Source organism: Mus caroli, unplaced genomic scaffold (assembly GCF_978045245.1).
Source record: "Mus caroli unplaced genomic scaffold, Mus_caroli_1 scaffold_14, whole genome shotgun sequence".
NCBI classification, from domain to species: domain Eukaryota; kingdom Metazoa; phylum Chordata; class Mammalia; order Rodentia; family Muridae; genus Mus; species Mus caroli.
Window position 1 is genome coordinate 106,049,358 of NW_028227269.1, and position 260,481 is coordinate 106,309,838.

At 49.6% G+C, this 260,481-nt stretch overlaps 3 protein-coding genes across 10 annotated transcripts; 1 reads left to right on the forward strand and 2 right to left on the reverse strand.

Annotated features, from left to right (window-relative positions):
• Positions 1-72,697: 72,697 nt before the first annotated feature.
• On the reverse strand, positions 72,698-147,530 carry Setd3 (SET domain containing 3, actin N3(tau)-histidine methyltransferase). 4 transcript variants are annotated; one of them, XM_021178520.3, is made up of 13 exons: positions 147,363-147,529; positions 131,064-131,173; positions 129,165-129,257; positions 126,456-126,604; positions 124,529-124,601; positions 124,007-124,263; positions 85,603-85,661; positions 84,773-84,887; positions 79,633-79,707; positions 78,475-78,641; positions 77,548-77,633; positions 74,847-75,007; positions 72,698-73,986 (listed from the first exon to the last, which is right to left on the reverse strand). In XM_021178520.3, exons 2-13 carry the CDS (start codon positions 131,164-131,166, stop codon positions 73,534-73,536), a joined length of 1,791 nt encoding a protein of 596 aa, XP_021034179.1. In that variant the 5' UTR covers positions 131,167-131,173; positions 147,363-147,529; the 3' UTR covers positions 72,698-73,533. The 4 variants fall into 4 exon arrangements, with proteins under 4 accessions (XP_021034179.1, XP_085686773.1, XP_021034181.1 ...); XM_085830647.1 differs by lacking the exon at positions 147,363-147,529 and adding an exon at positions 139,423-139,440; XM_021178522.3 differs by lacking the exons at positions 84,773-84,887; positions 85,603-85,661 and having other exon boundaries at positions 147,363-147,530.
• Positions 147,531-147,672: 142 nt separating this feature from the next.
• On the forward strand, positions 147,673-171,812 carry Ccnk (cyclin K). Of its 2 annotated transcripts, XM_021178525.3 has the most exons (13): positions 147,673-147,778; positions 147,960-148,102; positions 150,561-150,592; positions 154,921-155,167; positions 155,734-155,815; positions 157,413-157,544; positions 161,998-162,103; positions 162,682-162,739; positions 163,406-163,575; positions 163,923-164,191; positions 164,679-164,712; positions 167,700-167,774; positions 170,544-171,812. In XM_021178525.3, exons 4-13 carry the CDS (start codon positions 154,971-154,973, stop codon positions 171,167-171,169), a joined length of 1,749 nt encoding a protein of 582 aa, XP_021034184.1. In that variant the 5' UTR covers positions 147,673-147,778; positions 147,960-148,102; positions 150,561-150,592; positions 154,921-154,970; the 3' UTR covers positions 171,170-171,812. The 2 variants fall into 2 exon arrangements, with proteins under 2 accessions (XP_021034184.1, XP_021034183.1); XM_021178524.3 differs by lacking the exon at positions 147,673-147,778 and having other exon boundaries at positions 147,805-148,102.
• A 236-nt stretch (positions 171,813-172,048) lies between these two features.
• Positions 172,049-242,074, reverse strand: Ccdc85c (coiled-coil domain containing 85C). Of its 4 annotated transcripts, none has more exons than XM_029484704.2 (7): positions 241,003-242,074; positions 189,252-189,325; positions 184,494-184,532; positions 179,876-179,980; positions 176,255-176,350; positions 175,542-175,640; positions 172,049-174,843 (listed from the first exon to the last, which is right to left on the reverse strand). In XM_029484704.2, exons 1-7 carry the CDS (start codon positions 241,790-241,792, stop codon positions 174,754-174,756), a joined length of 1,293 nt encoding a protein of 430 aa, XP_029340564.1. In that variant the 5' UTR covers positions 241,793-242,074; the 3' UTR covers positions 172,049-174,753. The 4 variants fall into 4 exon arrangements, with proteins under 4 accessions (XP_029340564.1, XP_029340566.1, XP_029340565.1 ...); XM_029484706.2 differs by having other exon boundaries at positions 179,876-179,983; XM_029484705.2 differs by lacking the exon at positions 184,494-184,532.
• Between the last annotated feature and the right edge of the window lie 18,407 nt (positions 242,075-260,481).

A 260,481-nucleotide genomic window follows, 5' to 3' on the forward strand; every position in this document is an offset into this window, starting at 1 on the left:
TGGACGCTCTTTCGCTCTTCCCAAACCTCAGACCTTGCGCCTGGAGTCATTTTCCACCTGCTTGAAATATATTCATTAGGATTTCTTTTTTTTTTTTAAATATTTTTTATTACATATTTTCCTCAATTACATTTCCAATGCTATCCAAAAGTCCCCCATACCCTCTCCCCCCACTCCCCTACCCACCCAGTCCCACTTTTTGGCCCTGGCGTTCCCCTGTACTGGGGCATATAAAGTTTGCATGTCCAATGGGCCTCTCTTTCCAGTGATGGCCGACTAGGCCATCTTTTGATACATATGCAGCTAGAGTCAATAGCTCTGGGGTACTGGTTAGTTCATAATGTTGTTGCACCTACAGGGTTGCAGCTCTCTTTAGCTCCTTGGGTACTTTCTCTAGCTCCTCCATTGGGGGCCCTGTGCTCAATCCAATATCTGACTGTGAGTATCCACTTATGTGTTTGCTAGGCCCCGTCATTAGGATTTCTTAAGCGAAGTTCTTTGGCCTCAGCTGCTGTTTCTCTAAGGGGCTTTCACTTTGCCTTCCAGACATCACCAGGCATCACCACATATCACCACATATCACCACAGTTGGGTTTCCTTGCTGGCCCAGGAAAGGGGACATGGCCTCCTGTCTCACCCTTACATGCTTTGTGTCCCTAGCTCCATAATGCCACATAGGGAAGGTCCCACAAGGTGTCCACATCATCCCCACCCGATAGACAGCCAGAATCAGTTCTCACTTTCTGGAATGAGAGAGTGCTCACAGTCAGGACGACGTTTCCAGCCTTAAACATTTTTCTGTCTCCATTGCTTGTGTGCTTGAGTCACAAGGTTGCCAAGAGTGAAAGGCCAAAATGAACTTCTAGCAAACTCCCAGGATACCTGGGGAGGAAAAATGAGAGAAAGGAATTCCAAACAAGCTGTAATACAGTGTTTCTCTCATGAGAAATAGGATCTTTAAGGATAAGGCACAAAAGTACTCAGTCTACACTCAAAGAAAGTTAGCCACCCCTCCAGTCCTCGGAAGCTCTTAGGGGTATCAGCTTCCCAGACGTGACACTCCCTCCCAGCAAACAAGAGCAGAGGTTCCAGACAGAGGTAGAACTAAGCCTGGTCTTGACATTAAACCCAGCTGGGCTGGTGGGAGACTGAGATGGGAAGGGTATTGCAAGCAGCAGGGACAGCATATCACAAGCACAGAGTCAAAGACCAGGTGAGTCTGGGGACTATGGGTGGCTACGGCAGGGCAATGGGTGAGCCAGAAAGAAAAGGTAGTGGGCAGGAAGGTGGATGCCTGGCTGAGGTATTCTGCATTCTCTTTAGGAACTGGTGACACAACCTGGAAGCCAGAGGCAGAGACTAGGTTGACTATCCTCATCTATGTGTGTTCAATTCCTAGCACATACTGCAGGCAATTTGGCAAACATTGGCTAGCTGGATGGATGGATGGATGGATAGATGGAGGGATGGGTGGATGGACAGTCAGACAGATGGGTGAATGGGTAGGTGAATGGATGGATGAATGGAAGGATGGATGGATGGATGGATGGATGGATGGATGGATGGACAGTCAGACAGATGGGTGAATGAGTGGGTGAATGGATGGATGAATGGAAGGATGGATGGATGGATGGATGGATGGATGGATGGATGGATAGATAGATAGATAGACAAATGGATGGATGGATGGATGGATGGATGGATGGATGGATGGATAAATAAATAAATGGATGATGGAAGGATGAATGGATGGGTAAGGTGGGTGGGAGGGTGGAAGGATGGATAAATAGATGGATAAATTCATGGGTGAGTGGGTAGCAGATGATGGTGCATGGGTAGGTAGAGGGATGGGTTGATGGATGGATTGTTGAATGAATGAAGAGATGATGAAGGGATAGATGGATGGGTAGATGGATTAATAGACAGGTAGGGGATGGATGGGTGGATGGATAAATGGATGGGTGGATGGATGGAGCCTACTGTCCTCTTCAGCTTAGTCTGGCTGTCCTTAGTCTGGCTAAGAGCTACATATTTGGAAAGGAAATTAGGTCACTAAAGTAAACATTTCCAAGCATGTACATGGCGACTGAGTTCTCACACGGCTGTGAGCAGCTCATCACACACAGGATACCCTTCTTGTCTTTTGAGGCTCTGTCTTGGGTCTTCCTAAGATGTTCTTCCAGCATCTATCCACTGTCCTGACAAATTCCACTTCACAGTCTGAAAGGTCAAAGGCAGCTTCCCCTGTGATGACTGAAGGAGTCCTACTACCCCCTGGGCTTTGCCCTCACTCTGTGGAAGATTTATCACTCCTCATGGTCACAGGGATGCAAGAATCTGATTCTTTTGTTTGTTGTTTGTTTTGTTTATTGAAACGAGATTTTTCTGTGTAGCCTTGGCTTTCCTGGAACTCACTCTAGACCAAGCTGGCCTCAGACTCACAGAGATCCTCCTGCCTCTGCCTCCCAGGTGCTGAGACTAAAGGCATGCACCATCATTCCCAGGCTAAGTGTCTGACTCTTTAGCTGCTCCAGGACACATGTTCTTCTTACCCTACCCATGAGGGCAACAAATGGAGAGAGGAGCCAAGACAGAAAACTGGAGAGAGGCCAGACATAGTGAAACAGCACATCTGTAATTCCAGAACTCAGGAGACTGTAGCAGCAAGGCCAGGAATTTGAAGTCAGTGTGGGCCTTGTAGCAAGTTCTAGGCCATCCTGGGACCCTGTCTCAAAACAAAACCAAAGATGGACAGAAAGAAAGGGAGAAAGGATGCCCTGTCATTCGAGTTCCCAAGTCCACACTGAGCTGTGCTCTGAATCTTACCCTGCGGTACAGGATTTGGAATCAGACCGATCCTAGGTAACCAGGGGAACTCTACACAGCAGTACTGGAGCCTGTATTCATTCTCCCCTTTGTTACTCAATCAACAGTAGACTAAACAGAGGCCTCTGCTAACTTTACCCCGGGACATGGCAGTACAGGGTGGCCTCAGGCCTCATCCTCACCTGCCTTTCTCTTAGCTGGTCTTTGCCATGACTTCTGGCCAGATCCTCTGGCTCCCAGGTGATATGGGAAAAAAGTAATAGGTGTAGTGTCTTATAAAAAGATAAGGAGAAAGAATATGTTTGGTGGAGGTATAGTCGGGTATGGGGGAAGGGCATGCCTCAGTGGGCCCATGCTGAGGCATCCCTTCCCCATGAGGGACCAGTCAGGTATAGTATAGAAGAGAGTTGATTCAGGGCTTGGGGAAGGGAGTTGAGTGGGTAGTAGAGACAGAGAAAGGCAGAGAGAGGGAGAGAGTAGAGAAGTAGAGGCCGGCCATGAGCATGTGAAGAAAGAAGAGGGAGGGGAATGGGGGGAGAGGGGCGAGAGTTTAGAGCGGGAACAAAAAGGCAAAAGAGAGAGGAGGGGCAAGCAGCCCCTTTTATACCAAGTCAGGCACACCTGGCTGTTGCCAGGTAACTGTGAGGCAGAGCCTAGACAAAGTGCTAACAGTAGGGTTGTCTCAGAGCCAAGTATCCCCTGAGTATGGTCAAGAGGCACTGGGCTCTATGAAGGTCACCCCAGCCTGCCCCACGTGGCCACTGGCCACCATCTGCAATTTTTCAGGGTATGATCACCATCCATTTCCCTCAGGAGATAAGATCCAAACTCAGGTTCAGGGCGTAACCCAGATAACACCACCTCTAGTCATGGAAAACAGTGAGGTCGCTCATGGAACCCAAGATTATGATTCCCTCTGAGTGGGGCTAGGCAGGAGGCCTAGACGTGAGTGGCATGTCTCTGCGGTTGATGGCTGGTCACTAGGGAGCACGACCCAACCTCTATGAACATGGCAACGTACTTGGTCAGGGCGTGGGGTACCCGCATATTCATTTAGTACAGGAAGTAAAACAGATCAGGGATGAGGAGCCTGAGGCAGGAGGGAGACCTGAGGCCATCCACAGGGGCCCGGGACTGAGGGAGACAACTCTGTGTTGGTACCACAAGGGTCTGAGGATCTGCATGAGTGCCGTGCTGGCATCGAATTATCAACAAAGACGTGCAAAAAGGGGAGCACATGCAAGAAGTGGGGGATCCCTGTTGTCTGGTTCCTAGCGTCTGAAACTCTACACAGTGACCCCGTCTGAAGTCCCACTACTGAGAATGGTTGACTGAGTCACTGTTCTATTGCTTGAAGAGGCACCATGAACACAGCAACTCTTATAAAAAAGAAAGTGAGTTGGAGGTGGCCGTCTTAGGGAAACACCATGTCCGACAACTTGAAAGCAAGTTGGAAAGGAAAGGGTTTATTTGGCTTAAACTTTCACAATGCTGTTCACGACTAAAGGAAGAAGTCAGGACAGGAACTCAAGCAGGACAGGATCCTGGAGGCGGGAGCCGATGCAGAGGCCGTACAGGGGTGCTGCTTACCGGCTTGCTCCTCATGGCTTGCTCAGCCTGCTTTCTTATAGAACCCAATCCACCGCAATGGGCTGGGTCCTCCCTCATTGATCACTAACTGAGAAAATGCCTCACAGCTGGGTCACATGTAGGCATTTCCTCAACTGAGGAATATCGGCCAGGGCAGTGGCTTACAGTTTGGAGGGTTCAGTCTATTGTTGGTGGGAGTGTGGCAGCATGCAGGGAGACATGGTGCTAGAGAGGTGGCTGAGAGTTCTAAATCCCGTTGTGTAAGCAACGGGGGGGGGGGGGGGGGGGAAGAGGGGGGAGGGCGGGGACACACACCCTGGGCCTGGGTTGGGCTTCTGAACACTCCAAGCCCAGCCTCAATGACATACTTTCTCCAACAAACCACACCTCCTAATCATTTTAAATAGGGCCACTCCCTGTTGATTAAGCATTCACATATATGGGCCTATGGGGGCCATTCTTTTTGTTTTTTGTTTTTGTTTTTGTTTTTGTTGTTTTGAGACAGGACTTCTCTGTGTAGCCCTGGCTGTCCTGGAACTCACTCTGTAGACCAGGCTGGCCTGGAACTCAGAAATCCGCCTGCCTCTGCCTCCTGAGTGCTGGGATTAAAGGCGTGCACCACCACGCCCAGCCTTATGGGGGCCATTCTTATTCAAACTACCACAGTGGGTGTAAGGACGTCACAAAAAACAAAACAAAACAAAACAAACAAAAAAAAACTGGCAACAGTAAAAGGTTTCTAAAAGTGCCCACACATGAAAACTAATTCAAAATAGATCCCTAAGGAATCCACTTCCGGTCATGCTTGCTACAAATTTGTTCTGAACATTCATACCAAGTATTCACACCACACAAAGCTAACGAGCAACTAACCCTGCTGGAGAGACCTGAGATCAGACTAAAGATGACTGCAAGTTACTATCCTGTTTGTTTGGTTTTGCTTGTTTGGTTTTCTTGCAATGCTGGGGCTTGAACCTGGGACCTTGTGAATTCTAAGCAAGCCTTCTACCACGGAGCCACAGCTGCAGCCCAATTGTGTTTAATGAATTGCAGCACTTTTGGTGCTTATGTGGTTTTCAGCACATAACATGATAGTTAATTACACTACACAAAGACTCCTAGGAATTCTCTAACCTGGTTTAGGTCCTCAGCACATGGGTATCAAATCGTTACATTGTTGAACTAGACGATAGTATAAGGGTTTGTTTTAAAAATCAAATCGTTACATTGTTGAACTGTTGAACGAGACGATAGTATAAGGGTTTGTTTTAAAAGTTTCTAGTTGAGTTGCTGACTTGAGTTTCATTTTAAAATAGATCCTTAAATTAACTTAGGTTTAGGATTAGAATACAATTTATAACGTCTAAGATGATCATAAACATACTTTTCTTGTTCTACACTGTATCAGTTACTTCTCGGTTGCTGTGACAAACACTGTGACCAAGGCAGTTTATATAAGAACATTTATTTGGGCTTATGGTTTCAGAAAGGTAAGAATCCATCATGAGAGCCAGGCTAATCCCAGCACTTGGGAGGCAGAGGCAGGCGGATTTCTGAGTTTGAGGCCAGCCTGGTCTACAAAGTGAGTTCCAGGACAGCCAGGGATATACAGAGAGACCCTGTCTGGAAAAACCAAAAAAAAAAAAAAAAAAAAAAACAAACCCAAAGAATCCATCATGAGAGGGAATTGTAGCACCTAGCAGCAGGCATGGTGCAAGATCAGGGGCAGAGAGCAAACCAGAAATAGAAAAGGTTTTTTGCTCCCAAAGCCCACCCCCAGGGATGTACTTCCTCCCCAAACAGTACCACCTACTGGGCCTATGGGGAACATTTCTCACTTAAAATAACACATAGTCCTTATATTCATTTGAAGCAGCATCCCCAACATTAACAATGATGATACCAAAATGTCAGTCAAACTCTGAAAATGCTAGAGATTTTCTGCACCCAAAAAATGTCAAATATTCAAAAAAAAATGTCAAATATTCATCCAAGACTTAAGTGTCTGTGGAAACGCGAGCAAACACACCCATCTAGTTAATATGTAAATTTGCTTTAATGTTTAATAAATGATAAGATGGTATGTGTACTATAGAACTGTTTTAAATTAAATATCTTTTGTGATTTATTATTGATGAATGCTTGACTGATGTATCTATATGAAACACCTTTACATGGGGAATCAATCACATATAAAGAATTCTTGGGTGAGGGCCAGTGAGATGGCTCGGGGGTAAAGGTGTTTGCCACCAAGCCCGATGACCTGAGTTCAATCCCCAGGTACCCACATGATGGAAGAAGAGAACTGACTCCTGCAAATTATTCTCTGACCTCCACACATGCACTGTGACAGTTGTAACCCACCCAAATAAATAATAAATAAATAAATACATACATACATACATACATACATGTCCATTTTTTTCTATTTCCTGTGTGAAAGGATCATGAGCAGAAAAAAAAATATTAAGCAAGCCCATCTCTTTGTGTCCCCGTTTCGTTTGTAAACTGGAAGCTGTGAAGCCCCCTACCCAGGCACATGAGAACGGAAGCAAGGGATGTGGGGATAGAGGGCCTGCTTTTTTGACGATGGTTTTGGCTATGGGAAAAGCTGGCGAGGGAGAAGTCGTGTGGCCTGTGGTATTTTGCGACTTCTTGCGCATCAATAGTTGTTTCCAATAAACAAATAAACTAACAAACATAAGCACACTGCACAAAAATCCTTCAGAAAAAGCAGTGGTTCCTGTGTCTGTGGCAGGAACACGGTGAGACGGTTTCCACTACTCAGAGGCTGCGCTTGTCAACGGATCTGTGGCCAGATTGTTTATTGCATCCATAAAGACCCACCTGGGTTGACTCAGGTCTGCTTTGAAATATGTTGAAACTATATTTCAGCGTCGTTAGCTTCCTTTCAATCCCTGAGCTTGGTCTCCAAGGCCCCAAGAAAGCATTATTCTGAGGAGAAGGCCCCCAGCTGCCCCAGGTGGGCCCTCCAGCTCCCCCCCCCCGGGTCCAGGGCACAAAGCCTCTGACACTGCCCTGGGGCCCAGGTTGTCTGAGAGCCACCTGCTTGCTTGAGGAGCTGCGGTCCAGACAGGGGACTGGTAAGCCCATGGGGCCCACTTGGAAGGAAAGCAGCTTCTCCAGGAGAAGGAAACGTTCTTGTCCCCCTGGCCCGAGGCCACCTTGAGTGCCTGTTTACTCTAGCAGGTGGAGGCCACACCAGGTCCACTCTGGGGCTGCAAGGTGGCCTTTGAGACTGAGAACAATGACACATTGTAGCCCAGCTACAGATAAAAGAGAAACTTGGCCCAGCTGCCAAGCCAAAGCGACTGTCCTTCAATATTAATGCCCCAAGGCGTGCCTGCCCACACCCTGGCACTTTCGCCTTTCTGGCCGTTGGGGAGAAGGCGATCCTGCCGCTGCTAATGGAGGTGCAAAGGCCAGCATGCCGGGCACTTTACTGTCAGCTGCTTCAATAATCTTTAACCTTCACTGGCCAAAGGGCTGAAACCCAGAAAGACTAAACAAACAGGGGTTGGGCCCACAGGAGAGGGACTCAAGACTGGAGGAACCAGTAGGCACCCCATCTTTCCCAAACCCTATGTATGCCCCCAAAGTCCACAAAGGGGGTCTGAACACTTAGAGCAAGAACTCAAGACCCACTGTCTCTACTCTATGGAGTGGTGAGATGCAGGGCACCAGGGTAATGAATGCTAGCTTTAGGCTGCAAGTTCAGGAAAGGGGAGCTGAGGCCACACTCACTGCCATATTCAGGTCTGGAGTTGAGGCTGGACGCACTGTAGGAGAGAAAAGGATGTGTGAGGTATCAGATATGCCCTGGGCTAAGCTGGCCCAGCCCACCTGTACCCTCGGTTTCCTCACCTGGGCAATGGGCACACCAGAGACTCTTCTCAACCTCATGGCTAGCCACTGCCACCCAGGGAGCATTTGTCCCTAGCAAGGACATCCCTTGCTTCAGGTCTTAGTACCTGAGTAGAGGGGACTTCACAAGCCCCATTTTGCAAACCAGAAACTGAGACACAGAGAGATGGATTTGCCCTAGGGTGATACCAGGTTCTGCAGCCAAGTGTCCATGAGACCCAGGTTGTCCTCTATCCCCTCCGTTATGAATGGAAATACAAAGACCAGCCACGATGGCTGTGCAACCGGTGAGGGACTGTGGCTCAAACCTCGTACTTGGTAGGTGTGAGTTTGTGTCCGATGACTTCCTTGCTCTGAAACTGAGGGGAATTGTCACTTTCCCAATCCTCAATCGCTCTCCATCTTTTGGGGGTGGTCTGGGGGTTGGTTGTTTCAGACAAGGTTACTCTATGTATGTAGCCTTCCCTGAGCTGAAACTCATCTGTAGACCAGCACACTGGCCTCGAACTCACAGAGATCCACCTGCCTCTGCCTCTGAGTGCTGAGATAGATAGATAGATAGATAGATAGATAGATAGATAGGAGAGAGAGAGGGTCTCTCACTGAACTGACTGACCAGGCTCAGCTACAGTGGCTATCCACTGAGCCTGAGATCCACCTGCCTCCACCTTCCCAGCTCTGAGATTTTAGATGCATGCCGCCTCTACCTGGGGATCTGGATTAAGGTATTGACGCTTTCGAAGCAAACCCTCCTGAGCAGCCCTCCAGCCTGCAGTGACCGATCCCTTCCCATCCGAAGGTGTAGACACAGCACCAGGATCTGAGTTCGAATCCACTTTAAGACACAAAGACAGAAATCCGAGAGCCCCTCGGGGTCCCTAGTCACTTAGAGATTCACATCTCGGTCTCATTGCCTAACAAGAATAGCCGCTGTGTACAAGAAGGAGACCCCATCCCACTCCCCAAGCAGCAAGAGCTTGTGGAGGGGTGAGGTGCCCCGGAGATTGACAGGGATGTTTTTAGCCTAGAATTCGAGTCCTAACAAACCCTGTTGCACAGTGCTGGTCTTTCTCCTGTCTCTGCTTTGCTTACACAGTGTCCCCTCTCTGACCACCCAGGGCTGGGCCTGCCAAGCCTTCCCACCCCTGCTGATAAGGTCTCCTTCCACACCTGGGGCAGAAGGTCACAAAGACTCCAGCAGCAGTTGAAGAGGGTTATGGTCCTGGGGATCTGCACAGGGTGAGGCCTAGGGAGGGAGAGATAAGACTGGACAATAAAAGACAGTCAGAAGAGGGGGGCCAGCAGGGAATGTGGCCACGCGGTGCCATCGCCTTATGAGCATAAGGGACATGCAAACAGTCAGCCACACGGGCCTTATCTCCCCCTCCTGATCTGTAAATGATCACCCAGAGCCCACCACTGGCCTCCAGAGCGACAGCTGCGCTGGTCACACAATAGAACGGAACCACAGGGCACTGGGACTCCTGGGTCAGAGAGGCAGTGAGACTGGCTTTCCTGCCAACTGCCCTGGGCTCTGATCACAGATTAGGAGGCTACTGGGGCTTGCAGCTGTTTGGTGGCAGGACCCTGTTTGGAGCCAGCTGCCCCTGATCAGGGGCCAAGAGAGCCCACCCCTCACTCCCACACAGATGAGGATCTAGGAAGATCACTGTCTTAGTTATAATTTAAAGGGTTGATCATGGCTGGACTAGGCTCTGTGAGTCTATATGGCCTTAGCAACATCCAAACAGCCCAAGGCATGAAGCAGGGAAAGATGGCTAATGGCCTGCAGCAATCCTAGCAACAGGCTTGTCCGGTATTTCCCATGTCTGGGCACCACAGGAATGCACCTTCAATACCCAGAGAGGACCTATAATTCCTGACCCCTGGTGTACTCCAAAATCTACCCAGCATTCTTGACAGCCAAGAGCTAAGGACAGGGAGCCTTAAAGCCACCATGAGCATGAGTCTTTCTGCCATATATGGGAATGTCACAGGCACGAAGAGAGGCCTCTCACGTGTGTGCATGTGTTTCCCGTGTGCTTGCATGTTGTGGGGGGAGACTACATGTGAACATGCATATGAAGGCAAGAGGTCAGCATCCGGTTTCCTCCTCAGTCTCCATCTTGGTTTTTGATGAGGCCAGCAAGCTTCTCCCTCCAGGCCCTAGGACCTGTCTCGGCCGCCCCAGTGTTGGGATTACAAACATACAGCACTACATGCAACTTTTAAATGGGTTCTGAAGATCCTCATGTTGAGCCACCCCCCACCCCCAGCGCCTCTCTTGACACCCTAGAATCAGCAACCTGGGACAGAGCAACTTAGGGCAGCTTCCGTGGCTTCCTCTGCCTCGTGGTCTACTCTCTGCTGTGTGGCTCCGGAATGCAGGACCCAGTCAGGACTATATCAATTTAGCAGCTTAGCCTTACACTGAGCCACTGGCCAGTCTCCACCAATGGGAAGTGAGGAAGAGTCTGATGTTCCTTTTCTGCCCTCTCCTTAAGTGAGCACCAAGGTGCTAGCTAGAGTCATGTCCTCCTCTGACTACAGCTTCAACCAGGAGACTTGACCCCACCTTATACCCCTCGGCTATGGGAGGGCTCACAGCTCCTGCCACTTGGTTTCTGTGGCCCCTAACTACAGCAGCATCCCTGGTGGCTCCTTTAATCCCAGTCACACCTCAGTAAGTAGGTGCTGAGAGAGAGAGAGAGAGAGAGAGAGAGAGAGAGAGAGAGAGAGAGAGAGAGATCGATCGCCCACACACTGTTGGTGGAAATAAATTAGCATAGCCATTATGGAAAAGAGTGTAACAGGTCCTCAAAAAACAAACAAAAACAAAAAACAAAGAAAAACAAACCAGAATCAACGGCCATATGGTCCAGCCAACCAGCCACTCCTGGGGATTCAGGATTTGTCCGAAGGAAATGAAATCAACAGGGGAGCGGGGAGGGACAGCTGCATCCAAACAACCCAGTACTGCTCAGTGTCCCCAATAGAGAAGCGACCTAGGTATCCATTGACAGATGCACACAGAAAAAAAAAAATGTGGTATGTGCACATGTGCACACAATGGAATATTACATGGATATATGTAATAGATACGTGGATAGAACTGGAAGATACAATGGTAAGAGAAATAAGCCAGACAGAAAAGTGGAGACACTGCTTGCTCTCAGCTGTAAGGGAAAGGGAAAATTGATTTCATGGAAGCAGAGAATGATACCGTGATCCCCAGAAGGCAGAAGGAGCAGGGAGGAAGAAGAGGGAAGGGAGAAGGTGGTTAGAAACTGCAGGACTCCTTCACACCTGCGGCACAGTAGGGCAACTGTGACTGACAATGAAAGGGCTGTTTATTTCTAACTAGCTGCCAGGGAGATTTTTAAACATATCTCCAACACAAATAAATGATCTGTGGTGGCCGTGATGGATGCCCGGGTGACCGTTATCTGATCTTTGTGTGGCGTGTGTTTCATTATTATGCCACCCTGCTGGGTTGGAAGGCGGCTCTTCCGTTAAAAGTTTATACTCTGTCTTCAGAAGCCCTGAGTTCCCAAGACTCATATTAGATGGCTCATAACTGCCTCCTGGACTCTGGGAACACCTACACTGATGTGCGCACACACAAAGAGACAGGTACACAGATACACAATTTAAAAAAAAAAAAACTTAAGAAGAAGAAATGAGAAAGAAATTACCATGTATCTTTTTATCTAAATCGGTGTATTTTAAAGTTAAGTTGCTGTACTCTGTATTCACTGGGAAGCCCTGACTGCTAGAGCTTCCTCAGGGAAGTGGAAAGGCTGAGACCTCCATCACCCCAGACCCAACTCTACGCCAGCAACAAAAGACCCCATCTTTTGAAAGAGATGCATCCTTCCTCCAGACTGTCCCAGAACAGCTCACAGGGCCAAAACTGAACTGTTCTCTCTGGCAAGACATCTCTGTGGGTTTTCAGTTTGTAGGGTCTCTCCAGAGAACGACAGGAAAGCGAGTTATGCTGCAGACAGAGGGTGGCAAAGGAGTCATGGTACAAGGCTCTGGGACCTGAGCACTCTTGCTATGTCTCTACCTGAAGCAGCTGCCTGGCAGCCCTTTATGCCATCCAGGAAGCTTGGCCAGGATTGGCTCTCTTAGTCACATCCATCACCATGGGAGCTCTGGAGGGAGCCTGCTGCTCATAGGCACAAGGAGTCCCTGGTGAAGCTGAGACCTAGGTAAGAGCTATGACTCAGAGGGAAGAAGAGATGTGACCTGTGAAGGTAGAGACAAAGTCATTTGGGTTTGAGCCCAGCCCAGACACGAAGGGTCAGCAAACCTAGCACAGGCCAGAAGGCCCAGGTCCAAGTGTCTAGAGCAAGGTCTGAAGAACTGAGAGAACACGATCAACGAGTGACCTAGAAATACCACAGTGACCCCCACCACCTCCTTCTGTGCCCTCTTTGGAGACACATTTGCATCCATTGTCTTGTGCTAATTAATTAATATGCAGATCCTAGAGAACTACAGTTATTACCAGGGCAACCAGAACGGGAACATAGCAGAGCCACTAAGGCAAAGTGAACAGGGTACCAGGCAAAGGTGCCTTCGAAGTCTAAAGATGGGGTATGGGCAATTCTATTTAACAGCCTCAATCCCCATTTAAACATTGACTGTGAACCTACAGCGTGCACCTCAAGGACAATGTCTGCTCTCATCCTCGCCTTGAGCTCACCTCCCACAACATAACTCTGCATTTCTCAGAATCCTGGGTTTCTCCTAAAATCCCCAGACCGAGGACAGAGAGAATCATTATCCAGAACTGAATGCCTTGTTGAATTTTGTGTCTGGAAGTTGGATGCAGTGGTGGCACACACCGTTAATCCTAGCACTTGGGATGTAGAGGCAGGGCGATCTCTGAGTCTGGAGCCAGCCTGGTCTACAAAGAGAGTTTAAAGGCATTCCGGGCCACAGAGAGAAACCCTGTCTTGGAAAAAAAGAGAAATATAAAACAAAAATCAAAACACAAAACAAAATGTGTGTCTGTCTGTGACTCACTCACAAGCTGGGGGCCCGAGTCACATCAAGTATGGATTAAGAGGGACCCCTGAAAAACATTTCTTTGGTAATAAAGTCTTTTGGGTCTAGTTTTGTAATTTGGGGGGGGGCTGTGATTTTATTTTTTAACGAAAGGTCGAGCAGCATGCTAGTAAGTTTCATTCTGTGGAAAGCCAGTTGACAGGGGTTTGTTGTGGCACCACATGACAGCGGAAGTGAGGCCGCGGTGAACATCTGAAGTCTGAAATCGGCATAAAGGCATTACCCTTCACTACCCCATTGTAAAGTCCATCGAAATCTCCCTTCAACCCTGTGTGGGTGGAGCAGTCCATCAATTACAAGAGAGCTCTAGCCACAAGGGGGCGCCACTTAAGCTTATAAACCCTGGTCTGGGGCTTTGGTGACACAGCAGCGGCTGGTGATCCCTGGCATAGAGCCATCATGCAGAGAGCTGGTGGTTGGCACAAGGAGACTGGGGTGGGCACGGAGGCCCTGAGAAAGCACCTAGGTGGGCTCACCTGCTCAGCTGAACGGAATGGACTAAGACAACAATTGATGACCTCAAGAGTTCAGGTGGCTTTTAAAAGGCACAAGAAAGCCAAGAGTGAGACCTCGGGACAGCTGCAGTGTGTGGCCTGCACTGTGCCCACGCAGCAAAGAACCACTCCCCTCCCCCACCAGGAATAGAGGCTGCAGAGAGGTCAGAGCCTGGGCCAGGTAGCTGACCACACAGGCCATAGCCAGGGGACAGGCTTGTAGAAGTGAGAAAACACCCCTGGGTTGAGTTCTCACCTCCTCCCACCTATGTGGCCTCTGCTTCCGGACCTGCCCTGTCCCAAGTCCTCCAAACCCTGACCTGTCATGTCAGTGTCCAAAGGAGGACAGCCTTGAACCCCTGAAGCCAAATGACTGACAGGTGATCCCTTCCAGGGACTTCCTGGTGGCTTTGCCGAGTGTTCCATCATGCCAGGGTTCACCCAGAGGCCACGCTCTCATTCCCGGTCAAAGTACAGGGATGTAAGCCCCTAGCCAGCCCTCTTCGGTGAAGGTCCTTGGGCTCCCTAGAACCCTTACCTGCCAGATGCCAGGCTACTTGTTCAGGGTTGCACTGGCCCCACCTTGGTCTCCAAGAGCCAAGCTGGGTATAGTGGTGAACGCCTTTAATCCCAGCATTTGGGAAGCAGAGGCAGGAGGATTTTGTGAGCCTGAGGCAAGCCTGGTCAGAGGAATAAGCTGGTGTGCCTGTCTTTAGCAGGTCAAAGACACCTGAGCTGCCCAGCCAGCGTGGCTTTGATGTCTGCCTGCCAATCTTGCACGCCTATGGATGTTCGGTGGGTTGCCACGCCCAAGCACACCACCGAGTTCTGGGCATGGGGCTGAAGCCAGGAGAGCTCCTGGTGACTTGATACCTGGGACTGGTATCCAGGACAGGCTGTATCTACCGACCAGCAGCTTGATGTGGCTGAGCACACACATGCACGCACACACCTCTGTGCACATGTTCTCACACCTACCCCTTGCAATCATGCTGAGATGTAGGGAAGGTGACCTGCAATGCTGTTGTGGGGAATGTCTGGAACTTGATTCTCTGACTCCTTCTAGCCCAGACCCTGGCCACAGAGGTCATGGTCTGCCTTCTCAACCCCAGGACAAGCCTCAGTGTGAATCGACCACACTTTCCCCAGCATCTCCCTTTTGATCAAGCTGGCTTGGTGACCAAGGAGGCCCCTTCCGGAAACAAAGTATCTTTATGTGCCATAGGCCTAGATCGTCTTATCTCACCTGACTATGGACCCTAAGAAAGCTGAACAAAACACGCCTTGCACTTTTGAGCTCCAAGCTCTTGTGTGTACACATCTCAGAAACACACCAGTGTAGAAGTCCACCCCTGTCAACCCACCAATCCAACCATATTCTAGCTGACCTCCCCTGCCACCACCTCCCAGGAGCCCTCCTTGATCATTCCTGAAAGCCAATGCTCTCTGTCTAGCCACACTCCCTGTCACCATCTGATCTTCCATCCCCATACCTCCCTGAAGGCAGGGGCTGATATATACCCACTGTTCATCATTGGAGCCTTCCCAGAGCTGGATCCTAGAGACGGGCAGGTATGGATGGGAGGGGAAGGAGGCAGGAAGGGCAAGCTGCCTCTGAGCTTCCGCAACAAGAGCTGCATCTCCCGGCAACGGGAGAAGGGTGCTGACTTTTCCATATGTTAACTGCTCTCCTCTTCTCTCCTGCCTTTGCCTAAGGAGCAAACTTGGAGTTTGGCAGCGACCCCAGGACTCCTTGCTTCTCTGCTCCTCCCAAGACTCCAGGAAGCATTTTCTTGCTTGAGGAGTTTGCATCCTGACTGGGGGAGAGGGGACTGCCTGGGGACTCCAGTGAAGGGACAGTCTCCTTTTCAGACAGTCCCTCCCTCCCAGACACCTTTTCCTGACTCCAGTGCCCTGGAGGCATTTGAAAGCAGGCCTATGAGGAGCCCAGCCACCCTGAGCCGAGGGCCTACTGCTCTGTCCTTGCCCTGTGAGCTGGCTCATCAAGGAACACAGCTATGCCAGCTTTCGGCTGGTGTCCTTGGTCTACCTCCTGTCCTTACCTGGACCCTGGCCTCCTGACCTCTCCAGTGACTCTTACTGTATCCACAGCCCTCCAAGCTTCCGGCTGCTGAGACTCTGGTACCCGCAGTCAGTACTGGAGTCCACCCACACGTGTGGGCTGGCCTCACTCTGGTCTAACCCAGCAGCATACCTGGTGCTTATGCCCAACTGGACACGTTCCTTCCACCAAAGCTGACACGTTATCCATAAAATCATCTGAACCAACGCTGACCTCTATCCTTTGGACCACAGGAGGACAGGGAGGTTGGAGCTGAGATCCAGTGTCCTCTTTGGCAGAACACAATGAGAGCCCTCATCCAGCAAGGTTTGCATGGATTCAGAAGCTATGTTCCCATTCCCATCACTCCAGTGGCTCAGCCCGAGAGGAGGAGGGAGTGGCTATATTGGGGTGGGCAGTATAGCCGCCGCCTCCACTACATTTAACCCTGTCTCCAAACAGACATTTTTCCAGGGTCCGTGATTAAGAGCATAGACTTAGCCAGAGTTCAATCTCTCCTCGTATTGTCTGCGACGCCTGATTTAAGCCCTGAGTCTCAGCCCCAACATCTGAAATAGGGACAATAGCCAAGATTCTTGTTTCTTTGCTTATTTTTTTTTCCCACCAGGAGTCAATTCTCTCCCTCTACCATTCAAAGATTGAACTCAGGTCATCAAGTTTGGTAACATCTTTACCCACTGAGCAATCTAGCCAGCTTGTTTTTGTTTTTGAGGCATGAGCTGGTACAGTTCAGGCTGGCCTTGAACTGGCTATGTAGTTGAGGACTGATTTTCTGATCCTCCTGGGATCCCAAGTTCTACAGGTATGTGCCACAGAACCCAGTTTTATGCAGTGCTGGGGTTTGAACCCAGTACTCTATACATGCTAGGAAAGCACTCCTACCAACTGAGCTACCTCCGTAGATTAGAGAAAGTGATACGCGTAGAATCTTAACTCAGAAAGGATGTTAGCTTAGCTGCTATTGTTATTGTCTATCAAGAAGCTAAGGGCCTGGGGTCCCGGGCTATATTTGTCTGAGGAACAGATGCCTCCTGAGTCAAGCACAGGACTGAGCACAGAGCCTGCAGGTGCTCAGAGGTGAGGCTGAAATAGACCGTAGGTTCCCTAATACCCCAGAAAGGTAGACAGAGCTGGACCCAGCAAGCCTTCCCCAAATGCTGGGGAGTGGAGGACAGAGCAGCAGCCATTCTGGGGCCCAATGGCATGTGCAGCCCAGGCTCCAGCAGCTGTGGGAGGTTGGGTGGCCAGGGACAGGGAGGAACAGGGCTGGGAAGAAGCCCTCAGGGCCTCTGCCCTAGCAGTGGCTACAGCTCCCATACTTCCCTAAGCCAGAATCGTAATGCTGTGGAGGTCCTTCGTCTTCTGGAATGGGAAAGGAATTTCTTTTTTCCTTACTGGAAAAAAAAATTGGGTAATTTGTTCTTAACTCCATTGAGACCCCTCCAGCATCTTTCTCTTATCTGCCTTCCAGGGGATACCACTGTGCCCTACTCTTTAGTGTAGGCTTGTAGAGGAAGGACGTTTGTCTAATCAGCACGTATTGATAATGTATCACTTCTAGCCAGGCATGGTGACTCAGGAGACTGAGGCAGAGTGGGGAACGTCAGGAGTTCAAGACTGACCTAAGTTATACAGGGAGTTCCAGTCCTGCTTCAGGGTGAGACCTTGTATCAAAAAAGATTAGTTTTAGCTGACAAGTAACAATTTTATAAGTTTATAGGGTACAACATGCCCCCCACACACACACACAGTACAACATGGTCCACACACATGCACACACATGCGTACCCACTTGTGAACACATACACACACATAAATATGGAGTGATTCTCTCAGTACCCCCACAGCTTCACTCTGCACCAGCCACACCCTGGTATTTCCGTCTTGAATAGTGGTCCTCCTCGTCCCACTGCAGCTGACCTGAGCCAACTGTCCAGAAGCTCACAGAGTACAGCTCAGAAACACACACGCAGGGTCTCACAGCCCAAACCACCTGCTGTCTGCCCTGGCCTCTGTCTGTCCTGGCTTCTGTCTGTCCTGACCTCTGTCTGTCCTGGTGTCTATCTGTACTGGCCTCTGTCTGCCATGGCATCTGTCTGTCCTGGCCTCTCTCTGTCTATCCTGACCTCTGTCTGTCCTGGTGTCTGTCTGCCATGGCCTCTCTCTGCCCTGGCCTCTGTCTGTCTGCCATGGCTACTGTCTGTCTGCCCTGGCATTTGTCTGCCCTGGCCTCTGTCTGTCTGGCCTAGCCTCTGTTTGTCTGTTTTGGCCTCTGTCTGTCTGCCCTGGCTTCTGTCTGTCCTGGCATCTGTCTGTCCTGGCCTTTGTTTATCTGCCCTGGACTCTGTCTGTCTGGCCTGGCCTCTGTTTGTCTGTTTTGGCCTCTGTCTGTCTGCCCTGACTTCTGTCTGTCCTGGCATCTGTCTGTCCTGGCCTTTGTTTATCTGCCCTGACCTCTGTCTGTCTGTCTGTCTGTCCTGGCTTCTGTCTGCCCTGGCCTCTGTACCTCCCTCTGCAGCCAACCAGCCAAGGTTGATCCTCTGGTTCCTCGGAAAGTGATGAGACATTCATGAAACAAAGAACTAAAACAAACAACGCACCTTTTCGAAAACTTGGGGTGAGATTTAATCATTTTTATTCGCACATAAGATTTAGGAGGGGGACACCTGGGTGAGGAAGAGCAGATGCCCCCGGAGAAGGAAGGTGCCGCCATCTTAGATCTAGTCTCAGGTGGGTCTTCAAAGAGTTACTGCATATTACATGGTGCACACGCTCCTTACCTTTACCGAGGTTCCAGCCGCACTTGTAGATGCCCAACGCATCATGGGTGGGATATAAAATGTCCCCGGGGGGCTCTTAGGAAGGCTCGGTTTCTGGCTGGTAAGGCTATTTTGGTAAGTGGTGGAAATTTTAGAAGGTAGAATGTAGCTGAAGGAAGTGAGGCCTTTGAGTGGCAGATCCTTGTCCCTGTCTCTGCTTCCTGACCACTGTGAGGTGAAGAAGCAGTTCCTCCAAGCAATCCCACCTCTGTGATGCTCTGCCCCACCACAGGGCCGCGATGACTCTGAAACCCACCTAAGCACTCAGATACTTTGTCACATCCACGAGAAAGGATCTAAAAAAAAAAAAAAAAGGTCAACTCTGGTCTGAAAATACTAATTGGAAAATTCCAAAAATAACTCATAAGTTTCAAGTTGGTTTCATTATATCACATTATTACAACTGTCCTATCTTATTAGCTCCTGCTTGTCTCTTACTGTGCCTGATTTACAAAGTAAACAGTGAAGAAAAACAGGGTCTACACAAGGCCCGGTACTCTCCCTGGTTTTCGGCCTGGGAGGAATAAACTTGGCATGCATCCTCCTGCAGGCTGCATATCCCCCGTGGGTCCTGAGATGGGTCCTGTATGGAAAGATAATCTATGAGAACTCAAGAACAAAGCAAGATCTCGTAGAAGGAGTAGGTTCACAGGAGTTTTACCAATGGCACATGTAGTTAGAATTTCAACCCTAAAAGCCCGTATAAAACACGCACAAGCCAGATATCTTATTTATAAGGCGTATGCCTGGATAGAGCAGATCCAGGGCTATACTGACTTATTCCCCCGGCTATAACGCTCCTTGTTACTTGGCTGTTTCCCCTGCCCATGTGGCCTCCTCCTCCTCCTCCTCCTCAGTCTTCCCCTTCTCTCAAGCCTCCAACCCCACCTTTCTCTCTCCACTGCCCAATCACAGGCTCTAGCCTTTGATTGACCAGTTAAATTGGGGAGAAAGTTCACGTGGCATTGTTTGAGGATGCTGAGAGGTGGGAGAGGCGACCTCATCTTGAGGAACCAGTATTCAGCATTAAAATACAGGCAGCATCAGACTAGTCCACTGTAGGCATATCCTTTGTACTTAAAAATAGCATTTGTGGGCCTGAGGGATGTCTGGGCTCAGAGAACCCAGGTTCAACTCCCAGCACCCACATGGCAGCTCACCGCTATCTGTAACTGCAGCTCTAAGGAGTCTGACACCATCACACAGATATTCATGCAGGCAAAAATGGCAATGCACATAAAAATAGTAAATAAATAAACAATTAAAAATAGCATTTGTGCCACTTGAGAAGACACAAAAAGTATTATTCCCTTTCTTGAGAGATTTATTTCGTTTTATCTTCCGTGCGTGATTGCCTGTGTGTCTGTATGTACACCTTGGGCATGCCTATGGAGGCCAGAGAGTGCATTGGCTCCTGGGTAGTTGTGAGTTTCCACCTTAAGTGCTGAGAACCAATCGCTCACCCCCACCCCAGTCCTCTACCAGAGGAAGAGGTGCTCCTAACCTCTCAGGCACATCTCTCCAGCCCCGAAACACAGACTAACCCTCCCTTCAGGAAAGACGCTCATCTGCTTCCTTCTAGCCCCAGCTCCAAGGGCTGCTCAGCACCTGTGCAGACCGTGACCAGCTCCTGAGAAAACCTGACCTGGGTCCTGCCAGACCCTATGGGATCCAGACCGGCCGCACTTGGGTTCCAGCCATGGGGAATAGCTTACGGCTTACGACTGCTGGAGGTGTTAAGCGTGGGAGCCTCGAGTCTGTGCCTGCAGCCACAGAGTTGGTCAGGCCTCTAGGGTACACCAGAAGCCCTGGGCCAGTGGTGCTCACAGCAAAAAGAGCTGAGCATCTCCCAAGGGCCTCAGCGGAGAGATCCACAAGCAGTCTGGGCTTCCAGGTAGCTCCAGAGCCAACGTAAAGCAAACTGCGGCTCAAAGGTCCTGAGGTAAGCATCCCTGACTCTGTCTGGCATCTTTCTCATCTATTCAGGCCCTTGGAGGGTTGGAGAAGAGGCCCACACATGTGGTATGGAACAGGCTGCCTGTTCTTAGTCTACTCATCTAAATGTTAGCCTCACCCAGAGACACCTGGCCACCCTGGGACAGCTCAGCATCCAAGCAGACCCCTGCCCTGGGCCTGATGACCTTTCATGTCTGAAGCACTGCTCCAGCCTGCATGAGGTTCTTGGTGTTCTGGGTGTACTGAGGATGCCGACATTGCGCGCGCGCGCGCGCGCGCGCGCGCGCACACACACACACACACACACACCATCCAAACATCCAATTCAATCTCAATTCCATGTCTGCTTCAAAGCCCTCTGCGTAATCAGTGCGTGCATTTGACTCTCCCCACCGGTGGCTTCCTCTCATCTTCTTACCGCCTCTTTTTCTCCCAATCCCCTGGATTCCTCCAGATCTGGAAGCTTAAAAAGAGACCAGGAACGAGGCCTGGTTTCCTGACACGCTTCCTCTCCGCACAAATCCCTCGCGTGTGTTCCGCTGTGTGTGCCAGGCTCAGGGGACTTCCCTTCAGCACCTCCTCGAGACGGAGTCTCTCTTCTCCATCCTCTTTCCTGGACCCAGTCCCTCTGCTACTCAGACAGGCCGTGTTAACTGAGCCGGATCCAGCCGGATCTTAGCCTGATGCTTGTGGCACGTTTCCCAACAAGGCTGGGCTGCTCTGCCTTTCTCCTCTGTGTTTCCATGTAGCTCCCAAAGCAAGATATTGTAAGCCAGGAGCACAGGAACCCTCAGAGGGTAAGCCAATTGCATAAGCACCCAGAAGGAAATACAATTCTGGCTGGGAAACGCGTAAGCCGCTAAGCCCTCAGAAGCTACACCAGCCTAACCTGTGACCCAAGTGGCTGTGAGGGACAAGTGTCCTCCACAGAGCAGGGGATGCTGAGCCATTGCCCATCTGTAGAAGGTTACCGTGAGACAGAAACACCTGCTTCATCTCCAGGCATCTTTCCACGGTGGCCAGAGTCCTGCCTGTCAATAAAGTCCAGTCTCCTCCCAGAACCCTGCAGACTGTCCAGCTGATACAGTAGTGAGCAGGAGAGACCCAGCCAGCATCCAGTGAGCCCCAGAAGAAACTTTTGTCTGTTTGTTCAACAGCAGCCAAGGTTTCCTACGGAGGAAGCTAAGAACGGCGTTGCCCCACATGAAGCACCCAGACACCGGGTGTTCAGGGATGCTGACTTAGTGGTGATCGGATTGGTCTTCAACAAGCAAGGAGATGAATCCAAGATGCAGACACGCAACTGTCTGATTGCCCGGACTGTACAAAACGGACCCTTGCCAGACCACAGCAAACGTGTGTGGGGTCACTTCTTTGCACCTGCTGTGGGGTTCTACGTCACCTGGCTGCTGAAGTGACCGATTTTCCATACACACGGAGTTTAAATTCTTCAGACACGCCCCAACAGCAGTCAAGTTAAACCAAGCCCTAAACTCCAAATTGGGAATCACTGTGACAGAACATCTAAGCCTGATATAGTTGTCCATGTTCACATATGGGGAAACTGAGGCTCATCATGGGAAGAAACATTACTTGTCAGAGACAGAGCCACGCTTGAGCCGTGGAATCAGCTAAAGAACTCTGTGGGTGGGTTATGAGATGCCGCCCCTGCACCCCCCCCCCGCACCCCCCGCTCCCCTCCCCCACACACCTTGGAAAGCTCCCAGCATGCTGCTTAGGACAAAGTGCAAGATGGGGTGGCCTGTGCACAGGGGGCACAGCTGCATGTCTGTATCCCCCAAAGCTACATCTGTCTGGCTCTGGATCACATCGGAACTCTACCTATTCCAGGCAGTGATGACAACACCTGTAGTTGTTGGCCAAGTGGCTCCAGTAAACCAGACACCAATTTCAAAGGAACTGCCCTTCCATTGTTGAGACAAGAACAGGGGGATCTCGGGCTGATTCTACACGGAGGAGGCTGAGCACACACAGAGCTGGCCCGGGCGGTGTCTGGAATCCAGGCTGCCTGGTTAAGCCCTCTGACAAGCTGCAACTTGTTGCTGGTATCTCCTCGCTCTCTAGGCTGATCAAGGGCTGGTCCAAGAAGACAGAGGAGGTGGATTTCAGAAATTTGATCTTTCAACATTTAAAAGATGGAGCCTCGGGAGGTGGGAGGGAAATTCCTTCCTGAGTCTTTAAGTGGCTTCATTTCTCAAGCAGAGCTCCGTATGTCTTCTCCGTACTTTCTGGTCTGCACTTAGGTAGCAAAGAGGCTGTGGAGACCTATGTGGTCAGGCCAGCAGCCATGAGGGCACAGAACTGGATAGACACAATCATGCACGCATCCATGTCCCCTTCTCTGCTGGGGACCCAACCCCTGTCTCTCAGGACCCAACCCCTGCCTGGCTGTGTCACCCCCAACACCATCCTCTGGGTGTTCACAAGTAGAGAACAAGCCAGGCCAGGATTCTCGAAGGTAAACAAGTCAAGACGAGGTCATTGGGTCTCCTTAGGTCAGGCTTCCTCCAACATGATGGTGTCCCTTCAAAGGGGAACATGGAGACACAAGCAGCCTACAGGGTGCATGCCACAAACAGACGGAAGTGGGAATGGTGTTCGGCACCTACAAGCCATGCTCTGAGGAAGACAGACAGAAGCCCAGCACCAGACAGAGGCCCAAGCAGATCCCCCCTGAGAGGCTCAGAAGGAGCCTACCTGACTCTCAGCTCTGTCAGGGATTCCTGACCCCAGAGCCATGACAATGTCTATTCTCTATGCTGCCTGGCATGTGGCCTGGTGGCACAGCCATCTTAGCAAATGCATGTGACTTGAGGTAAGAAATAGCATTCTCACAGTAAAGGACACCAGCAACTTCCCCGGGAGGAAAGAGAACTCTGGTGTCAAATACACTTGAGAGCAGTAGGCCTTTCTGGACACTGAGTGTCCCCTGGACTTCCATGCCTACCCCTACCCTGACTGATGCGCAGAGGCACAGCGGGGCCAGAAAGCTGACTGATGTGACATGAGACCTGAGCTCAGAGCCCCAGTCATCAGGCCCCAGTCCAGCCTTGTTTGTTTGTTTGTTTTGTTTGTTTGTTTGTTTTTCGAGACAGGGTTTCTCTGTATAGCCCTGGCTGTCCTGGAACTCACTTTGTAGACCAGGCTGGCTTCAAACTCAGAAATCCGCCTGCCTCTGCCTCCCAAGTGCTGGGATGAAAGGCAGCCTCTTATCCACAACGTGATATTACAATGAACGCTAATTCACACAAATATCCCACCTTTCTCTGCACCTCAGTTTCCTCTTCTGAAGAGTGCAGCTGTTGGCTTCTTTCACAAGAGGTAATAGAGAAGTTGACAGGCTGGGAAGACTTTCCTCTAGCCCCGAGGAGCGGGCATACCAGCCTCTCTCACTGTCTCGCCTTCTAGCCCTACCTTGAACCCTCCAGATCGAAACCCACCCACGGCTCCCCTTGCCTGTGAGGAGCCCCGTCTCCTGCCACAGGCCCCGGGACTCCTGACTCAGCTTGCCAGGTGCTCACTTGTCCTCACCTGCTCCTTGTGGCTGGACACACCTGGGGTTAAATTATGTCCCGTCAGACTCTGGGCATGCCACTCTCAGCCACTGGGTGTTCATTTCTCTACCTCTTCCTGGGAAGGAAAGTCCAAGGGGATGTGGAACTCCAGGGAAATTTCCTCATAAAGTGTTGCTGTATTCAGGAGAGCAACCTGTAAACAGCCCATCACAAGGCCACCCCAGTGCTTGAAGAACGTATCAAGTCCTTTCCATCACGGAGAGCCTGATGGAGGCTGGAGAAGGCAGCTGCACATACCTCTCATCTGGCTTGAATAGCCCACAAACTTTTCAGTCACCAAGAGGATGAACATGGAGGGCAGGCTGCCTTATAGCTCACACACTGCTTCATCCCTGACAGTGAAGTTACCTCTTCAGTTCTCACACACAGCCATTGTGCCTCAGATGCACTAGACAGGACAAGAAGGTGTCAGGGTGGTAAAGCCTTCCCCTGCCTGCCAGGACAACTCTTGATGCCAACATCTGCAGGTAGCCTGTATGAGTAACACACAGGTATGTAAGCACATGCACTCGAAAGTGCACATGCACACACACACACACACAGTGAACACAACGTGCTCATGGATGTGTTTTTTACAGGTCTGGCAGAGCCCAAGTCTGGAACTCCTAAAAACTGAGGGTGGGTGGTCTTAGAGCCTTCAGGCCAAGGCTGAAGACTCAGAAAATCAAATCCAAGAGGAGCTGGAGTGGCTTCCGTAACACCCTAGGGAACAAGGGGGCTTTGACTGGGTCCTGGTACCCAACCGTGTTGTGCCTAGACTAAGATAGCTTCCAGAAGGCAGTAGAGAAGGACACACAGCCATGGCCTCAGTCAGAACGCAGGACTCCTGCAAGTGGTATTTGTACACAGGACAAGTTGTGAAGGAACCACCCCTGTGCCAGCCCCTAGCCAGGTCCTGGGTAAAGAGACAAGACAGGCCATCTTCACACTTAAAGAGCTGGTAGTCAGAAGCAAGAGGATTCTGCCACAGTCTGGCAGAAGCCAGGCAGAGGGCTACCAGGAAGGTCCCACAGAGGTGGGGAAAGAGCTTCTAGGACTTACCAGTGACTTGGCTGGAACTCTGTGGAGAAACAGACCAAGTCTCCTGGCACTTGGTTCAGGCTTGCTTGAGTCAGGTGGGCTCCTGGCACGGAAACCCTTTCTCCTGGCTCCCCTGGCTCAGAGCACCCAGACGAGGAACCTCCCTCGCTCCCATCCAACAGTTTGCTTTCTGGGCAACCTTTACCAGCTGCGAGTTCCATGCTCGCAGGAGACTCAGGGTGTCGTGCTGACATTTCAACTCCTCCAAGCTGCTTGTCACCTCCGTGTTTTATTTCTACGAAGCGTGTTAGAGGGTGGGATCTGGCCAGCCGCAGAGCCCACTGAGCAGGTCTGGCCTTTTCTTGGGGAACATTTGAAAGGTTCTTGGCAGGACCCCCCGAATACAAAGCTGGAAACGCTCCAGAGGGGGAAGGAAGAGAGTTGCAGGAATGTGGAAAACACAGAGATTTTTCAGAGCCTCCGATCTAAGGAAAGCACCTGCTGGCAGACGCCACCTACCCCAGGTGCGTAAAGGCACTACAGCAGACCCGCAGAGAAGACCCCACGGGAACTGTGTGATCGGAAATGGCACGACCCAGCTCTAGAAGAGCCACGTTCTGGTCTCACCTCGACTGTTTCCATCTCTGTGAGATGCATGTCTGATGCTGAAAGCCTCTGAGTTACCATCTTGTGCCTCCGTAGGGTGAGGTGGTAATGAGCAGATCACGGGGCTCTGTGCTTTGTGAAGGACCCATGCTTGGTAAGATAGGAAAATGTCACCCGGGCAGGAGGGATTAGTGTTCCCCTTAAAACCAGACACAGTGCAAGGAAATATCCCAAGTCCCCAAGTCACCAGCAGGAGCAGGCTGCCCACCAAGTAAGGCTCCCTGACTGAGAGCCCAGGCAGGAGAGCACTCTGGCCTGCTTCACAGAGTCTGTGGTTGGAAACATCTGGGCTAGCAAAGGTCAAGCTGCCCAGAACGCTCGCTCACACTTGCCCGTGTTCTGCAAGCTCACAGGACAGACAGAGCTTTGATCCCCGGGGAAGGGGACATCACTTAGTGTGGGTTGAGACTCAGAAGTGCTAAGTGGGCTGCATAAGAAACAGGTCAGCTTGTGGAACCTGAAGCAGAGTAAAAACTCAGCTCCCACTGTAAAAGGCGGGAGAAAGATGGGGCCTGGGGATGGCCAACATGGGGACCAAGGAGAGTTAAATTAGCATGATATTTAAATATTAGTAGGAAGGAGACATTGGGAGAGAAGATAGGACAAAGTGGAGGAGGGGAGCAACCTTCTGTTTACATGTGGTCCTGAGGACAGGAGCTAGAATTCCATACATGAGGAAGGAACCGATCCAGTGCAGAGGACACTTTTTGCACCTCATACATGTGTGAGGGTGGATGGATCTGTGCATCTGACATCATGTGTACACGTGTGAGGGTGTGCAAGCAGCTGACCGGAAAACTCGGGGATCTGCAGTCTCTGTCTCTCTGTGTCTCTTTGTCTCTCTCTTACATATCTCACACACACATATCTCACACACACATACCACACACACCCTTACACACACAGCAGGCAGACACACAGAGAGACACTCACACACACACCACACACACACATAGTATGCACACACACACACCAGACACAAACATAGTAGGAATATCACACAGCAGGCAGACACAGACACACACACACACTTCAGTTTTTACATGAGTGTGTGAGATCTGAACTCATGCTGACATGCTCATGAAGCCAGTACCTTGTGAGATACCCTGTGAGGCATCTCCACAGCCTGCTCTAGGTCTTTCCCATGTCTTGAAGGAGTTATAATTTATATAACTACATAGAGCTGAAAGTTGTGTGTGTGTGTGTGTGTGTGTGTGTGCTACATAACTTACATTATGGTCCCCTGGCCAGCAAGTTTGGAAGTTTTACATAAATTTGTTTCGTATGTATGCATGTATGTCTGTCTGTCCACATGTGTGTGGGTGTAGTACAGAAGAGGTCAGAGGTCAACTTCTGGGAATCGATTCTCCCTCCTTCCACAGTGTGGATTCTGGGGCTCAAACTCAGGTCTTCAGCTTTGGCGGCAAGCCCCTTTACACACTGAACCATCTTGCAAGCCCTTTTGTAAAGTTTGTGGATTGTTTTTTAAATGAAAAATTTAATGTTTCTATAATTTTGTCCATGGTTTTTACCAGTTGGAAGTTGGGGAGGGGTATGGGAGAGGAAAACGGTGGATATCATACCTAAGCCAAGGGTATTAGTGCTTTGCAAAGTATAATATCATTCCTGAATAAAGATGTCATGATGAAACACAGTACTATGTACACTAACCTAAAAAGATCAATGAGATCAATGAGAAACACTGGGCTGGGCATGGTAGGGCGGATCACCACGCAGGAGGCTGAGCCAGGCAGACCTCTGTGAGCTCAAGGCCGGCCAGGGCAACATAGTGGGATTAGTCTTAACACCCAGAAACAAAGCGAAACAAACATGAACAGAACTCATGACTTTTGGTAGCCTCGGAGCTTCCTATAATTGTCCCCTTTCATTTGGATTTTCAGAATAACAGCACAATTTCACAAACAAGCTCTCGGCAATCACATCTCTTTTGTGCCACTATTGATAATATGGGGGTTTATTATTTACTTATTCAACGGGGGTCACAAGACAGACATGGTGGCAGAGGCACATGACCCTAACACTTGGGAGGCAGAGGCAACAGGGTCAGGAGTTCAAAGCTACCATACCGTATATGATACCCAGTCTCAGGAAAATCAGAGCAGATAACCAGTTAACTGGAGTGGGGTTGTTGACGCTTCTTTAGTGTTTGAATCAAATCAGCTGTCGTCCGTCATATCCAGTTAGACTCCATCACTTTATTAGGGCACTTTCTCCTCCTCTTCTAAATTACTGAGTCAAACCCTTAAATAATACATGTCTTCACGCTCTTTTCTGACAAAAGTATGTAATACTATGACTGCCTTGAAGAATAGCTTCCTTCTTACAATACTTAGTGTTTTTGTTTTACTTTACAAATTCCCAGTAAATTGCATTCTGTCCAGAAGTGGAAACTTAAGGTTCTTTGGAAAGTTGGTTGGATGGCGTTCTGCTGGGGCAAACGGCTGAAGGAACGTTTCGTTAAAGTGGACACAGGTGTGAAAAGCTAAGGCCGACTTGTTTCGTTGAGGCAGACACAGGAGAGAGGATGTTCTGCTAAAGCAAGCATGTGAAAGGACTTGTGATGAAAGATTCTTTGCTAACGACACGCATGTACGGGTCTGCCTTACAATTGCATAGTTGAGCTGCATTTGTTGGGACTCCATAGAGAGACACTTGACAAAAAAACTTCTGGTGGTATGCTGCAATTTGTTGCCACTACCACAGCCTTGGGCTGATTGGATGCACAGACAAGACTCACGTGGAGGACGAGTGATGTTTGGAGAGTATAAACAGGACTCCGCGGAGTGACGGAGACAGAGCTTGGCTTGCTGGTACAGCAAGCTGTGCAAGGCTTGTGGGTCTCACATCTGTGCTGATCTTTGCTTTCCTGAGAGAGGCACAGTGGAGAACTCCTCCTGGTATTCCTGCTGGTCCCTCCTGCTGACTGGAGTCCAGGCTCAGGCCTGGCTGTCTCTGCTTGTCACTGCTCTTTGCTAACCTGACTCTACTGGACCGGACTGCTGGTGTATCTGTGAAGTGTTTGCGAGTGGTTTGAGCTGCCGCTGCCTGCTGACCTGTGAACCGAACTGCCCATTTCCAGACAAACACAGATCGGAGTTGCTCCAACGAATCTTTCTAAACAGGTCTACTTCCTCCCCACCCCTGTATCTTTTCTTTTCCACTACTTCTGGTGGGTGGTAGACTTCAAGGAAAAAAATTAAAGTTATACTGTCCCATGTCCCAACAATCAGCAAGGGGAGATTTGTAATTTAGTAACTTGTGGTTTAATAAGGAAATGTGACCTGTGAGTTGTAGTGTGTGTGTGTGATTCAGTGGGATTTTTGAGACCTAACGAACCCGTGTTTCTGGCTAGCATCACTGATAATTGAAGATAAGGTGTGCTGCTGTACTGACTTCCTTTCTCTTAGCGTGTCAAGCTCACCATGAGTTCCTGTCACTCCAAATATGTCTAATAGTTTTTGCCTTAGAACATTTGAGTTTGTAAAACATACTATTATATGACTCTTTTCTTCCTTGGGTTGAAAGCTGGTTAAAGTACATTCAAAACATGGGTTTGGGAGGGGGGTTGTTTTTTTTGTTTTTGTTTGTTTGTTTTTCGAGTCAGGGTTTCTCTGTATAGCCCTGGCTGTCCTGGAACTCACTTTGCAGATCAGGCTGGCCTCGAATTCAGAAATCTGCCTGCCTCTGCCTCCCGAGTGCTGGGATTAAGGGCATGTGCCACCACGCCCGGCTTCCAATGTGGTTTCTTTAAACTCATTTATTTTTAATTATGTATGTCTCTGTGTGCCTGAGTGTGGGTATATGCATGCAGTACTCACAGAGGCCAGAAGAGGGCGCTATGCTCCCTGGATCTGGAGTTACAGGTAGTTATAAGCTGACTTGATGTGTGAGGTAGGGACCTAACTTGGGTCTTCTGCTAGAGCAGCAAGTGTTCTTAACCATTGGGGTCTCTCCAGGGCCCAGTACATATTTCTACCAGGCACATACATACCTCAAGAGAACTTGAGCCCCACCCACCTACTCCCCTGCCCCCGCTGTCTCCACTTCCTGTGCTGTCTTCTCCTAACACTGTATTCACCTGCCATTCCTTCCCATCTCTGCTCTCGGGGAGGGCTTCTTTTAAACAGATGTTTCCCCCACAGCTAATACAGTTTCCAGATTTCACCTCAGCATGTGAATCTGTCCATAACGAGTGTGCTTTATGGGGAGGGAGGGGACGTGATGACCTTGAATCCTTTGAGGTAGGGAGAATCTTGCTCTGTGGTTTTAGCTGATTCTTCCTCCACTAAAAGACACAATGTGGAGCTGGGCAGACCTTCAACGTTGGTTCCCTGGGCAAGCCACGCCCTGTCAGATCCTCATGCTTGTGGTACCAGACAGAGGCTCCTGAGTACCATGCATTCGAGTGCACGTGGGCCTCCTCTTGGTGTCCCCTCAGTACCCCCACGCCCCTGTCACTCTGGGAAAGCCCCTTCAATCCAGCTTTGAGTCTCTGTCACTGCCATGTTAACCACTTCTCTCTCCTCTGAAAAGCAGATGGATTAGCAGATTGTAGCCACACAGGGATCTGCATGTGCCTCAGAGAAGACAGGTTCTCCAGCTGCCACTGGGGAGGGAACCATGAATCCTGCAATGCCTTTCTTCTCTAGAAATAAACTCGCCTGGGTCAGTGGGTATAGGCGCTTGCTGTCAAGCCTCATGACCCGAGTTCAATCCCCAGAACCTACACAACAAAAGAAAAAACAAAACAAAACAAAAACTCCCACAAGTGGTTGACCTCTGACTTCTATATACTCTCAGTGGTACGCATGCAAGCATATACACACACATACGCACATACACATGTGTGTGTGTGCACTATTGCAGACATATGTTTGTTAAAGTCTTTAGTCAATCAGCTTGCATGATACATAAGCTAGGATGGCGTACAGTCACCCATTATTGATTTCCCAATGCAACACACCTCAAATGTGAAAGAAATATTTTGCTCTAGCACATGACACTGATAGGGATGTATTACTTACAGGGCTTCCATATGACAGACTTGGGGCCATCAGGAACCTGGGCTCTTTCTACCTTACTGAGTCACCATTACTAGGGCATGGCACATGTGCCTTTAAGACTCTGCTGCTGTTCCAACCATTACATTCACACTCCAAGTGGCAAGGGAGAAAAAGGGTTAAAAGAAGCCATCCCTGCTTTTTATAGGGGACTTCCTGGAAGGGCCACAGGACATTTCTGCATGTTCTTCATTGGTTGCAAGGGAAATATATGATAGCCCCATGTAAGTTCAGCTGGCAAGAGATGCTCAAGGGGACTTCTGAGGGGGGGAACATGAGGAAGAAGAGCATGTCTTGACTGGGACCCCTGAGTTTCTGGGGACATTTCCTCATTCAGTCACTCTGTTCCAAACAGGAAAATCTATGGCTGGAGAGATGGCTCAGTGGCTAAGAGCATGTACTGCTCTTCCAGAGGATCTGAGTTCGATTCCCAGCACGCACATCAGGTGGCTCACAACCATATGTAATTCCAGCTCTAGGGGATCCAATGACCCGGCCTCTGCAGACATGCACCCACATACCCCAAAACACACATACCCATAATTTAAAAAAAAATTTTGTAAAGTTTTAAAACAGAAAATCTAAAAAGATGCCCTTGTAAGTACCAGTGATTGGGCTGTAGGACCAACCTTCTAAAACAGCTGCCACACATGCAGACCTCCAGCCTCGGGGAGCGTGACTGAGACCCACCGATGGAGATGCAGTCCCGGGACTTTAATAAAGTCCACACCCCATGCTCTTTGCTCATGACTAGAGCTTTAGGAAGGGAAGTGTGAGTTACTCAGGGAGCTTCAGGAAAGAGGAGCTTTGAGCCTGACCGATTTCAAGACTGGAAGAAAACTGTGTCGAGTATACATCATCTGGACTGGGTGGTGAAGACAGCAATAGTTGTATGTGTGAATGCTGGAGTCAGGCTGTGTGGCCTGAACTGCTTTCTACTGGGGGAACTGAGCCAAACATGAGGAACAGGAATTACCGCATGCCTGTGGCATGATCTTCCTGAGACACAGAAAGAGACAGTGCCCTGAGGTACACAGCCTAGGACTCTTGGCCAACCCATGTGTGCATGGAGCCTAAAGGAGGCCACAGAGCCTCAATAAAGGCAAACCAAGCATGTATCCACTCTGAGCAACAAGTCAGGGACAGAATTCCACTGTGGTTGAACCAGGAAGATCTGCCCCTGTCTTAGTTAGGGTTTTACTGCTGTGAACAGATACTGTGATCAAGGCAACGCTTATAAAGGACAACATTTAATTGGGGCTGGCTTACAGGTTCAGAGGTTCAGCCCATTACCATCAAGGTGGGAACATGGCAGCATCCAGGCAGGCATGGTGGAGGAGGAGCTGAGAGGTCTACATCTTCATCTGAAGGCTGCTAGCAGAATACTGGCTTCCAGGTAGCTAGGTTGAGGGCCTTAAAGCCCACACCCACAGTTACATACCTACTCCAACAAGGCCACACCCACTTCAACAAGGCCACACCCACTCCAACAAGGCCACACCTACTACAACAAGACCACACCCACTCCAACAAGGCCACACCCACTACAACAAGGCCACACCTACTACAACAGAGCCACACCTTTTAATAGTGCCACTCCCTGGGCTGAGCATATACAAACCATCCCAGTCCCCAAGAAGGCAGGACTTATGAAGAGGGTCCCAGTGACATATCATACCAGGCCTGCCTAAGTCTGGAGCTCCTCTGATCAGCCTAAGGGCAGTTGCAGGAGCACAAACAGGACCAACCACTTCCCTAGCACAGGGATGAGATAAAGTGTCATGACTGAGACTGGCATGATTACCTGGCATGATTCTAGGTGACCCCATTTGCCTGAAGAAAAGTGCCAGGCAGAGCGTTCTCAAGTCCTCCATGTCTGCTCTGGAGGCCAGTGATGAAGCTGGGCATGCGTGGACCCATGGAAAGGATTCAACAATGATTGACTGGACACCGGGTGAGTCTAGTGTCCGAACAGTCTATCTACATCCACTTGTGGGCTGGCAAGTCTCTGGGGGGCTGCTCTTCAAGACTGTCCCAGTCTGACAAACCTGATGGGGACGTGGAGAGGGCAGTGGGACAGGGACAAAGGGCAGCATGTAACATGTGTTATGGTGTGTCTAAGCTGGGTCCCAGCCTCCAAGTGTCTTCCCTCTGAGCCTCTGATTCCTCATCAGCAAACTGAAGGTGTGAGAGGTGGCTTTGGCTTCCCTCGGCATGACCTTAGGCCTCCAAACGCAGCTCTCTGCCAAGTGCCAGGCCCTGAACCCTGGGACCACATGGGCAATCCATTGTGTTGTGTTTAGGTAACTGCATGGAGAATTGAGAGACAGACTCTTGGCTGTACCATTTCTCTGTGGCCTAGGTTCCTCACTCTACCAAGGGAAAGGTAGCCTACTGAAGGCTGCTTCCTGCAGCTTAGACATTGTCATCATCTCTATGAGCCAGATGTAATGTCACCCAGGCTTTAAAGTCCTAAGAGGATGGTAGATGGAGCCCTGCATTCCTGAGTACCCTAGTTGCAGAACCTGCCCTGGGCACGGGGGGTAGAGGGGGTCTGTAACATTTCCCCTCTAACTCCATGGTGGCACTGAGAGTGGGGGGAGGAGCAGATTACAGCCTTGTGACATTTGGAGTGGAAGTAAATACTTCGGGGTTAGGTATTGCATGTGTGCATGGGGTGTGTGTGTGTGTGTGTGTGTGTGTGTGTGTGTGTGTGTTTAATCTGACTGAGTCTAATGAAGAACTGTCTCCAAGCAGGCCCCTGTCTGGCTCACCTTGGCTTTAGTGCCTTTGTTTATACAGCTCAGCTCTCCTGAACTGTAAAGCATTCTAGGTGGGAGGAAAGACACGCTGTCCAAAGCCATCTGTCCATTTTTACCCATCCCCCATTTACCCGGTGCGATCAACTTCACCCTGAGCACTGTTCTCTGAGGTGCAAGAGGGGACAAGACTCTGTAGAACACGCTGAGATTTTTTTTCAGGGTCCTGTGACATTTGGTGGTCATGTGGCTTTCAGTGGGGTCCACCATGGGATGCTCCGCGCGACCAGGGCGGCTCTGTAGCTGTGAAGCTGCTTGCCCACATCACGGTAGGATGGTGAGCAGAGAGATGGAGATGCCACCACACAGCCCATTTCTTCTTTTCATTTTGTTATTCAGTCCAGGAGGCCAAGCCCAGGGAACGGGCTGGCCACATTCAGGGCCTGTCCTCCTCACTCAGTTAATTATTTCACCAAATGCCCTCAAAGATACACCCAAAGGTGTGTCACATTAATGTCAGCTCTATCAAGGTGCTTCCTAATCTAATCAAGCTGGCAATGGCCATTTACCCAGACACCTATGTTATCCAGGAACTGATCACCAGGCAACACAACAGTCTGCAGAAACCGGTCTCTTTTGACCCAGGGTTTTATGCAAATGAGAAAGGCAGCCTTGCTGCTCTGAGTTCATGGTCCCTAGGAGCAAAGCCCCAGTCATAGCTACTACTGGAAGCTGTGCTTTGTTCAGAGCTCCCTCTGATAAGCATTTCCTATCAGGTAAATATTCTCAGCCTTGTGGGTCACAAGTCTCTGTCACAGCAGTTTGACAGCAGCCGTGGACAACGTGTGGATGCAGAGACATGTGTTCATTCCAGTAAAACTTGATCTATAAAAGCAGGCATGGGTGGGTGTGGCTTACTGACCCTCGGTTTAGGGTAACGCCAGATGTTGCTATAATCAAAATGGAATCTGTACAGCTAGATGAAGAAACCCCAATAGACACTCTGCGTGTCTGTGTGTGTATGTGTCTCTGTGTATGTATATGTGTATATGTGTATGGGTGTGTGTCTTTGTCTGTATGTCTGTATGTCTGTGTATAGAAGTATGTGTCAATGTGTGTGTATGTCTGTCTCTGTGGGTGTATCTGTGTGGGGGTCTGTGTGTATATGTGTGTATGTGTGTGTCTCTGTGTCTGTGTGCTATGTGTGTCTCTGTGTGTCTGTGTATATGTATGTGTGAATATGTGCATGTCTGTCTGTGTGTGTGTGTCTGTATGTGTCTACGTGTACATGTGTTTATATCTATGTGTCTGTGTATATGTGTATGTGTGTATCTCTGTGTGTCTATGTGTATGTGTATATGTATGTGTGAATATGTATGTCTGTGTGTGTCCATGTGTGTATATCTATGTGTCTGTGTATATATGTGTATATGTGTGTCTCTGTGTGTATGGGTATATGTATGTGTGAATATGTGTGTGTGTGTCTGACTGTGTGTGTCTGTATGTGTGTCTGTGTGTGTCTATGTGTGTGTGTATCTGCATATCACTCTCCAGGTAGCTAAGTGTACTGTCACTCCTGCTGTGACATGTGATGGTCCTAGGTGATGGCCTGCATGAGCTGAGTTGATGTGAATGACATAGGCCTTACGAATGAGCACAGACTACCACAGACAACCCCAAAATACAGCAGAGTAAGACCATCTGCTCCCAGCCATCCTGTGCCATCCAGCATTGATACTGTTGGGTGGTGTCTTAGTTAGGGTTTTACTGCTGTGAACAGACACCATGACCAAGGCAAGTCTTATAAAAAACAGCATTTAATTGGGGCTGGCTTACAGGTTCAGAGGTTCAGTCCATTATCATCAAGGTGGGAGCATGGTAGTATCCAGGCAGGCATGGCGCAGGAGGAGCTGAGAGTTCTATGTCTTCATCCAAAGGCTGCTAGTGGGAGACTAACTTCCAGGCAACTAGGGTGAGGATCTTATACCCACGCCCACAGTGACACACCCATTCCAACCAGGTCACACCTATTCCAACAAGGCCACACCTTCAGATGGTACCACTCCCTGGTCCAAAGATATACAAACCATCACAGGTGGGTAGTGAATACAGCACGGACACAGTGAAACCAGGAATCCTTTGTGTTCCAGCTGGCTGGAACAGATCCAGTCAAGAGTTCTGTGTTGAATTATGTATAAATATAACTATACACGTGTGGAGGCCAACGACTGATACTTAGAACATGCGAAGCATACGTTGCTTATCTCTTCCATTCCATATGGATCTCGTCCATAGCCATTCCTAGGTTTTTGGACAGCCGTTGGGTATCTGAAGTAACCTTTAATGGGTGGACTGCAGTACCAGACATTGATAAGGAAAGACATGCTCCAGCCTGGGAGGGGTCCTTGAAGTCTCTGGAACCCATGGGCAGGCAGGGCATTCCAAAGCAGAGAAAGGAGAGTGCTTCCCTATGATAGGGAGCCAAGCAGGAAGCAGGCAGGATAGAGGACTGCCCCCAGCTGGCTGGGAGGACTCCTTAAGCAGTCTCCAAGCAGAGGTTCCATCCCTAGGACAAAGGACAGCCAGAGAGAGACATTATTAGATTTGTGCCACAGGAAGATGACTCTGATGGCCATCTGCAGCACGGCTGAGAGACGTTTAGAGACAAGGGAATCAAAGAGTCCTTTCAACAGCTTGGCAAACAGGAGTGGGGGTGGGGTAGACACAAGGGGGACGATTCTGCATCACTCCAGGGGGTAAACACAGGCAGCTAAGGGGGTGGGGGTGGAGGGCAAGGGGTTGAGAGGCATAGGCTCTGTGCTGACTTAGGTGGATATTGGAGACCATCTTAGAAAGCCCAGAGGAGCAGGCGTAAGAACGGCGATGACTGTTCTGATGTGGTAAGTCCAGGGCATCTAGGAAACATCAAGGTGGCGGGAGGATGCTGGGACACCAGAGGGCGGTCAGCTGACATCCCAGGACCTACACAGCATCCAGAGCCATCAGGACGCTCATCCTCCCCGTCCACTAGCCTGCTTGCAGTGAAGCTGTCTGGAGGAGAGCCAGGTCATGGCACAGCCACAGGACACATCACAATTTATACCCAGGAATATTAATTTCAAACAGGTGGGAAATACAGGGCCAGGGAGCATAGACAGGAAGAGACCTGGGCTCCCATTCATCAGGGGTTTAGATCAACCAGACCAGATGTTCTGCACACACACAAACACATACAAAAAAATGCAAAGAATTTTGTAATTCATCCTGCAGACAAGAGGAGTGGAAAAGGTCGGGGCAGAAAGCCTGGAGTTTCAGGTCAGACAGGAACTCTGGGGCTGGGGGGCTTGAGGGCTACTTACTGCCCATTTCCAGCTGAGGACAGGCAGTGCCAGACACAGCTCACTACACATCCTTGGCGGGCAGGAGCAGAGAGAGCATTGCCATGAAAAAGCAGTACCAGCTGCATCCCCAGGTCCCTGCATCCATTCTCAGGAGGGAGGCTGGTGACCCAGACACTCGCCATTCCCTCTCTGGGCGCTTATGACCTGAGCCAAGACCCTCTGGTCAGGTCTCCAGGCCTCCTTGTGGACTCACTCTCCTGAGCTCAGGTAGCAAGGCCTGACCCTCATGCTGTGTACAAGAAAACCCAGGCATTGACTGAAGAGTTGATATTTCAAAGGCCATGGTGCCTGCCCAGTGAAATGGCTCAGCAAGTAAAGGCGCTTGCTACCCAAGCCTGAGGGCCTGAGTTCAATCCCCAGGACCTGTACAAAGGTAAATGGAAAGATCTGACTCCATAAAATTGTCCTTTGACCGCCACACACAGACTGTGGCACGTGTCCGGCCCCCACATCATGTGGGTGCTGGGCACAACTATGATACATTTTTAATTAAGATTTTTTTTTTTTTTTTTTTTGGTTTTTTTCGAGACAGGGTTTCTCTGTGTAGCCCTGGCTGTCCTGGAACTCACTTTGTAGACCAGGCTGACCTCGAACTCAGAAATCCGCCTGCCTCTGCCTCCCAAGTGCTGGGATTAAAGGCGTGCGCCACCACCGCCCGGCTTAAGATTTTTTTATTTTGAAATGTGTGTGCATATGTGTATGCATATGCATATGTGTGTATGTGTGTATATGTATGTGTCTGTGTGTATGTTTGTGTATGTGTCTGTGTATATGTATATGTGTGTTTGTATGTGTCTGTGTGTATGTGTCTGTGCATATGTGTATGTGTGTATGTGTATCTGTGTGTGTGCATGTGTTTGTGTGTATATGTGTGTGTTTGTATGTGTGTGTGTGTATCTGTTTATGCATGTGAGTGCAGTGCCCTTGAAGGCCAGCACACGCTGTCTGATCACCTGGAGGTGGAGTTACAGGCAACTGCGAGGAATGAAGTGTGGGTGCTGGGCATCAAGCAGGTTTTGTAAGAGCAGTGCACACTCTTAATAGCTGAACCATCTCTCCAGACCCACTGAATAATTTCTAAATTTTAGATCGATAGAAAGATAGATAGAGGCCGGGCGGTGGTGGCGCACGCCTTTAATCCCAGCACTTGGGAGGCAGAGGCAGGTGGATTTCTGAGTTCGAGGCCAGCCTGGTCTACAAAGTGAGTTCCAGGACAGCCAGAGCTATACAGAGAAACCCTGTCTCGAAAAACCAAAAAAAAAAAAAAAAAAAAAAAAAAGATAGATAGATAGATAGATAGATAGATAGATAGATAGATGTCATGGTTTCTGTCTCAGCTTCAGTTCTACTGCTGGGATAAAAACACCCTGACAAAAAGCAGCTTATGGAGAAAGGGTTTATTTCAGCTCACAGTTCCAGGCATTGCCGGCCATAGCAGGGAAGTCAAGGCAGGAGCGTGAGGCGGCCACAGCCACACCACAGCCACAGTCAAGAGCAGAGAGAGGAACGGTGCATGCCAGTCCTGGCTCACTTCCTCCATTTTTATAGAATGTAAAACCTAAACCAAGGGAATGGATGGTACCGGCCAATTTTAGACATCAATGGATGTAAATAAGACAGTCCCCCATGGGCCAACCTGTCCTGGGAGTCCCTTAGGACACTCTCTTCCCAGTGATTGCAGATTGCTTAAAGCTAAGCATTAAAATTAACCATCAGCTCCATCACTTCCATAAAGCACAAATGTCTGATAGGCTAGAGCTCAGGTGGGTCTTCAAAGCTCACCTTGGTTCACTTAGTCTGGACTGACCCTGGAGTCTATGCCACGGTTGGTGAGGAGGCTGCCTGAATCATGGTGCAGAATTCTATTGCAACCAGACAGAGGCCAGGGCCGGAGGTTTTGTGTCTTAGAGCCCCAGAGCCTCATGTCCTCAAGAGATGAGACGTCTCAGCTTTCCGTCTAAAACGAGCCTGGGACGGACCTGAAGGGAGTCTGGAGAGTGTGGGTTGAGAATTCAGATGGCCCTTATTACTCCTTAAAAAGGATGTCATTCAGGCTGAGGAGATGTCTCAACACATAAAACACCCCCTCTTGAGCACAAGGTCCCCAGCGTGATACAGAAAATCTGCATGGAAATGCCCACCGTCGGGACACATAGGAACACATACTTGTAATCTCAGCCCTGGAGAAGCTGAGACAGGAGGATTCCTGGACCTCCTCACAGGCCAACCAGTCTAAATACATCAAAGCCCATGAGAGACCCTGTTTCAAAGAGGGTGGATGGTGGATGATATCCACAGCCAGGCGGTGATGGTGCACACTTTTAACCGCAGCAGCACTCAGGAGACCAAAGCAGGTGAATCTCTCTGAGTTCAAGGCTACCTACAGAGCAAGTTCCAGAACAGCCAAGGCTACGCAGAGAAACCTTATCTTGAAAAACAAACAAACAAACAAACAAACAAACAGCAACAACAACAACAAAAACCAAAGAATAATATCCAAAGCAGTCCTCTGGCCTCTAGACATGCATGCAACTATATCTGTGCCTGTGCATGCTCAACACACACACACACACACACACACACACACACACACTCACACACGAAGCGGGAGGCGGGTGAGGGGGAAGGGACCGAAGTTGAAGTCACCAGCCCATCACATAATGACCCCTCTCCCTCACCAAACTCATGCCCAGGGAACACACAAACATAGGCTGTACCTTAGGGTGAGCATCTGCCAGTCACAAGCTCCATGGAACAGAATGTAATGTAGAGTCCACAGGACATGACCACAGCACCGGGTGAGACCCAAAAGTAGCAATGTGGAGACAACAGACCAACTGCCCGCTGGCCACAAAGTCACTGCTGTTGAACCTCAGCTCCTGAAGGAGGGTCTCAGCCTACCTGGGCTTGTCAGGTAGGGGCCTACAGGTGTATGCCAAGGGGTGTGTGGGAAGGGCTATTGGAAGCAGAGTGTGAAGAAGGTAGAGAGAGGAAGAAAGAGATCTCACAGTACAGTAAACCACACAGTCATCTTCCAAAGTGGCTTCTCTCGGGAGTCCCTAGAGGGAAAAAGTCCTAACCCCAGGTCTGCATTGAGCCTGGTCTTGTTCACCTGAGTTCTTGGGTCCCCTCATCAATAGCACTGACCTCATGACCTCACAGACTGGTTTCTTGCCTATTTCAAACTCCCTGATTAGGCCTGGCTTTTGTGGTGTACAATAAACAGAGTGGGTGGGTTATTCAGGATTTCAGAGCTGGCATGTTGGGGAGAGGAGGAGGTTGGGAGGAGGGGATAGAAGTGAGGCTTCCTCCTCCTCTGCCCCCCACAGGCCCCCACGTCCTGAGTGGCTGGGCCCCAGCAAGGGAGCCAGCAGACCAGCAGCGTCCCGGCTGGCGGAGCAATGACTCAGCCGCCATCTGTTATTTAATGAGAAGATGACAAGCCAATTGGCAAGCATCCCCCCCCCTTCTCTTTAATATGGCAAATCGAAAAATGTAACTCTCTTGATCTGTATTTCTGACTCGCTCGCTCCTGCTTCTCATCCCTCCACAGTCAACAGAGCCAGGATTTGCCAGGCGGCCCTCCAGAGACTCCTGGGTCTGAGAGTTGTCTTTCGCTAAAGGTGAGGAAGGCTCTGCCCAAGTCACACCCTCCCCAGTACTGCCCTGGAACTGGGTCCTCTCAAACCTAGTGTCTGTTCCCTGAATCTAAGGCAGCAACCCCTGGAGAACTTCAGAACCATTGTGCACTTCAGAGAGGGTAGGCTACTGTGGTCGGTGACAAGCTGGCCATGAAGGACAGCCAAAGTCAGAGGCTGTACTGGGAAGGGGTAGAAGGTGGTTTAAGACCGTCGCTCCAGGCCAGTCCCATAGCTGACCCCGTGTGGTGCCTTTGGAAGTCCATGTCTTAGTGTGCTGTAAGGCGTGGCTAAGCTCTAGTGTTCTGAGGTTAGCCCTGAAGGTGAGGTCTTTTCTTTGGGACAGGGTTTTCCAGGTTTGGCACTGCTCCTTACCTCTGGGAAGACTGGGCATCATTTAAGAGGGATGTGGTTCACTGTAGTCAAGTTCCCTCTGTAAGTGAATCTTGGGTCTAGGCCTGTATGTTAGAAAGGAAGGCAGCAGTCACCAGGCACAAAAACTATCTACCACGGAGATGTATTTGGAAAGGAAGCCCCAGAAGTGCTAGCCTTAAGCAGTGAAGGCTGCCCCTTCCTACTTGGAGGTCAGCAAGTAACCTGTGTGCAGCTTACAGTCACCCTGTTGCTAGAAGGCTGCGCTCTGTCTTAAGCTGTTTTCTCCTCTCTCTCTCTCTCTCTCTCTCTCTCTCTCTCTCTCTCTCTCTCTCTCTCTCTCTCTCTCTCTCTCTCTGCAGTTACTTTGCTGAGTTTGAAACAGGGTCATATGCAGGCTGATCCTAAGCTCACTGTGTAGACAGAGAGAGGTTTGAATTCCAATGGTCCCGCTGACACCTTCCCAGTGCTGGTATTGCAGCTGTGCGCCACTGAAAACCTCAGCTGGGTCTCCCTTGATCCTTACAGGTTCCCAGTATACTCATACCCTCTGACCCCACGGGGCCTTCTTCTTCTTCTTCTTCTTCTTCTTCTTCTTCTTCTTCTTCTTCTTCTTCTTCTTCTTCTTCTTCTTCTTCTTCTTCTTCTTCTTCTTCTTCTTCTTCTTCTTCTTCTTCCTTTTTTTTTTTTTCAGAGCCCAGAGGCACTCCGAAGGATCCACACACAGTGTGTCCATAAGAGTGTATATTTAGGAAGTGAACAAACCAAGGTCTGATTCTGTCTGCTTCGATGAAGGAACCTTTGAGACTCGGTTACCCCACCTGTTCAGCAGGGCTCAGGTGCTCACCCACAATGGCAGGTGAGACCAAACAAAGGAAAGGATCAGGGGTTACTATCTGAACAGTACTGCATTTCCTCCCAGGTGCCAAGTCTCTCCACCCTTAAATCTGCCCACCAGCTCTCCTTCCCACTGGACAGAAGACCTGGGGGGCTGGGGGGGGGCGCGGGGCTGAGACAAGGGCCACGTGCTCTGTCTCAGTCCAAAAGCCCTGCTCACGTGACCATCGACAGTGGATTGATGAAATTAAGCGCAGATGGTTACTTTGTTGTTGTTCTTTGAACTGACAGCTGCTGGTATAAAAATAAATTAAATTAAATTTCACATAAGTCAGACTTTTTTTTTGTATTTTTTTTTTCCAAAATGATCTAAGTTTCTCTGTGTTGTTGTCGTTACATTGTTTTCTTTCTTTTTAACATACGGAGGCAGAGAAAACTCCAGGGCACTAGAAACACGAAGGAGAGGCTCATCCCTCCTTCACACAGCCGCCTTCCTGACGTTCTGAGTTCTGAAAGGCCGTGCAATGCTGTCTTCGGGGTTAGGGCCAGGAGGCCACAGAGGCCTGGTGTGAACCCGGAGTGGGCCACCCACATGAACTTGGGAAAGTGAGTTAGCCTCTCTCTGCTTCGTTTCTCTGGTCTGTACAGGAACGGAGTTAAGAATAATGTCTCCTCAGGGTGAGAGACGGAGAATCATGGCTGGCTCCCAGTGTTCGCTGTCTCCTAGCCTGTTGTCAGTAGCCGGGTAACTGTAAGTGAATTCGGCATCTTTGCATGTGGAAGTGTCACCATGGGGTGCATGGAAAGACACCTCTGGTACTTATCTATTATCCAAAAGACTCTCAGAACCCACTCCCTGAAACCAGTCCTTGTCATCCACACTGTCCCCCCAACCTCACCTCAGCATCTCTGGACAGGAACCCCGTAGAGGAAGTGAGAAGTGGCCTGGTATTCTCCGCCATCCTGTAACTGAAGCCCTGATTCATCCTCTGTACCCAGAAAGTCCTTTCCGTAGTCAGGCCTGGAGCCACCTACTCTAGGGCACACTGCCTCTAGCCTCTGGTGATTGAGTCACAGGGAGCGACTATAGCATGTGGCCCGGCAAAGCTGCTCAGAAGTCGCACATGCCCTGTTTGTTGCCGATTGAAGAAAGTGGAGTGCTCTAAAGAAACATTGTTGCCAGCCAAGGAGGAACTGTAGGCAGCGGTAGGAGAAACGCCCCAAGGCACCTTCCGTTATTTCCACAGTCCAGCTGTGCTCCGACTGTTTTTTCCCTTCTACCCACAGTAGCCCCACTCAGTGCTGACCCACACCACTTCTGACCATGCAGGATGACAATATCAACTGCACACGTGTCGGCATATCAGCAAGCTGAGAGCAGAGGATGACACACACCCTAAATTGCCTGAGACAGGTGACAGGAGGGAGGACAGGGTGTCTGTGGATGTACAGAGTGGACAGAGCTCCGTACAGATGTTGGATGGAGGAGAGAGGTGAAGAAAATGATCACATGTGTGGAGGGGGGTGGGGACAGCAAGAGGAAAGACCCTAGAGGCAGCAAGTCAGACTGCTGAAGCCCAAGGGTCACCCGAGGACTAAAGGCTCAGCTGCAAGAGGGCAGCCAGAACACTCCCACATGTGGTCTTCCTCCCGTGGTCCTGGTATAAACTCTTAATCAACCCACATGGCATGTCCAGCCTTAAAATCATTCCTGAGGAGGAGTTCTTAGACCTCCTCCTGCCCAGCGTCAGTCCCGATATCCCAGGGAACTGAAGTCCTGCGTAGGTTACAGCAGGGACATTCTGGCTTTTGGAAAGGAGTCCTGGGAAGTGGCCGGGAGAGCAGACAGACAGGAAGCTACGGCAAGGAGCCAAAGGAGACCTAGAAATGAAGAGGCTGAGGTGGGGGAGGGGAGCACGCAGAAGAGAAAATTTGACACTTGAGACAGAAAGAGGAATGGATGCTGAGTGTGTCAGCCGACCTGTGGATGCCTCCCAGCCAGATGGAGCCTCCCATATCTCTCAGGAGCATACTCCCACACCCTTTCTCATCTAGTTAGGCTCAGCACAGCCCCAAGGAGGGTAACATTGCTCTCAGCGTGTCCTGTGGTTGAGAGGGAAAGAGGGGTTTCTTAACCAATCTTCCTGAGACCCTGAGACGGGACCAGAACACTCCTCTGAACTTGGACAAAGGCCCTGCCGTCACTGAGCCTCATGGTGGCTTTGCATGTTTAGGGTTCAATCAAAACACTTTAGACCGGGTGGCCTGCCACCAACAGGCACTGACCTCACTCCGTGGCAAAGCTAGAAGCCCAAGACCCAAGACCTGTAAAGTCAGAGCCCAGGAAGGACAGGCTCTGCCTTCATTCTGTGGTCTATCCTGGGACACCCAGCCATCCTAACCTCTGTATATAGAAATCTGTCTTTACTAAGACAGAGCCTATAATTATATCTTTCTAGCATTTCTTTGATTTCATGGTTTACTTCTTCTTTTTTTTTTTTTTTTTTTTTTTGGTTTTTCGAGACAGGGTTTCTCTGTGTAGTCCTGGCTGTCCTGGAACTCACTCTGTAGACCAGGCTGGCCTCGAACTCAGAAATCCGCCTGCCTCTGCCTCCCGAGTGCTGGGATTAAAGGCGTGCGCCACCACGCCCGGCTCATGGTTTACTTCTTAATACTATAAGATAAGATAGCATTAATAAGCGAATTTATTATTAAGGAAAAGAAAGAAAGTTGCATGGAGCTTCCACAAGAGTTTTAATCCACAAATTAGGACTCTGCTCTCAGGATGGGCCATGTACCAAAAGTACACATGTACATATACCACATACACACAGAGACACACACATGTAGGCACACATACATCACACATACATACCACATACACACATGCTACACACACATACCACATACACACAGAGATATACAAATGTATGCACACATACATCACACATACATACCACATACACACAGAGACACACATGTATGCACGCACACACATCACATACACACATACTACACACACACCGCATATACCACATACACACACATCACACACACATACCACATACACACAGAGACACACATGTAAGCACACACACATCACATACACACACATGCATGCACATCATACATATGCCCATACCACACATACACACGTGCTACACACACACACCACATACACACAGAGACACACAAATGTATGCATGTACACATATCACACATACATACATACACACACATGCATGCACATTATACATATATACATACTGCACATACACGAATACTACACATAACACTGCATATACACAACATACCACATAACACAGGGACACACACATGTATGCACACACACACATGCATACTCATTACATATAAACACACACCTTACATACACTGATATTACACACACACACACACACATCTCATCATCATTATCATCATCATCATCACCTGAGAAGAGAGGCCACTGTATGGGGGACATGGGCATTCAACCTAAGGCAACATTCATAACACAAATTACATGGACAGGAGCCATGGCTTTCCAGTTTATCTCAGAAGCAGCTGAACCTCGCTGCAAGTCTGCTACACCCACTATGTATGTGGAAGTGACAGTCCGCCCTGCTCCTGTGAGAGAATCAGAACTCCCTATCCTGAGGGGGCCGAGCTGAGTCTGGCCCTCCTCCCCCATCCAGGCGACAGGAGGGTGAATACTCATGGCTACTGCTGTCAGCCTGGCAGGCTCTAGAATTAACCAGAAGGAAAGCTCTGGGCTTGTCAGGTCTGTGGGGAACTTTCTAGATGGGATTACCTGAGCGGGGAAGTCCGCCCTCAGGGCAGGAGTTATCATTTCATGAGCTGGGCTCCTGAACCACATAAGAAGAAAACCCTACAGGGTGTGGTGGAGCACACCTCTCATCCCAGAATTTAAGAGGCAGAAGCAGGTAGATCCTTATGAGTCTGAGGCCAGCCTGGTCTACGTCAAGAGTTCCAGGCCGGCTGTGGACTCATATCTCCAAATCCGTATGTAGTAAAGCGAGCTTGCTGAGTGGTCCCTGTCTCCCCGCTTGCTGGTAGCCGTGTTGTCAGCGGCACCAAGCTGTGAGCAGAAGAAACCCTCCTTTCTCGGGTTGCTTCTCCACAGGTTCTTCCTCACAGCAACCCTGAGTGGGCAAACAGGTCAATCCGGACTGCTGAGTCTGACAAGGCCAGCAGTGCTACCTCGGCTTTCAGATTGGAGGGTCTGTGGATGGTGACCAGAGTGGAACTGACTTGCTGAGACACAGGCCTAGGTCCAGAGCCAGAGAAAGTCCTACTGTCGGCTACACTTGGCCTAAAGAAGAAGAGTGTAGGCTCCCCTCCTCCCTTGCCACTCGAAACTATCCAGGGGACCCAGGAAAGCACCCTGGACCAGAAGTCAGAAAAAATATGACTGTTGGTTCTCCTCTGCCCATGTGACCGACCATGCAGTGACACTTCCTATAGCACGCCCTGGCACATCTGGCTACCTGGTCAAAAGCATCTCACACCAGGAGCGCCAAAACAGAAGCTACCGGCCACCACTGCCCACAGAACTTGTGAGATTGTAACTAGTACACAGGAAGGACTGGGGAAAGCCAAGATCCACATTTTATTTCACTTAAATTGGCTTTCATTTAAATAAGTGCATGTGGCTGACGGCACGGCTTCAGGCGGCAAGCTCCAATTCTCTAACTATAAGCCAGGTGTCCTGACCTCTCGGGGAGTTGAGGATAAAGTGATAGTGATCATTGAAACATCATGAAATGAAAAGTCGTCAAGAAACCCCCCAGACTCCGGAGAACCGTCCTGTGTATCCTGTCAGGTCCCTGGGGTGCTGGGCTCTGGCCTCGACTCTTCGGGCACAGAGCCGGGCAGAGCAGGCCTCACGTTCATGGAGCCTACTAAAGACACGGTCACACCAGAAAATGGCAGTCACCATTAGCCCAGCAAAGGAAACAGACAGCCAGTAAAGTGAGAGGCAGTGGTACCCTGGGTGGACTTGGTGGCATGAGCTTTCTCTTGCCCATGGACTAACGCTAACCCAGAGCTTCCTAGATGTAGCGCTTCTAGAAGCCAACTTTGGGGCCCCTGCTACTGACCAGTGAAGGTGACCTTGATACACAACGCAGAAGACAAGCCATGACTTGGCAGACTTCTGCCTCTTGGAGCCTTTCCCAAACAGAGCTGTTTATCCAGCGATGTTCTGAAGTTGTCTGTGAAGAATTATAGACACCCCACCAACTCAGAGCACCACGGCCTCCTGAGCAAGCCTAGAATCTTGACGACAGAGGTTGATAACGTCAATGCGGACAAGTAGAATTTTAATGGTTCCAGGCCTTGATGAAAGGAACCACAGGGTGTCAGTGCCTGCTGAGAGAGGGACCCATTTCCTCCAGGGCTCAGTTCCCGAGACGGTTGTCCAATCCTAAGTGGTCAGCTTTGGACACACAACATATAGGCAAAGCTAAATAAACTCAGTAGCCTCTGTGTGTGTGTGTGTGTGTACATGTGTGTGTATAACAATAATAAAGAAAAGATCATGAATTTACGTGAAGAGCCATAGAGATGGGGGGCTAATATATGAAATTCTCCCCCTCCCCCCGCCAAAAGAAGAACTTTTTTTATTTTGTTTTTTTGGGGGAGGGTGCTTTGTTTTTGTTGTTGTTGTTTTTTGTTTGGTTTTGTTGGTTGGTTGGTTGGTTGGTTGGTTGGTTTTGAGACAGGGTTTCTCTGTGTAGCCCTGGTTGACCAGAACTCTGTAGACCTGGCTGGCCTTGAACTCAGAGATCTGCCTGCCTCTGCCTCCCAAGTGCTGGGGGTAAAAGTGTGCAGCTCCACTGCCCAGCAAAACGTTCTATAACAATAATAATAATTATTATTATTATTATTATTATAACAACAACAATAATAATAACAGCACAGGTATTGTCTGTAACTATAATTCTTTAGAGGCAGAAGTCTAGGTCACAGAGCGAGATGCTGGAAGGAAGGGAAAGGAAGGACCAGAGGAGGGGAAGGAGGAGGGGAGGGAGGAGGGGAGGGAGGAGGGGAGGGGAGAGGAGAGGAGGCAAACATGGGGTTCCACACCTGTAGCTCCAGCACGCCAGCACCTGGAGGTCTAAGTTAGGAAGCTCAGGAGTTCAAGGTCGTCCTCTGCTTCACAGTAAGGTCAAGATCAGCTTAGGCTACATAAAATCTCACCCCCACCCCCCCCCAGCCCCACAAAAACCAGTAGGGGTCAGGCTGGAGGAGGGGAAAGGTGTGAGACCCCAGCCTTCTCTCTGTGGTTGACGTCTGCCTGGTCTAAGGTGTTCTTGTTTGCTTTCTGGTGACACTAGGACCAAAAGCAACTTGGGAGGAAAGGGTTTATTTCATCGTAAAGCTTCAAGCCCATCATGGAGGGAAGTCAGGGCAGGATCTCAAGGCAGGAGCTGAGGCAGAGACCATGGAAGAACACTGCTGACTGACTGGCTTGCTCCCCGTGACTTCCTCAACCTTATTTCTTATAGACCCCAGGCCCATCTGTCCAGGGGTGGCACCGCCCATGGTGGACTGGTTCCCTCCCACAGCAATGGGAAATCAGGAAAATGCTCTACAGATGTATCTGCATGCCAATCCAGTGGGGGCAGTTTTCTCATTGTGAGTCCCTCTTCCCAGATCTACAGATGTGTCTGCATGCCAATCCAGTGGGGGCAGTTTTCTCATTGTGAGTCCCTCTTCCCAGATCTACAGATGTGTCTGCATGCCAATCCAGTGGGGGCAGTTTTCTCATTGTGAGTCCCTCTTCCCAGATCTACAGATGTGTCTGCATGCCAATCCAGTGGGGGCAGTTTTCTCATTGTGAGTCCCTCTTCCCAGGTAACTCCAGGTTATGTCAAGTTGACAAAACTCCTGACCATTGCAGAAGACAAACTAGAACCCTCCTTCTCATGACGCAGGTTTTCCAGGTCAGCTAAAAAGACATTAAAGCTACTGAACGTTCTTGGTCAGTGGTATCTGTGGCTTTCTGCAGTCCTAAACTATCTGTATGCGAAGGCTAAGGTCTTCTTGTGGCCACTGTAGTCTCCATTGGTGAAAGGGAGACATGGAGGTGTGTGGCCTTCTGTGACAGGGCAGAGCCTGAGGACCTGGGGGGTGGAACACAGCTATCAGTGGGCAGAGACAGCAGCACAACCGCTCTGTGTCACTTGCCAGGCTGGGGCACTAGGGACCCTTCAACTTAATGTCACATCAAAATTTCCTGTCCTCACTGTCTCGTGGGACCTACAGACCATGAGGAGAGGATCCTGTGTCTACAGTCCCAGACATCAGGCTGTGGGCACCGCCAGTTTGTATGCCCTCCAACAGGAGATGAGACGTAGGCCACGGTGGACTGAGGGATTCTGCCAGTGATCACTGGTATATTAGGACACTTGCTGTTGCTATTTCCACAGTACTATAGGCTGGGTAGGAAGAAAAGGGGTTCATTTTGATTCGTGGTTGTGGTCCAACCACGGGGGACCGCTGATGGGGGATGCTTGCGAAGGCAGCAGAGAGCATCCTGGGTGAGAAGTGTAGCATGCTCATATGTCTCTTTGGGTTTCTCCTGTTTTTTCTTGTTTTGTTTGAACCTGTAGTCCAGGCTGATCTTGACCTTGTGGCAATCCTCCTGCCTCCGCCTCCCAAGTGCTGGGATTACTGGTATAAGTAGCCAAGAACGACTTCTCTCCCTCTTCTTGTAAAGCTTCAGATCTGCTGGGCAGTGGAGGCGCACATCCTTAATCCCAGCATTTGGGAGGCAGAGGCAGGCGGATTACTGTGAGTTCGAGGCAAGGCAGCTAGGGCTACACAGAGAAACCTGTCTCAAAGAAACAAAACAAAACAAACAAAATAAACCAAAGAAAGCTTCCGGTCCAATCACAGGCCCTATTCAGGTGACTGTAATCCTTTCTCATCTCCTGAAGGCTCCGCTGCTGATGCCCTGTAAAGAAAGGTACTCCAACATCCGTCACAGCAGGGACTAAACCGCAGCTGGGTTTCAGGAAGCACGAACTATAGGATAGATACATCTGCTGTAGACCCCCTCAGAGGTAGGAATGGAAAGTGTTTGCCCTGTAAATACACAGTCCTGAATTCAAGTCCCAGCACCCACACAAAAGAGCTAGGTACCATGGCAAGCACACCTGTAATACCAGCACTGGGAAGACAGAGACAGGAGGATCTCTTGGCATTTCTGGCTCATTGTTCTAGATGAATCTGTGAGCTTCAAGTTCAGTGAGAAACCTTGCATCGAAAAAATAAAGTGGGGAGCTGGCAATGGCTCAGTGGGTAAAGACTCATGCCAACAACAAACCTGACAACATGAATTACATCCCTGGGTCCCACATGGTAGGAAAGAGCCAACTCCCAAAAATTGGCTCTGGGCTCTGACCACCTTGGAATGCACACACACACACACACACACACACACACACACACACACACACACACCCTAAACAAACAAGGTAGAGCTGCAGTGGGTTGTAACCCCTCTGAGGTTCAAATAACCCTTTCACGGGGGTCACCTATCAGACATTTACATTATGATACATAACAGTACCGGAAACAATGGAAGTAATTCTATAGTTGGGAGTCACCACAGCACGAGGAACTGCGTTAAAGGGCCACAGCATTAGGAAGGTTGAGAGCCACTGCTGTAGAGCGACAGAGGAAGCCAAGTTAACCTCTGTCCTCCACACGTGTGAGCAAGTGCACACCTGTGTGCACACACACAGAAACCAGGGCAGAGCCATGGGCAGGCTTCTGTCTCTTCTGATGGACTCCACACGAGTCTAGGCAGAAGAAGCTTTTGGATCAGACACAGCAACACATGGACAGACACACAGACTCCTGGACTATGTGGCTCTGTCTGCTGCTGTACCTATGGCAACAGGCTTGGCCCACATGCCTCCGCTCACAGATCTCCCCTCTCCATACAGGGGCAGCAGAGGCCTGGCTGGTACAGTCGATCAGCCCGAAGCAAGGCTCAGAGTGCACAACCAAGGACTGTGTCCATGGGTCAGCACTCAAGACCACGTGCCCCCGAGCCTCATAAGTCAGCCCCTTAGGAATGATGCAGAGACTTGGACTGGGACCGCCACCTCCCTCTACAGGGCCAGTGTTCAGGACTGAGACCTCAGCCACGTGGCCAGAAAAGCCTGGCAGCTGCCTGTCCCAGTAGCACCAAGCAAAAAGAGGATTCCAAGTAAATTAAAAACAAGCATGTGTGTTTCTCTCTGGTCCATCTGTGGCAGTTTCTCGAAGCACCAGCCCTTGTGGGGGAGGGGGACCAAGCGGAAGTAGAATGGCTTTGGGAAAAGCTGGAAAAATTAGCAATTAGGAGGGGAAATTGTAATGAGAAAATGAACCTTAATAGGGCAAACACAATACTGCCATGGCTTTCTTTCTCGCTTTCTCGCCGCAAACAAGTGATGACTTCATGTCTGGATTTTTTTTGCTTCCCTGTGGCAGAGCCAACTGGGAAAGAGCTCGAGAAAAAGGTCTCCATTGTCCCGAGACAGTATCTCTGGTGTCTGCAAAGAGAAGTCCCCAGTAACTGGGAGGAGTGGGGACTCCTCCTGCGCTCCGACTCCCAGATGCCATGGTGACAACATCAGTCAGGATGGGCTGCACCAGCATCAGTCAGGATGCACTGCAATACACCACAGTAACACAGCCAGACCCTCAGAGAGCTTCTCACCCACTCTGCCTGTTGACAGCCGTTCAGCTCATCCCTGTCTTTCAGGGCCTGGGATGGTGTGATAGAGGGCTGAGGTTGTCAATTTGACTGGACTAAGAGACTTTTGAGACTTGTTGGGGCATGTCCAGAGAGAAATGACTGTGGGCCAGTGATGTAGGAGAGGGAGGGCAAGGTTGGGGCATGGTGCCATGTATATACCTGCCTTCTCTCACCTCCTTTTTCTTCTCTCTCTCTCTCTCTTTCTTTCTTTCTCTGTCTGTCTTTCTTTCTGTCTCTCTCTCTCTCTTCCTCTTTCTCTCTTTTTCTTTCATTTTCTTTTTTAGCAAGTTTCTGTGGTTGCTGCCTCATTCACTTTCCTGTTGTAAAACTTAGCTTCTTGGGCTGTTCTGTAGGATGCATCTCAACGCTAGTAGCTCTCCAAGGAGCTACCATATCATTGTGCCACATTACGATTGCTGGGCTTCCTGGGCTGAGCAAGGACCTTTTCATTGCCTCTCTGATGTGTATATAGCATTGGTTTGGTTTGGTTTGGTTTGGTTTTTGGTTTTTTGAGACAGGGTTTCTCTGTGTAGCCCTGGCTGTCCTGGAACTCACTTTGTAGACCAGGATGGCCTTGAACTCAGAAATCTACCTGCCTCTGCCTCCCAAGTGCTGGGATTAAAGGCGTGCGCCACCACACCCGGCTCGTATATGACACTGTTAGATTACCCGGCCTAGAGGATAAGCCAATATATAGACATGCACACACACGCGCACACACGTGTACTCTCATACACACATGCACACAAATGTAAACACATACTCAAATACACACAGCTTTTTCCACTCTTCTAGAGAACCTGCATCACACAAGTACCATAGAGTACACACACACACACATGCTCTCTCTCTCACACACACACACATACACACACATCCTCTCTCTCACTCTCTCTCTTACACACAGACACATATGCACTCACACACACACACACATGCTCTCTCTCTCTCTCTCACACACACACACACCACATACACACTGTTTGTTCTGCTCTTCTAGAGAACCTGCATCACACAAGTACCATAGAGTACACACACACACACATACACACACTCACACACACATGTTCTCTCTCTCTCACACACACACACACACATGCACTCACATACACACACACATGCTCTCTTTCTCTCTTCCTCTCTCTCTCTTACACACACACATATGCACTCACACACACATGCTCTCTCTCTCTCACACACACACACACACAATGCACTCACATACACACACATGCTCTCTCTCTTGCTCACACACACACATGCTCTCTCTCTTGCTCTCTCTCTTACACACACACACACATGCACTCACACACATGCGCTCTCTCTCTTACACACACATATGCACTCACACAACACATGTGTTCTCTCTCTCTCTCTCTCTCTCTCTCTCTCTCTCTCACACACACACACACACACACACACTGTTTGCTCCACTCTTCTAGAGAACTCTGCATCACACAAGTAGCCATAGAGTACACACACACACACACACACACACACACTGTTTGCTCCACTCTTCTAGAGAACTCTGCATCACACATGTAGCCATAGAGTACATGTTGATTCATGCTCCCACTGTGGTCATCAAAGGGACCATGACACTGAATCTCTTGCTGCCTGTTAAAGTTCTCAGCTAAAAGGGACACTCATCCCTTCATTAGACTAAGAAGTAACTTAGCCATGTTTTCCTCAAGGACAGCCACTAAGTTCCAAGGGAAGCTGAGAGATGTGTTCCAGGTCCCCAGACTGCACTTCTTAAACAGGAAGGAAGACAGCAGTAATCACCCACTCTCTCCTCACAGACAGGAAGAGAGTCTCTGACTTGTCTGTGTGCTCATTCAAGTTTTCATCATTCAGGGTAAGCCTAGATTGCTTACCCTGTTATTCAACAATTGAAGATATCTTTACGTCTGATCTGTAATTCGGTCAATGTGAAGCCAGCACTCCTTGAGGCCCAGCACTGTGAATAAACACAGTCTCACCTGCCGTGGACCTTGTATTTGAGGAAGGAAGATGAAAGGCAGAGAGGACACAAGAGCAACCTGGAAATTGTGAGCTGAGAATCAGTTGCTAGAATGGAGAGGTAAGTCTGCATTGGTGAGAGTCACCCCCACAGGAGGGAGCCAGTGTATCCCAGCTTTATCCTTTGACACTGAGAGAGGGCAGGTGCACACCTAGCCAGGAGCTGGGACAAGAAGTCAGGCAGAATCTCCGATGGGTCGTTATTAGCCTCTGTTTCCCCACTTTATAAAGAGGAAGTTCACCACTGAGGGCTTTGCATACTTCAGTCCATTTCTATAAACGGACTCTCACCCATTTATAGAAATGGGTTCCAGCCACAGGCTTGAATCTTGACCTACTGACGGTTCTTGACTGAGGCCCCGCAGCTCAACCATCACTGTCAGGCATAAGCCAGGCCCCAACACTTCCTCAGTCAACATCCAGCCAGCACTCTAGTGACAGTCAAGTAGGGAAATGAGGAATGGGAAAAAGGACCAGGCCCTGGATCTCACCCCAGACTAGAGGGAGCCAGCTCCTGCTGAAAAGAGGTGGGAGTTTTGGTCTCTAGTGGCCTCAGCTGGGCAGTGTAGGCCTGTGACTGGATGGCTCTAGCTGGAAAGAGGTGGGAGTTTTGGTCTCTGGTGGCCTCAGCTGGGCAGTGCAGGCCTGTGACTGGATGGCTCTAGAGACTAGCATACAAACACCCACAACAGAGAAGCCCCTGACTCGTTTAAACATAGTAATGTTGATGGTATTTTTGGGACATGCCATCTGTGACTTCAATAGTCTCTCTCCAGAGGTGTGGAAGTCACTGAGAGTGACATTGCAGAAAGTTTACACACAGCTTTCTGTCCCCCTAGCTTCTAGTCATCTCCAGGAGCCCACCTGTCACTGAGGTCCAGGGACCCACAGAATTCTCACTTTGGGAGTGTCCACACAAGCCCCAGGACACTGGATAGGCACCAGAAGCGGCTGGCAAGTTGGGGAGACAGGTCCACACACTCAGAGGCTACCTATCAGGAGGGGACAGAAGGCAGAAGCTGAATGAGAAGCCAGTGGTCCTTGGACACTGGCATCTCACCACCAAGGGGTTCTGATTGGCTCCATAGTCGTGTTCTGAAACGGACACTATTCAGTAGAGTTCACATCAACCAGTCTTTGACTCCACCATCAGCTCGGCCCTGCCCACAGGGGCTCTGCTGGTAAGTGCATAGGACCTGGCTAGGGAGAAAAATGTGGACTGGTCTAGGGCAGAGGTCCACCCTGTTCTGAGGCTCCACAGCCAGTGTGCTGGTTCAGGAGAGCTTGATCCAGATGCTGCCGGCACAGCTGACTTTAGCCTTGACATTGGATCAACTGCTTCCTCTTACATCCAGAAGGCGGGGCAAAAAGTGGCTGAGAAGATCGCCACTGGCCCTGCCAAGGTCACCTGACACATTCTTTCAACCTGTTCCAGCAAATCAGAAAAGGATAGCCAGCCACCACATTTGTGGGAGTCAGAGACACCAGTGGAGGGGAGAGGAAAGTGGAATGAAGGGGACCCAGGGAGGGAGCCTAGAGCACCCACCCCCACATCCACAGTGTATGGCAAAAGACAGCTCTTCTCACACCCACTCCAACCCTCCCCACCCCCAGGCCTGGTTGGTCTCTGTCTGTGTTTTCAAATGCTGGACCCGCTATGCAGGCCCCACAGCCGTACCTGCTGTGGGCAGATGACTTCTCTGTGCCAGAAAGTGACAGCACTGTGCATTATGGACCAGAGAAGTGGAGTGTTTCACCATTCTCCCATGGTTAAGCCTGTCCCTTCCTGCCTGTCTCGGGAGAGGCCAGAGCAGAAGAAACAGCTGGGCTTCCTGCACAGTGTCAGATAATGGAGTTGTAACTTCTCCAGCACTTCCATGCAGGAGGGATGGCGGATGCATCATTTATGGAAGTCCGGATCTGTGCAGCTGGGCACCCACCAGCAGTGAGCTGTGTATGAGATGATGGGAACGTGCCCGAGGGTGGCCTGCCCGGAGATGCAGCTCTGCTCTTCTGGAAGCTGAGCACCCAGGAGCTGGAGGAGAGGCCAGGCGCTGGTGTTGCTGTGGACTGCACTTATTTCAGGTGCCACAGTGGACAGAGACAAACTGATTTTATTAGTAGGGTTGGTTCTGAGAGCTGAGTCACCAGCCTAGCTGAGGTAAGGTCTCTGGAACAGCCCCAGGATCTTCTCATTACCTCCAACTGTGATCCCCACTTGCACGTTTGATTACTGTCACACACACACACACACCATTCTCCCACTACTGGAATCTCAGCTTCATAAGAACAGAGATCCTCGGGTGTTAGGTGTAAGATGTGTGGATAGTGTATGTGTATGCCTGTGCATGGACTCAGGAGGAAGGGCCTGCATGTTACAGCTCCCGTGTGGAAGTCAAATACATCTTTGGGTGTTAGCTTCTGACTTTTCAATCTCATTTCAGGCTGTGTCTCTTGTCCATTCACTGCTGCCTGTGCCAGCTTACCTGACATACAAACTTGGAGAGCTCTCCTGCTTTCTTCTGCCATCTTTCTGTGGGATTACTGGGAATGCGAACACACCATATCCAGCTTTACCCAGGTTCTGGGGAGCTGGACCCAGGTCCTCACATGACTGTATAAGGTGCTTTATCCATCGGTCCGACTTCCCCACTGGCCAGGTGTCTTATTGACTGTTGTTTTCCCAATGTCTAGAAGAGGGCAGTCATCAGACGTAGCTCGATAAATTCTGTTATTTGTTGACTGATGCCTAGGGTTCAGGAGCCTGGCAGACATGGTGTGGTGGAGTTGGGAGAGACTTGAATCTTAATTCTCCCCCTGACTCTCAGTGGGACCACTAACAAGTACACCCTGTCAATGTTCCAGGCCTGAGTTTCCTTGTCTGTGATGAGGAAAGTCCAGTTGTTATTTTAGGGACCCTAACAGGTGGTGGAGAAAAGAGACCAGACTCACAGCAGCCCATCTCAGAAACCAATACAAGATGCAGGAATTCATTACACACTAGTAGCTCACAGACGGAGAAAACGTTTGTCCCCTTTCACCAGGGGACATATGGCAAGATGCAGAGACCTTGAAGAGACATCAGACATGCCCCTGAGTGTCCTGTAGGGCATAGGGTGGCCTCCAGCAAAGGACTGCCTAGCTCTAAATTCAAATGGGTGGGTCTGGCATGTGAAAACCTTGGCCCGGACCAAGGAGGGTACTTTGGTCTCAGTTTTCCCATTAGTGAAGAGGAAGGACCACAGGGAAGTCACACACAGGCAGACAACCCACAGCTGCCATGCCCCAAACCACCCAGAGCCCCAGTAGACAGCTGAGAACAGAGGGCAGCGGGGCCTTCCTGAACACAAGGTGCTCTCCTGAGTTCCAGGGTTAGCAGATGATGTCAAGGGAGGGGATGGGCCATCTGCACCCTCTAACCAGGTCACAACAGCAGGCAGAGTGATGGCCTCTGAGAGCAGAACACCCCAGCTGGTTGCATGGTTCAGAGACCCTCCCACCATTTTTTTTATCCGAGCCTTCAAGGGCAAAGCAAGTTCCCTCCCTGCTTCACTCCTCCCACCAGGCACACGGCCATTGACCACGTTTTTCTACGTGGTCTCCGCATCAGCGAGCCTTCTCATCACTGTGACAATCTGCCTGACAAAGGGCAACTTAAAGAGGGGAGGACTTGCTTAGGCTACAGGTTTGACACAGCTCTCCCTGGTGAAGACAGTCACATGGCAGAGCGTGCAGCGTCTGGCCACAGCACGTTGGCAGCCAGGAAGCAGAGAGAGATGAACATTGGTGCCCACTTCCCTTTCTCCACTTTCCTGTTCATTCAGCGTGAGTCCACCTGATGGGATGGTTCCGACTACTCAAGGTGAATCTCCTCTCCTCAGTTAGACCTGCCTGGTCCTCACAGACTCACCCAGACGTGTGTTTCCATGGTGACTCCTAATCTGATCAAGCTGTCAATGAAAATGAACCATCACAGGCTCTGTCCCAAAAGGGGCAGAGTGATTTCTGTATAAATTTCGTCCTCTTTCCAGACTGGGAGTGCTGAGCTCTAGAAAACACCTCCCTGCTTCCAGACCTATCCATCTGGATCCTTGAGCTGATGATCCTGGAGTTCTAGACCACGTCTCTGGCCCCTGAGAGCCATTCCCTAGGGACCAGGAGGGCAGAGCTTCAAGGCCAACCCATCCCCTGTTTCTGGAATTGTGGAATCTGCTACTCTACATCTCGCAGGGAATCAGGTGACATTCACAACAACTGAGGGCCAGGGCTCTCAACCTGAGGGGTCTATCCTGCTTGCAGCCACCTGGATAACAATAGTGCTAAAATCAGGGTGTTCTAAACCCCAGGTTTTCCTCCTGGAATTGAGGTCCCTACAGGAGTTGTCCACGACTACAAAAAGCTTTTACAGGCCCAGTGCGCTTAAAGTCGATTCACAGGCACTTGGGGCCCTTACCAGTGGGGACACAGCTGGGCTATTTTGTCCAAGAGTCTGGCTGGAAAGAGGCCTTGTACTCAATAATGCATTCCCTAAATTAAGACATTCATCAGGGGGTAGAGACAGTAGAGCCCCCTCCTGGGTCAGGACAGGATGCCACATCTGTCCCAGCCTGAGGCACGGGCTGCCTTTCTGAGCCTACGGCTTCCCCAGCCCATGGGGCCATTTTGGGAGGGAACAGCTCGCCAGTGCTGACAGGCCTGTTCCTCTGCCCAGCAGCCTGAATATTCCATGGGCTTGAATAATGCAGGTTTCCCATTCATCCAAACCAGCCGGGGCTGCAGAAGAATCGCAGAGAAAGGGTGGCCAGCTCAGTGGCTTCGCCCTCTTTGAGAGAGAGGGCCAGAGTCCATTCCAACTAAGCCAGGGAGATGGCTGGTGGTAGGAGTGGTACTCCATCTAACCTAGGTGAAATTGGTCCAGCAGGGCAGAGAGACGGTGTACTTTTTAGTTTTCATCAACTTGACACAAGCTAGGACCAGATTGGAGAGGCAAGCTCAGCTGAGAAAAGGCCTCCATCGGATTGGCATGTAGGCAAGTCTGCAGAAAAGACCTCCATCAGATTGGCATGTAGGCAAGTCTGCAAAGCATTCTCCTGATTAATGATGACTGACGGGAGAGAGGAGCCCCCTGTGAGCAGCGCCACCCCTGGACAGGTGGTCCTGGGTTATATAACAAAAGAGGCTGAGCAAGCCATGAGGAGCAAGGCAGTAAGCAGCACCCCTCCATGGCCTCTGCTTCAACTCCTGCCTCCAGGTTCCTGCTTTGAATTCCTGTCCTGACTTCCCTCGGTGATGGAGCATGGTCGAGATGTGTATGCAGAAACAAATTTTTTTTCCTCCTCGAGTGGCTTTTGCTCAGAGTGTTTGTCATAGCAACAGAAGGCAAACTGATACAGACAGTCACACACACACACACACACACACACACACAATCTCTGTGACACTGGACTCTCCTGCAGTGGAGAGGAAAAGGCAGGGAAGCCCAGGTCCCAGCTCTAACTCCACAGCTTGCTGGCTGTGACCCCACATGGGCTGGCTGAGCCCAAGTTCCCAAGTCTGTAAACTGAAGTTACTGTCTGGCGGTATTGTCAGAGGCTGAGCTGGGAGCAGAGTGCCCAGACTACAGGTGTCAACATGCACTGGACCCCCACCTACCCCCGCCATCTTCTTCATCTTCCTCTATCACCCCCACATCCCTCACCCCCGATTTCACTGACTTGATGTCACAAAACCTTCAGTCCCGGCCTGAGGAGCAAAAGGCACTTCCTGGCTTTGTTTTCTGTGTGATTCTCCTGACTGATGGCTTATCCCCACCATGAGGGACCATTCTGTCCAATGCCGATGGGAATCTGTGCGAAGAAGAAGAAGAAGAAGAAGAAGAAGAAGAAGAAGAAGAAGAAGAAGAAGAAGAAGAAGAAGAAGAAGAAGAAGAAGAAGTAGAAGAAGAAGAAGGGGAAGGGGAAGGGGAAGGGGAAGGGGAAGGGGAAGGGGAAGGGGAGGGGGAAGGGGAAGGGGAAGGGGAAGGGGAAGAGGAAGAGGAAGAGGAAGAGGAGGGGAAGGGGAAGGGGAGGGGGAGGAACAACTCAATTGGTGTCAGAGGCAACATCACCAAGAAGGCATGGATTCCATCTTCTTCAGAGAGCCAGCTAGTGAGTCAGCAAAATAATCCCTGGGCCATGTCACCACGCTAAGGTTAACATTCTAAACCCCAGTAAGTCTGTAAATTCCACATGGGCCCAGACAAAACCCAAAGGAGATCTAACAGGATTTGACAAGTCTCCTGCTATACCCAGAAGGAAGAGCAAACTTTCAAGGCTGGCCAAGACAGCTTGGCAAAAGAAAAAATCCAAAGGGAAAATTTGCCCGACAAGATGTCAAAGCATATTACAAAGTCATTTTAATAAATATAATGTGGTATTAGCACACGAATAGATAAATATATCTCAGGACAAAAACAGATGATTTCTAAAAAGACACATGCATACACTAGAATCTTGTAGGTGAATAGAGACAGCATTTCCAAGCAGGGAGGAGAGAAGGGGATTATTCAATAAGGACTGGAAAGTTTATTACCTGGAAAACAATAACGTAAAATTCCTCCTTTCACATCATTAGCAAAAATTAAAGAAGTTTTTTTTTTTTTAACTGAAGGAATAGAAGACAGATTAGACAAATAGGTCCATGACCTTGAAGAGTTCGGAATGGGTTTATTGAGCAATTAAATTATCTCTCCTCCTCTTCCTCCTCCTTCTCGTAAATTTAGCTCCAGAAGGAAAAGTCTATAAGGTGCCAGATGTGTTGGCATACATCTGTCTGTCACCCCATCATTTAGAAAGCTAAGGTAAGGAAGCCAACAGGGTCATGAGTTCGAGGCTACCCTGGGCTACATAGTATAATCTTGTCTAAATAAATGAAAAAAAAAACATTGTCTGAAGAAAGTTAAAAGAGAAGTCAGTAAAAGATACAGAAGAAAATTACAACACACACATGCATTTATGCATATATGTGTAATAGACATTTACGACATAATAAACACCCAGACAGCATACATAATGAAGAGAGACTTAACAGTCACAGTTTATAACTTCTTCAACAAGAAGATAAGAAAAGGATCTAAATGGGAACCCTGAAGGGTTAACTCACATACTAAAAGATACTTAATTTATTAGTAGAAAAGAAAGGAAATGCAAATTAATTTGACATTTCTTTCCATCAGATTGGCAAAAAATTTAAATGTGCCAACATCAAGTTTTGGAAAGCATACAGGGAAAATGGGCTCTCCTCTCCACTGTGGCGGGTTTATTTGCATCAGTGAAGTGCTGGAGTGGTGCCATCATGCCGTAGAAGGTCCTTACAAGGGGACACTGAGCATAGCAGAGCTAAGCGACCCATCAGGGACGCCTTGGTCCTGAGAGTGCACACATCCCTTTGCTCTGCCAGCAACTGTCTGCTCTGTGACTGGTCAAACTCTGGCACCAGCGTCCACCTGAGAAGAATAAAGCAAACAAACTCCAGAGTCTGTGGGAGCGTAGACAGTCACAACTGAGGAGTCACACCCGAGGGGTCACACCCGAGGAGCCACACCTACGTCATACCCAGTATCTAGAAGCAGCCGTGCCCAGAATCCTAGTCCAAATGGTTTCCCTCTGGAGAGTTAGCCGTCCCAATACTGCCTCCTGTTTCCCAGAGCTCTCCAGTATGGACAGACATAAAATGGCAGGTGTGCCTCAGGGATCCAAGAAAGTGGTGGGAGTGACAGGAAATGCAAGCTGGAAAGCTTTGCTGGGTTTGAAGACCCCAGACTACAAAGCTGGACTTGAGACAGGCCTCCTCATGCTTCGCACTGTGCCAGGCACACAGGTGATGGTCCACCCTACCCATGACTGCTCCTGTTTCTCCTTTGTGTTTACTGTGCCACAAAACAATCTGTTGTGACTCAGAAAACTGCCTTGCGAAATAGGCTTTATCTCACCCCACTTTCCAGATAAAAGATCTCAGGATACAGGAATCCTCACACCCTTATCTGATAATTATGAACTTCCCAGTCTCATGGATTAAAAAACTCGGAGTCCTCCAGCCACAGCTGCTCCTGTTGGTCAGTTTATTTATTAGAGTGCATAGGTGGAGGGCAGAGGACGACTCTGTGAAACTTGTTCTCTCTTTCCACCTTTATGTCAGCTCTGAGGATTGAACTCAGGCCACCAGTGTTTGTAGCAATTGTCTTAACTTGCTGAGCCTTCTCACTGGCCCCTGGGGTGCTACTCAGGGGAGGCGTTGGGATTTTAGGAGCTAAATCTGTGCAGAAGCCATGGATCCGATGGGGAAGTCTGCAGGTCTCCCACGCCTGGCCCAGTCCTGTCTCCCTCTGTTTCCTGTATATCAAGAAATAAAGAAAAGCCTCTTCCATGATGTTCCTGCCCGCATGATGATCTGCCCAAGTGGGCATGGTGTCCCTCTACCACCAGGAGCCAAAATGAATCTTTGCTTAGGTTGCTTCAGTTGGGTTACAAGAATAAGAAAACAAATACAGTAAGTAGGTGGGTCTCAGACTTCTGTGTCACATTCTCAATAGATAGATGAGTGAATGAATGAATGAATGAATGAGTGAATGAATGAAAGAGCAAGTCCGCACACAAGTCATGGAAGTCTCCACCCAAGCCTGTCCCAAATCTGCTCTGCACCTGGCCAGCATTTACCCATCTCAGTCTCCTGTGCATCAAAGAAGGTGGTGATGGGTACCCAGACACTCATGTTACTCTGCAGGAATTCACTTCTTTTTTTTAACTAAAAATGTCACAGGAAGTCCACTAGAAGCACATGAAACCACTGCCAGAAGTGTACGCACTTGATATTAATTAAAGCAAAAGATGACAGCCCCCAGGAAAAGGAATAATTTTCATCTCTTGGATAAATGACCTTTCGGCAGACTCTGCTCCGAAGCTCTGCCTGGTCATTACCAGAAATCAGAGTGTTTCCGTGAGGTGGGACTTGCCAGCTGCTCACAGCTTTCTGCCTCTCAGGAAAGGTGAGGACTTCATTTCTTGGGGTCTCCCAGCAAGCCTACAGTGACACCCTTGGTGGTGATGGGAGCCCTGTCAGAGGCCCTTCAAAAGCAGCTTCGAATGTATGGGTTCTGTTCCACCCCTAAAACAAGCCATCTGCCAGCCAGCAGGTAGCTCTTCCCTCCCTGGATCTTGCCCACCATCTCTGGGCTGTGGTACACAAACAACTTGACTGTGTCTGTCCCCCTGGTGGCCCAGCTTGCCTCTCTCTGGTCACCTCTTCCAGCCTCCGCAGTTCCTTATTTCTGGCATCCTCACCTAAGACCTGAAGCCCCTGAAGCCTGGATCTGGGGTCCTTGCCTCTCTCAGACTCTCTCCCAGCTCATGGGTCCTCGGTGCCTCCCCTCCATCTGAGAACCCTGGCACGCAAACCCTTCACGATCCAAACCCCAAGCCATTAAACTTATTTCCCCTCATCACTTGAAGGATGAGGCAGGAGGATCACCATGAGTTCAAGGCCAGCAACCCATAGCACCTGTTTGGTGTCACTGTCAGTTCCTGGTCACTGTGCAGCCTGGTACCCCCACACACACACACCTGCAGGCCCTCCCTGTGTGGTCCCAACTTAGCAGGCAGCACCCCCATTTCTCCTCACTCATAATGATGAGTTCAGCTTGTTAGTCTTAGAAGAACTAGCACCCTCCTTCCTCCTCAGAGGTTCTTCCAGGGTAATCCTGCAGTACTCTCTGGTATGGTCACCACAACCCTTGTAATGACTGTCCAGTCTCCCCATCCCTGCCAGCCACAACCCCTCCTGGGGCTCCTCCCACTGGGCCCTGAGTGACAAGCAGGATCTCCAGTAATCTCCATTAACCCACTATGAGCCAGTGAGGGCTGTTTTCATTCAAACCACCACACTGAATGAGCATTTGAAGGGGCTGTTTTAGAACTGAGCCCAAGTGTAGGGTTCTCAAGAACGCTGGAGACATAGGCTGGGCCCGTTTCCCCGCACACCAGAGACTCACACACCCGAGGACTGAGCAAGCAAAGCTGCTGCTGTACCTCATTCACTCAAGCCAGAGGTGGGCCGATGCTCTCGGGGCCCACACCCCTGGCTTTTCCTAGGAGGTACTCACATCTTCGATGGGCAAGTTTGATCTTTGCACATAACCAAGGCGGCACGCACGGAAGAAGGACCCAGGATGGTCTTTGTGGGCAGCCATTTTCCTCTTCCATGAGGGCGTAGCACTGCCCTTGAAGGGCCCAAAGAGAAGATGGAGAAATAAGAAATGCAAGATGCGAAAGATGCCTTTTTCCACTTTGGATTGAAGGAATGAACGTTGCTCAGAGCCATGCAAGCAGGTGCGTGGGTGGAGACCAGACTGCCTAGAGAGAGGAATGTGGGTTCTGTGGCTGTAGGCTTTTGTCTGGCCACAGCTTATCATGGACCCTCCCAGTGTCACCGTGAGAGACACTTGAAGGTCCCATTATACCTTAACACACAAGTGTTCTGTCTCACTAGCCTTTGTACACATGCCTGCACACATAAGCCCATAGCCATGTTCTCATATGTTTTACACATGGGTCACACACACACACACACACACATACACACATGCACACTCACATATTGAGCCTCAGTTCACTTATGAACCAGAGCCCAAATGATGCCTCAGAAGAGAGAGGCGAGTGTTACATGTGACATGTGCTACACATGTAACACACAGACAGCCCCGAGAAATCCAACTCGTCATTTCTTCCCCGTCTCTGCCCACCACAGAGAGCAGCATCAGAGGGAGACAGCATCCCGGTCAGATCAGGGTTATAGTGGAAGCCATAGTAGGCTCACATGGGGAAGGGCTCAAGCCCGCGGTGGAGACAGTGTGGTAGAGGAGACGTTCCCTTGGTGTGTGGCAGCAAGCCAAGGCAGGTGGAGCAGCAGGAGAAGCAAAGCATGTTGGGTCGGTGGGCTGGATGCTCAACAGTGGCCAGCAGTGGGGAGCCAACGCGTGCAAGGAGCTAGGTTCTGCTCAGCTCAGAAGTCCCCTTGCTGAAGGGGCAGCAGCAGCCTGTGTTGCTATTGGCTGAGTTCTGCCTCTTGCCTCAGAAGCCCCCGCATCCTTTTCCTCTTGTGTGATCTACCAGTCTCTCAGTATTTTGTTTGAAAATCAAAAGCAAGGCCTGAACCCTTCTGTACTGCTGCAGATTGGCCTGCAGTTCTCTCTGCACTTTTCAAAAGGAAATTGTAAAAAAAACTCGCCATGCTGCCTGGCCGCTCCCTGTGTTCCGCAGCATGCAGCCCTACGGCCTTGGGCTGTGTCCCGAGCTCTGACATCAGCCCTGCCATATCCAGCAAGTGACAGAAGAAAAAACGTGAAAGGGCAAGAATTCAACCCCAGGCAGGCCTGGCCAGGATTTAAGGTGTTGTGGGGTGTTGAGCAAACTTTACAGAGCCATAGAAACGCGATGGTGTCTGGTTCAGACTCAGCTTCTCCTAGATTAGTGTGCCCCCAAGGCTCAGCACACACGGTAGCAGGAAGCAGGACTGTTCCCTGAGCCACACAGCCCACTCCTGTTCAGATCTCACCAAGCTGTCTGTTAACGCTCACCCCTGTTCCGAATCTCTCCCAGGACATCTGCCTTTGACTCTCCCCTCACAGCTGATAGTTTCCTACTCTCTATTTGGTTTCCAGGCGCTGGACAGTTATCATGTCCAGTGTCCTTCCTTGAAGTTGGCCATCTTTGGCCAGAATCCCCAGAGACAACACTGTGCCTTTGAGCTCTCACGTCAGATTAAGAGTGTCAATCACTAGTCACTGCAGTCATGTGCCCTGGTTGCTTGGTGTCTGTCTGGCTTCTCCACAGCGAAGCCCCTGTCTCTCTTTTGTAATTATTTCTGGGGTGGGGTGTGCCTGAGATCTTGCAAATTCTGTTTCTTTAGATACGTGCCCATGAGTATTGATAAACTCAGTGGATCTTGATGGCAGCAATTGTCACTTGTGGTGACACTTTTCCTAGTGGCTTTCCCACTTTCTTCCCCCTTGGACATAACAATTAGAACCTACTGCAAGGGACAACCATCTCTCCTCCCCATTTATCAAACTGATAAATCTTTGATTTATCCTGATGAAGGCCTGGATTTATTTTCTCCTGGACACCATTTATCTGTTTGCATGAGTGTCCTAGTTTGGCCATTACGAATATCTTCATCTTGGGCCCCAGAGTCCTTCCAACCAGCCCGCAGCTTGCCCTAGCACCTTTCACAGTCAGGCATGCTGAGATGGCCAGTGGATAGCATTCCCGTGACCTGTGTCTCACAGCCCCCCTCCTCAGAGCACCTTCGCTGGAGGGTGAAGTTTGGAGGATGTAAGGCACTGCGTGCTGGAGGTGTCACTGACCCCGCGGAGTCAGGAAGCACAGGTGAGACAGGTGCTGGGAGTCACTTCAGTGTTTATCTGTCACAGATGCAGAAACTGCTCAGGTGCCTCACCAGGGAAAGGTACTGGACTGGCTGATCACCTGAGTTCCATCCACACAGCCGCTGAGCTCCAAAGTATCTGAGGGCCACCCAGCCTGCTTGGAAAACAAGTCAGCTGGAGCTGCTCCCCTGCCGCTGGCTCTGGTCCTCCCTCCCCGAGTTCCCAGGCCAGTCCTAATTCTATTAACTGTGGGGTGCTTGGCTTCGCATGGGTACGGGGCAAACTGAAGTACAGTAACATGGAAGATATGTCTGTCAAGGGAAAGGGAGCTGAGGCTTGGACTGCCAGAGATGGGAAAAGAAGGGCAGCTGGGAGGGAGATGAGGGCAGGGGAGGGAGTAGGGCTCCAGGAGGAAGCAGGGAGGCATGCCTGAATACTATGGGTCAGATTCCCGGCCGGTGGTGAAGAGAAACACAAGGTTAAAATGATTTTTCCAACGGTTCACTGTCAAGACAACCTGTTTTACCATTGCCTTGAGGTGTGTTCCGATGTGACACTGGTTTGCAGCCTGTCGGGGCTATTTCGGGCCCAGCAGATGCCAACACACCCTCTCGCTCTCTCCTCTCCCAAGCGTCCTGAGCAGGTGGCTTTTGCAGCACGTTGCACAGGTCCGTGAGGACTTTCTAACAGGCCTTCTGAAAACTGAATCCTGCCAGAGTCACCTGATTTCACATCTTTGATAATTTACCCTTCCTTCATTTCGTGGATATGGACAATGTGTTTGAGGGTACGGGTATACATTAATATACATGCAGGTACACAAATGTGAACAATGTATGTCCATCTCGTTTATCTTGAGACGGGGTCTCTCAGTGGTGTGGAGTTCACCAGTTAGGCTAGGCTGGCTAACCAGTGAGCCTCAGGCTCCACTGTCTCCCCTCCTCATAACAAGCATATTCTACCATGCCCAGCTTTTCCACCTGGGCACGTGCCCAGGCACACATTCGGAGGTCAGGGGCTAACTACAGGGGGCTGAACTCATATTATTAGGCTTGGCTGCAAGAGCCTTTATCTTCTGAGCCAACTTGCCAGCTTCATGCTTGGCTTAAGCACAGGTTCCGATGATCAATCTCAAGTCCTCATGCTTGTAAAGCAAGCACTTTATCCACCAAGCCATCTTCCCAGCTCCATAATTTATACTTCTTAAAACTATACAGTCCTTCGGTGTTTCCATCCACACTCAACTGCAGGCAGAAGTTGGCAAAGTTGTCAGAAATTAAGCATTGTAGTCAAAGTCATCGTTCCGACAATTCCCCAAATTGCACATGTTAAAATTCAGCACACTCAAGCTCTTTTGGCTGAGTTGGATGGGCTGGGCGTCTTGCACAGTGTTTTCCGGTCATTTATTGTATGGACAGAATAGTGGGGACTGGGCTGGGCTAGCTCCAGTCTAGGAGAGAGGCAGGTTTAGGATGTCAACTGCAAAATGAAATGTGTGCAGCGAGGTACCACTGCAGGCAGAGACCGAGAGAAGCCGGGTGGGAAGACACAGAGGGCTAGAGGCATGCGTGTGGACTCTTGGTGTGTCTTTGGTACTGAGGGGATGACTGTTGGAGCACAGACCTGGCTTTCTACTGTCTATGAAGCACAGAACACAACAATGCTTAGATGACTGTCTTCCTAACATGGCAGCAGCCAAGGCTTCAGATCTCCCAGGGGGAGCCAGGTGGGTGAGGAAGGTGCCTGGTCTCTGGAAGTAGGTGGCAGGGTTTCTCCTGGGTTCTCACAGGGCCACATTGCAGCTGTTCTCTTCCCCGAGTCAGCACTCCCACCAGGGGGTGGGGGCACAAATTGAGCATGGGAAACATTGTCAAAAATGGGCCTCCTACAGGTCCAAAGCTGCAGAGGGAGGACTGGATCGGGAAGGCTGATACTGCTCAGTGGTCTGAGAGGGCTCTGTGGAATGCCCATTTCCCATGCCACGAGCCTCTTTCCACATTCCTTCCGAGGTTCAGTGTGGCATGTTCATGCTGGTATATGGCAAGAGAGCTGGCCAGAACCATCAGGTTCCTACCTCTCAGCCTTTCCCCTTAGCCTCTGGTTAGTTTTGTGTTGTAGACCCCTGTCCTCCATGCCAGCTGCTCTCTTGAACTGTTAACAGCTGTGATTACCCAAAGGGGACCTGTACATGATGGGGCTTCCTGCCATGGACTGGAGAGGCTCCAAAGTCCCATCTCTCCTCAGAATTGATCAGCAATTAATGGTTGCTGGGGTGGGGTTCACAAGTCCATACCCATCCCCAAGAATATATAGATTATTAAAGGCTGCTGGGACCGTGATGGAGCTAACCATTAGTTACCTGTGATTCCAACTAAACTCAATGGTTAAAGACCTGGTTTGACCTGAATTGGGCACTTCCTTTGTCTGTGGTTGGTGCCCACTGTGGAGTGGATAGACATTTGCTCACCTCCCCAGGAAAAGCTCGCACACAACTTGGCTACATTGCTAATGGCTCGTGTGGCTCTGAGTGAGGGCTGCAGCATGGTGGTGACATTTTGATTCTTAACCCAACTTGTACTTCATTGTTGGCTTGGAGAAATGACTTCTTTTTAAAACTGTGCAGATCCGATAGCTGAAGGCTGGAGGCTGGAGGCTGCATAACTGAGTGGCTAGAACCCGGGATGAGGTAATCAGCGCACATACATTATCCTATCCACAGCACACAGTCTTTGGGCTTAATTTTTCTATTTCCCAGGCTTGTAATCTACTTTCCCTCCCATCAGATACACAGCGATTCTGTTCTTCCAGGGTCAGCTGCTTCATAATCATCACGCTGACAGCACGACTACATCCTTACTCACTTAATAACTATTTATCATCTGCTATCTTCCCACTTTCAAAAGGGAAGAAGTTAAATGCTCCAGAAATTGGAAAAAATTGAAATTTGACCTTTATTAACTGGGTTAATTGTCAAAATCTCTGCTTGTAAAAAAAAAATTAATGACCAAAAAGTGTAACTTTTAGAGTTTCAAAGATTAGGTTAATGTCCAAGGAAGTATAAACTTTGACCTTTTTGACACATGTCATGAGCAACAGCCATCCTAATAAATTGCTACCTGTGAGCAATTATAAAGCTCCCCCTGAATCCAATCAGGCCATTTAATTGCTGCAGAAACCCCTGGCTTCCTCCGAGACAGCCTGCACAGCCACTGAAGGCCTATGGGAGTTTCTATTTTATGTTTGTTGTGGGTAGGTATACTTTTTTTTCAACTATATTTCTAGACTGGGAAATGGTCACCAAGAGATGAGTTGTACCTGACACAGACAGCTTGGGCAATAAACAAAACTGGTCACAAAAACCAGGAAGGAAGTCAAGACTGTAGGCTCAGCCACTTCACATGGAACTTTGCATTTCCTGAATCACCCATTCAAAGTGTGCTCGCGTAGGCTGTGTTTGAGCATGTGTTGAGAGCCCTGAGCTGGGTTGAGGGGAACATGCTGAGTGTGTTAGGACTGAATCCCTGGCTGTATGTCCCCAGCAGTCGGTCTGTCTGCTGTCAGCACTCAAATCCCTGGGTTAACAACAAATACCAGTGACCAGAACGGAACAAACTTCATGATTTTTCTTCAGGAATAACAGGAAGTTTCCATCATTTGCCTTTTAGGACTCGCTTGACAGGATGCTCTAGTGCCAGCTGTGGTTATTATTTCCAGAACTGTCCAACCGAGGTGCATGCAGCTCAAACTGCCATCTCTTGCTGTGACTTGAGTCAGTTGTCACTTCCACCGACATTTGGGGCTTATTTTGAGCTATCTGTAAGATGTGAAAGTTGAGTTCACAGTGACATTAATATGTATAAAATAATGTTTTCAATGTTCATGGGTGATATGACAGCAGCCTCCTGAGCCATGGCCATGTGTTGGAATCTGAGGGGAATTCTCTACCCACCAATGAGCCCTGCCCTACCCCAGCTTATGCCTTTGTTTCTTCAACAGCCTGGGGAGCTGAGCTGGCCACTGGATCCTACTGTACCTGTGCCACCCTCCCAATAACCTCTACGTCCATTTCACTCTGTAGTCAAGAAATCCAAACCTCCTACCAAGGAGTAGATGCATGACAGTAGTCTTAGCAATCAGGAGGCCGAGGCAGGAGGATCAGGAGTTTCAGGCCTGGGTTATCATAACAAAACCTTTTTTTTTTTTTTTTTTTTTTTAAAAAAAAAAAAAAAAAGAGAGAGAAAGAGGGAATGAATATAAATCCCAGTCTGGGCATCGAAACACCTGCTCCGTGTCACAGGCATAGTGAAGGTAACAGTCAGCACTTTATGTTTGCATGACTTCCTAGGCTACGCTCCTGCTTCCAGACTCAAATGCAGACGCCTTGTAAAGGTCTGAGTCCAAGCAGTCACTGACACTATACTAAAAGTTTGTTCAAAAGCACCCTGGGGAAGACTTGGCAGGAGTGGAAGATGGAGGGGTTTCAACGATAGAAAGGATGCTAACACACAGCAAAGGGAACAGGGTCATCAGAGGAGCAGTCGCTCTGTAGGAGATATTAAACAGATCTCAAGGTGCCCCTATCTTCCCCCACCTTTTTTACAATGGGTGCTGGGGATCCAAACTCGGGGTCACAATGCTTGTACAACAAACACTGCACCCACCCAGCCATCTCTCCAGCTCCCTTTGGTTTTATTTACTTATTTTTCATTACAGACAGAGTCTTATGCAGCCCAGGACTCTTCCTGTCTCCACATCTTTGGTGCTAAGAGTTACAAATGTGTTACCATACTGTCTATGCAGCACAAAGGATTGGACCGTGGGTTTTGTGCACACTAGGCAAATACTCTACCTATGAAGATACATCTCCAAGTTTCTCATTTTAAGTGAATATTCACCAGCAGTATATATAATGGGAATTGGAGATATTAACATACTGCCCATCTCTCTTCAAACAAGCACACCTTAGTGGGCTTGATTTAGAAATTATTCGAGGAAATCAATCAATTGCTAGTTTCTAGAGAAAACTGGGTATTTCTTAAGCCAGTGAATCTCCTGTTTACGAGTGGCACTTCCGAGACTGGTCTCAGCAGCCTCTTGTTCCAAGGTACTAGGGAGAGAGAAAATGTCAGTGTGATGCGAGAGAGAAGAAGGCTTATTTTCATGGCTACAGCAATAGGGTTCTTCATCACCACTGACTGAGTCACTTCTACTTCTGAACGAGGACACTGTGGCTGCTGGGGTCCCCTGTGAGTAGCACTCTACCTGTGACTGGGCAGGAGACAAGCTGTAGCTCCCCACTTTACGAGTCCTCATAGGGAAGCCACCAGTTCTGGAGAGCAGCGTTGCTGCTGACAGCACACTTACCGTCACTCTGTGGCCCAGTGACTCACACACTTTGTGATGGAGAAGGAACTGATGGGCTCCGGGGCCCCAGACATGGGTGTCACTGTGTCTATCAAAGGTGTCCTTGGAGACAAGCTGGAATTTTGGCTCAAGCCTCTCTAGCTAACTCAGACTTCCCCAGCAAATAGTTTATAACTGTCCCATGCATGGCAATCTTTTTACTCTGGGATTATATATGTGAACGCACAAGACGTGACTTTTAGTCCAGTGAAAAACCGTATGTACGGGCAGATTAATGCAAAACTTACTATTTCCGCAGCATTAACTGATGAGCATAAACACAGATCAGTATGCGAGTTCCACATGCCAGGTCACATCCCCGGTATAAGGCTGACAAGAGACTTGGCCTCACATGTTCTCTCAAAATAGCAGTAGAAATTAGAGGGTCCCTGACTCACACAAGCCTACACTAGCGTCCAGTGCAGCGGGTGAGCCTGTCCATCTGTGGCACACAAGATGCTGCCCTTCTGAACCCAGAGCAGAGAGCCAAACAGATCATCTTCGGGGGCTTGCCTTGGCTGCCGCAGGAGCATGGCTGCCACAGGAGCATGGCTGCCACAGTCCTTACAGAACCCGGGAGATCCTTTGCAGTGACGGTCTGGGTGCCAGGGATAACGTGTGTGTGTGTGAGATCAAGTATACTGTGCTTACATCAGGACACTGAAGACCAGGGACACCCATCACCCCGAACCCCACGTCCCATGAAAGCAGCCTTCCTTCCCCCTCTATCTTGTGGCCTGTGATTCCTTGAGACCTCGGATCCCACTGGGGCCCTACTGGTGGCTTAAGAAGGGAGCAGAGCCTCTGTAGGCCTCTGGGCACTCACGCATGTACCCACCAAACCTCTGTGTGTGTCAAGCACAGCAGGGACATGGCAGCATTCCCCAGGGGTCAGCGAGCATGTGAGGTGGTCTGATCAAAGCTGCACTCAAAGGGCCTGCACTACTAAAGACAAGGAACAAACAAAACACAGTCATGGCTTCTCTTTTAATAAGGGTTTACTCAAAAGGGTAGCTTTGAAAATCTCTAGCTTGTTGTGAACCAGAAAGCCAGGGGCCGCCTCATCCTGACACTGCGTGTGAGCCACGCTTCAGTGTCTGTGGCGCTCCACTGCCACCACTGGAGTCAGTGCACCTCTGAAACAAAGCCAGCGTGAAAACCGAGGAGGACTCGAGTCCTACTTTGATTTAAGGAAAAGGACAAGTTTTTAATACAGCAAAACAGAACACAAAAAGTAAACAAATCCTTAGAAATCACTAGATATATGTGTGTGTTTATATAATTAGGATCATCATCAACATTTTAAGCCATTAAAAATCAGGTTGCCACCTTACCTTTTCTTTTGGTACTGGGGATATTCTTATTAAGAAACCCCACCTCTATTTGAATGGCCTAGCCCAGCTTTCTCTCCACTGTGCCTCATCTCCACCATCCACTCGAGTCCAGCCTCAACTCTGCAGCCAGAGGCAGAGCCAGCACTCATTCTGGAGTGAGGACAGCAGGCCTGCGAGCACAGCTGAGCACGGACCTCACCCTTTTCCTGGAGGAGCAGCGAGTGCCCACAGCTGGTCTGCAGTCGTTCAAGGGCGCCTCCTCTCCTCTCCGCTGCTGCTGTTCACTACTTTTTTCTGCCCAAAAGCAAGATGGCAATCTTAATCAAATAGGGAAGCTAGATCTTTAAAATAACTTAAAAATCACTTTTATATAAAGCAGCAAAAACATATTTTCCTCTCTGCGAAAAGAAAAATGTTAACAAGGAACATGGTGATGTGGTGGGCTGTCCGAAACTTCTGCTCGACTGGATCCCATGAGCATCTCAGAGTCGCTCCTTCACCTTGGCCATGCTGCCTGAAGACTCTTCGGTGTCTCCAGTCACGCTTTCACTTTCTTCTGGGCTTAAGCTTTCATTTTCAGACCTGGTCCCATTAGGGATCGAGTTTTCCCCATTGACAAGCCCATTTTCAGCAGCCTTGACTTTGCTGACAGTCTCTGTGAGGCTCAGAGACTCCTGCACACCTGCCTCCTCCTCCAACTTTCTCAGGACCAGAGGGAGCCTTGAGTCCCCCACACCACCCTCCAAGAGCCCCAGGTCACTCTCCTCGTATCTGGGCAGTGGTGCCCTCTCCTCCATGTGTTTACGGTAGTACTCCCGGTTCACGGCCGCACTCTTCACTGCTTTTTCCAAAATCTCCTTTTCACCCAAGCGCAATTTGATAGCCATTGTGGCCCGGACAGAGAGGTCAGGATTTTTCAAGACGATCTTATCTTCCTGGGGGTGGGGTGGGGGGGGAGGGATATGTTGAGACACCAAATTAATGACTTAAATTAGCAAAGCTGCACAGAGCAGCTGGTCAGCCTGAGAGAGAGGGTAAGGGTGCTAACAGTTTTTAAACTGAGGACTCACAGTACCCATGACTCAACACACCCATCAAAACTACAGTCTGACCTAGGGCTCTTGTTATAGGAAGTTGGGACTCTCAAAACAAAGGTAAGGCCAGGTAAATGGAACCAAGACAGAATAGATGGCTTTACTCAACTTTAACCACTATGACTGGGGCTCCCATATGTGCCAGAGTGAAGGGCATAAATGAAAGAAGAGAGAAACAGGTCTTCCAGTCAGGCCTAGTGAGCAGCCTGTAAACCCAGCTAGTCAGGAGGCTGAGTCAGGATGGTTCTAAGTTCAAGGCCTGGGGGAGCTTAGTGACGTTGTCTTGAAAACAGATAGGGGGTTTGGCTGCACAGGCAAGCCTCTGGGCTTAACAACTGAATGTACTACATGCTGGTGCAAAGGAGAGAGGGAGAGAGGGAGAAAGGGAGAAAGGGAGAAAGGGAGAGAGGGAGAGATGAAGAGAGGGGGAGAGGGGGAAAGGAGGAGAGAGAGAGAGCAGAGAGAGGGACAGGGGATAGGAGGGGAAAAACCTTGTAGTTAAATGCAAACTTATGTTTGTGGTATCATGAATTAAAGATATTTTTCAAAAGTACTAACTGTAAAATTTATCAAATGCTATTAATATAAAAATGATAAAACTGACAAACACTGATACCAAATAAGGAAATGTCAAACATACATTTTGCTAAAAATCAGAATGAATCAAGGACTAGAAACACAACAAAGTATGATCTGATTACCTCAATTGTTGTCTTATATGTTTTTAAAAGAAGTGAGGCTCTATCTTCCAGAAATGTCCAAAGTTTGACCTCATTGTCCCAGCTGACAGGAAACTCCGCGTTCCCCAGAGTGAAGATCCTGTCAATGGCGCTGTCCCCTAGCAAATGCTCTTTCAGCTCCTCTACAAGAGACACACAGCAGCCAGTCGGTCAGGAGGACAGCACAACTCTCACTTGGACAGCACCGTCATACTCCAGCCTCTCTAAGCAGAGGCAGAGCTAAGCTCCAGGCCAGGAGGTCAAGTGAGGCCTCCCTGATAGGCAGTGCTGGCTCAGCGCTGAAAACTCGCCCCACTTAGCACTCTTTCAGAGAGGGGGACTGAGAGCCTTGAGACAGGTCCTGAAGACGTTCTATGGCCACATCCCTTACTGTGACAGAACTGGAGTAAAGATCTCAGTCTTGCCAACTGGGTCAAAGACACTGAGCCTGAGGGAATGGCTTCAGGTTAAGAGTACTGGGTACCTTTCCAGAGGTCCTAGCTTCAATTCCCAACACCCACATAGCAGCTTACGACCGACCACCTCTAACTCCAGTGGCCACTGCATACACACGGTATGCAAACAGACATACAGGCACATATACATAAATAAGATAAAAAGAAAATGTCTTAAAGATACTGAGGAGAGCCACTATCATTCTGGGACCCTCCAATTGGTAACTATGCACCCCATCAAGCCAAAGATGTAGGAACATTACATGAACCATAGAGACCTGACTCAAGGAAAAGTGAGTGTCTCAGTGTCTCTCAGTGCACCCCCACTCTCTCCCAAATCTAAACCACACATACACACAGCCTCTCAATCACCTTCAAAACTATGTGTAAGAAGGAAGAACTCAGCAATGCTCTGAGCAGCTCATCTCTGTGCATCCTGTTCAGTTCAACACACACACCCATGCTTCTTACGTAACCGTGAGACAAGGATCTCTTTCCCAGCTAGATGCCCTACAGCTGTCACTATTTACAATGCAAATCGAGGAGCCGTGCTGACAGCAAACCTAACTTTTATTAGTATTAGTTGGAGTAATTCAAAGACTACATCAATTGTTTCGTCATGACAAACTGTCTTCTGATGACTGAGAAGAAACTAAAGGACAGCAATAAACATAAGATAATTTTTAAAAACTGCATGTTATCTGATGTTTAAAAAAAATGACTATCTAGGTCCAAGGTAAAATTCTGGGTTTTAGATACTTCACTCTTTACTTTGTAACCTTTTTTAGAGATACAGATCTTTTTTTTAAAAAGCTTCTTTAGAAACAGGAATGTCTTTGCAGAGATCTCCAGTGCTGAGTCACTGCTGCCACTCCTGGCCTCAGCTCTCCGCTCAGTGCAGAGGCAGAGGCATGCTCTCCCGCAGATGTGCAGAAAAGCTGGACACAGATCACATGGCTGCAGACAAGCCATACAAAGCAGCCGCTGGCCTGACCCTAGCTAGACAACAAACCTTTTGTGTCCTGGTCATCCTTTTCCCAGAGGTTCCCTTTCCCAAGGTGGCCTGAGTCTGTCATACTGAGTGAGGACACTCACCTGCCTGCGAGCGTCTCCCTCTATAGAGAATATCTCATACTACTCTACCTTTCTCCCCTCCTTTACCACCCTCGAACACACTGTCTTCAGCAAGAACTGCTCCATGAATTCTGTTATCTGCATATCAGCAGGGACATGGGGACGTCTGGGACGTGGAAGCAGTGCAGTTGGTTCTGAGTCCAGGTTGTCCCATTACTAGCTGAGTGTCTGCCCCTTTCCTAACCTCTCATGCTCTTTGAACTGGAATCTCTACATCAGTGTGACAGGAAACACCTTACAAAGCAGAAGAGATAAGAGTACAGGAAGCATCATGGTAAGCACTGGGCACTGCACAAGCTACAGGGACTGCCATTACCAGCATGCCTCTCTCCACTCCCCCCTCCGCCCCCGCCCTGATTCCTCACTCACTAAATATAGAATAAAATACCACAGATCACCCTAGCTTGTGCACAGAAAAGCCTCTGTGTGAATGGCGGTGAATCTCTGGAAGGTGTTTGCTCTTCAGGGACAGCTAGCTACCCTGTCTCTGGTTCCCAAAAGTGTCTCTACTGCCTACCTACATTCTAGGACTAAGTTCTTGTACATTCATCTCCCTGTCAAGCCCTTAACCCACAAGAGATTTACCCCATGTCTTACCCTGACAGTAGGGACAGCCACATTTCCATGGCTTTAGCCAGTAAATCATTCACTTATTCTCTACATTATTATTCCAGCCATTCTGTACAGGATTGAAGGTATCGTAAAACAACAGGTCCATTACAAATGGGGCCCCAGCGGCTGGGAGCACAGTCCAGGGTGCAGAACAAAAACGGGAGCTCCCAGGCCACTCAGCACAGCAGGCTCAGATGATTGGTCCTAAGCGGGTGCTCAATGCATGGACTTAAGCCTTCCTGGGTCTGACATACAGAGTTGTGGCCAGGAATATTTTGTCTCACACAGGTGCTGTCTGCCGTGTCACCCTCCCAGGATGTGTGGACTCTTCAGTTGCAGTGGACAACAGATGAGTCCTTTCTCTAATGTCACCGTCTTCCCTGTACCGTCTTAAGGATTTTGTCTTATTTAGCGCCCCCTTGCTTTACATTTTCACAATGTAAGAAGGAAAAAAATACTTTCTCATCTGAAATTGTTTTTACCTTCAGTCATGCAGAACACTCGGAGAAAAGCTAGAAGCTGGGCAGAGATGGGTGGCTCAGTAAAATGCAATGCAAAAACACTGGATCTGAAAACAACAGAATCTGAGGTCAGCCATACACACAGTTCCTCCAGAGGAGATGCCCGGGCCCACACAGCAGCAGTGGTCCTCAAGGAGCAGAGCTGAGCCTCACTACATGACAGGCACGCACCTTGGAAAGCAAGAGGCTGGTGGGTGGGGAGGTCCTGCAGGCACTGGCCACCCTTGCCAGACGCCTACTGCCTACCGACCTGACTCTGGGGCCACATGCTCATGGTGAGAGAATAAAACGCACCCACAGTCCTTAAGGAGCACTGACAGTAATTCATGCTGAGCTCACACTTTATCATTAACCAAATATTGACAAGTTCAATAAAAAAAGTTCAGATAATCCATTTTCATTAAGAATGGCTCCTCTAGTCCCTGGAGAACTAATAAATCATAGTTCTCACCTTCTCACCACTTCACACCTCCAATGAAACAAAGTTTAAAGAAACCAACCAGAAATTCATGGAATCACTGAGGTCATGACTTCATTACAGAAACTAATGGTGGCAAAGAATTAAACAAAACAAATTGCTCCATGTCATTAACCTTTTCAAGGTGGAAGACATTAATGACACCAGAGCACTTATTTAACTTAACAAGGACTGCAGGCCAGGTCCCCTGGAACTAGCTGTGGGCGCTGCTAGCCACACACTTAGATCTATCTGGAAGCACTGGTAAATCACCACACATCGCCAAGGTCTGAATGTGCTGTGTAACAGGGATAAAGGGATTAAGACACACTACTGTGGAGGAGTTTTATTAACACACCAATTAAACACTACGTAATGGGAATACTACATGCACCAAAGGGAAGTGCCAAGCCACATTATTGTGTACGTACGTTGGGATGCCAGCCCGAGCCAGGACCTCAGCCTTCATGGCGTAGAGCCTGTCACTTTTACTCACGCCCAGCTTAATTTTCACTCTGTCGTGGGAATTATTGTCAAAGAAAAAACCACTGTGGATCACAAACTCTGCATTTGACCGAGTGCCATAAAAAATGTAAATCTAAGATGCAGTAAAGAAGAAAATAGGACATAAAACAAACTTAGTATGCATTCTTAAAACAGAGCAGAGCAAGCAAAGGCTTAGTTCTCATATATTAGCACTACTCTAAAGCAGTAGACAGACTTCTCAAGTAACCACACAGCCACTTGGCTAAAGCCTGCTGCATGGGAGGTGAACGTGTGCAATCCTCCTACGCTCCCAGACGCATACCTAAGGAGAGTAGGCCCAACGCACATGTCTACCACGACGAGGTAGGGGAGACGGGCTAGGCTAAGGGAGATACTGACCCAGGACGCTAAGCCTCTCCAGACACAGCCTTCTCTAAAACTGTACTTTAGAATGTACCATGTCTTCCTTTCCTTCTAAAACAGGGGAATACTCTAGGATAGGCCTTTAACTTAACTCCTGTCAGAAACCCACTTGCACAGCTTGTACACTTTCACACTAACAGGCTATGAACGTTTCTCAAGAGAAGACCAAGTGGAAGGCAGTGTCTGTCTCTATCAGTTTTTACTATGTGCTGGGTTATAAAACTGATAATACATAGATTTATAGATATGTATTTCAAACTGACTGGGAAACTTAGCTGTGCCTCTACTCAAATTATTAGATATTAAAAATATACATATCACAGTGAAAGTCTAAGAGGACAGGAATGATTGTTCTAACTCCCTTAAGATTTAGCTACCTGAGCCCCACCTCTTTTAAATACTACCTCTTTATAAAGAAATGCAGTGTATAAAACAAAACATTTGTTTCAGTATTGTATGACAAAATCTATTTTGGCTAACAACAGTATCACATATAGTGGTTCAGTTGTGCAAACAGCTACATTGTTTTCTTCGAGGATGCAAAGTACAATTCTAAGCATCTTTCTGACTCAAGATTTGGTCAGTGTCCCAGCTCCTCCCTATGCCCAATGCTTCCTAAGGATAAAAAGCCACTCCTCAGTGCCCATGGGTTGGCTCTCAGCTAGAATGCTGAAACCTACCTGATCTCCAGCCTGAAAGTCCTGCAGAGCCACACACTCACAGCGGTCATCTTCCAGGTTATAGCCAGTTGTGATCTAGGCAGGAAAGAACGAAGGGTGATGAGGCAGGCGTCCCTCAGGGCAAAGGTGTCTAGAGGTGCTTACAGAGCAGCAAAGAGCTGGTAAGGGTGCCAGTCATTTCCATGCACATCAAAGACTGTACAGGAAATTGCAAATCTGAAGTAAATCAATCTCTCTTGGGAAAAGATAATGTGCATCATTTCTGGGTCTCCACCAAACACACTATTAGAAAATTACTGCCTTTGAGCCCAGAGTAAGGTTTCCACAGATGACAAAAGGCCCACACCCACACTGGCCGCCCTGCCTATTCACGACTCATGGGGGCCTTTGGGGTTTCTGTATTTACCTACAAGTGTTACTTTTATATAACTTTTGTCCAGGGAGAAATCAATGTGAAGAAAGGATTTAGTTCGGTGATAGAGCACGAGAGTTTAATATGCTCAAGGCCCTGGACCAGAAATACCAGAAATACATAAAAAGTGGGTTTTTCCTACTGTGTAAGAATCAGGACAAGAAAAGAGCCACTTCTAAGTCACAGGCACATTTTACTCTCTGACCACAGTCACCTAAAACTTTCAGGTAAGCAAAGGCAAAGTAAATAGTTACTTGTCCCTTTCTTTTTACTAAGCGTTTTTATGCCCATATGGTAGGTACAGACAGTACAGAAAAGTCCCCTATCCTGACCCCAACCCATGGCACACCTATCTTGTCTCTGCATGCAATACACAGACATGACTGCTCTTAAATGCCCATAAACTCTTAAATACCTTTTGAATCTTCTTAGCCAGTTTCCCCTCATGCCTAGTTCTTGCCCTTGCTTTATAAACATGTAATCTTCAAACCCCTTCTGAGTGGTCTAGGCTGCAGCACTACACCTCTTTACACTGCTCATCACATAGTGATTCTGGATAGTGCCAGAAGGCCTCAGAGCCTGGTGTTCTCTGCCACATAGGTCACAGTCCTGTTCCCTCTCGTAGTAGGGAGTTGATAGTAGGAGTCATCTTTAACTCCTACTCTTCTTTGAGACTCGGAAACCATTCTTCTTTTGGGGAACACCCCCCCCATTTCACTTCACCCTATCCTCTCTCTTCTATAGCGACCACCACATACGCCTAAATAACTGCCTTCCCAGCCTCCATGAACCAGGAATGTTTTTCAAATCAGAGTCTCCAGTGTTTGATGTACAGTCTCTAACACCTGACACTGCCTTTGAAAAGACTGCCTTGAGGCACAAACTCCTGGGGGGTGGGGGGCGGGGAATCGATGCCCGATTAAGTAAACAGTCCATCTGGATGCCTCATCCCTCAGAGCCCTGCCAACCTCCTAGACTGTGCATACTTGTTCTGGCTCCTTTTGGTCACACTCATTCCATCCTGGAGAATCAAAGACTCACCTATTAAGCAGCACCACAGGAGAAAGAGTGTGACACATGACTCCCTCACACATACAGAGGACATAACCATTTCCATCTTTGTTTCAATTTCCTCAGTGTATATCCATTATTTGCATCATGTATGAAGAAGGAATGACGTAATGCATACTTGTTCATTCAACTTGAAAAAGACAGCGGAAAAACTAAAGAAACAGATTACAGCTGTGTCCATGTGTCCTACTCTTTTGTCCTAGACCAGAGTGTATATGCTTGTCACTTCAAAGCAACAGATAATGGACCTCCCAAAGTAATGGGTGGAGGCCGTGAGGTGAAGTACCACCTGCAATCCAGCACTCAGAGTTGAAGGAGTTCCAGCCATCTGTGTCTGCATAGCAAGTTCAAAACCAACAAAACAAACAAACAAACAAACAAACAAACAAAAAACCCAAAGGAACTATAACGTATGGGCACTGTAGGAAGGTCACAGAGGATAAGGAGGGGATTGTGTGACAGAATGCCCAGGGTAGCTGGCCTAACGTGACACTAACTCTAAGTGTCAGGAGCATCTGAGGAACAAGCATTCTGCGCAGGAGCAGCAGCAAGCACAAGCACTGATGGGGGCTGTACTGGGATTAGGGACAGCAAGCACAAGCACTGATGGGGGCTGTACTGGGATTAGGGACAGCAAGCACAATCACTGATGGGGGCTGTACTGGGATTAGGGACAGCAAGCACAAGCACTGATGGGGGCTGTACTGGGATTAGGGACAGCAAGCACAAGCACTGATGGGGGCTGTACTGGGATTAGGGACAGCAAGCACAATCACTGATGGGGGCTGTACTGGGATTAGGGACAGCAAGAAGTCAGAAGTAGGTGAGACTGTACATGTTTATGAAAACTGGGGTTTTGATCTGAGCTGAGATTCCAAGTATCTTGAGGATTTTCACCAGTTAACCAGAGGGCCCTGGAAGCTTTCTACCACAATGACTGACAGCCATGTATGATACTCTCACCACAACATACACAGTTGTCTATAAACCCCTTAGCAGAGACCTTCTCAGGTAAACTGACAGGAAAAATTCCGTCAACTCTATTAATTTTGGACAGACCCAGCAAGATTAAAGATACACATTTGTAAAATGAGGGCGATTGTGTGGTGGTAAAATGTTTGCTGTGCAGGCATAAGAATAAGAGTTGGATCTCTAGCATTTGCGTTAAATTAAATAAACAAAGAACCCAAGCACAGTGGTGTGCATCTTTAACATCCTCACAGAGGACTAAATTCAGGGAAACCTCCTAGACCACCTAGTGAAAGCAGCAAGCTCCAGGGTTAGTGTGTGAGACCTTGTCTCAAAAATAAGAGGTAGAGCTGGGCGGTGGTGGCAAACACCTTTAGGGGCAGAAGCAGGTGGATCTCTGCGTTCAAGGCTAGCATGGTCTTCAGATAAAGGTCCAGGACAGCCAGAGCTACACAGAGAAATGCTGTCTCAAAAAACCAAAAACCAAACCAACAAAATATGAGGGGGAGAACACTAGAGAAAGCCATGCAGCCTTGACTTCTGGCCTCCATCCACACAATACTAACAATGTACACACACACACACACACAACACACACACACACCCCTGCACAAACCTGTGAACATGTATACATGCAAGAGTACATACACAGAGACATATTTCCTATAGCTTAGGAATGGGCCTAAGAAAATCTTAAAACCTGCTTCTCCGGGGGGCAAAGGACTTCACTCCCATTCACTAGAATCCTAGGCAGCACTTCTTCTGCCTTGCTGCCACCACAGAGAGTCCCTAGGGTCCAGACTACTGTTGAAAGCAGACAGCACTAGTGGGTTACTTTCTCCTGAGTTCCCCTGTGAGAGTCAAATGGCAGAAGGAGAGTCCACACAGACACACAGAATAAAAGCCTTTCACTGAAAAGCCAAACCTTGAGTTCAAGTACCTCATTTTAAAAGAGGTTAACTGGTCATGAGTATGATATGCAGCTTCATAGTTGGAAAACTGCATTCCTTAAATGCTGCCACACTCAATGCCCCATAAAACCTCATGGCAACAGAAAAAAAAAAAATCAACAAAGGTATCCAGTTAGGTATGTGGGACAAGGATGACATATTGGCTTCTTGAACAACCTTTCTGAGGGTTAGCAGAGAACAATGGTAGATTACAGGACACACAAATTACATTAGAGAAAAAGATATACCAAGAGTTGTCTGTTATTCTTAATTTGAGATAAACTCAAGAGTGCACAGCTTTACCATACCGGCAGGGACATAACACCAATGCCCAAACTCAGAACGCCTATGAATATGTATGTAAGGGTGCCACAAACAGTCAAAAGACAGAAGGGAGTGGGACAGTACCCTCAGCTGCAACAGCCTTCCATGCAGCTAATAATCCAGAGGACACTAGGACTGCAGGGGACAAGAGTGGCTTATTTTATTTTACTAGAGACTTCTGTATTATTTAATTCTTTTTGATTATTTAATATTGGAAATGAAAATAAATTTTAATGATGAACTCAGTTTGGAAAATAGTGATCTAGTTCCTATAGAGGGATAAGAAAACACAGGGTCAGATATTTAAACTTCAAGCTTATCAGTTTAAAAATGTCTCTCTCTAAAGGAAATAAAAAGAACAAAGAATATAAAAATTATATGCATTAATGAAAATGTAAAACATGCTACTATTTCTTAGTCCTGCTAATTAAATTAAGCATATCTAAATTAAGACAAAATGTAATTATAAAAGTATAATTCTTCCTTGCTACAGTTCAGATATTCTGAAGATCTGAAAGACTACCAGAATTAACAGGAAGACAGTTTGCCTTGAGTGTCTGCTACACAGCGCATGTGCTCAGGCCTCTGTATAGATGGGAAATAATCATTTTCAGCATTTCTTTAATCTATTTATAATATTGCTAATAATAACAAAGCAAGCTGGCACTGCAGAAGAGGAATCAAACCCAACTCACCCTGCAGGCCAGCTATGCTGAGAACTTCAGAATGAGCTGGGTTTGTCAACCCCCTCCCCCCCCCCACACACACACCTGTGTGAGTCCTCATCACAGAGAAAGCTTCAGCCCCATAGCATCGGGAACCCAAGAATGTGGAGGAACAGGATTTGCCCTCTTCCCTTACAGAATTGGCCACAGGAAGGCGCTTCCTGTCTTCCCTCAGCCAGCCACCAGGCAGCCCTGCACTTGTGCCCAGAGCCTAGCACACGAACCTCCCCATACACAGGTTCCAGAGCAAAGCAGGTAAATCATAGTGGCCGAGGAACAGAGCAGGGCAAGGGGCGAAAAGGAGCAGCAGAGAGCAGAAAGAAAGAGCCAGAGAGAGAGGCAGAAGGATGAAAGGTTTTCTTCAATAAATTCCTACTCGTAAGAGAATAAAAAGCAAAGTAGTCCGTTGAGCCTGTGGTCCAGTAAGACAAGAAAATGACTGTGAGAGCTGGGGCTGGGGCTTAGACCACACAAACGCAGTCACCGCAGTCTCTCACAGTGCTCTAAGATTGGAGTTTTCAGTCTTCAGTATGAAGAGACACCCAGCTTCTATTAGAGGCAGGCAGGGAAGAGCAAGGGTTGCTTCTGCTTGTCCTGGTGAGAGCTGGCATGGGAAATAAGGAGCCAAAGAGAATATCCACTCAGAAGCTCAGCAGCCCCCAGCCTCAACCCCAGGAAGAGATCTTTACCAGGCCATTGGTATGATTGCACATGTCCCATAAAGGAATCAGAGCCAAGGTCACCCGGGAACCATCCTCTGTAGGAATTTGGTTTTGCCGTGTCATAACTGATGAGACGGCCCACCTGTTACAAAACAAACAAACAAACAAACAAATTAAGAGTAAATTTGTGTAAAAGCCACCCCCACAAGAACGTACTCAATTAGGAAATTGAGGTTGTGAGTGGCTCCCAGTTTTCAGGCTTTTTTGTACCATTTAGAACTAAAGGCAGAATTGAGAGGAGGAGGGGGGCAGAATGGCAGGAAAGGAAGCCTGCACAGCCCACCAAGTATGCAAAGGAACTAGGAGAAGCAGGCGTCTCAACCTACGTGGTGATGAAACTGCTCCCCCCTCACCCAAACGCTGACTTCAGCGGTAGGCAGGGCTCTGAGCCTCACTGACCAGCGGGTGCTGCTCCTCTCTAACAGACCCGTCAAGCTGTGGCTGAGATGTGGGACACGGCACTTTTATTATAGTACAGTGCATCAGCTTTATGCTCCAAAGAACCCTGCTTCACACTAGTGCTGATCTACTTAAAGAGAAAACGTCCTTTAGCAACACTTAACACTAATGCTAAGCCCAAACACCCCTTGGCTACCTCAGGCAAGCTACTGGCATTCCAGGTTCACAGCGGTTTCTTGGCAGCTGTCAAAACGCCAGTGCTTATCAAAGCTGCTCACCGTGGCTTTTGAGACCGCCCTATTTCAACACTGTAAGTGGTCGCAGCAGGCCACTTGCTGACGAGCTCCCCTCACTTCCAGATCCTCAGAAACCACCCTCAACACAGAGCCTTCACAAACCTGTAGTCCTCGTAAGTGAAAGAATCCTTCAAGGGCAGTTTGTTGGCATGAGGATGGGTCTGGGAATGAACGGTTTTAGGAAGCAGAGGTGGGGGGGGGAAAAGGGAGAAAACAGAAATCAGTCAACAGAATTTCATTATTTAGCTGCTAACAGATCCTAACAAGAGCCAAATGAAGCAGGAGGCGTCCAGCCGCGCAACTGAGGGATCAGTGTGCTATTGTGCCCTCATACATCACTGTCAACTTAATTTGTTGTGCCCAGCGGCCGCCATAAATCTGCTCCTTCACACTTCCATCCAGAACCCACAGACACCACACAAGACAGTGGAAGGTGGACTGCTGCACAAAGGCAGGCACACCCTCTGCTACGAGTACAAGCTCTGAGGGAACATGGAGCCTGCAAAGCCAATAGGGAGGCTTGCCTCTCCCGGGGTCTCACGCTCTGCGGCTAGATTCTATTCTCTTTGTATGTCACAAGAAGCACTCTCACAACCCCCAGTACGCTGGAGACACTCTCACATTCTCTAATAACACTTGATGACAATCGACTTAGGTGCAAATGAATTATTTACACAGTAAATGGGGATCAAACACAGGAAATCAAGCAAAGTAAAGTCTTGTGAGAGAATGAAGTAAATTATACAAGTAAGATAAAGATAAAACAGACCATCATTATTTTAAATTACTTTTTTCTCTAAACAAAAGAACATTTGATAAAATATCCAAAACTTTACACATGGAAGAAAATTTTATAGCTTCACATTCCCTTTTTATAATGCCCTACCCCTTAGACCTTTAAGCACTTAAAACTCTGTCTCAATTAAGGAATTAAAGCTGTAACAGTGTGATTTTAACCTTAAGTTTCAGTTACAGTCTGAGACAGATTGCAGTTAGGTGGTCAGATTAACAAACGGTTGTTTCTGAGCTGGAGACGAGATCTGCCGAAGTTGATCATGTGCCTGCTAGTGTAGCTTCACGTAGCACAGTTTTAACTCCAGGTACCGCACCGCAAGTGCACTGCAATTCATCACTGCTCCCTGTACTGTGCTGGCTGGTACTGTGTGCAGGGCAGTAGGGAATGAGGTAGAAGTGGCTCAAACCGTAAATCAATTAGAAAACAAAAGCTTGTCCTTGGTGCATAATCTTAGACAAATTACGTATTACAAAAGGGGCTAACTGGGTGTTAGCTCCCAGGTGCCTGCTTCTCCTCTCTTTATAGCCTCATTTTAAGCCTTTGGAAGAAAAGTCAAAATGTAAAACTGTATTTACATAATCTTTATGATGCATGTTGGGCCAGGTCTATCTGTACATACCTGTAAACACCAGCACTTGAAAGGCTAAGATGGGAGGATCAGAAATTTGAGACCTGGCTGTGCTATGTAGCTAGTACCTGCCTCAGCATAAATAAATCACAATGCGATAAAATGAATATTGTACTAGCAATGTGCAGTTAGATAAGAGGCTTTAAGGGGACGTACAGAACATGACAGGGCACTTCCAGTCTGGTTCAGGAAATGGTATGCTAGGGGAGGTCAGCCCCGCCCCGCCGGTCTGCCCTGGAGCCTGTGCTCTGAGGATTCGAGGTCTGCCTCCCTCTTCCTTATCACATTATGCTAAGACAGACTCCAGATTGTCCTTTAAACATACTAATCACCGTAAGGTCCTTTCCTCTTCTCAAAACTAACCTGGTGAGAAGAGACAAACTGCAAAACAGTAAGGACAATGGATTCTAGTGACCAATTCTCCTTTCATCTGTAATAAAGTGAAATCTCATTTTATCTTATGATTGAGAACTTTGCACACTCAAATTCTGTTTCCAAAGTCTAAAAGATGCAAAAATTTTATTTTTAAAAAATGTTTTAATTCTCTTAAACTATGGAATTTACTATGGCCTTTTGAAAGTTGGTAAATTCCTATGTGAAATCTCAGAAATAATAAAATTTTAACACCCTCCCCCCAAAGGCTGATATTAAATAGTGAAAAAATTGACAGTTTTCAGTTTTGAAAAGCACTTAAACATTCTTCCAACAGTTGAGTTTCTTTATCTTGGATTCCTCAAGAACATGTATGGCCACTCCAGGACCAAGAAGATGGAAGGCTAAACCAATGTGCACCTTCTAATAGTTTGCATATATCCTGCATGACCTAACAGTTCTGATAAAATCACTAAAAATAAAAACCTCAGTAAAAAAGATATGTAAGTACATTTTCTGTGTGGTTATATAACATTTTCAGAAACCATTAGAAATAGCTGTTCTTAAAAATCAGGGTGTGCCTAGTACACATGATCCTGGTATGAAAGCCAGCCTGCACTGACACATGAACCTAACAGTCAGAAGCAAAATGTGGCACTGAGGCAGCCAGTGGCTTCCTCCTCAGCAGGGCTCTCTCTACTGTGACGCCAGCACCATCTATTGGCAGCATCAAAGAGTGCATGCAGTCCCTACCAGCAACATTCAGCTTCATTCGAATAAATTCAGGTTTCTAAAAAAAAAAAAAAGAAAAACAAACAGCAAAACCAAAGCCAGTACCTTTCATCTGAATATAGTATTCTTGAAGGATTTAGAGGTATTTGAATATCAAAAATAATTCATCTATAATTTTTCTTTAATGTTTAATACTTAATGTTGGAAATAAATGGCTTCCCTTATTTAAAAAAAAAATAAACAAAACTAAGAGAAATGTTGATTGCAAACAATTTTCATTTAATACCTGAACAGAAATTAAAAAAAAAACTTTCAGTGTTGACTAAAATTAATTTGAAGTGAGCTGAAAGCTTATAAAATGTCTTCACATGATGAAAATATTTCACTCCTGGTACAGGGCAAAGATATTCTGCTCCCTTCTGGAAATAAGTCTGACCTGCTTCCTGAAGGCTTTCCCTGGGTTTTAAAGACTTCTGCAGTTGAACCATGAACCTCATTCTTGGTGGCCAATTGATTTTAGTGTCATAGTTTCTCAGACAAAGGTTTACATGTGGGACCAGTGCAGAGAATCCTCAGATAGACCCAAGAAACAGGCCTCCAACAGGAGCCAGCGGGAGCTGATTCACTAGCTGCTCTACCCTAAATCCTAATAAACAGCTAAACAGCTTCTGAAACTAGACACAGGTTTCCTTCCGAATCATAAACAACACATGATTATTTCTTGAGCATAATAAATAGTTGATGTGGAAATAAACAACAGCACAGCTTTTATCAGACGGGGAACATGCAAGGCTGAGTTTCTAAAGCCAGGGTTGGTGATGCACACCTGTAATCCCAGTTACTCAGAAGCAGTGGCCAAACTGGGCTATATAAAACTCTACCTCAAAAATAAGTGAAAATTAAAATAATTCTCGAATCTCTATGCAAAGCCAGCTCTCCTTTTTCCGTCCAAAGGAGGAACCCTCCTTAAGAAACAGCAATATTGTACCTGTACAAAATAATCACTATGTTTGGGAAAGATTAATATCTAAAATTGTTTGTTTGGCTTCAATAAAAAGAAGCAATATTGCTAACTATGTAAGTATGACATTTTGAAGATTTTACCATATTGCATGGGTCTGGTAGTGATGGTTAAGGAAATTAAAAACCACTACAGTCAGCATAGTTGATCCTTATTAAAGTGCTGTCACGAACTACCACTCACATAAAACAAAAATAAACCAAGAAGAAATTTAAATAAAATCTATGGATTATAAGTGTTTGAAGATGGAAAAATGAATGATATTCTGGCTTTTAAAATTGATTTAGCATGCAGCTTCTCTTTATAGTCCCTTGATAAAAATGAAATCTCCCTAACAAACACTTAATAAAAGCTGTCAATATCTCTGAGAAGAAAAATGACACAAATGCATTAAGTATTAAATACCCTTGGAAAAAGTCACATATTCCATGAATTTTTGATGTACTATCTTGACATTAATGTAAAACCTTGATATTTATAATTGACAGATATTTAATAAAGTATAAAAGAAGATGGCTGCTATGCAGCATGCAAATTCCTCAGGCTGAGAGAGGAGCGATCCAGGGTGCACTTACATTAAATAAACAGTTACTGTGTATCACACAAGTCAGTGGCAGTCGTATTTTAAGCTCTTACAACAAACCTCTGCAAAGAACCAAACAAGTACACTCCATTATTATGTGGATCCCTAAACCAGAATCGTTTAGTGTGCAAAAGCAGCTTCGAAATGTTAATAGTTGTGCACAGGAACAAAATGTGTTTGAATCAAGGGTGTGTTTGCGTTTACCACCAGGAAATAAGCAGTTGTAAACATTTTAAAATGCTACTTGCATGAATGTGCTTAGGTATTTCTTAAAACAATTCTCAAATGAAACAAAGTTAACCTAAATAAAGGCTGAAGAACATTGATGTTCTATCTTCTGATAGAACATCATTTGATGTAAAGAAGAAAAAAGAAAGATACCAACACATAAAGGGCCCAGAGCACGAGTCTTCCCAAAACCCATCATCTCTTTGTGCTGGGATCTCTTATGCCTGGACTGCTTTGCTTCAGGAGGCCAACATGAATACATCAGTCACTTCACAGAGCCACTCAATATGCTAAAAGGGAAGTTGATCAGTCCATAAAAATGACTCCTAAAAATTGTATGTTAAAGAATTTACAACTGTTGTAATGCATAATCAATTAATTCTCAAAATACAAATGCAGTCCAGCACTGCTTTTCAACAGTTACAGGAATGCATTTCATAAGTTGTACCTAAGTTTGTTCTGATGAAAAGCCATAATACTGTGTAATTAAACTGATGATTAAAATGCATTTATTTTACATGACTTAAACATAAATTAAAAGGAACATGGGTTCATCTGCCAAGACAGACACACCTAAGTCCAAAGATGACCCCATTTCTCTTACTGCTACCAGGATGAAACCAGGCATAGACCTTCATATCTGATATTGGACACAGTCACATATGTTTCATAACTGGGATGCTTTGCAGGGCTTCTGATAGAACATCATTTGATGTGACATTGATAAGTACTTCAGCAAGTCAGACAAGAGAACAGAGACGCGGCAGACAGCCCCGTCAGCTGTCACCCAGGGCTGGATGGAGCCCTTCTCCCTTTGAGACGATACCAGAGGAGGAAAGGAGGTTTCCCTGGAAGGAGGCAGAATGAAGGGGAGATGCAAGATGGGAACAAAAAGGACACTCCATGACCAAGGCAAGCCAGAAACAGCACACATCACAGCATGAACCTAGGAGTCAATGAACCCTCTTCTCCTATTGTATTTCCTTGTGGACACAGAACAGTTTAACAAGGACAAATCATAAAGCAGCCATTGAATCTACAACTTGGTTCTGATGTCCATAAATCAGAATCAAAGCATGGTTCATATATTCAGCTCTTGAAGGAAAAATCAATTTTTAAGACTTTTATTTTTAAACACAGATTACATTCAATTCTTTGGGGAATTTTTTCATCATAAAGTTCTTCAAACTCACTCAATATGATCAAATAAAAATTTAACTACATCAATACACATCTAATCAAGAGTTCCTGCTTTTTTGCTCACATGAGCACATGCACACACACATACACACACAAACATGTGTGTATATAGGGGAGAGTAGGTTTTATCCTAGCAAATATATATCACCTTAAAACAAAATAAAATATGAAATTAGAATAACATTATTGTTCATTACATTTAAAAATATTTTTAGATAACTGAATCTATATTCTACCTGCAATTTAAATTTAACTGCAGTTTGCTAAAATATTACCTAAAAACTCTCTACAGTGTACTTATTAGTTACCATGTGTATATACTGAAGGAAAATCAACCATACATCAAACCATGCCTAAGCCAACCACATATGAGCTATCAATCACTTATTTCCTCAAATATTTACTGATTTAGAAAAAAAAAAAAAAACCTAAAAATTAGTTAACAGTAGACAATTATAAACTATACATCAGGGTGAAAATTTTAAAAAACAATAACTGATCCATCAACAAATCTTGCATACCTGTGAAGGTAAATGAAGATACAAAATTAACATCTAGCAAAGCCAGAGGAAAGACAAACCAGAAAAGAAGCTGGCACGGCGGCAAGGCCACAGTTCCAGCCCCCTCTAGGTGGTCCATCCTCTGCAACCTCCCAAGTTGCTGGAGCTGCCAGTCTAAGGCATTTCCTTTCCCTGCTAGTAAGCTGCTGAGGCAGAAAGACGGTTTTAGCCACCAGCAGTGAGTGTTTCCATTGCCTTTAGAGCCTCAAAGACAGAGGAAAGCCTTCATCCCAAGTGAGGACAGCTGTGACAAGGGCACCTGAAAAACACCTTACCGAAGAACATGGGAAGCAAAACCTTTACAAACACCACCTCAAGGACCCAGAGAAGCACTTCCAGGGAACACAGACAGATACACACACAGAGAGACACACAGAATTGTTTCTGCCATCTAGGTGGCAAAGAACCATGCCAAACTTTTTTCTACTGCCTCTGAACATCTCTCGATCTTAAGAATCCAGCAAGCAACAAGGCAAGCTCTCACACCACCCTGCTCACTCCAGGAATATAGTGTTCAATTCACCCTGGGAAAGTCAGCCAAGGAAACTGCTGACTGTCTCCATTCAACCATCTGAAATCTTTTTCTTTTTCTTTTTCTTTCCTTTCCTTTCCTTTTTCCTTTCTCCCTTTCCTTTCCTTTCCTTTTTCCTTTCCTTCCCTTTCTCCCTTCCCTTTTCCCTTTCTCCCTTCCCTTCCCTTCCCTTTCTCCCTTCCCTTCCCTTCCCTTTCTCCCTTCCCTTCCCTTCCCTTCCCTTCCCTTCCCTTCCCTTCCCTTCCCTTCTCTCCTCTCTCTCTCTCTCTCTCTCTCTCTCTCTCTCTCTCTCTCTCTCTCTCTCTCTCTCTCTCTCTCTCAGCTTACTCTCACACTCCCTAACCTCAGACATCTCTGCTCTTGACGAGAGGACTCAGCCATAATAAAGCCACATTTCCTGGTCTCCATTAAGGGGTCAATGTTTACTCAGAAGCAAAATTCCAAATCCCCACTCTCCATGTTCAAAAGCAAACATCATAAAGGGAGAAATCAACACAATAGCAAAGCGGTTATTTTATAGGAGCATATTTTCACCAAAAAGCAAGCTAGCAGTATGTGGTGGCACACAACTTTAATACTCATGAGGTAAAGGCAGGCAGATCTATGCAAGTTCAACGACAACCTGATTTACATAGTAAGACCCTGTCTCAAACAATACCTCCAAACAAAAGCAGACAATGATTTCAGCTGCACAATCCAGTTTACTTTTCATTGTCTAAGCTGGGATGATGAGGATCAGGAGTGTGCACTTCAAGCCTCTTCCTTTACAGAGTGTTGACATCAAGAGTGCATCTATAAATCTTGACCTAAGAAAAGAATAGCCTAACTAGACACAAGGAAGTGTTCCTTCTCCAAAACAGCAGGAATACAATGACTGCCAGCTCTGTATTTTGTGGAGGTTATTAGCAAGAATCTTACAGGTGTATACTTAATTACCAAAATTCTTCCTTAATAGGCACCACTGTTATGATGGTTTGCATATGCTCAGTCCAGGGAGTGGCACTATTAGAAGGTGTGGCCCTGCTGGAGTAGGTGTGGCCCTGCTGGAGTAGGTGTGTGGGTTTTAAGACCCTTATCCTAGCTGCCTTGAAACCAGTTTTCTGCTAGCAGCCTTCAGATGAAGATGTACACCTCTCAGCTCCTCGTGCACCATGCCTGCCTAGATGCTGTCATGTTCCTGCCTTGATGATATTAGACTGAACCTCTAAACCTTTAAGCCAGCCCCAATTAAATGTTGTCCCTATAAGAGTTGCCTTGGTCACAGTATATGTTCACAGTAATAAAACCCTAAGACAGAAGTTGGTAGAACTGGGTTACTGCTGTGATAGACCTGACCATGTTTTTGTTTGGAAGAATGTGGATTTGGGAACTCTGGATTTGGAAAGCCATGGAATGTTTTAAGTGGGGCTTAGTGAGCCATCTTAGTAGGAATGTGGAAGACTTTGTTCCTGTTAGTGATTTGAATTGTGCAGACCTGGCCCAAAAGAGAAGAATGTCAGTATGTGGCCTAGAGATGGCTTTGTGGTATTTTGGTGAAGAATGTGGCTACCTTTGGCCCTTGTCTGAAGAGTCTGCTTAAGGTTAAGGTAAAGAGAGTCAGATTAACTGCACTGATAAAAAGGAAGTCTCAAAAAAGCCCTATAGAGACTTTGTTCTCTAGTTAAGTCTCATGGAGAGCATTTTGAATAAGCATAGCAAGCTTAGAAAGGAACAATATAAAATATATGGTTTGAGTATTAAAGGCACATCAGGAAGTGAAATGGAGTCAAATCCTGTGTTCTAGGAGATAACAGATTTAAGGGAATGGGACTTTGGGGGAAGACCTTGCTCAGCTAAGTTTTGATCCAGGCATGGTGGTACACACCTTTAATCCCAGCATATAAAGTCAAGCAGATATTTGAGTTCAAGCCCAACCTGAGACAGAGCAAGCTCTAGTTGAAGAAAAGCTTAAGTCTAGGCGTGGTGGTATACACCTTTGATCCCAGGAGACAGGCATGAAGATCTCTGAGTTTGAGGTCAACCTACAGAGCAAGATCCAGGATAGCCAAGCTTAGTCAATGAAGGAGTTGAAAACAGAAAGCTGGTGATAATGTAATAGAACATGGGGGCCTGCCATGTTCCAGCTCCTGCAAGCAGCAGAACTTGGCAGCTTCAGCTATGTGGCTTTAGAGTCAAGAATAGAAGAAACTACTGGGACAATTGATGCTGGTTCGCTGGAGCTAAGAAATGAGTGGTGATTAAAAAGAGACCAGCATCCCTGTGGTGAAGTCTTCTGGAAGTGTTTTCTGAGGGCACAAAGAAGCTGTGTTCCAGAGATAGCCAAGGTTGTACCTCGTGTTGCAGCTGTACATGGTAATGTGTAAGAGTCACCCCGGTGGTACTAGTTTTGAAGGCATGAAGGGGTCATGAAGAGCATGTGAGGCTTGGCTCTGTGAGAGGCCATGGAAGGCCATTGGTGAAAGTGCAGCCTCAGCTACAATTGGTGGTTCAGGACTGAAGGGGTATTGGAAAGGAGTTGAGGCTTGTGATGATGAAGACAGCCTATGAGAGGCTATTGCTGAAGCCTACTTGCAGTGGATGCCCACAGCGTATTGGAGATGCAGAACCATGGAATGATCGCCAAGAACAGCAGTGATAGAGGAGTCTGTCAACTAGAGCCTGGAGTGCTACAGAGGGCAGAGATGGAGATGTGACCCAAGCCATTTGGAAGAGCTCAGAAGATCATGTGTGGATCCCAGACACCAGAACAAGTAGCTGTGAAGTTGAAGTTGCCTTGGAGACCCTAAGATATCTCCAGGGCTGCAGGATATGTGCTGAGGAAATCTGCTAACAGGGAGTGGAACCAGCCCAAAAGAAAGAAGTCTGTTGCAGTCAGCAAAGATGAAAGAGGAGTTGGAGATCTGAAGACTGCTTTGACACATCAGACACCGAGATGTAAAGTTTGGAGTTTGCACAGCTGGTTGGTCTCCTGTCTTGCTTTTGGGATTACAGTTGAGTGATTGGATGAATCTCAGAAGAGACCTTGAACTTTGGACTTTTTTTTTTTTTTTTTTTAAAAGAGAGCCAGCTGCCTCCTCTTCCTCCTCCTCTTAAAAAAAAAAAAAAAGATTTATTTATTTCATGTATGTGGGTATACTGTCAATGTCTTCAGACATACCAGAAGGTCCTAGCAATTAAACTCAGGACCTCTGGAAGAGCAGTCAATGCTCTTAACCACTGAGCCTTTTCTCCAGCCCGAACTTTCCACTTTTAACAATATTGAGACTGCTATAGACTACAGGGAATTTTGAAGTTGGATTAAATGTATTTTGCATTCTGCTATGTTTAGGTATGGCTCTCACATTCATGTTTGAATAAGCCTATGGGAGTCAAGGAGTGGAATGTGATAGTGTGCATATGCTTGGCCCAGGGAGTGGCACCGTTAGAAGGAATGGTCTTGTGGGAGTTAGGTGTGTCACTGTGGCTTTAAGACCCTCATTCTAGCTGTGTGGAAGCCAGTATTCTGCCAGCAGCCTTCAGATGAAGATGTAGACCTCTCAGCTCCTCCTGTACCATGCCTGCCTGGATGTTGCCATGTTTCCAAGCCTTGATGATAATGGACTAGACCTCTGAACTTGTAAGCCAGCTCCAATTAAATGTTGTCCTTATGAGAGTTGCCTTGGTCATGGTGTCTGTTCACAGCAGTAAAACAACTAAAGTAAAACTAAGACAATCGTCATCAGCCTCATTCTACTGTCAAGGAAACCAAGGAACAGGGAAGTTAATAGGATGGGAAGGCTATTTATTAATAACCAGAGAAGCTGGAATAGCAGCCAAGATGCTGCTATTCAGGAGTTTGAGGAAAAGCTTAGCTGCTCCCTTGTGAGTGAAGTGCTGGAGTTCTGACATGGAAAATGCATGCTTCCTTCACCTCAGTAAACTACAAAATGACTTGCATGGCTAAATGTCCAGCAATAATGACAAGACTAATACCAAACTGGCAAGAAAGGCACACATGGAGTTGTAATCTTTAATAATCTCAAATCTGGATGGTCCATAGTTATCATGGGCCTAGTTCTCACAGTGCACAAGGAAAACAAACAAACAAACAAACAAACAAAGCACTGGTTCTGGAAACAGCTCAGAAGCATGAGAGAGGCCATGGCTTTGATTCTCTGTGGACACATACACATCTCCTTTTTTATACTTTAAAACATAGAGGCCACATACACAATTTATTTTCTGGTACTTTCTTCACAGAATTATACCATACTGGCATTCTAGTCACTTCTAATATTCCATTATCTAAAATTCCTATCATTTCATGATAATTTCAGCAGCCCCATAGACACGCCATCATCACTGAACTACGTCCACACTACAGGGATGACATTTTTGCTACTCTCAATTCTCCTAGTTGTCATACGGGTACAAAATAAGCGTTGGACCCTTAAGTACACATTCAGCCTCTAGTGGTTTGAATTTCTATTGCCACCATATGCTCCCAGATTTGAATACTTGATTTCCAGCTGGTGGAACTGTTTGGGAAGGATTAGGAGGCGTGGCCTTGGAGGAGGGGTGTCACTAGGGGCAGACTTTGAAGTTTCAAAAAGCACAAGTCATTCCCAATTAGCTTTTTCTGCCTCTTACTTGCAGATAAAGATATAAACTCTCCGCTACAACTCCTGTACCATGCCCGCCTACCTGACCCCATGCTTCCTGTCATGATGGTAATGGATTCTAACCTCTGAAGCTGTAAGTCCCAAATAAACTCTTTCTTCTATATGCTGCCATGATTGCTGTTTCTTTGCAGCAATAGAAAAGTAACTAAGACATAGCCTTTAAGCCTAAAGGGAGTTAAGCTGGGCATGATAGCTCAAGCTTATAAACTTGGGAAGTGGTGGGAAGAGGATCAGGAGTTCAAGGCCAATCTGGGCTACAGGAGACATGTTTTAAAAAATCAAAAACAAACAAAACAAATCAAATAGACTGTGAGTAGTTAATAAGAAAAAAACTCTAGGGATGCAAAATCCAAGACCTCACAGATTCTTTAGAGTCCAGCTCATCAGGACTCTAAAGAATATAAGCCACATTTGTATAACACTTTGAGCCCTTATAGTGGCTCAGGAGGATTGCCACATTGAGGTGTTCAGGACGTCCTTCATCCTCTGTGTGAATCCATACACCATGTACATTATGACCAGCTGGTGGAAATGTCCACTGATAGCAAGGTCTGTGAAAAGGTGACCCAAGGTGAGCAGCTTCTAAGGAACAGCACCCGAGGCTGCCTGCCACTGTCCCCAGCACACACACACACGCACACGTACACGCACACGCACACACACACACCCTGGGCTAGAGCTGTACTTGCCTCTGATGCTATACAGTGTCCTAGGTTCAAATGCCAGAACTGAAAGGAAAATAAAACAGTCGTTCATTTCAGTATGAATACAAATTAGAGAACAACAAGTGTGAAACACTGCTCTAAGAAGGGAAGAAATGAGGCACGAGGATGTCACTGCTATTGCCCTCTCAGTATTCAAATTTCTTGGGGGAAAAAGTCATGAAAAAAAAATTCTTCTGAAATACAAAACTTTACCTTTTAACTGAACAGGACACAAGATTTAAAAAAAAAAAAAGGAGCAGAGGGCCAAACTGTAGAGGGCACGCCACACTGTGGTACAGATATGCAAAGCTGACTACTATCTTCTCTACAAAGTGCACTTTACCTTACATTTTCTTAATTAAATGCTTCATTGGTCCACAGCTCTGAAATGGGTTTTACTCTTGTGTTTCCCCACCCCCAGAGGAAATACTATCTCACATTCTAAGAGTAATCCCATTTTGTTAAAAAAGCCAACTTCTAGAAACAATTTTTCCATGAAAGAATAGTTTAATCCGTGACTATCTTTTAAGTGTGATGTAGAAAATGGATAATTGTTAATTGTTCACTTGGAACAGAATGCTGGGAAGCCAATATATTGATTTGAGCCATCTTTCAAACGAACATGATGTTTGACCACAGTCACAGATAAGAAAAGATTTCAGAATTGAGTTTTTGAAAAACAGGCCAGCTGGCTCCTAACACAGAGTCCAGGAACTCTGGAAACACTTGTACTGCAATACAGCAATGATAGCACCAGAGACACCTTGAGAAGAAAAATCATGCAAGGAAAGCAACATGCTTGGCACAGTAAAGATACTAGATAGTGCTTCTTAGCCTCCTGGGGGATTCCCTGCCTTTGACTAGGGAGAACCCAGGGTGCAGGTGCCAAAGAATAAATGTTACAAAAAAAGATCACCAGATCATTATTTCAAAGGTACCAGGGACAGACTGTAATATTAAGGGACAAGAATAAAAAGACACTTGAGAGGAGACAGGACTTCTTGTCACATGGCCTTAGTTTACTCCATAGAAAAAAAATGAAGGAAGCCAAAGATGGGGGGACATGGCTAGGCCAATTTAAGGTAGCGGTAGATTCCCACAACTCAGGAACCAAGAATGGAAAAAGGGGAAGGGGAAGGGAAAGGGGAAGGAATATATGGGTCTGTCAATGGTTACATAGGCACCAAAGTCAAATGTGAGGTTCTTGGGCCTGCCTGCCTGTGGTATTTATTCCCAGGAACACAGAAGGGGCACACCACCTAGGAACCCACCACAGTAAGTATGTTCTTACTTTTCAGTTATATGGCTCCAACAAAGAGACACAAGGCTGCAAACAATTTCCATGTAAGTGATTTCTGCAATACCACATGCAACAGCACCACACCAGGTTTGTGGAGCTAACAGATCTGCTACAAAATGAAAGGTCAGCAGTCTGCCTTTCCAGGATAACCAGCAGCAACTGGTATGAACACCTTGGTGGTTTTTAGCTCCGCCGGGGCAGGAGCCATGGGAACTGACTGGTGCAGTCAAGGATAAAAAGGATGTGCATAGAGCAAGTAAAGAGCTCCAGTCCTAGCCAGTGGAGCAGAGTGACTGACCACCTCCCGCCCACTCCAATCCTCCTCAGTGCAAGAGGGCACCTGCTCCACAAAGGAGTGACCTGGACAAAGTGGCTAGGACTGTTGCACTTGGCGGAAGATTCATAGCCAAGAGTGAGAGCTCAGTAATTGTGAGCAGTTCCTACTCTTCACTTTCTGCCACAAGTGCTCTGTGCGTGTCAGTGCACCATCACCCAATCTAAAACAGGCTGTCGGGCAGGTGCTACATCCTGCATCTGCTTCCTGCTGATGGACCTCAGTCTCACAGTGGCACACAGCAATCCTACACAATTGAGTTTAGTCTCAGCTTCAAACTACTCTGCTGGAGATGGTGCAAAAGACAATTTTCTAAACACTTAATGAATCTACTGCAAAAAGAAAAAAATCTGTTTCCCCATCTGCACTTCCAGACACATATAATGAAGTGACATTTTCCAACAGAGGATTTTAGATCATTGATTGTGTCAATTAAACTCTGCTCAGCAGAATGACCGTTATTTTTTCTAGTCACCTTTTAGCCCCTGAACAAGTTGCAGAATCTGGAAGTCATCTCAAGCCATTTATCATTTATCCCTCAGAAAACCTGATGTGGGAAACAGCCTTCCTGCCCATTTTCACACTTTCCAGATTGGAATAATTTTCCCCTCCCACTGATTCATTTAGCCAAGTCCTTCAACAAAGTTTAAGATTAATCTTCCTTTAAACTTTCATGTGACCTCTCATGACCTCTGAATTCTTAGCACATGCAGCCTGCAAAACAGTTCTAGCCTCTGATTTCACACCACGGTGAACTGCTACTCAGTTGTTGTGTGACACCCATTCAATCATTCCTTCATCTGGGAAATATTCATGGAGTCTATCCAGAATAAAAGAGAAAATAAAGGCACAAGATAGATCTGGTCTCCTACCCTCACACTTCCTGTCTGTAGAAGGCTGATGCTGACCAAGTCACAAATAAGGTAAGAGGTTCGAAGGGGAGCAAGGCAGGGAAGGGTGGGCTAGCAGGGAAGGCTGAAACCTAAAGGCCGTGGAGGGGTAAGGAATGGCCTGAGATCTCCGGCTAGACGGCTAAATAACTCAGGTGCTGGAGCTACAGATGGACTCCCTGGTCACAGCTGCCGCTGTCTGGCTTCCCCAGAAATCATAATACAGTTTGAATGGAAAGCAAATGCTCACACAGCAACTGTGTGGATTCCTTTTCAAACCTTTAAAGACATCATCTTTGGAACACACAGACAGTCAGAAAGGAAGAAAGAGAAAGAGAGAGCAAAGATTTGGGGTGATTTCAATGGCCACCAGGGGGCTAGTGGCAGAATAAGAGAGAGCCCTGGAGCATCAGAAGCCCTGGAGCATCCAAGTTCAGGAACACTCTGGCCTCCTGTGCCTGCTCAGATCCCCATTCATCAAGGTGGGCCGTGTCTGTGCTTTGCTGTTCCTGCACTCGGCCTTCTCTCCCCGACACAGAACGCTCCCGGCCCCCAGTGATGAACTCCATGGGAACAACAGACAGAAGCTATGACAATGGTGTCAGCTAAACTAGGCCCAAGTGGTCTGAGGAAACCTGGTGGAAGGGAAAGCTTGGAGCATTTCTAGTCAGGCTCTTACTACGATCTGCTTCAACAAACCTGTGGTTACAGAACAGATAGCTTCTCCCTTTGTTTCACTGAAAACTTGTGGCGAGAGGCGTTTACTCATCAGGAGAAGAGCCACTATCTTTCAGTCTGCTCTCTGCCTAAAGTGTGTGCCCACTAGAAACAAACAACAACAGAAGGCCAGGCCCTGTGCCGCCCATTGTCCAGGTGTGCTGTATAACCACATAGCACAGGAGAAACGAGGAAGGAAGAACAAGAATTCAAGGTCATTCCTGACTATATATCAAGTTGGAAGCGAGTCTGGGCTACATGAGATACTGTCCTTTGTGTTTTCTTTGCTTTTTTTTCTTTAGCAAGCATTAATGAAATGACATGCTATTTTCTGTGAAAACCTCATGAGCAGACAGACAGGTGTGAGGACTGCAGGATGAACTCTACCAACAACAACCAAGAAAAAAAGGAACAGGAACAGGGGTAAATCTGTAAAAAAGGGTTTTGTTAACCTTGGAAAAATAACCACGTTAAAGTAACTAAATATTCCTGCATAGAAAATAATAAAGGCAACAGTCAGGCCACAAGAGTAGCAAAACTCGTACCTAAGATGGTTCATGCTCCCTCTACTCCACCAAAACACTCTGGAGCGGCATGCTGCAAAGCCATCAAAGAGGCTGCTGGGCCCCTGCCCTGCCCCAGCCTACGGCCAGCATAAGATGCCCCCCCCCCACCCCCGGGAGCTGTCAAAATGGCAGCCCCACAACCTGTCCTCAGCCTGCAGCTGTTCCAAGAACTGTGCACTGTGGTGCATCTCCTTTCCTGCCTCAGCCTCCGGCCTTCCTGAACTACCACTGTCCCACGGGAGCTCCCACAGCGGCAACACCACCTTTGCAGCCACCTCAGCCAAAGCTGCCTGCGGTGAGGAAGAACTTCCCATCCCCATCTGTGGGCCTGATCCAGGGAAAGGGGGGTGCTGTGAAAAAGAGCCACCAATTCCTGAGCAGGAAAAAAAATCCACCAATCCCTGAGCTTCTCACAAAACCCCACCAATCCCTGAACAGGAAATCCTACCAATCCTCACTCCGGAGATCTTTGCGCCAAAAGATCCGCCCCTACACCCTGCCCTTTGTTCAATTCCCTGCTGTCCACTCTCGGGAACAGAGGGCAGCCATCCCTGGATTCTTCTCTCCACACCCTGGACCCTGCAATAAATCTTTCATAAGATTTGATGCCTGGTGTAATTCTCATTGGAATAAGCTGAGAAGCAATGAAGAGAAGAAGGGAAAAAGCAAAGAAGTGGAACGGAGGAACAGCGCTCCTGAGTTCCTCAGCTCAGCTGGGGATACCCACCCCTGGGAGCTGAAATACCTCTCTGCTGGGGGAGGCTTCCTCTCAGAGCTGTGTGGTTCCTGGGTTCCCATGTCTCAGGATGCCTTTCCCTTGGGACACTGTCCCACCTCAGAACTGTGTGGTTCCTGGGCTTCTGAGTCCCAGGATATCCTTCCATCTAAGCAGAAACACTTACATGGAGCAGAGCTCACTCCACAAACTCACCAAAGTGGTGCTGTCTGTCATGTGCCAGCCTTCATGGGAGCTGGAACAGCAGGAGGGCCTTCTGCCCTCTCCAAGTAAGTACCAGCAAGGCTGGAGTCCAAACGTTGAACATATCATACACTAAGATACTAAATACATGTTGGAATTACAAAGCAGAGGCTGCAGACGCTGTCAGCAACAGCTGATCTTGTAGTGACACATGGAGCAGGTGGCAGGGGGGCCAGGCTCCAGAAGGCCAAGCTCTGACATCTGGGGCAGAGAACATGAGGCGCAGCAAGAGTAGGAAGTGCTTGCTCAAGGACTGTGTGCAGGAGAGTGGAGGGTAAAAAGGGCCAAGCTGGTGACATCCAAACACAAGGTCCCGCAGCAGGGAGGTAGCCTAGGGAGAGGCACTGGGGACAGGTAGTTCTGTATGTGGGCCTTGCAGCTCACGTGTCTGACCTTAGTTTCCCTACCACCTACTTTTTATGGTATCTGAGAAACACCAATGAGTTTCAACTTTCCAGAAAAAAAAGGACTTAGGAAACACTGGTAAATAAAAAGATTCTTCTTTGAGGAAGACAACCTACAAAATGATGAATCTAACAGAATGAGAGGAGAAAGGCTACTTTGCTACTGCTGTGACAAAACATCAAGACTATGGCGACTTACAGAAGGGTAAAGGTTTCATAGGAGGGAAGCGGCAGGTACGGCAGCTGAAACAGCAAACACAATGCTCATCTTAAATCACAACCAGGAAGTAAAGAATGAATTATATGGCTAGAAATGGCACAAAGCTTTGAAATTGGAGACCAAGTATTCAAATGCTTCAAGGTATTGGGCGGGGGGGGAATCTTATTCAAGCCACCATAAAGGGCAACAAGGACTGAGAATGTTCAAAAACCTAAGGATCTAGCCAGGCTTAGTAGCAGAGGACTACAGTCCCAGCCTATAACAGCGCAGGAGAGTCACAAGTTCAAGGTCTTCTTCAGCTACACAGTGAGGCCAAAGGCAGACTAGACAACTCAGTGAGACTCCATCTCAAAGGGAAAAGTTGTGGACATAGGTCAGTGATGGAGTGCAAGACCTGGAGTGTACAAGGCCTCTGGCTCAACCCCAATACAGCCAACATGAACACCACAAAATAAAGGTCTAACATGGCAAAGAACTGAGAGTAGCCTCCAGCCAACAACAAGAAACAGCCTAAGGGGTACATCTTAGAGCCAGCCACAGAGACATGCTCAGGAGCTGACCTTCAGTCAGAACCATGTGACTATGCCCCTGTAAGAGCCATGGAAGCAGGCATCCAGTCAGGCCAAGCCTGTACTCCTGGCCTAAAAAGAATATAAGATAATGTTGGCTTAAGCCTCTATAAAACATGAGATAATAAATGTGTTGTTTTAAGCCTCTAGAAAACAAATTTTTAAAAATTGTTAACTTCCAAGTACACATATCTAAGAAAATTCACACAAGCACATCACATTTTCTCAGTAAAGATGCTCTAGAATTTGCCACAGTAAAGTGAAATCTCAGGGCTGCCCAACAACTGCAGGATTTTTCTCACTCCTTGTATGTCTGCTGCAGGCTGGTGAAACCCTGGCTCCCTCATTCCAACAAGGCACTTGGTATTTCTACTCCCTTTCTGCCTTTATGAAAGAGAACTGAATATGTTCACAGGAAGAAAGAAGAAAAAAGATGTCTTTATAAGGGTATGCTCTGCTACAAGGAGCAAGGGGAAAGAAGACGACAAGCCTGATGAGGGCGCCGGGCTGTTCTTTGGCTGGCGGAAGCTGCTGTCTGTGCTGCTGGCGTGATGGCGGCTTCTGCCCATTGCTCTTTCCATTATGCTCCACTCTGACTCTCCTCACTACAAGGTTCTATTTCAGTTCAAATGGGTGGCTCCTGGCCACATGCACAGCCTTTAAAACACATGTTATGTACTCTGGCCAGTGGCTACGCAGCACACTGATCTCTCTCTGCTGGATCAGAACCAGAACCAAACCCAATACAGGATCTGAACCTTATCCATCTCCAAACTTCCATATGAAAACCAGGTAATCTGCAGACCTCCCTAGGCCCGCCAAGTGCACTAAGGGTTTATCTTGGTCTTTGACGCCACACACCTGTTTTCATTCCTTGACACGGTTGAGAGCTGTGAAGCGGAAGGAAACAGCAAGATGCCCTAGAGCAGCTTTCTAGGTCTGTGGCCCAGGACACTGGCCTTTGGGTAAGCCTCTGTGAACACACTGCAGATGTAGGAAGGGAACCCAGGCCACTTATACTTGCTTGCATTGAATCTAGGGACTGGGTCCTGTGCTAGCTGCAGCACGGAGAATGTTAAGACCATGGCATTAGAGTCCATGGGCACATTCTAGACCAAGGCTAGAGTTATGAACCCCATGCTAGGGTTCTGTCATCTTGAGGTTCTGGCTCACCAAAACTGTCAAATACAAAAAAATCCAACTCCTATTTTATTTATTTATTTATTTATTTATTTATTTATTCGTATTGGATATACATACACATAATACTTACAACTTAATCATTGTGTTTAAAGTCCCATTTAGAGATGGAACTGTGTAGTTTGGTGGCAGAGTGCTTACCTACAGTGCATGAGGCAAGACTCTGGGTTTGCTTCTCAGCAGCCCCCTCACCACAAAAAAAGTTTCATTTAAAAAGGGTGAGATCCTGGGTTAAAGTGCTTGCTGCCAAGCCTGACAACCTGAATTCAACCCCTAAGAATCCACATGGTGGAGAAGAAACCCACCTCCTACAAACTGTCCTATAACCTCTGCTTCTATGTCAGGCTACGCACACATGACAATATAAATGTAAACATTTGTTAAAAGGAAAAAGTTGAAAACAGTCAACAGTTATGCTGGCTTTCTCTGGAGTATTTAATATGCCCTTAAAATGATGCAAATGCACTCAGCAGACAGTTACAGCAGGGTAGGCACCTGACTTACCAACACACTTTCCCCAGAACCCATAATGCCTACTGTGTTGCCCAGTGTATTGCTTTAAGAACTAACCCTCACAAGGAGCTGAAGGGGTTTGCAGCCCTATAGGAGAAGCAATATAGGAGAACTCCCTGGGACTAAACCACCAATCAAAGAAAACGCATTATAGGACTCGTGTCTCTAGCTGCATATGTAGCAGAGGATGGCCTAGTTGGCCATCAGTGGAAGGAGAGGTCCTTGGTCTTTGAATGCCAGGGCCAGGAAGCAGGAGTGGGTGGGTTGGGGAGCAGGGGGAGGGGGAAGGGATAGGGGATCTTCAGAGAGGAAACTAGTACAGGGGATAGCATTTGAAATGTAAATGAAGAAAATATCTAATAAAAGAGAGAGAGAGAGAGAGAGAGAGAGCAGGGACATGGTGGCACACGCCTTTAATCCCAGCACTAGAGAGGCAGGCGAATTTCTGAGTTCGAGGCCAGCCCAGTCTACAAAGTGAGTTCCAGGACAGCCAGGGCTACACAGAGAAACCCTGTCTCGAAAAACCAAAAAGGAAAAAAAAAAAAAAAAAAGAAAAAAAAAAGAAAAAAGAAAAGAAAACAGAAAGAAAAAAGAAAAGAAAAGAAAGAAAAGAACTAACTCCATCTGGGGACAGTACAGGGCAGAAGTGGCTTGAGCAGTCCTGGGTTTCACTATTATCCAAATCAGCTCTAACAGAAACTGTAAGGGGCACAACCAACATTTATCAAGTGCCAGAGGTGTTGGGCTCACAATTATGCTGAAGATTTTATAGGTGCCTAAGGGTTTAAATACCCTGTGTGACCAGCACTATCATTAGCTCCATTTCATATAAACTGAGGCTTGGAGAAAGCTCCAGGCCATACACCTAGTAGGTGCAAAAGTCCCTAGGTTCCATCTGCCAGCCATGGTGCTTCATACACATGAATGTAACACAGAAAACACATGGTTAACCATCATTAGAAAAAGTCCACAGAGCCAGGCCCTATCAGTTGGTGAAGTTTACACCACAAAAAGTCTCAAACTTCTCAGGCAATCTTCTCAACATAAGTGAGTGTCCGTCAGCTACTGGATGAGGAACCAGACTACGTTACCTGACAACCCCCACAGTGTATTCTAATTCCAAGCTCACACTCCTTCCATCCACAGCACTCACACGAGTTCAGAAGAATGCCAGAGACAGCAGCCGTACCCTACACAACAGCTTGTATTTGTGAGTTTTAAAACAAAACTTTGAGTCTAATAAACCCGTGTCAACTGATTTATTAATTATCAAATCAATCTTCCAGGGGTCACCAACAGTAGGATAGTTATCATCCTATAATACACCCTAGCCATGAGTCTCCTCATGTGAACACCCTACGGCTACTGGTTCCGATTTTAAAGTTAGTAGATTTTAGCATTAAGAGTGAGTCCTCTGAGTCTCCTCGGGCTGCGCACCCAGAGGAAAGTACCTCCTTACCATGGCCTGCTGAGCGCCGGCTGCCACAAGGTTCAGCACTTCTCCTCCCCCGCCTCTCCTAAGGTTTTCATGGGGAAGTTACCACAATCTGTATGACTAAACAGGCGATCTTATGACATACCTGACAGGTGGAAACACAACTGAACTACAATGATAAAAATGGAAGGACACATTCCTCCCTATCCAGCAAGCACCCAGTCCCTCATCTCACTGTGTGCCAAGAACCAGAGGGCAATTCTGATAAAAGCAGAGTTCACAGTCAAATTGTTTCCTGAATTTACTCCTTTGTTCAGGAAAGCAGTCAGGATTTCAGTTTTCATTACAGTTGTAACCTTAAAGCAATTCTTAAAGATTCTCTATGTGCATGAGTGCTTTGCCTGCATGAAATCTGCTAGTGGTCAGACTGAAAAGGATACAGTATCTACCTTTTGTAAAAGCCAGGTCATGTTCATATACTGCCTTTAAACAACCAAACACCACCTCCACCTTAGTCCCACGTGTCACTAAAGGCTCTCCATCGTAAATAAAACCAAGTTTTGTTTTAAACAAAAGATTGGGGCATACATGCTTGAGAGAGCAAGAGTCCTCTCCAGAGACTGTAACACTTCTAAAAGCAAATGCAATAATAAACATAGCATCACATCTTCTCCTAGGCCTGAGACCCAACTTCAGTCTGTTGGTATCGGGCCCAGATCAGCTTTTGTTGAAATGTAAGGTGTTTACAGCAGTCATGATCCAGCTGTGACAGTCAAAATGTCTCCACTACCCAAGGGGCAAAGGGGCAAACCCTCACAGTTGAGAATTTCTGGACCAAAAAACCAAACCAAAACAAAACAAAACAAAAAAAAATCTTAAGATGAACACAAAAAGCACTATCTTTAAAATGAGACTGGTAACAGAGACATCCTTAAAATTAAGAATGTCTATTCACTGAAATATGGAATTTGAAAAGTGACTTCACAAGCTATAAACTAAAAGTCACAAACCCACATCTTCTGGACACAGATCCAGAAGAGAGTGCCAATCGAGAACCAGCTCATGGCAGGTAGGCAGTTACTACTTCATATGAAGACTTTCTGTCCTGAGTGGTAGAAAAGCTTGAGATAGACTTAATAATGAAGGTTACATAAGAACATTATGAAAGTAATTATTTAATGGTTATATATATATCTTACCATAATCATAAAAATAATATTACACAACTCTCTAAAATATAATATCTCAAAAAGTATTTTTAAATTATGCAAAATACTTAATAATTTTATACTGATTTACAGAATGTGTTTCAGATATATACTGTGTTTATAGGATGAATTTAGGATCTATGGGGTTGAATAAAACATGTATTTAAATGAGCAAAAGACTGAACAGCTCTTGTGACAAAGGATGTCCACGGAGCTGGGAAGCAAACAGGAACATGCTTACCACCTTCAGTCATCAGTGTAAATCAGAACCACAAGAAGATAAAAAGGTACAGCTGCCCCCACATCCCAGAAGACAAAGTCTAACAAGGAGAAATGACTGCTGGCTAGAGTACAAACTAGTTTGGCACTTGGGAGTAACTGTTGCAATGTCGACTGAGACTAAACAGGCAGCCCCTCAATATTCCAGCAATCCTCCTCCCAAGAGAATGTCCAGAAGAAAGGAAGGTGTATGTCCCCAGGAAGACAGATACAAGACTACTTATAACTATGCCAGTAAGACGGTCCAATGGGTAAAGCCTTTGCTATGCAAGCTTGACGGTCTGAGTTCAATCCCACCAGCAACAGAGATAAAGATAGAACTGACTCCACAAAGCTGTCCACTGACTTCCACATGTGCTTGTGCGTGAGTACACACGTGTATACACTCATGTTCACTGACACTCTCCCCTTCCCTCTCTCTCTTCCACACATGCTCGCTCGCTCACTCTCTCTCTCCCTGTGTGTGTGTCTGTCTCTCTGTCTGTCTGCCTCTCTGTCTGTCTCTGTCTGTGTCTATCTGTCTGTCTGTCTCTCTCTCTGTCTCTCTCTGTCTGCCCCCCCTCACTCGCTCTCTCTCTCTCTCACCTGCCCATGATGGTTAATTTCTTTGTCCACTTGACTGGATGTAGAATCACTTAGGAGACACACCTCAGGAAGTACCCTTGAGTGTGTTTCTAGCAGTTTCACTAAGAAGGAAAGCCCCATCCAGAATGTGGGTTAGAGTCCTGTACTAAATCAAAAGAGGAGAGAGAGAGAGCTAAATATCAAGAGTCCTCTCTGTCTTGGCCGTTTAAGTTTAATAGTAAAAGACTGGTTAATGATAACAATGTTTCGTAAAACCTTCAGAAGGAAAGAATGTTTTGTGGACCATTTTGTGTGTGTGTGTGTGTGTGTGTGTGTGTAGCAGTTTTAAGTTTTCAAAATCAGTACTTTTTAATGGAAACAACTTGACCAAAAATCTGTCACAGATTTTGAGACCATTAAAACAAGTTTAATGAGAAAAAAAAAAAAAAAAAAGATTCCTCTCTGTGTCCTGACTATGGATGCCATGTGACCAGCCACAGGGTACATACAGTCTCTAAGGAGCTTTTTCACTTATTTGTCATAGCAATGAGAAAAGAAATTAATATATAGCCCAAGCCCAGCAGATAACCAAAGTCTCCGTGGACAGAAGAATGGAAGGAAAAGCAGGGTCTGCTCAAGCCTGGCGTCACTTGTAATCCTAGCACTTGGGAAGCTGAGGCAAGAGAACTGACTCTGTATTCAAGTAATGTCCACAGAAAAACAAATAGAAGGCTACTTATAACAGGGTTGCACTGAGAGCCCAGGCTAGCCTGAGCTACAAGGTGGGACCCTATCTCACAAACAAGGATAGGGGACAAATTTATACAAAAAAAAAAAAAAAACTTACACAGCAATGAAAAGGGGCTAGCCTGTTGCCATATCCAGCAACATGGACAAATCCAAACATTACAGGGGGCAAGAGATACAAAAGAGTCCATGAGCTCACCCCTATTTATACAAGATTTGTAAGCAAGCTTTGGTGACAGTTAAGACATGGACACTCCTTGAAAAGGGTGGGTGGCTAGTAAGGAAAGGACACTGGAGAGCTGCCATATCATAACATTGACTGTGATATAGTTTAAATTTCATTAAAAAAAAAAAAAAGCTAAAAGGCAATAGGGAATTTCCCCAAGCTGTTCACTTTTGCTACAAGGGGTTATAACTATCCCCTACCTCTTTTGAAGTTACATATTACAGTAACAGTAGCTATTCTGAGAGTCAATGGAGTCTGTTCATTATTGATAGTCATTTATCAATGGCCATACCTTCCTCTTTTTCTGTTATTTGCCATCTACACAGCCTGAATACACTGTAAACAACTCTTGCAAAAAAGTTTACACTTTAGACTGTGAGTGCTCAGCTCTACCTGGGACAACATGCAGAAGAGGGGCAGAAAGAAGGGCTGAGCCAGAGGATAAGGAGGTGTGCCATGAAAGGCAGGACAGGACAGGACAGGACACAGCTTAGGCCCAACCTCTAGATGAAAAGCTATTGGCTTTCAGCTGATGACAGATAGAGAAGCAGTCATTCTTCTTTGGGGCTGTGGCAACTGGGAGGTTACCCATGCTGCAGGGATAGCTCAGACCCATGTGCAAACAGGCAGCAGTAACTGGACACAGCAGGATATAAAGAAATGATGAACCAACACCCCAAGGTTCAAGACAAAGTGAGTTTAGCTGCTTGAACAGAGAAGGAAGTTAGAAGTGCTGGTAAGCATTACACACCACTAATTAGTAGGAACAAAGTCCTCAAACAGAGGACACTTTGACTGATTGTTCCTCACTTGCCAAGGGGGAGGAGTCTGATGAGCTCTTACAGTTATACACAATGCAGACCCTGACACCTAGGAAAGGATGACCTTGTTAATGCTGTTCCCTCTTTTCTGCATCCCTCCTTCAACTCCTTGGCCTACTTCCCATCACATGACACACTAGGCTTCTGTGTCTGATTCTCCGATGCTGCTGCTCCTCTCCCTGACTGTAGCTGGACTCCACTCTGGCTTTGTAATGCTGGACTGGATTTAACAGACAGCTCTGGTGTTGGCTAGGAGGGGGTGGGCCAAATCAGAAAGCCACTAGAGGGCAACCCATTCTAGAGGTCCCTCTCTGCCACAGAAGGCTACCACTTGACTTCTTAATAAAACCTTGTTTGCTTTCCCTTCATACAAAAGAAGACGGGGGGGGGGGGTACTGGTTAGTTCATAGTGTTGTTCCACCTATAGGGTTACAGACCCCTTTAGCTCCTCCATTGGGGGCCCTGTGATCCATCCAATAGCTGACTGTGAGCATCCACTTTTGTGTTTGCCAGGCCCCAGCATAGTCTCACAAGAGACAGCTATATCAGAGTCCTTTCAGCAAAATCTTGCTAGTGTATGCAATGGTGTCAGCGTTTGGAGGCTGATTATGGGATGGATCCCTGGGTATGGCTCGTGTCTCTAGCTGCATATGTATCAGAAGATGGACGAGTAGGCCATCATTGGAAAGAGAGGCCCATTGGTCTTGCAAACTTTATATGCCTCAGTACAGGGGAACGCCGGGGCCAAGAAGTGGGAGTGGGTGGGTAGGGGAATGGGGGGAGGGTATGGGGGAACTTTTGGGATAGCATTGGAAATGTAAATGAAGAAAATACCTAATAAATAAATTAATTAATTAAAAAAAAAAGAAGACAAGGGTCAGAGTCACTAAATACACAGAACTTTAGTATAATGAGGTAACTGCATGAGACAGACAGACAGTGACTACCCCTTCCTTATAGATCTTGTTCTGTTTTGGAGCCCCACTCCTAACATTTCATGACAGGGTTTCTCTGTAAAGCTCTGGCTGTCATGGAACTCACTCTGTAGACCAGGCTGGCCTCGAACTCAGAAATCTGCCTGTCTCTGCCTCCCAAGTGCTGGGATTAAAAGGCGTGCTCCACCACTGCCTGGCTGACTCCTCACATTTCAATACTGCAAGCCACACTCTGCCACTGCAGAATGAACCCACACAGTAACTGATCAAGGATCCGCCTTCAGGTGCCAGTAAACAACATCATAGAGATCACAGAAGACGTGGCCGTTAATACAAAGCCAGTGCCCTTCTCTGGTTCAGGGGCCAGGGCCTGTGACTCACTTGAAACTTAAAAAAAGACAGTAAGAGCAAGAATTTCAAGGCTAACAACAGCATTTCTGATGTAAATACTAGCAATAAACAAATGGTGTATTAATCTTAAATGCCATCACAGCATTTATGGAAAAAAAAAAAAAAACAAGACTGCCACAAACATTTTAGAACTCATTAGAATTGTCCTCAAGTCACTGGCACATAGAAGATGAAGTCTCCTCATTCTGACAGCTTTTCCTTCAGACATACTTGTATATGTCATCAAGATAAAGGCTGGGTGAGCACTTCCATTAAACCGTCATGTTCACAAACTTAAAATTTAACAATGACAATTTGCTCCAGATCTGATTCTTGCATACAAAGGGCATCTGCTTGAAACAATGCATTCTAAATCCAAATGCAATCCATAGGCAAAGCCCCACAGGCCGCTCATGCTGCATCTTAGGCTCTACCAGAAGAGAAGAAGTTGGGAATTTAGAACCAATAATTTCTGTTTCAGACCTAGAAAGAACAAGAAGATACACTTGAAGCAGTACATTACAGATGTCTTAATCCTCCTTGGTCCTCTCAAACTCATTATATTCAGTTTGTTACAAGAAACTGTCAGTTTTAACTGTAATGATCTCTAAGATTTACCAGGAAAGCTGGTCTTCTGGCTGGACCATGTGTCATACACACACTCCCTCTGTGTGCAGAGAATCTTTACCCAGCATTCCCTGGCCATATGTGACCAAGAGAACAAGAGGGCAATGACTTCTCTCATTCAGCTGCAACACTAGTGATCAAGAATGACAGGCCCCTGTCCATGATGCTCACACGCCAGAAGACACAGGTAACAAAGGCAAATCTAGATCGTGGTGCGGCTATAAAGAATTAAGCATCATAGAGTAGATGACAAGGAATCCTGTCAGGAAAATACACACTCACAAAGACTCTCAGCTGAAACCAGAAGGCAAAGGAGTTGCTTTGGGAATTTGGGGAAGGCTCTTAACAGCAGCAAAGGCTCATCAAGTCCTCGGAGCTCTGAGGGAAGGCCAGAGGATGGGGGTATAAGAGGGGAGGGACCAATAAGCACCACGGCGAAGCCTTGCTCTCCAGTTTACCCAAATATAAGGAGAGCCAGGGGAATGAAAGCACATCACTTATATTCCCAAATGATCCCTAGCTAGGGAGATATATCCTAGCTGGAAGGGCCAAGGACAGAAAGGTGACTCTAAAGAAAGGACAACACTTCCCAATCTACATGAAAAAGACCTTGAGTCTGGAGAGAGCTCCACCACATCACCATGGAGTCATTGCTGGGGATCGTCTACAAATCCTGGAAACTCAGAATGTGAACCCAAGATGCAGGCAAACATCCCCCATTTAAAAACACAAACAAAACCAGAATTAACAAGGCATGTTGGCGACATGCTTATAATGCCAACAGTTGAATAGCCGAGGCAGGAAGATAACACACATGGAGCTAGTATCAAGAGTCTGGGCCAGCTTGAGCTATTATAACAAGACCCTGTCTCAGAAAAGATGTAGTTCAGCAAAAAAACATTTGACTGCCAACACAGTCTGCCCTAGACCTTTGAAATCTGTGAAAAGCCCATAACACATATAATGTGAGCGGTAGCTTTGGCAATTCTGGAGTGAGTGGGGAGGTCAGCAGATGACTAAAAGTGTGGACTCTGGAGCCCTCCAAACTCAACTTGCAGTCAGAGCAGCAGGGCTGCATCTCAGTGGACCTGTCCTGCATCCCTAGGATCTATCCCAACACTCAGGTGCTTAGTGATGTCCATGTAATCACAGTTCTCAATGGGCTGCAGAACGCAGTGTCCACCAGTTTTATTTTACTTTGAATAGTAGTTGTTTACTATTTCAACTATGTTACTCAATAACTTCCAAGCACTATCTCTGTGTCATTTCTAGTCATCTTCCTAACTGAGAATGAAACAAAGTCCCTGCCCTTAGTGGATAGCCCTCTAGTTAAGGAGACAGAAAGTAAGGAAACATGAAATCCTATCAGACACTAATTTACTTTAGGACAGAAACCAAGATCAGAGGACATGGAACTCTGGGACAAACCTCTAAGACACTGGAACAGCAGCTAAAACTGAAATGCCAATAAGCATCACACCTATTACCTCCCTTTCTCTAGAGGTATCAGACCTGAGTTCTATTACCAGGGATTTGTGTATGTATTGCATCCATACAGGTGCTTCTGCTAACAGGAAAACATCTGAAAAAATGCACACACACACACACACACCACTTTGTTACTTGTCTACTCCTAAGCTGAGTGATAAAGTCACAAGTTTAAATTCTAACAGGTCAGACAGGCAGAGACTAAGGAAGGGGAGGAAGGCCAGGGTTCAGCATGAGGGACCAGGGGCAGGAATGCTACAGTGAACAGAGAAGACTGTACATGCTAGAATCTAAATCTGAAGAGCTTTCATAGAAGGACATGATAACAGGCTACAATGTCCCAGGCTCACATGGACACACCACAAAATGTTGTCCTTTGCCCACTCTCAGCACCAATACTATACAAGGTATGGCTTTTCCTGAGACAGAAACATGGACACTGAGAAAAAAATGTCTTACAGAGGCCATTGGAACTAAAGGAAAAGAAAAATAGAGAAAACAAAGGGCACTAAATTCCCAGAAGATAAAGACTATATTTGAATTGTTATGGCATTATACAAACAAGTGGACAGAGTCAGAAACTCAGATTACATTTTAAAACAACAGAACCACAACCTTATGAAGATAATTAGCATCAGATACACATTTAAATGAGTAATAAGCAAATGTGGGAACCTCACAAAGAATAAAGGCACTCTCATACACTGAACTCACATTAAAAGGATGAGAATGGCTTCAGGAACAAGCAAGGACACATAGACATTTTAAGATAGCCACCAGCTCCGACCAAGTCAGCAACAGCACTGACACCTCTATAGAAGATACACCAGTCTGTGCTCCTTCTTGACTTCTGGTTTATTTTCATGGTTTTGCACCATGAATTGGCCAGGTAAGGATAACAATGAAGAGATGGTGCACTGCCAGCTTCTACAGAACCCAGGGATAATGTAAAGAACTTATACCCTCCACGGATGCATAAGTTCCAACTCTGACAGAGAGGTGGCTACAGGGCCAGACATTTTACTAGGGTGCTAACAGAATGCCCACTAAGCTCACAGAATGGCCTTGTATGCACATGACCCTCCCAGTCAATAGGGTACATCTAACTTTCTATACACGTAAAGAACTTTTATACAGACTACTCTCCCCTTAAACTACAACTTCTTGGTCCCAAAATTAAAACTACAAATAACCTTAAAACACAATGACTGGCTCTATGGTTAGAAGCTCAAGGCCTGGGCCCTACTGAACTACCCTAAACTCACTTCAAAAATTGCAGACATCGTCACACCTGGAAGCAGCTCTCACATCTTCCATTCCTCATGTGCACAATGGAGACGCATCCCTCCCTCCTGGATCACTGGAAAGGTCAAAGCACTCAGAAGAGAGCCAAGGAGGTCTGGTGTCTCGTGCTTATCTCACAAGCACTCCATTCCCAGTGCTGGCCAGGGAGTCCTGCTATGAAGCGTCTCCCTTTCTCGGCCAGCAGTCACAAAGGCACAGTCATGAGCTCCTGCTGCTCTGCACAGCAGCTCTTTCTACACACCCTCACTCTTGTGCTTCTTCAGGACAGCCCTACAAGTTCTCTGCAAATGGATGTTGCTTACCTGAACAGAAAACGCTCCCAGCCAAGTCACAAGAACACAGTGAAAGCAGAAACTGTTACTGCTCTTCTATGCCTCCCGACTTCAGCTTGTGGCTCCCATAGCCGACCGTAAGAACCCAATGCTCTCACTCATCTCACACCTGCAGTCACTAAACTGGCTTCAGCCACTTAGCCATTACCTCTGACTTTGTTCCTACAGCCTCACTTCTGCTGCTCATAGCACCCCCCCCCCCTCTTAGTAGCTGTAGCATTTCTTATAAAGCCAGCTAAGAGCAAAGCACAATGTTTAAGTTAGGATGGACAGAGGGCAGCACTAGAAAGCATTACCCACAGCTACTTCCCACTCTGATGCTAAAGAAACTCTGTAAGTAATGTGTAATGCAAGATTCAGTCATTTCAACAAATTCCTATTTAACATAATTCCATACATTTAGGATATGGCAAATGCTGCATAGGATTTTCTCCAAATACTTAAAACTAAAGGACAAATCAATTGTCATATGCAGAGCCATTTAAAACAATGCATCAAATCAATAGTAAGAGCAATGGATCATATAACCCAATCAAATTAAATAAGTATCCAGGAATCCTTGTTGATATGAACCACTGAATAAATCAATAAATGAGGAAGTAGGTGCAGCTATTCCTCAAAGTAAAATTTCAGTACCTACAGAAGAAAAAACAAAGCAGAAAACTTGCAGCTGGCACATGCCACAGTGATACATACCTCCTGCAGAGGGCAGATATGAGCACAAAAACTAGTCAATGAGAATAGGGGATTTGCTTACTATCAAAGCATCCAATTTATTGGGAAAAGTCATTAATAAAGCACATTAATTTATGTGTTCCCTGAGGAGCACAAACTTGACTTGTATGGGACTCTTGCCAAAAACATAATCTCAGCCTAAAGTGAAAAACTTTAGATAAATATTAAATGAGTGTTGTCTACAAAGTGCCTGCCAAAGTGTTCTTCAAAACAGTATCAGGTGACTGACCCGTTAGACAATGGTAAGCAAACAAGAGTGCGGGGAGGGAGAGCTCTTGCCGCCACTAAGCTGGCTCCCATCCTACACTGCAGCTGCAGAAGCATCACACCACGCCAGAGCACGCAAAGTGCAGGTGAGCTCTCCACCTTACGGTTGTAATTCCTCCATAACCGTAAAATCATTTCAAACTACAAGGACACAACTGAGCAGGGGACAAGTTGACTTCTTTGCATTGTTGCCAAAAATGCATAATCTCAACAAATGAACGATTTCTACCTAATACTCGCCGACAAGGTGCCAGGGTTACAGAAAACTTTTGTGAAGTTGGGGTGTGGTTCAATAGGGCTGGGTACAATCCCTAGCAATGCACACGTGTGCACACATGCACGCACATGAACACACGTACCACAAATGCATATACTTCTTTAACCCCACCAGTAGCTATCTCTAAATGTAATACTTTACACTATCAGTTTAGTAAAATAGTTAAGTGGCTATAAGGGGTTAAATCCATAGAGACAGATGGGGTAACAATCACACAAAGAGCTGAAGCCAGAGAGAACTGGCTAGTTTACTCAGGATTAAAGACTCTAAATTGGTTTCCAGGTAAAAGGAAAAGACCCAGTTAAAGTGGGAGAAATAGAATAAGGGGAGAAGCCCACACTGGCCGGAAGTGACCATCAGGAATATAACTGGGAAGCTATTTCTGCTACCAGAAGAGAGTGATAGGCATGGACAGCATATTCCAGCAACCTGGGGAAGTGCACATACCGTCTTGGTTAGGTTTTTACTCTAGTAATTAACACCACAACCAAAAACAACCTGGGGGAGGAAGGTGCTAATTTCACCTTAAGAGTTTGTAGCCCATTACTAAAAGAAGCCAAGACAAGAACTCAGGGCAGGAACCTGGAGGCAGAAGCTGACACAGAGGTCATGGAGGGGTGCTGTTTTTTAGTTTGCTCCCCATAACTTGCTCAGCCTACTTTCTTATAGAACCCAGGACCATCTAACCAGGGATGGCCCCACCCACAGTAAGCTGGGCCTGCCCACATCAACCACTAATTAAGAAAAACTCCCATGGACTTGCATATAGGCCATCTTATGGAGTCATTTTCTCAGTTATGATTCCCTCTTCCCAAAACACAACCAGCACACATACCTACATGTGTACCTATAAACAACTAGGACACTGGGTACACTGGACCCCAAGTTCTGGAACACAGTAACCCTCCTCATCAAAGATTTTTCTTTCCACTATTTCAGCTAATTGTGGTCAACTGCAATACAAAAGTATTAAATGTAAAATTCAAGAAATAATCTCCAACATTTAACTTGCATGCTCTTCTAAGGAATGTGATCAACTCCCGTGCTGTCCTTTGTGTTCTGCAGGGATGTGAGTCACCCTGTTTTGAGTGTCCATGCTGTATCTACCACTTCTTTAGTCACTTACCAGTGTCTAGATAATGCAATACTTACATTCGCGTGACCTGTATTTAGCTTAACAATGGCCCAAAAGCATCAGCAGTGATGCTATTTTACTATAGTATACTATTGCAATTACTATTTTATTAGTAGTTATTATCAATCTCTTATTTTACCTAATTTATAAAGTAAGTAAACACACATGTGCACACGTGTACACACACAGAGTTGGATACCACCTGCAGTTTCTGACCTCTAATCATGGACACTACAAGCTGGTATCAGGGTTTTTTCATCTAACTTAGTGCATGTTCCTGAAAGGCTGTGAGTTACGGGATCTGCCCAAGTGACAGCAGGCGCACATCTGCACTGCTATGTAACAGATCCAAGTCAAACGGCAGCAAATAAGACAAACAACTGCCTGTGATCAGCCTCAACTGCCATGGCACACCAAGAACCAAAAATGGCATCTCTTTCTGCCTCTTGTCAGGCAGGTGTAACAGTAACTTAGACTACGACTGCTCACCTCTTCTGCCACCATAGCCCTGGCAAGCTACGCAATTCAAGACTGCCATACTCTACTGTGAAGCAAGAGGCAGGAAAAAAAAAAAAAAAGGAATTCACTATGAATGAATTCTCTTACTTTGAAACAAGATAAGTAATTAATACACAAATCATTTTCTCCACAGAGTAAATCCAGGTATCACGAAACACTTCACCTAAACTGGGAAATGAATGGACTTTAAGTCCTATTAAATGTCAATCAGATTTTAAAGTCTAAACACAGGAAAATGTGTCTCTATGAAAATTCTCAGTCTCAACACAAGCTGATGTCACAGACTATCAGTTACATGACAGCCTATCCTCAGATCTGTTTCTTTTCCACTTCATCATTCAACTGAGTAAGAAGTGTAAAACCTAACTCCATTCGACTCACTTTCACAAGTACATAGTTTCACATGTGACTGAAGCCAAAACCTACTTTTCCACTGATTTCTATCACAAACCTGGTTGCATACTCCCCTGAAGAAGTGTCACATGGAGCTGACCTATGGTATATTCTGATATTCTGAACATTTCATAGCCAGAAAACTGCAAGTTATAAAAGCTAGGTCTGCTTTCCACCGCTAGTCCTTTCTTCTCTGACTCCTGTTCACAAACCGATGGATAATTTACCCTATTGAGAGGGCTTTCAACCCATAGAAGCCTTTCCTAGCATGTGGCTTAGTCAGTTTCTAAACTTAGCTCCTGAACTTGGAAGTGTTAAACCCAAACTGCAGTATAATGCTCCACCAGCAGGTGTTGCATCAGTGTCTGCCTGAGGTACCGAAAGGTCTCATGCTTAGAACCTAAAGGACTGAGTGACTGCTATGTCTTCCCAATATCTTAGGTAGACACTACCTCAGAACACTTCCTCAGGGAGCCAGCCGATTTCAGGATCTCCCTGCTGTAGGCACTGTTACTCTACTTCTCAATAAAGTCTTGCTTGCCTGCCCTTCATTGAAAAAAGAAAAAAAAAAAAAGAAAAAGAAAAGAAAAAGAAAAGACTAGAGTGCAGGATCTGGAAGGACCTGGAAGACCACACACCCAAGCCTCCAGTACACAGGGGAGGAAGAGCAGAGGCCTGGGAGGACTGCATTTTCAAACAAACTCATAAAGCAAGCTAAAGTCAGTTCACTTGAACTAACAAAGTGCCCACACCAAGAAGCCCTTGACCAAAGCAATATGCTGGGAGAACACTGACTTAAGACAAGCAAAAGACAAAATACCAACATAGCATTAAATAAAAGTGCAGTACAGAGAAATGTAAATCCTAAAGGCATGTATGATTAGTAGAAGTTAGTCATAACGCACTTAGAATGTAACACTGGAGAACAGTGTGACTCTCTAACAGACCTGCCAAGGACAGGAGCACACCACAAACACACTGACTCTGAGCCCTAACAAAGGAGCCAGCCCTCAATCTAGCACCCAGGAAGACAACTCTAAGTGGAAATAACAACAACTAGGAATGGAACATGGACACCCCTTACCTGTGCCCTGCAAAGATCTGTGGCAGAGCTCAATGTGTATTTGTCTGGGAAGATGAAGATCTTCAATGAAAAAGCAAAACACCAACACAAGACAGGAAGACACTCCCAAGGACAGATCATGTGATGACATGTTAAGGTGGGTCTCCTCCATCTTCCTGAGCACTGAGCCAGTGATGCTGCACTGAGCTGCTAGCTGCCTAACACCCAACTCCGAGAAGGCATGAGCAAGAGGGAAGGCACCACACAAACAGAATAGCAGCAGACAACAAAAACATCTGTATTTACTCTGATTTACTATTCAACACTTCCAGATGTGATGAGAATAACCTAAAACAAGAAAAACAGCTGGACTCAAAAGATGGTTTAACACGTGTAATGGCTAATTTTGGCTGTCAACTTGACAACATCTGGAATTGACAGGGACCCAAGTTGTTGGTCACTCCTGTGAGAGAATTTTCTTAAACAGATCATTTGAAAAAAGATCTACCAACCTGAATGGTACTTTCTGGTGGTGGCTCACATAAAAAGACACGGAAGAAGGAAACTGTTTTCTACTTGCTTGCCCCCACTCTCACTAGCAAATTCATCCTCCTGTTGCTGCAGTCGATATTAAATCCAACTTCTTCAGGATTCTAACAGACAAGACCAGCAGCTCTCCATGAACCCTCAGAGACACCCAGCCTTGTGGACTGAACAGCTACCCACCAGACTCTTGCCTTTTCTTTTCTATAGTATGACAGATATTAAACTCCTTGGTCCTCAGCCTGTAAGGTACTCTAATAAATCCCTTTACTGTGTGTATCTGTTCATTCTATTAGTTCTGGACCTCTGGCTAATGCAGAACAACTGCTCCTTAAATCGGCCGCATACCCCCCTGAGCTGCTGGTTGGGCTCCCAGGTTATGCCTCTTGTTCTAAGCTGCTTAGAGGTTCCTTTTCTAACAGGCCAGGCGTTGTAGAGCACGCCTTTAATCCACTCCAGAGGCGAGGGCAAGCAAGTCTCTGTGCGTTTGAGACCAACCTGGTCTACATAGCAAAATCCAGGTCAGCCATAGTGAGACCCTGTCTCAGAGAGAGAGAGAGAGAGAAAGAGAGAGGGAGGCAGGGAAGGAGGGAGAAAAGACAATACTTTCTACAAAAGCTCATGATGTGTTTTCAACTTGAATAGTTCCCTCTGCTCCTCATCTTCATCCCTGTTAGTGACAGTCACACTTTCCTTGGAAAAAGAACCCCAGCAGTTAGCTAGGCTAGAGAGCGGCATGCTTGTTATCCCTGCACTGAGGCAGGAACACTCAAGGCCATCCTAGTCTGCATAACAAATTCTAGGCCAGCCGGGAGTATATAACAAAATCCTGTCTCAAAAAAAGAAAATAAAAAACAAAGACTGAGGAGGAGGAGGAGGAGGAGGAGGAGGAGGAGGAAGAAGGAAAGAAGCATGGAGACAGCCTGCAAGTCAGTGCTTCTCACAGACAGGGGGCGCTCTGAGCTCTGAGGAAGAGAGGTTTTCCCACAGTGCCCATTTTGCAGTAAGCCATTTAGCATTATTTTAAACTACAGAAAACACTAAAACCTGTGTGAACTTTCAAGATTTAAGAGTTCCCAAGTCAACCACAGAACTGAGAGCTGGACACAGTCCCCAGTCTGTGTCCTCCCACCCTGTGGCCTGCAGGAGGCTTTTCATTATCCTTGCCTACCTTGAAATTTGTAAGAGAAAATTTTTTTTTTTGTTTGTTTGTTTTTTTGTTTTTTGAGACAGGGTTTCTCTGTGTAGCCCTGGCTGTCCTGTAAGAGAAAATGTTGAAAAGACTGATGTAAAGTATCCCAACGCAGGGAGAAGCAAGTGAAACCCTTAAGAACCTGTAACAATAGCATTAAGATATTTTCTCTACAAAGTATAGGGAAATACGGATTTTCTGAAATATAAGGGTTTTGTGATTACAATGATATAAGATATATATGAATATAATTAATAAATGAAAACAAAATATATTAAGGTATCTTAAAAAAAAAAAAAAAAGAAAAAGAAAAAGAGCCTATACCAACCAAGCAAGGCTGGCTGAAGCTGAAGGTCCCGACAGCGACAATTACACAATGGAGTGTCTGCAGCCCAGGGCTTCATTCACATAAAGTTCACCTCCTTCTGTCTACCTTCCCCTGCAATTTTGGGCAGTACCTTCCCACCTTACAGCCAAGGGAAGCACAGAAACTGTCCACTGAGGCACAGCACATTGCTAAGCAGTGGAGAGTGGGGTAGGTAAGCTCTGGCAAGTTGGCTTCAGAGCACACCCTCAGTTACTACAAATTCCACTTGAACTGCAAGTGTGATGGGATCAGGTTTTCCAGGTTTGTCTTACTACAAAGCCTGTGTTCTTCCCACATGGCCACCTGGACAGATTATCCTCTACTCTTTCATTCTGCCTCGTCCAGCTTAGGGACCATCACTTAAATGCCCTTCCTAACAAGGCCTCCCAGCTAACCCCACATAAGTGATCACACCCCATCACCTACATCACACACACTGGGATGGACAGGATGGACAGACAGACAGGCAGAGAGTCAGAGTACTCTTAATGCTACGGCACTCATTACAATAAAAGAAAATCAAAGCATAGCACTTCCAGAAGACAAAGGCCACACCAGACGTCAGATGTAGGACTCTAGGATATCATAAACAAAGACGCAAAGTTTTTTAATCTAGCTCCAGCAACAATTTTTTAAATTAGATAAGCCTGAAAGAAAACCTATGTATTACCATTCTTCATAATATCCTAAACCTTGAGGTTAGAAAGGCAAAACGATTCATATTTGAGGCAAGACTCCTCTGACTTTGAAATAGCTGGAACATCTGGCAGGAGGGAAGAAGTACCTCTGCGAGGGATCCTCCTGTACAATAGGTATGCTGTAAAGGCAAACAGTGAGCGGACAGCGGTGGGAAAGTGCTCGCCCAGAGAGCCCAAGGCCCTAGGTTCTATGCACACACATACAAATTAAGTCATCTTTACAACAATAAATGAATGAATAAGGTAATAAATAAAACTATTTCATTAAGCAGTAAAGTGAGATTACTACATTTCAAAAATGAAACAAAACACTGTAGGACACATGATTTACATCAGCCCAATCCAGGCTGTCAAACTGCCCAAGGAAAGGAGCGAGCAGCTCCCATTCCTGCTCTCCACGGTCAGGTGCAGCGGGGCAGAGGCAGACCCAAGTACTGCAAAGAGGAGTCTGGAGAAGACACCTCCTGCTCAGCTAAGGGGAGCTACAGCACTGGCTCTGCTCCATCTGGAAAACGGAAGATGAAACTCCAAAACACACAAAGTCAAATCAACCCTCTAGAGATGTGTGTATGACACTTTCACTTACAACTACCTGAAATATAATACGTAATAAACAGTAGTACACTTTGAAAAACATAAGCAAATCACCTTGCAGTTAACATAACTGTCAATTTTTTCAACTAATGAATATAGTAGAAATTAATTTTAACTTTTCCCAATTTTTGTTTCCTAATGTTTTTAAGTTTTTAATTTTTATTACATTTATTCATTTTCTCTATGAGTGTTTTGTCTGCATGTATGTCTGTGCACTGTACACATGCCTGGTACCCTAGGAAGTCAGAAAAGGGCACCCCCTGGACCTGGAATTTCATCACGCAAGTGCTGGGAATTGAACCCTGGTCTTTTGCAAGAACAGTAAGGGCTCTTAACCTCTGAGCCATCTATTCAGCTCCTAAAAATCAATTCTAATTTTCCTAGAAACATTACACACAGGGAACCTTTTTATATTTGATAAAGTTCACAACTTGCAAAATCTTATAATCTCATTTTCAAAAAGCTCAGCAACTTTTGTCAGTGAGAGTACTTCTGCTTGTATTGATCCTGGATGCTGATGAAGCCAGATACATTGAAAACGATGTGGTAGTGATTCTACAAAAGTGGGAATGACAAAGGTACCTGAGTCCCTCAAGCTTCGAAGGCAAGGGCTTGACCTGTAAGACGCAGCATGCCGCTCCTCCCTGCCCAGCTCACCTGGATGACTTTATAGAAATAGGCGTACTGGCGTGCTGTGTTTTTATACTGGCTGAAGACATCATGGATGGCTTGTGTTGACTGAAGACATCGTACTTCCTCTTCTTCGAAGTAGAGAGGGGTGTCATATTCACTGGGGAGGGTCTGAATGTATGGCTGCCAGAAAGAGTTGGGGCTGGCTCGCTCGCACAGCAGATGAAAGGCCAGTGCAATGTTTCCCATAGCTTGGAGAATTCGGTCTTGAGAATACAGGGGCCCTAAATCAACCCAGAAGTTAGCAGGGTAAGTGTCATGGACTCACTTAAAAGGCCACAACTCAAAACACGCTAAAATTACAGCACAAAATTCCAAGATCATATAATAGTTCATGTCACATGCATCTTTCTTTGGACATAAGATGGAAAACTTTATATTGATTTGAGTGACTATGTTATCAGCTGAAAAAACAACCAAGCATGATCTTTTATTGTCAGAAATGAAATTTGTATAGCTTGTACACTGCCTTAAATAAATTATTCTTACCCAATACTGAATTCTTAGCAGATTCAACAGTCATTAGTAACTTTCGTGGAACCCATAAAAATAATTCTTCTGCCTAGAGAAAAAAAAAAGAAAGAAAACAGTTGAATCTCACAACATGCTACAACCATTTCAACTATATCTATCAGAGAGCCAACCACAAAGAAAGACAATACAGCTTTATATCAGCACTTCTAATACCAGGTATGGTTTAAATAGTCACATGTCAACTATAGTTAAAAGAGTGTAAGCATAATCTAAAATTCTCTATCTGTGAGGAAAACTAGCAGCAACAGCCTTTATGCTGATAACAGAACAAGACTGTCAGCTACTCTGAAGCAAGCAAAACATCTGGAGTAGAACATAAAAGCATGTGTTACTGTGTGCTATCCTTAGACTTCCAAGTTCTAAAACTGAGATAATCCCTACCTCTAACCCAAGGCCTCATGTGGTAAAGTGAACTGCTTCTTCTACTGAGGCAACAAACTAGAGCAGAGCTACTGCTGCACAGGGATTCAAATCCCAGCAGCAGCTACGGCACCAGCCCACAAACTTCCTCAGCCTCACTAATCTGCTCCCGACGGACGAGCACATCTTTAGATGTGTGACACTTCTTTTGGGGATGCTCATGTTTACCTCTACTGCTTAGCCCATGCCTAGAGCTCTGTCATGTAGGACCATGCCAGGACCAGGTCAGGTGTGAAGTAGGAAGAGGCCCTCAGCAGAGCCCCATGCAGAGCACCTTAACCTTCCACCTTCCAGCCTCCAGACTGTGAAGACAGTGTTCCCAAGAAAAGCGCCAGGAAGACCGCAGCTAAGATATTGGGCAATACTGGCATGAATGAGGCTTCTCATCTGACACAAGAGAAAAGCCTGTGACATTCTGCCTCTGTTAGTGCCACTATTTGAATGCTTTTCTGCTTTGTCCCCCACAATAGATTATAAGTATCATACATGAAGAAGTCCTAGATTTTTCTATGAATCTGACACAATAATAAATGAATATTCCTCACATAGTAGGTACTCAACAGATACCTAATATACCAGAGTTGTGAGGACAACAGGTTAATGAGAGCTTGGTCAAAAAGTTATTGGAGGTCTGAGGAGATCGAACTAATATCCATTTCTTCTACTCAAGCTCTTCAGCAGCTGAGATACGGGACTATAGTAAAGGGTCACTCAAAATATATCCTGCTGAGTTCCAGAAGGAGGCAGATGCTCACACCTAATCTCAGGCACACCGGCTCCCTCCAAAGCCCTTATGTGAGCTTGCTCTGTAAGGCACAGGGTGGAGAGTACAAAGCAGAATGAATATCCTGGGGCAACCAGCACCCACAGGCTAAGCTCAGTTCTTTCTCCCCACTGGCAAACAAGCTAAGTGACTGAGTGACCCCTCCTCTTTAGGACAGTAGAATTAAGGAGCAGAGTCGTCTGAAAAGTGTTTCTCTCCAGATGCCCAGTTCTCCTCTCCACTCCTACTGCAGCATTTCTATAAGTAGCACTTTCAGCCACTAGGTTATAAGGGCCTACCTTCCAGCCTGCCTACATCCCTATCCATCACAGGATTGGAGGTGTTCTCTCTCCCACCATTAAGTCCAGTTCCTTTTCCGTAGTAAGTCTCAAAATCCTACCAGGCACATTCTATAGTCTTCTCACAGAAGCCTGTAAAGGCCTTGCTCTAGGGCAAGGTCAATGACACAGCTCTCCAGGAGGATGAACTAGCAGGGCTCCCTAGAATACTGTCAGACTGAGGCCCATGTGGTCAGATAAAGGCACTGCAGCCCACAAGGATGGAGAATGCTGCCTACATACCCACAAAGCTTTAGCTGGGTCTCAGAGGTCTCTGTCCCATACCTTGAGCTCAATCTCAAAACCATACAATGGTTCAAACATACTTAAACCCCCTTAGACCAACAGATAATAAACTCACCTTGATGTCTCTTGTTGCTCTCAAACCAAAGCCCTCTTCTTTGAAGTTAACCATTTCAAAACCCTCGACAGAAGCCCCGTTTTCAGAGGCCCATTTCATTAGATCAGGGAAGTAATCTTCTCTTTTCCCATCAAAAGTAACAGACAGACCTATATCATCCATGTTGGAAACAAGAGCTACTTTAGGACACATTTCATCACATGGCTCTAGAGCATAAAGGCAGAGCACAACTCACACTAGCCCTCATCTTAACACCCCTACCCTGAATAATCAAAAGTAACCACCAGGTAGTCATGGTACATACCTGAGCAAGCTCCAGGAACGGGGAGTTAAAAACCCAAGCTCTGCCAGTCAAAGCACTAGTCTGTTTTGAGACCATGTGACAAGAACATTGAACATGAAGTGCCTCGGCTACATAGTATCAATGGCAAAGGGAAAGAAGACTTAGTTACCACAACTGTGGTTGGGATCTGCCACATGCCATCTCTCTCCTTACAATGTCCCCATCAAATAACATCAGCAGCTTGTCTCTGAGCACTGCTGGTTGGAAGAGAGGAGAATGTGCTGCAGGTCTGACACTAAGAACACAAAGATGCAGGGCTAACACAGGCAGTCTGTAAGTATGATCTGAGGGTGTCCACACACAAAAAACACAAGTATAGCATGTGTTTAAGAGTCAGGCATGTGGCTGCAAAGATGGATCTGCAACTAAGAGCATTGGCTGCTCTCAGACTTGATTCCCAGCACCCACATAGTAGGCCATAACTCTAGTCCCAGAGGATCTCACACCCTCTTTTGGCCTCCACAAGCATCAGACATGCACATGATGTACTTACATGCATGTAAGCAAAACACTCAAACACACAAAGTAGTAAAGTATAACTATAGAAAAAAATGTAAACTCAAGCATGACAGAAATTATGTAAATTTACATGATTCTATTTCTATTTATAGTTATGTGATATTCAGGTAGAATCGAAAAGTGTTCATAGTAAAGACAAAGACCTTTGAAAGCACAGTGTAGAGCTACAGCTCAATCTGGTATCTTTTATTTCTTAAACCAAATACAGAAATCAAAAGAAAGGTGGAGGGTGAGGATGAGCGAGTGGAAGAAAGGAGGGAGGACCTGAGCCAACGTGAGTTCAGCAAGTGTACAATCTGGGTAGAGACTCTCATCCAACTTTCTTTTCTAGACTTTCTATCAGGTTTAAAATAGTCCCAAAGATGAAAAGTCATGCATTGGAGTAACTGTCCCATTACGATCAAGTGAGGAGCAAGAGGCATGCTTCTATCATGAGGAGACAGGCAGAGAACCTAACCCATTTCACCACCCTGTAAAGTTTCCTGACACACCTCTTTATCATGCCAGGCATGAACAGAAACTAAGGAAGACAAATGATTTGAGCTCAGTAAAGTTTAAAATGAAATTTCGTTCTGCTCATTCTGTAACTTTAGTGCAGCCTACTAACACTATCTAAGAAGGCAGACTCAGATAAGCAGAGATGTTTTTGGCAAATTGATGAGAGATAATTAACATCATCAAGTCCACATGAACCAATTGGAAACCTGCTCTCCTGGACTTGGAGTCCGAGGCCATCCAAGCTATATGCAGACTACACCATTTCAGGTATCCAAAGAGAACAAGACGGCTACTTAAGGCAGCAAGTGGAAAACGATCACGTTTGTTCAGACTATAAAGGGTCATCTTTGCAGCGTGTACTCCTTACTGCTTTCTCTGCTACCTTCCACGTCGCTGTGCATGTCAATACTCTTTTTGTGCTCTACAGCTTTTTCAAACTGACAGTCCTTATGCCAACCTGGCTAAGAATAATTAAGATGGCTACTGCATATGTCCCGTAAAAACACAGCTTAAGAAGTACAGTGCAGGGCCTAGAGAGATAGCTCAGCAGTTAAGAGCACGGGCTGCTCTTCTAGAGGACCCAGGTTCAATTAATTCCTAGCACCCACATGGTGGAGCACAACAGTCTATAACACTTTCTGGGCATCTGACTCCCTCTTCTGGCTTCCACAGGCACTGCATTGATACACATACATGTAGGCAAAATACTCATAAGCATGAAATGAAAGCCAATCTCTAAGAGGTAGAGGCTGAAGAGACGGCTCAGCAGTTAGGTGCACTGGCTGCTCTTCCAGAGGTCCTGAGTTCAGTTCCCAGCAACCACATGGTGGCACACAACTATTTGTAATAGGATTTGATGCCCTCTTCTGGTGTGTCTGAAGACAGCTACAGTGTACTCAAATACAAAAAGGAAAGAAATGAAATGTAACTCTCTCTTAGTCAAGATGGGCTGGGGCTGGGTGTGGTGGCGCATGACTGTAGTAATCCCAACAACCAGAAAGGCTGACGGCTACACAGTAACACTGCCAGGGAGAAAAATGATGGGCTGGAGTCAATCCTAAACACCTCGTAAGACACTAACCAACACCACTTCAAGTCAAATAAACAAGAGTTAACAAGGCCCATACATATGCCATACAATAAAGATAAATAAAAGTCATGTTATTTTATCCCATGTTATCTTATGGGCACAAATGTTGCCCCCTGGAGCTCAGCACTTATTCCTTTCACTCCTGTGGGACTCTGGGTGCTGCCGCGCTGCCTCATTTTTCGACCACCTGAGGCTTACTACTCAGAACCCACTATCCTAGGCCCAGCTTCCCTCAGCAGCAGCATTCCAACAATTTTACCTTTTTGCTTCTTCCGTATTTTCTCAACCAGAGCCCGGATCTGCGTGTACTCTTCCCATTCTTTCCCTGGGCCGGGTGCAGGACTGCTGCATTCTGTAAGGTGAAAGAAAGCCACTGTGTAAGAACTCCTCCTCCACTTTAGCCTACTAGTCTGCGAAACAACGAATGACTTATGTTCAAGGACAGAGCTGCTCTAGCCATGCAAGTATCTGTCCATGACTAGAAAGCAAATGGGTACACTCTGTACACTCCTCAAAGCCTGTGAATGACTTGAGACCCAAGGATACCCCTCCCCAGCTTCGGCCCAGTGTCCCCACGTATGCTCCCACCCCTTCTAGTAACTCTCCTCAGGATACAACTGAAAAGTATTTTCCCTGATTTCTTCTAGATGGCATAGGTGCCTTTCTAGCTGAGTCCCAGAACAATGGCTCTCACCTGCTAAACTGAACATAAGGTCAATTAGTTGACAAACATTTCACATCCATGTGTATGTGCTACAAAAGACACGACACAGTCACACTGGGAAAGAAGAGACTTCTGAAGAAGCTGAACTGCAGAACCAACACCTACTAACGGCCAGGGCTGGTCATTCTGGAACATACCTACCGGCAGTCAGCCTCCTGGGAGCACGGCCTCATTAAGTATTAAAATAGCTTAAAGACAGTCTCCTTCCCATACCCCTGCCAAACCCACTACTCCCATCTCACTAAAGAGGAGAGCATGTGGCAAATAATTAACATGATCTGGTGATGTGCTGACACCTAACTTTTCAGGTTAACCAGTCTGACTTCATTCTTTCCCCACCAAGTGCTGACTGAGGCCCTGACAGATGACAGCAAAGCATGAGTGCGGGGTGAAAGCCATCTGTGTCCCAACAGGAGGAGGGAAAACAGTGATGGGATGCAGGGTGAGCACAGCTCAAAGCACCCAGGGAGGGGCCTCACAGTGGCCTAACTATTGACCACTTTCTATTTTTGAAGAAAAGCTCTATTTTTACTTGAGTTTTAGCTGACATATTACCTATGCATAAGGGGAAAAGGTCAACATAAATATAAGGGCAGAAAAATCATGGCTATGCCCAAGTTATCAGCAGCACCAGTTTGAACCCACAACTCAAAATTATCAAAGTATTTTAGCTTTAAAAAGTGTGGGCAACAACATTTCACTTTAAACTAGGAACTCTCAGCCTTCATGTGAAAACCAGAAACATTCTTATGTAATCACTGAGAATACAGGTGCACTATTCTGTTCTAGAAGGAGGTCTGATGGGCTTGCCTAGGGCTACCAGTCATGATACATCTTCACATGCCACATCTCCTGTGGTACTTGTCAAGGGCTGGAGACAGTGACCTGTGTTTGCTAATGGACACTGAACCTCAGCAGTTCATACGAGACCACACTGCTACAGAGCAGTGGAACCTGTTCTTGACTGTGGGTCTAGAAAGGATCATGCCCAATGGCTGACAGGCCCATGCCCAAACAGGCATCCCCACTTTGCAGAGGGGCTGAGGTGAGGGAAGCTCTGCAATGTCCAGGTCCATGGCTTCTAAGAATGGCAGAGCACAAGCTGCTGTAAAGAAGGCCCTGTCCCCGGGGGCTGGAGAGATGGCTCTGCAGGTAAGAACACCGACTGCTCTCCTAAAGGTCCGGAGTTCAAATCCCAGCAACCACATGGTAACTCACAACCATCCGAAATGAGGTCTGGCGCCCTCTTCTGGTGTGTCTGAAGACAGCTACAGTGTACTTACATATAGTAAATAAATAAATAAATCTTAAAAAAAAAAAAAAAAAGGCCCTGTTCCAGGGAGCCCTACACCCCTGCAGAGGAGTAAAAGGCATTGCCACGTGTGGCAAGGACAGCTGGTGGGGTGGGGGTGGGGTGGAGAACAGAACACTTACTCTGCAACAGCTCACTTGTAAGGTTCAAAATTTCCTTTGGTGACACAGTGGCTGTAGCCCCAGTACCTGATTTCTGAGTTTTCACTCGACTCTTCTTACCCATTTTCTGACTACAAAGAGAGAAAAGACAAAGAAATGAAAGTTATATCATCAAAGAATAACAACAAGAAATGAGATGTGGCACGGGAACATCTTCATTTCCAATGCTAAGATCTCACCTCAATTCATAGCTTGAATTTTCTTAATGGGAAAAATACATATAAAGAACCTGAGGCCTCCAAACAGGAAAGAGAAGCATGCACAGCCGTCTCAGCAGACAAAGTGCACTCCTTCTCACCCACGAAACCAGGGCAGAGGCCGGTCCTACTCTACAGTGTAGTTACACTGAGTTTCATGGTACATACTGATGCATTACTGCAGGACAGCAAGGGGATAGTGCTTACCAGACACACACACAGTAGAGGAAGGTCAGAAATACTAGATCCTCGGTCACTCTTTCTTAAAACAACCACTTCCCATACAGACAAACACTGAAGATACATATTTTGGATAAGTAGCCTAATGCCCATATTCTGTTCCATAGAAAATCCAAAATGCTTTAAAAAGCAAGTGTAGGCACAGAAGACAAGCTTCACAGGCCATGCAGACCCTGGCCTTGTACAGGGTTTCTCATCGCTAGTCAGTCGTGCACGTTTAGCCACATGAACCTTGTGCCAGCAGACACATGAGAAATGACTAGGATACTCACAGATAGATGAGGTAGTGAGACAAAGGACATTAACAATGGCACTGTGAGTAAAGACCTTGAGGAGCTGACATATATATCTACAAGAAGCAAGGCTCAGGCCATTCACAAGTGGAACCTGGTGAAGCGAGTCAGCAAATAAGGGGAGGCCCAATGAGGGGGTAAGCTCCTTGCTGAGTGCTAGGACTTGTGGATCCAATTTTTTAGAAAGCAGCTCATTGTGGTAGCACAGGATACCCCAGTGACCCTCTATTCGTGGAGCCCTGGGATGATGACTTAGACCTTGCTCAGGGAAGACACAAGGCCTACTTTGGTCACTTATTATAATAAATAGATGGATGGGTTGATGTAATCATGGGCATGGAGTTTAATGGTAGAGGACACAACCTGGGTTTAATGTGCAACATCAAAAAGGGAAAGAAATGACTATCTGCTATGAAGAACCGTGATAGGACAAAGTTTAGAATGTGATTCACCAGCCACACAAAGAAGGCAGGTGCTAAAATAGGAAAAAAGCATTCTTTACAAAGAGGTCCCACCTTCCCTTTCACATCAAATGCATCCAATCGCACGTAGCTTACCTTCAATCTAGTGAAAGGGTGTGAAGCACTGGGTGTCTGTCAGTCACCCTGGATACTAGAGCATCAGTACAGCATGTGAAACAGTTAGGAAACTAAAAGCAAGGAGCTGCTTTGAGATAAAAAGATAGGCAGGGGCAGGAGGAGGAGTTTAAGCACTTCTTCCTATGAATCCCGGAAGGGAGGCAGGTGCTCCCTCTCCATCACCACTGACACTCAACTAAGAACAATGACACAGGCTAGACAGAGCACCAAGTCGTTCTGTGGGAATCAAGCCCACCCAGATCCATGGAGGTATGGTACATCTACAACGAGTCACAGAGCCGGGCGGTGGTGGAGCACACCTTTGGTCCCAGCACTTGGGAGGCAGAGGCAGGCGGATTTCTGAGTTCAAGGCCAGCCTGGTCTACAGACTGAGTTCCAAGACAGCCAGGACTACACAGAGAAACCCTGTCGAAAAAAAAAAAAAAAAAGAGTCACAGAACTCAGCCTGCAAGCAATGAAAGCCACCAAGGTTCCCAGTAGTAATAACTTTTGAATCATACTTCCAAATATAGCAGACCTGCTGGCCTGCAAGAACTGTAGAAGCACACTATTGGTGACATGCAACTGGCCTCTGGCTCCAGTCCTATTGTCAAGACCTGCTATCCTGTGACTCTGTGCTCTCTAAATGACTCAAGAGCAGCACTGTGAGAAACAGCTCTTAGACCCTTCTGCTCTTAACAGCAATGGCCTACAAAAGCATGTTGCTCCTCCCCAAGTGGTTTAGTGATGCCAGGACTGTAAACAGACTTTACTTCCTAGATCCTCTGTCCCTCAACTTCCCAGTTCACTGGTGTTAGCCTACCTGCAAGAATTCATTCAAGCAGCCACAGCAACCTCCCTATATTCAGTGTCTGCCCTCTAACAGGCACCACCGAGTTAAGATCAGCTCCTTGGATGATCATATCCTTTCTCTGTCTGAGGTCACCTAGCAGGTAAGAAATTTAAGCTATAATTTACACTGAGCAGCACCACTCCCACACTGCCTCCATTTATATACCAGGAAGCACATGGTAGTTCAGGGTCAAAAGAGCTTAAAAGTTCTTCCAGACCAACAGGTTTAAATACTGGTTAAATCCATCACAAAACAACCCCTGCCAGTCACTACCCAGCTCACACCTGAGTATCTCTAGCAACTTCATTCTACGTATCTCCTGCTTAGGCTCTGACAACAGTCTGTCTCTCTGCATAACCAAACACCTCTCTGCTGCTAAACCATTCCTTCCTCCTCCTATCCCATTCCACAGCACCTTACAGGCCAGCTATCCAAAGGCTCCCAGTCCTAGTACGCATTGCCTGTACCTTTGAATACATCCCTCCACCTCTTCCCTGCCAGTCCTCACCCAACACCTGTCATGTGTGCATTCATTACTGCTTCTTCTCAAACTTCTATCCCCTAAAAGCTTCTCCAGTGGTCCCAGTCATAGTTTTCTGTCCTTCACATCCCTGCAATTTCTTGAGCGTTCTTCAATTACTGTGGTACAAGACTAATACAAAGCCCAATCCTCTCCATCTTGCCTGGGACACCAGGCTCCTTGAGGGAACTCTATCTTATTTATATTCCTAAGTCCAACCCCACAGCCCAGACCTCAGCACAGAGCAGCTGCTCCACAGTGGATACTACACTAAGCTGTCAAGTAAAGCATTCTCAGAATTGTAATGGGGCTAAACCTGTGATCCTACAGGTGCTGCCCAAGCATCTATTCCCTGGAGATATACAGAAAACATCGAATGCCTATTCTGTGTGAGAGACCATCAACTATGTCACAGTGACGTGAAAGCACCAGTGTTCTTTGGCAGTAACTGTCTGTCTTAGTCAGGGTTTCTATTCCTGCACAAACATCATGACCAAGAAGCAAGTTGGGGAGGAAAGGGTTTATTCGGCTTACACTTCCATACTGCTGTTCATCACCAAAGGAAGTCAGGACTGGAACTCAAGCAGGTCAGAAGCAGGAGCTGGTGCAGAGGCCATGGAGGGATGTTCCTTACTGGCTTGCTTCCCCTGGCTTGCTCAGCCTACTCTCTTATAGAACCCAAGACTACCAGCCCAGGGATGGTCCCACCCACAAGGGGCCTTTCCCCCTTGATCACTAATTGAGAAAATGCCTTACAGTTGGATCTCATGGAGGCATTTCCTCAACTGAAGCTCCTTTCTCTGTGATAACTCCAGCTGTGTCAAGTTGACACAAAAATAGCCAGTACAATTGACCCGTCAACTTGACACACAAACACATCACTAGTAAGCCTCAACCCTTACATTCTTATTCATCCCCAAGATCTAAATAACTTTAAAAGTCCCACAGTCTTTACATATTCTTAAAATTTCAATCTCTTTAAAATATCCATCTCTTTTAAAATCCAAAGTCTTTTTACAATTAAAAGTCTCTTAACTGTGGGCTCCACCAAAACAGTTTCTTCCTTCAAGAGGGAAAATATCAGGGCACAGTCACAATCAAAGCAAAAATCAATCTCCAACCATCCAACGTCTGGGATCCAACTCACGATCTTCTGGGCTCCTCCAAGGGCTTGGGTCACTTCTCCAGCCATGCCCTTTGTAGCACACACATCGTCCTCTGGCTCCAGATGCCTGTACTCCACTGCTGCTGCTGCTCTTGGTGGTCATCTCGTGGTACTGGCATCTCCAAAACACTGTGTGACCCCTTCAGTCCTGGGCCTTCAATTACAACTGGGGCTGCACCTTCACCAATGGCCTTCCATGGCCTCTCACAGTGCCAAGCCTCAGCTGCTGTGTGACCCCTTCATGCCTTCAAAACCAGTACCACCTGGGTGACCCTTACACATTACCAAGTCCCACTGCAGAAGGAGTACAACCTTGCCTATCTCTGGAACACAGCCTCTTTGTGCTTTCAGAAAACACTTCCCAGAAGATGTCACCTTAATGATGCTAGTCTCTTCTTAATCACCACTAATTTCTTAGCTCCAGCTAACCAGCATCAATAGTCCCAGTAATGCAAAGGTTTGGCTTTAGTAGTTCTGGTATCTTGTTAATCACAACTGATTCTTCAGCCCCAGCTAACCAGAACCACAGAATCTTCACAACCAAGTAACAATGGCCCTGAAAAGTGTCTTTAATTTTCCCTCTGAAATTTCACAAACCAGGCATCCATCTTCTGCACTGTTCTCAACATTATCTTCCAAGCTCCTACACAACATCTGACAGAGCTCTTAACAGCAAATGGATCTTCAAGCCGAAAGTTCCAAAGTCCTTCCACAGTCCTCCCCAAAACATGGTCAGGTTGTCACAGGAATACCCCACTCTGCTGGTACCAATTTGTCTTAGTCAGGGTTTCTATTCCTGCACAAACATCATGACCAAGAAGCAAGTTGGGGAGGAAAGGGTTTATTCGGCTTACACTTCCATACTGCTGTTCATCACCAAAGGAAGTCAGGACTGGAACTCAAGCAGGTCAGAAGCAGGAGCTGGTGCAGAGGCCATGGAGGGATGTTCCTTACTGGCTTGCTTCCCCTGGCTTGCTCAGCCTACTCTCTTATAGAACCCAAGACTACCAGCCCAGGGATGGTCCCACCCACAAGGGGCCTTTCCCCCTTGATCACTAATTGAGAAAATGCCTTACAGTTGGATCTCATGGAGGCATTTCCTCAACTGAAGCTCCTTTCTCTGTGATAACTCCAGCTGTGTCAAGTTGACACAAAAATAGCCAGTACACTGTCATACAGCTAAGTACAACAATACAAATAAAATAATTAAGTCCAAAAGTGGCCAGCTTCTAGAAACACTGATAGACACAAATGTATTAAAGATAAAACTTAAAAACCCCATCAGTAATTTAACCTTTGGAAGTGTGTGTGTGTGTGTTTTGTGTGTGTGTGTGTGTGTGTGTGCGCGCGCGCGCGCACGCGTGCGCCTTCTCTCTCCCCAAAGTCCAGGTTTGACCCTGACTCCAGTCCCTTCCACTATTGTCCACAGTTGGACTGTACACAGCTTCGTTGACTTATCCATATGCCACCCAGTTTCCACCTCCAATACAGTGAGGAGACCATCCAGTGCACCCCAGCCACCTACCAGGCCCTTTCTAGTCCACAGCATCTCCAGAGGCATCACCTAGCTTACCTTCTTTCTAGTCCCTTTTACCAGTTTCCTCTTCTTGAACTTTACATACACAATCTTGTTTATATACTGTACAGGTTTCTTTTGCTCAACTTAACACCTGACCTCCCAGCAAGTTCACCCTACTCGACCTGCTTGGCTTCACTCTATCCATCCTTTACACTACTTAGCGCCATGGGTTGGTCTGTGTTCTGGAACACAGCCATGTCTCGTCTAGGCTTCTGGTATCGTTTCCCACATACTTTGAGGCCCTGGAAAAACTGTCAACAGGGACTGCCTTAGGGAATTCTAAGCTCTTTCTTGAAGCCATCACTCCTATGAAAATCAGTGAGGAAAATTCAAAGGCAAGGTCATTGACAGATGATAAAGGCTTGGTTTATATTAGGATTTGGTCTCTTGTTTCTTTGGACTGCTTCCCTCCCACAGTCCTGCAGCTTCTAAGAGACAGGAAGTCATCAGCCCTGGTCCACACAGCATCTCCACTTACAAAGGGAAGGAGAGTGACTGTCTGGTTCCCAACAGAACACATCTCCCTAGAGCACAGGATTCAGGCTCTTAATCTGTTCCACTCAAAAGGTAAGTGTCCAGGATTCTCATATACAAACTATACAAACAGTCACGAAACAATGACTTCATGTTTCATGAGTTCTACTGAAGAATGAGGACAATTCCTAAAGTAAAAATATACATTTATACAGGGTGGGTGAGACACAGCTTGACCATTGTGCATATATGGAAAGACTTTCGTATATTAAATAACAGAACCTCTGGAAATACATTCATATTTTTTGTGGCTTTATCTCTCTGAAGGCAGCTAAGCAGGATATTATTTGTTTCTGGTACCAAAGGAAGAGCTATGACCAAGCACAGCTGGAAGCTCAGGGGGAAAGGGGATACTTGCTACAAGGGCCTCAAGCATTTGTCCATGTGGCCACCACAGCTTAGTAAGGTCGATACTGAGGACTCCAGCTGTTAGGAAGCTGAGAGGATGCTGTGACTTGGCCAAGAGACCAGAGACACCAAGCAGCAGACCCCAGCTTGAAGCCATGAATCAGCTGCACCATCCAGGCTGACTCTAGACATAAAGGACTTGAGTAAACAAGCTCCCCTATCCCCTGGGTAGGCAATAGTGACCAATGTGAAGGACATCAAAACCAGGGAAAGACAGGCCTGCAGGTCTCAGCGTTGAGACCAGATGTTAAGTCACACCCAAAGCGAAGCGGCAGAGATAATTCTCCAAATGCCCAAGTAACTGAAGACAGAGGGCAAGGAAGAAAGTACAGTTTAAGAAGGATGACTGAGAGAATCAGGTGGTAAAGTCGTTTCCTAAATCCAATTCTGCTTTGACAGTTTTCACTTCAAAATTCATCTATGCTGTGTGATTTCCCTAACCTTGTGGATTTGAAATGGTTACCCAGACTTCACACGTGTGATTCAAAACTTTGCTACACACAATGGTTCATTTTGTGATTCAGCTAACTGGGGTGCCTGTTGTTTCCAACTTTTAAACAGAGCTGTCAAAGAGGTACCAAACACATCTTTAACAGTCTGAGTGTGTGGGGGAGAGGGGTAGGTACTCACTCACCAGTGTCCTAGAAAGACCAAATATTTACTACTAATATTCGTTCTACATATTCACGTAAACACGCTAAATTAAGCACCTATGCACTTACTCTTTCTCTGTCCCTTGCTCTCATCAGAAATGTTAGCTGAGCCGGGCGTAGTGGCGCAAGCCTTTAATCTCAGCACTCAGAAGGCAGAGGCAGGCCGGATCTCTGAATTCGAGGCCAGCCTGGTCTACAGAATGAGTTCCAGGACAGCCAGGGCTACACAGAGAAACCCTGTCTCGAAAAACCAAAAACAAAACAAAAAGAAATATTAGCTGTATAGCACAAGGGTAAGTGAAAGATACTCTCCCCTGAAGTTTAGACTGAAATAGCATATGAACTATCATGGGAGAAGCAGAAGTGAGGCGTAAACAGCAACCACAACAGTAAGTCTTACTTTAGACGAAGGAAGGAAGGGAGGGAGGGAGGAGGGAGGGAGGGAGGGAGGGAGGACAGACAGACTACTAGGGAAACCAGTAGAGTTTCACTCTCAGTTGGCACCTACAGAAGTAGGCCTTGCTGTCAGTCCACCCACCTGTCTCCACTCACCACCCAGAAGTTTGTAAACGGTACAGGATCCTCAAGCCTGGCCCTTTTAAGTCAGTACAGACTACTTAGCAAGCCAAACAGCCATCTCCCTATGTAACAGACAGGGAAACAAACATAACTGTTAATTGCAGGCTGACTGGCAAGAAGGGACAACTGTGACTACTGATAACTTCCACCATCTAATTATTTCCCATTCTAATCTATACAGGGAACTAAATAGACCATACTTTGGGGGCCATGGCTGGAGGAGGAGGTGACAGGGTAAGGGCATTATTACACAGTATAACTCATATGTAGTAATAGATGACATTCAGTTGCAAAAACATGACTTGCATTCATAATTAAAATGGAAAAAAATTATATAAACTGGATATTGGCAAAAACAAAAAAAGACCCTCTCTGGTAAAAATCTACTATCTGAATGGGTAGCAGGTAACATCTATGAAAGAACTAGTGACCATGTGACTAACTTGTACAAAGTAAAACCCCCTGATTCCAGCCTGCCAGCAGAATGTCTCTTTGACAACCATGCAAGCCCTCACAGAAGCAGTGACCTGAGCTAAAACTTGGGCTGTCTTCTACTCTGCTCCCTGTCACCAGGATATTTTAATTAAGTTCTTCCTGAAAATGCTGCTTTGAAATAAGTACAACTAGAATAAACACTTTTGATAGTAGTTATTTGGCAATTTGCCTAGGAAACCTAACTCTGACCCAGCACCGTCGGCTTCTCAATGTAGTTTGCACTGACCCGACTTGGCAGCTGTGTCTTCTGAAGGAGGCTCTGTTTGTGTGCTTCTTCCTGCTCCAAGCTTCCAGCTGTAAAATACACCTGAGGGGGTGAAGCCAGCCAATGTGTATAGAAGAACAGGAAACATTCCCTTCCCCATTTCACTAACTATTCTGTAGACCATGAGAATCAAACATCACAATGAAAGTACACACAGAACGGGTTGGGAAACAGAAAGACACAGGGCAGCATATTCTGTCCCAAACACAGCACTGGCAAGGTGTTTCATGTTGGTGCCTTGGCTTCACGTGGTGCCAGCTTAACTGGAACTGACAGTTACCAGAAGCACACTCTGGCTTGGCCCAGCATGCCACACCACAATAACTTAGACCAGCATGGCTGGCCCACAGCATGCCATGCTACAGTAACTTACACCAGTGTGGCTGGTACCCACCAACTGGCACAACACTCCAGAATCAATGGAGGTGCTCTATGCCATAGACTCAAAGGAATCAAGAAGTCATGGCAAGCAAGCAGTTCAAAGAATGGATTTTGACTCAGTAGCTACTTAAGTACCAACAGAAACATAGATCTAAGTTTTAATCTTTTTATAGAATAATTTGGATGATTATATATATGCAGCGTAACTAGAGAATTCAAAAAAGTTCCTTTCCACAAAAATATTGACTATTTTTTCCAGAAATTTGAACAGTAATTCTAAATTTTAAACCATCTGATTGTCTCTCAGCATAAAAGGTTTGAGCTGTTAAATTATAAGCACACTGAGATTAACTCCTGGCTTCCTGACTGTGAGTGGATGAACCCTGAACTCAAGCCTCCCCCATGGTAGTCAGTAGAAGCAGCATCATGGACCACATCAGTGACTACTGCATCCCTACAGCAGGTATCAGGTGTGTCTGAATGCTATCAGTAAAGTGAGGGAACCAACCAGATTAGCCTGCAGCTCTACAGCTCTAGTAACTGCCTGCCCAGGTCTAATTACTTTAACTTCAGTGAGGAATAGCATGCTGAGAAACTGAGGGACCCGAAGAAACAGAAAGGTATCCATTTCTTCCTGCAAGTGACAAGCCAGACTATGACAACTGGGCAAGCAGGCTGAACACAATGGAGTGTCAGTTACACTTGGAGGAAAGACTAAATCTGTCTTTGTCAGAATTATATAAACTGGCCATTGACAAAACATGACCCTCTGTGGTAAAAATCTATCATCTATAGCAGGTGACATCTATGAAAGAACTAGTGACCATGTGACTAATTTGATTCCAGCCTGCCAGCAGGCTATCTCTTTGACTACCATGCATGCCCGCAGAAGCAGTGACCTGAGCTAACTCTTGGGCTGTCTTCCCTGCTCCCTGCCAGCAGGATAGACCTGCATGCTGCATTAGCTCTACCTTTTCTATCTGCTGCATCAAACCCAATGTTCTGTTATCTACACCATCCTTCAAATAAAGGAATCTACTCAGTCCCCACAAGGCTCCTATCTAAAACAATCATCTAAAAATAATAATAAAGTAAGGAGTCAGGAATCACTTCCATTACAGTTCTCTCTAAAACAAAGACAGCAGTGTTAAATGGTGACAGGACAGCTGGAACCTGATAAATCACCTTGAAGGCACTTACAATCCAAACATGAGATTCTAGATTCTAAAATTACAGAGCATCAGGACTGGAAGATACCATTGAGATGATTATGTAAACTCTTATGCACAGCATTATGTCACCATCGACTGTCAATGCTTCACTTTTCACCATCTGATTCTAGTCTGAAAACGTGGCTGGCTAACAAATTCACAACCTAAAGCACTCCATTCAGCCTTGGAGTCCTCTCATTGAAGAAGGTGGGCTACTGATGGCCATCAGTCCTGCCTGCTCACTTCTGAAGCAGTCTCTTACTTGTGAGCTACTCCTCTGTGACCTGTCCAAATTCTGTGAAGATGGCTTCCATGTTCTCCTTTTCCAGGTTTCTAGCATGTCACCCTCCCCAGCTTCTCAAAAGTGAACCAACGCTGTACACTGCCCTCCAGAGAGCAAGGCAGCAAAAGCCCTTCTGAGGCAACCTGAGGGAGTCACACTTCAGTGGTACTCCTGCCCCACTGAAACTCAACTCAACATCTTACTAACTTTTGTAAAGTTGTTCCTTTCTCTTGTCCTGTGTATATTTCTTGAGTGTCTCACGGGACACACAGCCCTATTATAGCCTTTAAGATGAGAGAAGATCATATAAACTTATGTACAGAAAGACAGGTGCACTATACTAAACCTGAATATTCAAGTGAATGCAATAATTCTGCTGTTAGGTTATTTCAGGGTGACATTCCAGGCTACTGAAACCACATCATTCCTGCCATGTATTGTGGCAGTTTCCAAAATGACTGTTCTCATTCTAAGTGCATGGCCTGGACACACACTATCTATCATGGACCCAAGTGAGCACCTTACACAACAGATGAGACAAATACCATTATGACCCTGTCACAGATAAGAAAAAGTAATGTATGTAACATGATAAGTTCAGCTGGTGTCAGAGCTTCATGAGTACTTCTCAACCATGGATTTTATCGATAAGCAATCATATGTTGAGGATTTGGCTCAAAACCAGCCATGATCACTGCTATCCCTGATGTTCAAAAAGGCAACATATTCTTGTAGTAACAAAATATATGGGCATAAGGATTTTTCTCTTTGGTTTTTCCAAGGATAAGGCTATTTTGTTTGTTTTGTCCAAGTATGCAGGAATGACTTCAGTTTAATATGGGACATGAACCAAACTTATAAAGGAACTTCCCCCAGTCAGACAAATCTTCTTCATCTCTGTAATTCACATCCTTGTTAAAAATCAAAAACTTAGCCGGGTGTGGTGGCGCACACCTTTAATCCCAGCACTTGGGAGGCAGAGGCAGGCGGATTTCTGAGTTCGAGGCCAGCCTGGTCTACAAAGTGAGCTCCAGGACAGCCAGGGCTATACAGAGAAACCCTGTCTCAAAAAACAAAAAATAAAATAAAAAAAAAAAAAAAAAAAAAAAACTTGCAGAAGCCATGATGACCATGACAATGGTAATTAACAAACCAAAAACTTCATTAGTCACTAATCAATCCTTCAGAGTAAAAGCAACTTTAATAGTACTTTTCATTCCTGAGTCTTACTTTTTCTTAGTTGTATTTAGAAAACTGTTGACATTGAAGTCAGGCTTATTTTCTAAAACTGAAGTTGTTAAAACCTCCCAGTTGTAAATGTCTTTAAGACCACACCATGCCCTAATGAACTGTAATCTTTAAAATGGAAATGAATTGGGAGACTGAGACAAGAAGAATGCCAGCTCAGGGAGAGCACAGGGGTGGGGAAGAGAACTTAGTGTAAGGTATCTGTCTGTCAGCCAGCTACTTGGAAACTTGAAGCGAGAGTCAAAAGTTCAAGAACAGTCAGCCGATGGTAGCAGATGCCTTTAATCCTAGTGCTAGAAGGCAAAGGCATGTGGACCTCTAAGTTTAAAGCCAACCTTTAAACTCTACAGAGAGTTCCAGGACAGCCAGGGCTACACAGAGAAACCCTGTCTTAAAAAACAAGCAAGCAAGCATAAAGTTCAAGGACAACACAACACAGCCAACTGAGACCTTACCTCAGAATAAGAGCTTTTTTAAAGGCCTAGAGATTTATACCACTTACCTGGGAGGTCCTGGGCTCAACCCAGTACTTCAAAAAGAAACTGAAACTCAGAGTCACAGACAGTGTTACCCCTAAAACACCAAGTATTACTGAGTTCTGGGTATGTGCAATTTTTATGTATCAATAAAAAAGGAAAAAATGTATAAAAGCATTACTGTAGACATCCAATCACTTGTACTCTCTCTATCCCATCTCTACTTCTCATGTTCGACAGTTAGAACATTGCTTCTAGCTCTATTCATCTGCTCTCCCTCCCGCCCAAGCCCGTCACTGAGATGAGACTTGCCAAAAGTTAAACACTCACTGTGGGCTGGTAATCAGAAATCACTCAGTCTCCTTTCAAGGCCTAACTTCAGCAAAATCCTTGTCTCTACTAACAGGAAAACTTGTTAAACAAGAAAAGAAAAACATTCTAAGCTTTTATATTGAATTTTATGCATAATTATTTTATTTCTTTTTTTTTCACTTGAAACTTGTTGATACCTGTTTTGTGCACCAGTCTAAAGATGTGTTTAGTTCTAAAACCTAGAGGAGATTCCCAAGTGGAAACGAGGTCTATGAAGTTTATTCCTGGCTTAAGTTACCAGACAAACTTAATACAAAAAACTATTACTGCATATTCTTCTAATTAAAGTTTTTTTCATGAGACTACTAATATATTTAAGCTTTGTTTTAACTTCTTTGTAAGAGAAAATGTATCACTAAGGGACTAGAGAGATGATTACTTAGATAACAGCATTTCATGTTCTTTCAGAGGACCTGCATTTGGTCCCTGACATCCACATCTGGCAGCTCACAACCATGTAGTAAATCCAGTTCTAGGTAATCCTTTTTTTTTTTGACCTTCATGAGACCAGGAATACATACTTAACACACACACACACACACACAAATTGTTTAATCAAAAAATTTAAAGAGCCGGGTGTGGTGGCGCACACCTTTAATCCCAGCACTCCGGAGGCAGAGGCAGGCAGATTTCTGAGTTCGAGGCCAGCCTGGTCTACAGACTGAGTTCCAGGACAGCCAGGGCTACACAGAGAAACCCTGTCTCGAAAAAAAAAAAGAAAAAAAAAAATTTAAAGAATCAAAAGGTTGTTAGAATGTTTAACCAAGAGAGAAATTACTGTAGAATTAATATTTTTATTTCTAAATGATTAATAACTCCAATCTTAAGGATAAGGAAGAGATAAAGTGAAAACCAATGGAAGAAATCAATTTTGTGAAATAAAGCAGCAAAGGTGCAAACTAGAAAACCTGAAGCATAAGAGACCTTTTCGATAACTAATAATCTCAAGTGGCTGAATAGAAATCAGAACGAATTGGTGTCATTATAGTAGAAGTAAAAGGCCACAGAACAATTCCAAACATCCTTTTCTGACAGAGAGTGAGTCCAAACATAATAGTGAAAATCATGAGCTAATTGAAAAAGCAAATACCTGCCCACAGCTGCTCTTTGCAACAGAACAATATATTCACTGTTGTGTTAAAATAATCTAATTGTAACAAATGGTTCCTCTGCTTCTTTAGAACAACACAGCTTGCCTCCATTCCCAGGACTTTGCTCTAAGAGGAAACACACTGAAATTCGTCTGCTCCAGGAAAATCACCAGGCTCGGTAGCCAATAGCAGGCCACCACTTTCTAAAGATGGGAACTTTCCAGCAAACTATACACAACAAACACAGTTCCATTTCTAGCAGCTACTTCTGAGTCAAACTGAGACAGACTCTGTAAGTAAAACAGTTCAGAAACTTAGAAAGCCTCGCCCTGCTTGCAGAGGCCATAGTGTATTTCACTCACAAGTTTTACCAGCATTTCATCCTCACAGCATCAATCCGTCCAATGTCCCATTGCAGATTCAGCCACCAGCAGATGGAAATAGGTAAGGGGACAGACGGAGTTCACCATTACTGAACGTATACAAAGCTCTTCTGGTGACTACTCCCTGAAGGACACATGTGACGACTGTTTGCATGGCAGAGACATTGTAGTAAGCACTGGAAGTACTATACAGACAACAAACCTTGAGAGAGGTTAGTGTGCAAGCTAGATGCAAATTCTTCCCACTGCATATAAGGTCTGAAGCATTGAAGGGTGGGATAAGGACATCCTCTGTGGACTGGGGACTCTCCTAGATTGACTACAAGCAAATCTACTCTATGTGTTCCTGGTGCAACTATGTTGAGCACTGTCATCTTTAACATTCCCTTTGAGGTGTGATCAAGATTTAGGTTACTGACTGTTCACCACAGTGCTCAACATAGAAACAGTTTTCTAGTGGTTGACCTACGGAACATAACAATAAAAAACTGAATATTGCCTCCTCATTGTCTTATAATCACGTGGCTTCTAAAGAAATGGTTTAATCATCTTTAAATTTGGCCTAAATATGCATCACATAAAAAAGATAGTTAATGACAATGACGTGTTCGTACTGAAGATGGAACTCAGGCCTTCTCACACAATAAGCAAACACTCTAACACTGAGCTAGATCCCCAGCCAGTCAGGGTCTCTCACACAGTCTAGGCTAGTTTTAAACCTAAGATCCTCCTGCCTCAGGCCCCTGAGTAGCAGGGGCTAATGTTAGCTCTGCCACAAGGCGCAGCTAACAGCATTTCAGTGAGAATGTTACTGGGCATTTATAAACAGAAAAGGAACAGAAACTCTCATTGCTAGAACCACATCAGCACAATGTTTGGATCTTCAAGTCCAGCATAGCTCCACTGAGATGTTTGCACGGTGAAAAAGGATGGAGAAACAGCAATTACTTCCCTCCAAGGGAACTAGAGTCGCATATCCAGATATTCGTAATATCTCAAGCAAGAGAAAGGAACGCACGGTGAAAAGCAGGTAGGGGCAATAAAGACCAAGGTTGTTTAGAGTCCCAGTAAGATTTTCTTTTTTTCTGTAGCTTTTCAGAACTTGGCTTTGCAAACTGTTTTCTTAAGCCCTAGAAAAACTTGTTCTCAAATGGCTGGAATTCCACCATACTATCAATTACAGCGCCCCAGAGACCCATCTATAAAGTGAGCCTCTACAGGTAGGAGCCTACATGCACACTATAGGTAATATAACGGTTCCAGTGAGTCTAGACAAACTTTTTAACTTGGAGAGGAAATGTCCTTTTATACTGCTGTATTTTAAGGGTGCGTTCACTTAAAACTCCCCAAGACTATCACTGTTTAAAACTCATTTTAAAAACACCCTCAGCATCGCCTTTGAAAGGGAAATGGGAACAGTATCACTTACATATGAAAAACCCACACTTTCAGTGTCCAAGTCTGGTTTTAGTTTTGGTGTGTTTTTTGAAAGGGTCTCCCTATGTAGCTCTGGCAGGCCTGAAACTCCTGATTCCCTGCCTCAGCCTTCCTGGATGCAGTTCTGTTACATTTATCAGTAAAACCTCAAATCTTTTAAGGGTCTGCAAAGGCAAGATGGCTGTCAACATCCTGTTCAAGTGTGTTTACTTCGGTAACAACACCGTTTTCGTTTAGAAATGGATTACAGCATGTCCCAAGTCATCTTCCACGCCTGCACCCTCCTGAAACGCACCAACGTCCTCTCCCGACACGACGCGGAGGGGGTGAGGCCCCTCGGCAGCCAGTGGCGCACGTCACTAATCAGTTCCTTCTCCAAGAGTGGCAGGCGGGGAGAAGAGGCAGAGTCGCATGCCCAGGCTGCAGCCACGAGAAGGAAGAGTTGGAAATCGGAATGGCAAACTCGGAGAGCACGGACCGCTCCTCTCTCGCAGCGCGCTCGTCGCGTGTGGACCTGGGCCAGGGGCGCGTGGGAAGAAACCTGACCTATTTTCTACGCCAGCCTTTGCGAGCGGGCAGTGGAGGACAAGGCGCGGGGGCCGGGCTCCCCGTGGGCAACAGAGAGCTGCAGAGGCACCTCGGCCCCAAGCCGCGTGCGCCTGCCGCCGGAGGAAGGAAACCAAGGCTGCAGCCCGCTGCACGCAGTCCCAGCGCCCCGCGCGCGCTCCGGGCCCCGGCCGCACCCGAGGGCGGCGCCCAGGCCGCGCCCAGGCCGCGCCCTGAACCTGCCGCCTGCCCCCGTCCCGGTGGCAGAGGGAAGCTGCAGACGCTCGCCAGTCCCCTCAGGGACCGGGCCTGCCGGGCCTCGGAGCGCACAGACTCCCAGGCCTTGAGAACTCGGTCGCGGCCGAGCACCGGACCTCGGAGCCCGCACGCTCGGCCTCACCTCCTTAAGGAGCGGTGGAACCCCGTCCCCTCAGCCCGCGGGCCGCACGCGGGTGCTTGCCGTCCTCACTCACCTGCCTGCTTCGTCTCCGCGCAGCGGCGGCGCCACACTCCGGCCGGGACCCCACCGTCCGCCTCAACCAACCCCCAGGCGGCGGCGGCGGCGGCGGTGGCGGCGGCGGCAGCGGCCGGACGGGAGGGGCGGGACGGCAGCCAGAGACAACCCCGCCGCCTAGGCCCAACCCGGCTCCGCCCGCCCCTGGGCCCCGCCCACGGGCCTCCGCCGCCGCCGTTCATTGGCCCGCACCTAACACGCCTCGGCGCAGCTCCGCCCCGCCGCCCACCCGCCCTCCAGCCAGGGTGCTGCTCAGCCATTGGACATCAGCAACAGGGGCGGAGCCGTATCTGAAGCCTCGATTGGTTAGATCTCGCGCTGTGCATGAACGACGGGCGCCCTGGCTCCGCCTCCGGGCCGAAGTTCCGTTAACAGGTTCGGTTGCTCCCGAACTCCCTTTCGCCAAGGGGGCGGGGCGGTGGGAGGGTGTGTGCGAGTGTTTCCCCTCCCCCTACGGGCCGCAGTCCACAAGGCCGCAGGGTAGGCGGAGCGGCGATTGTTGACTCGTTACTCTTTTTCTTTTTTTTAGCTTTACTTTCTTCTAATTGGTTGACAGGCACCTGACTTTCGCCGCCCCCTCCGGCCGCTTCTTAACTTCCCGAGACGCAGGGAAATGACGTAGTTCCCCGACATTCCACCTCCAAGATGGCTGCTGTCAGGAAGGAGAGACGTCGCTGAGGGTTTTGCCTGAGGCGAGGGGTGAGTATCTAGCTGGCCGCGGGCAGCGCCGCCCACCGTCTGCGCTCCTGGTGGTCCGAGGAGGGTATTTTCCAGCTGCCTGGGTTCTACGGGAGAGTCCGGATTCCACCGCCCTCCTTGGAATCCCTGATGCACGTTGAAATTAGCAGGCGACGCGGAGTTGGCGGCGAGGGAGCTTCGGGACAGGGTCGGCTCCTGTGGGGTGCTCCGCTAATGCCTAGAACTGGAAGCTGACCTCGCAGAGGAAAGTAGTTGCGATTTGGGGGATTCCTAGCCGAGGATGAAAAGGGTAGCGGGGCTTACACAGACCCTGCCTCAGACTGACCCGGTCACCCACGGCTTGTGGATCCCTCTGTTAAGTAGGATTGAGGCTTTGGAAAGTGTTCCGTGACTCTTGAACCACGGAACTCAGATAGGACCAGGAATGAAAAGGGACTTCCTCCGTAAGACTCGTTCTTACCCAGACGTCATCCTCTCCTGAGTGATTGGTTTGCCTCGGTGTTAGGGGAACTGATCTTTATTAAGTTGAGAAATAACATTTATATGTTAATCTGAAAAGGTTTAAGCAGTTTAACCTGCCTAATGTATACTTGGTGGTGTTCTTAACTTTGGACTACCAGTAAAACACAGCTTTCCATAAGTCATTCAGTGTTTAAAATCAGTTATCACAGACTGGCTGGCTGTCTTCCTACATAACCCTGGCTAGTGTGTAGCTCTCTTTGTAAACTAGGCTGGCCTCCAGCGCAAAAATATCTTCCTGCCTCTGCCTCCAGAATGCTGGGCTTAAAATTAAAAAGGCATGTGCCATGAGTCTTAGCTAAAGAGTGGCCTTTTAGGTTTTAAAGACAAACTTCACACAGGTGGTATCTTGATATATGTTTTTTAAAGAATAATTGGGCAGCATTTTGCAGTTGTGGGTGTCCTTTACGTTTTTTTATGAGTGATCCCATGAAAGTGTAGTGATTTCAAGCCCCAATACCTAGAACATTATATGACACTTAGTAAACTATTTGCTGAATGAATCATAATAGTTGAGTAATAGTAATGTTGGTAAACATTTTGATTAAAATTGTTAGTGTCAGCTGGGTAGTAGTGGTGGCTCACATCTTTAATTAGAACACTTGGGGACAGGGGCATGCAGATCTGTCTGAATTGAAGGCCATCCTGGTATACAGATCAAGTTCCAGGACAGCCAAGGCTACATAGAGAAGCAGTATCCCAGAAACCAAAAGAGAGAGAGAGAAGCTGTTAGTGTTGCCAAAATCTTTGTTTGCTAAATAATCGATGACAAGTCAAAAATTGCCCACAATAAATAAAATTGGTTTTAGGTGTTTCCTTTTTTTGTAGGAATCTTTTAAACAGTAGCTAGTTAGGTTAAGTCTAATTCGTTTTTTTTTTTTTTTTTTTTTTTTTTGGTTTTTGGAGACAGGGTTTCTCTGTATAGCCCTGGCTGTCCTGGAACTCACTCTGTAGACCAGGGTGTCCTCGAACTCAGAAATCCGCCTGCCTCTGCCTCCCGAGTGCTGGGATTAAAGGCGTGCGCCACCACGCCCAGCTTAATTCGTATTCTTAAGAGCAGATACATTACATAGCATTTATGTTGCAGAGTAATTTCAATGTAACGTAACTGTTGAGAGCTTTTGAGAAGTACTACAAATACAGTTATCGATGGAGGACTGTGATAGAGACCAATCCCTGTCTAGAATCTTCTTAAAGTACAGATCAGCTGTCTCTTTGATGTAAGAACTGATTAATGATCCAACTTCTGATAGAAAAAAGCTAAGTGATACAGATTGCATTCTTGTTGTTAAAGGGTAGAACCAGGGCTGGAGAGATGGCTTGGTAGCTAAGAGTACTTGCTGTTCTTTCAGTGCACATGAGTTTTGTTCTGAACACGCATGACGGGCAGTTTCTGAAAACCCATAGTCCCGGCCACAGAGAATCCACTCCTTACTACTGGCACCTCTATACATGTGATTCACATACAAGTGAAAAAAAAAAAAATCTTTCTAAAAATACATATAAAAACCAGGCCTGAGACAGCTCTGTGGCTAAAGCGTTTTCTATACAAACACAAAGACCAGACTTTAGACCCCTGGCACCCATAGAAAAAGCTGGGCCTCATGGCGCCCCTCGAACTGCAGTGCTGCAAGGCAGGAGGGTCCTGCTGCATCGCTGGTGGCCCAGCCCACCTGCTGACCTTTCTCCAGGCTCCGTGAGAAACCCTGTCTCAAAAAGTCAGCTTGAGGAAGACGTGCTTATGCCGTCCTCTGGCCTCTGTGTGTGCCACACAAGAGACCACACCCTCATGTGTGCATACACCAGGGTTTATTCCACTATAAATAGAGGGATGCTGAACATAAGGGCATTTAGATTTCAAGGCGTATGTGTGTCCTAGACAGGATGCAGTTCAGTTGATTTGTGTTCATATTACTAACCTAGCCTTGTTGATTGGCAGGTTGATGTTGGCCTGAAGAAAGATCTTCAGAGGTAAGCTATGGGGTTGTGGTCTTGTCCTTACTCTGATTGATATTTGAATCAGAGAAAAAGTATCTAAGAACCATGGTTCTTTCTGTTAGAATAATGCTTTGTCAAAAACTAAGACTGTATACTGGGAGCTGGAGAGATGGCTCAGTGGCTGCTCTTCAGAGGACCCAGATTCAATTCTTAGCACCCATATGGTGGCTCACAAATGTCTGTAACTCTAATTGCTGCAGATCTGACACCCACTTGTGACCTCCAAGGGTACCAGGCATGCACATGGTACACAGACATACTTGCAAACAAAACACCCTTACCCCCCCTCCCCAAAAAGAACTTTCTATGGAATGTAGTCATTAAAAGAGAAGAAAAGGTGCTTGCTTCTCTTGAGCAGTATTCAAATTTGGTTCCTAGCACCCAAACTCGGGTGGCTCACAACCACCTGTTAACTCCAGCCTCTGGCCTCTACTGGTGCTGGCATATGCTCACACAGAGATACATAGTTTAAAATCTTTTTAAAAGAATTGTGCTTCTCGGGTTAATAAATGAACACAGACCATGTAGTAAAAATAAGTAGCATGCTAGGTGAGCCTGAGATTTTCTTTTTCTTTGCAGTGCTAAAAGTTGACTCTAGGTCCGTGACATACTAAACAAACATTCTACCATACCAATAAGCTACATCCTTAGCTCCACAGTTTGTAGAGGCAGAGAGAATATACCCATGCTGGCAAAGTGTAACTTAATAAAAAATGGTCAAGTTTACAGACTCAGCTGCTATAAGATGAAGAAGACCTGTCTTGACAAAAGTGCTCTGCAAAGCCTTGTTGCATTTACAGACACAAAGTAGTGTATAGATTGAGGAAACAGAGTGTCTTAGGCAGAGTCAGCAAGTCAGTCTCTTTGGCTCTATTAACTTGAAATTCTTAGTGATAAATTCTGAGACTAAGAAAACATGTGACATGGTTACTAACAAAATTTTGAACTGTGACTGGATCATAGCTTCATAGCCAACCAACTCTAACTCAGACACCACCCTCACTCTCTCACACATACACAAGTAAACTTTGAAATTAAATTTAAAATATATAATAAATTAATATAAGATATTTAAAATTTTAAACAAAAAAAGCCAGGTATGTGGGGGTGCATACCTTTAGTCCCAACACTTGGGAGGTAGAGACAAGTAGATCTCTATGAGTTGGAGACTAGACTGGTCTGTTCTACATAGTGAGTTTCCAGATAACCAGGGTTGTGTAGAGAGAAGGAAAAAAGAGAGAGAGAAAATGATGCAAGCTATGGTGGTGGACAGTTGTAATCCCAGCACTTGGAAGGCTGAAACAGGATGATTGTGCGTGCTGGGCCAGCCTGGGCTTAAGGTGTGGAGGTGCCCCAAGATCCTCTTTTAGGAGCTGCTTCCTCCCCCTTTGTCCAGCTTTTCCTTTCCTTCCTCCTTAGAGAAAGTGCTTCCTTTCCATATTGATCAATTTCTCCCACACTCTTCCCTCTCCCCGTCCCTCTCTCCTTCCTTCCTTCCTTTCTTCCTCTTTCTCTCCTCCTCCCTTTTCTTCTCCCTCTCTTCCCCTCCTGCCTTGCCCTCCCTTGGCTAGTCTGTGAAGTCCTAAAGGCAAAACCAAAAGATCAGGCAGCCCTGTGGCTCTCTTTGGGGATGATGCCCAGAAGAGGAATGTGGCAAGCTTGGAGGTAGGCAGTGCCTGGCTGGCAGTGTCTCTCGGCGCCTCACTTCTTGATGGTCACCAGTACTGCGCTCTTCCCTTTGTATGTTGATTCCATTTAAGTGGTTTGATGTAAACCACTGCACATACATACAAGTGCTCTTGGCTACCCAAGGATTCCCGTGTAGTGTGAGGAGTCCTGACCCCTAAGTATTCACCTGACTTAGTGTTGTGTCAGAGAGAGCGCCATGACTACTTGTTTACTAAACACAGATGGCTTTTGCCTTGTTCACATGTGTTTGTGTTTCAACCAAAGTTTAAGTATTTTGCATAGCACTTCTTCTGACGTGCTTTGGTTGTGTGTCCTTGTGATTATAATATAGTAAAAATTTCTTGTCCCTAAGAAACAACAGTAATTCTCTCTTACCTCCTCTATATGCAGTCTGCATTTTGAATTTCCCTAAATGTTGAGATTTTCTTTGATAGCTTGATAAAAGCAGCATCTACTCCAGGCTTGCAGGCTGCACTGTTCACTGTGCTCTCTCCTGACATTTGTTTTCTTGTGATAATTTTTTTTTTTTATATGTAAGTACACTGTAGCTGTCTTCAGACACTCCAGAAGAGGGCTCCAGATCTCGTTACGGATGGTTGTGAGCCACCATGTGGTTGCTGGGATTTGAACTCTGGACCTTCGGAAGAGCAGTCGGGTACTCTTCCCACTGAGCCATCTCACCAGCCCTCTTGTGATAATTTTTAAGGAGCCCAAATCATGTGTCTTATTTTTCCTTTTATACTTTTGTTTTGTTGAGAAAAAAATCTCTCTATGTAGTCCTAGAACTCACTCTGTAGCCCAGGCTGGCCTCAAATTTATAGAAAACCTCTGCCTCCTGAGTGCTGGAGTGAGCCAGTGTGCCTGGCCTTCAAATCGTGGTTCTTGTGTAAAGGCATGGTCAGGTATTGGTGCCTGTGGAGGACAAGGATACAACTGTACGGCTTCAGTCCTGCACCCCATCATACCGTGATTAGCTGCGAGTTCTTAGAGCTCTGCATTTGAGCAGCTATTATCAGTACATGTGGTTCTTTTTTTTTTTAATAAAATAAAAATATTTTATAATAATATAAATAATAATAAAAAATAAAAATAAAAAAATTTTTTTGTATTTGTATATAAATTTTTTTTTGTATTTGTATTGGTCGCCTACATATATGTCTGTACACATGCATGCTGTGCTCAAAGAGGCCAAAAGAGTGCTTTGGATGCCTGGAACTGGAATTAGGCGGTTGTGAACCACCGTTTGAGTGCTGGGACTTGAACCCCAGTCTTCTGGAAGAGCAGCTAGTGATCTTAACTACTGAGCCAGCCCTCAGACCCTGTTTTTCTTTTTAATGTTTGTGAGTTGTCCTTGCAAATGAGCCTGCCATAAATAATTTTGTGCATATATTTGCATGTTTGGAATGGTGTCTTTAAAGATTTCTAGCAGTGGAATTGCTAAGTTTCAAAGAGCAAATACATGTGTCCTTCCTCTCTGTGATAGTTGTACCATTTTGTACTCAGACAAGGAACTTTGGAGACCACTAGCTTCTCCCAGCCTTGCCTGCTGTAAATTGTTAAACTTGGATATCTGCCAGGTCAGGAGGTGAGAAGGGTGTTTGAATAGAATGGTTTCTGGAGTTGTCTTAGCTATGTTGCTAAGTCAGCAGTCAGTCCCACATTAACATGTAAATTATGAAGTCAAGCTGATATAGTCTCCAGCTGCTTCATTGTTCCTGCTGCGGGAAGGATTAGATTCCCTTCAGAACTGTCAGGTGCCAGGAGCAGAATGCTCTGCTCCACATGTGAGCTTTTCCACCAGAAATGAGACTAGCCCTGAAGAAGGTAGGCCTCTAGACTAGACTAGATGGTAGGCCCTGGCCTGGGCCTGAAACTGGGGTTTTGCCCACTTGACTGCCCGATTCCACCACCTCCTTTAGAACTCTTCTGCTGCCAGGGTAGAAATGTTGCTTCTCAGTCACTTTACAAGGCATTGACTTGTGGTGGCCTTGGTAAACACCTGGCTTCCATTTTCTGTCAACCTAGGACTGAGTGGGAGAGAAACAAAAGAGATCTAAAGGAGATGTTTCCTCATGGACCACTTCCACCCCACTCCCCACAGGCCAGAGACTTTTGTAGGTGTGAGTTCAATCATCCTGTGACATCCATAAGCAAAAACAAGTAAAGTAAAAACTGGGAAATCTGACCAGTAGGTGTTAATGGTAGAGATGGGTGATGTGGGAGCATGACTTAACGTGTCCCCCAGGTCCAGGCTGTCCTGCAGAATGGGATGGAAAGCAGCAGCAGAGGCCACATGTCATGGAGGAAAGGCAGGAAGGAAGTAGAGTGTACTTAAGCTTCCTCCAAAATTGTGTTTCTTTTTGACCCTGTAGACTTCATGATGTGGAATGCTATCCTAACTTGCTATTAGCTCAGATTTATCAGTACTGGAGTCCACTGGGATGTGTATCAAATGGGCTTGGGGCGGATACCCTGGACTTCTAAGGAGCAGTCAGTAGCATGTTGGGGGATGAGGTCCTGCATCAGTCCTGCTCTGTGGTTGTGATGATTTATAATTAGTATTGTTAGTAATGGGGCATCCTTTACAATTTTGCATCTTTTCTTTCTCTTAGGATTACAACATTCCAGAGTCCCATTGGGGAAGAACAAGATACTTCAATAAATGAAGGAGAACAAAGAAAATTCAAGCCCTTCAGTCACGTCAGCAAACCTGGACCACACAAAACCATGTTGGTACTGGGATAAGAAGGACCTAGCGCATACACCCTCACAACTTGAAGGACTCGATCCAGCCACTGAGGCCCGGTACCGCCGAGAGGGGGCTCGCTTCATCTTTGATGTGGGCACACGTTTGGGGTTGTATCCTGAATCTCTGTGGGATTTGTTGTGAATAAACTCCCATCACCAAGAATTAGATTAGCTACTGTCGACTAGCATGCAGTCTTTTATTTGCATTCACACAGTAAGGTAGAAGTTATCTAATTGGCTATTCAGGAATAGTCCTGTGTGTTGATTTATCATTTAAATGTATATGTTCAGTTATTGAGCAAATAGCCACCTGGAGAGAAAGCCAGCCCTATTGAGATCAGGGCTCAAGCTGAAGTGGGTGGTGGCAGTGCCCACACCTTTAATCTTAGCACTCAGGAGGCAGATGCAGGCCAGTGTCTGAGTTTGAAGCCTGGTAGTTTATAGAATGAGTTCCAGGACAGCCAAGGCTACACAGGAAACCCTGTCTCAGGGGTGAGGGTTGGGGGCAAATACAGATCAAGTTTGGCAGTACTCACTCTGACACTAGAATATAGGCACCCTAAGATTCCTGTTTACTAGATGGCTGGTATTGTTGATGTCTGTTTTTGTTGCTTTTCTGAATTAGCTAAGAATATATTTGTAGCCATTTCTAGCTAAAGCCTTAACCAGAATGACAGACACTATGACACCCTGGCAACTGGAATCATTTATTTTCACCGATTTTATATGTTCCATTCCTTCAAACAGTTCCCAAGATACGTAAGTAAATTTTGGCATGCTGCTCTGTCCACTGACTGGAGATAATAGCCAGTGGGGTTTTTCTTCTTTTCCAGAAAGTGCTTGTTTTTATGATTTCATTTTGAATTGTGTTGTTTCTAATTTACCTTGTTGAAATCCTTTCTTTGTGGGTCACATGGACAACAGTCTTATTGTACATTATATAACAGTTACTAGGTGGCTGGTTTGTTGTTTTTTTGCTGGTTGTTTTTTTGCTTTTCTGAACTAGCTAAGCACATAATTTCTAGCCATTTTACATCTATATGGTTTTTTCTCTTTCCCAACATAATACTTGAGTTTAAGTAAGGCCATAACTGAGTTGTACAGACAGGGCTGTGATACCTACCCAAGGGGAGTTGTTAATTATATCTGGGAAGCAGCCCAGGCAAGGGAGAGAGTGCCAGGAGACAGCTGAGTTCCCAGTGCTCAGGGGCTGAGATGGGCAGAAGCAGAAGGAGGCATGCGGCATAGTGACCAGCCAGGCAGGAACTCCACTGGCTTGCTAGGAGCACATGCTGTTCTTAAGGAGGACCCCATTTCACTGTAATTCCAGATTCAGGAAGTAGGACTCCCTCTTCTGGCCTCAAGGGCACCTGCATGCATGCCTTGTACATACAGACATGCAGGCAAAATACTGATACATGTAAAATAAAAGCCCCTATGCAGAAACGAGAGCTGAGTCAGACCTTTAATACCTGAGTAAGCCTCTAATACCTGTTTTTCTTGATGGCTTGAGAGGGTCTTTTTTTTTTTTTAAGAATTGTTTATTTTATTTATATAAATAAATACACTGCCATTGTCTTCAGTCAGACACAGCAGAAGAGGGCATTAGCATGTCATGTAGATTTAAAGGAACCCAGAAGCAACTGGAAGGACTCTGGCTTGTTCCTTTGTTGCTGTAACAGAAAACTTTAGACTAAGTAATTTATAACAGAAACATAATTCCTCTCAGTGTTGGAAGTCAGAAGTTCGAGGTACTACTAGATGAAGTGTTTGGTAAGAGCCCGTTCGTTCTTCATAGGAAATGTGCCTCCTTGCTGCGTCCTCAGGTAGAGGTAGGGACGTGCAGGCTCCTTCAGGCCTCTTTCCTTCCCTTCTGGGGATTGGTTTCAGTATGTAAATTGGGGAGCAGAGTGGGGGTGTACACAGTAGATCACAACAGGAAGGACAGCAAGTGTAGATGGACAGATTGAACTTGCTGTGTGCAGAGCAGGAGGAGGAAATTGACCTCAGTCCTTTGGCTCTTTTCTTTGTTTTATGGCAGTTATCTTGGAAAAATCACTTTTCTTCTTTTTGTTGCAGGCCAGGGGCTCAGACCTAGGGTGCCATGCGCACTAGGCGAGTGCTATGCTGATGAAGCACACGCACCCACAACCTGCCGACTGAACTGTAGCTGCTTTACAAAGCCGCTCATCTTTAGGGCTGTAACTGTCCCTCAGGCTTTTACAGTGTTAGGATATCAGCAGGTGAACTGAGGAGAGGAGACTGAGGCCTGCTAACTGTAAAGGTCAAACAAGACATTCTTGTGGTGTCCCCGTGGACTCTGCTAACCAGTAAAGAGCATTTATTCTTCCTCTAGGTGACAGGAGCTTGTTGTCTTTTTCTGGCTGGGAAAGTAGAGGAAACGCCAAAAAAGTGTAAAGATATCATCAAAACGGCTCGTAGTTTATTAAATGATGTCCAGTTCGGCCAGTTTGGGGATGACCCAAAGGTAAGAACTGTAGCTTCCTGCCTTCAGATCTCACCACCTGGAATGCTCTAGCTACTGTGCCTGCTTGTTCTTGGCTTCCTAAGAGGGGGCCTTATGGAAAAGCCTCCCTGGCTTTGTAAGGAGAGGTCCTCCTGATGTGCTGGACAGCACTGAGAGAATGGCAGTGCGTCCTTGAATTGACTCCAGTTCTCAGCTGTTGTCTCTGGCTCAGGACGTGCACTGTTGCACTTGCTTCCTTGTTCATTTTGTATTTGTTTCACATGAACGCCTGAGAGAGTCGGTTCTCTCAATCCATACTAGAATACTGGGGTTCAAAGTCAGATGGTCACGCTTACAAGCAGGAACCGTAACCTGCTCAACCATCTGACCACCCTATGTCTTTGCTTCTTATGAATCTGGAAGGAGCTAGAGAAAGTACCCAAGGAGCTAAAGGGGTCTGCAACCCTATAGGTGGAACAACAATATGAATTAACCATACCCCCAGAGCTCGTGTCTCTGGCTGCATATGTATCAGAAGATGGCCTAGTCGGCCATCAGTGGAAAGAGAGGCCCATTGGTCTTGCAAACTTTATATGCCTCAGTACAGGGGAACGCCAGGGCCAAGAAGTGGGGGTCTGGGGGGAAGGGTTTGGGGGACTTATGGGGTAGCATTGGAAATGTAAATGAAGAAAATACCTAATTAATAAAAAAAAGTTCCATATCAAAAAAAAAAAAAAAAAGAATCTGGAAGTAAGCCAGGCAGCAGTGGTGGCTCACGCCTTTAATCCCAATACTTGGGAGGCAGAGGCAGGCGGATTTCAGAGTTTGAGGCCAGCCTGGTCTACACAGAGAAACCCTGTCTTGAAAAACCACAAAAAAAAAAAAAAAAAAAAAAGAATCTGGCAGGAATCGTGTTTGTGACAATTTCAGCTCTTCGCAGACTGGCACTGGTCAAGCTCTTTGTCTTGTCTTTTCCTAGCCCTGCCAGGGTCAGTAAATGATGTTACAATATCTATACACGTTTTTATTGAAAAACAGTGCCACTTCTGGGATAAGTGGCAGTTTTCCTCTACCTCCACCCTCACCCTCACCTAGTGCCCCTGTCTAACCCTCGCAGCACTTGCCAATCACCTTCACAATGTTGCCGTTACTTGGAATTACTTTTTCTCAAAGTGTTTTGTTTTTTAATTAGAATCAGGGTCTAGCCATGCATGATCTTAAGGCCCTGGTCTTCCTGCTTTAGCACCTGCAGTGCTGGAATCACAGGTGTGGGCCACATGGCCAGTCAAAGATTTTACTGTTCTTTACATCAACTTTAGCCTCACAGCCAAATGGAGAATGTACCAAGAGTTATTATGCTCCCCTTCTGCACAGCATCCAGCTTCTCCTACTGTCAGCACTGACAGAGTGGAACTGTTGTTAGAGTTGACACATCCTCACTACCCAATCTAGTATTCAAGGTTCAAGCCTTGGCTTTATACACTCTGTGGGTTTGGACAGACGTGGTAGTCATGCATCATAACATGGTACTATATACTTGCTTGATCCTGAAAACCCTCTGTGCTCTGCTGGTTTGGCCTGCTTTCCCTTTTAATGGCTAACAACTATTGACTCTACTCATTGCTCCCATTTTCCATAATGACAGAGCAGGAGCCATACAAGTAGCCATTTTAGATTGTTTTCTTTCACTTGGCACTTTGAGTTTAACTTTTTGTTCATTATATAGATCTTTACCAAATAATCATGTAGATAACCTTTCCCCTCCGAAGCTCAAGTAGGAGTGTGCAGGCAGTGACTATGTCTGTCTCCTCAGACATTCACAATACTTGTTCAATAAAGGACAAATTAATATTATACGAGAAACTCAAAATCCTCGTTCCAACAAGGCTGGAGTTTCGATGCTTGACACCATTCGTGGAGTTTTTTCCAAGTTGTGTGGATTTATTAGGGTTGGGTGAGGGTCAGGCGTGTGCCACAGTGCATGTGCAGAGGCCAGTTTGACTCACCCTCACCCACTGAGCTATCTCATAGCGACTGTCTTCTCTCTTCCCAAAGGAACAAGGACCCAGAACACTCAGCTGCATGTGTGCTTATGACTTAACACTAATGCTTATAAGGGTTGTCGTGTGCGCCATTCTGACCCTGAATTTAGTTTATATATATATATATATATATATATATATATATATATATATATATATATATATATATATATAAATCTTGTTTATAATCATTTGAACCTAATTGAAACTTACATGAACAAGCATCAGAAATGAAACTTTATTTTTAAAGAATGTGCCCATGAATAATGTTTTCTCTGTCCATGGTTATCTGGTTTCTACGGAATAAGATTTTATGTCCCTGATTTGACCAGTCATGACGTCCTCTGCTTCAGCCAAGCCTTGGCCCCAGAGCTTGTGATCCTTGTAGCTAAGCTGGGTTAGGGAAGGTGCATGAGCAGCAGCAGTGTGTACAGTTCTGGGCGCCTTAGAGGAGCTTCCCTTTACATAAACAGTGCCATAAACAGGAAAAGGCCAAGTGAGCAGTGCTGCTCTTCATGGCTGCCATGCACAGTCTCCCAGAGGTGATGTGGGAGGTGAGAGGCAAAGGGAAGCACCCAGATCAGAAGACAAAGATGTCATGGAAGACATTTTCCCTGGGCACAATTAAAGCAGGTGTTTTGGCAGTGTACGTATTCAAGACAAATGAAAGAGTGAGCTGGGAGACTGTATGAGCTTCGTTTTAACTGGTTTTCCCAGCCGTGCTAACTTTTCCCCTATTCAGTAGGATGCTTGTTTCAATCTTTATCTTAAGCACTAGACATAAAACACTTTGCCAAACAGGGTATTGTCTTTGCTGTAGTAGGTTTTACAATGTACTGGCAGGCTAGATTTTAATCCCCAAATCATTTACCTAATCATGAGCTGTGGTACAGTTGAAGATGCTGTGAGAGCAATCTACCCAGAGGCACAGACAAAGCTTCCCCAAAGAATGATGTTTTCAGGGAAACCTGTAATTACCTCATTGATTGAATATCTGAAACACATAGGGAGAGTGGACCCGGGGCTCTCTGTTAGATTATAGGCCCGGAAGCCATTGGCATACTTGGTAAAGATGATTTCTACATTTAGAAGCAGTGCTGATGCTGCTGATAATAGGCATTGATGATGCTAATGGGCAAGAAAAGGAGGTCTTACTCCAGTGTGTAAGTTCCTGTAATATTAGGAAGCTTGCGTGAGAAAACACTGGGAAGCTAGGGTAGAGGATGGCAGATTTGCCATGTGATGGGGAATCCTGAAAACAAAAGGATCTTCTCATTCAGTGGCATAGTGCTCCAGGGTGAGAGGCACATACCTGTCTCTTCTCCCCAGAGTTCGTGTATTTGTGGACTAGTTAGTGGTGGGAAGGTTTCAGCCCTTGACAAAGCCTTTACATTTGCCAGACAAGCTTCCTCTCATGGTACCTGTAAGTGCTAAGCACCATCAGTCAGCTTCAGGAAGTGCCTGTGTGGGGCACTGGCTGAGTGGAGCATGAAGAATGGAGACTGCACAGCAGTAAGACTCTGGAAGAATGAGTCTTGTAGAAAACAGAACACCTGAAACCCTTCAAAGCTGAAAATACGTGAGCAGAATGTTCACAGCAGACTCTTTAACGTTGGGAGCCTCCTGGAGCTCTCCCTTGGATAGTGACACAACAGGAGAAAGCTTGGTGGACAAAGGAAGAGGTGGCATTTCAGAGAGATCCCTAGTCAGCCTAGTTAGGAATGACTGAGTCTTGGAAATGAGAAAGCCTGTGCGTGCGCACAGTGTAGCTCCTGAGGTGTGAAGCCACTTGTTTCCTCTCTCATGCTGGCATCCAGTGGAAAGTCCTGGGGGGTTGCGTTTTTTAATGATCTATGGCCGAGCTGTCAGAGAGGATCACACCTACAATGGGAGGCTGATGGAAGAGATAAATGTTTGAGACCAGCCTGGCTACAAAGTGAGTTCCAGATCAGCTCAGGCTGGAGTGAGACCCTGCCTCAAAATTTCCAAATAAAAGTGGTGCTTATTGTGCAAGTTTAGGGATCTAAACTCAACCCCTAAAACCTATATAAATGTGGGTACATAGAACCAAAGCCATGTGCTTGTCCTCTGATCTCCAAACTGTGGCATACACTTGAGGACACAAACTCAAGTCATGTGTACACATACATGTACTCAATAAATGTAAAGGTCTGGTTTTCAAAGGTGGCTTATGTATTTGCCATAATAATGCCTCTAATGGGCTTTGCTGCTTGCTTTTTTTTTTTTTTAAGGTTGTCTCTGACTAGTTTGTGTAGCTGTTTCTAGGTGGTTTAGATTACTGCTGTGTGCTCATGTGGCAGACTGAATGGAGGTGGGAAGGAGCAAAGGACATCTGCTAAAGCAGAACTAAGAGAGCAGGCAGCGAGAGACCTGTGTTCATGCTCAGTTCTTCCAACACTTGCTGTTCACAGGAAGAAGTCATGGTGCTGGAGAGGATCTTACTGCAGACCATAAAGTTTGACTTACAAGTAGAGCATCCGTACCAGTTCCTGCTCAAATATGCAAAGCAGCTCAAAGGTAATGAGGCGGGGGTGGGAGGAATTACATTGTTGTTTGTAGGCTGGGGATGGAAGAACCCAGGACTTTTTCCTTTGTCTAGCAAGTGCTCTGCCTCTGAGAGCCACATCCCAATTGTTGCATAAAAACTTGCCATTCTAGAAGCCAGTCTTTTCATATGACAGAAGTTGGATTATGTTTCTCAAAAGAGGAAAACAGTTCTGTGCATTGTGTGCCCAGGCCATGGCTCACTCCGACAGTGCAGCAATGGAGCTGTTAACGCTTTTCCTTTATGCAGAAGCAGGTTCTGTCATCCTGTTGCCAAGTGATAGGAGACAGGGAAATGAGTCAGGATTTTAAATAGACTAATAAAATTAGCCTTGGAGCCACGTTTCCCATAAATGGTGGTTCAGTGTAGGCCATGTAAAGAGTGCCAAGAGGTAGGATGTGAGCCTGTGCGTGGCATTTGATGTCATTTTCTATACAAAAACTCTTTGCTGTGCAGACACACAATAGGTTTTAGTAACTACTTGTCACTTCTTGTGAATCATTTTTTCCACTATTTCCATTAATGTGCCCTCCCCCACCCCCATTTCTAGGTGATAAAAACAAAATTCAGAAGTTGGTTCAAATGGCATGGACATTTGTAAATGACAGGTATGTTCAGATGTTGCTTGACTTGATGTTTTAAATGACTCACGTATATGGACAATTTAATCCAAACCTCTCATCTCTAAGGAGAAAAAACTGATTTGCCCAGAGCTGACTCCAGGTCATCTGCTTTTCCACATGGGTTTTCTCTTCTGTTGCTTTCGTGTGATGTGAGGGGAAATGAAGGCTGTAATGAGCAGATGCTGGACAGCTCAGGGCCGTTTGTTTCTTGTGATGATTTCAGAGCTTTAAATGTCCTTAGTGAGCCAGGGACAGGAGTTGCTCACAGTTGCACTCCATGGGCTGCAGAGAAACATCTGCAGGCTGACTTACAGACGGCTTGAGCAACCGTGCGGGCTCATCTGCAGACAGCACTGTCTGGGTTCTCAGCAGTTAGAAAGAGGACACAGCACGCTCTCGTCTGTCACATTGTGCAGCAGGTTCTGAAATGTGTGTAGTTCTGTCTTTTAAAAGCAAGTCAGTAACCATGGCGTACAGCAGCTCATTTGAGCACTTAACTTCCTTTTTTAATATGTAATACCTTTGGTTCTTGTAGATAATTAAGCAAACTAACTAGTTGCTAAATGTGACATCTAATTTCTGTGTATTGTTTTGGTCATGAATGTTAGCTATCACAATACAAACAGTCATTTTCTTTTCCTGTTGATCCAGTCTCTGCACCACCCTGTCACTGCAGTGGGAACCAGAGATCATAGCTGTCGCAGTAATGTATCTTGCGGGACGTTTGTGCAAATTTGAAATACAAGAGTGGACCTCCAAACCCATGTACAGGAGATGGTGGGAGCAGTTCGTTCAAGATGTCCCCGTTGACGTTCTGGAAGGTACCTGGTGTGCCGAGCTTCCGTTTAAGAACGTTGGTGTTTAGTTGATTTTTCCCTGTGGAAAGTCTTAAGAGTGAACTTTCCCAGGGAAATTTTTGATTTTGATTTTTCAGTAGCATCTTAATCTAATATGATTTTCCTTTGTCTGCTCATGGAGCTTACTGAACTGAAAATAGAGCCCGGCTTTATTCACAGCAAAAATGGGGGAATGTTCAAAATGTTCAAAGTTCAAAGTGCAATTGCTGCCGATTAGTTTTTGGAAGAATCAGCGGTGGTTATTTTCTTCACTAGGTAAAATTTGGTTTAAAATGTTGATTTGTGGTAAATGTCATGTTGCTGTCATTTAGACATCTGCCACCAAATCCTGGACCTTTACTCACAAGGGAAACAACAGATGCCTCATCACACCCCTCATCAGCTGCAGCAGCCCCCATCTCTTCAGCCTACACCACAAGTGCCCCAGGGGCCGCAGTCCCAACCATCTCAAGGCTCAGAAGCAGCCCAGCCTCCACAGAAGGACTCGCAGCAGTCAGCCCAGCAGCAACAGCAGCAAGCACAACAGCCCAAGAAACCATCCCCTCAGCCCAGTCCTCCCCGACAGGCCAAGCGCGCCGTGGTGAGTGGCTTACATTTGGTAGCATTGCACTTTGATGCTAGCACCATGTTAAGGGCGTCTATAGACACCCAAAGTAAGAGGTGAAGCCACCAAAGTTTAGTCAGACTGCATCCAGGAGCCAGGAAGTTAGCTAGGAGGACAGTGCCCTTCTGCTGCAGCCCCCCACCTCTCTCACCACAATGGTCTCTGACCCCTGTTGGGACCTGATCTTGTGCATTGCCTGGAGTACTTGTAGAGATGGTGATGGAGCACCATCTCCTGCACAGTAGCAGTCTGAGCAGGGGAGGAAGCCATTTGTTCACCACAGAGCTTCCAGGCTTCACATGCACGGAGGGCCTGAAGGCTCGGAGCAGATGGGAGGGAGCAGAAGTGACCTCCTAGGAGCCATGGTGTGCCTTCTGTAGGGTGTCACGCTCTGAAGATGTCACTGTCTCCTTCACCCATGCCCTCCCGGCTCCACTTACAGCTGTGCTTTCTTTCGTAACAGGTGGGCTCTCCCAAGGAAGAGAACAAAGCTACAGGTAAGCGGTCTTCAACGTTACCTGGCTCTGCAGACTTTCAGATGCAGACCAGCCTTAACTGCAGAGCCCAGGACTACCTTTTGTCTGCCAGCAAGGCTGCTGTGGTCTCTGCTCCTCACCAGACTGCCTATCTTTAGATTGTATTTTGACAGAAGGTGTCAGTAAGTGGAGACATTACTGGCAGTAAAAATGTGTGCTTAGAAATACCTGTGCATGTGTAGTCATGAGGGAGGGACTTTTGCAAGGCTGTTTATCGTGAGAGATAAATTAAGTCTGTCCTAGAAGGCAAGCATGAAGGGCCAGAGACTCGCCTGTGGACAGCCAGAGAACATAAGTTGCTGCCTCACATCTTAGCTACTTAAGAATGCCAAAGCACTTCTTAATGTTGGTGGGTTTTGTTTTTTCACAAGTTTCTTAATATGCTTTAATACTGGGAATAAGCAGAAGTCGAATTTGAAGGACTCCAGAACAGGAAATGAGACATCCATTTGCCTGTGTCGGTCTCCTGAGCTCTAGAAAGTCACAGTGCATCTTCACTTGTTTCTGTTGCTTTTTTGAAGGTCCCACTGAATTATTCATAAAACTGTCGTGTGATTTTTCTTAGCCTGTCTGGGAGAATGATGAGTTCAGTATGGGTGAATGAACTTTGGCTTGAGTAACAGGCATTGCGTATATAAGGAACAGTGTGGGCTGTGATCCATGTCACGTAGGGATTGTAGTCAAGATGAGCAGGTGTGGCTCTGTGAGACAGAGAAGCTGTCCCACAGTGACCTTGAAGGAAGAACCTGCCCTTGAGCAGCCAGAGCACTGAGATGGAAAGATACAGAGAGCAAAGAACTGTGAGAGCAGGGCCAGACAGGCAGTGGGGTCTCTTTAGTGTGGAAGGATGCTCCCTCACAAAGGGTTCACAGTATGGGTTTGTGGTCCTAAGATGGGTTAGAGACTAGGTCACATGGAGAATTAGACTGTGTATAATTTTTGGTAGCTGTTGATGGCTTTTGTGCAGGTAAATGGCAAAATGAGCTTATTTGCAGTCAGTTCCTGACAGTAGAATAATGACTGGGATAAATGGTTAGGGATGGAAGGTTGCTGGACACACCTTGGCAGTGGCCATCAGGCCGGATGCACTATAGATGTGGGAGCTCCCCGTGCTATACAGCTTGTCACAAGAGGCGAGGCCAGCCCTTAGGCTGTCATCCTAGGGACTGCCTGCACAAAATCACCAGATTCTCCAGGCTTTTGTTGGTTACTTCTGCTTTTTTGTTTTGTTTTGAGACAGGATCTCACTAGGTAGCTCTACCTGGCCTGGAACTCACTATGTAGACCAGGCTAGCCTAGATCTCAGAGGTCCACACACCTCTGCCTCCCAAGTGCAGTAAGAGAGAATATAGAGTTGTGCATAGGATTTTATATTGAGTACATGTTGAAATAGTGTTGGTGTGTCATGTTAAATGAGATAGTATAGCCTGCACATTTGCCCTTGGTGGCTAGAAAGGTGTGTATCTTTCACACAGCTGTGCAGCAGCTGTCATTGGAGACAGCTTTAGTTGTCCTGGCTGTGGGAAGAGGAAGATGGGAATGATACCAGATAACAGAGTTGGGGAGATGAGATCAAGAAAGACACTGACTTGAGGGTCCAGGGGTGCAGTGTGTAGTTGGGGCTGTGGTTCTAGGGGAGAGCTGGGGCCTGGAAGTTTAGTTATTTGTGCCAGCTGAGCCCTTTATCCCAGCCCTCTGGAGGTGGTATCTGGAGGGCTCTGAGCTCAAGGCCATCCTGGGGCTACATAGTGATACCGTGTCTAAAGCTAAGGAAAGAGTGCACCTGTACCACAGAGAGTCCTGGGCTGAGGAAGGAAAGGATGGGCTGAAGGGATATCTGGGCCTGAATTTAGCCAGTGTTGGAGACCTGTGAAAGTGGTCAACAGTGTGAGAAGGAAACCAGGAGAAGGGCCAGAGCCATGCTGCTCTAAGGATGCAGGATAGAAACAAACAGGGTGGAGCTCAAGGTCAGCCATGAGCTTCCTGCCTGCTTAAGGTCTGGGGACTGCCCTTCCTGTGGGAATGGTGGGGTGGCATCTGCCTAAGGCTGGGCCACTGTCTGCACCTGTGTTGGTGCTGCCCAACCTGCGAGTTCTTCCCTCTACTCACGTGCCTCCAGATCTCCTCTTCCAGTTAATGCACTGCTAACAGATTGCCAGCTGGAAATAAGGATTGTCTTGTAAGCACCAGGGGGCTGCTGGCATGGTACTGCAGTGCGGGGCTTGTCTGCATTCTGAGCCCCACTGCCCATCCAAGTAGTGAAGGACTTGTGACAGAGTGGCTGTATGCTGACAAAGCAATTGGCTGACCTTGTCTGTTGAGGAGGTGTCTGAGCTGTGCTGTAACTCTTTTGTTTTGTTGTTTTGGGGTTTTTTGGTTTGTTTTGTTTTTTAATGAGATATTTTCTTTATTTTCATTTCAAATTTTATCCCCTTTGCTCATTTCCCCTTCAAAAATCCCCCTATCCCATCCCCTCTCCCCCTGCTCACCAACCCACCCACTCCCACTTCCTGGCCCTGGCATTCCCCTATACTGGGGCATAGAGCCTTCACAGGACCAGGGGCCTCTCCTCTCACTGATATCCCACAAGACCATCCTCTGCTACATATGCGGCTGGAGCCTTGAGTCCCTCCATGTGTACTTTTTGGTTGGTGGTTTAGTGCCTGGGAGCTCTGGGGGTCTGGTTGGTTCATATTGTTGTCCCTCCTATGGGGCTGTAAAGCCCCTTCAGCTCCTTGGGTCCTTTTTCTAGCTCCTCCATTGGGACCCTGTGCTCAGTGTGCTGTAATGTAACTCTTACAGGATGAGAGCAACCGTGGTGGCTCTGCTGCTGCTGCTCCTGCTCCTGCTCCTGCGATGACTTGCTCACATCTGTTCCTTTTCTCCAAAGAACTGCTGTATGGTTCAGTTATTTGATTATAAGTGACTTTAATCCCCTTTCCTTTTAGAACCACCACCGCCACCTAAAATTCCCAAACTTGAGGCTACTCACCCACCATTGCCTCCAGCACACCCACCTCCAGGTATGTGCCTGCTGACACTGTTTGCCAGGGCCTTTGGGGTTGTCTACTGCAGGGATGACTGGAGGCTTCTGCAGAGTGCTGTAGCAAGGAGCCTTAGAAACTGCTAGTGTCACAGACTAGGTATGCGCAGATGGAGTAAACCTGCCGGGTCAGCACACCCTGACCAGCTGCATCCAGAAATACTGACTTGCATGGGGCGAATGAACTTTAGAGAAACACGAGCAGCTGAGAAGGGCTTACCCAGACCTGAACAGAGTTGCTCTTAGGCTGCAGCTTCTCACCTGCTTCCTGCTGCCAGGACGTCTTTATGGTGTGTTATGAAGAGTGGGCAATTGTTCCAGAGTCTCTGGAGAGTAATGTAAAGTGTATAGAGTTCTCAGCAGTACATGGAAGTCTGGGAGACTTCCCAGACAGCTTTCTTTGCTGTCTTCCTCTTCAGACACTGGCTCAGGAGAGCTGGTGTGTTCAGGGGCCCTGTACCTCTCTGACAGTTGGGTGGACTGACAGGTGGTTGGTGCGCATGACTAGTTCCAGCTCTGGAGAGCATTCCTGTAGCAAACAGCTTCTGAGTAGCTTTCTTTGTCCACATGCAGTCACAGAAGCTTGAGTTCTGTGAAGATAGAAGTAATGTGTTCTACGTGGAGCACAATCCCAAGTCCCCAGTTTAAAAGGCACAGCATCTCAGAGTGGTCCACAGTACTGTGCTTGGCTTGGGTGGGATGTGGCCCATGTAGGGAGCCCTAAAAAGTCAACAAGTTGTTCCTGCCTGTGCTCAAGGCAAGTCAGAAGCTACTATAGGTGCCTCAGGTTTTGTCCCTGCCCTGCAGAGCACAAGAATCCCTGCTCAGTTGGCTGCAGAACAGCTCAGGACATAGGCAGTACCAGATCAGCCCCAGAAGGGCCTGGTTTGAGAAAGTGTTGCCTGGCAACCATTGCTCTTCTGTAGGAAGATGTGGTAGCAAAGAGATGAGTGAGCTAGGCTGTGGGTTCTTCCTCAGACAGGGTCCCGGGGATTCTGTGGGAGTTGTCTTTTTAAGATTGGAGGATTCGTCAGTGGTAGAGAGAAGCAGAGTGCTATGACCTAAAGAAACATAAAGTCAACAGTCGGGCTTAAGGGACATTGGGGGCCTTGAGTGGCGGCAGCAGACACCTGCCCCAGCACAGTCCAAGGGCAAACACTCTGGGAACTGGATGAGCAGATGGAAGGGTTCTGGAGCTCAGGGCTGTGGGCACTCTGGGAACTGGATGAGCAGATGGGAGGGTTCTGGAGCTCAGGGCTGTGGGCTGGTTGGTTGGTTGGTTGGTTTTTTGTTTTCTTGAAATAGGTCTTGCATGTAGCCTAGGCTTGTCTTGAATCATTATCCTCCTTTGTCAGTTTCTCAGATTCTTGGGGGCACAGGTAGACACCTCCTATCCAGGCACCTGATCCAGGAGTCATTTTCTTAAGGCTGGATAAGCATATTAACAGCCCAGGTGGTCAAGGAGTGACACAGAGCACTTGAAGAGTGATGCTTTGATGCATATGTCTCTCTTAGCTCTGGGACCAGCGGGCATTTGTCCCCCAGACTTGAAGCAGATTCTTTGCAGGTGCATCTGACCATCTGCTGGGGGAGAAGGGTGGCTCCAGGCCCTCTGGCAGCTCTGTTGCCAAGCCAAACTTCAGTTTGCCTTGCACTTGGTGAGAACAAGGTATAGCAGGCATCAGGTCTAGGCCATGTGAAAAGCAATGGTGTGGCTGCTCCCTAGTGCTTGGGCAGGTTCCTTCACTCTCCGTGCTCACCTGCCCAGTTAGGATCCAGCAGCAGTCTTTCACACAGGGCTCCTTGAGGAGTTAGCAATGCTCTTCACTGCCTCCCTTTCCTTTAGGAAGCATCAGTAGCCAGCAGGTTTGCCCCTGTGATTGGTGCTCCTTTGGAATAGCCTTGTGAAGGGACACTTTATGTGTAAGGTGCTTTGCTTGCTTGTGTGTCTGTGCAGCACAACGAGCCTGGTTCCCACAGAGGTTAGAGGATGGCACTGGATGTGCTGGGACCTGGATCCTCTGCTAGAGCAACAAGGGCTCCTAACCCCTGAGCTGTGTCTCCAGCCCAGGACACAGTTTTTGAGTGCATGTGTGATAATGATTAGAGATAGGGGGTTCACAAGCCAAAGCCTACCATGAGATTTGGGGGAAGTAGAACCTATGGTTACGAGCCATGGGCAGATCTGTGGTCTGTTGTGGACACGGGTCTCAGGAGTGCTGCTGCTCCTCCCTTGCATCTGAAATGACAGTGGGCTGGATCTTTCTCCTTTTAGTAAAATAGACAGAAAGGCCACATTTGTGGAGTGCTGGTTTCTATTTGACTTTTGTCATCTCTCTCGTGTGACAGGCTCAGGCTTTGGGATTGGAGACTGGTCAAAAGCCCCACCTGTTTGTGCTAGGAGAGGTGAACTGGGATGAGCCTGCTTGTGCTTTGTAGTCAGTCGTTGGGGAAGAGAGGACCCAGCATTACTGGGGACAGTATAGAAGGCCTGTTGAATGGGTCACAGGCAGGAACTAAGGGCCTCTAGACTTATTGGGCCACAGAGGTGGTAGCCATTGCTCACTCTACTGTAACATGGCCTTGGGAGGCAGCAGTACTTCACCCAGTGCCCATGAGTACTTAGGCTGCCCGGGAGTACCTAAAAGCTGCTTGGTCATCTTGGTACCAGGACTTCCTACTCCAAAACAGTTGGGCTAGCAGCTGTGTCATTCACCTGGCTGAGCACTGACATCTCTCTTTTCTACAGACCGGAAGCCTCCCCTCGCTCCTGCCTTAGGTGAGGCTGAAGCAACTGGTCCTGTGGAAACAAGTGATCTCCCCAAAGTCCAGATTCCCCCTCCAGCCCACCCGGCCCCTGTGCACCAACCCCCACCATTGCCACATCGGCCGCCACCCCCGCCACCCTCCAGCTACATGACGGGGATGTCCACCACCAGCTCCTACATGTCAGGAGAGGGCTATCAGAGCCTGCAGTCCATGATGAAGACAGAGGGGCCCTCCTATGGTGCCCTGCCCCCAGCCTACGGCCCGCCTGCTCACCTAACCTACCACCCCCATGTCTACCCCCCCAACCCACCTCCACCTCCTGTTCCTCCACCCCCAGCCTCCTTTCCCCCACCCACCATTCCTCCCCCTACCCCAGGCTACCCTCCCCCTCCCCCTACCTACAACCCCAATTTCCCACCCCCACCCCCACGCCTGCCCCCAACTCATGCAGTCCCTCCTCACCCTCCTCCAGGCTTGGGTTTGCCACCAGCCAGCTACCCACCTCCAGCTGTCCCCCCTGGGGGGCAGCCCCCTGTTCCCCCACCCATCCCCCCACCTGGCATGCCACCTGTTGGGGGGCTAGGGCGGGCGGCCTGGATGAGATAACGGGACGCCCCCCCCCTTTTGTTTTAAGAATTGTTTTCCAACCAACTTGAAGAGTAGACTGAGGGGGCGGCAGCAGGGCACCTTGTATATGCTAGACAGTTGCAGTGTGGGAGGGCTGGGCCCTGGCATGAACTGTGTGCCCTGGGCAGTGCCTGCTGTGGTATGATCACATCCAGTCCCCGCTGCCGTCTGTGTCCTGCATGGGGCTACTTTAATACTAGTGAAGATGTTAAGTAGCCACATTGGCTAAGTTAATAGCTTCAGTAAGGAGTGACTAACCCTCTAGAAATCAGTGCCTAATTTTCCTGAGAACTAACTTTTGGTATCCATGTCCTCCTGTCTGCAGTCCGGCTGTTGTTCTTCCATTCTGTGGCTTCTCTCTGTGGCCCCTAGTAGGTGAGGTGAGTCCCCACTTAGCTTGTAACTCTGTCCTCTATTGTCATCTGGGGGGCTGTCTCCTTCCCTCCATGGAGAAAGGAGGTGTGTACTTGGAAAACAATGTATGTTTACATCTCTTTGCAAAGTCTTGTACATAGAGAGATATTTTTTAAGCGTGAATGTAACAACATACTGTGAATTCCATCTTGGTTACAAATGAGAATCCTTCAGTCAGTTACCCGAATAAAATCAGTTCTGAAACTACCGTTTATGTGTGAATACAGCCTCTCTACCTCAGTCGCTGTGTCCCACGGCCTGTGCCTCCTTTGGAAGACCTGGTGTTCTGGGCCACATGAGCTTCTAGAGCTTCTATCAGGCTTAGGACCCTCGTGTTCCTGACCTGACAGTAGCCATGAGTGGTCTTTCCTATCCAGCGTGGGACCAGCTGCCCACCCAACAAGCTGTCAGCTCACAACAGGAAGAAAGCACTACACAGCCGGCTCCGAGGCTCACAAAGAGGCCTTTATTATCTAGTTCAAAGTAGACACTGTCACAATCTTATATGTTACTCCTTTTACTAAAATAGTTCAAATCAATGCCTTTACCACACTATCAAAAGTTCTATTTGTTTTCTCTCTCCACAAATCAAAGTGGTTCAATAGAAGGTAGAAACAGCCGAAGTGCACAGTCTCCAGCTCTACACGGCCAGGGCAGGAGGGGGCAGCTGCAGGTCTCACCACCAACTCCTATAGAAGACTGGCCTAGGGCAGAAACCAGGCGTTCCAGCCCCTCCCAAAAAGCAGCACGCTTTCCCCCACAGTATGAAAATAGACACCTCTGCCACTCTGCAGCCATGCATTTTGTTTCTTTAAAAAAAAAAAAAATCAGTAGTATGTATCTCACTTCCTCTCAAGTTTCAAGAAAGAAAAATGAAAGGTCACTTTGTCTTGAAACACTGGCGTGTGGCTGTTGATCGCAAATGAAGATGTGCTCAGCAGATTCTGACTCCAGGGAAGGCCAGGCCACCCTAGATGGGGCCAAGTGACCTGTCACAGTGGGGGTGGGGGTGGAGCCAGCACAAGCATATTGTGAGCTTGGGGTGGAGTCAGCACTGCAAAGGCTAAGGCTCCAGAAGGGATGGGTCACAGAAGACCACCTGCCCTCCCTGGCCCGGGTGGGGCTCAACTGGGTTGCTGCTGGCCTCTCCTGTTAGGTTTGAGATATGACCCAGGCTGTCCTAGGGAAGGCAGCCTACTGCCGAGAGCTGGGGTATAGCTTGCCTCACTCTGCCTGCACAAGGGCAGAGGGGCCTGTGAGAAATTCTCTTTAGATTCCCAGGATGCCCTGCAGCATTAGGGACAGGGTCTGTCTTGTCTTCAGACTCCAAGAGCTCTTACTTATTGCTTATTTCAGAGGTGGCTGAACTGTCCTGATACAAATGTGACTGGGACTCTCTGACTTGGCTCCCACCTTGTGTGGGCCCACACACCTCAACATTATTCTGGGGTTTCTTGACTTCAAAGAACCAGGAAGGGTCTTGCCTGCCCAGCAGCCCACTTAGAAATACCCAGTACCGGCTGGGGCTGGCAGATGGAGTTGCAAGTTTTATCGCTTGACTATACAGCAGCTCCTAGAAAGAGCTTCCCAGTGCCACCAACAGCCGGAGCAGTAGGCCGGTCCCCTACAGCCCCTGCACAACACTCCCTGGGCACACCGAGGGCCATGGGCCTTTCCCCTGAGAGTGTGGGACCCAAGGGTGTGGGCAGCAAAGGTGCTGGGTACCACCCAAGGTTACGGGGCCTGGGCTGGTTGGGGAGCAAGGATGTCACCCACCTTCTTGGCCTGTCCCCTCTGCTCACAGGGTTTGGGAGGGACCTGAGGCAAGGACAAGCTCTTTGGGCTTGCTGCATGGGGCTCTAAGTACCATTGCGTGAGGACAGCTGATGGGTGTGGATGTAAGTGTGGCCAGGGCCTCCTACAGATAGCATCTGCGTGGTTCACAAAAGCACCTCGTTCTCCTCAAACCATGCTAGAGAACGCCCCTGACAGCTCTGTGCTGCCTGCCGGCTGAGGCATGAGCACGCATTTGACCCCTGGACAGGTCCCTTGGAGGGAGGGAGGGGCTAAGGCTCAGATGTGACCTGTGAGGAGACAGTATGACAAACAGGCTGGCCTGGCCTAACATGTTCCCAGTAGGTTGCCACATGAGCTCTTCCACTGTGAGGACAGAGGTCCACCAAACTGGGGTGGTTTCTAGAGTGAGCAAGAGGCAGAAGGAACGGCTGGGGGCCCAGGGAAGCTGAGTGGCTGGCTGAAGGCCACACAGCAAATTAAAGCCAGAACCAGGCATGCCCCATCCTTCCCGAGGAAACCTCATCAGGGGATCAGGGGTGGCTCCTGTAGCTCTGTCCGTAGTGACCCAGAACACACGGGGGTGGCGTGGTGGGGGGTGTCCATCACATTGACAGTGACCCTGGGCAATGGCCCAGTTCTACCTGCCCATTGAGAATGCTGAGCCTGGCCCAGACACTCTCCAGGACTTTCCTATGTTGCTGAAAACCAGAAAAGGAAGCCTGGCAGGAGAGACCTACAAAGTGGCTAAGCCTGGCATTGGTGAGGAGATGTCACTGAAGGAGTGAATACTAAGGAGGAGAAGCTGGCTTTGGGGTGGCTGGGCACCGACCCCCAGGTGACAGGGAACCCTGAGCTCCCAGCCAGCCATGGACACACGGGGCCCAATGCTCTGTGACCCAGGGTCCTGGCTCTGGCCGGGTAGCAGAAAAGCGCCACCTGTGTCAGGATTCAGGCTCCGGTGGCATCTGTCCAGTGTAAGGGACAGCGAGTTAGAATACTTGTTGAGGGACCTTCTACTAAGAGCAGGCCACCTCCCAGACAGTCCCTTGGCTTGGAGTCTCAGAGGCTTCTTGCTGACAGAACATGGAGCTCAAACGGGGAGCCAGGCTGCCTGGCCACTTGGCTGCAGCGAGCGAGCAAGCGAGCAGTGGCTTCTCGTCTTCCCAAGGTTTGCTGGTGAGGGAGGCAGGAGGTGGAGGCCTGGCTGTCAGCATCACACCAGGGCAGCCAGGGTGGGCCGTGTCCTATGTACAATTCACCACGGAGAAAGACGGTGGCTGGGCCAGAGTTTCTGCCAGGTCTAAGGCCTCAGACTCCAGGCAGGGCCAGTCCACGTCCACGGAGAAGCGGCCCTACAACGGCCCCTTGAACTGATTACCAGACAGGTGCTGCCGGATGGAGGGCTTGGTGCTGGCGGCGTCCCCCAGTTTCCTCCAGACCACCTGTGAGGAGGCACACAGCATCAGTGAAAGGCTCGCCCCAAACCTACCCACTGGCCGCACCTACCTACCGCCTTACCACCCTGTAAAATCACCCATGTCCTCAAAGCCCGGGAGCTGGGAGAGAAAGCTGAGGCCACCGGAAGTTAGGAGAGGTGCTGAGACTTCGCTTTTGCCCACTGTCAAAGTCATGCTTGAGCCCCAAGCAGGCTACTCCTGGGTGTGAACTCATCCTTGAAGATGTCCAGTGGGGTCCACAGACTCAGGAGACGGCATGAGGTGCACCTCAGGGCACCCCACTCAACCTAAGCCCCACGACCAGACCCTGTAAACCCACTCTCCTGCAGGCACCTATGAGGGTCCAGTGGAGATGGCAAGAGGTAGAGAATAGTCTACGTGCATGGCCAGAGGCCACCAGGGGGCACCAGTGAGCAAAGAAACCAGCGCTCAGGCTCTGTCCAGAGTCCCAGGCCTGGCACCACTGGGGAGGGATAGATCTGGTCAGGGGCCTCGCTGAAGGGTGAGGTATGGTGGGTCTGATGAGGCAGGACTCCCAAAGCCAGTCATCCTCCCCAAGCCATAGCTAAGCCAGTGAGAAGCAGGTGGCCACATTCCCAGGGCCCAGCCCTGGTCCAGCCCTAAGCCCAGCCCCAGCCCCCGCCCCCAGGCCCCAGCCCCAGCCTGGGAGGAAAGTGCCTCACGTTGCACATCTCTCGCACTATGGCCTTCTCCTTCTCACTCAGGTCCTCCTCACAGCTGTCTTGAAGTTGCCGGTCAAGGTTCTCATGTACTTCCAGAACCTGAAGAGAAAAAGCAGACGGTCAGGGGGAGGCCAGCAGAGAGCTACCAAGGGGACTGGAGAGGCTGGGCAGGGGTGTCAGGTGGGCTTGCTTCCGGTGCCAACAGAGGATGTGACTGACAGCCTGTGCCCATCCACGTTGGACACGGCAGTCACTGCCAGCTCCCACTGTGACTGAGTGTCCCTGCACAAGGGTGGGTGAGGTCCGTGGTATACACACAAAGGGAACCAAGAGAGCCCTGGTGCACGGTTGAGCTCTAGACACCAGAGTCATGAAGCCTGCACGCTTGTACCTAGAGGCACGAGGCTGGCCTGGACCTTCCATGCCAGAGTCACTCCTAAGCTGGGCCTCTCTTTGGCCCGAGGGAAACACTTGCCCTCCGATACCGGGTCAGTTCCCTCAGCAGCAATGCCTCGGGCAGAGCACACAACTGACGAGCCCAAGTCCCAGGGGCTTCAGACAACTCTGGGTCCCCAGCCGCCAACAAGGAGGGACACATCATCTCCCCCAGCTCAAGTGGCCCAAGCTTGGAGATAGCACCTGTGGGGGCTGGGGTGTCATGAACCTAAGGTCCCCCATCCTGTGCTCAGGAGGAGACAAATGGCACGTTTTACCTTCATGGCATGCACGACAGCCTCGGGTTTCTGTCCTGCCGAACTGTAGACGGTGGATGGGGGTGAGGGCAGCTCGGGTACGGGACAGGCTGGGCCCTGTAGAAAGAGCAGCACAGATGAGCCCCCCACCCCAAACCTCACACCCCACTGTCTGGGTCCCGGACACCTGTCACTGGATGAACACCAGTGTGAGTTACGTGGAGCCAACACCCAGGCAGGAGGAGATTGGGGTCGGGGTGGGAGTTAGAGGAGAAGTGTGGGTGAGAGGCGGGTATCCTAGGAGCTGCTATCTGCCTGGCTAGTCCCCATGCTTCCTGGCCATGCCACCTCTTCTGTAGATGACATGGTGGTGGCTTGCAGAACAAAAGGAGGAGAGCGGGGGACACAAGAGCATGCATGTTGTTCTACAGGTGTAGCATGAGCGTCTTGTGAGAGCCAGAGATTCATGTCACTCAGCAGGCAGAGGGAGGCTCAACCCCACTGTCCAAGTCCAAAGCCCACCCAACCTATCCTAAGCCCTGCTCCTGTCCCTTGGCCCAGTCCTGGCCACCTGGGTGGTGAGTCAGCTACCGGCCACATGTTCAGGGTAAGAGCTGAAGACAGGCCAGGCTGGGCCAGGAGGGGACCCAGTCCTTCTGAAGCTGACCCCACCTCCCGCTAGCTTCCCTTCCTCCTGATGACCATAAGCAAGGCAAAGGCTTCTGCCTTGGGCTATAATTATGGAACGCAGGACAATCAAGAAAACACCAAGAAGTGCTCCAGGAACGAGTAGGAGGGGGAGTGTCCTGCAGCCAAAGCACTAGACAGCCGTAACCTGGTGCCTGGGGATCAGCCTGAAGACAGAACTACTTACCCCCTCTGCAAGACCTGGGCCCTAGAGACCGCTCCCAGCAATCAAAGAAGCTGACCCAAGAAGGACTGAATCCTGTCCAGCCATGGCCACCATACAAGCCCAGTAGGGATTTTATGGTTGTCCCTCAGTTAGGCCCAGGGCCTTCCACTGACAGCCTGTCTGCCAAGCCCATTTCTCTCGGGCCATCTGGCAAGGAAGCTTACCAGGGTCTCACAGGCTGATGACAGCTGTGTTGACATAGGCACGGGGGATCTAGGAAAGCCAGAGTTGGGCATGGTCCCTTTCACTGGGACTTGATTCTGAGCCTCCGTTTCCTCCCTTCCTGTGTCACATGTCACGGGAAGCATGCAGAACACGGGAGAATGCCCAGAGAGTATGTCTCTTAACTCCAGCCCAGGCTGCACGGGGGAGCCAGATGGGGAAAGGGAGTGAATGGTATCTTGCCCCCTGGTCTGCTGCCCAAGCTAGGCTGGTCTTGAGCAGAGGCCACACTTCCCCCACCGGCCAGCAGAGGGTGCCAGCCAAATGAATAAAGAGAGGTCTGGTCCTAAAATGTACTGTGGTGCCCACACCCCTCCCTATGCGTACTGCCACCCTGTCCTAGGGAAGACCCTATCCCCAGTTTGTCCTGATGCACCTGGCCTGCTTCCTCGTCTGTACCAGTCTCTAAGGGACGGCTAGGGGCCCCTCCAGGAAGCAGCCTCGAGAGAAATGCAGGAGGCGAGTGGAGAAATGCAGTCCGGCCCTCCTGGCTCAGATCGTCCCCAGGCAGCAGGTATCAGGGAGGGCAGGGCCTGGGGCTCAGAAAAGGATAACGGCCATTGCTCAACTCTTAATGACTGGTTAGAGCGACTGAGGTATTGGGGTTAGCGTTGGGCTTAGCGTCACTCAGGCCCACGGAGTCCTCCCAATCACCAAGGCACTCAGGGCAGGTCAGTCCAGAGGGATTAAACAAACAAACCCATCCCACAGATGAGGGCAGTGTGTTTGTCCAAGTCAGCTGGTGGACATGAGTCTAAGCCTGGAAGGACCAACTTTTCCCAAGGTGCCTGTCCACACCTTAACGCTCCTCCAGAGGCTGGCGGCAGCAAAGGATGGGATTGCATATACCCACCCACTTTTATCTAGGGACTTCCAACATTTGACATTTGACCTTGCTGCACTATTGAACCCTGTGCACCTTAAGGAGACCGGCCCCGGTACGGAGGAGACAGTACCAGGCAGTGACAGCACTGACTTAGCAGTAGTAACTGCTAAGGCTGGTATCCTCGGGCCACTCCACCCAAAGCCTCCCCCCCCCCCACCCCCAGCTTGCCCTGCCCTCTGCCTGTTGGCTCACTACCCTCAACAGATGACATGAAGGTCATGGAACGGAGCTATCCCCCTCCTCTGCAGGCCCACAGTGACCGCTGACCTCCAGGCCCGTTAGGCCCTGCAATCTGCTGCATCCCATAATGCTCACTTCCTCCCACTAAGAGCAAAGCGGCAGCCTCTTCTGGGGTGAAACACATGCTCTCCTCTCATGGCCTCCACCATGAAACCTTCCAGAACATTCCCACATTCCGCTAGCCTTCACTGTTGAAGCTTGAGGGGGTGTCCCCTAGGGGCTATAGGAAGTGGTCTGGGACCTGGCAGGCTGACCCGGAACCAGAACCAGCACTGCATTTGCCAGCATTTGAAAGCCCTCAGTTCACCACCCGGCAGGTTGTTTTCAGTCGCCTATGCCACCAGAATGGAGGAAAGCAGAATGCGGGGCGGGGGGGGGGGCAAAGCCTGGGGAACCAGCCCCTGGGTGGCACCCTTAGCTCTGGGAGCCCTTCATGGTGAAGCATCGTGACCAGGCATCATTTGGTCACAGGGCTCCTGGACAGGTAGAGGAGGTAGCCAGGGTTTGGGAGAGAAAGAGCCAAGGATTGGTTGCCAGTCACGATGCATGAGCCATCTCATGCCAGCACTGTGGCCCACTAAGGCCACAGAAAGGCCATGGTCAGCCTTGCTGGCCATCATGGGAGGGGTGAGGGTGCAGAGCAGGGGAGGGACCCACATACTTCGCAGGACGTCCCTCCAGGTGCCCGCCGCACTGGTGTGAAATGTGTGAGCAGCCACAGGGACTCCCACAGGGATGCTCTCTGTAAGCCTGAACCAGTGGAAGCTTGCTGTCTCACTGTCCCACAGGGCAGGTGACAACGGCATCCCACAACCCTCTCTGCTGGGTCGACAAACACGAACGAATGCATAGTCACTTTCTGAGAGCTGACTCCCAGCAGTCACCTTCTTCCCATCCAAGGCAGGACAAAGCCCAGGTGAGCATGCGGAAGGTGACCCCAGAGGCCTGAGGGGGTCCTGAGACGCAGCCCATTAACTCCTGAAGCTTCATCCCTCAGCTCCAAAGCCTAAATCTCAGGCCAGCAGGCCTCCTCTCTCGGCTACAGTCACAAGCTGCACAGAATACGGTGCTCGCTCTGGCAGCCCCCTGCCATGGCTGTCACACACTGCCCTGGAAGTCAAGCAATGTCACCTACCCAACACTTTGCTTCTTACCTCCTCGCTGGGTCCCCATGAGGTGCCCAGGGCCCCGTCCCAGGAGGATAGAGTAAGGAAGACCACTCAGGGCTGGCCGTCCAAGCTCGGCTTTCACCCACAGACCACCCGCATGCCCTGGGCTGTAGCCAGCCTGTCCCGCCTCTATCTGTCTCCTCTGGAGCTCAGGGCAACGATTCGGAAGGTCTGGACCAGGAGCAGTGGGGACCTTTGGTGGGGACACTTACGTTCTGTAGGACTTCTTGGTAGGAGGGCGGCAGGGATGCGAGCTGGGATTCCGAATGGTATGGGGAGAAGCCTTTCCGAAGGGTACGGAATTCTCCGGAGCCTGCCTGCTAGGAGGGGAAAGAAGCCAGTAAGATCCAGGGAGGGCTGAAGGGCCAAGGCCCCTAAGCCAAGACCCTGCCCTAGCCCAGGCGCTGTGCTTAAGAAGTGTGTCACCCTCTACACAGCCATCTGTTGGCTCAAGCACACCCTCCCAGGCGCTCACCTCTGTTCACAGACTGCCTCTACTATCAGACAAAGAGAACCCCACTCCCCACCCCACCCAAAGAAGGCCTGGGCGGGTGTTCTGAATCCACAAGAACCAGTGCAAACCAGAGTGAGGAGGAAGGATGGACACACATATGCTGCCCTGAGGTGGCTCCCTTAGGAGAAAAAAAAAACCCTGTAAGCCAGGCTAGTGACCTAAGACCAGGAGCCAGAGTCGCTAAGGGTGGGCCAGGGAAACTGCGTGGTGGACAGGTGTGGCCCAGACTGTCCACCTTCAGGCCAGCCAGCCCCACAGAAGACAGCCTTCTTCCCTAAGCCACTGAGACTTCAAAGGGAAGGAGGAACCCACGAGGCAGATAAAAACTGCAGAGGAATGTCCATAAATCGGCAGGCTGCTGAGTTCCCCAGACAAAGCAGGAAGGAAAGAGGCCAGGCTGGCTGGCAGGAAGCGGGCAGCAGCCCTACGGAGGGCTTCCTTCTCCCTCCCGGCAGCCCCCTCACCCAGCCTGGAAGGGATCCCCACATTCCAGGGCTGGCCTCCTGCCAGTCACAGGGCCTTGGCCACCTGCAGGTGGAAACAGTGAAAGAGAGCTCAGACAGAAGACAGAGGTGCCGGACCACCAAAGAGGTGGGGTAGTCACTCCACATCACTATACCACCTCCAACCTGTAGAGACCACAGAGTCCAACCAGAGAAGAAGTCTGCCAATGAGACCACAGGATATACAGGGGTCTGGTGTTCAAAGGCCAGGGAGCAGGTACAGAGGGCTGGGGTTGTTTTCTCAGCCTCGGGTATGACCCAGACTCATACCCAAGACTCTTGGGTACCCAGAAGCCTCCTGAGGTAACTCCTCATGACTCTTACACTAGGCACAGCCCCAGCCAGCATCATCTGCCAAGAGATTCCCAAGAGACCTCGTGAATGGCCTTAGCCATCAAGTGGGGCTGTGGTACCCTCACCATGGACTTGTGCAGGCCACTGCGAGGCATTAAAGGCCACAGAAAAATCAATCCTCCCTGACACAGGACCAGATTGAGTGGAATGCCCTAGGACCGGGTCTCAAGGATAGAGACTGTCCCCAAATGTCCCCAGTACTTCTTAAGTCTACCATGAGTGACCCTTTCCTCAGCCACCGTGCTTCCCTGAGGGGTCACCCAAGCCCCACTCAAAACCCTAAACTAAATCACTGTCAGTTCTCCGTCACCACGGAATAGTTCTCAGCAGAGAGCACCATCTAAATTCTAATGAGCTCTTAATGTCCACACATAAACACATATATCAGTCCTCATGGGACCTTGCCTACCAATGCTGTTCTATGGGGACATGAAGACGTCCCTGCCACCTTGCTGTGACTGGTGGACAAAGTGAAGACACCAGAGGCCGGTTATCAGCCCAGCAGAGAATGTGTAGTGATATCCCATTTGGCCACAGGACCAGGAGTGGCAACAGATTGCAGCCTGGTCTGTTTCCCGCCAGCCTACGACCAAGAAGGCAGTACCTGTCCTGTCCTGTCCTGTCCTGTCCTCACCCCCACACAGGATTATGTTTGGGCTAGGCTCCCTTCCCACAGAATCTCTGGCCCTCAATCAGACAGGCTCTGAACTGAAAACACTGTAGTATGTGCTAAGGCCCCCTCCCCTCCCACCCGCACCCCTCCACAGAGTCCTGGGTAATTTCCTGGGGGTGGGGGGGAGGCGTCCCAATGAGCTGCATGCAACTCCTCACCCGCACACTTTGAGTGAGCATCTATAAATGTTTGTGTGTGCACAGGACTTTATTAGCAAGCCACAGAGGCAGGCAGGGGAAAACGCACATAATCTCTCATTAAGGGGCAATGTGACTAATGACGCATCAAATGAGTAACCACCGCCACGCTCAAAGCCAAATTAAAAAGGCTGCAAGTTGCCGCCTAGAGCCCTGGGCAGAGCAGAATTCCTGGGGTTGGTGGGGGTGGGGAGTGCTGCAGACCCCTGGAAGGGCAGGGCATTTGTCAGTGTAGAACAAATGGCCTTACAGGAAGACCATCTGCCCTGACATCCTAAGGGGAAGGTGGGGTCTCCTTCAGCCTGCTCCGGGCTGGCACAAGACTTCCGGGTCCCTGCAGCTGCAGTAGCTAACCCTGCATTCCTCTCTCTTGTCTGAGCGTACAAGGACGCACCTCTTCTGCCCACTCCTATGGTTTCTGAGGGGCAGCACGAGGACTCTGAACTAGGAGTGAGGACACCCAGGAAGCTGCGGGGTCAATTTGCCCTGGGACTCAGAGTCCGGCTTCTACCCAAGGCCAGCATCTGATGCCACCCCTCCTTAGTGCCTAGTCCGGCCTTGGTATGTGACCTTTGGCTACTCCGCTGATACTGCCAGACTCCACTGCCTTCCTAGTTCCAGGAATTTCTGCATATGGAGCCTTCAGGGAGGAGGAACCCCATGCTGGAGAAGCCCAGGCAAGCACTGTCAGAGGGCGGGTACCAAAGGAGGCTGCCCTTCAGTGCCCATGGCCCACCCACCTGAGATTCCTTGCTGGGGAAGGCAGATGACCAGAGGCTGTGCCAGGGACCCCTTCCTGGACTGTAACACCTCACATCTCCCTGCTCCAGGAGAACTTCATTCCCTAAAATGTGCCATCTGTAGGGAGCCCTCACGTGTTTACGAGGCACAACACCATGCCCCACGCGTGGAGGCCTCACACGTGAATGCCTCCAGGCCTGGGGTGGAACGCGCCCTGCCTGATGGGGCCACTCAGAGCAGAAGGCCCAGAGCCCCGTGCTGACTCAGGACTGACTGGGAAAAGGACTACAGGACTACCAAGGGCCCAGAGGTGGACTTGCTCCTGGCTGCTGGTGCTACCAGTGTGGGGAGGTGGGCTTTTCACAGGGCATGGGGGCCCCTGCCAACTCTTCCTTCCCTGGCAGCGTCCAGGCCACTCAACACATACAGTACAAACTTGCAAGCCTGTGGCACCACACAGTGATGCTCGGCGAGAAGCTAGGGTGGCTTGGACCCCAGAGTTCCTGGGAAGCCTGCTCACTTTACTGTAGCCTGCTTCTATCTCGGGGGTCGGGGAAGCCCACTGCTGCAGGCATTGTTACTCCCCCCCCCCACCATGGATCTGTGGAAACGTGAGGGGGAAGGGCTGCCTCCCGGGTCTGATGACCTGCCTCTATCATCTTTGGCCATAAGGAGGAAGGGCCGCTCACCCACGTGTAATCAATAGCCCGGGTTACTCTGAATAATACTCTTGGAGCCTTGGCAGCCTGAAAGCATTGCTCCACCTGGAAACAGACAGCTCCCCAACTCACTGGCCAGGCTAGAAGCAGAGGGAGCACTGCAGATAGCAGAGGGAGGACTTCAGAGTAGGCAGACTACAATCCTCCTGGAAGCTGTTCTACCAGGAGAAGCCAGGGCCACACACTGCTCTGGGCTCAGCGGGCCTAATCCAGAGCAAAGCCCACAGAGTCCAGGTGGTACTTGTATCAGGTTTCCCTAAGGTGGAGCTCCCAGGCAGAGGAAGGAGCGCAAGTCTCCAAAGAGGAGCAGCCTCTGCCAGAGCCTACGGACATTTCCAGCCATTTAGACCACGTGGAGCAGAGCAGGGGGAATTGGAAGCCTGATACACATGTCACTCCACTGCGGCTGTCAGCTGACACTGAACCTGATCACTTTGCTGTGTGCCTTGCTGGCACAGGCAAGCAGCCCCAGGCACAGGGCCTGGCACACGGTCCTGTTGCTATTGGTCAGTGGCTCTCGGCTGGGATGACTCTGCCCCTGGGGATATCTGGAGATGTCTTAAGACATCTTTGGTCATTACAACTGTGTGGTGAGTAGCCAGGGAAGTTTTCAAACACCCAACAGTGAGGACCCACGGGCTGAGATGTGGCCGCATGACCTGGTCCTTTCCCTCCTGGCAGCCACAGCTGTGTGGGCCAGGCCTTTGCTCTACCACTCAATGGTGTAGCATCCCCCGGTCCTGCACTGTAAGGGTCCTGCTGCAGAGCTGAGGTGGCAGGGTGGCATCAGAAGGAGGATGTGGGGTGGTTGTTGGAAGAAGGATATTTGCTATTCCCACCGGCACACGGGCTCCTGCCGGGGGCATTCTGCGATAGGCCGGCGAGAAAGGTCGGACAAGCAACACCACTGCAGGACTGGCTTGTTGTTACATTGCAAGGCAGCAATTAGTGTCAGCTCAGAAGGAACACTGCCGAAAAGGAATCTACAGGCAGGACTAGTGCGTTCTAGAAGTGGTCAGAGCCCAGGGAGGAACGTAAGAGAGGAGACACAGCAGACACAGCACACAGTGCTTAGCAGCCCTCTTGCCCCTCAGAGCCACTGCAAACCCCCCTTCCCCGGCAGTTCTACCTGGAGCTGGCTTCTCTGGCAGCCGTAGGGGCGGGGCAGCTGGAAGGAGAGAAGACAGCATCACCCTGCCTGCCTACACCGTCTGCCTGGTCACTTTCCTTGGACATGGACTGGCCAAAGCCAAGGGGTCTCAGATGGGCCAGGGTAGTTTCTAGTTTCACCACACTTGGGGTTGGGAGAGAGGACCCTAAAAAGCCACTCGATGTTTTGAGACAAGCCCAAATAGCCTTCTAGGGAATGCAGCCTCCTGGAGGGCCTAGGGGTACCCCCAAGGCCCCAGCCAGCTCTGAGAGGCAACCCCACAATGCCAACTGGCTCTGCTTTCTTCCTCTTTCATCTGAACTCGTTGGCAGGCCATTAGGGACAAAGGGGCGGCGGCTTTGGCTGGGGACCCTGAGACTTCTTTTCATTAGTATTCAGATGAGGTGATAAGGTCACTTCCGGCCCAGCTGGCACCACGCCCCCTACCACCCAGGCAATCTCATATACCTCCGCTTGTCAAACCTGCTGGAGGGACCACCACACTAGAGGCCTGTGATGAAGTGTGGCTTACTCGCCGGACAGCCCGATCCCCACTACTGTAGGGACTACCTCACCCTTCCAGGTCCCGTTTGGTTCGCTGAGATGAGAGAGAGATGGGCCAGGCAGGAAGATATCGGAGGGATGCAGGCTTACAGTATGAAAGCCTTACTAGACGTGGGTAAGATACGTGGCCTCTGTTTGGTGTACATACCTACTGCGGTCAGACCAGGGAGCACCGGGGCTGTAGAGTTACTCCCAACATGGCCCTCACTGCCAGCTAGCCCATGTCTCAGCGGTTTTCCACCACGGCCCTCTGAGTGACACTCTCTGAGTGACATATATGGCAGGTATATTAGTGGCCTTTTTTATCCCCCCGGATAAGGAAACCGAAGCACAGAAATGTTACACCAGCTGCCCAGTGTCCCCCTCCTCCCCCGGCAGATAGGTGGCACTAGTGAGCCATCTCTAGGTTCTACTCTTAGATGCTCCCTGAGCAAGCCTTCACAGTTGAGGGGGGGTGGGGGGCACAAAGCCTAGACCCTCATCCGGCCACCAAGCTGCCCTGCCCTTCTGCTAACGGGGTCCCTGGCAGGAAATAGACAGACTCAGGTCCTAACATTTCAAGTCTTCCAGAGCTGTGGCACTGTAGTGCCCAGGCAAGGGGCAAGGTGCCAGCCCACATCACAGGGGTAGAACAGGGGTACCCTGAGTTCTGTTAGGTGTCGGGCACCAAGGCAGACACTGCCCAGCTGAACTGCCGCTGCCGTAAAGAGGGGGGGAGACCGATGACCTCAGAGGGACACGTGGATGGGGAGCCCAACCCTCCTCAGGCTCAGGGATGTGGGCGACAAAAATGGGGGCCCCACAGGGTTTTGGGTGATGGTGGATGGCTCCTAAAAGGCTTGTTCCAAATTCAGACACAGGACAACATGGAGCACTTCCTGCAGGAACAGGCAGAGGTTATCTGCCAACACGGCACGGCCAGAGGCCCTCGGGATCAGGAAACGGCAGACAGACAAGGAGTGCTCCCAGGGCCACACCAGACCTGTGCTGGGTGTCACTGTAGTCCCTGACTTTCGTGGAGGAAACTGAGGCACAGAAGACAGGGAGCTTTGCCTGAAGCTACAGGCTAACAATGAGACAGAAATGGCCTGAACCCAGATCCGTGCAGGGCCCAAACTCATTTTCTGATGGTTCACACGAGGCTAGTGCCACACTGCCCCATCATGTGGCTAAGTCCCCACACCCCCGGTCCAAACCTTAGGATGAGATCCCTTCGGAGGTGGGGGTCCTCACAGAGGTGAGCAAGTTAAAGTAAGGTCCCCAGGGTGCCTGGTGTCCTCCTTAAAGAGACCAATCAGGTCAAAGACAGGAAAGTATGAGGGACATGGGGACCAGGTGCCGTCAACAAGCCAGGAGCGAGGCCTAGGGATAAACCAACCCTGTTGTCACCCTAACATTCAACTTCCAGCCTCCTGGGCAGAGAGTGAGCTTGGTTGTCTGTGCATTCCCACCATACGGGCACAACTCGGCAGCCCAAGCGAGTTACCAGAGCACCCGTGCCAGGAAGCACCCCCCATCCAGACCTTTTCTCTACCTGTGTCTGGTGCAGACATCATCACGGGCTACACTCAGCAACCCCGTGGTATCTGGCCCTGTGCAGAAGAGCATAAAGGTCTGGGGACAGAGCAGGGCTCAGGTGCCTCCCGGCTGCAGGGCTGGACTGCGGCCTCCCTCCAGGGCTGCAGCCGTAGCCACAGCCGCAGCCACAGTGGGCCCTCCGGCCTGAGTGAGAGACCGCCAGGGCTGCTTGCTCTTTTAGTGAGAGGCTGGCTTCTTTGTGGTTCTGGAGGTCTCATTTATCGGCCCGGCGGGGGAGCCGGGGGGATGGGGGAACTCTAACCAGAGACCCCAGCATCAATTACAGCTGCCCCTACTCGGGTCCTGGCTGGGCACAGAGGATCTGCAGGAGAAATACTACGCACGGAGCCCTGGGATGAACCATCATGCAGGAAGCAGCTGTGTTGATGAGATTTTAAAGCCGGCACGAGAAAGAAAATATGAACTGAGCTGCAGTAATTCAGCCTGTGAGCTCCCTGGCACATTTTTAATGAAAGCTGTTTCAGAGTTAAATAGAGGCTATGGGGGTGGAGGGGAGTGGGGGTAGGATCAGGGGGACTCTCTGGCCTCCTGCTCAAACCCCAAGGACGCATCACCTTACAGTATTGCGAACATTCCTCACGCCTGCCTTTCGCCAGTGGGCAATTTCTCAGCTTTGCGAGGAGCTGGGGGTTTCTGTTGGACTATGATTTCACGACAGAATCATGAAATTCCACACAGCAGAGCCCTGAGGCTGAGGAGTGAGGGCAGCGACTGTCCTGCCATCATCGTCTCCTTCCTCAAGATGCCCAAACCCTGTCCGGCAGCCACGGCATGGTGGTGGCCTTGTGCACTTGCTCCCTCGGGGCAGCCAGATCTTCCTGAGCCCAGGTGGGAGTCAGCTTCCCTTCTGGGCCTCAGAGACTGGGTGGGGAGCAGCTGGGGGCTTCCCAGGCTCATGCACAGCTCAGGTGTGGCAGGGGATAGAGGCGTGGATCTGGGGCTCCAAGAGCCCTTCCTCAGGCAGTTGGCAGTCAGGAGGGAGTAGGGACAGGAAAGAACATGACAGACAGCCCAGGGCCGAGAAAGCTCAGAGTAAGTGGAGACACACCTTAAGGTGTGCATGGAGGAGGCCCAGAGTTTAGAGCTAATCCCTGGAGGACAGGGCTGGCCCCTGCTCAGGCCTGAAGGCTCAGCCTCCTGCACGGGGGATGGAAGGCAAGTGAGCACAGCTATGGGTAGGGAAGGCTTCCATGTGGGACTGTGGCTGCCCCAGGGAGGGAGGGTGGGAGGGACTGCTACCCTGTGGCTTTCACACCCACCTGTTGTACAAGGCCATGGCCTGGTCCAACACTTGAAACTGGGCTACAGGTTCCCAATGGGGCAAGGTGGCCCTGAGAGCAGAGACTAAATGTCAAGTACAACCTCAATGCCCGTGAAAACAGGGGGCACAGACTGTTCTCTGATTTGATGGTGGAGCACACTTCCTGTGGAAAGGACAGTGGAACAGCATCCTGAACTTGAAAGGGGACTCCTCATCTGCCTCTCCACAGGAACAAAGGCCAGACCGAGGCTGGCGCTGCCGGGCGGGGATGGTGGTGGTGGGGAACCACAGGGCCTGAGCTGGGGCCCTGGCACATGGTGCCAGCCTTCACTCGGCAAGCAGTGGCCCGTCAAGCAGGAGTGAGCACTGGCACGAACAACTCCCTCCCCTCCAGGTGGATGTGGGCCTTCTCTAGAGTAGGTGCTGCCCTTGGGTTCCGCAATACTGCTGGCACCGCTATCCCCTGAAGCCCCATAGCAACCGCGTGCAGTCAGGCTCCCAGTAAGCACTTGCATGCTACCCCACCAAGTGAGACTAGCCTCAGCAGGGTGGCCTATGGAGGTGACACAGCGGGACTAAATTAAATCCACTGTTGGGATGTGAGCCTCCCGATGGCCACCAGTAGACAGAGGACGTCACTGTCTTCCTGTGTAGGGCAGTGGGCATTGGGCCCAGCAGGTCACATGGCAACAGGACCAGGCATCTGAGCAATGTCTAAAGCCGTCTCATCCAGGGATGGCCACATACACTTACGTTATACCAGCAGGTATAACAGAGGAGGGAGAGGCTCCGATGGAGCCAGGGGTGGGTTCAGGAACAGGGAGTCTGGAGGTCTGCTTGTCTACTCAAAGCATACCACAGTCTCTCGTCACCAGGCCCTCTGCCATCCCCACCAAGAGCAGAGGTGTTTGCTGGTCTCTCCCCCATGTCCGGTCACAGTCCACAAGAGGCTCCACTCCCTTTCAGTAGACACCTCCTCTCGACCAGCAGCCATGACCACGTCCCTCACCTGCTTCCATCCTAATGCTGCTTTCCCTCCGTGGACCCACAACCCCAACTGTCCATGTGAGCAGGGTAGACCTAGTGAGGAACTGGCCAGCAGGGGGTCGGGGTCAGCGAGGCTGGCAAGCCCTGGCCACCCGGAGCCAGGATTAGAGCGAGGAGTGGGTCTGTGGCCAGGCTATCTGGGAGACAGCTGAAGAGGCAGCTGGGGTAAGGAGGAAGCTATGGGAGCCCCAGAGAAACTGGAGATGGGATGGCCTCTAAAGGAATGGCCATTACCCCTATAGCCAATACCCTGGTGACTCACTTACCTGTGGGGGGAGCTTGTCACCGTCCAACAGCTTCACCTTGGTCTCCAATGGCCTGATGTAAGTGGACGAGGGATCTGAAGGACAGAGGGGAAGAAGGCGGTCCGTTAGCCACCAGGAGCTCACCGCATGGACACACCCCACTCTAGCCTAGCACTCCCTCATGTGGTCCCTGAAGTCTGGTTTCCAGGAAGATGATGGTGTGTTCCCTGGCCTACATGTTCCTGGGGTGATTCCTTCTGCGGCCAAGAGTAGTTGGCACAAAAATCCACAGCCAGAGACAGCCTCCTCAGGGCCCAGAGCCCAGGATCTCCTTCTCTACTGTGTAGTGGGGAAACAGTCAGTGAGAGACCCTAGTGGATGGGTTAAGAGCGTGTTTGGTTTGAACTGGGCTGGAGAGATGGCTGGAGAGATGGCTCAGCGGTTAAGAGCGGTTAAGAGCTCTTCCGAAGGTCCTGAATTCAAATCCCAGCAACCACATGGTGGCTCACAACCATCTCTCATAAGATCTGATGTCCTCTTCTGTCTGGGGTGTTTGAAGACAGCTACAGTATACTTACATATAATAAATAAATAAATGTTTTGTTTTGTTTTGTTTTAAAAAAAAAGCGCATCTGGGCGTGCCTTTGTGACTGACACGAAGACAGCAACTGAGGTGGAAAGACCCTCCCTGAATGTGAACAAGGTCATGCAACAGGTGAAGGGCTTAGGGCTTCGAGGGGGGAAAAAAAAGCCGACCACCCTAGGCTCTGTGCTCCCTCCCCCACCTCCTTTTCCACCCCCAAAGAGGACACATGTGGGGAATTCCTCAATCACCAATCATGGGGCCCAGACAATCCCACTTATAACACATCCCAGGAAATAAAGTGCACCCACCCCCACCACACTGCCCCTGCTTTTTTTCCTCCCATCAGAAAAGCTGGCAAAAGTCTCGTTGAACCCTAGCCCCATTCTGCTGTCCCTGCCTGCCTACCCCACAGCCCCTGTCCTCCTCCCCAGCAGCAGAGGGGCAGCCCCCCTGACCATCCTCAGCCCAGGCTGCAGTGGAAGGCACCTGACTTGGGGGACTCAAGGACCGGAAGACAGGAAGGGAAGCCGCAAGCAGGGATGGGAACTGCAGGGCCTGTCCCAAGCACCCTGTGGGGCTGATGGATTGGGACACCTCAGTCAGCCAGACACCCAGTGAAGATGGACTGTTGAAACTCTTGCTAGAGGCTACAAGGTTAAGTGGCCAGCTAGGACTCTGTCCACCGGCTCGGTGAGTCACCACCTGTATCCCCTCTCCCAAGAAATGCAGAGTCTCCCAGGTACTTAACACTCTAACCCTCAACCTCAGAACAACACAGGGGCAGCAGACAAGCCGAGCAAAGCCGGGGCTACTGAGTGAGTCCACCTCAGGGTAGGGCTAGGGAATAAAATCCAGGGGCTTCTACAACTTCCAGGTGGGCAGAAGAGGCTGGGGACCTGCAGTGGACAATGAGGCATCTGTCCCTTCTAGCACAAAGCCAGCATGACCCCTGGGAAGCCTGCCCTTGACGTCCTCATGCGGAATGCAGATATCTTACCCCTCTCCTCCACCCCTTATCCACAGGTTCTAATAAGGAGTGGCTATGAAGCCCACCGCTGTCCCCAGGAATGCCTAGGCTCACACCGGTGGGCTCTGACCCGCCTGTTAAGGGACACACTTTGTTCCCCAGGGAGTACCTTTGGAACCCTCAGGAGCCCCCCACCCACTCAGCCTAGATCCTCAGGGCCCTACAGAGCATCTGGTGTAGCAGAGAACGGTAAAAGTGTGGGAACAGGGAGCAGGGAGCAGGGAGCAAGGCCCAACCCACAGGCTGGAGAACAAAAAAATCAGAACCTCCCTCCTCCTCATTCCCAACAGTCACCTCTTAGGAATGTGGAGCCTTTTACAGGGGAGGAGAGGAGGGCAGCTCCCTGCTAAGGCCTAGCCAGCACAGCCTGAGGAATGACAGCAGTACCGGGCACAGGGTGGCTCCAACGGGCAATACTGCCCTACTGCCCGGGGCGCCCGGCCTCACTGCACAGCCCCATACTGAGTTTCCAAGAACTCAAGAGACAGGTCCCTCGCACGCTCCAGGTTAGCACAGGGGTCTCTCCCTGTCTACGAGGCCCTGATGAGGACTCTAGCCATCCACAGAGGCTGTAGCTAGAGATGCCTCCGTTGGTTTAGGTACGACGACTCTACCAGATAGGAAAGGGCTTTGCATGCACTCGAGGTCTATCAGGTCTCTCTGAGAGTAGAAAGGCAAACATGGAACAAATGGGACGCTCCTGATCCTACATGCTGCCAAGGGGACTCCAGCTGTGCAGCAGTGGAGGGAGGAGGGGCACATCCCAGAAAGCACCCCTATGAGGGCTGGGGATGAGGTTCAGCTGGTAGGGTGTCCGCCTACCGTGCATGAGGTCCTAGGTTCAACCCTCAGCACTGCACAGACTGTGTGTGGTGGCACATGCCTGACACTTGGGAAGTGACAGTGGGGGGCGAGGAGAGCAAGAGCAGCCTTGCAAAGGCAGAGAGCTTGAAGCCAGCCTAAACTACAAGAAACCCTTGAGTTTTAAAGAAAGCTTAGCCCCTCCCCTCCTGCAGGCCAGCCTTTGGGAACACGCTGGGCAGAGCACTGAAGTGGAGCTTGCTCTCAGAGAGGCACGAGCATTCCCACACACCTCTCTTCTGGATTCCATGCTATGGTAAAACTCCCTGGCATGGCTGCAAACACGAAGTACGCACGCACTCACTCGGTCCCTAGGTGCAGTCTCCATTTAACCCAGGCGGGGACCCAACCAACACCACCAAGTGAAGATGTCAACAAGCCCACTGTCACTGGCCCACCCATCTCCCCCCCCCCGCCCCCCATGGACTCCTGCTGAGTGGGCAAGAAGCCTCCAGCCTTAGCATATATTCTTTCAGTCCACAGTGTGGCTCACATGAGGAACGTGTGACTTTTTTTTTTTTACTTATACCATTTATAGTCAATTTTCAAGTAATTCCAGAGCAAGAAGAGACCTTCCTTCTGAATTAGAAGAGTAGGTTCCCTCCCGCCTCTTAGCTTCCGCCCGCCCACGGAGGGCACCAGCCATTCAGCTTTAAGTTCTCCATGTGTGACCCTGTTCCCACCCCGTTCCCAGGCAGGCAGCTGGGTCTCTGGGCTCCCCTTGGGTCAGGAGCAGAAAGGACAATGGACGTAAGGGAGGCTGCCTGGGTTGGGGCTGCAAGGCCCCAGCTCCCAGAGGAGACTCATGCTCCCCACTGGCCCTGAAACTCACTCATGAGCTCATCAGGTGCCTCCCCGGCTGCAGCAGTGGGGTGGGTAATTAAATTAATCCCAGCCCCCCCCCCCAACACACACACACACACACACACACAGTAACCAGGGCTGGGCCAAGGGGAGAGAAACGCCACTTCCCAGCTAAGCTGCCTGCAGGCAAAAATGAAGGCAGTGCTCACAGGAGGGGCCTGTGAAGAGCTGGCTAAGGTGTCCCCTGGAATCCACCCAGTCTGCTTGGTACCCATCAGTTCTGGGAGGGTCATGGCCCAGTTTCTTTTATATTTTTGTTTTTGGGTTTTTTTGGTTTTTTTGGGTTTTTTTGGTTTTTTTGTTTTTGTTTTTCGAGACAGGGTTTTTCTGTGTAGCCCTGGCTGTCCTGGAACTCACTCTGTAGACCAGGCTGGCCTCGAACTCAGAAATTCACCTGCCTCTGCCTCCAGTTTCTGAACAGCACGCTTCCTAGCAGCAGACTCCGGCCCCCGTTTCTCCGTCCTTGGGCATCCTCTGCTTCCTAGGGAACCCGTGGGTAGACTTCCCGATGGACACCGTTCCTACTCTGCCTCGAGTGCCCCGAGCTTGTCCTGCTGATGACCTTTAGCCCACAGGCTGCTCAGAGCCTGTGAGGAAGATCTAGGTCATGTGACCCATACAGTCTGCGTTCCCTTCCTGGCAAGATGTTACCACTGCAGCCTCTTCTCCAGCCTCCTGCCCTGGCTCTGGGGCCATGAGCTCCCAGGCAGCAGCAGCAGCAGCTACAGTGAGCTCTCAAAGAATCAAGACTTGGGGTGGGGGGTTGGGGGGAGGCTATTTAGGGAGCGACCACAGGAAGCATGGAGACAGAAGTAAGAGAAGCCAGAGTCAGAAGACGCCAGTTAAAGGGCAGCAAAGTCAGCCCATGCCCCAATGGGCTCTTAGGGGCCGGGGAGGCATGACACCACACTTCCACACAGAAAGCCTCAGGACAGCCGGGTGAAGTGGGCAGGGAGCTCAGAAGCTGTGAGGGCCTAAGGAAGATGGGCAGGGTGCCAACAGGGTCTGCTAAGGCTGAGGAGAAAGTGGGAAGCGGTGCCTCCTCTCTGGGTCCCCCTCCTGTGCTGCCTCTGTAGCCACCCTTCCTTCTGAGCAAGATCCTGACATCTCCTTTCCCTGTCACTACCTGCAAGGTCTGGGGACAACCAGACCTCTTCGCAGATCGTTAGCAGGTGACCTGGGCACGTGGTACCCTGGGATTATGCCCAGAAGCTACCGGGGTTTGCAGGAGTTGGCTCATGGGGCCACTAAGCCACCGGTGCAGTTGATGTAACTGCCTTCTCCTTCCTCTACCCTGGGAGGGGTCGGTCTTGTCAGTGGTGGCCTGGGACTGACGGATGCACAGGTCGGAAGGGTAACTTTCAGAAAGGACCTACGTCATTCACAGGCCCCTTCCCGCTCTGGCCGGACAGGAATTAAGGCCAGTCTGAGGGCACATCTTTCTCGTGAAGCAGGTTCGTGCATCCTTGCTTTCTTCCTCCCAGCCCTGGACTTGCCTGCACAGGGGACGACACTATTCCCCCACATGCACTCAGCATGGGAAGCCTGCAGAAGAAAGGCCTGATGTGTCTTGCTCTGGGACAAACTCCAGCCCACAGCCAGAGTGGGCCATGGAAAGTGAAGAGGGCAGGCCTGAGGGTGGAGTCCCTACCCTGTTAGCACAGAGCGACCACAACCTTGGCTGTGCTTCCAGCTCACTCCCGGAACTGCAAGCCCACTCTTCCCATAGATCCCTAGACCTGACACTGCATAGGGAGGCACTGTCCCCTTCACAGAGTCCATCAACAAAGCCCAGGGGCACCCAGAGTCATGCAGGCAGGACAGGGCCAATGAGAACAAGCCCTGAACTCTCCTCTCAGGGGTTCTTGGGACCCCAGCTCCAGGGGTCCAAGCACCAGGGTCACCATCAGACAGGACCTTTCATGCAAGCATCAATATGACCACATATGCTCATGGAGTGCCAGCCATGGGCCTCCCAGACACCGGACCCCGTTTCTCCCTGTTACTGGACACTCTCGGCTTACAGATAAAGGAACTGGGGCTCGGGGAGGTAGGAAGGTGGCCATAGGTCCTGGGAGCAGGTGATAGCTAGGTCTTACTGCAGACTCTGGGGCACAGATGCTGTGGCCTCCTCTTCCCAGGCAGCCTTCCTCACCTTAGTTGGACTCCATATGGCAGCAGAGGCCACCCTGACCACACTTCCTGCTCAAGAGCAGATGGTCCAGGGCTGTCATTCCTGGTAACTGCTGCCCGTGTGCCCGGTCAGAAAGGTCTGGAAAACAACATGCTCCTGAGTACCCTGCTTCTCTGCTGCCAGAGCCCTTTCACGTCCCCCTCGAAAGCCCCGGCTGGGGTGCTCTGTTCACACAAGTCTCCTGAGAAGAACCACCAAGTTTCACAACAACTCGGGCTAGCAGAGGGGATGAGCGCCCCGTTGCTAGGGGAGAGGAAGGAGTTGTTGCCTGGCCTCTGCTGGGTGGAAGTCTCTGGAGCACAGGAGATTCCTAGCAAGTCTGTGGCAAGGGTACGGCCATCAAGACTGCATAGCAGAGTAAGGCACCTTCCTTCCTCAATGCCAGATGGGTTTGAGCCTCTGGCCTCTCTGTTCCTCAGTGACCTGCCAGGTAGGTGGCAAGATTCTACGTTCCAGGGCAAGCTGTCTGCCGGCGAGTGCAAAGCCAGACACCCCTGGGACCAGGAGAGCAGTGCATTCCCTTCTGGGAGGGGCTCCAGCTTGATGGATGGGTGACAAGAACAACTGTCAGGAGAGGAGGCTGGTGTGTACTGACACCGCACAGGGCGAATGCAGGCGTATGGCACCCGACAGGTATGGGAGCGCCTGCACCAGTGCCCATACACGGAAGCTGTGTGGGTCCCCATTGCATTCTAGCTGCCGTTGTAGCCCCGAGGGGCTCGAGCCCTGTTTACAGATAAAGCAAGAAGAAGCACCATCAAGACAGGTTAGGGGAGCCGTACACTCTCCCCAAGAGTCACTCACAGTCTACCACGGGCGTGCAGGACGGTGCAGGGCACCATGACTGCTGCAGAGTTCTACTAGCCAGGTGGGCACTGAAAGGGAATCGTGTTTCCACTTACAACCACGAGTCTCAGTGAACATCTGCCGTGGCCACCCACTGGGGCGTGAGGAGGGGTTTCTGAAGCCACCGCTCTTTCCTCTCCTCTCCTCCCGTCTGGCAGCAGGGTGATCTTCATGGTACAAGGAGACGCACACCCTTCCATGAGCCCAGGCTCTAGGTGCACTCTTCCAAGTTACATGAACCCTAGCCCCTTCTTCTCTCCAGGATCTTGAGCCCCAAGCCCTAGGCCTGGTTGGACTCGGAGTGAGGAAAGTTCGAGAGCAGTGGTTCTCAACCTTCCCCCACATTCCCTCAACACAGCTCCTCCTGTTGGGGAGGAGTGGGACCATTCCTCCCCAATCATAACACTAGTCTGTGGCTACTTCATAACTGCAATCTTGCTACTGTTGTGAATCATCATGTTAATATCTGTGCTTTCTGGTGGTCTTAGGTGACCCCAGTGGAAGGGTCATTCGACTCTCTGCAAATGTGTTTCTCTACAATATACATGATAGACAGGCAGACAGACAGACAGACAGACAGACAGACAAGTCAGCAAGATGGTCCATGGGTAAAGGTGCTTCCTGAGTGCAATCCTGAAGTCCACATAGTGAAAGGAGAAACCTTACTTTCACAAGTTGTCCTGGGACTCCACACGTGAACCAAGGCACACATGTACCCATAGATACACACCGAGTAGTCTTGATCTCTAACGCTGACTCTCTAACACACACGCTCTTAGATAGATAGATAGATAGATAGATAGATAGATAGATAGATAGATAGAAAGAAAGAAAGAATGATAGATGGATGGATGGATGGATGGATGGATGGATGGATGGATAGATAGATAGATAGATAGATAGATAGATAGATAGATAGATAGATAGAATGATAGATAGATAGATAGATAGATAGATCGATAGATAGATAGAAAGAAAGAAAAAATGGTGACAGATAGAATGGATAGATAGAAAGAATGATAGATAGACAGTCGGACAGATGGACAGTTGTAACTGTGTAACTGTCTCAAACCAGGCGACAAGGGGCGAAGAATGTCCTTTCTTGTGTCTTCCACTGCTACACCTGGTCATAAAAGTAAGCCAAGAGCAGCTGAACACTCACAACACCCTCCTCATTGCCTGCCCCCAGTGTCACCAATACCAATGACCGTGTGCACCTGTCAGCCAGTCAGGACAGAGCTCGTGGCTCTCAGCACCCAGCTACATGGCACACCTTGACGCCTACCCACAAGGAACTTTTAAGATCTGATCTCTTTCTGGGGATAACTGAGTGGGGTGGGGGTACTGGGCATCAATATATCTTTTGAAAGACTCTCTGGGCAGTGCTAATGTACCACTTAGGGCTGGGACCAGTGGGATACCCCGCCTCCCCAGCCTCCTGGCTCTGACTGACAGATAACCAGTCCAGCTGAACTCTAAGTCAAATCCAACGCAGTCCCCAGCACTGTGCTGGGTCTGAGCACAGAAACAGCAAGTGCTGAGATGGGGGTGCGGCCACCAAGCCTCAGCTGACATGGAGAGAAGACCAAGAAAGCAACTGCTAGATGGCACTTGGGTCCCCAGAGCCAGGAAGTGTGGAAGGACGGAGGGCAAGGACACACCAGGGACATTCCAGCTATGCGCAGGGCTGAGAGGGACAGCAGGGTGACCAGCATGTGGGAAGCGGTGGGGGAGCAGCAGGGTGGAGATCCAATGCCCCACAGCGAGATAAAGAGGGGTCCCCAGGCAGACCCTGTTGGACGGGGCTTCACTGAGGCAGCAAGAACAGGAACAGGGCCAGGTGGGCGGTAAAACTTAAGAGTTCTACCAGGCCAGCACTGCAGGAAAAGGAAGCAAGGGAGAAAGGCTGGACCCACAAGAAGCTGGCCCCCCTCAGGGGTGGTTTTATGTTGCTCTGTGCTGGGGGGGGAAGGGGGGGCATTCCACTGACTGTGGTGCCCAGCCCACCTCACAACACACACAGAAAGATAAGTCAGTTATGCGTGAAAACCCACTGTAACACACGGCTGTTCTAATGCCCCTACGATCTGTGTGACCTGGGCCATGTTATGCCACAGGAAAGAAACTGGTTGTTTTTGTTTTTGTTTTTGTTTTAAAGATAGGGTCTCATGTGGTCCAAGCTGCCCTTGCCCTCCTGAGCTTCCTGTGTTGGGACTACAGGCATCTGCTTGAACAGCCAGCCTGTGTCACACCATTTGTGTGACCTGTCCCGGAGAGGCAACCCTTGGAGCTGAAAGGTCCGTGGCTTGCTTTGGAGCAGAGAGGGGTGGGGAACGGGTCCTGGTAGGTGCAGGGTTTCCTTCTGTGAGGTTGACGGGCTGCGCCAGTGTACTGCTGCGTTCCTGTAACCTCAGCACTCGGGAGCTGAGACAGCGGCGGAGCAGGAGCTGGAGGCCAGCCTGGGCTATATAAGACTCCACCTTAAAAATAATAAACAAGGGCTGGTGTGACCGCTCAGCGGGGTGAGGGTGCTCGCTGCCAAGCCTGGCAACCTGAGTCACACCCCCAGGACCCAGATGATGTAAGAGAGCCAACTGCAAGTTACTCTGACCAAGATACATAAGCTATGGTGCATGTGTGCGCGCACGCACACACACACACACACACACACACACTATACATATATATGTATGTATATATGAATATAATATTTAAAATAATAGAAGACATTAATTACATGTTTTTCTATATGTAGAAGTGCTGTGTGTGTATGTGTATGTATAAATACTTATAGACACACACATACATTTTTAGTATACGAATCCCACTCTGATACTGCTTTCCATCTTTATATCATTTTATTACATTTAACCTTCAGAGAGAGAAGCATTTCTTAACTAAGAAAACAACAACAAAAGAGCCAGGCTGTGTGAACTGCATAAGAATCAGAAACAGATACTTCACCCACGTCGGAGGCCAAGAGGCCAAGTGGCCGCGCGGGGGGCCGGCGGAGTAGGCGTAACGAAGGCCCACTTCAGAGTGGCCGATACACACAGAACTCCTCAACCCCACAAAAGCAAAGCAAAGGACAGTCACCACAGGAAACTGAGAGGCCAGGAAGGTGAGAAGACCCTAGCTACCCATCCGTGGAGGAGAGACAGCCTGTGTGGGGGAGATGTGGCCTGTCGGCTGGCAGGTGCAAAGGACAATACCAGCCACGACCCACAGGGGGCAGCAGGGGGGCCGCTGGCTGCCCAGCAGGACAGGGTACCTGGCTGGCTTTTTGCAGCTGAAAGGCTCAGTCCTTCCAAAAACTGAGACACAGGTGGACAAAGACACAGGCACGGGGCATCTGCCAGCATCCTCCTGGGGAGGCCAGCCATAAGAGTGGTCAAATAATGATAAAAATAAACACATCGAGGGAACACAGCTCACAAGGACACATCTCAGGGGAGCAGGTCCATGGGGGACACCAGCGACCCCACTTATGTAAGGCTTTGCCACCCTGGGAAGCACGGCCGTGTACTGTTTACAGACAAGCTGCCAGACAGGCAAACGAAAACCATACACAAGAAGGAAGAGTGCCAGACGGTGGTTCTTGGGGAAAACAGAAGACACACAGCGTCGCCCCCCTCCCTCAGCCACACACACACACACACACACACACACACACACACGCTCTGCCTGTGGAGCCTGCTTCTTAAAGAGCAAATATCTGAAGCCAACACACCTAGCTGCTGTCACTGTAATGGGCAAGGGGCGCCTTGGGGATGGATGGCCGTTCTGTTCCCTAAGCTTAACTATTTAATATATTAGTGATTTTTTAAAAGGTAAAACGTCTTGGCATCCACCAGGCCTCCAAAGCACAACACAAGAGCTCCTGACGCTCATACGATCCGTTGCCAGGACCCGTTCTTAGCCTGCCCCAGAGAGCCCTGCAGAAGCCCTACAGAGACCTCCATGGACACCTTGGATTCTGAAGGGAGCCTTCAGGAGGCGGGGAGGCAAGTTTGTAGGTGGGAATGAGTCTGGTGGACAGGAAGGAAGCCACCTGTCAGCAGCAGCTCTCTGTCCCACCTGCTTTATGAACTTGAACCAGCCCCTTCCTATTCCCAGTCCTTTACCCGCTCCAAGAAAAGAGGGCAGAAGGCCCAGACCATCCAGAGGCCATGATGGGGCTGTGGTTCTGTCTCCCGGGAGACAGCATCCCTGCAATTAATTACAACGGACAGTGAGGATCTGCCTAAGGAGAAAGGCAGGGCTTGTGAACAGCGTCTAACCAACAGCAGGGTGGCGGAAAAGATTAGAGACAAGCCTAGCCTGGCAGAGCTGCCCTGGCCAAGCTTCCAGTTGGGGGGGTACGCTTCAGCCACTGGGGACTGGTAATGGGTATTAAGGGGGAGGCCAGTGCACAGGAGACCAGTCAGAAGGAGCGGGTGTCAGAGCTGGAGAGAAGCCTCGGTTGGTAAAGTGCCTGCTGAGCAAGCAGGAGGGCCTGAGTTCAGAACCCCAGGAGCCATTGAAAAAAAAAAAAAAAAAAAAGCCCTTCACAGTGGTGCATGCTTCATAACCCAGCAGGGGTGCAGATGCCCAAGGAAAGTAGAGAGCAGTTCAAGGCTCCCTGGCCAGCCCAGATCAGCTGAATCTGTAAGCCCCAGGTTTGGGGAGAGACCCTGACTCACAAGCTAAAGGTAGAGAGGGAATCAACAAGGAAGACACCCGCCATTGACCTCTGACCTCCCTACACATTCATGAGCCCTGCACACACACACACACACACACACACACACACACACACACACACGTGCACACCTAAACTAGCAAGCACACACACCAACCACGCATACACACCACACGCACACACATGTGCGCCAAGAAGAGGAATGGGCCAAGAGCCCCAGCACCACCCTCCGTGCACCCTCGTGCCTCAGTTTCCCCTAATGACAGCAGGGGGCCTTGTTCTGTGTAAGGCCAGCAGAACAACAGAAGGACAACAGAAGTCAGCAGAAGAGCATCACCCTCAAAGAGATTCCCGTAGTAGTCCTGAGGGAATGTGGACGCCTGCCCCTCCCCCTCGCGTGGCAAAGGGGACTCGGCTGAGATCAAGGCGACCCCTCAAGATGGAGAGGTGAGCTAACACTCTGGTACGAATGAAGAGCAAAGCCGGACCGACGTCCCAGCTGAAGTCAGAAAACTGAAACTTCTAGATGCCAGGAGAGGTGGGGGAGGGGATCTCCCTCATGTCATCCCTGTGCACCTCCAACATTTCTGACCTCAAGAGTCAAAGAGCCTGAGGCTGTTTGGGCCTCCACAGCTGCAGTCAGTGGCAGGAGCCATGGGAAACTGACACCTACACTCAGAGTCAAGGCTATGTGTAACTCTCACGCACACACAGAGCCCCAGTTTCACTTACCCTGCAAGATACCGTAGGGACCGAGAGGTCTCTGGGTTCCCTAGCACAAGGCTCCGCTGTGGGAAGGCTGTGCAGGGTTTATGGAGGGCTAACCTGAACTCAGCTGAACATCTGCCTCTACCAGGTCTCGGGGCGGGGGGAGGGGGCACTAAACAGTGCTACAGATGCAGGGAAGGTAGGAGCTAGGACCAGACCCCAGAAAAAGGGCGGCACCATGCCAGTCAAAGGTGAGTCTGTGTGCCTATGTGTGCTAGGCAGTGTCATCTCTCCAGTGCCTCTCAGCACAGTGGAGACTTGCACCAGGCTTCCCAACCTCCTGAGACATGGGGCAGCGCCTGTATAAGGCCCCTTGGGGAGAAGGTGGTAGCCACTGCAGGTACTGGCACTGAGGCAGATGCAAGGGGCTGCCAACTAGCTCACTCAGTGACCCTTTGGTCAGAGGCCTTCACCCAGAAATATGGTTGGAACCTTTGAACCCAAGGTTCTCCCACAACAAGGAAGGAGGGTCACAAACTCCCGGGCCTCAAAGGTCACCTTTGGCTTAGGGCACTGCCTGGAAAACCCTCCACTTCCTGCACGGCATCTGGCACTCTCTAGTCACAGAAAAGCTTATCAGACTTCACCAGGGACTAGTCACCTCTGAGCCCCTAGGGTCATCATCTGTGAGCAAGAAGCCGGGGCCCCCACATGGGGGCCACTGGGGATGGTGGGTGGTGGACAGACTCCGGAATGTAGGGGCTAGAGCCCGGTTGAGGAGGAGGGAGTTATAATCTTCTCCCAGCTCCTCCAAGTCTCCACCAGCACAAGCTGTGGGTTTGAACCCCAAACAGGCCATTTATTCCCCATGTGGTGCTGACCTCAGTATAGCCTCCACCGGAGGAGGGCCCTACCATCCACTCTGCTGATCCCTCTGCTGATGCTGGCCGAGCCCAGCATGGAATATTTCTGACCAGGGAATGAACATGCCCCACATCTCAGGCTTCTAAGGCTGAGTCCAGCACCAGATCCTGGCATCTGCAGCAGGGAGAGCAGCTGATCACCCTCATTTCTCTGTGCTGAAAGCTTCTCTCACCCTGTAGGGTCCCCACAGGAACAGAGTGGGAGCCAGGAGTGCCCTGCTACTTACTGAAGACTCCCATCAACAGAAGGCATCACTCTGGCTAACACCATCCCCAGAATCAATGTTCCTTGTCTCAGAGGGTCCCAGCCTTTCTTAGGGTCAGACCTCCTCCACCTCAGGCTCTCAGCAAGAGAGGGGTGCACCTGAGGCCCCACAATAAGGAGGTGCCTGAGTGCCTGCAGTCACAGGACAGAATCCCTGTGCAGGGGGCCTGTGATCAAGGCCTGGCCCTGCTGCCACCTTGCTGTGTGCTTCCAGACAGGTCCCTTTCACTCTCTGGGCCCCACAAGAGCCTTCCATCAACAGGGAGCTGACAGCTTCCAAAACCTTCCAGCCCAGGTGGCCATCCATGGGTGGGTACAGGTGGGTACGGCTCACCCTGGCTGTGTGCCACAGCACCTGCCCACAACGCTGTGTTTCTTTAAGGGAGATATGAACCAGAACAGACCCAAAGGTTAGATGAGAACCGGTGCCAGGGTGAGGTCAATATTTGGTTACTAAGGAGAGCAAATAGGCCTTGGTCCTCCAGGAGCGCCCAGCAGGAGGGGCAGGGAATGAGGGACCCGCCCTCTGTGTCACCACCGCACAGGAGACAAGTAACAGCCACCTTTTACTCCCCGCCAGGAAGATAGATGCACAAGGCTCTGGGCAGGGACACTCAGAGCCCGGGGCACAGAAACAAAGGGCCTGATTGGCAGATGGCCCCTGCCAAAGGTGGCCTCGTCTGAGGTCATGGGGCAAGTGGTCGGTGTGGCCAGGACAAGAGCCAGTGCCCCAGAACACAGGCCCCACAACTGCCTACGAGAACAACACCTGGGCCTTGAGTCATTCCTCCCTGGCACATGGCCAGTCATTTGTCTCTACCCAAGGGACAATGATATTGATAATGAAGGACAGGAATTACAATCTCACTGGGGAAAAAAAAATTCCTATTTTGTAAGAGTCTGGGGAAGGAAGGAAGGAAGGAAGGAAGGAAGGAAGGAAGGGAGGGAGGGAGGGAGGGAGGGAGGGAGGGAGGGAAGAAGAGAGAGAAGGAAGAAAGGGACACATTTACAGTGTAGCTATACAGTGACCCCCGGTAAAGGATCATATGTCAAAGGCTTGGCTTCCCATTGGAAGCTCCAGTCACTAAGAAGGTGACTGGATCATGAGGTTCTGTTATAATCAATCAATTAATCCATTTGCGGACTTGCTGATATTACAGAGAAGTTGCAGACTCTTCTCGAAAGGGGGGAGTCTAGTTGAAGGCAGATCATGGGAAATGCGTTCTTGGGGGCTGTGTCCTGTCCTGAATCTCTTCCCCCACCCCTGCTCTCCACCATGTCCCTCTGGCGCTCAGCTGCGAGGTGGGGCTGAGCTAGGCGGTGTCCACGCTGACCACACGCCCATCACCAGCAGCCGACTGATCAACCGACACACCCTTGCACTGGAAGAAAACAACACTCCTGAGGGAGACTTTCCAACAAGCCTAGGCTGTGTGAGTTGTGCTTTTGATTTTACTTTATTTTTTTACTTTTTCCAATTTCTCTCGTGAACAACCACCCACTTTGAAACTCTTAAAGGGAAAAAAAAAAAACAAAAAAAAAACACCTCTTTGCCTGGCACCTCTCCACCACTGAACACTGCCGTGTGCTTCTCGGGCTCTGCCAGCTGCTGCCTGGGCCCAGGAGCCCCGGTCCTTAGGCACAAGCACTCGGTCCAGAGCTGGTACCAAAGGGGACACTGAGGCCGGCCCTCTCGCCTGTGGCCAAGAGACATCTGAAGAGCCACACCCATGGAAGGCAGGAGGTCCAGTCCCGCCCGTAGCCTGTTTTTCCAGGCATGTCCCGTGGTCGCATAAGTGTTTGCAGGGATACATGGCATGGGCATGTGGTGGCCGTAGGCAGGCTCGTGTTCAATATCTTCCCTGGTCACTCTCCACCTTACAGGCTGAAGCAGAGTCTCTCATCTGAACCCAGCATCTGCAGCTCTAGCTGGTCCAGCCAGCTTGCTCCGGAGAATCTGGCCTCTTCCTCTGAAACACTGACACCAAGGCAGCCCCGCGTTTACGTGGATTTGAACTCTGGTCCTCACGCTCACACAGAGAGTGCTTTACCCACTGAGCCACCTCCCTAGTCCACAGGCCTGGGAAGTTTCTGGTCTCAGGTCCCCTTATCTGTGAAAGAGTCACAACTAGTCTGGTGGCCAGACACCCATGAATGAGGATATCAGGTGTAGGGAGGCTGAGACAGGAGGACCGCCTCAAGCTCCATGCTAGCTTGGTCAAACAAACAAACAAAACAAGACAGATGGACAGATGGACAATGGTGACAAGATCATCTAGAACAGAACCACAGGGCAGGAAGTATGATCAACCCGCCACCTCAGATGACTCCTCGATGCCAGGAGACAGATGAGGCTCTGCCCGCCACCGCAGCACGTGTGTGCTCTCAGGAGGCTCCGGGGCTTCAGTGGGACTCAGTGTACTCAAAACAGCCCCTGTGTCCTGAAGAAAGGTCTCCAGGACAAGGAACTGAGCTGAGAATGTTGCCGGCTGCCAATCACAAACCCCACCAAGCATGCAATTTGGTCCATCAACAACCTCAAGGCAGCTCTGAGGGGACACCAAAGCCTAGGATTGAAACCTAGCTCTAGAGGAGGGGCAGGCTTTCCTGAGTGACACAGGAAATCCAGACCAAGGGGAGAAGCCAGGCTCCCTCCAGGGACACCTCCTGCCTATTACAATGCACTGGGAAGTCAGCTGTACCAAACAGGCAACGGCTCCCCTGGGCCTGGAGCCAAAGCACTTACAGAGAGAGGGGACATGTCCAGCACTAGTTCTCCCCCCACCCCCGCTGGGCCAGAGCCTGTCCCACCAAGATAACAGAGGCCTGAACCTGCCAAGGACAGCTCATCACATCGGCTGGCACTGAATTTAAATGCCCCACATCAGGCTGAGGGCAGCCCCTCCATGCTAGACCAGGTTAATCCTGGCCTAGCAGCCCTGGCTGTGAGGCTCCAACCTACAGCAGGAATAACCACCTCTCATCACTGCTCCTTGCAAGGACTTCCTCCTACCCTGAGCCTGGAACCAAACCTTAACAGAAACCCAGGGCAAAATATGAGCAGCATTTCCTGTGACCATAGAGGAAGGGCACCATTTACAAAGCTAAGGCCTACTGCTCTTTTCAATGGCCCAAAAGCCACAGGGGGCCAAGATCTCTACCCCACGTATAGAAGGACGGTGCCCACCTCAATCGAGACCCCTGATACAAGGGGCTAGAGACAGGCAATTGGCAGGAAGCTCCTCTGTGACTCCCAGCAGACTCCACATCTTTGGTCCTCTTACACCTGTGGCTGAAGAGCCTCAGGAGGGGCGAATATAAAAAGACCCCAAGTTAGCTGGGCAGACCCACTCTCCAGGCCACAGGCTTTAGGGAGTCCAGCTGACACCCCACCCCTCCTTCCTGCAAAACTGGTCCTGTGTCATTAAGAGTAGGCGGCCCATGACAATTTGGTGCTGGGGCAGCAGACAAGACTTTGCCACCGCCCGACGGTCTGCAGTAGTCACAGAGCGCTCGATCCACGCCCCATCTGTCCTCACAGTCCACTGGCTGGGCATCCCCTTCCTCTCCTTTGGAGATCAAGATGTTGGGACAGTGACGTAGAACACCAGCAGCAGCTCCTCACGTGACAACTTCTGAACAACTCCTCAGAAACACTCTCAACTTCCCAGTTTGCAGCCAAGACCCCAAGAGCCCACGGGTTCAGCTAGCCACTGTAATCAAGAGCACACGAGGGAAGCCCAACTCAGGTCCTGCCTTGTCAGCCTGCGGGTTGGGGCTCTGGGGTTCGCTCACGCCCCACCTCAAGACTAGGAAGTCTGACCCCATTATGTCTTTCTCGATCGGTCACTGTAAGACTCGGACTATCTCACACTGCCCAGGAGCCAGCGGGCACTGTACTCGGTGGTTTGGGTCCTGGGGCTCCTCTGTTATGCTGAGCAGCACATGACTGAACTCCACAGTCAAGGAAGCTCACACAGAAGAGGGAGCTGAAGAAAAGGGCACCAAAGCACACCCCACAGCCCTGTGGGCACCCCAGTCTTCCTGCTCTAGAACCCATAGGCTCCTGAGAATCCATTCTCTTCACGCCAGATGTACCCAGAGACTCCAGAGGATCGCAGTTCCATCCCAATCTGTGCCCCTCTCTCCCATCAGCCTGGGCCACCCCCACCCAACCCCACCCCACTCCACCCCCCAAAAAACACAAAAAGCAGCCCAGGTGAACCAGCCCCTTCTCCAGGATCCAAGGAGAGAGACGAAGACAGATCTCACGCCTCCCTCCCAGAGCTAGGTACCTGCCTGGATCTTCAGGACTATGTAGGCCAAGGCCATATTGCCACATCCACCTCAGGCTACCCATAGGATTCCACAGGATGGGGCAGATGGAGGCTCACCTGGCTGGGTCAGCCTTGGGCCCTCCTCTCTCCTGGACCTTGAGTGTTTCTCTTCCACCCACAGGGGCAGACCTGAGGTCTAGTGCTCAGCAGACGAGGAGTGTGTATGGACTGACGTGAGGGCGGTGTTCTAGACCTTTCCTGTGACCAACCCCAAGCCCTGAAGTCATTCAGGAGACAAGATTGCCCAAGGGCAACCTTCCCACAGCCATTGCTGTTGTGATGGGCAGAATTAAGTAAGTCTGGATCTAAGAGCTGGAACAGTGCAAGCTTGGGCAAGTTACCCTGGCAACCAAATAACTTTGGCAGCACTCCATTTAGGCGGCTTAAAAATATGCAGACATGCAGGGCTGGCAGGGACAGCAAAGAGGGACTTCAAACCACAGAGACCAGAGACCTGCGCATGTCCTGTGGCAGGCGGGCCCAGGAGCCCACACTCCTCAGGAGCCTCTGCACTTGGCTTGATGGCCTCAGAGTCACAGACACGAGGGGAAAGAGTCTTGGTGCTCCAGCAGCCAGGAGAGGGGAGAGCCAGTAGGCACTAAGGCCCTACACCTGCTGTGCGCAAGACTGGGCAAGACACACAGCCCAGCCACTTGCTTGGCCGCCCCCCTCCAAGTCACAGAACGATATGGCTTATTAAGAGATGCCTCAGGATGGGGGAGATGTTTGTCTGGTCACATGGGCATGGCTGGAGTACCCAGGCTGCAAACCTAACACTGTGACCCTCAGCTGGGCCAGGCATCAGCCACGAGGCGATGCAACGTTCCCTCAAACTGAGATACCCCCCCCCCCGCCCCAAGCTCCAGGCACGGAGCACAGCCCACACCGGACCAGAGTAAGAGTTTGCGTCAGGGCTGCCCCGGGGAGGGACAATATCCTAAATATCCTGGAAGTCAGCTGGGCCTCGGGGATGGAAGGTTTATGCAAAGCAAGCCCCTCTGCCTGGGAGACACGTGTCCTGGAGAATGTCCTACTGTAGGCAAGAAAACCCCTACACACCTTACACACACATGTGCACACAAATGTACAAACTAGTCCGTATGCACTAACTAGTACCCACACGTGCACAAGGCCGTGCTCCCACCAACGCCCCTGTGCAAATGCACACGCATCCACACGTGGACACACACACACAGGAACACATATACATGTCCACACACGTGTGCAATGCAGGTTTGCATACTCACACACGTGTGTGTGTGTGTGCGCGCACACAGGTATGTGTAACACTGCTTCGCCAGGGTTCACACTGAGGAAGAACAGTATCGAGCTGGGAAGCTGTCAGGGGGTTATTTATTTCAATTTTTAAAACAGCAGCCACTTACTTGTGAGCCTTCTCTAATGCCACTTAATTACCTAGTACATAAAATTGCCCTTGAATCTTAGCAGAGTAATAAATCAGGTCAGAACCAAGGGGTCTAGAAGAATCCTAGGTGGGGGTTCTGGGGATGACGAGTCACCCCTCACCTCTACACTGGCTCCCCCACAAGCAACAGAGTATAGGCAAAGCCTCGACTGTGGCAGGGACAAATGGGGGGCTCTGCACTGAGCGAGTGTCCTGGGGTACCAAGCAGCCCTCCACCCGCTCCTCTGTCCACTCCTTGGGCCTGGGCCCCTGCCCTTGCCCTGCTGAGACCCATCCTTTGTGTGGCCAACAATGGCCCCGCCAGATGGCGCGGCGTGCCGGGCAGCCCCTGCAAGCCAATCGCTCATGCTGTCGGCCCCTGTGAGGCTGTGGGCAGGAGGCCTTGGGAACTGGCCCAAGCCACACGCACGCACACCGTACCCCTGCCTGCCCTGTGGCCTCTGACTCCCTCTGGCTCCCTCAGCTCAGGGGTACAGGCAGCTTTAAGCATGGTTGGCCAAATGGAATACCAGGGGACAGGCACAGCCCCCAGGGGGAACAGGTGGAACTAAGGGGTAGCTACATCATCAGTGTGTCTGTGAGACTCCAGGAGGAGAGAGGGAGGGTGAGAGAGTGGGGAGGAGGACGCCAGGCACCGCACTTCCCACAATGCTGGCAGAAGGCTGAACTCACCAGCCGGCAGACATAAATCACCCAAGCCTGGGGGCCGCACTTATCTCTCCATGCCAGCAACCCCAGCAGGCTCCTCCGTGGATGGGGGGGGGGGGGGCCTGTGAAAACACACACTCCAAGCAGGTGGGCTAAGCTGATGCTGCCAAGGCCCATGCGGGGTGGACACCGGTCATCTGGTGGTGGCCTTTACATCTGCCTCCAAGCCCTGCTTCCCAGGTGCAGCCTATGTGGACAGCCATTCCAGAGGGTCACAGATCTGCTTGTAAGATAAAGTCCCAGGCAGTGAGCTTGCTGGACTAAAGGACCCACGCCTGTGCAGTTCTAGAAATCACCAAGATGCCCTCGGCAGGCATCATTCCCATCAGCCTTGGAAGACAGCATCTGCCTCCCCGCTGGAGACTTTGTGATTTATATGAACAAGTCAGATACATGAGACCTTCAGGGCCCCTGTGCTCCTCTCTTTCTGGAGAAACACCTAGGCCTGCATCCTCTCCTCCTTCCATAAGGTGGAAAGCCAAAAGAGCCAGTGGGTCACAGAAGAGCCGGGATCCGGCTATCCCCCGGGGCAGACCCTAGAGCTGCCTCTCCCAGCTCTTGACCCTGCGCCTGGGCACACACTTGCACTTTTCTGCAGGCCTCTCCTCTGCACAGCCCTGAGTGTTGCCCCACGGGCTGCACGGCGCAGCAAGTCTTCACCTCTCCTCCAGCACTCTGCCCCCTGGAAATCTATGTGTGCCCAGGGACCATGTGGCCTGCACACATCTTCAGCACGGGGTCTTGGCTCCAGCAGAAGAGGCAACTGAAGCAGAGCAAATACGCCAGGCTCCATCTTTGAACCCTGGGAACAAAGTTCCATCTATTAAGCCCCCTTGGTGCCCATCCGAATTACATTTTCCTCACAGAATACAGATTGGTTTTAGCTTAGGAGGGACACACTGGACAGGACTGGGGGGAGATACTTAGGGCAGGAGGGGAAGGACCACCGAGTGAGGAGCAGGCACCTGCGTGTGGAATTTTCTAGACTCAGCGCCACGGCAGCTGCCGCTGGGAGCTACCAGCCACCTTGAAGGGAGCTGGGGAGACCGGCCCCCTCTCTGGGTGGCCTCTGGCCTCAGATCACGCAGTCAACCGGCTGCACACTCGGGGTTAGTCACAGTCACTGAGCACACTGTTCACAGCCGATATTGCCAGTTTTAAGTAAAGCTCTGGTGTCTGTGACGATGGCGTCGAACCCCATCCTTGGGGGTCCACGGAGCCTCTGATCCCAGTGTTTTCCCAGGGTCCCCCCTACCCCCGCGGTCCACCGGGCAACACCGGCTTCCCATGGGCCCCAGCGCACCCTTTCCTTCACTGTGACTCGGGGTCCATCTCTGAACAAGGCTGCCCAGGTCAAAGAGCTGTGCCACTGAGGGTGGGACGAGGGGACAGCAGGCATGGTGTCGGATGCCCAGGTCTGTCCCCAGAACCCTGAAGGTTATACACCTGAGTGCTCACCCAGGGACAAACGTGAGTTCCGGAGTAAATGGAGGACTGCAGATGGGGCTGGTGACACGCACCGAGTGCATCGAGTCCCGGGGCAGCACACTGTTCCCTGGGGTGTGCCCACAGGACAGGCCCCAGGCCACTTACCCCGCTGCCAAATAACCCACTGCCTGGTATTTCTGTCACTGGAGGGGTCTATCCTGGGCTGCCAACCCCCACAGAAAGGAACAAGACAGAAGCAAGAGCCAGCAAGGTGGTGGGACCCCAAACAGGCAGACAGGCACCCATGCACACTCAGGGCACCGGAAGGCACGGCTGCTTGGGCCTCTACCCAGAGGTACAGTGCTCTGCTGAAATGCAGCCCCAAATATCCCATGTGACAGATACAGTGCTAAAGGGGTTCCATATTCATCCAGCGCTCATCCTGAAAGCCACTTTAAAGGGAAACGGGTCTCTTAGTGCAACTACATAAATGTCCCTGCCAATACCTACTTAGCTTACTCTGTGCCAGGATATGTTCAAAGCATGCCACCTAGACCATCACAGGCCCATTTTATAGATGGAGGAGTCAAGGCTCTGGACAGAATGGTCTCCAGGAGCATAAGACTTTTCTTAATCCAAGGATCTTTCAAGGCTCACCAGTCTCCTGCCTCCTCTCCCCCCACCAACTGCTGGGAGACAGGCCTTCTTGTTCTCCTCGGTGTGGAGAGGGGGCGACTGTCCGGGTCTTTGCCCTTCACGCAGATGCAGGCTCCGGGCTGAGACTTACCACTTTCTTGTTAGCTACCTCCTCCTCTTAAAGGCATCTGTGCAAACCTGGGCATCTGGACAGGCGCCTAGCCTGGCACGGCTTTGCTCCCCTCTAGGGGAGGGGGAAATGTGTCCCTTAACTCAGTGGGGGGAGGGCACTGTGTCCTTTCTCAGGGACACCAAGACCCTAAGTCCCTTAAGTCAGGCTCCAACGAAAAAGAAAGGGGCCCAGATAACTCCAAGGCAGATAGATGGAGACCATTCCAGAATGATCCGCAATACTAAGGGCTTTCAAGATCTGCAGTCACAAAGGTCACTTGTCATAACATCGACATGCCACGCCCAGGATATGAAGCGCACCCACAAACCTTAGGCCCTTTTGTCCTTTGGGGGCCAGCCTGAGAGCTGTCTTATGCCCCTAAGCTGGTTTCCCTCCAGTTCAGCCCACCCTGCTTCCTCATCTATAAAAGAGAGACAGCGACCCGGTCGCCAGGTGAGGTGGAGATGGGGTGAGTGTACCCTCACGGTACCTCACAGCCTGCCCTGGCCCAGCACTGGAACACAGCCTGTCCGTGGTGATAGGCCTATGAGGTAACTTCTCAGACAGTCACACACAGACCTACAGGAGCAGAGAGGGTACCCCTTTGTTCTGGAGAGCAGAAGGAATGATGGGAGTGCTGCAGCTGAATGACAGGGTAAGGGGGCACTTGTGCGCCCCAACACCTGGGCCTCTGCTGAACAGGGACCACTGGACCATGCCGGCACAAACTTGAACAGCTGAGCCAACCTCAGCCCCTCCTGCCATAGCCTGAGACTGGGACTCTGCATAAAACTGGAATTCACTCTCCACTATCTTCCGCTGGAGGCAGAGCTTATATTCTTGGAAGCAAACCACAGAAAAGGGTCTCTAGTGTCTTTGCTGGGCTGTAGAGGCTTCAGTTAGGGTCCCTGGCCCTACGTGTGGCATGTTTCTGAAAGGCCACCTCAGCTGGGCTGAGCCCAAGTCCCTTCCAGCCCCTTCCACCTCCTCTACTGGAACCTCAGGCCACCTGCCCGCTTCGAGGACGCAGGGCAAGCCCTCGTAGGGTCCTCCTTGGTGAACCCCTTGAGTTCTCACAAGTCAGCTCTCCTCTGGACTGGCTGACAGAGGAGCCTGGGTAAGACCTGAGAAGCCTGACTGAAGACAAAGGCTCGCTGTACCTTGTCTACAGAGTCCACGGGGAGCCTGCAGAGGACATGGGAGGTGGGGGCAGGGAGTGGCCTCCCTTGGGAACACTGAAGCTGGGTCTTCCTCAGGACAGAAGGGTAGGGCAGACCCGGCCACACATCCCACAATGTAAGGATTACTCTGAGTCGCGTTATTATTAGTGGTTTGGCCGGAAGCCAGACACAGACTGGGAGGAAAGGGCAGATAAAATGTGACTCCCGTCAGGCTGCCAGCCAGCCCTCTGATCTCAGCAGAACTCAAAACAGTGGGGGCAGGGACCCTAACGGCCCTCTCTGCAGGATCTACATGGTCACCTCACCTGAAACTTGGGTCCTACAGGTGGGGAAGACCTCTCTTTCCCAGAGAATCTGCCATGTCTCAGAACTACGAGAGAGCTAACAGAGGGTCCCTGAGCTGGGCAGGGTTGGGGTTATCTATCCAGACTTTATTCCTGGGACCTTCCCAGCCTCTGCCCTTCCAGGTAGCCGGAGCTCCAGATGTGCACCCCCAATTCCCAGCAACGCCCTTCATGAAAGAATCAAGGAACGAGGCTCACCTCAGCCCATCATCTTTATTCCCAAAGATCCAGGCTGTCATTCCTTGGGTGGCACCAACCTGAAGTCATCTCTGGGGGATGGTACTACCCATAAGAAGGTGAAGATCGAGATCAGAAACTTGGAGCCACGCACGGGGTTTGCCCCGCAGACCCTGACCTCAGCCTACAGAGCCGCCAGGTGTTTGCTCAGCTGCCTTGGAAAATTCAAACATGGTTCCTGGGACATCTGGGCCTGTGTCCCCAAATGCCATGAGGACAGCCCTGTCACACTGCCTGAGGGTCTGAGCAATGACAGTCTGACCCTGGCACGGGGACAAAAGCCACAGCTGTGAAAATCAACCCCTGCACACCCAGGAAGGCTCCGAGAAAGACATGAGGCGGTGATTTGACCTCCCTGAGCCACAGAGCTGGGACTCTCCAGAGCCAAGAGGGAAGCCCTGTCAGTCAGCGTGTGGGGGGGAGGGGGGGTGGTCCTCATTTAGAGGCAGGCTGTGGGACAGACGGTGTCCTTCATTGCGATACAGGTGACTTTGGTGAGTGTGGCTGCCTCCAGAAATCCCCACAGAGAGTACCTGCACTCAGGTCAACTTCAACCCGGGCAGAGGGTGTGTGTGTGTGTGTGGTGTGTGTGTGTTTGTGTGTTTGTGTGTGTCTTGTATGTACATGTGTCAGAGTGCACATGTGGTGGGGGTAGGCACCAGTTCTCTCCTCCCATCATGCAGGTCCCAGGATCAAACCTGGGTCACCTGGCCCAGCAATAGATGCCACCTCAACAACCCCAAAGTGGGCGTTTTTGATTTGGAACTTGTGACAGGACCTTCCTGTGACCAAAGCACTCCCTTGGGACAGTCCCCACAGCAGTGCCCTCCTCGCTGGGATCAGGACAGTGGCAAGGACTTTAGAACCCCGCAGGCTGGGGGCCCTCTCATGCAGACCCTTGCCAACTCTTCTAGGGGTGCAGAACCTCAGGAGAAGATGCGAGGGGCCGGCGCCGCCCTCACACACGCATGCACACGGCAGACCACAGTCAGGCCTAGGTGCTCCTTGCTGGGGCTTAGCCCCCACTGACAGGAGCTGCTGGGTATAACAGCCAACCAACCGGACAGAGCCAGAGTCATGTGACCAGGGCTGCACTCCACCAAGCCAGATAGAGGAAATAAAGACGTCCCGCAGCTCAGACAGCCAGTTGACTTTTGAGTACAGGGGTCCTCCAGTTGCCAAGATCACCCTATCTAGACGCTAAAGTTTCCAATCACTGGTGAAAACACAACACTTGGTTCCAGAATTTGGGAGGGATGGAGGGGGGTCACAGTCAGAAAGCTCCAAAGAATGATACAAACGCAGGGCCAGCTGAGCCCAAGATGGACAAACCACAGGACAGTAAAGATTCCTGACCTTCCTGGGAGCAAGTCACCTACCTTTCCTCTCCCAGTGCCTGGCGCTAGATATTTCTCCAACTGGGGCCAACTCGAAGCCAGGCCCCACCCACTGTGTACAGGGACCTGGCTCTCCCCTGCCTGTGCCCGTGGGGCCCACCTGCCAGGCCCTCCCTCTAGACAACCCAGCCACCCAAGCAGGAAGCAGGAGTGACTAAAAGAAAAGCAAAGGCAAAAGGCCCACCAGTGACCTTTAGAAAACTTCCTCTCACCCGTCCAAGGGTCAGCATCATAGTCCACGGGCTGTCAGCCACAAAAATCCTGACCCTGCCACATCTCTTCCTGGGCTACCTCACCCAGGTCCGCCAGAAGGACAGTCACATGACAACAATGGCAGAAATCGCCCACCTCCAGCTGCTGTGGTGGCCAAGTGCCAAAGCCACAGAGGTGTCCCATGGGCTCCCCCGGAGAGACTCTGAGAAGCGGCAAGGCAGAGACAGTGCTGGTGGGGCGCTGGGACCAGGAGACTGAGCCACCACCAGCATGCAGGGGGCGTGTGCCGGGCCTCAACTGGCAGGAAGGTCACCTGTGCCCACAGGGGTTCAGTGAGCTTTGAGGCACCTCCAGATCTGATCTTCCTACTCCTTATAAGAAGATTTATGATGCCAGGAAGTCCTCAGAGGAAAAGCGGGCTGGGAAACTGAATTACACACAGGCTAACGAGGTCTGGTGACTGATGATAGGGAATAGTTCAAGCAAAAAAGATGCAGCTTCAAGTCCTACAGCCATCTCCAGAGCACGCAAGGCAGCAGAGCCCTGGCTGGTCCTGTAACCCTAACCCTAACTCCAGTATAGCCCTTGGAAGTCAGAGGCAGGGCTCAGTCCCCCAATACCTCACAAGGGCTCACACTCATGGAATAGAGGCACCCCGAAAGTTTGTGGCAGGCCAAGCTATGGTCCTCTCATGAACTCCTCTAAACCAAGTAAACAGTCAAGGCTCCTTCAAAAATGACCTGTTGAGGGTAGGTAGGTTGGCTCAGTGGGTAAAGACAATTGCTGCCAAGCCTGACGACCTGGGCTCAATTCCTGGGACCCCCCTGGGTGGAAGAAGAGAACTGGCTCCTGCAAGTCCACCAACATGCACGCGAATAACGAGTAAGTAGAAATAAGATTTAGTGAACTGTTCCCTCCAACAGCACATGAGTCCTAGGGCCAGGAAGTGATGCCTGCCCATCCCAGTCATCTCCTTTCCACTCTCAGACTACCCCTACCTTCCAAGGACACCTCTCTCTGTCGTGTTCACAGTATCCCAGTCACCAGCACACTGCAAGGCTCCTGCCTCAGCAGACTGCAGGCCAGCAGCCAGTCACATCCTCCACAAGGAACCAGAGGGCCTAACACAGGACACACGAAAGGTAAGTTCTACCTCCCGCCAGCTTTGGAGAAGACACTTGCTCTTCCCCGTGGGCTAGGAGGGCCTGCGCCCCATTCCTGCAAAGCCCCACCCTCCCACACCCCACTGGAAACGCTCCAAGGACAGCTTCATTTCTTCTCAGCCCAGTTCACCTGGCTCCTCTTCCAAGACCACGCCTGCTGCCATCTGATTTGGTTCTTCTGGATACAGAATTCTTATCCAGAGTTGGTTGGTTGGTTAGTTGGTTGGCTGGTTGGTTGGTTGGCTGGTTGGTTAGTTAGCTGGTTGGTTGGCTGGTTGGCTGGTTGGTTGGTTGGCTAGCTGGTTGGTTGGCTGATTGGTTGGTTAGTTGGTTGGCAGGTTGGTTGGTTGGTTAGTTAGCTGGTTGGTTGGCTGGTTGGTTGATTGGTTGGTTGGTTAGCTGACTGGCCAATTGATTTTTCTCTCTAATCTTTCCAAGGTCGCCTCTCTCTGTCCTGCTCACAGCATCACAAAGGCCTACCTGGGTATGCAACAGGCACTCAAATATACTTAGCACTATACCTAAAGAAGGGCCTGGGTATGGGGTTCCTAATCCCTTCTCCTTGATTTGGAGATGATCATGCATGGGCCACCTGACCCTACGGCCTCACCTCTGCAGCACGTGAGATGGGATGACAGTGATGGTGGAGCAGGGGCTTCCTGATGACCCTGTGGACGGCACAAGTCAAGGCCTAGGACAGAGCTTGGTGCCAGTACCAGAAGTGACAGGGAAGGCAGCCAGAATATCTGGAGATATCAGGGACCCAGAAAGAGGCCATCACTCACACCACCGCTTAGAGTTCTGGAAATGTGAATGCCCGCTGCGACCTTGGGCAAGAGCCCAGCTTCAGACAAGGGGCAGTACTGGGGACCAGATCCAGCTCTCCTTCATAGAATTCTCTACCATGCCAACCTGGCATAGGACAGCTGGGGTCCAGTGTGGAACCCCCCAACCAAGCATCCTCAGTGACAGGCCCCGCAGGTACTTGCATGAGGACAATGCCAAGACCTGGGTGCCTGCGTCCTGTACTGCTTCGGCTGCAGCCACCTTGCCTCTGTGATCACGAAACTGAGCTGCCATCAGCTCTGTCCAGGGCCAGCAAGCCCCAGCCCAGGGCAAATTGAAAGGAAAAGCGAAAGCTGTCCTGGGGAATTCTTCCTGGGCTTCGTGCCAATGCCATGAGCTTTGATCTCAGACAAATCTTCCTGTCCTGGATCAGGACCCTGACACCTACACTGTGCGCACCCTTGAACCCTCTGCTATCCCACAGCAGGCTGAAGCACAGAGAACTTTGTGTGCATGAATGAGTTAGGAGAGCCCAGAGCCAAGAGAAGTGGGAGACTAAAGAGTCCAGGACCTAAAGGATGCAGGAAATGAGGGGAAAGAGGAGGTGGGGCGGGGGGAGATGGCATGAGATCTGCAGGGAGGGCAGGCACATTAACACAACTCAAAGTGGTCAGTTTCCTTGGGCGGAACGGAGTCTACCTGCAGGCCCTGCTGCACCCTACTCAGTAGTTCGAGTATATTTCTGAACCCATTTCCATGAGACTAGCCGAGGTTCTCATCCGAGGGACGGGGCTGAAAAGGCGTTCAGAAGGACGCAGGCCATCTCGTGGCCATCACCATTCTTACAGACCGGGACCCTGAGAAGCGGTGACTCTCAAAGGTCGCTATGCAGATGACATCAGGGAAAGGAAACACTTCCTGGAGAGCAGGGACTGCAGCCAGAAGGTAGCCTTCCCAGCCCCTTCGGGGGACACTAGTGCTTGCCCTCCAGCTTGACCAGTGCCGCTCAAGGATCCTGCCTGTTCCACAGCTTTCCACAGGGTGGGACCACTTGCTACCACTTGCAGTGCAGCAGGGACCACCATGGGGGCGTGTGGAGACCACCAGGGACCTGCAGCACAAACTCCCTGAAGGGCCAGCAGACTCTGTGTGTGACATTCAGGGCTCAGGTGTCACCAATACCCCGACTCTGTCTAATGAGCCTTATCCCCTCCTGTAACATGCTTCCAAGGGCGACATGGGGATCTCCAAGCTCAAGGCTCAAAAAAAAAAAAAAAAAAAAAAAAATCTATGCAAACTGCCAGGGGCCAGTGAAATGGCTCAGTCAGTAAGTGCTCGTCTTGCAAACTTGAGGAACAGAGTTCGATCCCCGGGACCCACATAAACAGCCAGCCTGGTGGCACACTTGTAATCCCAACACTGATAGCCAGCCTAATTTACTCAGCAAGCTCTAGGCCTATGAGAGACACTCTCCTCTAAAACCAAGGTGGGAGACTGGAGATGCGGCTCACTAAGAACTAAGAAACAGCTGGGCGGTGGTGGCGCACGCCTTTAATCCCAGCACTTGGGAGGCAGAGGCAGGAGGATTTCTAAATTCAAGGCCAGCCTGGTCTACAGAGTGAGTTCCAGGACAGCCAGGGCTACACAGAGAAACCCTGTCTAGAAAAACCAGAGAGAGAGAGAGAGAGAAAACGAACTAAGAAACACATTGCTCTTGCAGAGGACCTGAGTTCAGCACCCACACTAGGCAGCAGCCGGCAACTGCCTGTTAACTCTAGCTTTAGGGAGACCCAACGCCTTTGGCCTCCAAGAACACGCACATGAGTGACCCCAGAGCAGCTGTACCACTGAAGTCTCATCCCGACATGGATGGTGATGACTCATCCGCAGTTGCACAGATGAGGTCTCCCCTTTGGTTACTCTAACTCCACAGTCTCTGCGTCTAGCACCTCCCCAGACCACGCAGCCAGCTGAGGTTAGAGCAGAGTTCCACACATGTGGCTGGGAAGCACAAGAGGAAGTGGCCCATCCCCTCCTTCTACGGGGGAACATAGACCACCAGTCAGTCCAATCTTGAGGGTCTCTTGCGAGGAGTTAGCTCTCCCGTTAGGTTCAGGACAAGCCTTCTTCAACAGGCTCCTGTTTGTCTTGTTTGGCCTGTGACAGCCAGTGACTGCCTAGGGACTCAGGGCAAGGTAAAGAAACCTGGAGTGGTGTGACCTCAAGGCCTAAGGGCTCTATCAGTCAGCGGTGGGGTCCAATGTACAAAGGCTTGCCATGCATGGGGAGGCCCTGCAGTGGGTGTGGAGAAGGGGGGACCTGCCTCACTGTGGCTGGATTAGTGATGAGCAGTGAGTGGTCTGTCAACAAATGTCTGAACCATCTCCTCTAGAACTGGCACTTTGGACTGTGCATGCATGTGTGCGTGTGTGTGTGCATGTGTGCGTGCATGTGCACCTGTCACCACACAGAGGTCAACCATGGGTGTCATGCCTCAGGTGCCACCTCCTTCTTATTTGCTTTTGTAAAAAAAATTACTAGTTATTTCGCTTGTTTGTTTGTTAGATAGGGTCTCATCATGTAACTCTGGCTGGGCGGGACATTGTCTATCTCATTAGCACTCTGTCAATAAGCCCAATAAACCCATAGGTTGCCCAGGTTGGACTTTGGTAGAATGTACTTTGCTGTCAGAGCACTGTAAGGAGAGGGTACATCTCCTTCCTGGAAGCAGCCCCGACAGGCTGCCCTGGGAAATAGTCTCTCTCACTGCTGCAGACTTCAGAGGACTCTGATTCACCCCACATGGCTCCTCCTCTCCTTTCCAGGCTGTCACTGAAGACCCTGAGGGGAATGAGCGCACCGCTCTTAGACCTTACCGGTCTCCACGGCTGCATTAGGGGACTCACACTGACGTCATAGCTCCCTGCGTCCCCACAGAGTGACCTTGACCCCACAAATGAGCAAGCAGGCCACCCAGCACAAGCCTTCCTGCTGTGACATACTGAACCAAGCTGTCCCAGAACCACATAAGCTGTGACACACTGACCTGTCACCCATGAACTTCCTATAAGCCACACCCCAGGCCTGCTTGCCTGTCTGGTCCGACAGCCTCCCTTCAGGAATCTGAGAGTTTACAGTAGACACCAGTAAGCATCAGTGTCCCAGAGACTGGTGTGTGTATACACACACATACACACTCACTCTCTCTCTCTCTCTCTCTCTCTCTCTCTCTCTCTCTCTCTCTCTCTCTCTCTCTCTCTGCCCCCACTCTCTCCCCACTCTCTCTGACTGGCCCTGCAGCAGGCTAGAGGCCTTGAAGGTCAGAGCTTAGCTAGGCCTGGCTCTGCTGTCCTTTGGTCTTGAGTTTGTCCCTCTCTCCTCACACAGGTGACTTTCAGTAAACACACAGAGGAAGAAACCAGCATAGCCACAGCTGGAACATGGTCTGCCACCCACTACTGCCACACAGCTCTTTAGCAGGGTCAGAGGGGAAACTGAGGCTCGGGCAAAACTGAGCAGCACATCCCCAAACTATACCTACGCTTCCTCCTGTGCCAGGCTAGGCAGATTCAACAGGATCGCTGCACCATGTTGTCGATATCAGCACGAGGAAGGTGACAGCCACTCCACCACTCCACATGTCAGGCCACCAAGGAGAGGGAAGAACTTCAGCCAAGGAGTGAGGTCTTAGGATGCACACTTGGGAGCGTAAGGGGACTACCGACCTCCAGGAGACACCCCTGGGCTTTGGAGGGGCCATTCCATCAGAGCCCCGTACCTCAGTTTCTTCATCTGCAGTAAGAGTTTCCTAAACAGTGGAGAAAGGCTGTGGGCTCTAAGCATGGACCTTTCGGAATACACCGCTGGGGCACACAGCCAGAAAGCACTCCTACCACAAGCTCAGTGGGACTGTGGGTGGATGCAAAAGCTCCTGTGAGGAGTCACACGGAGGTCCAGACACACCTCCCAGCCTATTAGTAATCGTTCACCCTAGGAAACATTTAGGGAAGCTGGGGCTGTTGTTGGAAGGAGGTGGGAGGGTGTGTCAGGTAACATCCATCTTGAAGGAAATAAAGGTGTCTTCTTCCCCAACGACAAGAGCTAAACTCCCAGCCGTGCCAGTGGCCCGCAGTGCCAACAGCCCTGCAGTCACAAGCATTTGTCAAAAGGTCAATAGCAAGAAATAGTAGCGATGGGAAGGAATGATTCCAGTCACTGCAGGGGACAGTGAGGCACATATGTGTGCACCACGGGGCTCACAGCCACACATTGTAACCAGGCTAGGTTAAGGCACCCTGGTGTGAAGAGACTTCATATGTACTCACACGGCGACAGAGGCAGGCAGAGCTACAGGTATGTGTGGCTCCAGGGACTTCTGTGCACACACACACAGAAACCAAGGTGGGTGGCAGGTGTAAACTGCCGTGGCTGTCAAGACGTTAACACACACAGGCCATTACAGGCACAGCTGTGCTATGTAGCTGTCAGAACTGCACACATGGGGACACACACAACCTGACTCTCCTTTACTGTCCCACATCTCACCAAAAATCAAGCCCCACAGCCTCCTGGCCATCCAGAGCTTCATTTCTGTCTTTGTCTCAGTCTAAGTCAAGAGAAGCCCCAGGTCCCTAGCCCAAAGGACCTACTGAGGCAATGTGTATACTCACCATGTTGGTCCTGACCCCACAGTTAGGAGAAACTGGGATGAGGACGGGACAAAGGGAATCCTGAGCCCAGGCTCATCACTAAGCCTAGTGCACCCACCCAAGTTCCAGGGCAATCCCACGCCTCTCTCCTCCACAGAGCCCAGCCTCGGCCCACCTGGGTGAGTAACCCAGGCAGAAAGGGACCCTGGGTAGAAAGAGAAGATTGGGTTTGAACACTGCTCCAGGCATGGGGTGGCCCAGCCAGGTGTCTAGCATGCTTGTGGGTCTTTGTGGGTCAGAACAAGTCTGGAGACTCGCTCCCACAGCTGAGTCCAGAGTGGCTAGAGAGAGAACCCACATACCTGTTCCTGCCTGCCCCACAGCTTGTTCTCTTACAAAGGAGGAAACTGAGGCACTACACACACCAGGTAGGCTACTGGCCTGAGGTGGTCTGAGGCCACCATGGTCCATCTGACTGACTCGTCCCTCCACACAAGAAGGTTCAGAAAGGGAAGAGCATAGAGTGACCCTAGCCTTGGACTCACCCTCGCTGTGGGCCCCTATGCCATCTCTCTCTCTCTCTCTCTCTGTCTCTCTCTCTCTCTGTCTCTCTCTCTCTCTCTCACATACACACACACACACACACATACACACACACAAACAGACACTTAGGCAGGGTTTGGGCTGGTCCCTTAATCTCAGTTGCATATTCCTGCTAAAGAGCAGAGAACTTCCAGAAGTCAGTCAGCAGACTGGCCACAGCCCTGGAACAGGAAGCAGCCAACCCGGCCCCACCGACCCTGGAGAAAGGAGAGCAGGTCATCTTGAATTCCGCACCCTCAGCCACTCTCGGGGTCACCCCTGAGGACAGGGGTGACAGACCAATTATAGGCTACATTGCCACCCTGGGAGTTCAAGACAGAGCTTATGAGAGCACAGCACAGCCAGGCCTCATGGTCTACACCCTTAATCCCAGCACAAGAGGCTTCGGGCCCCGGGAGGGTCAGGTGCAGAGTGGACCTGTTTTAGGAAGAGCACTCTGGAAGGGCAAAAATGAGGATTGCAGTTAGCCAGGGTAGGTGTGCGAGCGTGGAGCCCCCTGGAAGAGGAATGCAGTCACACCCAGTGCCTCAAGTTCACAGACAACCAAACTGACATGAGTTCACCTGGCTGAAGGGCAAAGCAGGGCAGTGGGGCCCAGACAATGTGCAGCCCAGGGGCAGAGAGCCACCGCCATCGCCGGCAATGCCCTTGACGGCAGCACCTTCCCCCACGGAGGCAGCTCCTGAATATAAACGCTGAATGAAGCTCCCGTGCCTGAAAGGGAAGACTGGGGGAAGGACGGAGTAGAGTCTTGGATCTGGGTCAAGCGTGCTCCCTTCATCCCCTCCCCCACACGGCTCATGGCCAAGCCCTGAGAAGCAGAAATCGGTGGCCTGGGCATGGGTCTGACTGTCCTAGCTAGGCACCCACTGACCCCAGCCTAGGCAGCCCAAACAATGGTGCCTTTTGTTCCCAAGTTCCCCCATTGTCTCCGATTCTCTCACCCGGTGCACCAGGGCCAAAGGAGGATTTCCAGGGGGATTTCTCAATGGGCTCACAGAGAAACATCCTCTGGCTAGGACCTGCTGCTCACCGAGAGGTCACGGGGGAGGGACAGGGGGAGGGCAGGGCAACCAGGACCCTCTGGAAATGGCCCAAGATAGGAGTAGCCATTTTTACACACAGCAATCTTTGACCTGCATGACAAAACTGGTTAAGACAAGAGGGGCTCAGAGGCCGAGGTGTGGATACGGGGTAAAGGGTGCATGGACTCAGAAGGCCCTGGGTCCCAACCATGACACCAAAACCTCACCAAAAAGCTTGTTCGGTCCTCACCTGGCCTTCTTCAACGCTGTCAACCAATGAAGGCTCATGGCTTACAGCCCATAGCTACACTGGAAACCCCTGCCAGCTTCTCCCAGCAGCCCAAAGACACTTGAGGGCACCCAGCTTCTCCAGAGAGAAACTGAGGCTCACAGAAGAAGTGGACCTAGATTCAGATTATAAGGCCAGCACACGTGTGCATGCACACACACAGATGGCCAGCCCCTCTACCAAAGAGCACACACTGCCCACCTGGGTCAGACTGCTTCAGACACAGACCCTGTGTTCAGCCCAGGTAGCTCAGCTCAGGCAAGCATAGCCTTGTGGCTAGGAGACTCCTGGGGAAGCTGGGGAGCCACAAGGCTGTGACCATAGGTGAAAGCAGTCACCAGGCCTGCCTGCAGCCCACTTTGTCAGGTTGGGTAGCTGGGACTTAAGAAGCCCAGGTGTCTATCACTGCATCGTAGCTGTGGCAGGCCTCAGGGACCCCCTTCTGATCACCCGAGGTACCCAGGATGTGGCCCAACCACGTGATAGGACAAGAAGATGGTCACTTAGGCATCATCCTAGCCTAGTGCACCACACTTTTAATCCCAGCACTCAGGAGACCAAAACCAAAACCAAAAAACCAGTCATCCTGACATGCCCGTGTGAAAAGAAACGGAGGGTGAGAAACAGTAGCCAGCCCATTTAGCAAAACCTGGACCTTTAAATGTGTGTCTTGGATACGCTCCAACAGAATAAAGGGCATGGAGTGGAAACTAAGGAAATTTGACCTGAGCAGGGGCTCCAGCTGATGCTGACTGGTCAACGCTGGCTTGTCCCCTGGAACAAACGCACCCCTCTGCTGTGAAAGCTGATGACGTAGGCGAGGAGGAGAGTGGCTGGGACACGGGGCTGCACCACTGCCCTCGCTGCTTATCTACAGGTCTAAAAACCACCCTGGAGAATAAAGCTCATTTTAAAAATCCATATACTGAGGGCTGGAGAGACAGCTCGGTGGCTCAGAGTGCTTGCTACACATGCATGAGGGCGTGAGTTCAAATCTTCTCTAGTCATATAATCTGGGTGTGCATGAGCCCACCTATAACCCTATAATCAGGAGAGGGTCGGAGGATGGCTGTGGCTTGCTGACCACCTGCCTCTCTCCAGGCTCTGGGAAACCCTATTTCAAGGGAATAAGGTAGAAAATGATAGATCAGGACACCTAGCGTCCTCCCCTGCCTGAGCGCACGCGTACGAACACACACACACACACACACACATACAGCGTGCGCGAGTACACACAAAAGTTAAACTAATTCAAATAAAATACACATAATGAATCTATTACATGTGATAAAATCTCATACAACCTGGAGGGCGGGAGGCTCTATGGTTAGGTTCTCTGCATTGTGCTAGGGTCCCAAATGCTGGTTTTGGTAATACCCGATACTTACACCAGATGTTGCCAACGGTTAGATGGAGGGGGATCACATGGAGGCACCTCCAAGGTGGGAAGGATTATCAACAATTTCTAACTTCCAGTTATGAATGCTTTCACATCTTCCAGGGTTTTCTACTGTGAGCCATGGGCTAGGGAGGGGCAGGTGGCAGGTGACATCGCGGGTGATAAATCACAGGTGTGAGGGATAGGGGAGAGCCTGTGCCTGACAGGACCAAGTGAGACAGCAGCTGACAGATCCACCCCACCTGGGAGGTTTGTCCAGCACAAGGCCTTGAGCATCTGCCCAGCCTGTGTGCGCCACTTCACATGGAGCCCAGACAAACGTGGAGGCAGGACACCTGCCCCTCCACAATCCGCACTGTGGCCTGCAACACTCCGGCAGAGGTTCTGATAACCTGACAGCTCCTCCTGGATGAGCAAGGCATGGGCTCATACTTGTGGAGGGTTCGGGGGCTGCCCTTCATAGGCGCAAACAAAGGGGCATATGACGCACTAGGAGAAAATGACCGCATGGGCTTTGGAGTCAAGAAACGGAGTTTTCGGGCTGGTGAGATGGCTCAGTGGGTAAGAGCACCCGACTGCTCTTCCGAAGGTCCAGAGTTCAAATCCCAGCAACCACATGGTGGCTCATAACCATCCGTAACAAGATCTGGCGCCCTCTTCTGGAGTGTCTGAAGACAGCTACAGTGTACTTACAAATAATAAATAAATAAATCTTAAAAAACAAAAATCCTCATGCATTTAAGCCGGGCGTGGTGGCACACGCCTTTAGTCCCAGCACTTGGGAGGCAGAGGCAGGCGGATTTCTGAGTTCGAGGCCAGCCTGGTCTACAAAGTGAGTGCCAGGACAGCCAGGGCTACACAGAGAAACCCTGTCTCGAAAAAAAAAAAAAAAAAAAAAAAAAAAAAAAAAAAAAAAAAGAAACGGAGTTTTCTACTAGTGTGTCTGACCTGCCAAGTCTACATGAGTGCCCACTGTTCACCAGGAAGGTGAGGACTACCCTCCAAAAAGAATGGCCACCTTATGCCTCCAATTCAACAACAGCAGGTCCTCCTGGGTACGTGGAGATCCAGGCTGCCTGAGCATCACAGGGTCAACACAGCCACACCGCAGGGGCAGAGGACATCAGGGTGCTGGTGCGGAAAACAGGGATCCCTCTAGCATTCTGCAGTAGAGCGAGCGCTACCATTTAGGAATAAGCTAAGTCGCATGTGGAGAGGGTGCTCACTGGGGTACAGAGACTGGGAGAGTGGGGCTAAGTAGAGGACCCGGATGTTCAAGGTCAGACCCCCAACACTGCTGCTGTCAAACTACACAACTTCTCTTTGCCTCACGGTCCCCTATGGGTAAAGGGGAATCACAAAGTTTCTCAGCTTTGAAAAGGCCGAGGTCACTGTGCCCACGTCTTGTTCATGGTCCTTCTCATCCCAGTGACAGAACAGGTACAGAGGCAGAAACTGAGTCACTTGTCTCCGTGTGGTTTGTCCGGGGCCACGAGGGTGAACCCACAAGCAGAGAGAGCTTAGGTGCAAGGGCCCTTCCAAACTTAGGTGACAAACAGAGTGTCAGCCAAGTCACCCCTCACCTGGGACCTGCCCAGCAAACCAAGCTAGTACTCCACCAAGCACAGCAGGAAGGCAAGAAGTGGTCTGGGTCACTGCCTGAGGAGACGCTCAGACACAGGGCTTGTTTGGGACTGGACTGGGGGCAGCATTTGGACAGAACACCGTCTCCAGCTTGCTCTCCCCCACCTTGAGTGATACCCTCACCATGTGACTCTGAAGCCCAGGTGAATGACAGACCGGTCTGCAGGTAACTTCAGGGGACCCCCTACAAACGAACCTCAAGAAGGGGGGGGGTGCCTTGTGACAGTCTTGTGGTGAGTAGGCACAGCCTACTTGAATAGACCATGTCCCTAACTCCTCCCGGCCTCCGACAGAGAACTGTGCCCTACTCTTCCCACCCTGGAGACAGCCCTCCATCTGTCTCCGACACACATCCAAGTAGGATGCAGCTTGGGGACCAGAGAACCAGACCACAGCAAGTGCCCGAGGCACATGGGTCCCATCTGCCATCGCTGGCCTTCACAGCAGGTTGTGTGGCCACTGGAGCAGGTTTGACCCAGAATTTTGAAGGTCAGGGTACTGAACCAGTGAAGCCCGCTCTCGAAGTGGGGACACTGAGGCACAGAGTATGGAGACTCTGGAGGAAACGCCACACCTGGGAACTTGCCACAGCATACAGGAGGAGCATGAGCGTGAGGGGAAACCCATGGTTCCTCTGGTAAACATTTGCCAGCCGGAGGCAGACGACAGCCCCTCTTCCCAGAGCCCATAACCGACAATGACATGAGTACTTGGGTTTGGGAAGAAGGCCCTCTTACACGCCATCTCTGCCGGCTGTGCCAGGGAGGCTGCAATGAGAGCAGCAGCCAGCGCTGAGGAGGGCAGGGCTGCCACCAGCTGCTCCCTCCGCCACCCCTGCTGCCGCCATCAAGACCCTGCAACTAAGGGAAGCTGTATGAGTAGCAAGGCCCCAAGTCAAACCAGGGGTGCTGCCTGTTCCTATGGACAGGGTAAGGTGGGGTGATGCCAACTGGAGAGAATGGGGCAGAGTGAAAGCTGATATCTACTCCCCCTACCCTACAACTACTCCGCCAGTCCTGCTACGGGCTGTGTGACTCCCAGGATTCTCTAAACAGACGCAGAGAAGCAAAGGGCACTGGGATGTCTCACCTCCCACAGCCCTGCCTCAGGACAGCCCAGGGTTCCAAGAGGGGCTCCCCGGGTGACACCCTCCTTGCCCAGGTCCCGTCGGCCTCTTCCTCGAAGGCCCAAGCCCCTCATCCTGTGTAAGTCAGGGGGCAGCATCTACAGCCTGCTCTACACCCATGGCTGACTGACAGGACAAAGCTCCCTCCGGCACCTCGGATGGAGCTCTTGCTTGTAAATTCCCTTACTAGTTTTGTTTTTTTTTTAAAGGAAAAAAAAAAAAGATCAAGAAACTGCAAACAAGTAGCCCACGGCCCAGATCCTCAGCTGGCACCTAAGTCAAGAGTCCACTTCAAGCCAGGAGAGCTGATGCAGGCCTGTAATCCCAGCATTGGGGAGGTAACTCTCTGTGAGTTCGAGGCCAGCCTGGTCTACAGAGTGAGTCCCAGGACAGCCAGGGCTACATAGTGAGACCCTATCTGGAAAAAGAAGAAACAAACCAAGAGTCCACTTCAGAGGACAGAGAGACTGCTCGGCAGTTAAGAGTCCACTTCAGAGGACAGAGAGACTGCTCGGCAGTTAAGACAGAGACTGCTTTCCCAAACAAAAGACCTGAGTTAAGTTCCCAGCACCCACATCAAGCTGTCAGGAGGCTCACAACTCCCTGTAACTCCAGGACCTCTTCTACAAGAACACATAGATAAAAGAATCCACTCCATGGTGACAAAGCTGAGGCAGGGACAGGGAGAGCTCCCTCTACGCTCAACATGGCCACACTGCCTCACACCCACCAGCCCCTGGTGCCTTTGAGGTTCCCCAGAAAAAGACTTGAAGACAACAGACTCCAGAGACCCGGACAGACACCTCTGTGCAGCCGCACTTCTCAGAACAAGGTCAGAGGCAAATGGAGGCCCCCAGAGTCTGTTGCAGTTTCTCCAGAAAGTCGGAGGGTCCGCTTCCAGCCCTCCCACAGGCTCATCCCAATACGCAAAAGTAGGACAGCCAGCAACAGCGTAGCAGGCAGGCAACGACTCCAGCCTGGAGTCCCGTCCCCCCCCCCCCCATGCACGGCAGTATCAGAGATGGCTACTTGAATAACACCGAGTCAGCCGACCCAGCCCCCTGCTAGCCTCCCAACTGCCTCTGCCCGCTGGGCCACACACCCTCACCACCTTCCCAAAGCAAGGCCTGCCGCTTGCACTCTACCGGATGCCAATCAGCAGCCCCTGAAGGGCAAACGGGTGCCTGTGCTGAATACAGAGCGGGTGGGGAGGGGAGGGCAGGGCAGGACAAGACAGCCTGCCTCCTGCATGTGGAGACCCAAAATGCATGTGGCCCTGGGGATAGTCACCTCACTTATCTGTGGCTTTACTTTCTCTAGTTGTGGTTGTCCACAGTTGACCAGAGCCCAAGAGAGTTCTACAAGCACTTGGTTGTGAGTGGCATGACATCTCACCCCTCCACCTCCTGGGATGGGAATCCCACCTAGGAACCAAACTGCACACAGATGGCACCCGCCCATCTCCCCATCTTCCCTCGTCAGTATATATATATAAACACAGATGGTTCAGTACTGGCTGAGGCTTTAGGCATCACTCGAGGTCCTGTTCGCCCCAGAGGGAAGTGGTGCAATAACTCGGGCATCTGGAGTCAAAGGTGAAGGCGCCTATGGGACTCACAAATGACTTTCTCTTTGCCCCTAAGGCTAGCCCTGCCATTCCTCAGAGGGCCGGTACACAGGAGCAAGGTCAGCATTCAGAGGAAGGGCCAATAAAATGGTTCAGCAGGCAAAGAGACTGGCCTTGAAAACCCGGCCACCTGAGTTCAATCCTCAAATCCCATGGTGGCAGAAGAAAAGTAATCCCGCAGAGTTGTCCTCACCCTCCACGGGTGTGCTCCCCACTGCGCGCGCACACGCACACGCGCACACGCGCACACGCGCACACGCACACGCGCACACACGCACACGCGCACACGCACACGCGCACACGCACACACGCACACGCACACACTCCCCGACTCCCCACCCCTGCACACACAATGGTGTGCACAAAGATAAAGTTTTCTTAAAAAGAAGTGAGTGTCTTCTATCTCTAGTCTCCTTTTTCTCTCCATAACTGTTGGGGGAGTTGACAGGCGATACCAGTAGGGAGGGGGAGCAGGGGAAGTCATCTCCTCCATGGGTGTGGGTGTGGTGCGGCAGCAAAGGGTCCTATGGCTGCTACTTCTAGGTCGGACCAGGGCCCCAACAGGCTAAGCACTTGGAAAGTGATAGCTGGAGACCAGAGACTCAGCCACAGCTACTGTAAATCCTTAAGGCCCAAAGCAAGAATGAAGGAAAATAAGATACTACTGCATTGTCTAGACGGGGAAAATGGCTAATCTGGGAGCAGCCACCTATGTGAGGCTGAAAACCAGGAAAGGTTTGGAGTTCTGGATCTACCCTATCCCGAACTCAAGGGTCTCTGGGCACCTGAGACCTATGCGACCTCCCAGCCCACAGATAAGTAACTGAGGCTGGAGAAACTGGGGAGAGGCTAAGCGAAAATAAACCTGTCAGGAGAAAGAAACCTGTGGGGAAGCTGGGGTGTCCATGAAAACAGCCACACACACACACACATACACACATACATACACATGCACACACACACATTCACACACATACATACACACATACACACACACATATACACATACACACATATACACACAGACATGCACACACATACTTACACTTATATATATACACACACATACTTACACACACATACACACATGCATACATGCACACACACACATACTTACACTTATATACATGCACACATATACATACACACACTTACATACTTACACACACACTTACATGCATGCACACACACACTTACATACTTATGCACATATACATACACACATACACACCACCACCAGCAGCCCTTAAGAGGCACACCATATCCCCAGGGAGAGGTGGTGAGGCGCACAGAGAGCTTGTCAGTCAACAGGCGTACACACCAGGCCTGCTGGGATACCCAGGATGCTCTGCCATGCCAGCTCACGATACCTGGATGCCTCACTCACGGCACCCCTCCACTTCCCATCCTTGTGTTGGGGGCGGGGGGGGCCTTCCTGATTCCGATGAGTCCTGTTTTTTTAAAGAGCCTTGGGCTCACTAACCCAACAACTGGTGTTCTTCCTCAGCTCTGAGCCACAGGCAGCCGAAGAAAGCTGCTGGCTGTGTCCCTGAGACAAGGGACTTGGGGTACAGGGGAGATGGGGGGTCCCCGAGGTTGCCCTAGCAGACCTAGACAAGGATGACAAGCAGCAGCAGGGTAACCTGGATAACCCAAACATTACAGATGTTTCCAGAATCCCTGACTACCAGGAGTGACTACCAGGAGTCCACAGAGCCCGGCAGGCAGCAGGAGGCCAGCCTTCATGGTTCCCCCACTGGCCTCTGCCTCAGCACTCGCTCACTGAGAGAACAAGCATCTTCGTTACACGGAGTCCTACAGCACTTAGCTTCACTCACCCTGCAGCTGGTCACAGTGCCCACAACCAGGCTAGCACCCGTGGGACAAGCTCCTAACTTAATGGGAAGGGGTCAGGGGGTCTGCAGATCATAGAGCTTTGGAGACCACCTCCCACAGCGGGGGTCGCCAGTAAATGGGTCAGGGCCTCATGACCACGCTCCTGGAGGGGCTCCCAAAGACTGTCCTGGGAGAAGTTCCCACACTTCAGAGCCTGCAGGGCTGGGCTGGCTGTTCTCAAGAAACTCTGCAGAGGGGGCTAGCTGAGCGGGGCATGCCCTCGAGGAGAAGACAAGGAGAACCAAGAAGCTAACGAGTCCTGGGGGCAACAATGAGGCCTCCAGGGCCACTGACACCAACAATCCCATGCCCCTGCTCCCAGCAGATCCCCCTCCCCACCACTTCAACTGTGCTGTTGTCTATACAAAGTAAGACCAAGGCTCCCAGGGACCTCCCGTGGGGTCAGGGAAGCACCAGGGTCCCACTCAGTCCTACAGTCTGTAGGATGCTATGTCACTGAGATTAGTTCAATGTCACCCTGACACACACCACACACACACAGAACATGCTCAGCACAGTAAGGCTCCAGTGATACGTGGGGGTGGGGAGGGGAGGAGAGGGAGCGAGCCTCAGGTGTGGTGTCTAATGGATTTATCACCAGAGACAGCTAGCGAAATGGCCCACAGCTGGACCCTGGCAGCTCACCTAACCCCACGAGAGGGTATGCCCACTTGCCAGTCACAGCCTTGGGCACCAGGAGCAATTAATAGCAGTAAGAGTCAGTAAACAATGGTGTCCAGTGTCCAGGGCAGGTCTTCCTCCTCCTCCCCTAAGAGGGGACACAGGGCAGGAAGTGTGCCGCTGGCTTGTGTCCCTACCCCGCTACCCCTTCAGTTCGCAAACCGTTTTCTTTCCTTTCTGATTCCGCACACTTTTTTGGCCTCCTTTGAAAAATAAAAAATAAAAGCTGCCAGCTGGGATCCAACTGGCTGAGATCTGGATAGCACCCTAGGAGCCAGGGGGGCCCTCTCTGTGCTTTAGTTTCCTGCAGACACATGGTCCCTAGCCATGTCCCATGCATGAGCAAGCCTGGGACCCACCATGACCCTGGCTCAGTAGTCAAAGGCTTCCCACAGACACGGAACAAATGAGGGCCACATGCCACACATCCTGTGCCTGTCTGCCTCAAGGACCAACCCAAGCCTCTGTGAAAAGGGTGCAGGCGCAGGGAAGGAGCACCACGGAAGGGTCTGAGGTGCACCTCAAGAGTGAGCAGGCTCGAGGCCAAAGCTCCAGGACCCAGGGGTCGGGAGTGATGTCCCAACTTGTGTGGGCAAGTTGGAGTCGCAGAACCCAGGAAGAGCTGTCCACAAGGCACTGCCCTGCAGAGCTGTCCACAGACTATCCCTTATCTCCAGGTAAACAAGCCTCTGTACTCAGAGCACTGCCCCTCCCATCCCACCCCCACCCCACCCCCAACCTGCAATCACACTAGACTGAAGCACCTGGGACAATGGACAGCTCAGGGTCACAACTGAGAGACCTTGAGAAGGAGCCGGCCAAGATTCAGGCAGATAGTATGGGGACACGGGTCAGAGGCAGGGGGCCCGAATCCACAGGATACAGGTAGCCAGCAATCCCAGGATGGACAACCAAAGCAGAAACTCAGGCTGGAGAGGGAGAGAGAAAGAGAGCTGACATTGCTGTCAAGAGGCAGGGGGGAGGGGGAGCTGGAACACTCTGGTTCCAGAGGATAACTGTCAAGGGGCATCAAATGCTACAGGATAGAGACTTCTAACCAGGGCCACCTTTCCCAGGGTCTGCTGCAAGGAGCAGAAGCTACAGTCCATCGCAAAGGGAGTTTCCCCCCACCCTCCACCCCTCACCTTCCACAGAGGAGGGCAGGGTAGCAGAAGGAAGGCTTTTGTTTTATTGCTCTGGACAAGGAAACACTAGCCTGTTTGCAAGGAAGGATCTGGGGAGAGACCCAAGAGGAACAAAAAAGAAAGGCGACAGGGTGGGAGGGGGGTGTCCCTGCAGGAGGAGCTGACCTAAAGGGCAGAGGAAGGGAGGCTTGCCATGCCAGCTAGGACAGAAGGAGCTAAAAAAAGGGAGACCCTCCTCATTTTGGACCGTGCAGAAAGGTGGAGTATGCACATTGCCAAGAATATGGGAAACAGAAAGGGAAGGCACAGGGGGAGCGTCCCATTGTCCTGCCAGCGACCGAGAGTCATTAAACAGCCAAGCGGCTGGGAAACAGAGTCTTGGCCCAGCCAGTGTGGCCGGAACCTGCCACAAAGGGCCACTCCCAGAGCGGGCTCATTAGGGAGGCCAGCCGGTGCCGCACATGGTGACAGGCGGGTGCATTCAGGGCCTGCACACAATCAAGTCCTTGTGACGGGGTAGGGGAGCGGGGTGCTCTCCGGAGCCTCTGATTCCTAGACAAGAGCAAGTCTCCTTCTTGCCTTACACCGTGGAAGCTGACGGGAAGACAGATTTGGGGAGACAAAGAGATGCATCCCCTGACAGTGGATGTTCTATTTCTGGAAATGGGTCGACTCTACTCAATAGCTGCCATCTCCATGCCACCGGCCCTGCCTACATCTGTCCCCTTGAATATAGCCTAACAGCCATTACCACTCCCTTCGGGGCAGGCTTGTCCTGAGCGTTCGGGGTGTGGATGCATCTGTGCTCAGCTGTAACTTAGAGATGCAGGGGAGGAGGGTACGAGCTGACCTATGTACAGTGTGACAAACGGGCCTAGCTTTCTGCAGCTGCTTGCAAGCCCTCAACTGGGCACATTAGAGCTGTGTCCTTCAGTACCCACAAACCACAGCTCAGCGGGAGGCCAACACAAACCAACTTGCCTCCCTCCACCTTAAACTGTCCTCTGCCTCCTTGGCCCACAACCCCATCCCCCAGCCTAGGAGGATGGGCCATCATCCACCACAGGCTGACCAATGGACAAAGCCCAGCTCAGTGGCCCCTACGGGGCCCACAGGTTTCTTCCTAAAGACTCTTGGCTCTCACTGCCCACAGGAACCGGAAGGCCGGAGCAACAACCGGAAGCTCTGAGTCTGGACCCAAACAAAGATGTTTGTTTTGTTTGTTTGCTTGCTTGCTTGCAACCCAGTTATATTGTGGTGGCAAATGCCTTTAATCCTCACAGAGGAAGAGATCTTTGTATATTCAAAGTAACTTGGTCTGCATAGTGAGTTCCAAGCCAGTCAGAGTTTTACATTGTGAGACCATGTCTCAATCAAATCAATCAGTCAATCAATCAATCAGGCAGGTGAGGAACCACATAGGCAAAAGGTGCAGCAGTAGCTATGACCTAGGAGAAGGTAAGCTTGTATCCACCACCACCGCCACCACCGCCGCCACCACCGCCACCGCCGCCACCGCCACCGCCACCACCACCACCACCACCACCACCACCACCACCACCACCGCCACCACCACCACAGCAGGCTTCATTTTTTTTGGAAGTAGATAAAGACCATTTACTGCCAAGAATAGGAAATGAAGAAAAGAGAGGGAGGTGGCCAAAGTGGCCTGGCTCTAACCAGTTTAAACTATGAGAGACCACGCCCCACCCTTTCCACCCAGCCCCTCATCCCTGGCTCTGGGGTTACATCGACTGGGGTAGCCCAGAAGACCAGGCTATGCCCGGTGACTGGAGGGTTGGGGCCTCGAGACCAGGAGCAGACATCTTCAGCCCCAGCAAACAAGCGTGCACCAAAATGGAACTTGAATCTCTCCCTGAACTAGAGCACCATCATCAGATAGCTGAGACCAGTAACTCCATCAGGCTCTCAGGAGGAGTGGCGGCCCAGCCGGAGGCCCAGCCTCCACCACGCTAATCAGATCACCATCTCGCGGCACTGGCCTGTGTAGCCCCAGCAGCCTGGGTCCTGTCTCACACCGAGGACCTAGGGCCCAGAAGTTGTAAGGGGCGAGGAATACACCACTCCTTTGCAAAGCACATGCACTAATTTGGAGCCATCCAAAAGACAATTTAGGAGCCTGCACCCTACCCCTCACCCAAGGTGCCAAGGCTAGGAATCAAGAGGACCAAGACCCCAAACGGACAGACAAGAGTGACAGACCCAAGGGTGGGTCCCCTTCCCTCCCAGCTTCCCCCGTAAGAGCCAGAGGATTCCACACAGCTTGCTCAGGGTTTCCGGCACTTCCTGGCCAGGCATTTCCTCCACTCCAAGAGGCCAGAGCTCTGAGGGCCACCTACTCTAAGCACGGACTGACAGAGGAAGGGACGAAGGGAGAGACAGGACCCTACCCTGCAGCAAGGTACAGAGGGACTCCCAGACCTGCCCCCACACCAGCAGGGAGAAGGGAATGGGCCCAGAAGACGGTAGCGCAAAGCATGACCATGACCAGCCATCTGGGACCCAGGACGAAGGATCAGGAAGTAGGGTTGCAGGCCTCCAGGGCGGGTCCCTGTACCTTAGTGAAATGGGGTCTACACAGAACTTCTAGGAAATCTACTGGTGAACTGACAGGACTTCAGGTCTTCCTGACCTGTTCCACAGAGAGCTGGAGACCAGGGAAGATTCATTAAGACCAGGTACCTACCCTAAGGTGACCCAGCTCCCTGTCTGTCCAGAACCATATGACTACAGGCGAAGAAAGGATGGGACAGAGACCAGGTTGGGATGGCTTCGAGGAAGTGGTGGGGGCTACCCCTGACTTTAGGATCACAGGGACAGAGGCTGGAGAGGTTGGTGGTAGCTCTGTGTTAAGAACACTGGCTGCTCCTGCAGAAGACTCTGGTTTGGTTCCCAGTACCCACAAGGTGGCCCAGAACCATGGGTAACTTCAGTTCCAGGGGATCCCACACCCTCTTCTGACTTGCATATTACACACACATCGTACACATACACACAAGCAGGCAAAAACAATCATACACATAAAGTGATTTTTTTTTTTTTAATTTTAAAGACAGGGTCTCACTATGTGGCCCTGGATGGCCTGAGCCCACAGAGATCCACCTGCATCTGCCTCCAGACTGAGATCAAAAGCTCGCACCACCACACCCATCAAAATCCTTAAAAAAATAAATAAATAAATAAAATGAAATAAAAACCCCATCCCTGTAGGAGAGGATTTTGTTCCTGTTTCCAGGCCTTGTGACTTCCATTGACATCCCCTTGTCCCCAAGAGGAAAATGAGAACTAGCTACCTGCATTTCTGAAACCCTCAGGGCAGCCCCTGCACAGATCAACAGACCTCGATCCCAATGTAAGTTTGGGTGCACTTCCTAACTACTCTGTAATGGGGACAGAGTTCGGGCTGGGTTATAGACAAAACATCTCCTACAAGCGTCTGACCTGATCCTCCTGTAGCCCAGGACCACCCAAACATACAAAGCAGAGGTCCAGGGAGACAGACAGGGGCTGGGAGAAGACAGCCTACAGCAGATGTTCTTCCCTGTGGCCGGTGCTAGAGCTGAGGCCATCCTGGAGGCCCTGAGCCTCTTGTTCCTACCCTCAGCTCTACCTACAGGACACTCACTAGATAGACGCGCCATAACTGCCACTCCCAAGCCAGATGGCATGACTCACCGTTAGGGCACAGGGAACTTCCGAGTGTAGATGCTCATTAAACTTGAGCTAATGTTTCCCTTCCCGCTTTAAGGGACAACTATGAGGTCAACCCCTACTCCCAGCTATCTTCCCACTCCTGACAACCCTTCCCTAGCAGAACCCAAGGATTGGACATCTAAGTCCTACCCACAGCAAAGCCCTTCACCAGTGTCCAGGCAGACAGGTGATCAAACACTTCTCTTAATGGAGGGGTCCTGGCTCTAGAGGCCACAGAATTTATCGGGACCACCTTCCTTTGCAGGCACTGAACTCTGGGTCACCGGAACTTAGGGGCTTCACCTGCACATAGCACCACCCATAGCCCCTCTGCGGATATTGTCCCACGTGCGTCCAGAGCGCACTGACCAAACCCTGGCCTCTCCACACCATGCCCCAGGTCCCACCTCCAGAGCCTACCCATTCTGCTCTCTCTTGACTACAAAGCCATTTTTCTTCTGTTCAACTGGACAAAAAGACAGGGTGGGCACAAAAGCTCCACTCACAAGCATGGGCTAAAGGGGTTCCCTACTCACACCCCAAAGTGACAATTCCCAAGTGGCATTCCCCAACATGAGATCGGTATCCGGATGAAAACAGAAGTCACAGATCCCTTCTTTCAAGGCCCTGTTGTGGAAGCAGGATATTACAAATGAGGAAGCAGGCCTTGGGGGTCAGCCAGGTCACAGACCAGGTCAGACCAGGGAAGACAGAGTTCCCTCGGGCTCTCTTGACCCTGGGGCCGGAGGCGTTGGCAGCAGGCTCTATGGCCTGAAGAGTACTCGGTGTTCCAGACCAGAGAAGGTGCTTGCATTCATAACCTGTCATTCAAAGACACCTTCCCTCCTCCCAGACTTCTGTCATGGTTCCCATTTTACAGGTTCAGCGACTTGCCTGAGACTCTCAAGGAACTGCTGTGAGTGACTGCCACAGGCAGGTGTACACAGAAAACGGGTTTGAGGAGGAGCTAGGTTTCCTTGTAAAAGATGCCAGTCATGGACTAATATGCCACAAAGTTCGTGTTCCAGGAGCTCAGAGGTCTGGCATGGGACAGAATCATGGTGGGAAGACCACTGTGATGGGAAGCCAGCCTGGTATAGAAAGGTGAGACGGTAGAGGAAGGAAGATAAATGGAAAAACACACACACACTCCAAAGAGAGCTGAAGCCCCCTGGGAAGAACTGACTCTTCTACTCAAGCGCCCCTCCCCCCAGAGCTCACACCTAGGACTCGGTCCAGACCCCAGCAGGCCCTGTGGGTACCAAAGCAATATCCAGCACCTCTTCAAGCCTCAGTTTGCCAAGAACACGGCAGCCCTCGACAGCTCTTTGTGGTAAATGGGATATGCTGAGTGGGTCGCCTGCCTGTGGACTTCCAGGGCCCTGAGGACCTAGCACCCAAGTCCGTGGACAATGTCACGGAACCCCTCCGCCAGAGTGAGGCTGGGAGGAAGGGGAGAGCTTGCACAAGCCGCCCATTATCTCCTCTGACCTTTGCTCCAGGCTGGCAGCCAGAGGAAAGGCAGTCTTATTAGTGGAACCCTGAGGCCTCCTGGAAAAGACTTTTTCACTGACAGCTTGCTCCGTCTTTTTTTTAAAAAAAAAAAAAAAAAAAAGCTCAGACCACCCTCTACTTCACCCTTTCAAATCAACAAAAACACCAATGGGAGATCCGATCCTGCTCATGTTGAGTGGCTCAAAATTCTAACCCCAGTGTGAGAAAGATAACTGACATTCACTCACAGGCTTTGCTGGAACTTAAATTAGCCACAGGGGCCACAGGGCACAAGGGTTGGGAGAGAGAAGGACAGGGGATGTGCAGTGGGCTACGAGGATATGGCTGAACATTCTCTTTTCTGCTTCACATACATATGTGTGTGTGTGTTACTCTCGAGGAAGTCCCATTCTGTGTTGAGCAAATGTTCTACCCCTAAGCTACACCCCCAGAGGGAATTTTTTTTGTCTGAAAAAATCACCTCATTTGGGGAAAGAAAAAGGGGCTGAACCTCTGACAATGTAAATTGGCTCCGCCTGTAAAACTGGATTAGAGTGACAGCAAGGACACCCTAGCCATGACTTCAGCCAGCCAGGACCCAGCCTCTCAAAAGTAGCCCCGTGACCATTCAGTGCCTGCCCAATGCCAAGACCTATTTGTATATGCAAATAGGCAAAGCCCACTCAGCCAGGACTGCCTTGAATACAGATGGACACCTCCACCACTGCCACTTGAGGCCTTCTAGAACACCTTATAGGGCTGTGGGCACAGGGCTGTGGGCACAGCAGCACAGAGCCCCCGGAGAGCTGCAGGACCTTGGTCCCCTGGCTCAGCACACATGGAGGGAGCTCAGACCCACAAGACATTTCAAAGGCAAGCACGGTTTGGAAGAGAAGCCAGAATGTGCTGGCAAGCCTTCCATGGTGGACTCCTCCAACGACCGCTGGGACCACTGTGGGCAGGTGTCAATCACACTGACGTCCTGGAATACAGGGTTCCGTGGGCTCCCCTTGACCTTCCACAAGAAGGACTAGGAGGCAAAATTAACCATGTTGCCCAAGATACATGAGGGAGTCAAGATGCCCAGACCCTGTGGATAACTGGGTTATCAATGAGCCACTCTGTGCTCACCGATAAGGAAGGAACACTTCCAGGGTGGGAGGGGATAAGGCCCAGCCGAGAGGAATCAACAACAGGGAGGCAGCCACATTTCCTGAACCAACCGGAAAACAAAAATGGCAACTGCCAGGGTCTCAAGCCATCCTTGGCAGAAACCCCCAATAGCCCTGGTGGAGACCACAACGAGACAAGGCTGGGGTCCTCTCTGTGCCTCCCCATGCATGTATGTAAAGGGCGCATGTGGGCCGGGAGCTAAGGCAAAGTCCAGTGTCCGACTCCACTCTGGGCACCATCTAGACTCTCTCAGCTCAGCCCCCTGCTCTTCAAAGTCAAGGAAGGCTTTGGATCCCAGTATAGGGAAGCCCAGTTTCCCTTGTTTCCTGGAAATATTCTGTGAGCGATCAAGGGAGGATACCTTGCCGCCACCCACTGACTTCAAGAGACAAAACTAAAAAGAACAATCCAGCGTGTGGCTGAAATCTATAGTAGTGCCAATGCTGAGTTCTCAGTCCGTGCCAAGGCAGAGCTTGGCTACTACAAAATCTGCAGCAGTTTTTGGTGCAAGAATGCTCGGAGGGGGTGGGGTCTGTAGGAAACAGGACACTTCTGCCCCTACCTACCCCCAATAGGGGTGGAAAACCTCCAGTCCAGCCAGGTCCTTCTCTGCTGCATTATTCACTACTGCCAACTGAAACTCTGGGCCAGACCCACACCTCCTAGCAAAAAAAAAAAAAAAAAAAAGAAAAGAAAAAAAAATGACTGTCTGCAAAGAGGTGGAGACACTCAGCAAGGCAGTGTCCTGCGGAGACTCACCCTGGCCACTGTTACTGATGACATAGCTGAAAACCAGCAGCCCTGTGTTTCCCTAAGTGCAAAGATTCCCCTCCTTCATGATGCACTTGGGGAAATCAAGACCCTGAAGGCCCTCCCAGAGACCCCCCCCAGAAGGGGAAGCCAAAGAGATGCATGCCAGCTCTGTAAAGAGGGGTGTCCGTTCCCCCAAAGTAAGCTGGAACTTGGCATCTAGAGTGTGAGTGAATAGCTGTGGGGGGGGGGGGAAGCCCTGTGGATGCAATGTTACAAAAAGAAACCTGAGTTGCTGTGGTAGATTGCTAATCAGTAACAAAATATCCCTTTAGCCCCAGTCCTTTCCTGAACTCACAAGCTCTGGAGAGTAAATAAAGGGGAAACCTCTATCTGACCTGCATGAGAACTGCAGCTCCTGTCTCAAAATGCCTGCAGAGGGCTTGGCCAGGAAACCCAAGAAAAAGCTTGGTCCTCAGCAGTCAGTTTGGGGAAGAGAAGTTCTTCTAAGCCATAGTATATGGACGGAGAAAGGCTTTAAGGAGAACAGAAAGGGCGGGCTATTCTTCTCTACCAGGGGAACAATTCAGGCAAAAGCAAGTGCCATCAACACTGAGAGCCAAGCTCCAAAAAACTGTGGGGGAAACGGAGAAGCACAGCAAATGGTAGTCAGGACAGGAGGGAAGCTGCAGGGCCCAGAACGCCACTGAAGGGACAGCCACAGTACCCTAGGTGGGGACACCCTCCCCTAGGGTCAATAGCAACAGGCTGAGGAAGACAGAGCAGGCTTCCAACCCACACTCTGGCCACAGATGACCCCAGCACTTCCTGTAAGACGATCAAGCTTACAGATCTCTTCAGGGGCATTATCTATCTCCACCTCACACCCGGGTGAGGCGGCCATCAGCCTCTCCAACTTACAAGCAAGGAAGAAAGGAAACTGAGGCACACGGGGAGGTCGGAATCCACTCCAAATATATCCTCTGGGGAAAACTGTAGAGACCGAACTGAGAAAGGTGTCCCAACCAGTACTGCGGGACTTATGGGAAGCCAGGAAGACTCTTATCTTAGCTCAGGGTACTCTGGCCCAGCTCCGTCAAGGTCTCAGCACGGGTGATTGTGTGCCAGCCCAGCCCAGGAGGAGATTCAGCTGGGAAGGAAGCAGGGGAGAAAGCCAGCCACAGCACAGTGCAGTCGTGGGTGCTAAGTGAGTTTGAGGGACTCCAACCATAAGGGGAAATTCACTTGCTTTAGCTTAGGGGCCTTTCATAGTCTTCCAAGAAAAACTCCCCTCTGCCCTCAAGTGTTTTCAGGGTGGGATGAGAGACACCCCTCGACAGCCCCAGAGTGCCAGCTGCTAACACAAAAAGCTGCGGAGGAGAAACTTTTTTCTGAGGCATCAGCTAGACAGGGACACTACCACGCCGGATGCTCCATTTGCTATGCCAGCTGCGGAAGGGTCTGAAGGTGCGACCCCCACCCCCACCCCACACCCCGCACCTGTGAGGTCTCCAGGAACTACTACTGCTTCACGACAGCCACCCTTGGGCTTCCGATCCGGGGGAGATGCTTACCGTGCAGGCCGTTAGGGATGCTTCGGTGGTGCGGCGGCGCTGACAGGTCATCCAGGGACCGGCGCGTGGCTCCGGCCTTGCCGTCCGGACCCTTGTGCGGCCCCGGGGGCAGCAGAGCCGCTGGGACGTGGTGGTGGTGGTCCGGGCTGCCGCCGCTGCCCGCACTGGACGTGCTGCTGCCGTCGCCAACGTCGCGGGCCCCCGAGCCCGCTGCGCTCCCCGCCAGGGGCCCGCTCAGGCTGGCCTGGCTGTCGATGGAGCTGCGGGAGCCCGCGCCGCCGCCGCCGCCGCCAGCGCCCCCCGCCGCCGCCAGCGCCGCGCGCTCCTCGTCCAGCAACAGCACCAGCTCTTTCAGCTCCAGGTTCTCGCGCAGCAGGGCCTCCTGGCGTGCCTCGAGCTCCCGTAGCTTCTGCTGCGAGCGGGCCACCTCGTGCCACACGGCGCCGGCCGCGTGGCGTCCGAAGCGCTGCCACTCGCGCGCCAGCTTGCGCCCTTTCTGCCGGTCGTCGTCCAGGAAACAGCAGAGCTCACGCAGCTCCTGATTGTCGTCCTGCAGCCGCTGGTTCACGTCCTTGAGGCCGCGGATCTCCAGCAGGTGCTGCTGCAGCCGCCGGTTCACGTCGCGCATCAGGCCGCCGTGCTCCAGCATGAGGCCCACCTTCTCGCCCTCGGCGCGCCGCAGCCGCCGCGCCAGCTCCTCCTTGCTCCAGCGCAGCAGTTCCTCGTCCGGCACCTGGCTCAGCTCCTCCGACGCCGCCGCTGCAGCCGCCACCGCCGGGGGCTTCGCCATGGCGGGGCCGTCACCGCGGCATCGCCCTCGCCCGCGCCGGGCCGGCGCTCCCCGCGCCGGGGCTTCTCTGGGCCCGGCCACGCGCGCGCGGGGGGCGGCCGGGGACGCGTGCGGCCCGCCCTTCGCCGCCTCGCGCTCCCTCCCGCGGCCCCCTCTGGGGTCACCCGAGAGCCCGCGCGCGCCTCAGGACTGAGGAACCGGGACCGTGGCTGCGTCGGCGGCCGCGGTGCCCGGGCTCTCCGAGCTCGGGCGCAGCAGGCGGAGGCCCGCCCCCGGCCCCGCTCCCGGAGCCCCAGCCGCCCCGCCCACCCCGGGCGGAGAGGGGGCGGGGCGCCGCCGTGGGGCCACGCCTCCGAAAGGGAGGCAGTCAGAGGAGTGGCAGGCCCCCGAGGTCCCCCTACGCGGTGCGCCGGCCCGCCGGGCACCCTGCCAGAGGCGCGCTCGAGCCACGGTCCCGCCCTCCCACAGGTCTGATTGGCCAGGTTCGGGGGTGTGCGGGAGGGGCGGGGCGCGCGCGGGGAGGCTGAAAAGATGGTATCTTCCAACCGCGGGGCCTTGCACCCTCCTCCCCCCCACACCCTCGGTTCAAGTTTCTTCGCCCGGAGGACGCGGCCTGGGCCAATCCCAGGACTACAAGGGGTTTTAAAATGCAGGTAGGGCTAGGGGGTGGCGGGGACCGGTGGGAAAGGTAGGGCAGGGCTTCCCTTAAAGGCGACGCGCGAATATACGCGTCCCTTATCCGGCCAGCGTCCCTGACCCTCCCTTTCTCACCCTTAATAAACAGATGCCCACCCGGCGAGCGCAGCTCTCTCCCTCCCTCCCTCTCGGGGGCACCAGAGTTCGGTACAGTCCGAGAGAGGAGGAACAATAGGACCCTGACGTGGGGGGTCGGGCAGGGCTGGTCTTTGTCCCTTTCCGGGCCACCGACCAGAGCCACCTGGGTCCCTGCCTAATATTGCAGCGGGGCTGTCTTCCCACCCCTAACCCAAGACGGTGGAGCCTTGCCACAAGCCTTATCTCAGGGCCAGATCTCTCTCCCTTCTTCCCCTGACTTGGTGGGAGCCGAGGACCTGCCCATTTCCCAGAGCAGTTCTCCGAGCCCTTCCCTTCCGCGCACTACACCGCTAAATCGCTGGGATTGGAGGAACATGCAGTTCGCTAGGTGGAAACCCCTGAGAAAGGCGAGGAAAGGTCTTCCACCCTGGCCAGATAGCTGGGGTCCATAGGTACGCAGCGACCACAGAACCTTCTTCCCTCGCCCCGCATCGCTGCGGAGCATACGGATCTTCCCACACCTATAAATCCCGTCCCCAAAGCGCATTTAACGGCGCTTCTGCAGCCAGCGGGCCGAGGGAAGGATGTGTTTCCCCTGGACCTACAAGGAGATAACCCACTCTGCGCGCGCACAAACCGGGGTAAGCTACCCGGACCTGGAGCGCGTGCCCGCGCAACAGCTGACATCCCCCTTTTACAGTTACTCAGCCGTTTACTGAACCACCGCGTGTGCCCTCTCACACCTTCCCCATCCCGGGGGAATTCTCCCGGGACAAGAGGCCACTGCCCTCTTGAGGGCTCTTGGCATTCTTGGGAGGAGGGAGAGAGTACAACGTGAGAAGAATCGGTGAGGCTGTCTGCAGCGCTATGCGGGGAATTCAATTGCCTTAGAACTGTGTTCTGGGAGGGACCTAGGAGCTAGGACCTAAGCCTGAGTGACAAGGACAAAGGTAAGCCGGGAGGCAGTACAGGTGAAAGGAACAGCAAGTGGAATGGCCTTAGGGTTGGCCTGTTAGTGGCCGGTTCGAAGGGGAGGAGGGGCCGGCGAGAAGGCTCCGCAGGTAAAGGAGCCTGAAGCCCAGCCTGACAACCTAAATTAATTCCCAGGACAGTGATGGAAGGAGAGACCTTACTCCCTCACGTTGTCCCCTGACCTCCAGAGTGGGCAGTAGCTTACATAAACACACAGAAAGAAAGAAATATAAATATATATATATATATATATATATATGCAAGAAAGGGTGCCGTGGATGGTGCGGGTCATTAATCCTAGAGTTTGAAGGCAGAGGCAGGGGTAATATCTGAATCCCAGGTCAGTCTGAGCTACAGAGAGTCTAAAAAGAAAAGAAAAAAGAAAAAGAGAAGAAAAGAAAGGAAAGGATGAAATATGAGGTCTAAGCTCAAAAGGCAGGCCCAGGTGTGACCTGAAGCTGGAGTCTTGGCTCCCATTGGTCAAGGGCTGGGAACCACACAGGTTGAGCTAATTCAGTTCTCCTTCCCCCTCCCTCCTGATAAATGAGCCGGTTGAAAGGGGTAGGAAGATAATGAGGCCCCTCCCCCCGCCCCCCTGGATGCCGAGGCTGGCCACGTGCACTCAGCACCAGGGAGTCAGCTGAGTAGAGGGGCCTGGTGTTCTGCCGGCCCAACACAGCACAGTTTAAAAAGGAAGGGACTTAGGATCCGCGCCTGGGGGAGGCTGCAGATCTGCTTTCACCCCCCAAGTCGCAGCAGCAAGCTCCCTGGAGGATCCCCACAGAGCAGAGACTGAGTGAGTTAGGGAGTTACTCCATTGAGACTGCAGGGGGGATGGGCTGGGTGCCACGGGGACAGGGAGAGGAGCGGTGAGCAGAGCACACACCAAGGGAACACTTCGGCTCACCAGGGAAATGGCTGAGACAATTCAATTTGTACTGAGCTCTGTGGCTGCCATGTGTCTCCTTGTGGTGTTCCTATGGCCTGCAGCCTCTGCCTTCGGGTCCTCCAGGGTGACAGCTTCAGTGAAGAAAAAAAAGGAAACCTTCATCCAAGCGGTGGTTGAAATCACCTACACACTACAGGGCCAGTGGAGCCTCTGGGGGGGGGGGGGGGGCGCTGCTCAGTGGGGGTAGGAGTGGGAGGAGACTGTTAACCGCCATCCTTTCCCTGGAACTCTGAGAGCCAATGATAACAGCAGCAGTAATAATAGCATGAATGACAAGTTCCCCATAGCTACATCGATAGGGTACCCTCCCCTTCTGTTAACCTGCCCCACCTAGGGCCTGGAGTACCTCCTTAGTGCTGGACTAACTAACCAGGAGTAAGTCGGCCAGTTACCCATGGGAGGGAGGTGTAGGAGGAGGGTGTGACTGGGATGTCCGGAGAAGGTAACCAAATGCCTTCCCCAGCCCTCCTCCTGTGAGGCCCAGTGTTGAGGGTCACAGCTGCTGCAAGAGTCGGTAGCAAGGGCTGTCAGGCTCAGAGGGCAATCCCACAACATAGGGGTTCGCTTAGGTGCTAAGTTCCAGGCTCCGAATGCAGCCTTTAAGTCCGGCTGTGGATATCCCTATGACAGCTGGCAGCTGCTCCTGCCATCCAGCCCTGCAGCTTCCAGATGCTCTGCGTGCCAGGCCTCGGGTGCTACCTCAAGCCTCAAATCTACAAAATCTACAAGTAGCAGTCCAACACACACACACACACACTCGGGCACTGCAGCGATCCGAGACCCAGCTCTGGTGTCTGAATATTTCATGCTGCGGGGCGGGGGGCGGGGGGGGGCAGGTAGTGGGGGGGGGGTCAGGACGAATGTGGCAAAGCCCTTAATTGTTAATGTGCCTTCTGCAGGCTCCAGGCCCAGCACTCCCACTCCCGGCCCCTTCTGTCGGAAACGGCAGAAATGGCAACAATGGATGGTAATGACTCCTCAAGCCCCTCAGGTCTTTCTGCCCTGCCCTATGTGAGGCTGTTGCACAGAGATGTCCCAAATGTCCAGTGTCCTGCTTGCTTACCATAAACGCCCCAGTTCTTGCTCAGTGTAGGACCTGGGAGCCAGGTGAGCAAATACTGAAGGAGAGAACAATGGCCTTGTATCTCTCTGGTCTCACTGCCACAGAGTGTCCCCAGGCAGTCACAGACACACCTTGTTCCCTCAGCTTCTAGATCTGTAGCTAAACTTGGGATCATGTCTTCCTTCTACAGGATGGGAGAGCCTCAAAGCACACCAGGCTCCAACCCTAGGCCATTGGATGACATAGGTGGGCACTGCTTGCCTAGGGAAAGGTTGGGGTAGAAGGAGGAGAGCTGGTGAGTGTTCCAGACTCCTGCCAAATGAGACTTTGCAAACCTATGCAATAAGCTGGGTCCTGGGTCATAAGCAAGGTCTCCCCGACACCAGGAGGCATCCATCTTGGCCTCTCAGTTGCCGCGAACCTGTACCAGCAAGTAGGGGCCCCAAGGCAGCAAGGGGACAGAAAAACCAAAAAAACAAAAAACAAACAAACAAACAAACAAAACCCTCCCGGGCTCATGGACATAGGACTCCACAGGAAAGGCCAGCACAGCAGAGAGTAAGCATTTTGTACATGTTGCAGAATTTCAGAGCATCAGGGGGCAAAGAGATCCTGGAAATAGGGAAGGGATGGGAAATTGGGAAGAATCGCAGTGTCAAGAGTCAGAATGAAGCCAGGCGTGGTGGTGCACGCCTTTAATCCCAGCACTTGGGAGGCAGAGGCAGGTGGATTTCTAAGTTTGACACCAGCCTGGTCTACAGAATGAGTTCCAGGACAGCCAGGGCTACAGAGAAACCCTGTCTCAAAAAAACAAAAAACAGGGCTGGCGAGATGGCTCAGTGGTTAAGAGCGCCGACTGTTCTTCCGAAGGTCCTGAGTTCAAATCCCAGCAACCACATGGTGGCTCACAACCATCTGTAACGAGATCTGATGCCCTCTTCTGGAGTGTCTGAAGACAGCTACAGTGTACTTACATATAATAAATAAATAAATCTTTAAAACAAACAAACCAAAAAAAAGTCAGAATGACAGGATCCTGCAGCCAGCTCCACAAGCTACAAGAAGCCAGGCTAATGGGATCCTCAGCTGTGGGAGCCTAGATTCGGACTCATGTGATCAAAGGTAAGACATTTTCACACCTTTTTTTTTTTAATGCCTTTAAAATTACCTTTATCAAGGGAGCACACTTGCGTGGAGGTCCGAGGTCCTTGCAGGAGCAGAATCTCCCAGGGGGTGGGAGGTCCAGGGGTTCAAATTTCGGTGGTTAGGCTGGATTCAGTAACTTTACCCACTGAGCCATCTCACCAAGCCTCCTTTTCACTCCTTAAAGCCTAAGCCAGGCTGGAAATGAGACTCAGTTAGAGTGGAGCACTTGCCCAGCACACACAAGGCCCCTGACCTCAGTCCCCAGCACCACGGAAATCGCTCCCGGTATTGCCCATTTATAGCCCAGTTCCCCAGAGCTACCTAGGAAGTTTGAGGTCAGCCTGGGGTACCTGAGATGTAATCTCCCAGGCGCCCTTCCTCTAACAGGAGGAATTTGGGGCCAGGTGCTGTGTTTCCCAACCCTCAGGAGGTCACCAGTTGCAGGTTCTAGGGCAACCTGGGCCACAGAGGAAGACATTTTGGCTGGAGTGTAGCTCAATGGCAGAGCACTCGCCTGCCTTTACAAGGCTTTCAGGACTAGCCAGAATGCACACAGGAGTGTGGGAGGATTAATCCCAAGAAACAGGAGGATGTGACTCACAAGGTAGGTTCCCAAGGTGAGGGTTCTACACCCAGAAGGAACCAGGGCAGATGAAGGAACTGAATGACTGAGGCTCCAGTCAGAGGTGCCAGGGAAGGGGCACCCAAAGGAGAACAGAGACAAATTCAGAGAAAACAAGCCAAACGATTAACCCCCAGGTTAAACCCGGACAGTGGCCAGGGAATGAAGAAGACCCATGAAAGGGGCAGCTCATGGCTCAACCGGCCACACACGTTATACAGTGCAACATACAAACACCAGTTAGACTGTGATGTAGCTGAACTGAGAGAGGGTAGAGAGTGGGGGCAGGGCACAGAACACACTCCTACAAGACATAGGTGGCAGATGGGTAACACTGGAATGACAGAAAAGGAGAAGTCAGCCCAGGCATGGTGGTGCACACCTGTGATCCCATCACCTGGAAAGCAGAGGCAAGCAGATCTCTTGAGTTCAAGGCTAACCTGGTCTACAGAGCAGTTCCAGGATAGCCAAGGCTATACAGAAAAAACAAAACAAAAAACAAAAAAACTGGCTAGGGGATGGGGGTCTGGGGTGTGGGTGTGCAGTGCTAAGAGTGCACTGTTTATTTGCAAATAGTCCTGAGGTAAGTATCTAAAAATCAGAAAAACTTCTGATCCAGAAGCAGGATCCCAGGCGGAAGAGGGAAGAGGGTTTTGTTAGAAACTAGCTCTCGAAAAACCAAAAAAAAAAAAAAAACTAGCTCTGAGCCCGGCATGGTGGCGCATGCCTTTAATCCCAGCACTTGGGAGGCAGAGGCAGGCGGATTTCTGAGTTCGAGGCCAGCCGGGTCTACAGAGTGAGTTCCAGGACAGCCAGGGCTACACAGAGAAACCGTCTCGAAAAAAACAAAAAAAAAGAAACTAGCTCTGTAGACTAGGCTATATTCAAACACAGGTAGACCAGGCTATCTTCACAGAGATCCCTTGCCTCTGCCTCCCATGAGCTGGGACTCCACAGTGCCCACCTATGATGGTAATTTCATTCCTGAAACACTGACCTGGATGGATGGGGGGGGGGGGGGGGGAGGCCACACACATTTAATCCCAGTGCTTAGGAGGTAGAGGTAGCCAGATCTCTGAGTCCGAGCCAGCCTTGTCCTCAGAGCGAATTCCAGGACAGCCAGGGCTGCACAGAGAAACCCTGTTTCCAAACCAACCTCTGTGCAAATGGTTTAAAATCAAATGTATAAAGCTGGCACTGGCTGTCTCAGGTGACCACAGATTAGCCAGTTGCCTTGAAAATGGGAGGAGAGCCGGGCGTAGTGGCGCACGCCTTTAATCCCAGCACTCGGGAGGCAGAGGCAGGTGGATTTCTGAGTTCGAGGCCAGCCTGGTCTACAAAGTGAGTGCCAGGACAGCCAGGGCTACACAGAGAAACCCTGTCTCAAAAAAAAAAAAAAAAAAAAAAGAAAATGGGAGGAAAAGGTGTCCTGCCTGAATTTGGCTCATTGGAAAGGGCCGGCCTTGTAGAAGACAGAAAAGGGGAGCTTCTTTAGCCGTGGCCCCCCAAAGCCTCCTCCCCGCGTCCCCCCAAAGCTCCCTCCCCGCGGCCCCCCAAAGCCCCCTCCCCGCGGCCCCCCAAAGCTCCCTCCCCGCGGCCCCTATGGCAGAGGGGACGCGTACTTTAAGAGTTTTGGTGCGATGGTGCCTCACTGTGCACACAGGATTGTGTTAGTGTTACAGCCGCCAGAGACTTTTCCCCAAATTGTGTTCTACTTAAGTCTGCCCAGTGTCAGACACTGGAGTTGGAACCAACACCAGCTACTCAGTTGTGATGAACTGCGTTTCCTGTTGCCCTCCCTGGGATGGCTACTCTACGGGCTCCGGTGTGTGGGGAGAGCCCCTGGCATGTTCCGCACACCAACATGCACCTGCACTAGCAATCCCAGGACTTTGATCCCACACTAGGAAGTAGTCTACCCCTGAGCTGCATCCACATCCATTTTTAAGGTGCTGTCTTGAGGCCGTGTTGCACTGTAGGCCAGTCATATTTTGAATTGTGATTCCCCTTCCGCTGCCTGCTGAGGGTCAGGTCGCAAACGTGCACCGATATACCCAGCTGAATAACAGATTTGATATTTGCTTTTTTGCGGTGCTGGGACTTGAACCTGTGGCTTTGGGCAAGGTGGGGAAGTGCTAATGTTGAGTTGCACCTTCAGCCTTTATGTGTACCTAATTTATAATGTATATGTTCATGTAAATCCATGTGCATTTATAACATATAACCAATAGCAAAGCTGAGCTCTGGGCCGAGACCTGTACAGCCAATGAGAACTAGGGACTTTATTGAAGGGGAGGCTCTGAATCTGACCCTCAGGGAGGACCCTCAAGCCACCCCTGCTGGAGGGTACATTCACCTGGACAGCTGTTTGCATCTGATAAAGCCCTCCCACCATTGTAACAAATGACCTAGGTAAAGGAAGCTAACCTCAAGCGTGCTCCCATAGGAACAATACTAGTCTGGCCTTGGAAATATTCCTCATGCCCAGCGGCAGGAAGTATGGAAAGCAGGGCTCAGGTGGGTGTCTGGGAACTTTGATAAGTCTTTCCTCACATGTTAAACTTTGCTCACATGTTAAAGCAGGCTGGGGGGGGGCGGAGGTGGGGAGACGAGGGGGCAGGTGGGAATGCAAATCGGAACAAGCCACAAGTGGACTTTGAGAACTGGAGGCTCCGTCTCCTACCCAGGAGAAGGGCTGGCATCTGCTGGGTCCTTGAGCAAGTCCAAGTCTATCCCAGGAGCCTGAGGAAGAACAGGGGAGGTGGTGGACAGGTAAGTCCCAGGAGGGATGGTGTGGCAGTATTTCCACCTACTATTTCAACGAGTGTGCACAGAAAAGTGCAAGCTCTGAGGTTTCTACACACACACACTGTACCTTCAGCTGGCTACATACAGCCACCCACTCCATGTCCCATGTCCCCTTATGCTCACCCATTCTACCGAGAACCTTATGGCTCCGGCAGGAACTTGGCCTGTACTTCCTGTGGACCTTAGTCCAGCTGTTGCTTTTAGGTGGACCCTGGCTGCAAGGCTCTCTCCATGCCCTGGACCAGTTTTGGACACAATTCATAGACCCTGACCCCAGGAACACCTGACTCTGGCAGAAAAGACAGTGCTAAAGCACCCCGTACCTTGCCCAGATCCCAAGATGTCCCCTGATCTGACTGATGTGCCCTGGGGATGTCATTGGCGATAGGGCCTCAGCAGCCATTTGACATTAGCCACTTGACAAATGCCGCGAAGATTCAAGGTCTAAGTGCATTCTAGAAGTTGTGATTTAAACAGAGTTGTCAGGTGCAGGGGGGTGGGGGGTGGATAAGCTTAAGCAGGGAGCTGAGTGACCAGGAAGGTCCCTTATGTGGATCACTGGGTCAGAAAGAGGTATATTTAGAGTCAAGCCAGGCTTGGCTGAGATGTGCAAGCTCAGATATCAGGGTGACAAAGTCAGGACTCCCCACACAGCGTGGCCATGTCTGTCCCCCATCCTCCTCACAGGTCATAACTCCATGATGAGTGAGCCTGTCAAGGCCTTGACTGCTTCCCCCTCCCCCCACTTCTGGGCATGGGGGGTATGGGAGGGGGAGGGGGCACTTCCAAGGCGGGGCTTTATAAATAATCCCTGAGGCGACTGGTCCTTTGTAGCCTTTCTTCCTGTCCACTGGGATTGTTCCACTGGGACAAATTCCCAGAAGTGAGATTCCCCAGTGGAAGGACGGCTGTCTTCCCTCCCGCCCCTTGTCCACATCCCTCAGAGTCCCCCTGTCTAGGAGAAGCAGCTAATCCTGCCTGGCACTTCCGGAGGAAGATGACAGATCTGGCCCTTTCCTGTAAGAGCTAATTAGCCGCCTGGTTCGTCCGTGGCTGTCAGAGCGATGAGGGCCCAGGTGACTCAAAGTCATCTTTCTAGGGCCCGCCTGGATGGCTCAGCCATCCAGTGATGAATTTTTCTTCGAAGAGGTTAAAAAAAAACCAAAACCAAAAAAACCTGCAGCTCCCCAGGGAGGCAGGGCTGCCGGCAGCTTCAGGGAGGGCCACAGGGAGGCTGAAGGCAGTTAATCCCTCTGTCCTTTCCGACAACAAAGGGCTGCTGCCTCCCCACCCCCACCCCTCTGACCGGCTGGACCAGAATGGCAGGCAGAGGGTTTGGAACGGCCAGACCTGGAGCACTTAGAGGGAGTCCTTCCCACCCAACTCCTGACTCCAAGTCAGGATTCCAGGTAAATCCCAGTGCTGAGAAGTGTCGTGGGTAGCATATACTAGCCTCTCCCCTAGGCAGCAACTCCTTTCTGAAGGAGTTACTGAAACCAATTTTGGATGATCACTACTTGAGAAGGGTTCTTCACCAAGGGAACACTGAGGGAAGTCAAGGCAGAGGCGGCTGTGGCCCCCAGTTCCCCAAGGAAGGGGTTACTCATTCCTGGTCCCTGTCCCTTGGAAGTGAGCCAGGTTGGTTCCCTTAACCTGCTAAGGAGGAGACTAGGGCAGGGCTGGAGCTCGAGCGCATGGGTGGGTGTGTGCGTGCGTGCATGCGTGCGTCACCCCTCCAAGGCCATCTACAGACATGAGTGTGTCCCCTGAAAGTAGGAACAGGTGAACCCTGAAAGGTTAGTGTTTGGGGGTTCAATAGGTCCCACTGAGCCAGGCCTACCATGCTCCCCACATGAGATTTGAATGCTCTAAAGGTGAATCCTTTGTCTGCCTTTCCTGATGGGAAGTTTCCTGCTCCTGGAGATGAAGGGTGAAGGCAGGAAGGGCTGGCGGTGAGGGGCTTCCTGGAAGCTCAGTATTCACTCTGTCTGGGCCTTTTGATGTTTTTTGTTTTGTTTTTCCGAGACTGGGTTTCTCTGTTTAGCTCTGGCTGTCCTGGAATTCACTCTGGAAACCAGGCTGGCCTTGAACTCACAAAGATCCTCCTGCCTTTGCCTCCAAGTGCTGGGGTTAAAGGTGTGCCCCACCACTGCCCGGCTTCACTCTGTGTCTTTTTTTTTTTTTTTTTTTTTGGTTTTTCGAGACAGGGTTTCTCTGTGTAGTCCTGGCTGTCCTGGCACTCACTTTGTAGACCAGGCTGGCCTCGAACTCAGAAATCCGCCTGCCTCTGCCTCCCGAGTGCTGGGATTAAAGGCGTGCGCCACCACGCCCGGCTCCACTCTGTGTCTTAATATTTACCCTCTGTGGCTTGATGGCCCTTTCATAGGTAAGGAAAATGAGACACAGGCTTTCCGAGCTTTACTCGGAGAGCTGAAGATGGCTGACTCCCTACCCGTCTCCACTCCCTGAGGCTACACCACTTATCTGTCTGCTGTGCGTGCACAAAGCCCTTACTTCCTGTCTGCCCTCCTCTAATCCTACCAACCATTGAGGTCTGCTCTAGCACAGGCAGCTGCCCTCAGTTCTTATTCACAGAAGGATTCACACTGTGAGCTGCAAGCCAGCCAGCCATCTAGTCCTGGTCCAGAGATTGCTATACCCATTGAAGGAATCTCAGCCATAACCACAGGTGACTTGGAGGCACCCATCCAGGGTCCACTGCCCACAGACACTCGCAGAGAACTCTTTAAAGGTTTTAAAATATGTATGGGGGTGGGGGGAGCAATCAGGCACATGCGTTTGTCAGAGAACAACTTGCCGAATGGCGCATGCCTTTAATCCTGGCACTTGGGAGACAGAGGCAGGCAGATTTCTGAGTTCGAGGCCAGCCTGGTCTACAAAGTGAGTTCCAGGACAGCCAGGGCTACACAGAGAAACCCTGTCTCGAAAAACCAAAAAAAAAAAAAAAAAAAAAAAAACTTGCCGAATTGGTTCTCTCCTACCATGTGAGTTAGAAGGATGGAGCTCGGCCGGGCGTGGTGGCGCACGCCTTTAATCCCAGCACTCGGGAGGCAGAGGCAGGCGGATTTCTGAGTTCGAGGCCAGCCTGGTCTACAAAGTGAGTTCCAGGACAGCCAGGGCTACACAGAGAAACCCTGTCTCGAAAAACCAAAAAAAAAAAAAAAAAAAAGATGGAGCTCGGATGGTCAGCCTAGGTAGCAAATGCCTATACTCATTCTTAGGGACTTTGTGTGGCCCAGGACACAAGCCTAGTCTCCAGAGATCCACCCTTTGAAGATAATTTGGAAAGGGGGGGAGAGCCTTAGTGTCTGAATCCAACTCTTCTTCCTATTCGATGCCTTTGAAATGGAATGTAGCCACTGGGCCTTGCCTTCTGCCACCCCCTCAGGCTGCCTGACTGAAATGGGCAGGGCTGGAGGCAGAGATCCCAGGCCTAGCCTCCTGCTCCAGGTTGCTCTGCAAACTGTGATCTCTGGGTCCCAGGGGTTACGGTGACCTCCTCTAAATGCCCAGAGTTCCCATCTCACCAGAAGGGCAGCTTGGAAAGTCTGCTTCCCAATGATGGCTGCCTTGTCTCTCCTCCCGCTTGCAGTGTGCACACTGCCCTTCGTCCCCACCCGCTGGCCCTAAGGCAAGACACTGGTCCACAAAGTTCTTCCTGGTGCCTTAACTTGTCAGGCTCCTGAACTGTGGTCAACCGTGTACTACTGCATTGGCCCTGCTAGTTTGCCCACCTGCCTGGTCAACTTTCTATTCCAGGGTCCTGGGCGCACCTCCCCACCCCCAAACCCACCCCAGAGCTCAGTCATCACTCTCCATCAGTCATCGGGCTTTTTAAACTGTTTAAAGAGCCCAAAGTCCAGATCAGCCAGACTCCAGCAAGCAAGTCCCACCTCTAACACTCAGTTTCCTCTTTTATAAAATGAAGATCATGGACACCATAAAGGTGGTGGCGACTGATCACGCTGGGCCTGTGCATAAAGTGCTCAACACGCTGAGCGAATGATTTAAAAAAAAAAAAAATCACTGGGTTAAGAGCACTGACTGCTCTTCCGGAGGTCCTGAGTTCAATTCCCAGCAACCACATGTTGACTCTCAACCATCTCTAATGGGATTGGATGCCCTCCTCTTCTGGTGTGTCTGAAGAGTGTACAGTATAACGCACATAAAATAAATAATTCTTTAAAAATAACCCAGAAAACATAAGTGAGAACAATGATTCAGTGGCACTTGTTAAAGCGCTGGGAGGAAGGATTTTTATCCAGGGCTATCACAACAACGGGGGCACAGGGACTGCTGCCGGGCCTGACAATGACGGGGAAAGACAGCCAATAGGACTGTAGGGAGGCAGAAGGTGGGTGGGAAATTACCAGGGAGAACTTGCAGGGGGCCAGGCAGATTGGGCAAACCAATTTAAGGGGATTGTTGCCCAAGACACCCGCTGCTGGGGGTTGTGCACAGATACAGAGGTCGGAGTCAGGGCTCCTGCTGAACTGACTACAGATTCTTTGCTAAAGATTTGATTTCACAAGCAGTGCCCAAATGAACCTAGCTCCCCACCACCCACAACGCCGCCCTCGGGTTGACAGTCTAGCTGGGTGCTAAGGAAGAGCCTCGAAATGATCCGCTGTGGGAACAGGGCATTGGAGGGGGTACGATTCAAACTGAGGAGCTAGGAGAGCTTTGAGCTAGGAGAGCTTTGAGAAGAGGTGCGGGGCGCAGAGCCGGAAGGGGCAGCCAGGGATGGTAGGCAAGCAAGCCAAGCATAGATCCCCGCCGCCGCCTTGCCAGCCTGGCCTTTATCATTTTAACGATGGCGTGATTTAGTGGGCATGTGAGCCGCCTCGGGCAGCCTCCCCATTCTGCAGCACTTCTTTGGGCTCCCATTACCCTTTAAGGCAGACTCAGAGAGAGCCGCAAGTCCTCATGGGCTGAGTCCAAAGGAGTCATTGCCTCTCCCCGATTTGAGATTCTGAAATGAGCTCAGCCCAGGAGAATTTGGGTGACTTTTGGGGAGAACGCAAATGAGCTGAGCTGAGCTGCACTAGGGTGGGGAGGAAGGGTGGGGGTACAGGAGTGCACCAGGTGGTGGACACCCCTCCCTGGGGCTTCTGTCCCTAAGGTTTGCCTACAGAGAGATTTTATTTTTTTTCTCAGCCTGGCCCAAACCGCTCCCCAGAATTCTGTTTTCTTATTTAAGACAGGACCTCACTATGTAGACCCAGCCGGCCTAGGACCCAAAGAGATCCTCCTGTCTCTGCCTCCTGAGTGCTGGGATTAAAGGTGCAAGCCACCACACCTGTCTGCTCCCCAGGATTCTAAAAGCGGTGGCCCTACTAAACACAAGGGTCTCTGTGTTAGATGTAAAAATATATATTTTAACAAGGACTGGGGCCTGGACCCAGGGCCCCACCCATATGTACTACCGCTAAGCTACAGCCCTAACCCTATCACCTCAAACACCAGGGTCTGCTGTAGCCCAGGCTGGCCTCCACCTCTATAATAACCACCAATGTGTGAGAGGCTGACCTTAGTCAGCCTCCATTTCCCAGCCGCTGGGATTATAGGCACGTGTCGTCATGCCTGGTCCAAAGCTGTAAATATTTTGAAAAACTAAAGTGTAAATGTTTTGTCTGGGGAAAGAAGCCTTTTGCTTTCTTGCTGAGGGGAGTGTATTGGAACCCAGCCTCTCACACAGTCTCTCATACAGGCTTCCATCCCCCAGGCAGCCTGACTGGGGTGGGAGCCCCCCAGCCCTCCAGGTGAGAGTGCAAAGGGCAGAGGTTGCCAAGTGCTGGGCAGAGTCAAGCCTTGGACCAAAGCTGCCTCTTCGCCCCCTCTCAGCCCTGGCACCCAGCCATTCCTCTATGGCTAGTGGCTCCCTGGAATCCACCCTGACAGAATACAAGGCGTCTTGGGACACTGGGACTCAGCTTGTCAACTCTATGTGACTTGAGCGACCACTCCACGCCTCTTATTTCTGGTCTCTGTAGCCAGTGACATCTACCCCTAGGTTGCCATGGGGAAAGATATGAATATGTGAAGGCTGAGAGCCAGTACCTAGGCCAAACCTGACTCAGGAACAATGTCTTCTCCTTAACCATGCCTAGGCATTGACAGCCTCTGTTCCCCCCTCCGAGTGGTACCCCTGCCTGTTACCAGCAGTAGAGCCAGCTCCCTCTTTCCTGTCTTCCCCAGCCGAGATCTGGGTGGAGAAGTCAGGCAGTGGAAGGAGGTTTGTGCACTGGTGTCTCTTGCAAGCGCAGGCTCTTCTCATCCTTCTCCACCTCAGCCCCTCAGCTCACCCACTCAGAGGCCAAATCCAGAATTTCTATATGAACCTCCGGCCTGTGCCCCTCTCTCAAGCCGAAAGCCTGTACCAGGGCCAGGTATGGCGACACACACCTTTAATCCCAGCGCTCAGGGAGCAGAGGCAGGACTCAGACTCACTCTGTGAGTCTGAGGTCAGTCTGGTCTACAGAGCAAGTCCCAGGATGGCCAGAGCTACACAGAGAAACCCTGCCCTAAAGGAGCAGACAAAAACAAAACCCAAAGCATATACCTGATCAGTCACCCCAGCTCTAAAGTGAGTGTCTATTGGATTCCATCTTGATGGGGAGCCATCTAAGAGGACAATTAGCACCTGACCTGCTGTAAACGGCAGAGCGCCTAAGGAGGAAATGGGTCAGCCACTGGCCCTCACTAAGTCCGGGGAAAGGACAGCACCTATCTGCCTGGGATGAGCAAGCAAGGTGTGGTCTCAGGAACCTGTAATTGCAACCTTGGGGCTGCTAGGTGGGATCGCCGGGAACGCACAGCAGCCGTGCTGTGAAGCCGCTTTCTTGGGCAACAGCTGGGGCCCATCCTGGACTCTGTTCTAGGCTCTGTCCATCAAGGCTGGGCTGTCTAGCCCTCTGCCTCCCTGCGGCCTCTCTGCTACCTCGATTCACTTTGTAGATAGGAAAGCTGAGGGACAGCGAGGTGATGACTCAAAGGTGAGATGGCTCAGTGGGTAAGAGCACCCGACTGCTCTTCCAAAGGTCCGGAGTTCAAATCCCAGCAACCACATGGTGGCTCACAACCATCCATAACAAGATCTGACTCCCTCTTCTGGAGTGTCTGAAGACAGCTACAGTGTACTTTCATATAATCAATTTAAAAAAATAAATAAATAAAGTATGTAGCTCATGGGTGGCTGGGACATCGTCTTTGTTTCCTGTTGCTGTGATTATATATATGTGTGTGTGTATATACATATAAACATATACACATATATACATGCAGATATATGTATACATATATGCACATACATACACATCCACACATACAGGCTGGGGAGCTGGTTTAGTGGGTAGAAGCACTGGCCATGAAATCTCGACAACCCGAGTTTGGCTTCTCAGTTGTGCGAGAGTCTGTGATCCCAGAAATGCAAGGCAGAGGCAGGGGAACTTTAGGAGCTCACTGCCAGTTAGCTTGGCTGATACTGCCCCAAACAAAATAGAAAGGTGAGAACCAGAACCCAGAGGTGTTGCACTGTGGCCCACAGATATCCATAGCAACAGAGAGAGACAGAGACAGAGACTGTGCCCAAAGCCTAGGCTTACTGCTTACTCTTCCTGTGCCTCTGGGCCAGTGGCTTCTGTTACTTCGATTCGTACTATAAAACTCACAAGTTGAGGCCGTGCCTGGCCCAAGTCAGGGCTTGGTACCATCTGTTACCCCTGTGAGGATAACCAGGGGCACTGTCTGTCCTTCTTGATGCTGGAGGAAAAACGGATTATAGAGAAATGATCACTGACCAAATCGGCAACTGATTTGGCCCTGTGGGGATGGTTGACCTCAGGGTGTTAAATGTGTGGCTGTTGTGACTACACAGTCCTGAGGCCCCACATGTATTTGCTGAGGACTGACCAAGCCAGCATGACTGAGAGGGCACAGGCTTCCTGGTTCCCAGGTCCCAGAGGCCACAGCAGAGCCTGCCAAGCGAGCTCCCTTTTCGCTGTTCCTGCAGGAATTCTCCTGCTTCATCATCTTCTGGTCTCTCCTCCGAGCTCCCACTACAGGAGAGAGATGGAGACCTCCCAGGCTTCTGGGACACTGTCCTGCCAACTGTCTTTTCTCTGGACCTGGGGATCAAACCCTCTGAATTCCCTCTGAATCAGGGAATGCAGTAGCTGCAACAGCCAAGGGCTGGTCCCTCGAGCTCCCAACAGGACAGGAGCCTAAGGTGGCTGTGGAATTGGGGACAGGCGGGGCCAAGGTCGTCGTCCTGTTGTGGTCACAATTCTGGGTCCTGATCACTCAACAGTGGCCACCCGTTCTCTGTTTCTTGCCCCTTCCCCGCAGGATCCCAATGCCTAGGTGACAAACACCTGACCTTCCCGTTCAGAAGTACCTATCCTTGGCTCCTCCTTTGGTCACAGGTACAGTGCTCGGCTCTGACTCCGGCTTACTTTCTAGAGCAGGACAAGCGGGTCCTCCAAGCGCACCTGGGCAGAGGCAGCCCTGGGGAAAGTGCAAGTCCAGTTAGGGTTCAACTGACAGGAAGTGGGCATGACAGAGTCAAGCTGGGCTTTAGGGAGGAGACAGAAATGGGGGCACCCTCAGGGAGACAGGCTGCCCCCTAATTCTGTAGGCAGAGTCCAGGGGCTGCCAGATGGGGAAGTCCTGGAAGAAGGATGAGCAGTTCGGAGAACATGAGAGGCAGCTGTGATTGGCCAGATGACATGAAGGGCAGCTGTGATTGGCCGGATGACATGAGGGGCAGCTGTGATTGGCTGGATGACATGAAGGGGCAGCTGTGATTGGCTGGATGACATGAAGGGGCAGCTGTGATTGGCCGCATGACAAGCTCGGGTGAACCGAGGCTTAGGAGATGGCAGGCCTGCACAGTCTCGCAGGGAGAGTTGCATAGGTAGGCAGAGCCCAGGTCTCCTGGCAAAGCTGTGCAGGCCCCAGGTATCGAGGACATGGGATGGGATTGATGGGATGGGATGTGACGGGGAGGCGGTACATGGATTTGTATGGGGACAGCCTTCTCTACCAAGTGAGAGCAACTAAAAAACCTATGAAGAGCAACAATTTTTCTCTTCAGGAGTGCTGAGTGGGAGAGCATCTGGCCCCAGCTTCTTGGCTCCAAACTTCTGGACTCCCCTCCGCCTCCTGAGTGACATTTCTGAGGCTGCAGGATCTCACCGGGTCCCCTTTGACTTCCCTCCCCTTCGAGCCTTAGTCTCCCTGTAATGTGATGGCGCTCACATACTTACCCGACTACTGTGGAGGATGGCGGGAGGAGACAGGCGCTTCTAAAATGCAGGTGTGCATGTGCATTCTCTTTCTCCCCTCTATCCTGGTCACCTTTGAACTGTGGCTTAGCTACAAGCAAGAGCAGGTGACACTAAGGAGCCCCCTAGTGGTCCGAGGAGTTGCTGCAGCCAGCTGCCCAGGCTTGGTCCCTTATCCACTGCAGAGGACTTTTTTCTATTTCACACCGACAGGCCACCTAGCATTTATTGTTCTGTGAAATGGGCAGGAATCAGAACATAATAAATCATATAGATAGGAATATTTTGAAGTGAGGCCCTGAGACAGACTCTACACAATCCTGGCTGTTTTGGAACTCCTCTGTAGACCAGGCTAGCCTCGATCTCACTGACATCTGCCTGCCTCTGCCTCCAGAGTGCTCGGATTAAAGGCATGCGCCACCACTACACCCGGCTTGCTCCAGGCTTTGAACCTGAACATTTCTTTTCACACTGGCGTTGTAGAGCTTCCATCCATCGCCACAATCTACAACAAACCTTTGTGAGAGACCCTGAGTCCATGGTCTGATTTCTTCAGTCTTTTTTTTTTTTTTTTTTTTTTTTGGTTTTGGGTTTTGGGTTTTGGGTATTTGGGTATTGGGTTTTGGGTTTTTGGGTTTTGGTCTTTCGAGACAGGGTTTCTCTGTGTAGCCCTGGCTGTCCTGGAACTCACTTTGTAGACCAGGCTGGCCTCAAACTCAGAAATCTGCCTGCCTCTGCCTCCCAAGTGCTGGGATTAAAGATATGCGCCACCACGCCCGGCATTTCTTCAGTCTTAATGTGGGGTTCCTAAATCCACACTGTGACCATATACATATACACATACCTTTTCATTTCTGTGTGAGCCAGGAGAGGAGGTAGAGAGAAGCCCTACCAGGGACCTTGGCTCCACTCTGGGACTGTGACTTACCCTGCCTGGATAAGTCTGGCCAAGCAGTTGGTAAGCATGCCTGCTGTACTTACCCGAGGGACCGACTGATTGCCCCCCAGGGTGACAGGGACACACAGAAGAAAGATCACTTCTCCAGCAGC

Coding starts and splice junctions, on each gene's coding strand:
- Setd3 (XM_021178520.3), bottom strand. CDS start 131,166: ATGGGTAAGAAGAGTCGAGTGAAAACTCAGAAATCAGGTACTGGGGCT. Junction 126,605..129,164: donor AATACGGAAGAAGCAAAAAG/GTAAAATTGTTG, acceptor TGGATGATATAG/GTCTGTCTGTTACTTTTGAT. Junction 78,642..79,632: donor ACTTTCAGGCTGGAGATCAG/GTAGGTTTCAGC, acceptor ACTGCATCTTAG/ATTTACATTTTTTATGGCAC.
- Ccdc85c (XM_029484706.2), bottom strand. CDS start 241,792: ATGGCGAAGCCCCCGGCGGTGGCGGCTGCAGCGGCGGCGTCGGAGGAG. Junction 189,326..241,002: donor CATCCCTAACGGCCTGCACG/GTAAGCATCTCC, acceptor TCTGTCCTTCAG/ATCCCTCGTCCACTTACATC. Junction 174,844..175,541: donor TAGTGCGAGAGATGTGCAAC/GTGAGGCACTTT, acceptor GCCTCCTCACAG/GTGGTCTGGAGGAAACTGGG.
- Ccnk (XM_021178525.3), top strand. CDS start 154,971: ATGAAGGAGAACAAAGAAAATTCAAGCCCTTCAGTCACGTCAGCAAAC. Junction 162,104..162,681: donor ATATGCAAAGCAGCTCAAAG/GTAATGAGGCGG, acceptor CCCCATTTCTAG/GTGATAAAAACAAAATTCAG. Junction 164,192..164,678: donor GACAGGCCAAGCGCGCCGTG/GTGAGTGGCTTA, acceptor CTTTCGTAACAG/GTGGGCTCTCCCAAGGAAGA.